Here is a 287,200-nt window from a genome sequence, read left to right as displayed (position 1 = left end):
TACATGAGATTTATTAATTATCGTCTATGTGGCGTCTAGCCAGTTTTTGTGTAGTATTTTGCATCACTGGTTGGGGTCCATGTGCTAAGTTTTCTTTGTTTTGCCTTTTTTATTTTGTCACAGCTCTGCAAGTCCACAGAATGGTGGTAACAGTAAAGATAGTGTTGGGCTATCAGGACGGAGCCAGGCTCTGGGGGCAGTACTTAGTCTGCTGCTGGTGGTGCTGACCGTCTGTCTGCTTATTCTACTGCTTCACAAACGCGAGAGAAGGTAAACAACCCATTGTGAAAACCACATATGATGGAGTAAATATTGTGCCAAATGTTTTAAATAAAATAATAAAACCTACAATCAAAATATTGAATGTAAAAATGTCTTAAGATTTGTTGCAAAAACAAGTACTTAGAAGGAAAAAAAGTACTCCTCATTTTTGCTCATTCAGGTATAAATTTATTACTAATTTTGTCTCTATTTCCTTTAATGTTTTTCTTTTTCTGTTGATATATTTTTTGCTTCTGACTTCGCACTTTTTAAAAAGTAGGCAGGTTCATCTGCCTTTTCTGTCAGCCAACTGATTTAGAGTAGAAATCTTTTTGAAAAGGTTAGTTTGATTTAACTCTCATTATTTGTATTTGCAACATATTTGAGACATTTTGATACTTAATATTTTGTGTGTGGGTTTTATTATTTTATTTTATACTTTTGGCTCTTTTTAAAATAGCATTAAATAGCTATGTACTTATCATAGATTTAGCTTCAACCCACAGCTTCACGTTCATCAGTGTCAACAGATATGAATACTCCACCTAAACTCAGGTGCACACGCAAATGAGCTGAGGACTGGCAAAAATTGGTCTTGGTTAATTTCCAAATAAACTGATTTAGTCTGTACCACCCAAGCGGTAGGGAATTTAGCTTCAAAGTATGTTTTTCTGCTTCTTCTAGCAGAACATCAGCACTGCCATATCTACATAATCTGCCTGTCATCTGATTCTTGAGAGACACTCAAATTATTCTTGCCATGATCTGATACTAATAACAGTAGATCAACAGTGAAAGAACTGCGAAGAAGTGCCTTAGATTTTGCTTTATGGTTTGAGGAACATTTTGCATCAGTCATCTGATTGGTTACATTCAAACTGACTAACTATTTATAGAGAAGCAGATGTCGAGTAAGGTTATTTTGTTGACCATGATACGCATATTTGTTTTTTTTTGTTTTTGTTGGCTGAAATGGTGGCAAACGCATTCAATTTACATGCATTCAATTTAGTTCTGGCATTTACACTTTGCATCAGCCTGAATTTCTGGTGACCAGGACACCTTCAGATTTCACTTGACCATTAGGTGTAAACAGGCCCTTTGAGAAACTGTGCATCCCTGAACTTTTGGGATGCCATGTATGTACAGTCCTATGGGGTAAATGAGGTTTATTGGTAAAAGTTCTGTCTTTGTCAGGTGAACACGGATGAGGATGGCTGTGAGGATGAGATGGAGTGGTTGATGGAGGAAGTGGAAACTCCAGCGCGGGGGCTGCAGGAGAATGGCCATGTTACCACGAAGCCAGTCAGTGCTGATGCCCTGCGCTCCTTCTCTCTGGATGAGCAGGACCGTGAGGACGAGGTGCTGACCGTGCCGGGTGTCAGAATCCACTCGGGATGAGCCCCTCTTCGTCCCTGCTCCAGGCCACCCGGCGGAGGGCTGAGAGTGATGAGGATCTGGTGGGGCTTCTGGAGGACACGGGAAGCAAGAGCACGTCCAAGTCGGGGGCCAAGCACAGCCGGACCCCGAGGACAGTGATGAGGATCTGCTCAGAATCTAAGGACAATCCTCTGCTCCCTGTGATGAACTTCAGAATGTCTCTCCAACCTTTCGCTCCTTCTGTTTGTTCTCTTTCTGGTTTTCTAAAGGGAAAAATCTATTTATCTGTCGTCTGTTTACTGTACAGTGTTTGAAAGCAGATTGGTTCATGCGTCCACTCTATATCAATGCCTTTGGGATGGAAATATTCTTTTTCATCATTTAATTATTTGTTTGTTTTTTCTTCTGTAGGTTAAACTAAATTAATTTCATATACAGATGTTATTCTGTGTGAAGTCTACATCTCCCTCAGAAATACAATGCTGTACAAAAGTCAGAGACCATCTTCACCTTCATTTATTTTACTTTCACTTGCAACACACCACTAAGAAACTTTATTTTGCAGCATTCAGAAAAAAAGCTGAGAACTTAAATGTACCAGACAACTACACAGGAGCTTCAACAGCTGAATATAAAATAATTTTTTCAGTACTTTTTTATGTGCACCCTTTCCTTCAGTTTTTCAAAGAAATCTGCAGGGATCTGAACTCTGAGGGGGTCAGTCTATTGTTCTGAGAGCACCAGCTTTTGATTTAAATTTGCAGCTTTTCTTTTTTGTCTATATCTTGAGTGGTTATCTCATAGTGGAAGAATTTTTAAATATCTGAATCAAGAGTGGAGTCGTAGAGCCATTGTCCATAATGGCCTGCAGCTTAGACAGCGTCCTCCTCTCCGACACGGCTGTCAGCGAGTCCAGCTCCACACCCACAACATCCCCGGCCTTGTGGATCAGAGTCTATTGGCGTCTGCCACCCTCAGCCTACTTCCGCAGCATGCTACAGCATAGAGGATAGCACTCACCACCACAGACTCATAGATGATCCTGAGCATAGTCTGGCAGATGTTGAAGGACCTAAGGCGCCTCAGAAAATAGAGACGACTTAGGCCCTTCCTGTAGAGGGTGTCAGTGTTCTTAGCCCAGTCCAGTTTATTGTCAATATACACACCCAGATATTTGTAATCCTCCACAGTGTCCACACTGACCCCCCTGATTGGCAAAGGGGTCACCGGTTTTTATAATTGTTAAATTATTTTTTTGCACAGACTTGGTAGCTGAATATCCACCTACTCACCTTGATTCAATTCAAGTTTATTTATATAGCACTTTTTACAACAATGTTGATGCATACAGATGAGTTTATGGCACAGTTGATGCACTGATCTTTTTAGTGTTAAATGGAGGTGACTCGGGTGTTTGTCACCTTGAATGTGTTTGGCCTCTGCTCTACTAGCTTTTTTCATAGACTCAAGACTGTGATGCATGTTTTTTTTCACGCTTAACCTGCTTTCCATTTTGGAGCAAGCCCGTCTTCCGTCTCCCTGTTCTAAAAATCTATTTAATATGTAGTCCTCATATAGAGGACGTGTTAGATATTAAACTGTTAAGAACAGATACTACACTGTTGATGACTGTTGGTGTCACTAACTCCTCTCTGTGCTTCTACGAAAACATCTGCCACTGCTGTATGTGTTTAAGTTCGGTACGATCTGTTTTTTAATCATGAGTGCATGTTCATAAGCCTCCTCCAGATGTAGTTTCTATTGTTTAATGACAGAGGCTCTGGCTAATCCAAGATTTTCGTTCTGAATTTTGTCAGATGCTTTACTGCTTTTTGTTTGTTTTTGTATTTAAAATGTTGATGCTGAGACATTATTGCATTATTTCAATAAAAGAGATCAGCTGTTGAAGCAAATGTTATTACCGCCAAGTAGTTTTAAAGTATTGCCATTGTCTTTATGGTGCATTTGGCTTATTTGGTGGAAACTTTTTCAAATGTTTCAGACTCCATTACCACCAATACTGTGAAATCTGGATTAGAGTGTTGATATTTTGATATGAGATGGCATAGAATAATGAAATTGATGGATAAATTATAGAAATTATATGCCCAAATATTTGTAGACACCCTCTCATCCAGATTTTTTTCTGAAATCAAGTTTCTGCTCTTCTGGAAAGTTTACATTCCAAATTGGAACACAGCTGTGAGGATTTGATGGCATTCAGCCACAAGAGCATTTAATGAGGTCAAGTACTGATGTTGAATTGTCAGTTCTGGATCATGACAACTCATCCCAAAGGTATTGGATGGAGCTCCATCACTCCAGCGAATACAATTCCTCTGCTCCACTCTTCAAAGCTTGGTGGGCTTTTTACCCCTCTAGCCAACGTTTGGCATTGAGCATGGTGGTCTTAAGCTCCTGTGCGGCTACTCCAGAGTGTCCCATTTCAATGATCAATGCTTTTCTATTACAGTTATACACGCTATGTATGTGTCAGTGAAACAATATGTGCACTCTAGCTGGACTGGAGTGTATTAAAAGTAGACTTCAAAAGCTTGCCTAAAATATCATTCCATTTTCCTCCCATACCGACATATTTCAGAGTGAAACATAGTACTGACCTCTATAGTGCGCCATTCTGTAGTTCGTCATGCCTATATTAGAAGAACTTGGTCCAAGCAGTTTCTTTTTATGAGGGAAAATGAATAGCGATCATTTTTGATACGTTTAATGTGTTCTGTCCTGTGTACATTTTTCCCCTGAGTGTCACAGGATCCCCTGACTAGCAAGCTTTGCCAGATGTGGTAGTTCAGTTGATCTACCAGTAGTAATCTTCAGTATAAGTTTTTGGTGTTGGTACGTAATAATATTGCAGTTTAATAATAGTAGAATTCAGTTTGCATGCATGTAGCATTATTCATATTTTGACTCCATACTGACCTCTGAATTCAAAGGATCCAGAGAAATCTGAGGGGGAGTCATCATCATCATCATCGTTGACCGCTAGTCCAGACAGGGTCGCGGTAGCAGTTGGGAGAGCAGAGAATCCCAGATGACCCTGTCCCCCGCAAATTCCTCCAGCTCATTCCCGGGGACCCCAAGCCGCTCCCAGGCCAACTTGGAGACATAATCCCTCCAGTGGGGTCCTAGAACGACCCCAGGGTCTTGTCTCGGTAGGCCGTGCCTGGAACACCCCCACCGGGAGGCGCTCTGTGGTCATTTCGGTAGAATGAGTCTTGCACTGAATGAGCTCCTGTGTCTCATCACTGTGTCGTAGAGTGGGTGGGAGCCATTGTCCATAATGGCCTGCAGCTTAGACAGCGTCCTCCTCTCTGTCACCGGGAGGCGTCCAGGGGGCATCCGGATCAGATGCCCAAACCACCTCAGCTGGCTCCTCTCAATGCGGAGGAGTAGCGGCTCTACTCTGAGCTCCTCCCAGATGACTGAGCTCCTCACTCTATCGCATAGCGTGTAGCCCGCCACCCGACGAAGAAAGCTCATTTCCGCCGCTTGTATTCGCGATCTATTCGCGATTCGCAATCAAGGTCCAGCGTGGGGGAGTGGTGCAGTGCCATATTGGCAGTGGGAGATTGCGGCGAGGCCCTAGGTGGCCTAGGCCCCTGCAGCAGAAACTGAGGGGGAGTACATAGGACAAAATATATCAACTTTATTCCTAATATGGGCATGAGTTCAGAGGTCTATCAAGGTGGGTCTCTGTGTTAGCTAAGTATGTTATCTTGATAAGTGGGGGTGGTGGAAAGGGGAGGTAAAACAATTATTAATGACGTCTCCCAACTGTAACACACCCCAACTGTGCACAATAGCACTCATTTTAGATGCAGGCAAAAGAAGTATATCTTTTAAATGATATATGATTAATCATGATAAATATAACCATGAACATGAAGTCACAAGGTAACAAGTTAAAATTTCTTTTCAAGTTGATGAAAGACTTATCTAACCCTAACGTCAATTGAAGTCTATTAAAGAATAACATGGTGCATTCTTCACTGTGTTCTCAACGCATCGTTGGTCAATCCCAGCATGACTAGTTCGAGGGTCAGCCTCTTCTCTGGACTCTGCACTTGCATGTGTGCAAATATCCTCAGCTGCTGAAATTCAAATTGAAATGGAAGCCGCTGAAATTCACACAGCCAGAGCAGGTGTCATCACAGTCGCACACAGAACATTTATCATGACCACTTTTGACGACATCTTGGAGGAGGCCGGTAAATTCGGCAGGTTTCAGAAGCGCATCTTTGCCCTGCTGTGTATGGCGTCCATGCCGTTTGCTGGTGTGTATGTGGGTGTTGTGTTCCAGGGCTTCACTCCAGACCACTGGTGCCATGACCCTGGGTTGGAGCAGCTCAGAGAAAACTGCGGCTTGCCTCTAGAGAAGGCCCGCAGGCTCATCCTGCCTTTAGTCAACAGCTCTGCTGGTGTGCTGCCCAGCCAGTGCCAGAGATATGATGTGGACTGGAACTTCACTGACCTGACCTGTGAAAACCTGGACAGGGATATTACGGAGGCCCAGCGTGCTGCTTGGCCCACAACTTCCTGCAAGAATGGCTGGGAGTATGACTATGAGGGCAGAGAGTCCTTTGTCACTGAGGTAAGGGCTGTTATGCACTCTTACGTGAGTCATATAAAAATCTTGAAAATCAAATTTTTTTTAAGCATTTGAAAAAGCCAGCTGCCTTTCACATGAACATTGTGAACATTTATTGATCCAGGACAGATAAAGTTAGTTTCAGAGATAGGAGGTTGTCTTTTCCAGTTCTGGTCCCGAGCCAACTCTGGTCAAAATTTTGAGATGTCCCTGCTCAAGAAGCCATAACTGTTAAAGAGAAGATTTTTAAAAAATCTTCTTCAGTCTTTAAGATGTCAACAGTCATTCAGAGTGGGTTGATGTTTAGTGGTGCATTGTAGCAAAGCACCAGCTCTTTTCTTCATGGTAGTGGTGATAGGAAGTTCTCAGTGTCTACAGTGCAAATATATTCATTTTTATTTGTTTTCTGAATTTTTTATATGTAGCATTGCTAATTGTAAAATAGTGTTAAAATAATTTTCCTTTGGGTACTATTTTTGTCTTTTTTTTAATTAATACAATATCTTATCATTCAACTTCAGACAACATTACTGTAATCATCAAGCATAATAATTATGTGAGGTAGCTTTTAGAAGCACTCATTAAATGCAGCTTAACTTTAGGTTGAATAAAGAATCTGTTAAATCCAACCGTTCATCTAAAACCTAACCTTAAACCAAAACCCAATTCTAATCCTAAACCTGACCCTAACCCTTACATTTTTGACATTCTACTGAGTTTCACCCGATAGTTGGTCAGCAATTTGTGAATCTCTACCTAATCTATACAGTGCTTGGTGTAACTAAGGTTTTCCTGGAACTGTATGTTCAAGCCAAGATTTAGTTGTGTTTATATTTGTGTATACTTTAAAGGATGAATCCTCTATGAAGCACCTCTAGTGACCGCAGAGGTGATTTCAGTGTCTGATGAGGAATGTTGTGTTTCAGTTTGATCTGGTCTGTACTGATGCCTGGTTGGTGGACGTCTTACAAGCAATACTTGGAGTGGGCTTCTTAGTGGGCAGCGTTTGCATCGGATTCTTAGCTGATAAGTATGACCTCTGCTGCGTTCTCTTTGTGTAAATTTTGTCTTGATTCAGTCTTTAAACTTAAACAATTGGTGAGTTTAACCTGAGATGAACCTGAGATGAACTTATCCAGAAAAACTATTAAACTACCCTGAAGCTATGGTTTAAACCATAAAACCACAGGCAGTAATAAAGAGATGAGTACTTGGGTCATTATCTCATGCCCTGCAATCTGCATAGCAAGGATTTTAAATCTTTATTGAGCTATTGCAACTAATAATAAAAGTATTCATGATTTCCACATAACAGACGTCCAATTTTGTACTAGAAGTGTAGAATTTGTAAAATTACTTTAATCAATGTGCTTCTGTAAATAAATTGTTATGCTTTTCTTCTGCTCTGTTCATCTAGATTTGGTAGAAAAGTGAGCTTCCTGGTGTCCAATGTCCTGAGTGCACTTACAGGGATTCTGGTGGCCATATCTCCAAACTACATTTCTCTGGTGGTGTTCCGAGCTCTTCATGGCTTTGGGGTTAAGGGAGGTTGGATGGTGGCCTATGTCCTGAGTAAGGATGGCTTTGTACTTTTTATACTTGTTCTGCCTGACAAACAACAGCTTACAGTGCCGTTTGAAAACCATATTAATTTGACTTAAGACTCTTGTACCAAATACACAATGTTCTCTAACATGATCAGCCCAAAATGTTTGCTTTTTGTGCCATACCTGTTTGTGCTGAGTTCCTAAAGGAAGCTTTGCAGAAAACATGGAATACCACATATACTCTATACTCCAGAATAAAAGAATTCTCCAATGATTTTTCAAAAATTCTATATGAATAGTTGAAATATAAACAGTCATTCAGATTGGTTTGATGTGAACTGCACCATTCTAGTCAGAGTTGATAGGAACCAGATGTCTGAAGAGTTTAATACTACTGAAATCCCCTTCACAGAAAGTTATTACAAAAAACGGATAGATATGTGCTGAAACAATGTTTTATGATAGTTTAGTGATAAAGTTTTGGCTAAAAAGGCATTTGAATCCATTTATTTTAATTCATTTATGACAGAAGTGTAGTATATCCATCATTATAAAAAGGATGGTTCCTGTCCTGAAAGCTGATTGGCTGAGCCGCGTTCGAAGCCATTGTAAAATCCACGATGTACCATGGCTATGACCGCTTCACAACAACTGAACTCTGTATTACTGCGCTACGGCTGTTAATCAATCGATCTTTGACTCTATCACTGATCGCACGGAGCACCAAGTGTGCTGATGAAGGAAGGAGTCGGTTTTGGATAGTATATAAAATGGCTATAATTGTATTGTACACACTGTGACTGGTTCCTATCACCACCACTGTAAAGAAATCAGAGTCTGTAAATTTCTCTGCATTGAACTATTTTAGATCAAACCACTCTGAATGACTGTTTACTTCTCAAGGACTCAATTAGTTTTGAAATTTAGTTAATTGTTTTGAAAGATTGGTGGAGTTGCCCTTTTAGATTAGAACGGTCATACACCCTTAAAAGTAAAGATGCCAAGAAGAGTTCTTCGTGTGATGCTTTAGGAGAACCACTTTTACCAACCTAAAACCTTTCTGTTGATGATTGTATGTTCTGTGGAGAACCCTTTCAAGTTCTAGGTTTAGAAAGAACTCTTGAAGGTTCTTTAAACCTTCAAATGTTATTCTTGCTCACAAATTATATTTCAAACATGGTTCTTTAAGGAAGCAAAAGTGGTTCTTCTATGGCTTCACTCAAAGAATCCCGTGGCACACTGTAGGATCTCATTATGGTTTCAGTACATTGTCCGAAATCCATGCTGCTTCACTCATATTTGTCTGTACTCTTAAAAAGAAAGATTTCTAAATGGTTCTATTATGGATATAGAAAAAAAAACATTTAGTTTCTTTAAACCTTAAGAAGATTCTTCACAAATGCACATCTCATGTAAAATAATGGTTCTTTAAATAACCATTAAAAGGTTCTTTAGGAAACCAAAATTGTTTTTCTACAGTGTTGCTCCAAACATTTTCCATTTTTAAGAGTGTGAGCTTTTTAAAGTCAGCTGCCTGTGTTTGAGCTCTGGCCTGTGGTTTCTTGACCCCTATTTGTCTGATCTCTCAGTCACAGAGCTGGTGGGAGTGGAGTACAGGAGGGTGGTGGGGGTGTTCTTTCAGATGGCCTTCAGCTGCGGCATCATTGTACTGCCCCTCGTCGCTTACCTCATCCCTAACTGGCGCTGGATCCAGGTGGCCTTCACACTACCCTACATTATCTTCATGTCTTACTACTGGTGAGGCTTAAAGGGTCTTCTGGGGCCTCATGATCCTGCTGTAGTGTTTTGAATGCATTCTCAGTCACTGATGGTCTCTGTTTGCTGGATCCTAGGTTTGTTCCTGAGTCACCAAGATGGCTTCTCTCTCAGAACAACTCCAGCAAAGCTGTAGAGATCACTGAGGCATTGGCCAAAGAGAATAAGAAGACACTCTCCAAGAACATTAAGGTGAATTCTTACTTCTAATAATTAATAACTCCAAAGATGTTTCAAGATTTTTGCTTAATACAGTGATTAAGATGTAAACAAAGTCATTCAGAGTAGCTTGATGTGAAATGGCACATTGCAGAGAAATGTAATTGGTAAGATGTCTTTGCAGTGGTGGTCACAGGAACCAGGGGTCGCTGTCCACAGTGCAAATGAAGCCATTTGAATTATAATCCAAATACCAGTGAACACATGTCTTTGATTTTTGATGTTGATGGTAAAATAGTAGTAAATATGTTTCCGTTGGGGACTAATATTTTTGTACAAGCAACCTACACATCTCTGCTACACATCTTCTGCCCGATGACCGCTGGGATAGGCTAAATATATGTATCATATAAATAAAATATATTTCATTTTTTATATCATCTCTCTCTCTCTCATATTTATATATATATATATATATATATATATATAAACACTAAATTATGGAGAGAATACATAATATAGGTCTGAATTCTGTGAAGCATAACTCAGTGCTTATGGGGAAACAAGTTATTTTATGGTATAGAAACACTCTTCGTAGTCAATCTTCATAAATATCTGTCTGTTTGCTGTCAAAACTCACAGATGACATCACTATGGAAATATAAGAAGATGACCAAAAGCACTGTGTATCTGTTTAACTGCATAAAAGTTCTATGATAGATTTTACCCACTGTTTATTTGTGCTTCACTCTCTCCTACTGGCCACCTTTAAAAATAAAAGTCAAAGTTACACTGCATAGGATTTGGGGATTTGGAGACCTCTCTAGTAGAAGGGTGTTCATAGAGTTTTTTGAAGAGAAATCAGTCAAAACTTGGTGAAAGACGTGTGTCTTTTGAGCGTGTCATTATATCTTCATCAGTATGACATTGATTTTACTCTTGAGGTGTAAAACATCAAGCCGGATCTACTTTTTGATCCTGTGCATAGACAAAGACGTATGACGTGATCCAAAAAACTTCCATTAAATCCGTCCCAAGACCTCTGACTTTTCAATGATTATCTCAGGCTTTACAGAGTGACTCGCAGCAGCTCACACACATTTTAGTGTGTTCTTATTTCTCCACACTCAGTAATGCTACTTCTTTTGCATTTTAACCAAAAAAAACAAACAAAATGCTTTTACTGACAGAACTGTCACTGTCCCACAGACACTGAAAGATGACGCACACTCCGCTTCTGGCTCTTTCATGGACTTAATCAGAACTCCCAACATAAGAAAGTACACCCTCATTCTGAGCTTCAACTGGTAAGTCTGTTAACTGAGAACAGGCCACTTTACTTTCACTGTACACTTTATTAGCTCCTCTTAGCCCAAATTATCCTCATTGGCTTCATACCCTGAAGGCCCACAGTTTACTTTAACAATGTACAGTTTATCAGCCACCCTCTACCTTATTCATCATTGGTCAGTTTCTGGGAATTTAAATGGTGGACCATTTTCAGCACAGCAACGACATTGACATGCTATCGTGTGTGAGTGGTTAGGTTTAAAATCATCCAACCACTAAAAACATCCAGCCCGCAGCAGCTCTGTGGTCAGAAACTGACCACTGATGATGTTCTTAAGGTTGGCTAACAAAAAAAAATGTCCTTTCCTCCAGGTTTACTAGTGCGGTGGTTTATCAGGGCCTGATCATGCGTCTAGGAATTCTGGGAGGAAATGTCTACATTGACTTCCTGATCTCAGGATTAGTGGAGTTCCCCGCAGCCTTCCTCATCCTCTTCACCATTGAACGCATTGGCCGACGCCTTCCATTTGCAACGGCCAACATTGTGTCTGGAGCCGCCTGCCTAATCACAGCTTTTATTCCAGAGAGTGAGTTAGTAACATAGTAAGAGTTCAGCAGGAGCAGAGTCAGGTCTAAACAGAAGGCTTTTTATTATTTAATTGTTAATTTTAGGACTAGTAACTACTATTCATTTTTGAGTAACTATTACCAGTCATTTATAATGATTATAAATGTTCAATAACTACCATTACTTATTTAGTCATTATTAAACTTTACAGTAACTATTATTAAATGTTCAGCAACTACAATTATTCGGCAACTGTTACTTATTATTCAGTTATTTGGTATTATAAATGTTTCAGTAACTACTATAAATTACTCAGTACTTACTGAGTTTTTATACTAATAATTTTTCAATAACTACTGTAAATTACTCAGTAACTACTGTGAATTATTCAGTAACTACAATGAAAATTACATATGTTATGTAGTAGAATGAGCAATTCAAATACAGGGTTCAAATACAGATTGTATAAAGGGCTATATGGTCCAAAGGTATAGGATTTGGACTAGTATGTACAATGAGATCTTCAAAAATGAATTAGATGCCAGAAAAATAGAACATTATAAAGAGATTTATGGAGTATTTGGAAACTTTTTCTCCTCTTTTTTGACTTCTAATGTCCACATTTTCTGTGCAGGTTTGTTATGGCTGAAAACAGTGATGGCTTGTGTTGGCAGACTGGGCATCTCTATGGCTTTTGAAATCGTTATGTTTGTGAACACTGAACTGTACCCAACCTTCATCAGGTACATCCCCTCATAAAATAAATAATATTGTGCAAAAGGAGCGAGTTCATGCTACACATTATATTGCACAAAGTAGTGTCAAACTGGTGGTTTAGTCCAGTTTTAAATGATAAGCAGTAATTGTATATGGCAGTGATTCTGACCGTAAAGATCCTGTTTTGCTGCAGGAATCTGGGTGTGTCTGTCTGCTGTACTCTGTGTGATATTGGAGGGATTGTAGTTCCCTTCCTGCTTTACAGACTGGCTGTCATCTGGCTGGAGCTGCCACTCATCATTTTTGGTGTGTATGGATGTTCCTGTACTTATATGAATTCTAAAGGTGTCTAGTTCTGGAGCTGGAGGGCCCAGCACAGTTCTGGTGGTTTTCCATCCAAAAACAGCTGATTCAACTCAGCAGTTAGTTGCCAAGGTATGTAGGTGTGTTTAAGCATGCAAATCCAGGACCAGAACTAGACAGCCGTGGTGTATTCCTACATAAATTACGTGTACAAACAGTAGACGTGACTTCAGTTTAAAGTAGGGAAGTGGGTTTCTTCCTGAGTGTGAGAAACAATGCAGGTAGTAAAGGAAAGGTTGACTCTTAACAGGTGTCCTGGCAGTCATTGCTGGTGGACTGGTACTGCTGCTGCCTGAGACCAAAGGAGTGCCTCTACCAGAGACCATTGATGACATTGAATTACCAAACAGGTAAGTAGCTTCTTTCTTTATGGCCCCTGTGCCAAGATAATAATAAATGTTGAAAGGAATTGTTGAAATGTTGATTGCTTGCTCAGTTATAAAGGCAAAAATCCAGTTTGCTTCCAGTTTGGAAATGATACACCTTTCCATCTAAATATATTCGATCAATGAATGTGTTTACATGCACTTAATCCGATCAGATTTTGTCAGGAATCTGATCATGTTTATATGCATTTGAGTGATCAAATAATGTGAAGACTCTGGGTCTACATGAGTCAGCCAGTAATCAGATTTGTGCTTTGACACAAATGTAATGCAAGTCACTTTACCAAAAATATGAACATGCATCATCTAGAAAATGAATATTTAAGTCCTGTATTTTGTCAAGCATGGAGTTTAGCATCGCTCCAAAAGTGTTTTGTTGCCATCTCACAGCACTTATTTCCAGTACCACAGTCTGTTTCACACATGAGCAGACTGAAAAATCCAAAAGAAATCAGTAACAGTTCATATGCACAGAGAAATCCAATTACTGGGGTAAAATCCAGCTCTCTCCGTCAGATTTCTTAATTGGATTGGTGTATGCTGTTTACATGACCATTTCAATAATCAGATAACTGAAGAAATCCAATTATGATGAGATTGTTGAGTGCATGTAAACAAACTCAGTGATACTGAGGTGTTAATGTGTAGCTCAACTTATTTTAAAGCATTTTGAGAGTTTTAACTGAAGTGCTATATAATTAATAATAATAATAATATGGTATGATATTTGCATGAGAAAAGTAATATGTTGCTGTCATATTTTCAGAAACAAAGAAGATACAAATACGAGTCACCAGCTGTAGAATCTGTTGCCCTCAGATGTGACAACTAACAAAGAGAAAGTGGTTGTCTGAGCTAATTTATTTTATTCTGGGGAATTTCAGCCACACCTACGTAGCTTAATGTGCTGTACACTGTCATCAAATCAGAGAAAAGGTTTTTGTAAAATGGACCCAGTGAGGAGTTGCTGCATAGGTAGGCTGCTCTTCAGTACTATGGGTTATCCATAGAGTGGCTGCAGTGCTGTACAATGCATATTTTCAAGTAAAATAAAATTTTATTCTGATATAGGCACAAAGACTGAGTGTTGCATAATAAACTGAAATGTACTTTTTTGGTAAGTGTAAAAATTCATTTTCAATGTAAGATAAGAAATAAGGAGAAATTTGTGTTGATTAATGTATGATAGCACACATCAATTCAATTGTATATTAAAGTGCCAAGTTATTAAAACACATTGTAACCCATGTTCATGGAATAATCTCTGATTGTTATGGTGCTTGCCAACCATTGCTATAATTTAAACTAACCGTTTAAAATAGTGATGATTATTAGTATTAATAATAAATGACTTATTGCGTATTGGTATATTTTATCAAATTGTATTTTGTTGCCATGCAATAAGTCACATGAGGCTGCATTACTGTGATGGTAATGCTTAAGAGGCTTCTTGTCATCTTTAAACTTTGCTACAATGACTAACCCACAGTGTTTTGAAGCTTAGTACTTCATTTGAACCTATTAGCAGATATTATAGATATTACTGTATTATTTGAGTCGTTTACTTGACAGCTGTCTGTTCCTCCCTCAATATTTCCTGCACACATCTCATGATCCTTCACCTGGTTGTTCAGGTATGCTGGACGGTTGCACACTTTGTTTTCAATCACTGGAAAACCGGTGTGACGATGGGGAGCGATGTTGAGGCGGACGCATGTGTGGAGACAAGCGAGATTTATTATGGGCAAATCCAAAATCAGGGTCAAGACAGTCCAGGTTCAAATGGTTCAGTACGGAGAGCAGGAGGGACAGACATGACAAAATGAACACAGAACTCCAAACAGACCAGAAATGAACAAAACTCTTCAAACAATACATACACTTTGAACAGTATATGCAACAAACCGCACAAACAAACAAAGACCAGCCAGCACAAAGGGCAAACACAGGGTTTAAATACAAACCAAGACAACGAGGGACAGGTGGGAAACAGGTGGAAACAATCAGGGGTGGAGCCATGGAACAAGAGGGCAGGACTGAAAACCAAAACAGAAGCACATGGACAGGACTAGGAAGTAAATAACATCCTTTATGCTCATGCACTAATGTATGTCAGTACACTAAAAAATTGGGGTTGTTTGACAAACTAAAACATGTTGACTACATAAATACCATAACCTAACAAATTCAAGCTCACTGTAGTCTTGACTGTAAACATGAGATGGAATGAAATGAGGCAATGTACTACAGGCTACCATGGTTCCAAAAATTTTAATCAGTACCATTAGAGATGAGTCAGAATTTCTGAATATTCAAATAGTCATGAAATTATAAAACAGTAAATTAGGATTTTCGATATGCAAATTGTTCTTATAAGAACCATGAGATGTCTTAACTATATGCTCCACCAGAGGGCAGTGTACAGTCTGAGACTTTTGTTTTGGTCAGAATTTCTTGTTTAGTCAAAAAGGGAAAGCATAAAAAGATACTTAAACGTTAATGTGTCCTGGACGAGAAGCACTGTGTGGCAGCACAGATTGTGTGGCAGCACAGATTCTCTGCCACAGGGTAGCAGAATATACAGAGCATGGCTATAGCACATAAGAACCACTGCAGAAAAGTGCTGATAAACATCAAGCTCATTGCACACTCTTTTAGATATAATCGCATTAAACCTTAAACATAATTTAGTGAACTGATGGGGTTTGGTACCAGCTCACTGTTCTCTAGCTAAAAGGTGTATATATGTATATGTAAGTATTTGGGTGTAAAAGCCAACATTTAAAAAACTTGCTTAGTAGCACTATATAAGAAGCAGTCAACTGAGATTCAACCTTATCATTTTCAGAGGTTTGATCTTATAGACGTTTAACGTTGCCGATTAATGGGCTGCTGTTGTTCAATTTTCAGCTCTTTACCTTCTTTTTTATGTTAAAGAAGGCTAAATATTGCATGTAAAAGGAACTTGTATCCATTATACAGCTTTGTTTAACTGAAATCATACATGGAGTTCTCTGCTTTTGCGAATAAACTGAATTTAAATAAAAAAAGCAAATCAATAATAAAGTTTCATTTTGTAAGTTAGTTGAATTTTCTTAAGTTTTTACCTAATCAAAACAACCACAGTGTGACTGATATTACTTGGCCTTCACAATAAAAAAACATGATTTATGAAAATGAATTAAAACTGAAATATCTGTTTTGGCAAATGAACAGCTTTGTCAAGTTTTATATTGACCTGCCCGATGACATTGGCCTCGCAGCAGTTGAAAAAGATGTCATGGCATCTCAAGAAAGCATATGCTAGCCTTCACCCTCCCAGGTTCATAGCATTTCTGAAAGATCTAACTAGCAGATGAAATTGACAATGAGACCAAAAAAAGATTCTCTAAACAGCATGGATTTAATATCTAGAATACAGTTTATTCGAGTGCTCATATGTGTGTATATTAAGTATTGCATTGGCTTCAACCCTGGCTCAGACTACCCGACAATCCTCTTATCATGCTGAGCATGAACACACCAAACCTTGTGGAAAGCCTTCCCAGAAGAGTTGAAACTGTTATAGCTGCAAAAGGTGGGTTGACATGATATGAAACCCTATGGATTAAGAATGGGATGTCACTCAAGTTCATATGCATGTGAAGGCAGACAAGTGAATACATTTGTACTTTTGGAAATATAGTGTGTATGTGTGTGTGTATATGTTTTATGAGAGAAAAAAACATTGTTTCTGCAACATTTTGATGTGGAAACAGGAAAAAACGGGAATTGTAGAATCAAATATAAAGATAATTTCATAAGCAGTGGTGGACAGTAACTGAGTAAATGTAATTCGTTACTGTACTTAAGTAGTTTTTTTGTGTATCTGTACTTAAGTATTTCCATTTTGGGTGACGTTTTACTTTCACTCCACTATGTTTCAAAGTCAAATATCTTATGTTTTACTCCAATACATTTAGAGAAATCTGTCGTTCCTTTTGGTTTCTGTGTGTATAAAAACAAACAAAACAACGAAAGAAGCACAGAGCAAGAACACCAATCAGGGCACAGCGGTCACTTTGTTCTGAGCTTGTTTTGACCTGTTGGTCATACCAACCCAGTGCAAGCACACGATTCACAAAGCAGCAAAGTTTCAACAGGACTGTAAGTATGTACAAAAACCCCCTGGTGGGCAAGCCAGGGGCAACAGTGGCAAGGAAAAACTCCCTCAGAACTGAGGAAGAAACCTTTGGAGGAACCAGGCTCACCAAGGGGGACCCATCCTCCTCTGGTCAAACTACCTACAAGTGATTATATTACTAATATTAGTAGCAGTAATATTCGTGTTAGGAATAACTAGGAGTCTATGAGAACATCAGCGTAGGGTGGGCAGCTCGTCCAAGGCAAGTGGTGGCAGTTGGTCTGAAGTGGGTAGCAGGAGGGCTCGACAGTCAGTCGTCCTTCAGTGTCCGGCCGGACATATGGGTGATTGTATACTCGGAAAGAAAGCAGGTAAATGGAATTAGTTTTGTTCTATCCGTTTGTACATAAACAGGGTGAAAGATGGCCTAGGCTATTAGAAGATTGCTAACACCCTAAAACTGAGCTACAGCACGGTGGCCAAGGTCATGCAGCGGTTTTCCAGGACAGGTTCACCTGTAAGCTTCATATCCAGAAGTTGGCTTTGAAAATAGATGCATGAGTGCTGCCAGCATTGCAGCAGAGGTTGAAGAAGTGGGAGGTCATGGTATGAGACCATACGCTGCAAAATGCATCAACTTGGTCTGCATGACCATTGTCCCAGAAGGAAGCCTCTTGTGAAGCTGAAGCACAAGAAATCCTGCAACCAGTTTGCTGAAGACAAGCAGTCCAAGAACATGGCTTACTAGAACCATGTCCTGTGGTCTGATGAGACCAAAATAAACTTCTTTGGCTCAGATGGTGTCCAGCATGTGTGGTGGCGCCCTGGTGAGGAGTACCAAGACTGTCTCCTGTGGTCCAGCATGGTGGTGGTTGCATCATGATCTGGAGTTGCATGAGTGCTGCTGGCACTGAGGAGCTGCGGTTCACTGAGGGAAACATGAATTCCAACATGTACTGTGACATTCTGAAGCAGAGCATGATCTCTTCCCTTCAGAAACTGTGCAGCATGGCAGCTTTCCAACACAATAACAACCCCAAACAAGATGAAAACTGCCTTCCAGAAGGTAAAAGTGATGGACTCGCCAAACCTAAACCCAATTGAGCACCTGTGGAGCATCCTCAAGCGGAAGGAGGAGGAGCACAAGGTGTCTGACATCCACGAGTTCTGTGTTGTCATCATGGAGGAGTGCAAGAGGACGCCAGTAACAACCTGTGTAGCTCTGGTGATTTCCATGCCCAAGAGGATTAAGGCAGTGCTAGATAATAATGGTGGTGACACAAAATATTGAAACTTTGAGCACAATTTGGACATGTTCACTGTAAGGCGTACTCACTTGTGTTGCCAGCTATTTAGACATTAATGGCTGTGTGTTGAGTTATTTTCAGAGGACAGAAAATCTGTACTGCTATACAAAAAGTAGTCAGTGTACAGCAAGTTATATCCAAGTTTCATTTCTGTAGCGTTGTCCCATAAAAAGATGTAACAAACTATTTGCAGAAATGTGAGGGGTGTACTCACTTTTGTGAGATATGCTCATTGATTCAGCTTTTTTCTTTAATTTGTTATCTGTTTGTAGTATAATTCATATGCAGCATATCAACAGGATGGTATGCTATCAAACCTGTGTGTGTCTGTTTAGGATTGTGGGGCTGTCCAAGCAGTGCTGCAGCATGTCTAAAGAATGGTGACAAGTATGTGAGTCTGGGAGAGGCGAAGGAGGGACCGCAGTGGGAGAGCGATGTCCTGGTGCTGAAATACACAGATGGGGCATCCTGTCCTGCCAGCGATCAGAAAAGAACTACCATCATCCGCTTCAAATGTGATCATGAGATCCGATCTGTTCCACATGCTCTACACAATCATACAGTACACACACTCATGTAAAGCTGAGGTGAGAGACAAATGGTGTGTGTTTTCAGTAACGTCTAGGGCTGAAACAAATACATCACATGAACAATAATGACAACAGTATAAAATTGTCTACAGGTATTTTCATTGTTAATTTTTGTCAGAGTGACATCCAACTGTGTCAATGACTGTGTAGCAGTGAACTGTGCTTCACAGTATGTTCCTGTGTTGATCAGTGTACCTCAGGGACATCCAAAGTCCAGCCAGGGTCCCAGTGCTGTTGTGCTTTATTGTGTCATTACTTACATGCCAGTCAGTGTGTTGTAGTTCTTCCTTTCACCTGATGGTGGCAGCAGTACTGTAAAATTGCAGTGTAATGCACTGTGCTGTGGTTACAAAATTAGCCGAAGTTTAAGAGCCTTTCTTTTCTGACTAGACTTGCAGCCATAAAGCACAAACAACATTTTGTTAAGTAAAAATCAAGTAAAAATGAAGCTTCATGCCACTGCTGTTATTAAACTTTGTGCCACTTTACTCGAAAATATGAACATACATCATCTAGAAGGTAAAGAATATTTAAATCCTCTATTTTGTGTTTGGGTTCAGAGCTCCCCCAGAAGTGTTTTGCTGTAGTTGGAAACAGAAATACGATTGCTGCCTGACTCGTCTATACCCGGAGTTTCCCCAATATCTGATTACTCAAGAGAATGTAAATGTGTTGATCAGATTACTGACAAAATCTAATTTTATGCAGATATAAGATTAAGTGCATGTAAACACATCCATTGATAACTGTCAGTTTTGGTGAGATGAAATTTTTTATTTGAGAGCCAAAGCAAAAGCATGTGCCTCATATGTAAAAATACTGTAATACATTTAATATGATACATATGAAACAAACCATGGACATTATACAGGAAAAATATACAGGAGAGGGCAAAAAAACTAAAGCAACTGCAAACTCCGCATTTGATAATGTAATTTCTGAATAATGCCACTGCATTTGTTCAGTATAGAACATTATCCAACAAAACAGAAGATTTACATAGTTTTGTTTCATTTGTCTCACAAATTATATTGTAGTGCTCACCGCTATCAAAGAAGAAACGCTTGTGTACAAGTTGTTGTGCTTTATTAACAGGCTGTAGTTGGCCAGATAGTTGAGATAGTAGTTGAGGTAGTTTAGATTAGAAACAAAGAAGAGGAAGAGAGTGAAGACAGAGCCAAAGATTAGATGATGGAAGCTGAAGGAGGAGGATGGTTGCAGGCAGTTCAGGGAAAAATTGCAACAGGCCCTTGGGGGCAGTGAGGAGCTACCTGAGGACTGGGAAACTACAGCTAAGGTGGTGAGAGAAACTGGCAAGAATGTGTTGGGTGTTTTGTCTGGTCAGAGGAAAGAAGACAAGGAAAGTTGTTGGTGGAATGAGGAAGTCCAGGAGAGTATTCAGAAGAAGAAGGCAGCTAAGAAAAAGTCGGATAACCAGAGGGATGAAGGAAGTAGGCAGGAGTACTGTGAGGCTAGTCACATAGCGAAAAGAATGGTGACAAAGGCAAAGGCTCAGGCCTATGATGAGCTGTATGAGAGGCTGGACAGTAACGAAGGAGTAAAGGACTTGTATCGTTTGGCTAAACAGAGAGATAGAGCTGGAAAGGATGTACAGCAGGTTAGGCTGATAAAGGACAGAGAGGGAAATGTACTAGTGAGTGAACAGAGAGTGATGAGTAGATGGATGGAGTGCTTTGAAGAACTAATGAATGAGGAAAACGAGAGAGAGAGGAGGACAACGGGGGAGAGATAGTGGATCAGGAAGTGCAGAGCATTAGTAAAGTGGAAGTGAGGGCAGCTTTAAAAAGGATGAAGAATGGAAAGGCACTTGGTCCAGATGACATACCTGTGAGATTTTCGTTTGGAGTGACAAGGATGGACAAGATTAGAAATGAGCAGATCAGAGGGACAGTGAAGGTGGAGCAGTTTGGAGATAAAGCCAGAGAGGCCAGGTTGAGATGGTTTGGACAAGTGTTGAGGAGGAATAGTGGATATATTGGGCAAAGAATGTTGGAGATGGAGCTGCCGGGTAGAAGGAGAAGAGGTTTATGGATGTAGTGAAGGTGGACATGGAGATGGTTGGTGTGAAAGTAGAGGAGGCAATGGATAGGGCAAGATGGCGGCAGATGATCTGCTGTGGCGACCCCTAGAGGGAGCAGCCGAAAGAAGAAGAAGAAGAGTTGGCCAGAGCCATCCATCCATCCTTAACCACTTATCCGGGTCCGGGTCGCGGGGGCAGCAACCTAAGCAAAGAGGCCCAGGCCTCCCTCTCCCCATCACCTCCTCCAGCTCTTCCTGAGGGATACCGAGGCGTTCCCAAGACAGTCGAGAGATATAATCCCTCCAACATGTCCTGGGTCTTCCCCAGGGTCTCCTCCCCATCTGACATGTCTGGAACCTCCCTAGGGAGGCATCCAGAGGCCATCCTTACCAGATTCCCAGACCACCTCAACTGGCTTCTCTCAACGTGGAGGACTCCGAGCATCTCCTGAATTGCCAATCTTTTCACCTTATCTCTAAGGGAGAGCCTGGTGACCCTGCGGAGAAAGCTCATTTCGGCCGCTTGTATCTGCGATCTCGTTCTTTCGGTGACTACCCAAAGCTCGTGACCATAGGTGTGAGTCAGAACGTAGATTGACCGGTAAATTGAGAGCTTCACCTACTGGCTCAGCTCTCTCATCACCATGATGGACCGGTATAGGGTCCGCATTAATGCAGACGCTGCACCAATCCACGTGTCAACTTCTCGCTCCATCCTTCCTTCACTTGTGAACAAAATCCCAAGATATTTAAACTCCTCCCCTTGGGGCAAGAATTCATTCCCAACCTGGACAGAGCATTCCACTTTTTTCCAGACGGAGGACCATGGTCTCAGATTTAGGGGTGCTGATTTTCATCCCAGCCGCTTCACACTTGGCTGCAAACTGGTCCAGAGAGATGGACATTTGTTGGAATGATGAGGGAAATAATTGAGAAGTCAGCTAATCAAAACTTCTTTCATACAGTTACTAGCCCACAACTGTGCTCAAGTGTTGTCAACACAAAGTTTGTTTAATTGGTAAACAGAGCAAAGACGTGCAGGTTACAGTAACTTACACATTACTGCATATAAAACTAATGTAACAGAAAAATGTCTTTGCTTCATAAACAAGAAGAGTGTCCGGTGTGGAATAGCAGGTATTATGGGCTTGAAATTAGCTTATGACAATTGAAGCTCCCTGATATTTTCTCTTTGATCCTGATCTGTTCAGTGAATCTGACTGAACAGATTCAACACAGCTAGTGTCTGCAAGTGCGTGAGATCAACTTGTATCCATTATGCATTGTGGACTTTGGTTAATGTGTAGTCTTATATTTCTTAGAACATGTTTTAAACAAATTATAGGTCATTCATTTGCTGACGTCTGTATTTTGTACTTGTGACCTAAATTAAATAAGTTGAGGTTGTACCCGTGTTTATAACAGTGGTTATGGATTATCTAAAGGTTATGAATCTGGCTTACTGTTCAACGTGTACTGTCTCCTTGACGGAAATGTTATCTGTCCTCATGTGAAGTGCTCAGTTTGGAATGGAACCAGCCTTTTGGACCTGAGCCCTCTGATTCACCTGAATTTACATTTAGGGCATTTTGCTGACGCTCTTATCCAGAGCAACTTACAATTTTATCATTTTTTTACACAGGTAGGCCAAGGTGGTGTTAGGAGTCTTGCCCTGGTTGGGGATTGAACCCCAGTCTACAGCGTAGAAGGCAAAGGTGTTAACCCCTACACTACACCAACCACTAATGGGTACTATGGGTACTACACTGCCAAAGATGAGGACTTGGACAAGGACAAGTCTCCTGACTTTTACATCAACATCTGCCAGCCTCTTAACCCCATTCCAGGGGTCACGTGTCCTCCTGGAGCAGCAGTGTGCATGGACCCTGCTGATGGAGACCCAGTAACTCCAAAAATATGGAGTTTTTTTTGTGTATGTGTGTATTTTGGAGTTCTGACACAAAACAAAATGTGTGTAGCTGTTCAGTTGGTGAGGTTCTGATGAAGAATTGCTTGTTTCTGAGGGTGCCTTGATGATATGTATCTGATTGCTCTGTGCAACTTGCTCTGTGATATAATTTGCTGTAGTAAATTTCATGTTGTGATTTGGTGACAGTTTTTGTTAAGGCCCTGTTTGGTTTGTTTGTTTTTTTGTTTTTGCCTTGCGCAGGACATTGGACGTGTCACCTCCGCCCCTATATACAATCCCGACACAGATGAGGTGAAGATCATTCTTTTGTTTTACATTCTAGAAATATTTTTATTTATTCACTCATTTATTTAATTATTTAAGGCCTATTTTGGTTGAAAATGTCCTGTTTGTTTTTCTATATATTCCTTGTGAACATGATTTCATTACACCTTTTCTAGGTGGAGATCTCTTTTAACAGTAATACACCTTGCGCCATTGATTCCTCCACCAATTACACATCCAAAATCATCTTCACCTGCCAGAAAAGCACAGAACTGGTGAGAGGTCATTACTCCTACATAGAGGCGAGCAATGTGGCAAAATGTATCATCATAATACTTTTTTCACAATACACATTACAGTATACATCACAATTTTTTTCTGTGGTTTGCAGTTTGAACAAACAACAAGGGCCAGTAGTTCCACAGTGAAATTAAAACAATGGTTACAATCATTTCCACAATATGCCCAGAAAAGTATGTTATATAATATGACATAATTTGTCATGTATATATGTTTATCAATATGGTAATGATGATGATGATGATGATGATGATGATGATGATGATGATGAATATAATACTGCTCAGCCTCAGTTTCAATATCCCTTCTGTTCTGGAACCACACAATTCCTCATTTCTCATCTGTGAGACTTTTCTTGTTAATTCAGGGTTCTCCAGTGATGATTCGTCAGCAGGATTGTATGTATGTGTTTGAATGGGCCACTCCTGTGGTGTGTTCAGAGACGGTCAGTGCACAGGGTTGCTCACTGAAGGTCTCCCAGCTGCAGTACACCTTCAATCTCTCAGCGCTGTCTGGAGTCGTTCAGGTATATTTCTGCTGGCACGAGAGTCATTTTATGAGCTGTTTATAGGACGCAGTCATATGTAAAATCCCTGGTACAGAAATCAAATTCTTAAATTTATTGCACAGTTTCTATGCATCTATGATTTTAACATATTGAGAAGAAAAAAAAAATCACAAACTATCAAATGTGCCAAAATCTTTACACAGTCCACATTTTTTGTTTTGCTTTTTCCTCAGTATGTTAAATTTAACAAATATACAGTAACTGTATTAAAACTAGAGCCTGTGTTAACTTATTTTCACTGCAGTGATTTTCAAACTAGGCAGCCTGTAAGGAGTGTTTTGATCCCTGTTTTATAAGATGAATTGTATTTCTTACAAAACAGCCGGAAGAGATGTGTGTTGCATAGTTTTCCATTAAAAAATTTGACTAATCATCAAGTGGCCTAATTCACTAAATAAAAAAAAAATTCTAAATTAAAAAAAATTATATTCTGTGATCATATGCTGTCCTAAAGCTTGAATAAAGATAACAGCAGACTGTGCAGTCATGTGTCATTTAAATCCTTAAGTTGTTAATAATTATTTTATATTTTGTAGGTTAGAGGTCCTTCCAGCTCCTATAAGATCAACGTGTGTGGGGCAGTGACCGATAAAGACTGTAAGAACAGTCCAGTGTGCCTGGTGTCCAGTGCTCCACCCTTCTCATTTGGCATCAGCAAGGCCATGAGTCTGAATTACAGTCTGGAGGAGCAGGTTGTCATTATGCAGTATGGAGGTAGAGACCCTTGCCCTTCAGGTCAGGATCAGTCATTCATGGTAGCCTGGCTTTGCCTATGCATCTGTTACAAGTTGACTAGAGATGTGGATTTGCAAAATTAGGCCATCCACCATGTATGAGGCTATTTTCCTATCTACTATACTTTCTGTTCACTGGCATTTATACCAACACTGTGAGCTACTCCTCCAGTACTTGGGGTATCTGGACCATCCAGAAGGACAAATATCTGCCTTCCTCTTTACAGTGACTGTCGGAGGAGATGTGTGTGTTTTCCCTTTCACGTATATGGGCAGGTTCCTATTCAGAGTGCACAGCAGATGGTTGAAAAGATAGGAAATGGGGTTACCACCAAACTTATGACCTGCGCACTCTGTCCTCCCTGACAGAGCCCTGGAAGTTCAGCAACAGTGACGAGAATGATATGTGAGTGAACACCTTTCTGTGCCGACAGATTAATTCTGCACTACTTTTTTTACATGTAAATAAAATAACCAATAGACTTGGAAGGCAGTTTACTGATATTCTTACCAGCAGTGTGTGCTTTTTTCCCCACATTTTGATATTGAAATATCCGCAAAATACTATATCAAATGTGAGAAGCAGGCCATATAGAAAATGCATCATTATACAAAACTGTCAGAGTAGCGTGACGGCGTGGCTGTGGAAAGTGAAGACTGACAGCTGCACTTTTCTCACCAACTGTTGGCCACTTTGCGTTAAAATAAAATCATGCGTCAATGTCCGTAGTAAAAGTACGTATTCATAGATGCTGTCCAGTTCTGTGCCGTGATGACAACTCGAACAGGCCAAATGTTGTTTCTAAAAATGCAGAGATCTCCTGCTGAATGTTATGTACACAGTTTGAATACATTATTTATATATTATTTGAACTGCAGTTATCTCCTTTGGACTGTGGAGTTCTAACACTGATTTCAGCAGGTGCTTTCACTATGGGTGTGAAACATGACAAAACACACTTATTTCATCACACTTGATTTCACTTGACCATTAGGTGTAAACAGGCCCTTTGAGAAACTGTGCGGCCCTGAACTTTTGGCATGCCATGTATGTACAGTCCTATGGGGTAAATGAGGTTTATAGGTAAAAGTTCTGTCTTTCTCAGGTGAACACGGATGAGGATGGTTGTGAGGACGAGATGGAGTGCTTGATGGAGGAAGTGGAAACTCCAGCGCGGGGGCTGCAGGAGAATGGCCATGTTACCACTAAGCCAGTCAGTGCTGATGCCCTGCGCTCCTTCTCTCTGGACGAGCAGAACAGCAAGGACGAGGTGCTGACCGTGCCGGGTGTCAGAATCCACTCGGGATGAGCCTCAGGCCCCTCTTCGTCCCTGCTCCAGGCCACCCGGCGGAGGGCCGAGAGTGATGAGGATCTGGTGGGGCTTCTGGAGGACACGGGGAGCAAGAGCACGTCCAAGTCGGGGGCCAAGCACCAGAGGAAAGCACAGCCGGACCCCGAGGACAGTGATGAGGATCTGCTCAGAGTCTAAGGACAATCCTCTGCTCCCTGTGATGAACTTCAGAATGTCTCTCCAACCTTTCGCTCCTTCTGTTTGTTCTCTTTCTGGTTTTCTAAAGGGAAAAATCTATTTATGTGTCGGCTGTTTACTGTACAGTGTTTGAAAGCAGATTGGTTCATGTATCCACTCTATATCAATGCCTTTGGGATGAAAATATTCTTTTTCATCATTTAATTATTTGTTTGTTTTTTCTTCTGTAGGTTAAACTGAATTAATTTCATATACAGATGTTATTCTGTGTAAAGTCTACATCTCCCTCAGAAATACAATGCTGTGCAAAAGTCAGAGACCATCTTCACCTTCATTTATTTTACTTTCATTTGCAACACACCACTAAGAAACTTTATTTTGCAGCATTCAGAAAAAAAGCTGAGAACTTAAATGTACCAGACAACTACACAGGAGCTTCAACAGCTGAATATAAAATCATTTTTTCAGTACTTTTTTATGTGCTCCCTTTCCAGTTTTTCAAAGAAATCTGCAGGGATCTGAACTCTGAGGGGGTCAGTCTATTGTTCTGAGAGCGCCAGCTTTTGATTTAAATTTGCAGGTTTTCTTTTGTGTCTATATCTTGAGTTGTTTTCTCATAGTGGAAGAATTTTTAAATATCTGAATCAAGAGTGGAGCTTGATTTTCTCCTCTTTGATGGGGACGGTTTTGATGCTCTGTCAGATCTTGCATGGCTGTTTGGGGCCTCAGTTTTTTAACCTTGTCACATTTTTCTTTCACTTTCCTTTTTCTTATGCAAGTGGATCATCTATCATGTAATCTCAGAAGTATCTCCTGAAAAATGAATAGCTTGTACATAGTGGTGATTTTGACTGGAGCTCTCTGACTATTGCACAGTATGCTGTACAAGATGGTTTGTGAATTTATGGTTTGGCTGCATTTTGTTATTTACCTGGTAGGAAAGTGTGACCAGTAATGAATATGAAAAGTCCTGCATAAGCAGCAGTATTTTACATGTCTTTGGTCACATAAGGCCATGAGGCAACTTCCCCAGATCAGTTTTAACTAGAAATGTAGGAATGTGCTTTGCAGTACTTTGCCTCATACACAAAGTTGGTTGAAATCCACGCTTCATATTTACAGTGGCCAAGGGCAATGTCTCTTTAAAGCATTACTATTTATTGAGTAAAGCGATGTTCCCTGCATTGCTTCAGCTTCCCTTTTGCCAAAAACAGCATGCTCTATGTATCCTTTACAGAGAATCAGAATCAGAATCCTTTATTGATCCCAGAGACTGCATGTGTTACAATTACAATTTTTGTAAAAAAATGAACACTTTAATCATTTAAAACAAAGAGAAATTTGCAATATGTACATGAGATTTAAGTTTTTATGAATACAGTAACGTGGTGTTGACTGTGATAATAAACATCTAGTATAAGGCAGTTCAAATTATTGTACCTCTGAGTTATTGCACATAATTATTATTATTACACATATTAACAGTTGGGTATTGAGTTTTACACAGATGAACCACACTTTGTGAATCACACACTGAGGGAGGAGTTATAGAGTTTGATGTCCACGGGTAAGAATCACTTCTTGTGGCGCTCTGTGGTCATTTCGGTAGAATGAGTCTTGCACTGAATGAGCTCCTGTGTCTCATCACTGTGTCGTAGTGTGGGTGGGAGCCATTGTCCATAATGGCCTGCAGCTTAGACAGCGTCCTCCTCTCTGTCACCGGGAGGCGTCCAGGGGGCATCCGGATCAGATGCCCGAACCACCTCAGCTGGCTCCTCTCAATGCGGAGGAGTAGCGGCTCTACTCTGAGCTCCTCCCGGATGACTGAGCTCCTCACTCTATCGCAGAGCGTGTAGCCCGCCACGCGACGAAGAAAGCTCATTTCCACCGCTTGTATTCGCGATCTCGTTATTTCGGTCATTACCCACAGCTCGTGACCATAGGTGAGGGTCGGGATGTAGAAAAGCTTCGCCTTTTGGCTCAACTCCCTCTACACCACTACACGTCTGTCCCAGCCTACGGCCGATCTCACGATCCCTCTTCCCATCACTCGTGAACAAGACCCCAAGATACTTAAACTCCTCCACCTGGGGCAAGTCCTTTCCCCTTACCTGGAGTGGGCATGCCATCCATGTGGGCCCACCACCCGCAAGGTCCAGCATGGGGGAGTGGTGCAGTGCCATATTGGCAGTGGGAGATTGCGGGGAGGCCCTAGGTGGCCTAGGCCCCTGCAGCAGAAACTGAGGGGGAGTACATAGGACAAAATATATCAACTTTATTCCTAATATGGGCATGAGTTCAGTGGGGGTGGTGGAAAGGGGAGGTAAAACAATTATTAATGACATCTCCCAACTGTAACACACCCCAACTGTGCACAATAGCACTCATTTTAGAGGCAGGCAAAAGAAAATGATATATGATTTTATATATCATATATGTCTTTTAAATGATATATGATTAATCATGATAAATATAACCATGAACATGAAGTCACAAGGTAACAAGTTAAAATTTCTTTTCAAGTTGATGAAAGACTTATCAAACCCTAACGTCAATTGAAGTCTATTAAAGAATAACATGGTGCATTCTTCACTGTGTTCTCAACGCATCGTTGGTCAATCCCAGCATGACTAGTTTGAGGGTCAGCCTCTTCTCTGGACTCTGCACTTGCATGTGTGCAAATATCCTCAGCTGCTGAAATTCAGACACAGCCAGAGCAGGTGTCATCACAGTCGCACACAGAAGAGTTATCATGACCAATTTTGACGACATCTTGGAGGAGGCCGGTAAATTCGGCAGGTTTCAGAAGCGCATCTTTGCCCTGCTATGTATGGCGTCCATGCCGTTTGCTGGTGTGTATGTGGGTGTTGTGTTCCAGGGCTTCACTCCAGACCACTGGTGCCGTGACCCTGGGTTGGAGCAGCTCAGAGAAAACTGCGGCTTGGCTCTAGAGAAGGCCCGCAGTCTCATCCTGCCTTTAGTCAACAGCTCTGCTGGTGTGCTGCCCAGCCAGTGCCAGAGATATGATGTGGACTGGAACTTCACCGACCTGACCTGTGAGAACCTGGACAGGGATATTACGGAGGCCCAGCATGCTGCCTGGCCCATAACTTCCTGCAATAATGGCTGGGATTATGACTATGAGGGCAGAGAGTCCTTTGTCACTGAGGTAAGGGCTCTTATGCACTCTTACGTGAGTCATATAAAAATCTTGAAAATCAAAATTTTTTTAAGCATTTGAAAAAGCCAGCTGCCTTTCACATGAACATTGTGAACATTTATTGATCCAGGACAGATAAAGTTAGTTTCAGAGATAGGAGGTTGTCTTTTCCAGTTCTGGTCCCGAGCCAACTCTGGTCAGGTTCAGCAAAATTTAGAGATGTCCCTGCTCAAGAAGCCATAACTGTTAAAGAGGATTTTTAAAAAATCTTCTTCAGTCTTTAAGATGTCAACAGTCATTCAGAGTGGGTTGATGTTTAGTGGTGCATTGTAGCAAAGCACCAGCTCTTTTCTTCATGGTAGTGGTGATAGGAAGTTCTCAGTGTCTACAGTGCAAATATATTCATTTTTATTTGTTTTCTGAATTTTTTATATGTAGCATTGCTAATTGTAAAATAGTGGTAAAATAATTTTCCTTTGGGTACTATTTTTGCCTTTTTTTTAATTAATACAATATCTTATCATTCAACTTCAGACAACATTACTGTAATCATCAAGCATAATAATTATGTGAGGTAGCTTTTAGAAGCACTCATTAAATGCAGCTTAACTTTAGGTTGAATAAAGAATCTGTTAAATCCAACCGTTCATCTAAAACCTAACCTTAAACCAAAACCCAATTCTAATCCTAAACCTGACCCTAACCCTTACATTTTTGACATTCTACTGAGTTTCACCCGATAGTTGGTCAACAATTTGGGAATCTCTACCTAATCTATACAGTGCTTGGTGTAACTAAGGTTTTCCTGGAACTGTATGTTCAAGCCAAGATTTAGTTGTGTTTATATTTGTGTATACTTTAAAGGATGAATCCTCTATGAAGCACCTCTAGTGACCGCAGAGGTGATCTCAGTGTCTTATGAGGAATGTTGTGTTTCAGTTTGATCTGGTCTGTACTGATTCCTGGTTGGTGGACGTCTTCCAAGCAATACTTGGAGTGGGCTTCTTAGTGGGCAGCGTTTCCATCGGATTCTTAGCTGATAAGTATGACCTCTGCTGCGTTCTCTTTGTGTGAATTTTGTCTTGATTCAGTCTTTAAACTTAAACATTTGGTGAGATGAACCTGAGATGAATTTATCCAGAAAAACTATTAAACTGCCCTAAAGCTATGGTTTAAACCATAAAACCACAGGCAGTAATAAAGAGATGAGTCCTTGGGTCATTATCTCATGCCCTGCAATCTGCATAGCAAGGATTTTAAATCTTTATTGAGCTATTGCAACTAATAATAAAAGTATTCATGATTTCCACATAACAGACGTCCAATTTTGTACTAGAAGTGTAGAATTTGTAAAATTACTTTAATCAATGTGCTTCTGTAAATAAATTGTTATGCTTTTCTTCTGCTCTGTTCATCTAGATTTGGTAGAAAAGTGAGCTTCCTGGTGTCCAATGTCCTGAATGCACTTACAGGGATTCTGGTGGCCATATCTCCAAACTACATTTCTCTGGTGGTGTTCCGAGCTCTTCAAGGCTTTGGGGTTAAGGGAGGTTGGATGGTGGCCTATGTGCTGAGTAAGGATGGCTTTGTACTTTTTATACTTGTTCTGCCTGACAAACAACAGCTTACAGTGCCGTTTGAAAACCATATTAATTTGACTTAAGACTCTTGTACCAAATACACAATGTTCTCTAACATGATCAGCCCAAAATGTTTGCTTTTTGTGCCATACCTGTTTGTGCTGAGTTCCTAAAGGAAGCTTTGCAGAAAACATGGAATACTCCATATACTCTATACTCCAGAATAAAGGAATACTCCAATGATTTTTCAAAAATTCTATATGAATAGTTGAGATGTAAACAAAGTCATTCAGATTGGTTTGATGTGAACTGCACTATTTTAGAGAAACTTACTGAATCAGAGTTGATAGGAACCAGATGTCTGAAGAGTTTAATACTACTGAAATCCCCTTCACAGCAAGTTATTACATGAAACAATGTTTTATGATAGTTTAGTGATAAAGTTTTGGCTAAAAAGGCACTTGAATCCATTTATTTTAATTTATTTATGACAGAGGTGTAGTATATCCATCATTATAAAAAGGATAGTTCCGGTCCTGAAAGCTGATTGGCTGAGGTGCGTTCAAAGCCGTTGTAAAATCCATGATATACCACAGCTATGACCGCCTCACAACAACTGAACTCTGTATTACTGCGCCACGGCTGTTAATCAATCGATCTTTGACTCTACCGCTGATCGCATGGAGCACCAAGTGTGCTGATGAAGGAAGGAGTCGGTTTTGTTTAAACGGAGGGTCTGAAAACTTATTTTCTTAACCAGAACTAGGCTGGTCAGGCAGCCAACAGGCTAAAAGAAACAAACTTTCTAAACAACTCCAACATTAATATCACAGGCTTGAATTAATTACGATATGATTAACTGAAAACAGCATAGAAAAGTCTAAAGAATGTCACCTACATTCTAGCTTCTGCTGTAAATAGTGCACTGCATGTGGATGAATCCCAAATGACCATTTTTGGCAGTCAGGATTTAAATTCCTACATACTGCAGGGAGGGAGCAGGGAGTCATTTGAGATTTACCCTTAGAGAAAAGTGGCGTCCTCAATCTGGCAGAGAAAAAAGTAGTTAAACTGAAAGTTTTTTAATGAAACCTCTTCGTGTGATGCTTTAGGAGAACCACTTGTATCAACCTAAAACCTTTCTGTTGATGGTTGTGTGTTCTGTGGAGAACCCTTTCAAGTTCTAGGTTTAGAAAGAACTCTTGAAGGTTCTTTGAACCTTCAAATGTTATGCTTGCTCACAAATTATATTTCAAACATGGTTCTTTAAGGAAGCAAAAGTGGTTCTTCTATGGCTTCACTCAAAGAATCCCGTGGCACACTGTAGGATCTCATTATGGTTTTAGAACATTGTCCGAAATCCATGCTGCTTCACTCATATTTGTCTGTACTCTTAAAAAGAAATATTTCTAAATGGTTCTATTATGGATATAGAAAAAAAAATTAGTTTCTTTAAACCTTAAGAAGATTCTTCACACATGCACATCTCATGTAAAATAATGGTTCTTTAAGTAACCATTAAAAGGTTCTTTAGGAAACCAAAATTGTTTTTCTACAGTGTTGCTCCAAATATTTTCCATTTTTAAGAGTGTGAGCTTTTTAAAGTCAGCTGCCTGTGTTTGAGCTCTGGGCTGTGGTTTCTTGACCCCTATTTGTCTGATCTCTCAGTCACAGAGCTGGTGGGAGTGGAGTACAGGAGGGTGGTGGGGGTGCTCTTTCAGATGGTCTTCAGCTGCGGCCTCATTGTACTGGCCCTCATCGCTTACCTCATCCCTAACTGGCGCTGGCTCCAGGTGGCCTTCACACTACCCTACATTATCTTCGTGTCTTACTACTGGTGAGGCTTAAAGGGTCTTCTGTGGCCTCATGATCCTGCTGTAGTGTTTTGAATGCATTCTCAGTCACTGATGGTCTCTGTTTGCTGGATCCTAGGTTTGTTCCTGAGTCACCAAGATGGCTTCTCTCTCAGAACAACTCCAGCAAAGCTGTAGAGATCACTGAGGCATTGGCCAAAGAGAATAAGAAGACACTCTCCAAGAACATTAAGGTGCATTCTTACTTCTAATAATTAATAACTCCAAAGATGTTTCAAGATTTTTGCTTAATGCAGTGATTAAGATGTAAACAAAGTCATTCAGAGTAGCTTGATGTGAAATGGCACATTGCAGAGAAATGTAATTGGTAAGATGTCTTTGCAGTGGTGGTCACAGGAACCAGGGGTCGCTGTCCACAGTGCAAAAGAAGCAGTTTGAATTATAATCCAAATACCAGTGAACACATGTCTTTGATTAGTTTTGATGTTGATGATGGTAAAATAGTAGTAAATCTGTTAAAAAATATGTTTCCGTTGGGGACTAATATTTTTGTACAAGCAACCTACACATCTCTGCTATAAATGAAAACATAAACTAGCACTACTGATTGAATTTAAACTTCATTTTAAGTATTGTTGTAGACTGAGGGGTTAGTAACATTATCTAAACAGTCTGGACAATCAATGCAAAATACAATACATTTCATGCATATATATATATATACACATTTACATTTACATTTACATTTATGGCATTTGGCTGACGCTCTTATCCAGAGCGACTTACAATTTGCAATTGCTTTACACAGGTAGGCGAAGGTGGTGTTAGGTTATTTTTGACTTCAAAAAGAAGTGCTGATATCATAAAAAGCTTTAATATAATTTATTAATTAATTATAAATTATTTATTTACATGATATAGTATTTTCTTGATGAAACTGTATAACACTAAATTATGGGGAGGATAAATTATTACTGGGAAAATATGTTGTCTGAGACTAGCTCTTGCTGTCAGTTGATTATATGCTTCAAAACTATGCTAAATTACACACACCAGAACGTCAAATAACATAATATAGGTCTGAATTCTGTGAAGCATAACTCGGTGCTTATGGGGAAACAAGCTATTTTATGGTATAGAAACACTCTTCGTAGTCAATCTTCATAATATAAGAAATATAAGAAGATGACCAAAAGCACTGTGTATCTGTTTAACTGCATAAAAGTTCTATGTTAGATTTTACTCACTGTTTATTTGTGCTTCACTCTCTCCTGCTGGCCACCTTTAAAAATAAAAGTCAAAGAGTCAAAGAGTTTTTTGAAGAGAAATCAGTCAAAACTTGGTGAAAGACGTGTGTCTTTTGAGCGTGTCATTATATCTTCATCAGTATGACATTTGATTTTTCTCTTGAGGTGTAAAACATCAAGCCGGATCTACTTTTTGATCCTGTGCATGGACAAAGACGTAGGATGTGATCCAAAAAACTTCCATTAAATCCGTCCCAACACCTCTGACTTTTCAATGATTATCTCAGGCTTTACAGAGTGACTCGCAGCAGCTCACACACATTTTAGTGTGTTCTTATTTCTCCACACTCAGTAATGCTACTTCTTTTGCATTTTAACAAAAAAACAAACAAAATGCTTTTACTGACAGAACTGTCACTGTCCCACAGACACTGAAGGATGATAACGCACACTCCGCTTCTGGCTCTTTCATGGACTTAATCAGAACTCCCAACATAAGAAAGTACACCCTCATTCTGAGCTTCAACTGGTAAGTCTGTTAACTGAGAACAACAGGCCACTTTACTTTCACTGTACACTTTATTAGCTCCTCTTAGCCCAAATTATCCTCATTGGCTTCATACCCTGAAGGCCCACAGTTTACTTTAACAATATACAGTTTATCAGCCACCCTCTACCTTATTCATCATTGGTCAGTTTCTGGGAATTTAAATGGTGGACCATTTTCAGCACAGCAATGACATTGACATGCTATCGTGTGTGAGTGGTTAGGTTTAAAATCATCCAACCACTAAAAACATCCAGCCCGCAGCAGCTCTGTGGTCAGAAACTGACCACTGATGATGTTCTTACGGTTGGCTAACAAAAAAAATGTCCTTTCCTCCAGGTTTACTAGTGCGGTGGTTTATCAGGGCCTGATCATGCGTCTAGGAATTCTGGGAGGAAATGTCTACATTGACTTCCTGATCTCAGGAATAGTGGAGTTCCCCGCAGCCTTCCTCATCCTCTTCACCATTGAACGCGTTGGCCGACGCCTTCCATTTGCAACGGCCAACATTGTGTCTGGAGCCGCCTGCCTAATCACAGCTTTTATTCCAGAGAGTGAGTTAGTAACATAGTAAGAGTTCAGCAGGAGCAGAGTCAGGTCTAAACAGAAGGCTTTTTATTTAATTGTTACTAATTGTAACTACTATTAATTATTGAATAACTGTAGTTGCAAGAAAAAGTATGTGAACCCTTTAGGATTACTTGGATTTCTGCATAAATTGGTCATTAAATGTGTTCTGATCTTCATCTAAGTCACAACAATAGACAAACACGGTCTGCTTAAACTAATACCACAAAAAATGATACGTTTTCATGTTTTTATTGAACACAATGTGAACATTCACAGTGCAGGGTGGAAAAAGTATGTGAACCTTTGGATTTAATAGCTGGTTTGGCAGGATTAACCTCCACCAAACGTTTCCTCTAGTTGCAGCTCAGACCTGCACAACGGTCAGGAGGAATTTTGGACCATTCCTCTTTACAACACTGTTTCAGTGCAGCAATATTCTTGGGATGTCTGGTGTGAATTGCTCTCGAGGTCGTGCCACAGCATCTTAATCAGGCTGAGGTCAGGACTCTGACTGGGCCGCTCCAGAAGGCGTATTTTCTTCTGTTGAAGTCATTCTGTTGTTGATTTACTTCTATGTTTTGGGTCGCTGTCCTGTTGCATCACCCATCCTCTGTTGAGCTTCAGTTGGCAGACAGATGGTCTTAAGTTTACCTGCAAAATGTCTTGATAAATTTGGGAATTAATGTTTCCGTTGATGACAGCAATCCGTCCAGGCCCTGAGGCAACAAAGCAGCCCCGAACCATGATGCCCGCTCCACCATATTTCACAGTTGGGATGAGGTTTTGATGTTGGTGTGCTTGCCTTTTTTTCTCCACACATAGTGTTGTGTGTTCCTTCTAAACAACTCAATTTTGGTTTCATCTGTCCACAGAATATTTTGCCAATAGCACTGTGGAACATCCAGGTGCTCTTTTGCAAACTTCAAACGTGCATCAATGTTTTTTTTGGACAGCAGTGGCTTCCTCCGTGGTGTCCTCCCGTGAACTCCATTCTTGTTAAATGTTTTACTTATTGTAGATTTGTCATCAAAAAATGTGCCATGTGCCAGAGATTTCTGTAAGTCTTTAGCTGACACTCTAGGATTCTTCTTCACCTCATTGAGCATTCTGCGCTGTGCTCCTGCAGTCATCTTTACAGGACGACCACACCGAGGGAGAGTAGCCACAGTGCTGAACTTTCTCCATTTGTAGACAATCTGTCTTACCATGGACACATGAACATCAAGGCTTTTAGAGATAATTTTGTAACCCTTTCCAGCTTCATGCAAGTCTTCAACAAATCTTGAACGTAGGTCTTCTGAGAGCTCTTTTGTGTGAGGTATGGTTCACATCAGGCAATGCTTCTTGAGAACAGCGAACTCAAAACTGGTGTGTGTTTTTATAGGGCAGGGCAGCTTTAACCAACACATCCAATCTCATCACATTGATTGGACTCCAAGTTGGCTGACTCCTGGCTCCAATTAGCTCTTGGAGAAGTCATTAGCCTAGGGGTTCACATACCTTTTCCACCCTGCAGTGTGAATGTTCACATTGTGTTCAATAAAAACATGAAAATATAATTTTTTTGTGGTATTAGTTTGAGCAGACTGTGTTCGTCTATTGTTGTGACTTAGATGAAGATCAGAACACACTTAATGACCAATTTATGCAGAAATCCAAGCAATCCCAAAGGGTTCACATACTTTTTCTTGCAACTGTATTACCAGTCATTTATAATGATTATAAATGTTCAATAACTACCATTACTTATTTAGTCATTATTAAACTTTACAGTAACTATTATTAAATGTTCAGCAACTACAATTAATTATTCGGCAACTGTTACTTATTATTCAGTTATTTGGTATTATAAATGTTTCAGTAACTACTATAAATTACTCAGTACTTACTATGAGTTTTTACACTATTAATAATTTTTCAATAACTACTGTAAATTACTCAGTAACTACTGTGAATTATTCAGTAACTACAATGAAAATTACATATGTTATGTAGTAGAATGAGCAATTCAAATACAGGGTTCAAATACAGATTGTATAAAGGGCTATATGGTCCAAAGGTATAGGATTTGGACTAGTATGTACAATGAGATCTTCAAAAATGAATTAGATGCCAGAAAAATAGAACATTATAAAGAGATTTATGGAGTATTTGGAAACTTTTTCTCCTCTTTTTTGACTTCTAATGTCCACATTTTCTGTGCAGGTTTGTTATGGCTGAAAACAGTGATGGCTTGTGTTGGCAGACTGGGCATCACTATGGCCTTTGAAATGGTTGTGTTTGTGAACACTGAACTGTACCCAACCTTCATCAGGTACATCCCCTCATAAAATAACTGAAAAATAACTGTAATATTGTGCAAAAGGAGCTCATGCTACACATTATATTGCACACAGTAGTGTCAAACTGGTGGTTTAGTCCAGTTTTAAATGATAAGCAGTAATTGTATATGGCAGTGATTCTGACCGTAAAGATCCTGTTTTGCTGCAGGAATCTGGGTGTGTCTGTCTGCTCCACTCTGTGTGATATTGGAGGGATTGTAGTTCCCTTCCTGCTTTACAGACTGGCTGTCATCTGGCTGGAACTGCCACTCATCATTTTTGGTATGTATGGATGTTCCTGTACTTATATGAATTCTAAAGGTGTCTAGTTCTGGAGCTGGAGGGCCCAGCACAGTTCTGGTGGTTTTCCATCCAAAAACGGCTGATTCAACTTAGCAGTTAGTTGCCAAGGTATGTAGGTGTGTTTAAGCATGCAAATCCAGGACCAGAACTAGACAGCCGTGGTGTATTCCTACATAAATTACGTGTACAAACAGTAGACATGACTTCAGTTTAAAGTAGGGAAGTGGGTTTCTTCCTGAGTGTGAGAAACAATGCAGGTAGTAAAGGAAAGATTGACTCTTAACAGGTGTCCTGGCAGTCATTGCTGGTGGACTGGTACTGCTGCTGCCTGAGACCAAAGGAGTGCCTCTACCAGAGACCATTGATGACATTGAATACCCAAACAGGTAAGTAGCTTCTTTCTTTATGGCCCCTGTGCCAAGATAATAATAAATGTTAAAAGGAATTGTTGAAATAAATGTTGATTGCTTGCTCACTTATAAAGGCAAAAATCCAGTTTGCTTCCAGTTTGGAAATGATACACCTTTCCATCTAAATATATTCGATCAATGAATGTGTTTACATGCACTTAATAATCCGATCAGATTCTGTCAGGAATCTGATCATGTTTATATGCATTTGAGTGATCAAATAATGTGAAGACTCTGGGTCTACATGAGTCAGCCAGTAATCAGATTTGTGCTTTGACACAAATGTAATGTAAAACTCACTTTACCAAAAATATGAACATGCATCATCTAGAAAATGAAGAATATTTAAGTCCTGTATTTTGTTAAGCATGTAGTTTAGCTTCGCTCCAAAAGTGTTTTGTTGCCATCTCACAGCACTTATTTCCAGTACCACAGTCTGTTTCACACATGAGCAGACTGAAAAATCCAAAAGAAATCAGTAACAGTTCATATGCACAGAGAAATCCAATTACTGGGGTAAAATCCAGCTCTCTTCATCAGATTTCTTAATTGGATATGTAGATTGGAGTATGCTGTTTTTTTTTTTAATTTGAATAATCAGATAACTGGAGAAATCCGATTATGATTATTTTGCATGAGAAAAGTAATATGTTGCTGTCATATTTTCAGAAACAAAGAAGATACAAAGACGAGTCACCAGCTGGAGAATCTATTGCCCTCAGATGTGACAACTAACAAAGAGAAAGTGGTTGTCTGAGCTAATTTATTTTATTCTGGGGAATTTCAGCCACACCTACGTAGCTTAATGTGCTGTGCACTCTCTTCAAATCAGAGAAAAGGTTTTTGTAAAATGGACCCAGTGAGGAGTTGCTGCATAGGTAGGCTGCTCTTCAGTACTATGGGTTATCCATAGAGTGGCTGCAGTGCTGTACCATGCATAATTTCAAGGCACAAAGACTGATGAGTGTTGCATAATAAACAGAAATGTACTTTTTTGGTAAGTGTAAAATTAATTTTCAATGTAACATAAGAAATAAGGAGAAATTTTGCTTGTGTAACCAATTCCCATGTCACTATAGGCTTTAGATGGAGACTGTAGCCTGTAATTTCTTTTTGATGGGACTGTCCTTCCAACAAGGTCCATTTAGATGTTCTGCATTCTCTGTTTTGTGTGTTACTTTGTTTTTTTGTTCTTTTAATTTATGTATTCTGTGTTCTCTGTGGTTTTTCTTTTGTAGGTCAAATAGCGTATTTTGTAATGAATGATTGGAATAAAACTTTGACCTATTTGTTGTGATTATTGTGATTAAATAAGCACTCCAGAGCCTAAATGTTTCATGTTTAATTGTTTCCTCTTGCGAGAAATTCATTAGAAATGCTGTCGATGTTAACCAAGAGGTAAAAGTTGGACAGTGTCTTCATATTTAGACAAAATAAAATAAGGAGGAAAAAAAAACAGTTCACAAATAGATCAACAACTTTTGGATCTCTGGATTTCCATGTACACTTCAAACTGATGGCATGGAGAATCTCGGTGATTGAATGTATGCACTCAAGGACTTGCTTTAATTTCTTTTTCAATCCAGTCGACGAACTTGGAGACGCGAGCGTATACGCCAGGCTTCATGGCATTGGCACAGCCAAGTCCCCATGAAGTCACGCCCTGAAGGACAAAGGTACTCTGGGAGAAGCATACAAGAGGACCTCCACTGTCACCCTGAGAGAAAGAGAAAACGAGTGTGCTAAAGATATAATTTAATTTCATTAAAATGACATCAAAGCCAAAATCATTAATTTAGCCCACACACATGTCGCCACCGTCACTTTACCTGAGCCCTACAACATAACAGTGACATTACCATGCCATAAATATGTCATGGCAGAAGGTGACAGGATGGATTTTGTTCAGCAATATAACAGCATCATGTCATTGATACAGGTTTGATGTTACGTTGACAGCTTACGTCACATGCTCATTTTCACTTTATGTAGTCTAGGTAGCAGTCACTAAAACAAACAGTAATCATGCCATTACACTGTTATATTACAGTCCTTGCTAACTCATAAGACCATCTGTCTTGACAGATTTAAGGAATGTTGTGTTTCCCAAAACCTTTTAGCCCTAAAATGATAAAATTACTAAATAAGGAAAAAAACATCTTTAATTTTCATGTTCACTTATGTTGAAAAGCTGTTATGCAAGGATATTTGTCATGAAATGTCACTGAGCAGCATTTTCGAATGACATAAAAATGAAGAGGTTGACTTGACTGCAACAATATAGTCATTATCATCAAATAGAGCATTAGTCCTGTTTCTTTGGATTCAGAGCTGTGCAGTGAAACTTTAAATAGAAATCAAGGTATTTATAGTTTTTTAACGTACTTTTAAATGTGGCACTACTTGTTCGTTTAATGTTTCTACTAGTTTGCGTTGTGAAAATGTCGTGATTATCATAACATTACATTTTTTGCCACATTGCCCACATCTATTAAGTCTTTTATCTTAGTTCAAGGACCTTCAGTCTTACATAACAAACCAACTTCAACTCATGAAGGCCTTTATAATTAGCAGATGTGTTGAAATTTAGGTGTGAACTGAGGTAGCATGCATCTGCAGTGCTCTGTGCAGGACTGACAGTCTGACTCCTTCATTTTATCAATCTAGACAGCAAGTAGTGTGTAGAAAACAGATATTTCTGATTCTGAACTACTTTTAAAATCACTGTAAATTCTTTATTAAAAAATGAATTGTTCTGGTCCTAAAATCTGATTGGCTGAGCAGTGTTGGAAGTCATTGTAAAATCCTTGATGTTCAGGGGTGTTGCTAGATCCATTTTAGCTAAAATGTTAAGCCCATCAAATACATTTACATTATCAGTTCAAATCATCAGTGTTTTTTCTTATTCATTCCTTGTTATTCGACCAAATGCACAATATACCATGATTGCAGGGTGCTATGAACTGGTGGAGGCCCCACCACCAAGGCTGAGTTACCCGACAAATTGATGCTTACAGTAAGTAAAGTTCACAGTGTTGACACATTTTTATATCACTCTTTTCCTGTGTTGATTAATGTATGATAGCACACATCAATTCAATTCTATATTAAAGTGGCAAGTTATTAAAACCCATTGTAACTAATATTCACAGAATAATCTCTGACTGTTATGTTGCTTGCCAACCATTGCCGTATTCTAAACTAACCATTTAAAATAGTGATGATTATTATTATTAATAATAAATTATATTACTCATTGCGTATTGGTATATTTTTTCAAATTGTATTTTGTTGCCGTGCAATAAGTCACATTAGGCTGCATTACTGTGATGGTAATGCTTAAGAGGCTTCCTATCATCTTTAAACTTTGCTTTAATGACTAACCCACAGTGTTTTCAAGCTTATTACTTTATTTTAACCCATTAGCAGATATTATAGATATTACTGTATTATTTGAGTTGTTTACCTGACAGCTGTCTGTTCCTCCCTCAATATTTCCTGCACACATCTCATGATCCTTCACCCGGTTGTTCAGGTATGCTGGACGGTTGCATACTTTGTTTTCAATCACTGGGAAACCGGTCTCCTTCAAAGTACCTTCTCCACCCGTTCCTAGAGAACAGATCAACAGTGAATAAAATATAGAGAGAATAAATAACGTCTCTGTTCTTAAGGGGAAAAGAAAACACAGTTCTTTGGAGCAGCGTCATAGAAGAAGCACTTTTGGCTTAAAGAACCTGTCCACAGATTTTAAAGGTTCTAACCCAATTACAGATTTTTTCTGTAGGTCCAGCCATCATAGGTTTTTCCATATAACCATACATCCAAGCCAACAACCATCTACTGTAAACAGGCCTGTCATCTTTTATTCATAATTACTTGATTACACAATTATTTGTGCTCATTACTGTTATTTTTCACAGTGGTTAGCTTGACAGATAGTATGTCATATGTTTATGTTGCAGCACATTGAAAGTAAACTACATCTGTTAGTCTGAGATAAATGCACGCAAATAAAAGAAAGCAGACCACATTTATTGAGGCTCACCATGAGTCTTAAAGAAATAACAAAATTTTAATTTCTGCCTGGTGATATAACCCCTATAGTGGGCAGCACTGAGTGGTGTTTGTTTATTTGATGTTTATTAATAGCAACTTCAGTGGTGAGTAATGTTGGCCACTTTAAACTTGTATTGAATAGTTGAATACAAGAAACAAAAAAGATGAATTAAAAGAACAATTAAACTGTTACTTGCAATTCATTATATGGGAATTAATGTTCAGCTAAAATGTGTTTGTGACAGGCCTAACTGTAAAACTGGTAGGTTTTCCATCCCAAACCTAGGGAACTGAACAATCTTTTGTGTTTTGAAGTGTTTTTGAGGAGAGACAAAAAAAGATATGGTCAGTTCAGAGGGTCTCAAACACTGACTACCACTGCAGCAGAGTGCAAAAGAGTAGGCCTAAGCAAAATGCATTACATGTGAATCAGAAAAACAAACACACAAAATAGACTATGCATATGTTACATGTTACATACCTTGTGTCTCCCCCCATCCAGTCACATAGCATTCAGTTCCACTTGGGACAATGTAATCTTTCTCAGGTAAGCATGCAGGCAGCACCTTATCATTTATAAGTGCAGGCCTAAAGTAAGAGAAGTCTTTATTTGTGGTTTGCAAAGTCATGTTTCAGATAGCAAACATATCATAAGGACATATTCTATATCTTCATAAAACTGGATGACTAATGGTTTGTAACTGTTGTTAACCCTATTACTGGTTACCATTTAAAGATACTGTCGATGGTCCACTATAACACATTAAAATCAGCCCCCAGAGTTGCTGGTGTGCATGCTAAGGCTGGCCTGAATTATTCAAATAGTATTATACAAAAGTATTTGTTATTTTGATATTTATTTTTCTGTTTTGTATTTGTTTGTACAATAAAAAACTATTCTTAATTAAATTAATTAAAGAATTATAGTTGGTTTAGTTGTGTCATTAATTAATGCCAGGCATCCATGTCATCTCACTACAGAGCGCAGCAAACAGCACTGCTTTTTTTCTCCTTTTCTTTTCTAATTGAACAGTTCTACAGCAGATGTAAAACTTCACAGCACCAACAGCGGATCTGTTTATTGTAATGGAAACACAGTCGCAAGTTTTTACCACTGTATCAGAACCTTCACTAAACACACTGTTGGTACAACGCAGGAGCTCCTCTACAACTACCCCAGCAACGCAATCATGCTTTAGTAAATTATCATTTAAAATACAGCTTAGAACACTTTAGCAAGTTGAATTTAGGAGTGTGATTTGACTGGATCTTATATGCATAACCTCTGCATACAACTAAGTAATATGTTAGTCGGCAGCCATGATGGGCTCAAACACTGATGAAAATGAAAGCGTTTCTGAAAAGGTAACTTATTCCTTAAGAATTTAGATTGGTAAATTTGGCCAGATTTGGTCTAAGTGGCTAGTATAGACCCCGGCGACCAGAACTTATGCAGGTTTTTAATTACCTATTTTTTTTGTTATTTCCTCTCTTCTTAATGAAAGACTATGCTTCCCATTTTGTAATGTAAATAGTTTTTTTTTTTGTTTTTTCAAGGAGCTTAACTGAAGGTAAAGTCAGAATTGTTTTTCTTTCCTTCTTTCCTTCTTTTACATATTCATTTATCTTATTTATTTATTTATTTTATTTCTTCTTCTTTTTTTATTATTACTATTAAGTTTTACCTCTTTTTTTAAAAGGAATATTGGTTTGGATGGTATTGTCAAAATATGCTTACCATAAGAGGAGCAAAGATTAGAAAAAGAGGCACCTCAACAGGCCCACAATGGAACTGTCCTTAGCCATAGTAGTAGTGCTAATTGATCATTTTATTTTGGTACTTTTTCCCCATGTTCTTTTCAAAAGACTTTCCCCAAAAAATAAAAAAATAAATAAAGCATTTCTGTCTGTCAGGCAAACAGCAAAACATTTTTCAGAAATGATTGTTTTTAAGGATTTCAAGAATGAGAGTTTAAGTACTACTTCAGAAATGTCAACAAATAACTAAAGGCTTTAAAATGCCATTAAGACTAGCCCTAGTGCATGCATGTCCAAGTTAGTCACAGTAAAATGGACCAGTATGAGGAAACAGAGTTATCTGTGTGGTACCATGTTTTCTATCACTATATAACAGAAGCTCAATGCTGCCTTTATTGTTGGATGCATATGGATCATATTTTCTGCCCTGTGCAAAATCAGAATAACAAAACTCAAATAAAATGTGAAGTACATTGCTTTTCATTTGTTTGCTTAAGAAATCACACTATTAAAGGTGGAGATTAAAAGGGAGAAATATCCCCTTTTGTATACACATTAAAGAGGTAATATCATTAATGGGATTCTACAGCTAAGATTATACTGTCTGCTAAAGATTCAACAGAAAATTCACCTGTCTAGCTTGAGAAGCGCAATGTCTGTTCCTCTTGGTCCCAACACAATCTTCTCCAAGTCTCGAACCTGTTTGGAAGGCTCAACTGCTGCTTCCGTGTGGATTCCCAAGAGCACTCTGTAGGCAGATGGTCTGGTAGAACTGGAGAAAGGTGGGTTCACCATTATCATAGATGGGAAGATGTCACCATCAAATTCATTGCATTATGAATAAGTTCTAACTACTGAATTCCAAATTTATAGATGTTTCATATAAGACACAAGCTGTCACTCACCGCTCAAGACAGTGGGCTGCAGTGAGGACCCACTGTGGATCGATTAAAGTTCCACCACAGAAATGAATGCCAGCGCTATGAAACAAAATTACAGCAAGGCACTGAAATGTAGACTGTAAAAAAATATTGCATTTTAACCTGAAAAGTAAGTTACCTGGCCACTTCAAAAGATTGAATTTATTGAAAAATAAGCAGAATGTGAGACTCAATAACTGACATTGAACTCAAAATTTTAATAAAAATGTGATAAAAAATGTCATACCTGGTTCTAAGACTGATTTGCCAAGGCCAAGAGTGAGGCTTAGAGACACATCCACCCACGATTCGGCCAAAGCAGCGCCTTGGTTTTACTGCTGGCTGTCCACACTTCTGACCATCTGTTTACAAAGGTGAACCCCCTTACATTTAAACCCAATGAACTCTACACTTTATGATTTGGCTATTAATCTTAAGACATCAGCTGGGGTGGAGAAAGTTCCACTTTAGTACTGTGTCAAAATCTTGATTAACAGTGGAAGTATGGAGCCACAAATATACCTTTAAAGTAAAAAGGTAGCAATGTTTGTATATAAAAGTAGAAAGGCAGTTATTTAACACATAAAATTAGTAAGGACATTTTTTACATGAAAAAATCCCAGGCTTATTACAGGGACTTTAAGGCAAATTGACTGAGCTTTTCTTAGGTTATTCTTAGGTGTGTAATAAAACGTTGGGTCCGCCAGTGGGCCCTGGCCACAAACTTTAGTGTTGATGATTAATTGGTCATGTTGTACATAACCCATACTGTCAAATCTGACTTCTCCTAACAAACTTTGTGCAGTCTGGTGCCTAATGGGTGGAATTAGCTATGTACAAAGTCATTTTAAAAGGATATTAACTTTGAAAAAAAAATGCAGAAATTTTACTCAAAAGCATTTGAAAAATTAGAAAAAAAAATCATGCCCTTTCAGAATTGTAACAGTTACTTTAAAGGTCTAAATAAAAATGTAAGAAATAAAAATGATGTTTCTCTCTTGAAAACTGTGTGAAAGTATGAATATTCCATTTCAACAATACTTAAGTACATATTGTCCAAAATAATACTTGAGTATAGTAACAAAGCCAAATAATTAAATTAATAATAATAATAATAATAATAATAAAATATAAAATATTTTCTACTCATCATTCAGAAACTACCATGTAAGTTAAGTAATTATTAGAAGGCACATTGCCAGAACCAAATCATGAGTGGGACATCTGGAAACCACTGTGGGGCAAGGAGGGGTAGCAGTGTATCCACTGGGCAGAAAAAAAGCTAAGAATTACATGTCAAGAACATCTACAGTAAAACCACACATTCATGAAAGAATCACCAGGAGATCCACAATTAATCACCAAATCTACATACAACATCCCACCAATCTAAAGTGATGCATGCAAATCCTATTATGTTAACTAATGAAGCCACTGAAACTCGGCACGCATGGCAAATTCTGCCACAATGCGCATGAAGCTTGATTCTCTTTAATGGTTTATGGGCATGATGATTTGGTGATGGGGCGTGGCCCAACTAAATGACTCCCTTTTACATACAATGTTTACTATGAAGCAGAATCAATCAGCGGTCATAAAAGGGAATTTATACCACAGTCTGGGATCTGACAGTAGTCCCACTTCTTGCTGGGATCCGTAGTATAACACCAAGGTCCATTGCCGTCATTATCAGGATTTCTGCATTTCTAGCCAATAAATGACATTATAAAAAATGGGCATTAATAAACTGCTTGATGGTCTTTCACCATACCACAGTCATGACACAAACTCTATCACCTACATTCAAATCCAAACCCTTGTCTGGGTGTGATGCAGGGGTAAAGGTAGGAGTATGGGGGGTTTTAGCAGACCAAGCTTGACAAGTCACTCCTGTGATGGTTGTTGATGTTGGGCCCCGATAGCTGGCACCATTGCCTTCTTTACAATCTTCAAATAAAATCACAAGCATTGTTAGACATTAAAGTCCTGCTTGGATGAGAGCACCCAATAGAACAAGAGTGAGGACTGCTTGATCTCACAAAGGCAGACCTTTGACTGGAGCATCTGTGGATATGGGTTGAGGAACAGCTGTTGGGGGAGTTATGGGTTTAAGAGCAGGTACTGAGATGACCCGGGTGGCACAGCGCTCTATTCTGCAGTATTCCCAGCGCACAGAGGGATCGGTGGTGTAGCACCATGGAGCTCGGTCACCATCAGGGTTCCTGCACAAGTTTCTTCTCAAGTCTCTGTGTGTTGGAAGAAAAATATAAAAAATGTGGAGTTAAACTTGGAGAGAATTCTTTAGTTCCCCTGAATATGGACCCTTCAGTCCAGACCACCTGGTTTATATATTGAGGAGAAGTTTAGACAACACTTTTTCAAACTATGTGAAGCACACTTATTTTTATCCTTGTCTATGGAGCAATGTGGAACATATATACACTAGGGATGGGAATCTTTAGGCACCTTATGATTCGATTTGATTACGATTCAGAGGGCTGCGATGCGATTATAAAATGATTAGCGATGCATCTTGATGCATCTTTTTTCTATAGAGGATTTCTATTTTAAGTAGTTTTTAATCAAAGTATTTGTAATGATCCATAATGCATTTACTTCCAATATCTTTTATTAATAAATCAAATGGAAGTGATCTAGAAAGCTCTCATTCACTGCTCTTGTTTGAGATGCTGCTGCCACTAATCTGCGATAAAATGCACTGTTAGGGTTACATAAGATCCAGTGGTAATGGATGTCCACACAGCATGTTATAGCCGTTCTACCCCTTTGATTCAGTGATTTTATAATTTTGGTTTTGGTCTCATATTTGAGATTCAAGGCTCACTGTGTTAGTAAAATATTTTTGAGATTGGATGCTGAATCTCAGCTCCAAAGTTTGCAGCATAGCGCGAAAGCCCTGGTTCTCAACAACTGAGAAGATTGCAGGTCACACAGCTACTATGTCTTGCCTCGCTAGTAGCTACGAAAAGGCAAAGAGATTAAGACGAACATTTGGAGATGAAAGGACTTATTCACATTAATGAGCAGATTAAGTAAGATGAAGTAATGAGTAAGATGAAGTCGCTTCTCTTTCAAATTTCCCCATTCCACCTTAAATAGTACAGCAGCTACATTTGATGCCTCAGTCAGAATTTAAGGTGGAATGGGAAAATTCAAACAAGAAACTGGAGGATGAGAAGCAACTTCAGCCTCATAAAACAGCCAAATGATGAGAAACATTTTATAATAAGCTACTCTACTTCTGAGGAAAAGTTTCCTGATGGAAAGGGGAAGAAAGCAGTTATGGCTGAGCTAAAGCTTAAAGCAGAGCAAAGTCTGTGTTTCTGTTTATATTTTCTACCCTATACGAAGACATCAGTACACACTAAGACATACTGGGCATTAAATATTGTGGCTCCCAAGGTGGTTTGATTTTTGTTGAACTGCCACGCGACACAGTTTCTGAAGGGAGGGCATCATGCTCTGTTTCAGAATGACACAGCACATGTTTTCATTTTCATTGAATTCATGTTTCCATTAATGAACCGCAGCTCCCCAGTGCTGGCAGCACTCATGCAGCTCCAGACCATGATGCTACCACCACCATGCTTGACCATAGGCAAGAGACAGTTGTTTTGGTACTCCTCACCAGAACGCCACCACACATGTCGGACACCATCTGAGCTAAACAAGTTTATCTTGGTCTCGTCAGACCACAGGACATGGTTCCAGTAATCCATGTTCTTAGACTGCTTGTCTTCAGCAAGCTGTTTGCGGGCTTTCTTGAGTGTCAGCTTCAGAAGAGGCTTCTTTCTAGGATGACGGCAATGCAGACTGAGTTGATGCAATGTGTGGTGTATGGTCTGAGCACTGACAGACTGACCTCCCACTTCTTCAACCTCTGCAGCAATGCTGGCAGCACTCATGCATCTATTTTTTGAAGCCGACCTCTGGATGTGACGCTGAACACATGGACTCAACTTCTTTGGTCGACCCTAGCGAGGCCTGTTCTGAGAGGAACCTGTCCTGGAAAACTGCTGTATGACCTTGGCCACCATGCTATAGCTCAGTTTCAGGGTGTTAGTAATCTTCTCATAACCTAGGCTATCTCTGTGGAGAGCAACAATTCTGTTTCTCACATCCTCAGAGATTTCTTTGCCATGAGGTGCCATGTTGAATATCCAGTGGAAAGTATGAGCAAATTGTACCCAAAACATCAAATTTAACAGCCCTGCTCCCCATTCACACCTGGAACCTTGTAACTCTAACGAGTCACATGACACCAGCGAAGGACAATGACACAATTGGGCACAATTTGGACATGTTCACTGTTAGGCATACTCACTTGTGTTGCCAGCTATTTAGACATTCATGGCTGTGTGTTGAGTTATTTTCAGAGGACAGTAAATCTATACTGCAATACAAGCTGTACACTGACTATTTTAAGTTATATCCAAGTATCTATAGTGTTGTCCCATGAAAAAATATAATACATTTTTTGCAGAAATATGAAGGGTGTACTCACTTTTGTCATATACTGTCCCTGTAAAGAGTGTGGACTTTGCCTTTTGAATTTTAGGTTAATATGCAAAGTGAGAGAAGTTACATTTATGTTACTTTACATACAACCTTGTTTCCAAAAAGTTGGGACACTGAATGTAAATAAAACTACAAAGCAATGAAAGGCAAATCATGTAAAACATATCTTTAAAGGAAAATACAACAAAGACAAAACATCAAATGTCTAAACTGCTAAATTTTTATTGTTTTTTGAAAAATATATGCCCGTTTTAAATTTGATGCCAACAACATGTTCCAAAAACGTTGGGACTGGGCATGTTTACCACTGTGTTTTTAACAACACTGTATGCATTTAGGAACTGAGGAGACCAACTGCTGTAATTTTTGAAAGTGAAATGTTTTCCCATTCTTGTTTGATATTGGATTTCAGCTACACAACAGTTCAGTGTCTTCGCCTTGTTGTGTTTCATAATGTGCATTTCATAATGTGCCAGACATTATCAGTGGGTAACAGGTCTGGACTGCAGGAAGCCAGTTTAGCACCCGGGCTCTTTTAATATGGAGCAATGCTGTTGTAATACCTGCAGAATGTGTTTTGGCATTGTTTTGCTGAAATAAGCAAAGTCTTCCCTGAAAAAGACGTCATCTAGATGGCAGCATATGTTGCCAAAACAGGTATATATCATTCAGCATTAATGGTGCCTTCGCAGATGTGCACGTCACCCATATGATGTGCACAAATGCACCCCATATACCATCATGAATACTGGCTTATGAACTGTGCACTGATAGCAAGCTGAAGGTTCTTTAGCCTGGAGAACACAGCATCCATGATTTCCAAAGAGAATTTCAAATGTTGATTCGTTGGACCAAAGGACACTTTTCCATTTTTTCCAGTCCATTTTAAATGAGCTCAGGACCAGAGAAGGTGGTAGCATTTCTGGATCCTGTTTATACACTGCTCAAAAAATAAAGGGAACACTTAAACAACACAATATAACTCCAAGTGTATCAAACTTCTGTGAAATCAAACTCTCCACTTAGGAAGCAACACTGATTGACAATCAATTTCACTGCTGTTGTGCAAATGGAATAGACAACAAGTGGAAATTATTGGCAATTAGCAAGACACACTCAATAAAGGAGTGGTTCTGCAGGTGGGGACCACAGACCACTTCTCAGTACCTTTCTGCTTTCTGGCTGATGTTTTGGTCACTTTTGAATGTTGGTGGTGCTTTAACACTCGTAGTAGCATGAGACGGACTCTACAACCCACACAAGTGGCTCAGGTAGTGCAGCTCATCCAGGATGGCACATCAATGTGAGCTGTGGCAAGAAGGTTTGCTGTGTCTGTCAGCGTAGTGTCCAGAGCCTGGAGGCGCTACCAGGAGACAGGCCGGTACACCAGGAGACGTGGAGGAGGCCATAGGAGGGCAACAACCCAGCAGGAGGACTGCTACCTCCGCCTTTGTGCAAGGAGGAACAGCAGGAGCACTGCCAGAGCCCTGCAAAATGACCTCCAGTAGGCCACAAATTTGCATGTGTCTGCATAAATGGTTAGAAACCAACTCCATGAGGATGGTATGGTGGCCCGACGTCCACAGATGGGGGTTGTGCTCACAGCCCAACACCGTGCAGGACGCTTGGCATTTGCCAGAGAACACCAGGATTGGCAAATTCGCCACTGGCGCCCTGTGCTCTTCACAGATGAAAGCAGGTTCACACTGAGCACATGTGACAGACGTGACAGAATCTGGAGATGCCGTGGAGAGCGATCTGCTGCCTGCAACATCCTTCAGCATGACCGGTTTGGCAGTGGGTCAGTAATGGTGTGGGGTGGCACTTCTTTGGAGGGCCGCACAGCCCTCCATGTGCTCGCCAGAGGTAGCCTGACTGCCTTTAGATGGATGATAAGATCCTCAGACCCCTTGTGAGACCATAAGCTGGTGCAGTTGGCCCTGGGTTCCTCCTAATGCAGGACAATGCTAGACGTCATGTGGCTGGAGTGTGTCAGCAGTTCCTGCAAGATGAAGGCATTGAAGCTATGGACTGGCCCGCCTGTTCCCCAGACCTGAATCCGATTGAGCACATCTGGGACATCATGTCTTGCTCCTTCTACCAACATCACGTTGCACCACAGACTGTCCAGGAGTTGGGGGATGCTTTAGTCCAGGTCTGGGAGGAGATCCCTCAGGAGACCATCCACCACCTCATCAGGAGCATGCCCAGGTGTTGTAGGGAGGTCTTACAGGCACGTGGAGGCCACACACAATACTGAGCCTCATTTTGACTTGTTTTAAGGACATTACATCAAAGTTGGATCAGCCTGTAGTGTGTTTTTGTGTTCTTTAATTTTGTGTGTGATTCCAAATCCAGGCCTGCACTGGTTAATAAATTTGATTTCCATTGATGATTTTTGTGTGATTTTGTTGTCAGCACATTCAACTTTGCACAGAACAAAGTATTCAATGAGAATATTTCATTCATTCAGATCTAGGATGTGTTATTTGAGTGTTCCCTTTATTTTTTTTGAGCAGTGTATAATGTTTCTTCTTTGCATTTTAGCGTTTTTACCTTGCATTTGTAAATGCAGTGATGAACTGTTTTCACAGAAAGTAGTTTTCAGAAGTGTTTCTGAGCTCATGCAATGATTTCCACAACAAAATGTCTGTTTTTAATGCAGTGCCCCCTGAGGGCCCAAAGATCAAGGCCAGCAAATACTGGTTTTTGGCCTTCTCCCTTGCATACAGAGATTCCTGCAGATTCTCTAAATCTTTATATGTTATTATGTACCATAGACGATGAAAAGCAAATGTTCCTTGGTATTTTATGTTGAGAAACATCATTCTTGAATTATTGCACCATCAACCACCACAATTTTTTAGCATTACAAAACTTCACAAGCCTTTTGTTGCCCCAATCCCAACTTTTTTGGAATGTGTTGTTGCCATCAAATTCAAAATGGGAAAATATTTTTTTAAAAAACTATGAAATTTCTCAGTTTCAACATTTGATATGTTGTCTTTGTACTATTTCATATATAGGGTTTAATTGATTTGCATATCATTGCATTTTGTTTTATTTATATTTTACACAGCAAAATGTATATTTTCCTACTAGTTTCTGTTAGTGTGTAGTAGATAAATATTCTCTCTTTTCGTCCTCCCAGAATTCCATTTCCCAGTGAAGCAAAAGTCAAGTTTTTAAGATGGGGAAGAATATCGTCAGCTTATGGCTGGGGTGTCCAATCTTATCTACAAAGGGTCGGTGTGGCTGCAGGATTTCATTGCAACAGAGCACAGCACACATGATCAGTTGTTTAATGATTGAGACTGACTGATTGAACAAATGGAATCAGATGTGCTCTTCTTGTTTGGAACAAATACCTGCACCCACACCGGCCCTTTGTGGACAAGACTGGACACCCATGGCTTATGGCACTGTCGTGGTGCTGTTATAAAGGGAGACTCTTGGTCCTTTCTCAGTTCTTTAAAGTGAGTTCTGGCGTTTTAGCAGTAACCACAAGCACAAGATCTCCTGACCACATTTCTCTTCCTTCCATACAGTCTCTCTTTACACTATTTGATGATTGGTCTGAACTTGAAAAATGACATTAAGCAACACTTTTTGACTTACGCATTAGGAAAATCCATAGGGGTCTTCCTATGTGAATGAGGTTGCATAGAGGTCCAGAACTGGCATTTCTTTCCACTGATGGTCTCTGACGTAACTCCACGATATGAGCTCCCATTACCTTCATAACAGTCCTCAATTGGAGCTATAACTGGATCATCTGAGAACACAGCATTTGATTTAGAAAAATAACACTTATTTGTTATTTTTCAGAAATACAACCATCGCACACACATTCCTGAGAGATGCTACTGCATGATGGCTAATGATGAAAGAAAACATTCATCCAGATTTCATGGAAAACTGACCAGGATGTGGCCCGTCACCACAGCTCGGTACAGTGCAGTACTCCCAGCGAGTCTGTGGGTCAGTTGTGTAACACCAGGGTCTTCTCTCATTATCAGGGTTCCTGCAGAAGTTCTCGTCAAGTCCTCTGGAACAGACACACATGAACTGTCAATGCAACCAGGCTCAATACACAAAAAATGCTATTATGTAAAATAAAATAAATGTAAAGCCTTTATTTTATTAAAACATCCTTTATGCTCATACACTAATGTATGACAATACCCCCAAAAAATTGGGGTTGTTTGACAAACTAAAAACATGTTGACTACATAAATACCATAACCTAACAAATTCAAGCTCATTGTAGTCTTGATTTGACATTGTAGTCAGCATTTCTGAAAGATCTAACTAGCAGATGAAATTGACAATGAGACCAAAAAAAGATTCTCTAAACAGCATGGCTTTAATATCTAGAATGCAGTTGATTTGAGTGCTCATATGTATGTATATTAAGTGTTGCATTGGCTTCAACCCTGACTCAGACTACCCGACAATCCTCTTAGCACACTGAGTCATTGCTACTCACTTGCATGGGTAATTATCTGGTGTCCTCGAGTGCTTTTGAGGAGACTGAGACGACCAGGTCTGGCAGGTTTTCCCTGATTCTGTCACAGCAACCGTGCCTCTATACAAGCTACCATCTCCAGTGAAACAATCCAGCTGAGGCACAACGGTTGGTGGTGGAGTTGCTGTGAGAAGAGTGTAGTCATATGTACAGCATACCATTCAATAAAACAGCGTGGTTGAACAAATGAAAGAGGAAAACGCTCACTGCAGCGAGGAATAGAGCAGAACTCCCAGCGTTTGGCTGGGCTCTCTGTGAAACACCATGGTTTAGGCTCTCCATCAGGGTTCCTGCAGTAGTTTTCCTCCAGGTACTTCTCGGGAAGCCTGCACATTGACATAAACACACAAAAAAACACACATTTGTCTCATGTAGGATAGGGCAGCACAAAATAAATTTGCAACATGAGAGTTTCTGTGGTCATCAGATTAATAAAGGTATTTATGCAATTCAAGAAAAGTCAATTATTTTGATCAAAATAATGCAGGCCAATCTTTAAATATGTCACATAGTACATATCAGCACTTTTCATGTATGGCAAGGCTAAATATGAACAACACTATGCAATTTAATTCTAACAATATTTGAATCAATGGACAAGTCAGATGCACAGTAATCAGTGCAGAGCTTTGAGTGCTTACACTGAAGGGATGTATCCATGATTATGGGGTTTCTGGGAATCCCAGCGTTGACAGGTAAGTCCACTCTCGGTGGTGGAGACCTTGCCTCTGTAGCTCTCTCCACTGCAGTACATGCATTCCACTATAGATGTATAAGACCATGTTTTAGGTCATCACATTCTAAAGGCAGAGTTGTGATGCACTGTGGTGAAATGGGGCAGTTCCTCTACCTGTGCAGTCTTGGACATCACAGTGTTCCCATCTCTTGCCTTCATCCATAGTGTAGCACCAGGGGCCTCCCTTGTCTCCATCAGGGTTTCGACAGTAGTTGGACTCGAGGTCGGCTTTTGGGTGCGTCTTTGGGGTGATGCTGCAAGATGATAAAGTACACCCTTAAAATGGTTATTCAAATGTTCTTTAGACAACTGAAAGAACAAATTCAAGGCGAAAATGTTTTTTTGCATAATAAATGGCTCTTCTTTATAAGGGAAAATCTGTTGGTTCTATGAGCTCTTTTTCTGGGCGTTGGTGGCTATTCTGTCATCAAAATGAAACAAAACAAAAGAAAATACATTTTAATTTATATGGCCAAATGAAATATTGTGACTGTGTTGAGCTACCAGTGAACAATGATGAGTTAAAAGGGAGAAACAATTCATTCCACAAAGACGGCCATGCTGAGATAAAAACGAACAGCTCAAATACAGCTTTCTTTATTTTAAAAAGTGTGTACAATTGCTCTGATAAGAAACAGCATTTAAACACAATAAAACATTTTTTTATAAATATGGCTTATCCACCTCCAATTTGTGCATACATTTTTATCTAAATACATTCCATCAACATTTATATTTACATTTACATTGTAGATATACAGTCTACTCTGGCCTTCATTTTACTCTTTCGTACCTTAACTAATATTCCTGCTGTTCTCTAAAACATTTTGTGGAGCATAGATATTGACAACTTATCATTTATACAACACAACACATACTTCGGCTTATGAGGGTATGTACCCTCCCAGCGCTGACAAAGGATCCCTGATTTCGTCTTGCTTTTTGTCCCTCTGTAGTCAGTGCCGATGCCAATGACACACTCTAGTAAATAATCTAGGGAAGAAAATCAATTTGAAAGAATACACACATCAAATCCTGGAACCTAGAAGTGCTTGTCTAAATGTACAATAGGGCTGCACATCAAATCACATTTTTATGATGATATGAGTTTCTGCAATAAACACATCGTTAACAATTATTCTGTGCACTGAACTTGAACCCTGCTCTCCTATAGGGAGAACAAGAAACTTTTACCATTCAGCGCTACAGCCAGCTACAAAAAACATACATGAACTACTAAAAATGCTTTGAACATCAGGAAGTCTCACTCCCAAAATTGTGTTTTAAATGTGCGAAACACTGATGGCTAATGTTACAACAAACGTGCATCACCACAAGGAGCTTTTTTAGGAAGAAAACACATATTCATTTGTTTTTCTGTTTCTATAAAAAAAATAACCTTTACACAGGTTAGCTGTTGAGGTAATGCAGACTGTTCATCAGTCTTTCAGAGGACAAAATGTCTTTGAAGTCATGATTGTAATAAATAATCTTTTTTATTTTGTAAGTTGTATTTTGCTTTTTGCCTATACGAGAGTTTAAGCTGCGCAATATGACAATACACATCATTATCATGATAAACTATGTCACAATATGCTTTTCTGAACATATTGTGGATATCATCAGCACTTGTACTTAAGCCAGTACTTGCACTTGCAACACAGTATGTCAATTACTGAAAACAAGTCATTGTCTTCACTGTTTTTTTAAAGTATTATTTTTAAACATAGCACAACTGGTTCTTTTTTCTCTGTTCCAACTTATTAGATGCCTGAAAAACTAAATTGTGATATATCGTATGTATTTTGCACAAAATGTTTGTGTACTTCTAAGATTTCTGTTTACAGCCAAACAAAAGTGAGTATCTTTGCCACTATTTTATTCATAATTTATTGCTTCTCGCATTTTAAATCCATATCATGCAGCCCTACTCTACATTATCATAAAGGCATATTCTTCGCACTGACAAATATCTTTTTCAAACAAAAAATTATTCTCCTTCGCATCACTCAATGAACCCTTCCTTTATTGTAAGAAAGCACTGACGATTAATAGATGCAGTCAACACATATGACCACAGCCTCTCACTGCTCAGCATTCCAGAACAATGAAATGAGTAAATTATCAGAAAAAAAGATTAAAAACAGAGATGGTGGTCTGAAGCAGAACTTTAAATTGTTGTTGACTACATAGAGCATGGAACACTTACGCAATGCTTTACTGGACGGGAACTGTTTAGATAATGTTCTTCACCTTTTGACTTTGTTTAGCGTCACAGATCAAACTATGTTCTGATTCTGGGGAGATTATATATTAACTGGTGTACCACAAGGGCATCGAGTTAGGTCTAAAGAATAAACTAAATAATGCAATTAGTGCTTTTTCCAAGTATTTCTATTGTAAGTGACTCAAAAGCAACATCTCTTTTCTTCTCAGGTAATTAATATATATTTCAATGATTATTATTTTTTCTTCAGAGTCTGTGAAGACCCACGAGGAAAGGTCATTGTCTTCTTGAAAGATCTAGAGATAGATCTAAAGATCTATGATTAATCAAAGACTTCATAAATAGTTGATTTAGTTGATTTGAGTTTAATCAGTTGAGCTTAATCAGTTGTGTTTCAGCTGGGAAACGACTAACCTTCCTAGTGAAAATGCAAGAACAGGTATGGAGAAGGTCTAATGATCTAATCAACCAGTCGTCAAAGCCTTACCTTTCCTCTCATACAGAGCTGTACTCATTCTCCGAAGCACTGGCTCTATCTTAGAGTTGGCTGCTACTGTTATGCAGTCTTGATCTTTTTCAATGTACATAAAGGACCTGCAAAAGATACACACATATTAAACCGGGGTAACAACTATAATGCAGCACTGCAGATGATGTTCAGCATGTACTTTCCAGTGCTTGCCTGCATGTGAATAATCTCTCTGTATTGCACTTCTCTGCACAGTCTTGCACAGATTTTACAGCGTACTGGCTTTTCAGAAGCGTGAGTATCCAAGCACCATCAGTTTTAGTGTACCCGTCCAGAACATCTGTGGGGAAAAACAGCGCGAGATATGGCGAAAGGGTGCAGTTAACACTACAATCCAACAAACGGCAAACAGAATAAACAGCATGTCTGGAAAACACATGAGAAGATGTAGAAGTTTCTTTAAAGCTTTAATCCAGTTTGAAGTCTGGGCCTAAACAAGAGTTTATGTAGCCTTAATAAAGGCATTGGCAGGATAATATACAGTATGTTATACCAAAACTCTTGAAATCTGATCAACTTGACCACTTTAACCACTTAAATGCTATAAGCTAACCCATTTTATCACAGGCTTGTTACATCCTAAAGCTGTATTATTCAGTAACTACCCTGACTGTAATGCAAACTCACTGACTCACTGTTAATTATTGCCAGGATTTCACAATATTTATTTATCACAAATTTTTCACAGTTAAATGTCAAATTTTATCGTGACATCAACCCATCTTAAACTGTTTTCTGTTATAACACAGCACATTATCACATTACAGGACGGATGTGCAACAGAGAATTAAAAGGCATTGTAATAAGCTTATGCTTTAGGTTTTGAGGTCATTTGGACAATTCTGGAACAGTGACATGTTCAACAATGTTGTGCAAGCATAAGTTAAGATGCCTATAAAAACAGTTTCAGGTACAATGTGCATATACAGTGCAAATAAATATTTATATTAATTTGTGTATTTTTATTAACATATTTTATAGATTTGGTAATATTAAAAGTTTTTTTTCTTGTGTAAATTTACAGTACATTACTGGGTACTGAGTTGCATTACTTTTACAGCTATGTAAATTACTGTATTTTAATTACAGCATATTACATACATTGTACAGCAGAATACAGCTACATCACAGCAGTCTTGTGGTCCAGGTCATAGCATGAAATTTGTCATTATATTGTTTTTATTGCTAACATGGTACATTGAATTACTGTGGGAGTCCTGCATGCAGTGGCCAGTAATTTACTATAATTGTACAGTGAATCTTTTTACAGTGGCTTACAGAAATGTGCCAGTGACTCTTGGCCTTTTAAGGTGTTAATTAGAAAATAGAGCATAAACCATGAGCACATGTATCAACACTGCATGCATATAAAATATTCAATAACAAAAAATGAAAACATTTTGCTTACCTTGGCTCACACTCTGCCCTATCAAGACACCTGTTAAAGGTATTGAAAAACATTATTAAAAAGTATGACAAAAAATGTTGCAAAAAGTATTAACATGTACTGTAATATGAAGCACACACTTCAAAATTAACACTTAATATTTATTTACATCAAACAGTTACTGACAGCTGTTCCAATCCTTTCTGTACACTGTAAAAGCTGTCCACAATTCCAACAATCACTTTTGCTTATGTTAATGTATTGTTTTGATCTGGCGGCTCACCTGCATAAAGGATAAGGCAGAGCAAGAGTGGAGCTTTGCATGCATCCATGTTGTAGCACTGATGAGCAGCGCAGGCAACAATTTTAGTGCAGGATTGGAGACTTTCAGGCCATGTCAATAAGACAAACAGTAATCTCACTTTTCAGTCAATCATTGTCCTAACAAGGACAGAGAGCAGAGGTCATGCTGTGTTTACCATTGGGTTCGAACATCAATTATCATCTGTGATCATGTGAATCTGACCTATTTTTATGTCATATGTGCAGTGTGGTTTGCTTTTGATTGTTTCTAATGGGTTTCTTGTATTCGGCATTGGGGAAAAGATCTCATCCTCACATCCACTATCACTGCTGATCATCTGAGAGAGATGAAGAGAGAATAAAAATCAGAAAAGTAAAATTCAGAAAACACAGGAAAAACTTTTTGTTTAACATAAAATGTTAGTTACTTATTAACCCCTTAAAATCCCAGACTTATCACATACATAAAATCCCAGACTTATTACATACTAAGGCTTATTATTAAGTGTCTACAGGGACTTCAACGCAAACTGATTCTTAGGTTATAGAATATATGTTAGTACCATTTGCTACCATACAAAAGTCACACTACAGATTTCAGTGTCTGAAATCAATAAGTTAATAATCAACCTTATCCAAACGGCATTTACAAAACGTCCATGTTTTGCATGTGTGGACATACTGCACCAACAGTGTGGAAGTAAGACGTTAGTAGTACTGCTGAGTATGTTGTAATAGTGTAAGAAAATAAAACAGACTGAGGAAAACAATGTTTAATAGAGTTTCAGCGTTTGTTAATATTAAAAGGCACTAAAGATTTTGAACTAGCATCAGCATCAAGAACTGTGAATCAGTTATGCAGCTTTTCCAGAAAATCTCTTTAAAATGACTGTCCTTATTGGATACACTGTAAAAAGGAAACAGTGCAGTCATCTATCACGGTCATGCTGCTTTACCAGCATCTAAACCCAACATATGGTAGTTTTGAAGTGACCAGGCATACTGGTGAAATGGTTCTCCATAATTACCTGAGAATGTGAATATAGAACCTTTTTGAAAAGTATTATATGCAGCACCAATAAGGGTTCTGCTATTGTTCAACTGTCAAACTTTAACAAAGGAAGAACCTGTTTTGGTTCTATACCAAACCCTTTTTCGAAAATGTTCTATGTAGAACAATCTACAACATATTCTCCATTAATCTGAAGAACCCTTTCCTGTGGCAAACAACCTTGTTATCAAGCAAAGAGTTCTTTGAGAGCTCATAATGCCATACAGAACCATTTTCATTTTTTTAAAGAACTGCGTGTGTATGCTGGCTTTTCTAGAGTAGTTACACTTTTAGATATTTAAGTAGACATTTGCCCATCCCCATTGCCAACTCCATGAGGGCCTTCCCAGATAGGACAGCTTGTAGTTTAACCCTCCTGTCCTCTTCACCTCCCGCCCCTTACTTTAGTGTTCCTGGTCAAAATTGACCGGTCTGTTTTAACTGCTCTTAAATTAGCATAAAAACCATTTTTCACCACCATATTTTTATTCAGCATTCTTTAGCTGTGAACAATGTCTCAAAGTAATGTTTAACCTGAATTTATAGAATTAGACATAAAATAACTGCAGTGCAAATACAAATAGAGTGAGTGAGTTGGGGGGGTGGGGGGTGGGGGGGGTTGTGGTGGGTGTATGAGGATGTTTCCTGTCTGATGGATGAATATAGTCTGGATACCCATTCATTTCCTATGGCGGTCACTTTTGGCCGGGAACACCACTGCTGTAACAATTTGATTGATTAAACCCTCAAAATTCAATGAAAGAGGTGATCATGACTTTTATATGTTCAAGTGCATAGTGTGGAGGATATCATGCGGCCTTGAGGCAATCAGATGTAAAACACAATATTTATGAGTGTTTTAAGTTGTAAATCGGTCAGATTTGACCCGAACACTACATTAATCGAAAAAAAGAATAAAACAGCTTGCTTTGTGTCCAGTAGCCTCTGTCGACATTCATAACTTAGCAAAGCTTAAGAGGTCAGTTGTCGTGGTAGTCCGTCTGCCTGCACTGTTTACAGTTACTATAACTACTAAGTTAGCAGCTAAGCTGAGAGAGGCTGAGGTGAAGGTTTGGAGCTTTATTCTTGGTCAGAGAAACACTAGAGGAGGACAGGTATGACTTATTGTACATTTGTTAAGGTTTAAGCGTCTATTAGGCCATAAAACTAGTCTTACTCTGTAGTATTTTTATTATTTATCTCGCCCTTCAGAAAGGTCTCCTCCTGTCTGCTCGTTTAACGTTATAGTATCAATAATACACGAAGCTGGAGTTGGCTTCTTATTCGAATTTACCGCTCCAACTGCTGCACCATTTAAGGTGGAACGGGAAATTCCAATACGCGGCCAACTTCAGCCTCGTCAAAAGTACATTTTCTGCCTTTGTATTTTTTACCTAAACACAGTTTTCTAACCTGTAGGTTCAATGTCAGCAAAAATACTCCACACTGGGGCTTCTGTTACACCAGCTGAACAGGACAGAGGTTCTGAGCAGAAGTCAGATGGAGCTCCTCTGTCCTCCTCTTTCACTGCCTCCGGTGAGGAGGCTGACAGGGAGAAACGTGAAGAAGCAGAAAATGCTCCTGTGGTGGGATCATGTCCAGTTTCTTCATCCGAAGCAGTCAATCACGGTGGTGTCCAGCAGGAGGCGCTGAATTCACGCCTCAACAAATGCAGCTGCCACAACCTAAAAACCCACAGATCACCTCAGGAGGTCAGTCTGAGCAGGTCTTGTCACGACTGGGTCTGTATCTACACTGGCGTTCAGAAGTTTGGGATTACTTGTCATTTTAAGAATTGCTGTTATTATATTCAATTTTAACTTCTACACCGTGGATTAGGATGCGATAAGCTAAACACCAGAGGGTGCTTCAAGATGATTTATTTATTTAGAACCATTTGTCACTGTGTTTTGCACACTGTGAAATTAGACCTCTGCATTTAACCCATCCATGCAGTGAAACACCCACATACATGCACACTAGTGAACACACACACTAGGTGGCACTGGGCACACTTGCCTTGAGCAGTGGGCAGCCCTATCCACGGCACCCGGGGAGCAATTGGAGGTTAGATGACTTACTCAAGGGCACTGAGGGGATCTATCCGGCAACCTTCCAGTAACAGGGCTGTTTCCCTAACCTCCAGCCCACGACTGAAATATACCTCAATACATAATTAAATAATCCACAATAATCTATCTATCTATCTATCTATCTATCTATCTATCTATCTATCTATCTATCTATCTATCTATCTATCTATCTAAGATTTGGGTTATGACACAGTATCAGAGTAATAGCAGCCCAATCTATAATCAATTCATATGCAAAAGTTTGAACCCCCCTGGGTCAAATAACATGTTTTGTTGATGTTCTAAGTGAACATAATTTAACATGTCCTCCACAGAGAACACACTGCTGAATTTAACATTTTGAGGAAAAACTAAACTTAAAATGTTGCTTTTCTGCGAATGTTATATTTTATTTAGTTTTATATCAGTGTTATATTTTATTGAAAACAGCGATCCTCAACTTCAGATTTTTGAACACTAGTGTATGAGATGTAAACGTAGTTGAACCACTTTCGCAGACTTAGATGAAGCCTAAACTGACATTAAATGGGATTCACCAACAGTGAATCACCATTTGTATGTCAGTTAACTAGGCTTAATCCACATCCAAGAATCGGGTGCTAAAACTCCTTCAGCACTGATGTATAGAGTCCCATAGAACCACAGTGGAACCTCTAAGTACATCCATTATCTGTCAGTATATGAACTTAAGTTTGTTGGGCTGAATTTTTCTCTTTGGTCTAAAATAATGTGATAAAGCAAAGCAGCAACACAGTGCAGCATCTGAGCCAACACAACAAAATTCAATTAAATCCAAATTTATTAGGAACCAATGAGCTAAATGCATCTGAGGAGGTTTACATAATATCCTTTACATAATTTGTATTGTCATTTGAAAAAGGTACACATATGAAACATTTACAAATGATTGTGACACATTTTATAATTCATATATAATTCAATAAACCTTACTACTTACTATAAGCCTGTAAGAATGGCCATTTTTTGATTAAATGTTTGATTAAATTTTGGTTAAATGTTAAACAAATTTCCTATTTTGTTTGGTCACTGTTTTTTGTCACTACCTATAGATGGCATTGTAGCAGCAAACTGGCACAAGTCTGAAAACTATAACATAAGTGCTGTTGGAACACCACATCCCAATGCTGATGGTCTTCATATCCCTCTAACTGTTGCCTGTCATTTGGTGTGGTGACCTTAGGCTCATGTACTGCTGCGTCAGAGTATCCCATTCATTTTGCAGTGCTTTTCTTTAAGGATTTCTCTGTGCTTCTCATATTTAACAGGCTTTAATGTTCCGTTCTGTTGTTTGAGCTGCTGTATTTTACATATTTTAATACTTCTCTTAAAGTACTGTCTCATACATATTATATATTCTTTCAGGAGCAGTAACAGGTATATCGATATTGCTCAGCCCTAACAGCCCCAAATCACATTATATTATATTAATATATTATATTGAAGCCTGACCCCCACCAAGCCAAAAACATTTTTGTACTATGATAATACTATGATGATTGAGTTATCAGTTATAACAGTAATATAATTAATAATGATAATTTTATATGCGATCTCTCATACATAAAAGTACTGCACAGTATATGTCGATTATATATTAAAATGGCATAAACAAAATAATGTATGACAAAAATCAAAACAACAGCATAGCAATAAATGTAAAGAAAATATAATAAAAATAACAGAATGAATAAAATATGGGATTACATATTTACATATAAAAATACAACAAAGACACAATGAAAACAATAAAAACATGAATAAAATTATAAGAAAAAAGTGATTTTAGGCTGCTTTAAGACTAGTAATGGTAGGTTCTTGGGAAATCTCACTGGTTAAAGAGTTCCCCTAAAGACGTCCTTGTGTCTAGTAGAGTGCTGCTTCACTGGTGTATCTCAACATGTTATGTGTCTTTTCTGTTCAGCAGGAGCAGCTTTTACAGCTTCAGCTACAGCAGATGCAGAAGGTTCTTCACGAGCAGAACACACTGCTGTCCTTCTTGGGTCCAGGTAGATCAATAAAACATGACATCAGTCAAGTAAATACACATTATGAGTAACTATGAGGTTGAGGATGAAACTCAGTGTTCATGATGCTTTTCTTATAAAGCTGCTCTGATTCATCCAAAATGCCAAGAAACACCCTGACACCATGTTAAAAAGGCAGCAGTATGACTACAACATGACAGTCTATTCCAAGGAAATGAAACAGAGACTCGGCTCAGAGCGTCCAGTCTGGGTAATAAAAGTCTAAAATAAAAAACAGACAAACACAGCCTGTATTTGCAGTACTTGGTATTTTCTCCCACAAAAGGTAAAATGTTCAGCATGTTGTCAAATCTTGAGCAACTGACTAGTCAAACTAAAGACGAACGACACATTACACCATCAAAGACCAGTGTGTCCTTCCCAAAGGCATTGCAACACATAGACCACTGAAGAGTATGAATCACTGTGGTAGAGCAGGGACTACATTGAAAATCTCTCCAATGCTTGGACCTATTACCTACATTTTCTTGTGTTTTATTTTTCTCCCTGATGTCCACCTCAAATCAAAATGAGTTCATGTTTATTGTCATATCACATTTACACAGGTGTGAATGTGATATTATATGTGTATATATATATATATATATATATATATATATATATATATATATATATATATACACACACACACACACACACACACACATATATACATGTATATCTTAATGCGGAATTACATCTTAGTGTGCAATTACTGTTTCAATATTACCTTTCACATATCGTACAAAATGTCTTTTGACAAGGTGTGCACAACAGACTGGATATATATTAGTCTATAGAAGGCTAACATTCTGGTGAAAAAATAGTATATAAATACACAGCCTAACAAAAAGCAAGCCAATGTTAATCTTATACTCTAGTTGTTAATGAATGATTGTGTACAATGAAGTGTACAATTTCACAAGTTTCTTCACCAAGCAGTAGTAGGTACATAGTTAAATGCAAAGTTAATGACCCGTTTGTAATATCATGAGACTGTGAATATTTTTTGATGTTTTATGAATATGACTGGTGCAAATCTGAAGATTGTGTTGTTACAGTGAAAGCTTTTGGATGATAGTTATTTGGAAACCTTAAAGGATTCATTTACATGTAAATGCTTGCGTGACTGAAATTAATTATAGTGAGCTTCGTGAAGAGACTTGTTATGGTAAATGACTCAATCCAGACCCAGTTATTGAACTTAGTTCCGGGAAGGAATAAGAGCTTGCTACAATTTTTACACAAAATTTTCAAAGCTTTCACAGCTTCAGTAGAACTGTGTCTTCTTTTCTTTCATAAAAATGCACAATACAGTTTAAAATACTAAACAGTGCACTTTACACATCCATTTTTTATATACAGTTTGCATTTTAAGCCCTGTAGTGCTCTAAAACATCACTTGTCTCCTCTTCCTTTCAGGACTGAAGTTATCCCCCGATTTCTTGACTCAGGACAATGGCTATTCACCTGCAAATGAGACTAATCTGGCCATTCAAACAGACAGTCTGCTAAATTCCAGGAAGGACTCCTCCAACACTGTGCTTAATAGAATTCGACTGGAGTCTGAAGAACCAGCCTGTGCTTCTCAGCCAACACCGCAATCTGGTAGGCTGTTCAATAAGGTTATTAATAATACATAAAAGCACATAAAAGCAGCTATTTATTCTTTTCCCCATTGTTTCTTTTGCCATTTTCTGCCAATCATTTATATAGACATATCATCAGCCGCCCCTCCACTGCATATCAGCACTTGTTCCGTCTTGTATAAGTTTGCCCTGGGGTCTTTTTGAGCCGCAGCAGTTTAGTGAGGTCTGAATAGACTGCTAAGCACTTAGCTGTGCTAAGCAAACACAAAACTGGCAGAGAACAGGGCTGCTCCACTAATTTCTGTGCACTGGGCAAATGAAGTTTCTGTGACTGCCCCTCTGTTCTAACCTAGTGACAATGCGGACGTCGCCATTGGACATGTGGACTCTGGTCCCTTTATTAGTGTCAATATTCCTTTAGTGTAGTTGGTGACACTAAGGCAAACATTTTAGTTCAAGCTGTCATGAGTGCTCAGTTAGTCCATCCATATTTTCCTACAAACATGTTTTTTCATAGCAACTATTTAATGACTGGACTGGCAAGGTCTGACAAAAAAATGCTGGCAAAAATTCCTTTCAACCCAATGAAAAACTGTAGTGCCTCAACTCAAGCTATATTTAGGGTGTGTTTCAAATTGAAATGACATTTGTATAAGTGTGACAGATCATGCTGTTAGAAAAGATCCACTGCAGTTTTTAATGCAGCCATGCTAATGTTAGTCTTTTGGTATATTCTATGTAGATATCTTTTCCAGGCTGCTTAGTTTTGATGAGCTAACAACAAAGTCCAGCTTTGTAACATAGCTTTTCAAAGTGTTCTGTGGACTGTAAATAAATATTGTAATGGTTTGATATAAATAATTAACATATTTTCACAAAAAGTCAGTTGCATGCTACATTTTTTCATTCGCCTAAATAGGATTTCTTAAATGTTTTGTAAAGTTTTTTGACAAAGCAACAGTGGCAGTTCCAGTGGCAGCAACACTATAGGTCAGTTCTACTATGTCCCCAGCTGTGGGGGACCTCCTTGTGGCATGAAGGACTGGCCCTGCTGTTCTTTAGTTCTAATGAGAATGTCAAATAGTAGTAGTGCTTTTACTGGGCACATCACTCAGTCAGACAGTATCGTGTTTAATCATATTAACAGTTTATAGACTGTATAAATAATACCAAACAACAAGCAAAAAAATCATAAAAATATAGTGTATGGTTGTTATGCAAGAATAAAAATGAACAAAAAATGCTAATGCAAAAGCCATAAGGCATAAGAAATTATGTACATCTCAGTGATCAACTATATTAAAATGTTCTGATAGGTAGATATAAAATTAAAACACTGCTTAAAAAAGAAACCACTGCTTAGCCAATAACAGAATACCACTTATAGTAACAATACAACACAGGCAGCTGACAACAAAGTGATTCACATATTGAGTCAGTGTTACAAATTTCAGTTTTTTATAGTATATATAGTAGCATAGAAAATGACAGTTCTAAATTATATCTGTAAGATTATTAAATTAAACAGAATTGTAATGAAGTCTATGTGTTTGAGGCCATTTTGTTCAAGTTTGATAATGTTTGATAATGTTTGATTTATATATACATCCATCCATTTTCCAAGCCGCTTCTCCGTCAGGGTCGCGGTTATATGTAAATATACACAGCAACAGTGGCAGTTCCAGTGGCAGCAACACTATAGGTCAGTTCCACTATGTCCCCAGCTGTGGGGGACCTCCTTGTGGCATGAAGGACTGACCCTGCTGTTCTTTAGTTCTAATGAGAATGTCAAATAGTAGTAGTGCTTTTACTGGGCATCATGTTTGATCATATTTACAATTTACAGACTGTATAAATAATACCAAACAATAAGCAAACAGCAGCGGTGTGTGTGTGTGTAAAAAAAAAAAAAAAAAAAAAAATATATATATATATATATATATATATATATATATATATGTAGTGTGTGTGTGCATACTTTTTTTTGTTACATTCACTCATTTTCTGGCTTCACTCTGTATCTCCTTCTTTCATCAGAAAGGGAAGATAGGTTGATAAATATACGTTCTTGAACTTTGTGCTGCTGAGACAGTATACAATTGGATCCAACAAACAGTCCAAGTAGGAAAGGCACATAAGGCCGTCATGAATCTGAATTGCGATATCCTCCGCTCTCTGTTCGCCCACTGTGAGGTCGTCCTTCGCTCTCATGAGCAACAGCACCATCCTCGATGTGGCAGAAGGCAAAAAACAGAGAGAAAAGACCACCATGACTGAGGTGACCAGAAACACGGCCCTCCGCAGTTTGGCCCTGTCGCCAACCGTCTTCATCTTCAACCGTTTGGTGATGCATACGGTGCAGTAGACAAGGACTGTGAAAGGGATCAGGACCTGGCTGAAAAACACAACCTCTCTGAGGACGTCGATGACAACATTTTCCTCCACAGTCTCATTATCAGTGCAGCACTCAAAAGTTTTCAGCATGGTTGGTATGGTCAAAGGGGGCAGCAAGATCCAGATAAGAGCGGAGATGATAAATGCGCGTTTCAAAATCTTGAGCGAGTTTTGGATCCCTGGGTGCACCACACTGAAGTAACGGTTAATGGAAATGATGGTCAGAAAGGCAATGCTGGCTCCACGGTTCAGGAACAGCAGGAAGAGGACAGCTCTACATGTTGTGTTATTTTCACTGCGCCTCTCTCCTTTCAGAAAGTTGGACGCCCTTACCGGAATACATATAAGCAGCAGGATGTCAGCCAGCACAAGATTAAACAAGTAGACGTTGTTACTCTTAGATTTCCAGAATTTGAGTTTAAAGATGAAGATGTACATCACCGAAATGTTCAGAGGAAGAGCCAGAAGAAACTCCCCTATCATCACGGAGAAGTAGAACTTGTACAAATCCGGATTTCCGACCGTACAGGTGTCATTCAGGTTTGCCATTGTCCTCTCTATAGGCTCAAAAATCCTGTGTTTTGTGTCCAGGAGCTTCAACAAAAATCAGCAATTATTTAAAACACAAAATACAAAAATACTCTCCTTGTATGCGTTTTAAGGCAGCATACATAATGGCTGATCTTTCCCGAGCTGCGTGAGGAGCTTGTTTGCTGCACAGTGCTTCAGAGTGGCTCTCTGTGCTGCTGTTTTAAGTTGTTCAGACTTGTTGCCAGAGCACTTCCCATGCCTGAGGAGGCACGTCACAACAGGCTCAGAAGATATGCCACTTTTCCCATGAGAGAATGACCCAAGCAAAAACGGTACGTAAAAAATGTCATCAGCCACTAGCAGCCGTGCCATATTTGTCATCTTTTTAGGTGACGTTTTTCTCCAAATCCTCCTTCAGCTGGTTCTTTGGGAGTTTCCTTTTCAGAGTAATGTGCGATGATGTGTTTATGGTTGTGCAATAGAGATCAAGTGGAGAGATAGAGCCATTTACACAGTGTAAATGCCTCATTTGTCAAGCATATGAAGCATCATAATTTGAGTTGACGGGAATGTGTTCAGGCTATTGATGATTAGCAGGAATGTTAAAAAAAGTCTCTACTGGGCAACTGGAGTAAGAAGATATCTAATGAATAAACTGGACATAAATGTATTTTTACCACATTCTCCATTCATCTATTTTAAAAAAACAGGACGTATTACATTCTACAAGGAGCTGTTTTATGATCTGTTACTATTTATGTCGGTGTTCTTTTATTGTTATCTTTTTTTGGATCCATAAAGCTAAGTACATCACTATCTAGTTCAGACAAGTCTAAGCTTGCTTGGAGTGTAAAAAGAATGATTCACATGGAGGCTCGAGGACGTGATCCCATCCAGATGCTTTATTACCCCTCTTAGATGTGTTTACTTAACAACTTGTAAATTTTGGAGTTGCAAAAATAGTTTAGACACACATATACAAAGATGTCTGTCTGGTTGTTTTGCAAAAGAGATCAAAACATTCATAATAAGTGTTAATGCAAACAGATTTGTAATGCTGTACACAATAAATGGCCAAACACTGTTTGAAGGGGTCATGGTTTTTGTGTTTTAGATTGCATTCCTCCAAAGCCTGTTGGCATAGAGCAGCGACGCTTATCTCCTGTTGAAGAGGAGAACCCAGAGTATGTGGAGGAAGAATGCTCTATCAGCCCCTTTGGAGTGAGGAGAAAGCTGCCAGCAGACCCAGAAGAAAGGTCACACTTAAACTCTCAATAAAATGAATTAATCAGAAAATGATTTATAGACTTTACTGCACATACTAGGGAAAAAAGTGTCTACAATCATATACAAAACAATCTAATTTAATATAATAAATAAGGGATCCCTGCAGAAGCATTATACTTTAATTATCTTAATTAATACTGTCATTTTTATTCAGGCCCATTCGTCCAGGACTGAAAGAGCAAGAGAAAACGTTTGAAGATCTTGTTGAAGAACAGCTCAAAGTGGATAAAGAGGTTCAAAGACCTGATAAGCAGGTATAATTTTGTGTAAAGAATATTCTGCACCTCCATCATAAACAGTTCCGATTAGGGCTGTGTGTAAAATTCTTGGGGCCCTAAGCAGCCTTCTGCTTGGAGGTCCTCCAACCACCCCTGTCCTGTTATTTTAAATTCAATAATAAAAAAAGTCATTTAAACTAAGTAAATTGCATTATTTTCAATCAGGAAAAAATATTTTAAAAAGTGTATGTAAAAACAAAAATAATGTTTTAGTGTAGATATTTATAATGTCTGATTTTTTAACTAAATTGTTTTTATGGATCATTCTGCCAAATTGGTTCAACGTCAGAGTTAAATAAACATCTTGGAATTTTAACTGACTTGGACTTCAGACTAAAATGATAAATGTTAAAGCTTAAATATGTTTATTTAATAAAAAAAATGTTTGAACATTCCATTCTCTCACTAACAAAACAGTCATAACACGTCATAACTTTACCAACTGTTTCAGTAGTGATTTTTTTTTGTGGTACAAATCATTTTAGCTAATTTTGAGCAGAACTCAAAAACACTGGCCCAGTACATGACTAGCAAGAACAGCTTTGAACAGTTGTACACACATTAAATCATAACTTTTATTAAAGCACAAATTAAATCTAACTGCTCACCGTGTAGCCATGAGGACAGGGATACAGTCTCACTTCCTGCTTCAAAATTCAGAAAATGCGAGAAAAAATCAGTTCTTAGCTGCATCGCGATGCGGACGTGATCGATTCTGAATCGATTCACAAATGTCAAAAATCATCCATCCATCCATCCATTTTCCAAGCCGCTTCTCCGTCAGGGTCGCGGGGGGGTGCTGGAGCCTATCCCAGCAGTCTTCGGGCAAAAGGCACGATACAGCCTGGACAGGTCGCCAGTCCATCACAGGGCAGACACACAGACACAGACAGTCACTCACACCTAGGGGCAATTTAGCATGTCCAATTGGCCTGACTGCATGTCTTTGGACTGTGGGAGGAAACCGGAGAACCCGGAGAAAACCCACGCAGACACGGGGAGAACATGCAAACTCCACACAGAGAGGACCCTGGTCACCCAGCCGGGGAATCGAACCCAGGCCCTCCTCGCTGTGAGGCGACAGCGCTACCCACCACGCCACCGTGCCGCCCATGTCAAAAATCAATTTTAAAACAAAATTTTAATTTAGAATGTAATGTTGACGGAGCACATAAGGTGGAACTTGGAAGTGCTGAAGTGCTGAAGTGCAGCGCCCGGACACTCTATGAGGTGCACATAACAACAACACAACTGGATGAGCGAGAAATCCGACCGGCTCTGCATTAAAAGCCAGGTTAGGTCAGGAGTCACAACCCAAATGTTAAGAAGAGCCAATTTGTCCTTTCAACACCAATCAGACCAGCTTGGCAGCCACAACATTTATGTCCACTCTGTCTCAGTTTGTGCTGATGGCCTAGTAGAAGTTAGGATAAAAATATAAAGAAAACGAGGACTTAAGCTACTTTGCTCTGCTTTAAGCTTTAGCTATAGCCGATTTGTATATATTTAGCTTATTTCAAGTAATGTTTGGGTTTAAATAAATAATAGCATAATCCTTGTTTTTTACTTTTGGACCACAGTTTGAACTAATTTGACAGAATTCTCCATGTAAATAAATTTTAAAAAATGTATTAGTGAGATGTACACCAATTATAAAGTTGGAGACCCTCACTAAGAGAATCTCTGGACTTGCTGCATGTTTTCTGCTACCTATACTGATCAATTCCTTATCATAGTAAGCATAAAATGTGTTTTGGTGTTTCTTCTGTTAAACTATGTGTCTTTACACCCAGTAACATTGTTGATGTATATTTTGATGGAACTGTGTCTGATTCACAACACTGAAAGAAAACTGGATTTTTATCTTTGTGGGTGAGCAAGCAAGTCAATATTAAATAAATTGGGTTTACTGTGTGTAAAAGTTGATTTTATCAAAGCAATTGCACACAATTGTTGTTGTCAAGAAAGCTGAAGTTGTTGTCTGTTTTGTCTTTTCATGACCATCTTTGTGGAGAGGTGAGAGTTATCTTGACAGAAAAGGGTTATCACCCCCCCCATTTTACCCCCATTGCTCGCTAGCAGCTCAACAAAGAATAACATTTCACACACAGCAGTATTAGTATTGGGTTTTTAGCATTAAGCACGTTTGTAGATTTTAATCATTCAATGGTGATTTTGCTGTGTACCTTCTGTAGATCACAACAGGGGTCACAGTGACTGAGAAAAGGAACTTCCTTCGTAAAGGGGATGGCACATCTAGAATCGGGAAGAGCAAGGACATCATACAGAAGATTCAGCCTGTATCCTGTAGCCAGCAGGCCAAGAACATGAACTCTGCCCAGCAGCAAAGACATTCGGCCTCCTTGCTGCAGCACAGTGACAAAGATATTTGGATGAGTTGCGGCCTTTACACTAAACACAGATGTCTAGCATCACAGGATTCACTGAGAAAGGCAAAAGATGAAGGCACATACTTCAGTGATCAGAGATCTTCAGTGGACAGGCCTTTGAATAGTGGTGTTCCTCCATGTGACATCCAGAAACAATGGCCTGGTAATTTCAATAGATCAAGTAATAGAAATCAGTCTCCATTTCTCTGTCATGCTTTGACTCAAGATGAGAGCAGCTCCTCACAAAAAAGTGAAGGACTTGCAAAAGAACCAAAGAGAAGTAGCGAGTTCCAAAATGAAAGGCTCAGACAAAGCTATGCTAAACATTCTGATAGTAAGGGAGACCTCAAAGCTAGGCCACACGAAGAAAGAGTTAGCTTTAAAAAGATAAATGACCACATTGTCAGAGTGGGTGAAAGAAGAGGTCTTTCACCCAACATTCTGGATGGTCACACTGTCAGTGCAGAACCAAGCCTAACTACTGAAGTAATGCAATTACTTGACAGCAATTCTGGTGGTAGCACTAGTTCTGAAGATGATTCTGAGTCACACAAACTTCCAGGGCCTCCTAATATATCAAGACTGAACTGCAACAATCAGAATCTGGATTTGTCTGATGAGGACTATGCCAGTGATGCTCCTAGTGAGACTGGGGACTGTCCAACGAACGGAATAAAAGCTCTTTGCTGCCTCTCTGCACAGTTTTCCAGCTCATCTGAGGAGGCCAGTGACTCTGAACTCCAGTGCTTACGCTGGTTCGAGACTGAGAAAGTCAAGGAAATTGCAAAAAGAAGTGTTCTGCCAGAATGTAAAAGGGAAACAGGGAGGAACAGTGACTCTAGAATACTCTGCAATTCAAACCTCCTCACTACGATCTTCCCTCAGATCAAGTCTCCCAGAAAAGACAATGCTGAAGACAGAGGGTTTAATACTCAACAATCTACAAATGGTAAGAAAAATTATTTTCAGGGAAGTTTAATTTCTGGCCACACTTTTTTGGTTTGACAGCTATAGATTATCTACAAATGCTCAAATTGTTAGCATAGGCCATTTCTCACTCTTTACTGCAGTATCAGCCTTTACTCTTCCTCTCAACACTAGATGTTGGGACATTGTTGTGAGGACTTGATTGCACTCAGCCACAAGAGTATTAGTGAGGTCTGGTTCAGATGTTGGATGATTAGATGAGGATCACAAATGCTACTCCCAGATGGAGCTCCATCACTCCAGGAAAGGCAGTTACACTACTCCACAGCACAATACTGGGGCTTTTTGCCCTTCTAGAAGATGCCTGGTAATGGGCATAGTGATTTTTTGCCCTATATTATTCAATTCAATTTATACAAACAATGTGTGCACAATCGATGGCTTGAGTCAGAAATGGGTGACATTAAAGTAGCTGAATTCACTAACTCGAAGGATGTCTACTAGTCTAATACTTTCAGACGTAAGGTATCTGTTAAAAATTAGTTCATTACCTATAGTGTTATATTGGAGTAGAATTATGACCAAGATTGTGGTTGAGGTTATGGTTAGATGTGAAGTCAAACCTAGAATTGTGTCTACAGTATCTACAAAGTATCTACAGTGGGCCATCAAGATAAAGCAATACCACCTTTGGATATTCATAAATAGGGGCACTAGTTTAGATTGAAGTGAACTGAAATGAGAATCTTTACCTTCTACAGGTAGAGAACCACCGAAGAAAGTTCAGGGAAACAGTGGTTTGGAAATCAGAGCTGCAGCAAGCAATTACTTCATGCTGGACAAGATGAAAACAGAGCAGGACAAAGCCCTGACTTTCATCAGGTATTGTTGAAGAATTAGTGTTAAAAGGAGTTTACCTGTGCTTAGTAAAAGACTCTGGAATATTCCTTTATGATGAATCAGACTTGAAGAGCTGGTTAAGGGATAGGCTTAAGACATTGCTTGGGCAAAAACTTTATCAGATTTTTGTTGCCAATATGGTCTTCACATTTTTCCTTCATCTCTACGTATTGGGTTATAGTAAAAATGTACACTGTCTTGGAGGTCTAGAGGGCCTGGTTGGGAACCACTGCAGATCATTGTCAATGATCATATATTTTATATGGCTTTGCGCTGACTCTGTGATCAGGAAATTAATCTGCTGTGAGCTAAAGATTTGTGTCAAGAAGCACAAAGCACAGGGTTTTTGGTGAATCTCTATGACCAACTCTTTTGCATGAAGCTGAGCCACGTGTTTTTGTTTCAGATGACTGTCCGACTACGGAAGCCCTAAAGGAACATTGATTTTCATGTTTTTTTTATTCTGTTTTTCAGTGATAGCAAGTTATTTTCTCAAGATCTTGGGGTATTAATGTCATTATGACAGCAAAATGAATGTTGTTTTCTCAAGATCTTGTGTTGTATTTGTATAATTACACATAAATCACAACATAACAGACATTGTTTTATCAAGATAAAATTCATTATGTCTTGATAATGGCATAAATATCTCAAGATCTAGAGAAAATGTTCATTCTATTGTGATATTTATATACATTTGCTATTTGAAAACACATGAAAATAACTTTATCATGAAAAAATTGAGTTTAAAAAACCCAAATCCATGGCCGTTTAGAGCTTCCGTACCTCAAATACAGAAGAGTATGAGAAGCATACATATTGAGATCATGAAATAAAATTATTTATCTTATTCATGAAATTAATATTTCAGACAAAATGTGAATATGAGGCTAAAGTGAAGATCGTCAGCTCTGTCATACAGGTTAAACCATGCTTTGTTAGAATCATTGTAGAGCATATAGACATTGCAAAATAAACAGTATGGAATATCCTGTAAAAAGGAAAGAAACTGCTAGGCAGATATGCAATTTGCAATGACCAGGTTCTAGGAAGACCACAGGAAGTTACAACAGAAAAATCCCAAAATAACAGCCAAAGTAACTACCAGAGCAATCACATACAGTGATTCACCATTAACAGGAGGCTGAAAGGAGAGAGGAGAAATAAAGAAACTGCACTGCAGAACGTAAACATTTTATCAGCACTGTACACTTAAATTTGACTGGAATTTGAACAAAGAAGTCCATCACAAGTTCTGCAGTATGGTTTTATAGACAGATGAAGCTTATATCGATGTGATGGAAACAGGAAAGAAAGAAGGCCTGCAGAGACCTGGGCCTGTATGGCTGCTTCTGCAACTTAGTCTTCATTCATAACATGTGTAAGTGATGGAGGTAGTAGCAGAACGAAGTGTACGTAAACATGACGGGACAGGACTTCATAATGTAGCAAGAACCCATAATGTACTGTACACAAAGGAGTTTGTCAGAAAGGGCAAAACGGAAAGGTTTAAAAGGTCAGTATCATGAAATTTTCAGTGTTTGACGTTTGACATAGCACGTGAACAAAATGTCCCTTTACCGCCAGGACCATATGGTCCATTTATAAAACTAAACTGCAAAAAACAAGCCGTTTTAAATTCATTATTATGATGTCCTGAAAAATAACAGCTAACCCTAACCCTACAGCACTTAAGCTCCACCCAATCATGCTGTAGTTATAAGGAGCATTTCAGACCAGACTGCTTTTTAAATGAGGCACAATACAGGGCATACAGAACATAAATGCCACAAAATGTTTTACATGTGCCTAAAATAAAATATGAGTAATGTATGATTATTATGCATATGATACTGTCACATCATTCTCCTGATATTGCACAATTAAGCATGCATTTCACTAAACAGAAAAAAATCACACTGACCCCTTGCTAACATGGTTTAACATATTTAACATGTATTAAAATATTACCCACAATGTAAGCTGATGTTCTGTACTTACTCACCTTTTGACCTAAAATACAAATTGTGTGTGCAACAAGCATGAGCTTCACTTACTTCGCTCTTGTAATGCTTTTGATTTTGTTTGTATTTATGTGCTCATAATGTTTTTATGCTCATTGGAAAGCCTTGAAAAATGTTAAATTACATATTATGTATACTTTGCTTTTTGACTAGAGCTAAAATGGATCAGTTTGCTAATAATTGCACCCCAAGATCCTTACCACGCCCACCTGATGAAGGCACTATGGACATTTACAAAGCTCAGGTAAAACTATACTAATAAAGAAGTTAAACAGCATTTTACACAAGCATTACACTCTTAAAAATGAGACAAAAAGGGGGTCTTTGGTGTGATGCTAAAGAACCTCTTTTCATTGGTGATTTTCAATGATTCTTAAAAGAACCAGTTTTGTGAATAAGATGTGTGAGTGTGAAAAACATTTTATGATTTTAACGTACCTCCACATAATGTAAGGTTCTTCAAATAAATTAAAGATTTTTCTTAGAACTTGTTCAAGCAGAGAACCATTTACTTTATTTGAACAGTGTAAGTGTTTCTTTCATAAATCCCATTTAAGTTCACAGCCTACATACCACTTCTCCTCCCCTCATTAAGAAGAAGTCCCGTTTTCACATGCTGCCTGTGCTTTCCTTGTTTGTATAAAGGACCTCAGACAGCAGATTCAGTCTATAAAAGCGCAGCTGAAAGAACGGGAATGCGAGTGGTGGCAGGTTCACAGCAAGCTGCAAAGTCGTGTGGATGCCCTCACCAGAGAAAACAAGCTGCTGCTGAGCCATATTAATCCATCTGAACATAAGAGACCAAACCACAGCCCTGGCAGGTCCACCCCTCACCCAGGAACCCCAAGCATGGTGAGCTTCACACATAAACTGTAGACACCTCGTTCCTCTAACAATGGTCCTGCAGATCTACTGCCCTGCTAGGTTCAGCTCCAACCCTAATCTAACACACCTGATCCTGGTAATGAAGGCCTTCGGGGCATCTGAAGAGAAAGGTTTGTTGGATCTAAACTCTCCAGGGTTTTAGATCTCCAGGACCAGTGTCGGGGCGCCCTGCTCCGGAACATTTTGTAATAAACGTTTCATATCATTACACTATAGACTGCTGTAGAAATGTACTGCTCTGTAATGTGTTTAGTGTTGTGTTATATGTCATCATATTCAGTATTGTGTGTGCCTGGACTGTGACATTAGAACATTCTTCTGTCTATTCTTGTTTATCCCTACATGGTCATGTCACACCTGTCACTTGTCATGTGCCTAATCTTGGCATCAGTCCATGCTATTAAACTGCATCAGCCCAGTGTTTTACAGGCTGGCTAGGTGTCTGGTACCTGCGAGCAGACAAATAAACTTCACTTCTCCAGACATACGACTAGTCCCCTGGTTAGGCTAGGGTTTGGATTCTTTACTGCTATGCCAAATACATTTTTACTAGTGTAATAATACATGATGTTCAAGCATCTACATACCTTTGGCCATATAGTACACCTGTTATTGACATGTGTGCATACAAATAGTAACAATAACATCGCCAGAATTATACTATCTTTAAAGGTTTCGGCTGTATGTAGGAGAAAGTGGGCTGGTATGAAATCAACATTTTCCAGCTAATGTGAATTAAGTTTTATCTTATCCACTATCCACTACACAACACAGACAACAACAAACACTAGCTGCTAGTAAGTAACATGTACCTGGGTAGATTTCATCTTTGGCAAGTTTTCACAGTGTCTTATCACATGGCCAGTTTCAAATTGAGCTCTAGAACTGTCGCTCAGTGTGCTGGTTTCTTGCAGATTGGCCTCAAATATCTAGATTTCAAATATAAGGCACCCTATGCTAATCAGAATGAACACGCCAAATAATAAACAGATGATTCTGAGATGTACATCACGGAAAAAGCTCAATAAAACTCAATCTATTCAACCCAACTGGTTTGAAGTTTACATTGGTAAATAGCAGTAAGTCTGCAGGATAAGAGGTTATTTCAGAAAGTATTTCTGTTACCATGTCGTAACTGATGTGTTGCATCATATTAAGTAGAAGTAAGTTAACCTGTTTTTATAAATAAATTGACTGGTTCTGAATCTAACGGTGACAAAAAATCCCTGCAGTTCCTTTTTTAATGCTCTTTTGTGTTTTTATATACATCCTGTGGTTAGAGATCAGCGTTCTAACCACTTGGCTGGGAAACATTACAGAACTGAAATGTTTCCAAAACACATTTCTTGCTAAACCCATTTTAAAAGTGGCAGTTAGTGATGACTAAGCTAACAGCAACAGACTGTGGTGAAGTAAAGTAAAAATTTCTATGTCTACATTCTGTACAAAGTGATGTCATCAGAGCTCTGAGAATTCAGCAGAGTAAAGCATTATTTTTACTGAAAAAATAGAAAAGTAATTGTACCCATGAATTCCGAGGGCAGTTTACTAGACCTAGGCCCTATTATTAACACTCATCAGTGTCAGTCACTCCATTACTTGACATGTCTTCATTAATAATTACTTATCTAGAACACCTTGTTGAAAATGAACCATCACTAGTGATACTGAAGAGAAGTAATTGAAAACGCAGGTGAAATGCTACCCTATTACATTCCTTGCCTTTGGAAAGTTAGCAGAGATGGATCTGCTTTTATTATGTTCCAAACCTTCAAACCAACCTTTTATAGTAGAAGCTCTGAGGTAGGTACACAATCATCTCATTCAATAAATTGGGGCTGTCATGATTACTCAATTAAAATCGATTACTCTAAAATTTAAATTAAAAGTTAAAACTTACATTCTCAATCAATCAGCTTAGTGAATACTTGTCATTTGACAAGTATTCACCAAGTCATTTGAATGTTAAACAGGGTATTCACAGGTTAATAGAATGCCATGTTCAACAGTTTCAGCATTCCCCACATAGGGGGACTAATTAGTGCTCAGATTGCTTTTAAGCGCTACTGAAATAGAAGAAACCCACACCAACAGGATCTTACAAATGACTGTATGTTTGTATTTATGCGTATGAAGTCATGTATATGCAGTAAAATGAAGTGTATTCTGTTCAAAATTGCGTGTGTATTATTTGTCATTAAAATAATAACTAGATTACTTGATTACTGATATAATCAATAGTCATTGCCCTAAAATAAATTAAGTGCAAATTTACTTTAAATGGTTATTGATGCAGCTACTATGTAAGGCTGATAAGCAGTGGCATGTAGACTTGTCTTTGGTGTTTTTGTGCACTCTAAAAATAGATGTTTTTAAAAATTACAAAATGTCCAGTTACAGACAACACAGTCTGTTTTACTTAACACATACAGTACTGCGCTTTTAACACATGGCAGACTGCCCTTCATTTATTTAAAACTCGGTCAGAAGTTATTTTTCAGGAGATATATTTGAGCAGATTAAATATAAGATAATCCAATTGCAAAAGAAAGGGGACAAAAAGTGATTAAAAGCTGCAGAGAAAATGGGACTCCTAATAATCGTGCAAGACCTGGTAGACCACCAAAACTGTCCCCAACAGATAAACAGCACTTAAAGCTTTCATCTTTGAGAGAGAGGAGAAAATCAAGCTCTTACTTCAGACCTGAAAAAGTCTACAGATGTTTCTGTCCATCCTTCTACTGTAAGAAGACAACTCAGCGAGTCTGAAAGGATGTGTAGCTGTCAAGGGACCTGTCTAAATATAAGGAAATGGGCAAATAGACAAAGCTTCTGGTCTTCTCAAACCAACGAACTGACCACTCCAGGATCCATACCTCAACATCACTGAATGTGGATTACTTGAATTGTGGGAAGCAGAAAATGCGACCAATTACTAAGACTGGACTTTGAAGGTGTAGAAAAATACTCCTGCAGATTTCTTTGAAAAACTGAAAGCGAGTCTCCTGAAAAGAATGGAAGTTGTAATAAATATTTAATGCAGAAAATATATTTGGTTGTTGAGGCTTCTGAATACATTTCTGTTAAAAACACATTTTCCGCCTGCATTTTTTCCTGATGCTGAAAAATGAATAACCTTTTTGACTGTGAATTAAATAATAAAGAGTGGTCTTTGACTTTTGTTAAATCTGTTGTTTAACACGTCTGTTTGTTAAAGAACTAGACTTTTTAGTGGCCAGAGATTTGCTCCTCCTTCTCTGTAAGACCTCGTACAATATGTGAAAACGTTGCCCATTCATCATGAATTTACCCTCTGTATTTTTCCCAATGTAGCCCACATTGGTAGGAGGGTTTGGCCTGATCTTGTGTTTGGACCACAGGAAGATTACAAGCAGCAAAAAGCAATGAAGAGAACACCCCACTAAGTCCAAATGGAATTTCTCTTTCACCTTAAATTTAAAAGGATTTCATCCACCGACTCATCTGTTGCTTAAGCTCATTCTGCTGTGGACCTACTGCTGCCAGCTCACACCTTTTGGTCTTAGAGCCAAAAACAATCTGCGCATCAAGCTCTCTTTTAAACAAGGTTTAGGATTCACTGCAGAGCACGTTCTTCAGGTTGATGCTCCTGAGTTTAATTGCACAGAATAGAAGTTTGGAATTGAGCATAATGTTCCTGGCGTGCCCAAACACCATGTGATCGAGTAGTGCAGGCTTTTCTGTTTTTGGAATGGAATTACTCAACACAGCATGATCTGTGCCAGTGTGATGCAAATGCATCAGTGACATGTGATCAGCATGTGATTTCCTTTTAGTATAGCTGAGAAAGAGCCTCAAGCATAAAGAATAGAGATACCATTTGTGTAATGATGGATATGGATTATGCCCCAGCAACAACTGAAGACCATAGTAACTACCTAGCAATAATAAATCAACTACCTGGAACAACCATGAACTGCTTAATTCCTAGCAACCACCCAAGATACCGCAGCAGCCACCAACCTGGGATAACATACCAATTACCTAAACCACTATGGCAACCACCTAGCAACACCCTAACAATCACCTTGAATACCTTAGAAACCACATAGCGACACCCTAGCAACAACCTAAAATATCATAGCAACCACCTAGTGACACCCTATCACCTTGAATACCTTAGAAACTACATAGCAACATCCTAGCAACAACCTAAAATATAGCAACCACCCAGTAACACCTTAACAACAACCTAGCAACCACTTGAGATTCCATAGCAGCAATTATCAAACCCAGCAACAATCTGCAATACCATAGCAACTACCTAGCAACAACTTACCAAATCTCAGGATGTTGATCATCTCACTTCATGGCTTTTGCATGTGCACCCTTATCTAGACAGTAAATCTTCTACACTATTTCAATATATTTAAGTATTATTTGACTGCTCATATGTAGATGACAGTAGTAAGCAAAGTAATATGTTATGTTACAGAGTGCAGAATGCAGGAAGGTTGCTGCTCATGCTGGATCAGTTCCCTACAGAAGGAGCTCCACGCCTGCTGTCAGCTCAAGGAAGGAGGCAACAGCAGAGAACATGGTCAGCGTGTTCTATTAAATACGAACAATATGCCAAATTGCCATTGCTGTAATAAATAAGGCACAACATTTATAACAGCATTTATAACAGCAGTTATAGTGATTCAACACCAGTAAAGGGATGATGTTAGGCATAATGCAAAATGGAACTTTTATAGTGTGGAAATAAAAATGTAGCAATATAGTAAGTAACGATAAGATTTCTATAGTTTCCTATAATAATCAGTGATATTTTCACTTCCATATAATATTCCTACAGCATTGGCCTTTAGTAATTTATAAAGGAGTGGTTGGTATAGTGTAGCAGGTAATGGCACTGTCATCCTCACCAACAGTACTTGTGAAGTATCGTGTAGAATACTTACTATAAGATTTCTAGGAATCCTATTGACATATTCATAAGGGATGAAATAACAGCTAAATGCTATAAAGACACAAATGTTCTTTATCTAACTGATAATAATAATCCATTCTGTCAACAATCTGTGTAATTTATTAACAGTGAGCTGTTGTTGCCAACTGACATATGAGTGTAAATTGTATACTTTACAGGCACTTTGAATGTGACTCAGCCTACAAGTTTAAGAACAGGAATTATCTGTTTTAAAACTCAAACTCTAAATGTCTAGTAGGCTACATTTATTTAACGTTTAAGCATTTGGTTTTCATTGCTTGAAAGAAAATATATTTTGCAGTTTCTGGTCAACTTGTTCAGCTAAATTTAATTTGTATTGACTCATTCAGGTGTATAATGTGATCTGAAGTGCTCGTTAAGCGCTCCAGTAATAATTTATGGCAGTTCACACGGCTAATCGACCCAGTGCTTCATGAATAATTTCTGCCTGTGTAATGAATATGCCTACTGCCGTCTCTCACAAAGCAAGAGTTAAAACCTGATTTTGAATTTCAATTGTTTGCTCTCTTAATAATTCATGAATCCAGTAGGCTGTTCAATAAAACAGGGAACAGGGTCAGTAATTATCATGTGCAGGTAAAGCAGCTTTGTTATATGTAGCTTAGTCTCAGCAACCAGTTTAAGTCAATTACATAACATAATAAAGATTTGGTGAGGAAAAGTGTTCTTCAGTTGGTGGAATGTATGAAATACTCAAATGCTTAAAAAAAGCTCAACTGTCCCAGTAATTGTTTTCAGTTTTAGCTGGAGAGCCACCTTTGACTTTTTGTTATTAACATGCGTAAATGATAGAGTGCAGTGCAAATGTCAGAGATGGTCAGAGAAATCTTTCATTTAATTTCCAGTCAAAGCAGCCATTAAATACAAGTTATTCAATGCTCAATATGAGGCTGCATGAAATCAAATGCCTCTTATTTGTCATTTTGTTATATATACAGACCTTCATTTAATTTCAAGCCAAAATAGCTATTAAATATATTATTGATTTTTCAGTGTAAGGAAAGCAGAAATATATACTTAACAAAAATTTACACAGAAGCCTCAACAAGAAACAATAAAATATTATATGCAATGCTTAGTATTTAGTTCAATAGTGCCCACTCTTTGCCTTTATTACAGCTTCCGTTCTTTTCAGTAAACTCACTTTCAGTTTCTCAAAGAAATCTGGAGGGATATTTTTCCACACCTCCAAAATTCAGTTTTAGAAGTTAAAAGTATTTTCTGCTTATCACCATCCCAATAATCCTAAACACATTCAGTGATGTTGAGTCTGGACTCTGGAGTGGTCAGTCCATTGTTCACAGTCCAGCAGCTTCTTTGTTTGATTTGCAAATGTTCTTCGTTTTGGTCTGTTTCCTTTTCTCAGTGAGGACTTAAAGACAGCTACACATCCTTTCAGACGCCTAGTATTGTCTATTTGATGGTGTAGCAGATCTTGCACATTTGTTATGAGTCTCATTTTCTCTGTAGCTTTTAATTCATTTTTGATCTTCAATTTCAGAAACCTCTCTATTTTTCTTTTGGCTTTGGATTATCTTATATCAGACCTCCTCTAAAACAGCTCCATAAAATTTTTTTAACTGGTGTCACAATTGGCCCCTCCCAGTCCTCCATGTGCTTTTGTTTTGTTTTGGTCTTGTCCATGAGCTTTCTTTGTTTTGATTCTTCCCTGTCCTGCCCCCTTGTTTCTTGACTCCGCCCTTGTTTGTTCTCATCTGTTTTATCCCTGTGTTTTTCCCTAGTTGTTGGCTGGTCTTTGTTTGATCTTTGTTTGATATTGTTTGGTGTTTGTTTATTCTGGCCTCCGTTGTGTTTTTTTCTGTTTTCCTTTTCGTTATGTCTGTTCCCCAATCTCTCTGTGTTGGCTGTCTTACCCTGGACCGTTTTGACCCTGATTATGGATTTTCCCTTTATGAATCTCACTCATCTCAGCGTATGCGTCCATTTCATCACTCCCCCACGTTACAACTGGAAAGTAAATAAATAAAGGGTGGTCTTTAACTTTTAATAAAGTAATGTATTACTTTTTATTCTCATAGACCAATGGAAACTCCATTATTAATGGTCAAGAGAAGAATGAGAGGAAAAATCGTTCTATAAGTAAGTGGTTTTTTTGTTTGTCCAAGCATTATAGTTTCACATTTAAATAGAAAATGTATCATATATACTATATAAAAGTATATCTCAATGCATGTAGTGTAGTAGTCTATACACTACGATTATTTGTTATAAAAGTCTTTAAGGAGTGGAGGCAGTGTGCTGTTGGACATGCATGATCAAATTTCAGTTGTTTAGGCTGATCTTATATGTCATCTATTTTTCAAAAGGAAGGGACTCCTCAAATTCAAGGGCGTCCACAGCCTCTCATAGCCCAGCTGAGAGTGATACAGTTCCATCCAGTAATTATGGAGGAAAGGTTTGCTCTACCACCTTTAACTGAACCTTTACATCTAACTCATTCTGGATCATGTCCTGAGAAATATCAGGTTTAACAAGTTTAAGATATAGTGAGTGTTATATTCAGCTCAGATGTTTTAGTGTTGAACTCTCTGTGCCTCTGTGCTCAGGGCTTGTGCCGGCCTGCAGAGAGACAGATTGGGGTCAAAGGTGACTGGAGTAAGAGTTCTATGCCCGAAAGTATACACAGTACTTCAACAGGAAAAACTACATCTTCTGAGTCAGAGCATGGATCTGCAGACATGATGGAGGTATTGTCCAGTGACTCACACCCAATACATAGGTGAATAGGACAAGAGGAGTTTCTTATGAGTAATACTGAAACTGTATAGGCCCAAATTTTTATATTACTGCACTGTTCGTGCTCACTGTAGTTCAGATAATAGGTTAACAGAACATAAAACACAGATTATTGTTTTGTAAACTTACTACTAGATGTTCAGTGAAATCAGACTTTTACAACAACCAGGTTACTAATTTTACATTAAAACATATTAGAACATGTTTTTACAGTGCACCTTAACTAAAACCTGCTTTCATTTTTCTGTTCTGTTTGCTTCTATTGTATTTACAGTAATGCTCCAGCAGTAACTGAGGACTAATATACAGGCGCAGACAAATATTTGAGCACCCTCTGTGAAATTTTTTATTGGATTTTGCAAGTGAAAATAATTGAATACATGCTCTACAGTGAACAATATGCCATTTTCTGTACAATTGACATGCATTTGTTGAGTTTAAAATATTGAAAAGAAATCAAACATGAAATCTAAAATGTGCTACATTTTATGCTTTTTCTGTATATGTTTTATTGCATTACAATAGTCGTGACAGTCGTGGCCAAAAGTTTTGAGAATGGCACAAATTTTGGTTTTCACAAAGTTTGCTGCTTTAGTTTTTTTAGAACTTTTTGTCAGATGTTTGTATGGTACAATGAATTACACCTATAAGCATTCCATATGTGTGTTAACTTTTTATTGACAAATACATCCAGTTTAAGCAAAGACGTAATATTTACAGTGTTGACCCTTCTTCTTTAAGACTTCTGCAATTCGCCTTGGCATGCTGGATATCAGCTTCTGGGCAAAATCTTGAATGATGGCAATCCATTCTTGCCTAGATATCCTCCAAGAGCAACTTCTCCCAACAATCCAGGAGCAATTTGGAGATGAACATTGCTTTTTCCAGCATGATAGAGCAGCATGTCACAAGGCAAAAGTGATAACGAAGTGGCTTGGCGAACAAAACATCAAAATTTTGGGTCCATGGCCAGGAAACTCCCCAGATCTCAGTCCCATTCAGAACCTGTGGTCAATCCTCAAAAAGAGGGTGGACAAACAAAAACCCAGAAACTGTGATCAACGCCAAGCACTGATCAGGCAAGAATGGGTTGCCATCATTCAAGATTATGCCCTTAAGCTGATATCCAGCATGCCGAGGTGACTTGCAGAATCCTTATAGAAGAGTCAATACTGTGAATATTAAGTCTTTGCTTAAAGTGGATGTATTTGTCAATAAGAAGTTAACTCACATATAGAATGCTTATAATTGGGCTTCAATATACAATATAAACATCTGACAAAAGGTTCTAAAAAAACTGAGGCAGCAAACTTTGTGAAAACCAAAATTTGTGCCATTCTCAAAACTTTTGACCACAACAGTAATTGTTATGTGTGATTTCAGGCAGGTTTATTAGATCCTGAGTCGAAGAGCTGTTACACCCGAGAAGCTGTCGAAAGCAGTAAAGCTGTGGTCAGAGAAGAGATACGATATCCAGATGGTAAGGTAAGTGGGGCTACTGATTTTTTTAGTTGGAAATATAACTATAATCAAATTCTGTCATAACTCTTTTTCCAAATGCTTTGGATCCTACAGATAGAACAGCTTCTCTCAGATGGTTCACGTGCCATTGTTTTCCGGAATGGAACTAAAAAGGAAATTGGAGTGGATCAGAGATCTGTCACAGTAACGTTCTTTAATGGAGATGTTAAGCGCACACTGCCTGATGGGACAGTGGTACGTACTGAAAGGTCAGAAGGGAGAGAGGAGGAAGCAGCATCTTTTTCCTAATATTAGTGAGGCCTTTTTTAAGTTCAGGCTGCATATTACAACTATTCATGTGATTATGTAGAGGTAGGTGATATGGCAAAAATATTACAATACATCATGAAGTTTTCAGGATACACACTGTCACAATGTTTATTTTTTCAGACATCTAATCGGAATAGAAAAAAAGATCCAATAATGTTATATAAACACAATGATTTTTGTTCAATATCTGGCTTACTGGATTGCACTAAATCCAGTTAAACAGGACTAATTTTGCTCTCCTTATAATGAAACATGCACTTAGTCAGTCTTCCATGAGTACTGACGATATGCACAATATGTTCAGAAACCTTTATCATTATGTAGGATGCAAGCAGCCTCTCAATTTACACCTTCTTCATTCCAGAAAAGAGTTTAAAAGACGTTAAAACATTAAATTTAGTTGTTATTTCATTTACCATTTACCTTTTGGAAATGCACAGCAAACTGTCAACTTCACCACATAAAATCAACATTTTTGTCTGTAATTTTACATGCTCTGAGTGTTACTTGTGAGAGAGGACAGTAACACTACTTATCAGCTTAATTTTAGCCACAGATAACAACGAGGCTCAAGTTGGTTTCCAGTCAAGAGACTTTTGTTTAGATTTTCTCATTCCACCTTAAATGATGCAGTAGTTACATTCTGGTGCTTCAGGCATTATAATAACTGCTGTACCATTAAAGGTGGAACAGGGAAATCTGGACAAGAAGCTGGGGAATAAGAAGCTTACTTCAGCTTCATCAAAGAACATGAGTAAATGTTTTTCTGAGTATCTCTGCACGTAAGAAACTTGTTCTACAGGATATGATAGTGTTTTACCAACATGTTGATTTACATGGGATTAATATAACCTGAGGTCATTTCTAAGACTTGGTTTATTAAAGGTAAAGGTGACTGAATCCGTAATGATTACATTACCCATGTAAAACTAATCCAACCCAAATAGGGCTTTACAGGGAGAAAAACATTTATAAAAATAGTGGGTTTCCAATCTGCTGGTGGAGAGGCTGCTTGGGGCCAGCAGAAGGAGGTTAAACGAAGGGAATCAAATTGTGCTCCTGCTTGTTTGGTATGAAAATCTTTGCAAAATATAAAGCATGAAATATTGGATTTACCAGCTTTTGGAAACATTCGTGTAAATTCTGTGTGAATTCTTGTGAAAACAATAAATATCTGCAATAAAACTGACCATTTTTTTTAACACCACTACTGACTACTCAGCTAGAATGGTCTTGCTTTGTAAACCAGAACCTGTTTAAAGTGATTTGGCTTGCACTGTTTCTCCAGACAACAAGTGGTGAAATACTATCAATATCCTTCAGAGCATGTCCAGAATTGAGAAATGCGCAATTAGTTTATGTGTTAATGTCATGACGCAGCAAATGTAGTTCCTCTTTAGTGCTTATTTTGCAGAGCCTGTTTTACTCTGACAGTTACTTTACTACGTAAGAGGAAGTGGTTGCGCTATAATAATTTTGTCAGTGCCACAGATTTACCTGGAACACAGAGGCGTAACTTGTAATGTTTTATTAAATGACTTAGGCAATGTAGATATAAACTAAGTAAACCACACAGTCTACAATTACAGCCTGTGGTCAGTCTGTTTCTCTGCATACTTTATCAGCCCCTATTAGCCTGTTCCTCAGTGGTCAGGACCCCCATAGAGCAAGTTTTATTTGGGTGGTGGATCATTCTCAGCACTACAGTGACACTGATGTGGTGGTGGTGTGTTAGTATGTGTTGCACTGGTCTGAGTGAATCAGACACAGCAGTGCAGTTTTTAAACACTGTGTCCACTCACTGTTCACTCTGTTTTTCATCAGTTGTCACAGGACGCTGTTGACTTGGTGGACTTTTTTCAGTCCAGCAGTGACTGTGAGGTGTTTAAAAACTTTAGCAGCACTGCTGTGTCTGATGCACTCAGACCAGCGCAACACACACTAACACACCACCACCACATCAGTGTTACTGCAGTGCTGAGAATGATCCACCACCCAACTAGTACCTGCTCTGTGGTGGTCTTGTGGGTGTAGACCATTGAAGAACAGGGTGAAAGGGGGCTAACAAAGTATGCAAAAAAACGGATGGACTATGTTAAATGAAATGTAAAAACAAACAGGTGTATTTAATGAAGTGGCCAGTCGGTTTATACTGTAATAAAATGTATTGTAAAAACAGTAATAATATTAAATTATCTGTTCATAGTTATTTCTTGTTGGCACTTGACAACTGTGTTGTATATGTGGGGCATTCTGAATATTGATTTTGTTACATTATTATGTTATGCAGCCTTCTCTGCTGTTTTATATAAAAAACTGTCAAACATTTTACTTACTACAAATAAGTTTAAGCATATGAAGCTGCACAGCACTAACATCAGATTGCAATCAATTCATGTATGTATTCCAACAAAAAGGTTACTGAAAACACTGACTCCAAATTAGTCTTGTGTTATTGTACATTAAGAGAGCCTGAATAAGCATTTCAGCATAAACTCCTCGTTTAGCCCTTGACTGTTTTAACAATTAATTAACCAACCGCAGCGCATGACAGCACTCCAGTGACATCTGGATCTTCAACTGCATGACTGTTTTCTCCTTATATAGAATGAGTGCTGATTCAGTTATTTTGTCCTTTTAGGTGTATTTTTACTCTGATGCTCAAACAACTCACTCCACTTACCCCTCTGGTTTGGAGATTTTGCAGTTTCCAAACAACCAGAAAGGTTAAACAACTCTATACAGCCTGCCGTGTTGATTTATTTTTATTAGTCTACATGTGTGAGGACGAAAGCATTTTGAAATGTCTTGTCTTTCCTTAGAGAAGCATTATCCTGATGGTAGGAGGGAGATATTTTTCCCCGATGGGACTGTAAAGAACCTGTACCCTGATGGCCGGCAGGAAAGCGTATTCCAAGATGGAACTGTTGTCAAGTTGTCGAAGTAATGCTTTTGAAGACAGATGCTGATTTTGTAGTGCTTATTTGATTTCTCTGTGGTGTAAAGTGAGACAAACTAATTTTGTGATGCATTATGTTGTTGTGCTGTCTGTACAGAAACGGGGAGAAAACAGTGGAGTTTCCCAATGGCCAACGAGAGATCCACACCCCCCAGTACAAGCAGAGGGTGTACCCTGATGGCACTGTTAAGACTGTTTTTCTAAATGGGAGGCAGGAGACAAAATACTCATCTGGACGAGTTTGTCTTAAGAACAATGAAAGAGTCATTATAACAGACAAAAAGTGAAGTACCAAAACTGGAAATACCGTTGAAATATGCAGGAACTGACCATTTTATTAAATGTGGTTTGCAGTGTGTGTTAAATCAGAATAAAAGAAGTGCTTACATTGTTTCATAGACACATGATTCCCCAACTCTGTTTTTTAAGACTGCTAAAAATATCTTTTGACATGGTGTGAACTTGAAATATAGCACCTTGTCCTCTGTTTGAACTCAAAGGATAAAGAAATTGTATCTGCCAGTATAAACTAAACCTATTTCACTTTACAGTTTACACTTTACAGGTATCAGTGAGAGTTTTATGTTGCCCCAAATAGCCTATTACTTTTCAAGCTGTCACATGACATGGAGTCTTCCTCTATGCACCAAAAAGACTGATACTGCATGTAGGCGAAGGCACTTTGTGCCATTACAATGTTCATATTTTAACAGACCAAAATGTTTCTGAAAAGTATATAAACATGGTTTCTTCTGAAATCAAGGAGATTACAGGAGAATTCCATAGATTTTTCACAATTTCTTTGTAATTCATTTGTTGAAGTTGATGATTGTAGAGAACCTAACCTCATCTGAGTTTGTTACAGTGGTGCTGAGAAGAGTCTCAATGTACACAACACAAATATACAATTTACTGTCCAAAATCAGAATCAGAATACTTTATTGATCCCAGAGGGAGATTGCAGTTATTACAGTTGCAACCATTTATGTAAAAGAATAAACACTCTAATAAATTAAAATAAAAAAGAGAAATTTGCAATATGCACACATGTAAATTCTTACGAATGCACTAAGTGGTAGTGGCTGTGATAATAAATATGAAACATACTGTATAAAGCAGTTCAAATTATTGCACTTCTGAGTTACTGTATATTGAGAGAGGAGTTATAGAGTTTATTGGCTACAGGTAAGAATGACTTACTGTGGTGCTCTGTGGTGCAATTCGGTAGAATGAGTCTTGCACTAAATGTGCTCCTATATCTCATCACTGTGTCATAGAGTGGGTGGGAGTCATTGTCCATAATGGCCTGCAGCTTAAATCGGCTTTGTGGATCAGTTTGTTGAGTCTGTTGGCGTCTGCCACCCTCAGCCTGCTTCCCCAGCATGCAACAGCATAGAGGATAGCACTTACCACTACAGACTCATAGAAGATCCTGAGCATAGTCGGACAGATGTTGAAGGACCTAAGGCACCTCAGAAAATAGACGATTTTGGCCCTTCTTGTAGAGGGCATCAGGCATCAGTGTTCTTAGCCCAATCCAGTTTATTGTCAATATACACTTATATATATATATATATATATAAGTGTATATTGACACTTTGCTTTTGTGTGCCTTTACTTCATAAAAGTGCATAAAAATACATTTTAGGCCAAAGCTTTGTCACAAAACTCTTATAAAACAAACTCTCAGACATCAGGCGGTGTATTCATAACCATTTCATGTAATAGCTTTTTGTAAGGAAGCTTTTAAAAGTGTTATACTCTTCAGGCATCTAGTTCCTATCCCCACCACTGTGAACAATTCTGAGTCAGGAAGATTCTCTAGACTGGAGCATTTCGCACCAAACCACTCTGAATTACTTTGTTTACATCTTAACAATTGAAGTATGCCAAAAATGTTTCAAATCATTTTTCCCCTTGCTGCAAGAACAGCCTCTACTCTTCAGCAATGGCTTGACACTAGTAATATTTGGCAAACAAATTTGTCATTGGCATGTTTGTTACGCATTGGGAGAACTGTTTGACTGAAACGGACTCCATTTCCCAGAACCCTCTGGGAGATCATATGACTATGCAACATCCCTCTGGCTGGGAATCCGAAACGAACTCCATTTCCTATGATACACTGGACAGTCACATGACTTCTGACAAATCTATCAGAGATCACAGTCTAACTGTTTTCACCTGTGTTTCATTATATTGTTTATGAGATCAGCTTAGTATATAAGCCCAGGCTTTAGTCAGCTTCAGTGCAAGGTATTGCTTCCTGGTGAACTTACTGAGTGTTTATTCTGATTGGATTACTCTGTTTATAGACCTGTGCTTTGTTCGTTTCACTCTGTATTTTGCTTGTCCCTTTTGTACCGTTGCCCTGGATTTTTGCTCTGTGTTTTTGGAATGTATTTGCCTGCCTTTCAACCACGTCTTCTGCTTAGCCCTATTGTTTTGTTTGACTGGTGTTATGAGCACCATTGTGATCTTTCTCTTGTTTAATAACGTTTTCGCCTTGTGATGATAAAACTAACTTTATCACTTTCATCTGCAAGCGTCTGAACTCTGCTGACTGGTTACAGTGTTGGCCTTAGGCTCATTTGCAGCTGTTTTAGAGTGTCCCATTCTACTGGCTGTGCTTTTCTGTAGAGATTATAAGCTATATGTAATGTTAGGAGTCTTTCCCAAGGGCTCTTATTGGTGTAGCATAGTGTGTTTGACCAGTCCTGGAATTGAACCTCAGTCTGCCATGTAGAAGCAGTACCATTACCCACTATGTTGCACCAACTGATTACATAACAGATTTTAACATCTGTGAAAAGTGAGTGTGCCATTATGTAGCTGTATTCACTAATGAGTAGGTATGAAAACTTTTTGACATGTAGGCCCAATCCCATTTCACCCCTTGCCCCTACCACTTAGCCCTTACCCCTCCATTTTGCGTGTTCACGCTTAGGGGTAGGGTATCCCAATTTTTGTTGAGATAGAGGGGTGAGGCGAAGTGTTGGGGCTACATGGCCCTCCAAATGGAGGTCATGTAGAGGCTCACTCCAAACAGTGTTATGAGGGAAAAAAAAGAAAAACCGACAAGATGACTGCACAATTATTATTCTTAGTTTAAAGTCGAATCAATGTATTATGGTCCTCTTCATAACAAGCATTAAATCACTAGGAGTATGCTAATGTCTTGGTAGCTAGCTAGCTAGTTTACCCATTCCCGTTCCACCTTAAATGTGTGCCAGAGTGTAACTGCTGCACCATTTAAGGTGGAACGGGAAAATTAAAACAGGAAGATGGCGAATACCTGCCTTCAGCTTCATATCTCTGAAGAATTAGGAGTGGGTGATAACAAAGAATCACCTACAGAGCACCACTAGTAGCTGTTAATGAAGTAAGCGCTCTTTTGTATTTGAGGTTTGTCCCATTTCGTAGGGGATGATTTCAACCATTAGCCCTTATAACTCATTTCCAAGGGGCATGATGACTCTCAAAACAAGTGGGAGGGGTAAAAACAAAAAATGGAACTTGGCCTTAATGTAGTCTGAAATGTATTTGGTCTTCTTATGTTATAAGCACGGGCGGAGTTGGCTTACTCAGTAAATGGAGGCAAGCTACAAAATTGGAAATAGCCCATAGTATCCATGTTTTTAATGTAAGCAAAGTGATATTACATAAAATATATTGTAATTACTGATTACAGCCATATTATTTGTTCCTACAGCCAAAGTCACCAGACATTTTTAAAAATAAAATATCTGCATGTGTCAATTTAAATGCTAGCGGTACTGTCATTATCAGGATATGACTGTGTCAGCTGAGTGAAAACAATCTGTATAATTCCATGGAAATGGACCAAACACAGATAGATTAAATGATCAAATGTCACTTTTTTGAAAAAGCAATAGAAAATCGATCCAAATTGTTAATAAGATGTTTATTACACATAAAAAGTCCTACTGTATTACAAATAATATTAATACATCCCCAAGGCTTGTCCTGCCAGAGACCCAGCTGGGAATATTTTCCTTCCACAAGCATTTTACATGAAATGCCAGGACTATTCAGCTTGAGGAGCAATATTCACTCAGAAGTGGGGGGTTTCTAGGACCCCAGAGTAGAGATGCAAATTTATTTTTTATGGCTGCACTGCTGTCATTGTTCTCCTTCCTTCTTTTCTCTTTGTGTACACAAGAGAAGGTAAGCTGACTCATGAGCTGATGTACTTCATGCAATACAGTCTTTACATCCAGTGTATCCTGTGAAGCTTTCCAAGTGGCCTCATTGAAAGGAAATGTCAGTATAAAATCTCCCACACGAAGGGACGGTGTGGTCATTTCATGAGTTCCTTGATCCCATGAGAACCTTGGGGGCTTGTACTTGGGGGCATGAATGGCAGGTAACCTACATGCATGTGATGAGCAGCGCCTAATTATATCCCTGTGGTCTTCAAATGACTCTTCAAGTTCAGACCAGCAGGTGGGGCCCTCCACTTGTAGAGGACTCTTTTTTTTGTTTCCACTAACAATGATGGTCTTTGAATTCTGACAGGCTGGATGAAGTGTAGAGCCTAGTGAATTTACGCTTCTCTCCACTGACGGGCACACAAGATTTTCTGCATGTAGAGAATTTAAGCTGGACTGCCTTTGCCTCTTCTTTCCAGACACAGACTTTGGTATCAGAAATGCTGCAAGGCTTTTTCTCTGTGAGGATGGGCTACCTAGACAGCAGGTTCGTTTGTGTCTTCGTCTAAGACATCCTCGCTGTCTTAGACCATCTACCTTCCTGTAATTCATCAAATCGATGAGATCATTTATAACTCCTTTTTTGACCACTATATCAGCAGGACAGTCCAGAGAAAGTGCAGGGCTGTAATTGACCTCCAACAGCCAAGGTTTCAAGTTGGAATCGATGAGGATATCAAAGCCAAACAGCTCCAGGCAGTTGGGGCTGGACGGAATGGAAGAAGCCATCGTGAGCAGGGTCAGCGTCACTATGTTGTTGATCTTTTGCCAGAGCAGAAGTTCGTTGATGCCTTGGCTGTGAAGGAAGCTGCGGAATTTGCTCAAGGTCCACTTACATCCCTGACCTACCCTCTCTTTATCTGTGGTGTAAAATGGACCGAATTTGTTGATGCTGGTGTTCGTCAGGTGAGAGAACAGGTTGTCAAGAGATGCTAGGTTGTATTTCTCTGTTGCGAAACGCACCAAGCCCTCCTGGTGCATGTAGATCGTGAGAGGACAGAAGCTTTTCACGCACACGTAGATCCTTAAGTCAAACTTGTAACCTGAGATTAGAAGAGGGTTGCTTATATATTTCTGTACAATTACATGAGAATTGTAAGCCAAGTGCTTGATGTCATCAAAGATAAAGATTCCTCTTCCTCGGGAGAGATCCACCGGTTTACAGATCCAATATCCCGGCTTTCCAGCGTTCTCCACACGAGTCTTGGTATACACTTCCAGGAACTTGATGTAGTCATTCGGGAGGATAAAGGCCGTGGGGCTGAAGCCATACAAAGCAGCACCATACGTGCCCCTCATTCTTCTCAGGTTGCGTGCCAGATAGTCCTTGCGTGCAATTCTTGTCATTTTAGGGTGATGGTTCAGCCTCTGCCAGGGTAAAATGTTCTCATACTCAAAGTTGCGGAAGGCTGAGGTGCGCCAGTAGAGGTTCCAGTCCCCTTCCACCTGCTCGTGTGGGTCATACTCTTCCCAGCCGCGCTCCAGCAGCACCTCCCGCACCACCTCCGGAGTGTTTTCATGGAGCCGAAACACCAGGGGCGCAGAACCATTGGTGGCCATTGAGGAATCGCCCCAGGCTTCGAATGGCAAAGCGACCAGGCAAGACGGAAAGAACATCCATCATTTTAAAAACTAGTTCAGCAAACCGCCATAATGAAAAGAAGAAAAACATGATTCAATAAATACTGCCTTCTACCTTACAAGGTTACGTTTATATGTAGCAATAAAGTGAATTGTTCTGAAGTTTCCAATTCACCCATTGACCAATGAGTTATGCCAAGATCTAAACCAACTTCGTTTCAGCAGTATCATATAAATGGTGTTCACAAGATATTGACTTACTGTGTCAAAATAATGTTTTAGCGTTCAGTAATAATAACTTATTATCCTAAAAAAATCTTAAAATTGAATAACTTTAATAAAATTGATTTAATACACAATTTTAACATAGTATCTCATGATTTTGAGAAAATATATATAATTCAATATTCAATATATTAGCTCAATATTTAGAAAAAATAATCACTGTGAGACATTAAGTCTATATTTGGACAAAATAAGTCATTGTTTAGAGACACTACGTCCATATTTTGACATATAAATCAACGACAAATAAGATTTTTTAACATTACAAATTTTTAAAAATCTTGTTAAAAGGATTTGTTGTGCATTTGCGTATCTGCATATGTATTTGCATGTATAATTATGTGTAAACTACGTATTAATGACAAATACAGGGGAAATGAATAATGTAAGCGATGGAAATCAAACATCGAAATGAGCCAAGATGTTTAATAATCGCACTCAAATACTTCAAATACAGTTATTTTACACACCTGTCAGAGGTAAGACATTCTGGAACGTTCACTGCAGGACTCGTTCACCTCCTGCAGCAGCGCTGCTAACGTCAAGCTCTTCACCTGAGCGGTTCAGGTCTGGCGGGTTTCTCCTCCTTCTCTCTGATCCTCTGTGGTCTTCCATCGTTGCCAGGATACCAATCACGCGCTAGTGCAGGTCGTTTTTTTCGTTGCTATGGTAACGGCATCACCTTTCAGTTTTAAAGCCAGGCGGCGTTTTATTGTTTTTCCTTTCCTTATTCTGAAAGCTCACATTCACAAATCCCCCGCCTGAGGCAGGACGCTGACAACCAATCCCAGCGCAGGAGCCGAGACTTCGCTAGCCAATCACGACCCAGGAGGTGCTGCTGGGGGCGGGACCTTGGCAGTTTGACGCCAAAAAGTGATGTACGTCATTGTTTTTTCTAACTGAAAACGTTTTAGCAGCTGCTAACAATGTGTTTTTGTTGTCACGACAAAAATGCGTCGTTATGTTGTTGATTTTTTCTGCTGTGTTTGTATTTTTTACTAGAATCACCTTTATTTGTTTTGAAGATTTAAAAGGAGTGTGTGTGTGTGTGTGTGTGTGTGTGTGTGTGTGTGTGTGTGTGTGTGTGTGTGTATATATATATACATATATGTATGTATATATAGCTTCCACGCTTCGCTTATCGGCGATCCACTTGAAAATTTGCATGTCATAAAGTTAAATGTAAGAGTGAAAATAAAGCCAGTCATGCAGAACATTTTATTCAATATTTTACACCTACTACATCACTAAAGTCAGTCGGTCTTGTAAAGTTTTTAGAAACCATGCCTCAGACACTGTAATATATATACACACCACTGTAAATGTTGCTTTATTTGAAACAAATCAACGATGCTAATTTTCAAGCCTAAACAACACAGTAAAAAATGCTAGAGAAATCTTTCTTTAAAGTTTTATGAATAATTAATATTAATATTGACACACAGGCTGATCCAAAAGCAAGTTTATCAAGCCCTGATGAAGGAGCTGTTACCACTGTTACTCATGCTTATACAGATCACTGCTGGTGACACACATCCGGTATAAAAAAAAAAAAAAAGACATGGCCATGACGTATTAACGCATAGATAATTAAGTTGTGGCTATGACTTAGTAAGGTGTGGGAGAAAGATCACTTTACTGTCACCATGCATTATTTTTATTTTTACATGATGTCACATCAGGGCTCTGTAGGTTTACATATTGAGCAGTACAGATCACACACCAGTGGCCTTATGAGACTGATAAAGTGAGCATTTTATTCATTTAGATCATTTTTTAATCAAAATACAAAAATGGTAATATATCATGTTTCACAAACAGCAATATTAACACTTCACGCTTTTCATTACACACACTATTCTTTACAAAATGAGGTAAAAGGAGGCCACAAGTAGAAAAATATCTAGAAAAAAATCGGTTTTGTTATAAAACAAGTTCCAAAGTGCTGTAAAAATGAAATCTAAGACTTCTGAACATTAAGTCATTCTTATGTTTCCAAAAACCCAGAGGCCAGTTTAAGCTTTATGGCCTACAGATTTGTCTGAGCAATAATGTTCACAGTCTCAGGCATGTCTTTATGGCTCTTCTTCTGTGGAATGTTGACAATGACATTCACTTGTGCTGTGGGATGCTTGTACTCATTGTACTCGACCCAGAAGTAAGTCACCATGCTCAGTACCAGAACTGCTATTAGAATGTAGAGTTTGGTCGACAGGCAGATGAATGTGCTGTATGCAAAAGCGATCACAAAGCCCAGAGACTCCCACATGCGATAGTTGGCGAATGCTGCCTCCTTGTGTTTAGTGAAGAGAGTGGCGTAGAGTGCTGCATGGGGAAATGCAAAAACAATGAGTTCATCACTGACTTCTCTGAAATGGATAACATTTGTTGGTGGTTCAGACACTTACCGTTGGTTTGTGTCTGCCATACAGCATCTGCCACACCCCAAAGTGCAGGGAATACAAAGAAGACAGGGAGCTGGTCTGGGTGAGGCCTCCAGAACAGCAAGGCAAGCACAGAGCTCAAGTTTATTACGGCAGCTGTGAGGAGGAGGAGAGGTGGTGAATTTTTTAAATGAACATCACTGTGACCACCACCCATGCTTCCTAAAGGTATGCTTGTCTGTGTAGTTCTGTCCCCACTGTGATCTGCAACGTGTGGGAATGGGTTGGAAAAACTCCAGTCCAGTAGTTGGGATTCACAGTCAGTCCACATTGTAATTCTGTGCCAGTTCAAAACACACCTTAGCCAGGTGTGTCAAGGAGCCCATGACCTACATTTTTCACTAATGACATTTGTGTGGTTCTAGAGTTGCCACTACAGCCCTATAAAATTCCTGGACACTTGGTCAGTAGCTTGCCTTTTACTAAAGTTAGTGGACAGATAGATGTCAGTTCAGCTATAGAACCTGATCTTCTCAGTTGATGGGCTGCTTAGTGCCTAAACATATCAGCAGTGCACGTTTACCAAAATAATGTCCCTACATTGAGGGTGATTTGACCCATTCTGGATCCCTGGAAATCATTTTTGCCTGAAAAGGAAACCAAAAATGTGAACATTTCAGGAAAATCCTGGACAGGTGGCAGCTCTAGTGGGTTACACAGGCTGTGCCTTTAAACTCATTAAGGCAGTTGTATGCAAAGGTTTTGACACCCTTGGTCAAACTATGTTGTTGATTTTCTAAGTGAAAATAAGTTAATGAATCCTCCACAGAGAAAAAACGTCTGTATGTTATAATGAACACACACACACACACACACACACACACACTCACACACACATCTTCTCCCTCAGGGTCCTGGGGGGTGCTGGAGCCTATCTCAGCGGTCATTATAATAAACAATTACTGTTCATTTGATGATTTTTTTGTTGTTGCTGAAAGCAACAAGGAAAAAGGAAAATAGGAAAAACAAAGTAAAAGCAAAATTGCAATAAAAAAGAAAATGTGTGATAAAATCTGCAGAAAATGCTATTTATAAGTTTGCCTTTAATGTTTGTTAAAATGTGTCAACTTTCTTTTACTTACGAAATTAACAAAACGTAATCAAACTTTTGCAGATGGCTGCACATGTAAAGCATCTCTCTTGTGATTGGCTACTCTCTATTGTGCCACATTTAAAAATAATCCAGGTTGAAATTCTCCTAATAGCAGTAACACTTAGGAAAAACATACTGGAGGCTGAATGGGCAGTTATATGTAAATGAGTTCAGTGAGTTCAAAACAGAATAATTCACAATTCAAATGGACTTCCATATGCATACTATATAAAGTTTAATTTGAAAAACAGGTAAACTGGGTGGTTTTTTTGTAGTTCAACAATTATAACAGCCATTTAAGAAAGAAGTGCAACACAACAAAATTGTGGCTTGGCGGATACTCCACATAACAGGTATTAGCCACTCATTTATAGCCACTATGCCCAATCAGATGGTCTTACCCAGACAAAAGAGGGCAGTTCTCCCAGTGTATTGAGCCAGCCTCCCGAAGATGTAGGAGCTCAAAGAGTTCACAGCACCAAAGCAGATCATCACAAAACCAACAAAATGGATTCCTAGAGCACAGGTCACATAGTTCTGCAGGGGAAGATGGAAAGACACACTTCAAGTTTTCTAAATTCTCCAGGTTTGTGAACACAGTCTGTTATTTAATGTTGCCAACAAAAGTGTTTTATTGCTTTTTGTATCAGCACTTGATTATGGCAGCTTTTGCTGTTGATTATGATAACTCATTCTTCTTCGTTTAGAACATCATTGTATTTCAGAGTAAACATACATCCACATAAGAACAAGATACCATGTCTTGATATGGTTAGGCCATAATGCCACACTGTGTCACCTCTCTTCTTTCAATGTTAATTAGAGGTGAATGTCATCTGGACTTAGTTCTTCATTTTCTTTATGGTTTTACTCATTTTTTGTGGGTTTCTACATTTGTATATTTTTCCTGTTTGTAGTCGTAGGTAGCTTGTAGGCTTTATCAACTCTAAAGCTGCCAGAGGTGGACAAAGTACACAAATCATGTACTTGAGTTAAAGTAAAGATACCCAAGGTAAAATATTAATCCAGTAAAAGTAGAAGTCCTTACTCTAGACCTCAACTTGAGTAAAAGTACAAAAGTATTTGCCTTCAAATGTACTTAAGTATCGAAAGTAAAAGTACTAAAAGAGTAATTATGGCTCTGATGTCCTGCTATCATTTTTATAACACGACTCGCTTCCTGAACTCATTTTAGGTGAAAATCCTACAGTGTCTCTCTTGGTAAACCAGTCTTTTAACAGAATGTCATTAATTAGTGACACTGAGGTCTATTAAAATGATCATAAGCACAAAACACTGAAGTTAAACAGTTTCCATCAGGGAGAACCGAGTGGCTCTGAAATCACTTTTACAAACAAGCAAAGTCTCAGTTTAAGATTACTTTGTAACTTAGTTACATAGTTGAATAAAAACTTGCTTTAAACTCAGGATCACAAATAAGTTTTCCTTCACTGTGTTGATCTGCAGGCCTCTGTTCATAAACATAAACTAACCGAAACTAATTTACTATAAAATGAAAGTTTTTGTATGAATTCAGAGAAAAAGAAATATGCCAGTCACGACTGCATATGTGGACATATTTCTATATTGTGGTCTATTTACACAAAGTTAGGTTAGTTCCATCATTTAGGTGACGATTGTGCTCCCAAATGTTTACGCTGCTGCACTGATGTTGAACCGTGTGCTTGCACTGGGTTGCTATGATGCTTTGAGGTTCTTTTATTTTGACATGTTATGTTTTTATACACAGAAAAACCAAAAGGAACGGCAGATTTCTCAAAATGTAGTGGAGTAAAAAGTAAGATATTTGACTTTGAAACGTAGTGGAGTGAAAATAAAAAGTCGCCCAAAATGGAAATACTTAAGTACAGATACACGAAAAAACTACTTAAGTACAGTAACAAATTACATTTACTCAGTTACTGTCCACCACTGAAAGCTGCTGTCATACTGCATTACTGTTTATCAATTTTTCCACCAGGGTGGGTGATTTATAGTTCAGTGAACAGCTAACATTAGCTAGATAGCTGGCTTTTTGAGCAATAAGCAACAATATGTTGAGTGAGGAGCAGTTCCTCCATTTCATTTTTTTTTTTTTCAGAAAGAAAAAACACATTAAACTGGCTCTGACCATGTCGCACCCTTTGGTTTTCTGTTGGCTTATGTTTCCAAACCTCACAAATTTGCAGGGTTAAATGTCACATAGGTAAACTCAGTGTAAAGCTAAATAGACCTCTGAGGTTGCGTGTTGTTTAATACTGGGCAGCTCCGGGTCTAAGCTTGTTTTCTTTATAGGAAAAACATGTATGTTGTTTTTGGAAAATTGTTTCATCACAAATAAACAAAAGTGTTTTGGTCCTGTGTAAATTTTCTCCCTGAATGTCACTGGATCAAAAAGCAGGGAACTGGTCATTGGGCTGGCTAAACGGTTAAAACCTCCAAAAAGTGTGAAGGTGCATGATAAAAAAACAGAAGGATACTTAATACACAGGGCTGAATTTAGCTCCCAATCCAGCCCTGATTCCAGCTATTGTTAAATAGACGAAATATGAATAATGCTACATACATGCCATAAGCTAATATTTATGTTTCATTGACAGTGCAGGAAAATAAGGCTGCTGATATACTGCAGCAGTGTCACATAATAATGCCAGTTATCAAATTGTACTGCTGACAAACCCACATAGCACTCAAAACTGGCTGGTTTGTGTGAGGTATTTTGGTGAGGCTGGCAAGCTTATGTCAAATCATTGTGCAGGAGTCTGCAGATGGCACGTAGGTAGCCCTATTCATATTTTATCTACTTATCTATATTTTAACTAGTTAATCCTATAATTCAGAGGACACAATGACATTCAAGGGAAAGATACACAAAGTTGTCATGCAAAAAATATTGTCTCATTCACATAGAAGCAAGGTTTAGTCATGTCCCAGTAAAAAGCCAGTTCAGATTAACCTCTGCTCATTTTTTTCAGTGCAGTAGGTTTGTCTCATATATATTTCATGAACACAACTCTACTTACCTTAGTATATTCACCAGAGAGAAAGCTTTGCTCAAACCCACTGTACATGGTCAAAGGAATGAGTATTAACTGCCTTTTATCTTTCAAAAGCCTAAAGGTGGCCAGAAAAGTGTTGCAGAAGGATTGACTTCCTTTGTTCTTCCGAAACTCCTTGGCTGCCTGTCCGTCAATGTTATCCAGGAAGATTGCGATAAGGGCCATGGCCAGAACGCCCACACCTGCAGAAGAATTGTTCAACTTAATTACTTTTACTTTAGACCAATACCTCCTTACCAAAGGCCTAGAGTGCCCCTGTCTGACATGTTTTTATGTTTTCGTGCCCTGAGAAAGCAAACTACTCAGCTCTTTAACAAATCTTTATGTGGTAGTGGATATACTTCAGGATCACGATTAGTCCCACAACAGGGAAATTTCACCTCTGCATTTTAACCCATCCGTGCAGCTAACATTATTGAACATACACATACTAGAGGGCAGTGAGCACACTTACCCAGAGCGGTGTCCACAGTGCCCAGGGAGCAGTTCAGGGTAAGGTGCCTTGCTCATGGGCACTTCACTCATGTACTGTCAGGTCAGGAGATGAAACCAGTGACTTTCCGGTCACAAGGCTGGTTCCCTAACTTTCAGCCCACGACTGCTCCCATAATTCTTCTTATTATAAACGAAACATAATTCCCAAACACATTCTTTCAGCTCAAGTATCCATCCATCCATCCATCCATTTTCTAAGCCGCTTCTCCATCAGGGTCACGGGGGGATGCTATCTGCTCTTTTATAAGAATAAGCAGAGAAGGCCTTTAACTACACAGGATAAACAGCAGGAAGCTCACCTCTAGAGATAAAACACCTGCTAACAGTGACCCTTGCAAACACACTCACCAACACCGCAGTAGATTACAATAAAACACACACAACACAACACATACAATGCAAACTAACAAACAACAACATTAACACAACTACAACAATCTATCCTATATTCTAACCTATAATCTTTTTAACGGAGGGGCCGGCATACACAGCTTTGCATACCACTCCCCTAAAGCCCTTAGTGGTAGGCGCCACTATGCTCTCACCATATGCTAGCCATATGGTTTTACACCAGATTTAAAACACCTATCAAACTTGCATTCCTAAACTTCTCTGGAATGCTACAGGAGCTACATGGGAAAATTAACTTCCCCTGTACATGACTCCAGGAATTTGCATAAGCCTGCCTCAGCTGAGCAAAGTGTTCTGGACAGGCTATTAAGCTTTATCAGATGGGTAAGACATGCTAGAGCTCAGCTACACATGTCATAAGCAAGACCTTGTTGTCAATGTGTGACCTAAAAGTGTCCAGTGTTCATTTTTCAGCTTTTGGTATGACTAACACGCGTCTTATTTTGAGCATATGTTTTAAAGCAAAAAATGCAGTCTTATAGGTGTTACTGATAAACTTGCATCCAGTGTTACAACAAGGACCATAACCCTCTAGGGGCCACAAACTCGCGTCAAATTCAATGCCTCTATACATGTTTTTCTATCTATGCAATAATACAGTGCAGAAACACGGTACAGATGTTTACTGAATCTGCGTCACCCTTTCGGTTCCATCTTATTATGAGATCATATGTGACTCACATCCAGTGTTAAGAGGCTGTGAACAGGGGCTGAGATACAAGTCACCTGCCTCTCACTGTGTGTAATTGGTTCATGTGTCCAACTACATTTTGTGCAAAACTGACCAGAGGACATTTAGAAAATCACTAAGGACTGACACATCATGTTGGAAACCCTTCATTCTTCATCTAGTCAACATCAGAGATGCATGCAAAATGGTGTGCAAAGAGTCTACAGCTGCTGAAATTGCTGCAGCCATTTTGCAGTGTAGCGTTGAAGGTAAAAGAGCATTTTGGTATGAAACATACAGGTATCATGTTAAGTGCCTTTAACAGCAAGTTAAGAAGATAGGCAAAAATCAAGAAAATGCCCTGAGACCCCAGAGGATTAACTCTATCATGTTAGACATTAATATCCCTGAGTATAGTATAATTGTGATTGGTAATGGCCATGGCTAAAGTGATGAGACTCACAACTACCTACCAATATAGCAGCCCATCAGTATGTTGACCAAGTTCTGCTCTGGCAGGGTGATGTTTCCTGTAGTTGTGAAGTTCTCGTCACAGAGGGCCGCACCGCAGTACTGCAGATTCTCCTCAGGGATTTCAGCTTAAGGCCAGAGAAAAACACACAGGACTTATAATGAATTGCCAGTTTAAGTACTTCTACCTTGTACATTCGCCATTTTATCAGAAACACCTGCGCACTTATATTCAATGCAGCCTCTCTGTTGTTGCACAGTTTTATCAGCCCCTCCTCTACTCTGTTTATCAGTGAAAAGGGACCACCAAAGGACCACCACTGACCTGATATGACACGGTAGAATACGTGGCACTGTATATCAGGCACAGCAGGGTTTTTGGCCAGGGTTTTTACACACAGTGTCACTTTATCAGTATCTATGAGGTTGGGGGGTAGGGTGCTGATAAATTGTGCAGTTGTATCTGATAAAATGACCACTTATATTGCATTTGGTAACTTGCAGCTAAGTAAATAATCACAACCAGGCAGAGAAACCAAGCACTGACTGTGTTGCATTTTGTTCTAACCTACCAACGTTAGAGTCTTGTCTAAATATGAGGGATGACATGAGGTTTCCCCACACGGCAGATGACTGAAAGATGAGGAAGAATATGCCAAAGTACTGGTTGATGACGTCCTGGCCTTTCTTGTTTTCTTTTTCTGCCTGGTCGTTTCCACTTATGGTGAGGTAGGTGCATTTCGCAGACCAAAGCGTAGAGCCTCCCAAACCCAGAATAGCAGAGGTGGTGATCAAGCTTGCCCTGCAGGTTTAACAGAACCCAGTAAGGTGTATTGTTTTTTTCATGACAGCACTGTACTGTAATACTTCCCACCAGTGAGCACAGCTTAACTGCAGGAGTTTGTACTTGTTCTTCACTCCTTATCATGCAAGTTTTACAGTAGTTACTGAATAATTTGTTGTAGTTACCAAAGAAGTTTTACTTTTAGTAGGAGAATAATGAGCCTGAAGTTGAAGTCTTAGACGTTAATGTAAGAATGTGGTCAAATAAATTCTTGATCTAACACACCTGATTCAACTCATCAACTAATTATTAAAGCCTGAGGGAGTGGGGTAAACTGGTACTGATAGCCAGGGCCGGCTCTTGCCTTAAGGGGCTCTAAGAAGGATTTTCTGGATTTCCCCCATCTTGTTAGCTGATGTATTATTGAATTAGCCACAAGCTGTCTAAATTATATATTTATAACTGGTTTATTGTGTATTGTTAATGATCAGATGCTCATTTGACTTACAACTTGGAAGTTATTTGAGGGGCCCCCTGGTGGACAAGGGGCCTTTAAAAGCTGTCACTTGCTAAGTAGAGCTGGTATTGCTGATAGCCATTAACTTATTTGAGTTATTATTTATTACAGTTATTATGTTTTACAGCGCACATATTAGTTATTACTTATGACACAACTCAAAAGTAACATCCCTGAAGTGTAAATGAGTCTCTGTCTGTAATGTGTTTGTCTAATTTAGATGATGTTATGCTTAGAAGTTTTCATGAGCATATCTGTCCACACTCACCAGCCAGGGAAGAGGTTGCCGAAAGAGTAGGATATGTAGCAGGCCATTGAGACAAAAATGGTCCATTTGCAGCCCAGATTTTTGATCATGATGGGAGGCAGAAACATGGAGGACAGAATAATGGTTCCATAGAGAACACTCAGTGATATAACACCCATACCATCTTCATAATTTAGACTGCTCTGTGACACAACAGACACAACAGGTTATTAATATCCATGCAAGTAGCATATCACTGATGGAACATCTCCATTTTTTGTTTTTTGTTTATACATAATTTGAAAACAGCTGCTGTTTACACTGTGTAGTTTTTTGCAAAAGTGGTCCAACAGAAATGGGCCTAAATGATATCGAATATATTATTCTTTTCATAGTAACTTACATAACCAGTAAAGAGTCATTTTTTCTTCTCCTTTAAAGTTACATTTGTGAAAATAAGGTTTCCTTAATACAGGAAAAACAAGTAATATCATAATTTTCTATAAATTCAAAGGTGATCTACAAATAAAGTTAGAATGAATGATCTATTCTTTGTTGATTACAAAGAATACAGAACTTTCCAAGAGAAGGAAAAATATTGTTAACTTTGAATGGAAGATTAAGATTTTGTCCATATAATTTTGGACCTTTTCTATTGTTCCGCTTTCATTAAATTGTAACACAATGTAAGTGTGATACACTACCCTTCAACAGTTTGGAGTCACTGATTTCAATAGAAAACTAATTTGTTGAAAATACAAGTGAAGTGGTTTTAATGATGCTCTTAATATAAACTCCAAATGATTTGGAGAAATCTGTGAAAAATGAGGGGATGTTAGAGGAGTTCAGAAAGATAAACTGAGCTGTAGATGATTCTACAATGACCTGAAAGAGCCATAGAACATTGACCATAAAGTACAATTACCATTCAGAGTCTATTATATTTGAAATGTGGTAATAAAATCTCAAAGCAGATAACTTATCTGGGAATTACTGTGACTAGATAATTGCAGTATATCGTTAATCTGATCATTTAGCAACTTCCTTGTTTTCCCAAAAAACATGAAATATCTTAACCCCTTTTTGTAGCAGTGGTAAAATGCAACTTCTTTTGAATGTTCCTTAGTTGAACTATACAGGAGTTCTCACCCCTATTCTTTCACCCCTTGCTGCTCGCAAGCAGATCAACAGAGTCACAACATTTCACACAAAGACTCAACATATCTAGTTACATGGAAAAACATTATTTAATCGTACTACCTAAACATTTCCAAGTTGTTGTCACTAGGGGGCCTGCAAAAACAAGTTAAAGTAGTTTCTGGTGCCTGGGTATCATTTCAATCTGCATAAGTTATTTTTGAATAAAATAAGTGATTCCAAACTTCTGAACAGTAGCTCGGCTGCATAATCAATGTGTTCTTCGGTTTTGTGTCTTTTTAAATAAACTGAAGAGGTTTATAAGTTTAGAGATTGGATGTTTATTACCTGTAGGCTCTGCAATCCTCCGTAGGCTGTGAACAAGAACAAAAATCCAAAAGACACCACGAGAATGTTTTTGGTATTTCGGTTTTTCATGTTGGCAGACTGAAAGTCCTGCAGCACAGAGAGAGTTAAGCCACAGCTGTGGTACGTTCAGCTGACGTGCATGTGAATTTACATTGCTGACAAACTTAATATATCTGTCTCACGCTGGAGGACAAAGTTCAAAGTGGAAGGCATAAAAGTGTCAATAGAAAAGTCAGTGGCTTATCAATTGATAGCAGGTAGCCTCAGTTAGAGAGCAAGCAGTGATAATGTGTTTTATACACTCTTGGTTCTTCAAGGGTTCTTCAATAAAGAAAATGGTTCTAAGTAGAACCGTAAACACTAGAAATTCAAACCCTTGGGATCCAGGGGACCAGCCTTATGTCTGTTTCAGTGAGGTTTATTGTTGCGTGTGCGGACACAGACACCCAGCTAGCCTGGGCTAACACTATTACATAGCTGGACTGATGCCAAGAATAGGCACAGCTCATACAGGACATGTAACAGGTGTGACAAACACGACCATATAGGGGGAACCACAAAAATAGGCAGCCTAAAATAGACATGCACACAGATACAGAATGTATATCACAGATATAGCATAATTCAAAACAATAAATTCCTTCAACACTCAAAGAACCCTTTGCATGATTAAAGGGTTTTTTGTATCATGAAAGGAAATCTTTTGTATATGGTTCTATATAGAATCTCTTTGAAATGGGTTCTATGTAGCACCAAAAAGGGCTCTTCTAATGCTATGATGTCAAGCTTGTACCTATAGCAAAACCCTTTTTGGTGCTATATGTATTCCTTTTCAAGAGGGTTTTATATAGATCCATCTACAGCACGTTCTCCGTTAATCCGAAGAACCTTTTCATAATGCAAAGAATCTTTTAATCACGCCGAGAGTTCTTTGAGCATTCATGGCTCTACATAAAACCATTTTCTTTACTGAAGAACCCTTGAAGAACCATCTTTTTAAGAGGTGTGATTAAACTTGATTCTATAATTATGAATGGTGCTGACATAACAGAAAGGACCTGAGGTCAATAAAAAGCAAAACAATTACTTTAGATTGTCATAGAAAGTGGCTGCTTTTTATAGTGTCATTACAGAGTTGTATCCTCCTGTCACATGTGGTGTAATGTGTGTGCAGTGTTGGATTAACTTTTATTCAGCTGGAGCGAAGTAACAAAGATGTTTGCTTAGCGCTGATTTCAGTGTCTGTATTGCCTGTTTGTTGTTCTGAATGTCTCATCAATGGCACACTGGCAGATTTAAGCAGCTGCTGACCGCGAGGCCTACATCGCACTTTAAATGCAAAGGTACAGAAGTCAACCTAGAGTGTTTTTTGAGAACTAGATGAAGAAAGTTGCTCTTTTCCATCCAAACACTCATTTGCTTTGCTTCATTTTAATTAAAGAGTTTATGCGTCTTATCCAAAGAATAATTAACCACTTGTTGCTGCATGAAATATCTTTTTTAGCAGCTCTCAAAGTTCAGTCAACATGCATTTTGAACAACACACATTCCAAAGTGCATTAACTGGAGATGTGTACCTCTGATTGTCTGTGTCAGCATTTTCTTTTTTTCTCTCAATAATCGTATTAATCTGTCTGGCTGTTTATTTACTTCATCTTTATGTACTTCTACACAGGTCTCTCTCTGCCTGATTTAGAGGTCCTTCAGTTGAACAATGAAAAACATAGGCAGTCGATGTAGGCAGAAAAACGCAATATGAGGTGTGGTCTGCACTCCCCAAAATTATAATTAAGCAACCTATTGCAGCGTTTTTATGTCATTTTTTTCTAATCATTGTTAATACTTACGCAGTGGTTTGTCTTCTTCAGTTTCTTGGCTCTGCTGCTTTCCTGCATTTGTTGAGTATCAGATGCAGTTTTGGATTCGTGGATGTTGGAAAGGTTGTCTTAAGAATTGCATGACAAACCTTAATTCCAAAAAAGGAAAAAAACTGTATTTGAAATGCTAATAAAAACAGAAAGTTGTGATTAGTAAATTCAGTTTGGCCTGAATTCAATTGTCAACGTTATGAAGACATGATATTTAATGTTTTACCTTATTTTACCTATTATCATTATTATTATTCTTTTGTGTAAATATAACTCTTTCCTGCAACATGTTCCAAAAACATGTTACACCATCTGTAATTGAAACAGTTTTGTAAGAGAGATTTCTGTTCTTCTTCTGTTATGCAAGTCTTCAGCAGTGCAACTGCATGCAGGCTTCATTGGCATATGATCCCCCTAACTGACCCCTCGGACCCCTTAAATGTCTCAAATTCAGAATTCTGAGGGTCGTTGAAAATTTTGAAGTTGTACTGTCAGTTTAGGGAAAGGTCATTGTTTAGCTGCTTCACCTACAGGGTGGCTTTAGCAAACTGGTTCACCCAATTGGTCCTTCATAGTCTAGCAACTGACACAATGCACTGTTAGTCTGATTGTTACCCATTACCCAAACCAAAAGTGGAGATGTGCATCTCTAAGCTTGCATCAGCACCAATTTGATGAGTGAGATAGCAGCCTGCTAATGCTGGAGTAGACTACAACATAGTATTTCACACACTCTGTTAAACTTCAGTTTTTCTTCTTTGATTGTCTTATTAAACTCAGTATAAAAGCAAAAATTAAAAGTTACATGTAATCAAAAATATTTAAATTTATACTGTTCTAAAAACTTCGTCCAGTTTATGACTACACGAAATTTGATGACCTTAATCATCAAAAGATCTGTGGCATTTTTATTACTATAGTAGTGTTGTTAAATATGAATGGGTTACTGTGACTGTTAGACAGTGTCTAGCCCACAGACTTATTAAAGCACACACACACACACACACACACACACACACACACACACACACACACACATATATATATATATATATATATATATATATATGGACAAAAGTATTGGGATACACTTAATATTTAATCACTGTCAAATATTTACAAACATTTGTGAAAGGAGAAGTCGTTCACTGAATTCGAAGGTGGTGCTGCAATAGGATGCAACAGGTCAGTTTGCTAAATTTCTTACCTCCTGGATATTCTACAATCAACTGTGAGTGGTATTATTGAAAAGTGGAAGCATTTCAGAACCACAGCCACTCTGCCATGAAGTTTCACCTATGACCCACTAACAAAGGAAAAAGTAGAGCATCTGATACCTGACCTTACACACAGCGCAGTTTTTATCAGTGTCTGATTAAATGTCTAAAATTGTGTCTAAATTATATTTCATCAGTCCTATATTGGTATGCAGTTTACACAATATAAATGAGTCTCACTAATGAAATTAAGATGTAGAAGATATCTTGAATATGGCATATAATAATTTATGACACGATACAGTTACATGGACCGAGGAAAGTAATAATTTCCATATTAATTGTAAACATGTTTTTGTCTCTCAGTCGATTTTTGTATTGATCAATTTCTTCTTCTTCTTCTCCTTCATGTTCTTTTTCTTCTTCTGATGTACTGCTTGAAATCAAGTAAATTCTTTGCATTAATTAAACCCAGTTTTTTCCCCCAGAGAAATTCAGTGGTTAGCCAGGTTTATTAGCCTGTAACTCACCAGGAAAATCACCAAACTGTGCTGGACTGTGACCCACCAGGAAAGACCAATATGTCTCTTCATGCAAACACAGGACTAACTAAAGTTAGAGACAACCCTTTACATTTCCATTCAAAAGACAGCACAATTATTAAATTTTCAAAGTCAGAAAAAAGAACACAGAAAATTATTATTATAGTTTCCATTCATTTCAGGAGACTCACTTTCAGTTTATTAAAAAAAATCTGCAAATATTTTTTTCAAAAGTTGGTTACATTTTCTGCTTCTCATGATCCAAATAATCCCAGATACATTGAGACATGTTGAGACCTGGACTCTGGGGTGGTCAGTCCATTATTCTGAGAACACCTGCAGCTTCTTGGTTTGGCAAGACAATCTCAAACCACATTCTGCACATATTACAGCAAGACTCCATAGTAAAAGAGTCTGTGTGCCAAACTGCCCCCCCCCCCCCCCCCCCCCGAAACCATATGGCACTTTATATAATTTAATTTTAATATAATATGGGCATATATTTTTGAAAATGCAATAAAATTTGGCTGAGTTTTACCTCTTCTGGTCATTCACAGTTAGGAATGATATGATGTGTACGCCCTCATTTTTATAATGCTTGTATGATCTGTACAGAGATAAACTGTAATTGCTGAAGAGAAGAGTCACATTTTATGTTATTTTAGTTTCTGGTATCTCTCATATCTTTCAGGATGCACCTCTTACTGTAAACCCATTCAGACAATTTCTTCAGTACATCATAGTAGCAAGGTCCAGTCATTTAAGACAGCATGATAAGATAACTGCTATATGGCTGTTGATTATGTAAGTGGTTTATTGCTTTTACATGTTCTTCTGCGATCGTCCACAGTGACCACAGAATGAACAACATCTCCACCCACCAATAAAGACCCTTTGAACATGACAGCATGTGTGTTTATCTGAGTACCACAGCATTGCCTGGAGATCATTTTAGTTCTATCACCAGAAAGAACTGATTATCTGCCTTACAATCAGGATGGTGTGTGTAATACACTGACTATCAGAAGCCATATTTTATGGTTATATATTTCAGTGATCAGAATTCATTATTGAGTTCATTTTATGTAGTTTTATGTAGTAAAGTGGTAAATTGGTGAGTTTCTATGTGTGTAATGTTATACTCCATGTCTAAAAGAGAGTCATGAAGTATTGGAAAAGAGCCGTCCACAAATGTTGACACCACTGGTAAACGTGAGCTAAAATTGCTATAAAAACATACTTTATTTCTTATCCTTGTGAGCTTTCATTCAAAATATCAACAAAAATCTTTCCTCTATTAACTTTTACCTGACCACTTAGAAGAAAATAGCTGAACAGTTGAAAATGTCCATTTCCACTATCATGACAATAATTAAGAAGCTTAAAGTAACAAACGAAGTTAAGAATCTGCAAGTATAGGGACAAATGTCAAAACTGACCCCACCCCATGCACAGTGAGGAGGATGGTTTGAATGGCCATAGAATTTCAGATGATCACAGATTTTGAATTGTCGACATTAGCTAGGTCTTGGGGTAAGAACTCCTCCTAAACCACAGTCAGAGGCCACCTTCATAACAGTGCTGGTCAGTGCTAGCAGCACAACAAGGAGATAAACTTTGTGGCCTTGGTTTTATCATCACGCTACCACTGTCATTAATACTGTGACAAATATTTCTGATATTGTTTTAAACTTGTTAAATTACATTAGATTAGTTTTTAATGTGTTACATTATTGTCATATTATCCTCCCAAAGGCTGACGGCACAGACATCACGGCCCCCTCTATCCCCTTTTCACACATTAACGCATCAGATCTGATCTGCAGCACCCCCACATCATCCCACAACCCACTCTTCGAGCCCACTCTTATCTGGACAAGGGCGGTTGTGCTGTAAGAGTCATTTTCTTTTATTTTTCCAACGCCTTTAACACCACTCAGCCCCTCCAACTGAGAGACAAGCTGGTTGACATGCAAGTGGATCCACACTTGGTCTCCTGGATTACTGACTATCTCACTGGCAGTATGTCAGGCTGAAGCACTGTACAGCAGAGACAGCACAGGAGCACCACAAGGGACTGTACTTTCTCCCTTTCTCTTCACATTGTACACCTCAGACTTTCAGTACAACTCTGAGATGTGCCACATGCAGACGTTTTCGGATGACACTGCCATTGTGGCTTGTGTAAGGGCGTGGGGGGCGAGCAGGAGGAGGAGTACAAGACCCTGGTGAAGGACTTTGTGGAGTGGTGCCGTGGGAACAACCTGCTTCTGAACACTGCCAAGACCAAGGAGATGGTGGTGGACTTTTGCAGGTTTAGGCCACCCACACAGCCAATCTCTATTGAAGGGGTTGAAGTGGAGAGGGTAATGACCTACAGGTATCTCGGTCTGCAACTGGATGATAGGTTGGACTGCCAACACATATATCCTGTACAGGAAGGGGCAAAGCCGGCTCTGCTTCCTGAGGAGGCTGCGGTCCTTTAACATCTGTAGAAAGCTCCTGCAGATGTTCTATCAGACCATGGTTGCCAGCTGTCTTTTTTATGCTGTGGTGTGCTGGAGAGGAAGCAAAAAAGGAGAGACGAGATGCAACTGGACAAGCTGGTCAGGCGAGCGGCGTCAGTGGTCGGTGTGGAACTGGACTCTGTGGTCAAGGTGGCTGATAGAAGGAAATTACACACATTGCTCTCCATTATGGAGGATGATGGCCACCCACTGCACACCATCATCATGGACAGGGGGAGCGTGTTTAGTGGCAGGTTGCTGTCACAGAGCTGCTCAATCGACAGATTCAGGAGATCCTTTGTCCTCAGAGCCATCAGGCTCTTCAACTCTTCCCAGGGTGGGCAGAAGAGAAGGGTGAAGAGACAGGAGGACTGAATCTGAATCTCATATTAAATCTCATGTTAAATCTCATGTTGAATCACAAATATTCATAGGTCTTACATCTCATCTTATGTTTCTTTATCCATCCGCACATATAGACAGCGTGTTGCACATATTGCACTTCCTGCATACCTCATTGTGCATCTTGCACATCTGGACACTAGACACTTTATTTGGTACCAATATCTGCACGTATTTATTCATTCAGTATGGTCATTATATATATATATATATATATATATATATATATATATATATATATATATATATATATGGTCATTATATGCCGTTACCTGTAACTTCTTGTGCAGTCATTATTGCACTGCATCTTTCTTTCTCAGGTTATAGATATTATTACAGATTGTTGTATTTTTTCTATTTGTATACACGCCTGTAGATAGGATCTGTTATATTTATTCTCCTTATTATATGCGTACACCCTTTTTACTATTACTGTACAGTGTTGTGCATCTGCTACTGGCTGCTAAATTTCTATCTATCTATCTATCTATCTATCTATCTATCTATCGCAAGCTGACAAATTCTCTTCTGTATTTAAAACATTTTGAAAATCCGTTCCTATAAATCTCAGACAGGCAGAGTAAACAAAACGCCTACGTATAAAGCATGATTCTCTGAAAGACATGAGTGGCACGGATCCACTCCGCAGAGACATTTATGGATTCATGATAATTCACGTTTACAAGATCTTTTACTGCTATAAACATCTAACTGATAGGACATAGCTGATAATGACTTGAGCTGCATAGCAACCACATTCCTCATTTAAAAACAGCCATAAAAAGCTTTCTTTTCATTACTCATTAAATAAATCTTACATTAATCTTCCTGGAGGAAATTCAGGTACTCTTCCCCCATATCTCTGAAACAATAAAACAGCAAACATGCTAGCATAATATTTATAAATGCCAAATATAATAAAACCATTTGTTAATATAATCAACTATCTTCATATCGCTGTTGTCGGGAAAACAACCTTTCTCCAAAAAATCTCCAAATCGACAATTTTACAGAAAAGGACTTTACTTTTAATGTAAGTCAATGGAACCAGACCACGCCACCCCATTAACTAATTTAAATGGTTGTTTTTGTGAAAACGTATTTACATTCTTTGTTCTGCAGCGGTTTAGTCCCGTCTATTTGCACTGAACCTATAAGGAGTGTGCAGCACGGCGTGTGCTACCCCGGGCTCAGTGAGGACGCTGGAGGCAGGATTCTGGCCCGCAGCTGCCATTACTTTTATTTCACACAAAAATAACCAACCAAGCAACGCGCAGCTGGCCACTTCTCAGTGGCCTCTCTGTCCCTCTCAGTCCCTCTCTGCTCTGTTCCCTCTCCGCTCGTTTTAAAGGCGCTCACGCTGCCAATCAGGTCAGAATCCGCTGGCTCTCATTAAGGGCAGCGTGAGCAGCGGAGCCGAGAGGGAACGAGAGCTGACCGCTCCGCCTCCTCGTTGTCGCCCCCCGCTGGCATCTCAATCGTCTGTGTCGAATGTAGTGGCCTCGATGCGTAACAGGGGGTGGGGCCCGGGCGGCGGAGCTCTGGACTCGCTCCTTCCTCTGGTGCCTCTAGTGGTCGGCACCAGCGTGACTCCCGTGACTCGCGTCTGTCGGGGGCTCTGCGCTCCGCCCCCTACGCACTGGCGGCTGTCTCCCCGGCGTACTCACCGAGGTGCTTCGCGGCTGCGTGCTCGGGCCCCCCTTTCTGCGGGCTCTCTCGGCCGTCTTCGGCGGGGCCCGGGGGGCGGGCGCATGCTACAGAGTGTTTTATCCTACACTGTTTTTTGAACAAGGCACAATGCAGAGCAGCCAATCAGAACAAAAGTCCTTGACATATATTAGTCTTAAAGGTACAGCAACAAAAACAGCCTGTTTAATATTAAAGGATAAAGAGATGTTGGAAAATGGTCATATAAAAGTGAACTATGGCCATTTTTGGTACATAAACCCACACTTACATCATCAGAGGAAAAACTTGAAAATACACGAAAAAAGTACGGTATGGGCTCTTTAATACGAAAACAAGCAGCATTATTTTCAGCATGTGACAGAGTAGGGCTGGTTTCGCATTTTGATCCAGCATTGTAGGTACATGCCCAATTCTAATACTGGGAATTGGGTCAGTTCTATCTATGCAAAATATGAAATTCTCAGCTGATCAATAACATAAGAATAAAAGAAGAAAATCCTGTAAATCAAAGCATTATTTTTACTCCCTTTTAAAACTGTTGAAGGCCACATTTGAGCTCCCACAAAGCTGTTCAGTGTGGCTGTTGGTAACTTAAGAAGTGAGCCGATTATCATAAGTCAGTGCAGAGAACGATGAAGCACATTTTGCTGTCTAATAGTGAGGTAGGTGTTAAATCCTGCGCTGGCTGAGAGAAAGAGAGAGAGAGTGTAAAGGGGATTTAGATAATGGAGCTCCCACTCGCTCTGTTCTGCGCTTCATTATTAAACAGCCTCAGCACTGCAAGGCCCTGCAGGTGTCTCTTGAGGCCCGCTGACAGCACTTTAAGGAAGAAACGAAAAGACTGAAGCTGTTTCTCCAACTCTGACACTAATGCAAGCACGTATATGCACTGTGTTGTTTACCAGGTGAAGGATTCGTGTGTGGAAGTCCTGAAGGGTAAATCTCTAACAATGTCTCCACAGAATAAATACGCTTCTGTGATATGACACAATGATGGAGTCTGACTTGTTTTCTATTTACCCTTAAATTCATGCCAGAGGGAAGAAAACAAGCCCAATGGAGCATCCAAAACATTCAACAAGGTCAAAAGACCCATTTAATGGAAAAACTAATTTTCCTCTTTTTTTGAAATAGAAAAAATTGATGTAAACATGGCTAAAGTTTCAAAATGTTCTATTTATTCTTCATTCCATACGGAAGCGAAGTGTTTGCAATGTCAGAAATCTACCTTTTCAGTCTACAGAGGTTCACCCATCCATGCTGAAGATATAAGCAGTGTTTCAGCCTGTTGGACTGCTTTTTCAATGAGGTGTAGTACAGGGCAGCCAATTAGAGTAGAGCTCATTTGCATAAATCAGTCGTAAAGGTGAAATAACAAAAGTGTGTGGAGTCAATACATCTTAGAAAATATCATTTCAATGGATTATGGTACAGTTATGTTCCCTGACTAAAGTTACTTAGACGTACCCTTAAGGGGACCACCCCAATGAAAAGAGGGGTACCGCCCCTGTGACAGATTCACGTTTATTTTCGATATTGTACTGTGACACATTTCTGAGCGAAACATTTCAGTGTATCAATTTGTCTTGATGATAGGTGGGAGTGGGAGATGTAACATGATATTTTTCCCTTCCCACTGGTGCACAGTAATGTAATCAGAAACAAGAAGATATCATCTCTGTCCAAAGAAAAACAAATATCTCTAAAATAGTAACTTTACAGGAGAAGGCAAAAACACTCTTAGCCTTTAATGTAAGTAAATGTATAGACATTTTATTCCACATGATTCTGAAATGAAAAACAACAAAAATGGAGATACATGGTTTTCTTTGGACAGCAACAATATTTTAGAGACATGTGTAAGTTGCTAAATATTGATAGAAGATTACAGGAAAGCAAGAATTTTGTCTTTTAAATAGCACTGAATCTTGCTTAAAGGAGTGTTCATCGAGGTGTAAACAGTTATCAAACAGTGGTTTGATGTGAAATGATTCTTTGTAGAAAAATATGCTGATTTTTACTGAAGTAGTGTCATATCTGGAAAAATATACTATACTTCAGACATCTGGTTCCTATTTTTGAAATTCTTACCAACAACATCAAAAAAGTTGGGACTGGGGCAAGAAAAGGCTGGTAAATTTATCTAATGCTAAAAAAAAACACCTGTTTTTTGGCAGAAGGTCAGTAACATAATTGGATACAAAAAAGCATCCAAGAGAGTCTTTCTGAAGTAAAGATGAGGAGGGGTTCACCACTCTGTGAAATACTGCATGATCAAATTGAATAAAGCTTCTCAATAGAAAATAGCAAAGAAATTTTGCTTTTTACTATCTGCAGTACATAATAACATTAAAAGATTTAGATAATCTGGAGAAATCTCTGTATGCAAGGGACAAGGCCAAAAACCGGTATTTGCTGACCTCGATCTTTGGGCCCTCAGGCAACATTGCTTTAAAAACAAACATGATTCTCTAGTGGAAATCACCCCATGGGCTCAGAAACACTTCTGAAAACCACTGTCTGTGAAAACGGTTCGTCTCTGCATCCTCAAATGCAAGTTAACATTCTAAAACACTAAGAGGAAACCAAATATAAACAGGATCCAGGAATGCTTCCACCTTCTCTGGGCCTGAGCTCATTTAAAATGGACCAAAGAGAAGTGGAGAAGTGCTCTGTGGTCCGACGACTCAAAATTCTTTTTGGAAATCAAGGACACAAATTATTTCAACAACAAAAGGCCAAACCACATTCTGCATGTATTACAACAGCATTGCTCTGGGTGCTAAACTGGCCTGCCTGCAGTCCAGACCTGCCACCCACTGATAACTTTTGGCACATTATTAAATGAAAAATACAACAAAGGAGACCCTGAACAGTTGAACAGCTGAAATCCTATATCAAACAAGAATGGGAAAACATTTCACTTTTAAAACTACAGCAGTCTCTCCTCAGTTCCCCAAATACAGGGTGCTGTGCAAAGAAGAGCTGATGAAACACAGTGGTAAATATGCCCCCTGTGCCAACTTTTTTTGGAATGTATTGCTGCCATCAAATTTAAAATGGGGATATATTTTTCAAAAAGCAACAAAATGTCTCAGTTTCAATATTTGATATGATGTCTTTGTAGTATTTTCCTTTAAAGACATGGTTTGTATATCATTGTATCCTATTTTTATTTACATTTTGCACACCATCCCAACTTTTTTGGAAATGGGGTTGACCAGTCAACAACGCATGAACCTTAAAACAGCTGAATTCCCTAATTAAAAGGGCTGTCTGAACACGTTTATAGTGATATAGTGTATGAGGCTTTTTCAATAATGTCAGAAGAGGCTATTGACACCCACTGACCCCGGTCTAATGTGGTCTGCTATTACTATTGCTCTCTAGATTATTGAGTCCCAAGCGTGCAGTGTCCAGCGCCTGTCTGGAGACTGAGTATGTCTTTCCACACAGTGCAACCTGCCAGGGAAAACATAGCGAGTCAGGCTGGGGTCATCATCCTCCAGCATCTTGCAGCGCTTCCTGTGGCTGTACAACCCCTCAGTGGCCTGTTTATGTAGGCTGTTTACTCAGCGGCCTAAAGCCTAGAGGTCCCTTAGGTCTGCCCCCGCTCAAGTAGAACCAGTCACAGAGACATCTCCATATGCTTACCCCACAAAGCTGAATGCATAGCCACCAGGGCAGAATGTATTGATGAAATAACTACCCTAAATATACCAATCAGTCAAACACTGTGTAAGGGTAAAATAGTGGGGGGAACAGTAACGTGCAAAAGTCAGAGACTACCTTTAATTTACTTTACTTTTATTCAGAATAGCCACTAAGTGCAAGACAATCATTTTTCAGTATCAGACAAATAAGCAGAAAACACAAAAGAAAATAACACAGAAACCTCAACAACTAAATACAATATAAATATTTCAATATTTTCTCCACCTTTGCCTTTATTACAGCTTCCATTTCATTAAAAGAAATCTGTGGGGATATTTTTTCTACACCTCCAAAGTTCAGTCTTAGAAGTTGGTTGCTTTTTTGTTTCTCACAATCCAAATAAGCCCAAACACATTCAGTGATATTAAGGTCTGGGCTCTGGGGTGGTCAGCCCACTGTTCTGAGAACACCAGCGGCTTCTTTGTTTGATTTACAAAGGTTTAAGTGCTGTTTTATGGGGACAGTTTTTGGGGTCTACCAGGTCTTGCATGGTTGTTAGGAGGCTCATTTTCTCTGTAGTTTTTAATCATTTTTTGAACTCTCAATACCTTCCTTATACAAGTGGATTAGGTACCATTATATTATTATATCTGATCTCCTCAGAAATATCTCCTGAAAAATGAACAACTTGCACTTAATTTCTATTTCGACTGGAAAATAAATAAACAAAGTACTGTATTCCTAAAGGATACTTCAAGCATGTATACAGGAGCTTTCAAATCACGCTTTAAACCTGTTTGTTAAAGAGCCCAGTTTTTGAGCATTCTTGCTTTGGCTCAACTCTGCCACTAGAGGTCGTTGTTGAATATAAGAACTGTTACTGTAAAGTGACAATACTGTGTGACAATTAGATTAGCTTTCTGTAGTTAGTATGTTAGATTAGGATTGAACCTTTGGACATTGGTCCTGTCCTCTGTGTTTGTGTGTGATGGGTGTGTATGTGTGTTTTGAGTTTTGACACACATTTAACACACATTTTACTCATATTACTTTGGGGAAGTTGAACTGTTTATGTAAGCACAAAACCGAGTCATAGAATAGAATAGAATAGAATAGAATAGAATAGAATAGAATTAACTTTATTGTTCAACCAAGCCTGGATACTTTCAAGACCCAATCTAAGATAAAATCATATAAACATCCAGAATTCATAAATACGCTTTTTTCCCTCTCTACATGCGGCTTGTAGATAGTGGTACAGTCTTTTGGCTTAATGTAATGAATGGAGGTCTATGCGAGCCCCTGACAGGCTTCTTGTAATGGTTAAGCAGTTCTGTACTTCTTGCGGTGTTGTCGAGTTACACGACCACATAAGTATTTGAAAAGGGATGCAAAGTGAGATAAGGTTCCATATGATTCAGAGACACCTTATACAGATGATATCATTTCAGATGACTCAAGTTAAATCTAGGTTTCAGTGAATGACATGCAGTGTTGGGTTGAAAATGTCAGAAAGTAATGTCAAAAGTAACTTCTAAACCATTTTTTTAAATAAGCAATGTTTAGAATTAGATTAATTTTATTATAAAGTGTTTATGTTAGATTAGGATTGAACCTTTGGACATTGGTCCTGTCCTCTGTGTTTGTGTGTGATGGGTGTGTATGTGTGTTTTGAGTTTTGACACACATTTAACACACATTTTACTCATATTACTTTGGGGAAGTTGAACTGTTTATGTAAGCTCAAAACCGAGTCATAGAATAGAATAGAATAGAATAGAATAGAATAGAATAGAATAGAATAGAATACAACAGAATTAACTTTATTGTTCAACCAAGCCCGGATACTTTCAAGACCCAATCTAAGATAAAATCATATAAACATCCAGAATTCACACACAGTCATTCATAAACTAATGAAATCCACATGAAAGCATCTAGTGTTTAGTCATAAACATGCAGTAAACATACAATCAATCATACGGGGACATACAGTACTGTGAAAAGCCAAGGAAATTGTAACTATTTATGTTCACAATAAATACATGTAAATGTAGTTGCCATATATATATATTAATACTTAGGAAATAATCTATTTATTTCTTTGTTTGTTTTTAGATTACTTTCTTTATACAACACACATAAATACCATTATAAGTCATTTTCTCAGTTGCCTTGGACCTTTGTACAGTACTGTATAGTCCACATCTGGTTTTGCACTCTTGTATTCACAAAAGCTGCTGTATTTTCCAGTCTGTTAGGATAAGCATGATAATGTGTGATCACTTAAGCAGATTGCAACATGTAATTAAGTTTATATTGCCACAAATGAGATATTTTTAATATACCCACCAAATTTGTGCAGCTGTCATGGGAACCAGTCTACCTCCCCCCTTTCTGAAAGCTCCTGCTCTTGTTCAAATCCTCTGTGGAATGCCAGGCACTCACGCACTGGAGCTGTGGTCTAATCCTCTGGGAAGCAGAAACACTTTCAGAACCAGGTGAGTGACTGAAAATTTCTAAAACATACCAAAATCAAGTCAACGTCTCACCAGATGACTACACCCATTAACTGACCTCAGTGGTGTCACTTTTAGTTTCTCTGCACTAATGCTAATGACTCACGGCCTGAGCGCGCAGTGAATGCTATTAAAAGCATTAATAGGGTGATTTCAGCATGTTGGCAACTGGTCATTAAACCCTTTTTCCACTTACAGCAAAACAGCTTAATTCATAAATACGCTTTTTTCCCTCTCTACATGCGGCTTGTAGATAGCGGTACAGTCTTTTGGCTTAGTGTAATGAATGGAGGTCTATGCGAGCCCCTGACAGGCTTATTGTAACGGTTAAGCAGTTCTGTACTTCTTGCGGTGTTGTCGAGTTACACAACCACATAAGTATTTGAAAAGGGATGCAAAGTGAGATAAGGTTCCATATGATTCAGAGACACCTTATACAGATGATATCATTTCAGATGACTCAAGTTAAATCTAGGTTTCAGTGAATGACATGCAGTGTTGGGTTGAAAATGTCAGAAAGTAATGTCAAAAGTAACTTCTAAACCATTTTTTTAAATAAGCAATGTTTAGAATTAGATTAATTTTATTATAAAGTGTTTGTGGGTTTAGTGTTTTAGTTTATACATTTCATTCAACCTGTGTAGTCATTTTCAATTGTCTCTTCAGAACCGAAATGGCAATGGAAGTCATCTTGAACTATGACACTATGAACAGACACTATGACACATTTTTCTTCTGTTCGATGATGTAGAAACGGTATCAGGGAGTGGCTGGAGGGGGAGATGAAACATGACATTACTGGTTAATATCATTTTTCACCCAGTGGTGCACGTTGACGTAATTACACACAGGGATGGATGATGGTCTTTCAAGGCCCCCGGACACAAGCATCTTTGGAGGCACCCCAAGCTCTAACAATAACACATAATAAATATATTAATAAATAAAGGGAACGAGACCTAAAAAGTTATCTTCAAGTATAGCACATGTCTGCCTTTATATGGTGAAACTTTAATACAACTTCAGTTGCTTGAAACTTACATGAAACTAAATTTTACTTGAGCTGGATAATGTAAAGTGTCCTGCAACTCACTTGAAACTCAGCCACAACAGTTGTAAACGTCTCAACATCATGAAACAAGGTTGATGAAACAGCCAATCAAAATGCCTATGACGCATCACATGCTCTTGTCTCACTACATTATTACAAACAATTGATTTTACCTGATTAATAGACCTGCGATGGACTGGCGACATGTCCAGGGTGTATCCTGCCTTCCGCCCGAAGACTGCTGGGATAGGCTCCGGCATCCCCCCGTGACCCTGATGGAGAAGCGGCTTAGAAAATGGATGGATGGATGATTAATAGACATGGAAATAAACTAAAAGATTGCTTATGGGTGGTTGAGGAGGAGATCATCCTGATCAACTTCATACATGATTAGTAATTTATATTTATTTATTGATTTCCTGAGTCAAGACAACAAATGTTTTCCTATGTTAATGGTTCTGTGAGCAACTGTGTTAACTGACTTATGTAATTAACCATAATAGCTGTTTAAACAGCTCCTTGTTACTATTTATTTTTCTAGACTGCTGTTATCGTGATTTACATAGTTAGATTATTCATTTTGTCCTCTTGTCTCAGTGGACATTCTTTTGAGAGAAAATTATTAGAGAAGAAGACGCTGAGAAGTGCTCCTCAGTGAACTTGCGGAGCTTCCAGAACAGGATGTACCAGTTTGCATGTTTAACCCATTAAAATCCCAGGCTTATTACATGTATTATGTATTATTATGGTTATTATTAACTAAATAACTTATTCTTAGGGTATAGACGTGTGTAATTAACTTTTGGGCAGCCAGAGGGCCCTGGCTGTTTGAAAGGGGTTAAAGCCACTCGCCCCACTGACCAGGTCAGTTAGCCCTGACCACAAATCAGATGTGGGTGGGGGGATGTCAAATTTATTTAACAGTGGGTGAAAAGAAAATGTGAGGTATACCTTTAAGTTTATTTTGAACTATTCCTTTACATTTCTTTCTCCCTCTCAGATTAACACACCCTCTACAGTAGAGGTCACTAATAGGCTGTGGTCCGAGGCCAGACCCAGACCCTGTCCTATACGGACCTGGACCTATAACTGACAAACTATGGAGAATTATTTAAATTTGACGGGGTGGTCCTGCATAACCTTTCTAGCCTTTATGGTACGGCTTTAGAGCCCTGGGAAACCCACAGACCAATAGCTTGCATTGTAAATATCACACATGACGCTACTCAGCCAATCAGATCTGAGCATTACGATGAGCACTGAGACTTAAGTGAGTGACATACACCAGGGAGGGATGAGGCGAGAAACAGCAGGGGGAGAAGAAAGTGAGTCAGAGTGAAGTTATTTCACATGGTGCGCTCTAAAAGAGCAAACTGACCAATTGAAATATTACAAAATTGTACTTCATTTGATTAGACATTCAGTTGTTGACTGTATATGATGTTGATATAACAACTAGGCTACTTCAGTAAACAGTATATGGTGCTGAATCATGATATAAATTAGACATGTTTCAGACCTTTGCTTGACGAACTGGACCTTTAAAGACCCCTGCTCTACTGAGAACACACTTAAATATGATCTCAGAAATCAGCTGGAAAATCTACAAAATGAGTCATTTGACCAGTGGTGGCAAAACTTTTGCATAAAACTGTGTATCCACGTTTTATTGTAAGTGGCGTATTTCCTTTCCGTGGGTAGTCCTGTCACAACACAAACAAAGAAATAAACCACTGCAGAACGGAAGACAGCTAAAAGATTACTGAGTCTTATTGGTGTTATGTCGGTTTCCATACTTGCTTTTGAGGGATATAGATTCTCGTAAATGTTGCATCAAGTATGGATGGAAAATTAGAGGCTGCCTGAGAGTGGACTCGGCTGATGTGAATTTTCTTTCCTTGTTTGTGTGTGTGGCTGTGTGTTTCTGTGTGTGTGTGAGTGGTGGAGCAGGCGAGACGGGTTTTTCCTGCCTGCTGATGGCTCTTACTGACAGGCATGAGTCACTCACTGCTACCCATTGTTAACTGTTTGCTGATGTGCAGGGGGATCTGCTGGGCATTTTCTGCTGCCGCTCTCCGGTACAATGCACAATGGCACAGAGATGCTGACACCCTACAAAAATGCCTTTATTTAGCAAAATCCAAACGGCACACACTGACACACTAGTAGTTGACAGCAGACCTCCCCACAGCTACCGGAAAAAGAGGGAGCAGTAGAGAGAATGCATGGACCCCCTCCTCTCCCTTTTTGGCATGTTACTGTTATGACTTCGGATTACTTCCTAACTCTTTTACTTTAGTCTGTTCGAACATGCTGCTTCAGCTATCTGTATGTAGTTCAGCTGGTAGGTCAGGTTTTGGATTCCAATAACAGGATTTTAATTAGCCAAGAGTCCAGATACATACAGTACTGCACAAAAGTCAGAGGCCACGCTTCATTTATTTAATTGCAGTAAAGCATTTAATACACGTTTTTCATTTTTCAGAAGATTAATCATCAGATAATCCTCTCACATAAGGAAGGAGAAATACATGAGTTTCCAAAACTGGAGTTCAAAACTGATTTAAAGCTACAGAAAAAAATATGGCTCCCAACAACCACCTGCGAGATCTAGTAGACTCCCAAAAATGCCCCCATCAAACAAATAGCACTTAAAGCTTTCATCTTTGAGAAAATCAAGCTCCACTTTTGCTTCAGATCTGAAAAAATCCACAGGCGTTTCTGTCCATCCTTCCACTGTGAGTCTGAAAGGAAGTGTGGCTGACAAGAACTTTGGGGGTGTGGAAAAATATCCCTTGTGGAAAAGGGTGGACACAATGAAAACTGAAAATAATGAATATTATATTTAATTGTTCTGAATAGTTTTCTGTAAATTTATGTTTCATGCTTTTTTCCCCTGAAAAATGAAAAGCTTGTACTGAATGGCTGTTTTGAACTGAAAGTAAATAAACTGTGACTTTTGCACGGCACTACATATACATGTAATTTTTCCAGCGCTCTTGCATCAAGAATGTGTTATGTGTGGTTCTATATGGAAATTTTTGGAAAAGAGTTCTATATAGCACCAAAAAGGGTTCTTCTATTGTTACAAGCTTTGGAATAGAACCGTTTATTTATTTAATTAATGTTGTGCTGTAACCCAAACTGGCTTTTTTTTTTAAATATGCAAAAATTTCAACAGTAAAAATATAGACACTTGTAGCAGACCTTGTAAACTGTTACACGGACACTGCCTATTTGCTTAAAATAGACACCTGCAAGTTCATTAAGACGCACACTCATTTTCTGAGCTGCTGAGCAGGTGCTAAGTTGTTCTGACTATGTTAAGTGGTGCTATGACTCGTGTGGAACTGTGTAGAACTGTGTAGAACTGAGGTGTAACCGCTGTACCATAGATTGTTGGTGGAGTTGGTGACTGTAGTGGAGTGCATTGTGAAATTAATAGAATTATTAGTAAAATTAACAGAAAATGAAAAGACTTTTACGAGCTGGATAGGACTGTGCTCAACACATGGACAACAGATGAACCGCATTTTGGTGCCATATAGAGCCTTTTCAAAAAGTTTTGATATAGAATCATACACAACATATTCTACATTGATCTGAAGAACCATTTCACCTTGTAAAGAACCATTTAAATATGCAACTGGTTCTTTGGGTGCTTGGTTCTATATAAAACCCTTGCCTTTACTAAAGAACACTTGAAGAACCATTTCAAGAATGTGGGCACAGGCAAATTACGAACAACTGCTTCAGTTTAAAACCCAACCTTCTTGTTACTGTATAAAAAAAACTAGTCTGCGAGTTGAGTAAGTTGCTGGCTCAGCCTTCAAGTGTGCCTTGTTTCTTCAGGAAGTATGTAGAATGTTTCCCAGCCCTATTCCTTTATTAGATCTACTTTTAGATTGCATATTTTGGTGGGGTTTTTTTTTGCTCTAACACACCCACTTTATCTCAAGAAAGGCTTTCAAATGACCTGATTAGATGAATCAGGTGGCTTAGGGCAGTGGTTCTGATTCTTTTGGGGGTTGAATTTCAGTCTGGTTTAACTCATGGACTGCATTGCTGCTGCTCCCACCTCTCACTTTTATTCACTTTAATTTCTATATGAGTTATAAGGCCATAGAAGAAGGTTTTACCTCTAACACCACAGTAGAGGCTGCACTAAAAGCTTTTCTTTGTTATATTAGGAGGAGTCCTTCACAGTGGGAGTGAAGGATGAAGGCAGTGGCGACCGTGTCTGGTGTGTTAACGACAGATCCTCCTGGTTGATGCGGGGCAGAATCAGAGATGTCAAGGTCAGTAAGAAGAAGAGGGAGGGTGTTTTCCTATGCAAAAACTAGCATGAATTATTCAGCTCCTCCTTTGTCTCCCTGTCCTCTTCACCGAGCAGTGGAAGCAGCTTCTCTGACAGGTTTATTCCAGTCCCGTCTGAGAAGGAAAGAGCGTCGCTCTCTTCTCCTTCATACTGCCTAAAATGGCCTTTTAATTAGGCTGGCAAATTGCAGGCAGTGTTCGCCGTTTCTGAGGAAGAGGCCGGTGGGAAACGTGTGTTCCCCGAGCGTTCTTTTGTCGTCTGACTGTAAGGAGAAGCAGCTGAGATGGGACCCTTTTATTCAGGAAACTATTTGAAACAACATATTAACATTTTTAAAGAGAGTTGCTTTTCTGCAACTTGAATATCTCAGCAGATGCAGGTTTGGTATCCACATCATGAGTGGGCAGAGTAGACTAAACCCAATCTCAAGTGATAGTATTGTTACTTTAAGGAAATAATGAAACAAGGAAAGTAAAAGTATCTTTTCAAAAACTTGAGCAGAAGTACAAAAGTTTCAGGTAAGAAATAGCCAAGCACTGAGTTATCTAAAGGACTACAGTGGACGTTCTGAGCTCATTCAACATCTATCAGCATAGATAGTGTAAAATATAACGAGGAAACCTAAAATTGAGAGGTGTGACCACAAAACAGTACAGATAGATAAATTAAACAAAGAACTAAATGTTAATGACCAAAAAGGAAAAAGTGCTTTCCTCACAGACATTGTTCTCTCTTTATCCTTTGGATTAAAGGCTTTGAAAAAAAGGTGACCGCCCAAAATGACTTGGAAATACCTCTGGTTCCATTGACTTACATTAAGAGTACAGTATGTTTTTTCCTTTTCCTGTAAAGGTATTATTTTGGAGAGGTTTTCTTTTGATAACAGTGATATGTAAATGAGCTCGGTTTTGATTGTCTACTCTATATTGTACATCATTCAAAAAGCTGAAAGAGTCCTTATAACTTCAGTGTGAATGGGCAAAGATAAACTGCTGTATTGGTGCTGAATAGGTGGATATATGTGAATGAGTTGATTCTCATGACAGAAGTGAATTCAGCAGGGCTGTTTTTGGAGCCCAGTTTCCATATATGGGCTGTATTGACCACTTGAGTGTCTGGTACATTTTAAAACTTTATCAAAGTTTACATATAACATCACCTATATTTATGTGAAGAAATTATATTTGTTTGGTTTAAAAAGAGATATGATACATATAAGAGTAAGTTTAACTACAATGGGCCAAGAGAAATGCAGAAACTTTATGTCCTGGAGTTTAGCTTCTGTAAAAATACCTCACAGCCCAACTTAACAAATAACCCCAACAGTGTCGCTGCTAATATGCTTGCATCAGCTCCATAAAACTTTGTGATTTACTCAGCTGAGCAGGACATTTCCTTATAATTTTGTATGTCTTCAAGCAGTAATGAAGGATGACAGAAGCTGGCATCTCAGGAGTGAAGTGAAGGCTGTAGCTACGCAACTGTGGCATATTAGAATGAAAAGCAGTGTTCAGCCGAGCACATCATCCACTCAGCCGTGGCGGTTGGAGGGTCCAATACAATAACTGAACGCCAAGGCCTCGTATTTGGGGCCACTGGACTGTGAGGCTGCAACCCTGGAACACATTCCAGGAACTAACAGTATCCACACAGGTCACTTTTCTCAAGCTATCCGCTTGATCCAGCAACTTCAAGCTCCAACTGGAAAGAGTAAAGCACAATATGTGATTCTATGTTCATTGCTGTAACTATGCAAATACTATTTCTCAATGATGGAGCCTTGTCTGCTACGGTATATAAGCTACACGTTTTGTAAACTCCTAGAATATATACATATGTAAAACTTTAGTCTCCCCAGTCAAATGAGATTTTGTTGGTCGAAGTGACATGAAAATAAGTTCATCCTCTACGGAGAACACACTTCTGTACATTGTTATGCACAATTCCAGTTTGTTTCTTAAATTTGACATGTTGGAAAAAAGTAAAACATAAAGTGTAGCCTGTGTTAAAGAAATAGCACATTTTACATTGTATGCTTTACTTTTTTTCAATATGTTAAACTCTATAATAGTTCTGTAAATATACAGAAGTCGTGCACTAAAGTTTGCAGAAAAATGCCATAAGTATGTTCTCTGTAGAGGATGTGGTGATTTATTTTCACTTAGAAAATCAACAAAACATAAGCTGACCAACGGTTTTGAAATTTTGCATAAGACTATACATACAGCACTATGGAAAAGTCCTAGGCGTCTGAGAAAATGGCTTAAAAACTAATAAACGGTATGTCATGATCTTACGTGTGTGAATGTAATGGATTAAGCAAGGTTTATTTCAGTGTTATATAGTGTTTTACACTCATCAGTTTGAAAGTTTCTTCACTACAATGGCCATCATGCATTACACTAATACGCCACAGAGGGAGATATAGAGTCCTATACGTACACTGATATTCGACTTCTTTACAGTAACCTTAGCTATCCTGTTTCCTTCTGCGTTTCCCAGCAAGTGGAAAAAAATCCAAAGAGCTTGTAGTTTTCTTAAGTTTCTCTCACCCTCAAGATAGATCATTTCTTAATCTATAAATCAGAAAATCTCCTCTTGTTGTGACACCACTGTAGGAAGTGAGCAGGCATGTCTACAACAGAGGAAGCAATGACAACATTTTTAATTTGCCATAGTGCCCCTTTAATGCATGTTAATGTAATGAGGTTTTATTAAGTTATTTTAAACCATTTCTATTGGTTGATTCATAAAAAGTTTAAACAGTGCAAAGCAAAGTTTTGATAGCTTTGACATTGATGATTCATTTGTTTATTATTTATATTTAGCATTGTCTGTTTACGTAAGTACTTCAAGTATTACTTAGTACTAGAAGTATATCAAGACAAATTACAGTAGTCTGCGTGCTGGAGTCCTCACAGCCCAGTGCACAGTACGCGTGGGTGGTAACTCTCCTTCAGCTCTGTCGCAGATACAGAAGTTGCACCGACTAGAGATGGTTGCCATGGCAAATGCAATTAACAGGTGCTTTCTTAAAGCCTCGCTGTTTCTATAAAGGAGCCTGCATCCTCCCTCTCCCTGCTTAGCCTGTTTTTAGGTAAATTCTTCAGACGCCTCTCTCACTTCTCAGCTCAATACAAGAAACAGATGCTTATCGTTCACCTCATATAACCTGAGTTATATTGGTGTGGGGCAGCTCCCCATAAAGAGCATAATAGAGGCCTTCTCTGTTTGTGTGGATGCCTAATGAGATGCAGATAGGGTGCGCTTGATAGGCTTTGAGGCTGAATGAAATGAAGCTTTGCCCCTCACCAAAGCCATTGCCACGGAAACCACATTCCTTGCCAGAGCACATCTTCAGCATCGCTTCGTGCGGAATTGGAGAGGAGCTGTGGACCGCACGCTCTTCTACTCCATCCACCACTTCAAGACTTCCTCCAGCGAGCAGTGAGGGGTGGATCTGCTGCCTCACTCTGCTATCAAACACAGCTGTGTTGGCACCTGGCAGAAGGCAGGCCACAGCCAAAAGCCAAACACAGGCACTCTGACAGTTTGGTGGCTATTTGTTGGCTTTCTGCTCACTCATGCAGCAACCTTGCATTAATCACAAACACTCTATTTTGAGACGAAGTGTTGTCAGTTAGTAAAACAGCGGAAAGGGAATGTCTTGCTCGCTGAATTTTATTTGCCCAATAAACTTTATTGCACTAGGCACCAGTTAAACCAACTCTCTGCCTTCTTTATGGGATGTTAACAGGAAACAAATAGGTAGTGCCTGTGGTGTCGAAGGTGAAAAGACCTCTCACAAACTAGGACCGTGTAAAGATGCAATGTGCCGATGCTGAAAAAAACAGAGACAAGCATAAATACCATGCTGGCCTAAGCCAGCGTAGTACTGGTTTAAGGGAGCAAAGGGGGCTGGAGAGCAGTCTCAAAAGTTGTATCACTACTTATTATGTTCTAACTTGCTCAGTTTATGAAATCTGCTCTCACCATATCTAAAAAAGTGGTACTTGTTTCAAAATGGTAGATATTAGAATGAATATGTGGCAATCACAGTTTGTGGAGATACCATGCCCACTTAGTTCTCTATAATGACGAGGAACAATGAGATATCTCTGTGTGCATGACAGGGATATTTGAGGGGCAAGCTAGCAAAATGGATGAGGAACAAAAAGCTCCTTGCTTGTTAAGTGAAGGTAATGACTGGGGACAGAGGTCTAAGGGGGCGCAGTGGCACTTGCAATCCAAAAAGGGACCTTAGGCTAAAAAGTTTAGAACTACTGTATTAAACGACCTGAGCAGGCCAATGCACAGACATTTTTACTAACATTGTTAAGCATTTTATTTTCTCCATTTTCCAGTAAGGGAGCATAATGAATCCCTGAATACTGGGCTTCATTCACCAGTATCTTTCAGATTTTTTAAAGATTTTAAGCTTTTTCTTACATTTGTTTTTAAGAAAGATCCTAAGAAAAAGTCTATGCCAGATTCATGACATGTTCTTAAACCACGTTTGCACCTTGGTGAATGTTAGAATCTTTATGAAAACTTTGAAGTGGGTTTTAAGAAGAAATTTCTGAATGAGGCCTAATGATTTCAGTATTTGAAAACTGACACTTCAAATATTTAACCATATGCAAGTTCCAGTGCACATTGTTGGAATCATATGCATTTCAGTTGATAATTATTTTTAAACATTTTATTGGTGTCAGACTGACAGATATTTTATAGCAGTATTTGATGTATTAACTGTAGTCTAAGAAGAGAATGTTTAGGTGATACTGGGCTGCATTGCTTACATGTCTACTTTGTAGTCATTTTACTGCATTTGTAACCCTCTACAAATACATTCCCACAGTAAACAAAAAGCTGTTTAAAAACATTTAAGCCCTCAGACCTTAAATATTTTTCAAAGATTATGTTATGATTTATTTAAAACTTTTTATTGGGAGTGTCTATCCTAAACACTAACCAGGACATTTCAACTTGAGAAATACTTTTCTTTTCTACGTTTTTTTGTATTTTTTTTTTTTTTTATCTATACTTGTTTATTTATTTTTTAACTTTATGGTCACTACCAAAACACAAAATAACATAAAATAACAGAAAATGTTTATATGAAAAGTGATTCTAAACTTTTGGTAGTGTATATCGGCATTGACATTCACAGATATGTACATATAAAATTTCGGGTGTCATCTTCAACCCATCCGCCCGAAGACTGCTGGGATAGGCTCCAGCACCCCCCCGCGACCCTGAGGGAGAAGCGGCTTAGAAAATGGATGGATGGATGGATGGATCTTCAACCCAGCCCAAGAACAATTATTGTGGTGCATCACAAATTTTAATGCAAATTTTAAAAATGTTTTATTTTTTTAATTGACAGAAATTTTAACTAAAATTAAAAGATGAGTCTGTTTTCTTCTGTGAGCTGTGACTGTGGGAAATTTCCACAGTGGAAATGCTCATCATCATTACAATATGTTTTTGCCAAAATTCATGGGGCAGCTGTACAAATTCATACAACTTTCCAGCAAACACAGCTGAGGACCACACCTACAGAGGACTGGATTGTGTTCATTTTTAAGCTGAGAGTGATGCATTTGTCAAGATTTTTCATATGCAGTCTGATTGAGCCATATGCTTTGATTCCAGCAGAATAAATATAGCATAATGTGAATGTCAGTATCTGTTCACTCTATTCAGTCTATGCTGAATGTGTGGAATGTATGGAGCATCTGAGTGTGGTCAGCTCACCCAACAGTGAACTGCAGTATGCACTCAGTACCAGCTGTGTCTGCACTTCCCTGCCAGTTACTCGGAAGGAAAGCTTTATTCCAGATGACGGTTCACCCCCGATGCCCCACATGGTGCTGGTCTTGGCGTACCATCTGTGAGATCCAGCTCATTTCCTTCAAAGAGAATGTGGAATGGGTAGGTTGAGGAGAACATGGCGAGGAAGCCTTGTAGCTAATTAGTCTCTCTGGGTTTGCATTCAATGGTTTACAGATGGCTGGGTGGTTTTGTATGACAAAACAGTGATGTTCCACTTTGCTTTTTTGTTCCGTTTTCCCATTTTGTGTCCGTGCTGTGAGAAAGTCGTTCACGACTCCAGAGTCTGAAGGAATGTACAATATGGCAGTCAAGCCCTTCACGCTGTGACCTGTTTTACTGATTTGCATGTCCCTGCATGCACTCATAACATCTGCTTCAACATTGCTTGTGACACATCAGTTCTCTGCTAAAGTCAGCACTTCCACTCTATGCCTCCCATGACTGACAGAGGCACTTTTTTTTTGGAAGATTTGTCCGCAGAGATGTCTGACACATTGAAAGAAAACCAACAGTGCCAGTTATGATTTCTGCTGAACTTCAGAAACGTTCAGCTTCAGAAAGTATGATGCAAGTCATTTACACTAAAAATAAGATCCATGGTGGTTACAGATAAGACTTACGCATTACTTGTAATGAGAGAAGGCATATCAATATGTATGGATAACGGTATTGGGTCAATATCAGCAGGAAATGCTGGATTGCATATCAAAGAGGGAAAATTATTGTGATCCAATTCTTTAACAAATCTATCCTGACCTATCACTCACTCACACTGTGTGGTATGATGTTAGCTCTGAATTTTTTTCTGTGCTGTAGTAGTGTGATTGAGTGGTTTCGTATGATGGATGACATTTAGATGCTTGTTTTAAGTTAAGCATGTCAATTAAAAATAGCTCATTTTAAAGTAATTTGAAAGAATATTGGAGTTATTCGTATTGGGCAATAACCAAATTTTCAATATTAATAACTGTATCATTATAGACCAATACACAAGGTCTCAATATTGGTATCCGAATAGGCAAATACTCAAGGTCTCAATATTAAAATCTGTACCAGTACAGGCCAATACGCAAGGTTTCAGCATTGGTATCTGTACCAGTACAGGCCAATACGCAAGGTTTCAGTATTGGTATCTGTATCAGTGTAGGCCAATAGTCAATGCATAATCAGAATGGGGCAGGGGGTTAATAGGCTCTTAGTTGACTGATAAAGACAAGCTTGGACCAATCTGCAAAGCCTCTACCAGGGTACTCTTAAAATAAAGTGTCACCAAATTTTCTGCCTATCTGCAAATATTCTTACATTTTCAAATGTACAAAACCCATACAATTCTTGATATATTCTTTCTGTTGCTCACTGCTCTCTCTCTCATTTATATATATATATATATATATATATATATATATATATATATATATACACATACACATACACACACACACACACACACACACATACATACATACTGCTCAAAAAAATAAAGGGAACACTCAAATAACATCCTAGATCTGAATGAATGAAATATTCTCATTGAATACTTTGTTCTGTACAAAGTTGAATGTGCTGACAACAAAATCACACAAAAATCATCAATGGAAATCAAATTTATTAACCAATGGAGGCCTGGATTTGGAGTCACACACAAAATTAAAGTGGAAAAACACACTATAGGCTGATCCAACTTGTTTGATGAAATGTCCTTAAAACAAGTCAAAATGAGGCTCAGTATTGTGTGTGGCCTCCACGTTCCTGTATGACCTCCTTACAACACCTGGGCATGCTCCTGATGAGGTGGCGGATGGTCTCCTGAGGGATCTCCTCCCTGACCTGGACTAAAGCATCCGCCAACTCCTGGACAGTCTGTTGTGCAACGTGGCGTTGGTGGATGGAGCGAGACATGATATCCCAGATGTGCTCAATCGGATTCAGGTCTGGGGAACGGGCGGGCCAGTCCATAACTTCAATGCCTTCATCTTGCAGGAACTGCTGACACACTCCAGCCACATGAGGTCTAGCATTGTCCTGCATTAGGAGGAACCCAGGGCCAACTGCACCAGCATACGGTCTCACATGGAGTCTGAGGATCTCATCTCGGTACCTAATGGCAGTCAGGCTACCTCTGGCGAGCATATGGAGGGCTGTGCGGCCCTCCAAAGAAATGCCATCGCACACCATTACTGACCCACTGCCAAACCGGTCATGCTGAAGGATGTTGCAGGCAGCAGATCGCTCTCCACAGCGTCTCCAGACTCTGTCACGTCTGTCACATGTGCTCAGTGTGAACCTGCTTTCATCTGTGAAGAGCACAGGGCGCCAGTGGCGAATTTGCCAATCCTGGTGTTCTGTGGCCAATGCCAAGCGTCCTGCACGGTGTTGGGCTGTAAACACAACCCCCATCTGTGGACGTCGGGCCCTCATACCATCCTCATGGAGTCAGTTTCTAACCGTTTGTGCAGACACATGCACATTTGTGGCTTGCTGGAGGTCATTTTGCAGGGCTCTGGCAGTGCTCCTCCTGTTCCTCCTTGCACAAAGGCGGAGGTAGCAGTCCAGCTGCTGGGTTGTTGCCCTCCTACGGCCTCCTCCAGGTCTCCTGGTAGTGCCTCCAGCCTCTGGACACTATGCTGACAGACACAGCAAACCTTCTTGCCACAGCTCACATTGATGTGCCATCCTGGATGCCAATAATTTCCACTTGTTGTCTATTCCATTTGCACAACAGCTGTGAAATTGATTGTCAATCAGTGTTGCTTCCTAAGTGGACAGTTTGATTTACTTGGAGTTATATTGTGTTGTTTAAGTGTTCCCTTTATTTTTTTGAGCAGTATATATATATATATATATCTATATATATATATATATATATCCAAAAGTATCTAGACATCCTTTGTAACACCCTTGGTTGAAGTGATGTTTGTGATCCAGAGCTAATCAGCACCTGAGCTCACTTATGCTCTTGTGGCTGAATGCAATTAAATCCTTGCAGCAATGTTCCATTATCTAGTACAGTATAAAGCTTTCTTAGAAGAGTAGTGGCTGGCACTGCAGCAAAGAAAGACAAACTCACTATTAAAACCCTTGATTTCAGAGTAAACATTGAATGAGCAGGTGTCCTCAAACTTATGCACAGTGTAGTAGTTCTTTCAGTCACCTTTGTGTATTTAGAACGTTTTTAAATAACTTGAACTAAATTGAACTAAAACAAGCAACTCAAACATTCAAATCAAGGTGAAATCTGAGATTTCATGATGCGTTATGTATCTTATAATCGAATCAAATTGTTGTCACCCCTGACGGCCAGGAATGCAATATAACTTGAAGTATAAATGGAAGTAGGTTGCAGCTTTTCATAATCTCTGTTTCAAATGTTTACGATTATGTCACTAGAAATAAATTTCCTTTCCGTTCAAGGCTCATGGTTAAGCCACAGCTTTAAAGTGAGTGTGAGTGCGGGAGAGAGATAACGCGAAAGTCCTTTCAAAGAGCAGAAGCTCAGACCACAGCAGGAAACCATATAACCCTCAGCACTCTGCCACTTCCTGTTTCACACTGCCGCAGATACGCCCAGCTGAGATGCTCTGATTGACTCGCTGTTTCGATTGAGCTCACCTCGTACTGTTCACCACACAACTACAATCAGAACCTGGAAACTGAGGTGCTGTCTTCAAAGCAAAACCAGCATTCTTTGTTCTTTCACTGTTGCAGCCTTTCACAGATTGATTGCATAAGAATGCAGTAAAGATTTGAACCTTTTTATGTTTTCTTTCTGAATCACACGCTTCCTCTGTCTTCAGAAAAAGTATATTATTTGTACATTGTGTCTTACAATTCCGTGCAGCACTTAGAGAGCGCCCTTCGTTTATTTTATTTCCAGTCAACACAGCCTTTGAGTGCAAGGAGATATTACTGAGATTGGACAATCAGTAATATATATATAATATATATGTAAGAAGAAAGTCAAAGAAGAACAGGGGTTTCCAAAAAGGAGTTAAAAAATGACTGAAATATACAGAAAAGGCAGGACTCCTAAAACTCTAATGTCTCATAAACCACCAAAACCATCATCAGATAAATGGCACTTAAAGCTTTTATCTTCGAGAGAGAGAGAGGAGAAAATCAAGCTCCACTCTTGTTTCACATCAGACAAAATCCACAGGAATTTCTGTCCCTCCTTCTACTGTTAGAAGACAACTCAACACTATGAGTCCTAAAGGATGAGAACTGACCACCCCAAAGTCCAGACCTCAGCATCACTGAATATGTTTGGGGTTATTTGAATTATGAGAAGCAGAAAATGCATCCAGCTTCTAAGACTAAATTTTGAAAAAAACGAAAGTGAGTCTGCTGAAAAGAACAGAAGCTGTAAACAAACTGAAGATTTTGAGATAATCTAGTTGTTGAGGTTTCTGTGTAATTGTAAATATTCGATTTGTGTTTTTTTAATTAAAAAAAGGAATAACTTGTACTTAATTAATGCTTTGACTGGAAATTGTCAAAAAAAAAAGAAAATAGTCTCTGACTTTTGCATAATACCTTACATTACAAAAATCAAAACTTTCAAAAATTCCGTTCAAATGCAGATCTTGGTCCTCATAGCAATTAAAAAAACATGTGTGCAGCATTTTGGACATGCAATACTGGTTTGACTGATTTTTAATTGTCTTTAAACTAAACCAGTCCTGCTAGAATATATTGAATGTGTGTCTAAAGGTTTCACATCCAGATAGATTTCAGGCCAGAGATCTTCAAATCCAGAGTGGATCCAGAATCCAGTTTCCAGTCCTGGATTTTGTCATTTCTGACAGTTCACAGAATTGCTGATGTAACTTATTGGCCACCTAGTGTCATACCTCCCAATTATTACAAAATCCAGGGCTGGAACCTGGATTCCAGTTCTACATTTGAGACTCATGCTCTAGTCAGTGTCTAGATTTAATACCACATGTTGGAGCTCAGACTTGAGCTGTGGGCTCATCATTTAGTCTGATGTTCGCTGTATATGGCCACTTCAGCTGGATCAGCCTCTTTTACGCTCCCGGAGCAGGTCAGTGCTTGGAGTGACCTGTAAAAGGACGGATGGCTTGTGGACAATGCTGACACCCAATACATATCATTAGATCACCACATTGATTAATGGATCACCCTTTGGCTCTAACCTGGAATGGATGACCAGGCTTTGCAGCTTTGTACCCTTCACTGCTTTACATAATCCTCTGAGTCTGCACGACTGTGGATAGACACAAATAGCAAAAACACCGGCACTGACAATGCTGGCTTCTAAGGCACTGACTTAACCGACAGCACAGGACGTGATAAAGCGGTCTTCACTCCCTACGGTTTGGTAGGGACGCTCATAACCGTTTTCTACCGTAGCCATATTGGTTGCTATGGTAATAGATTGGGCGTGGTCAAGCCGTCTAACAAAGCGTTTATCAGGGGGCGTGGCGGATGACGCGCCACGTGTGACGAAAAAGGTTTATAATCTAAAAATAAACGTCCACAAATGACATTAACAGTTCAAATGCTACGTGGCTTTTTAAATGAAAGGTGTAAACGAGAGTTGGACTGTAAGCGGACATCCTGCAGCCTTTCTGGGACTAAAGTTGCTATTTATCAATGTCTGTAATAATGTTTTGTATCTTTTCGTGATGCAAAGCTTTCGGTTAAGAAATTATATCCACTTAGTTGTGATTTTAGATCTTTCATTTAGCTAATGTACTTCACAAACACGCGCGCATGCCCGAGGAATAATCCTGCTCGCGCACCTCAGCCACAGCCAGCTACTACATAGGAGGTATGAATCACTTTACCGAACCGATTCTTTCGACCTGTCCGGTTTAATGAGTCAGAAGTGCGATTCAAAGATTCCGTTTCACTATCATTACTCTTACGATTCGTATTCCTTTCATATACGAAGCTTGTACACGACTGACGCTTTGGGCTCGAAATGCACGAAACACAAATACACAAAAAAGAAAGCCAGCTACAGTCTGCAGAGGGAAAAAAGTAGGTAAACTCAACGAGTTTGTTCTAATATGTTGATATCTCGTACTTAATATGGTTATAGTTTTATAAGGATAAATCGTGAACATTGTGCTCCTTTTTTATTAGCCTTATAACCAGGATGCACATTTTAAGTAGACGCCTCAGAAAAAAAAAGTTTGACTTGTGAATCGGTTCGACTGATTCGTTGAGACGAACCAGTTCTAAAGAGCCGATTCATTCACGAGTCGAGTCTCAGCGCTTCACTACCGGCGGAGCGAGAGAGGAGGAGGAGGTGGAAAGCTGCGTCAACCGAGACACACCGATCACTCAGCCCTCCAGCTAGGGTTTTAAAGTTGTGGGATAAGAAAGGCTCTTTTTTGTTCGACAGAGGACCAAAAAGGGATTTTTGTTTCTCTCTATCGAAGATGTCGGGGAGCCGAGAGGAGGAGCGGCGCAAACTGGCCGACATCATCAACCACTGGAACGCCAACCGGCTCGACCTGTTCGAGATCAGCCAGCCGACCGAGGTGAGCTCGCAGGCCGGGTTTAAAAACCGAGCTTTCCGGGAGAAAGAGAGGGGGAAATCAGTTACCGTTACTATGCAGCCGAGGAACATCATTTCAAACACAAAAAGAAACAAATAATGAGTACACCGACGAATACATAGTTAGTAGTAAATACGAGGCTGAAGCTCGCTTCTTATTCGAATTTCCCGTTCCACCTTAAATGGTTGACCAGTTAAGGTGGAACGGGAAATTAGAATAAGAAGCCAACTTCAGCCTCGTATGATTCGTATAATGACTGCAGCGTTAACATTAAAACGTACGTGAAAATTGGCGAGGTTTTCACTCGACAGATAACACAGTCCAGAATCATGAATTCAATAACGTTAACTTAAGGTTTTAATCATATCAATAAATCAACGATAGCTGTGGATTCCAACCGTTACCAAGCAGCTAACAGTTAATAAACACCATTCTAACGTCCGAGAAAGGCTTACAGAGGCGTATTTCTACATGCTGTTCATATTCTGACCAACATTTTACACACTCTTGGTTGAATCCGAGGCAGAGGAGTCATAAAATGAGGGTTTTTTAGTATATCAGTAATCAATGAAATGGTGTAGGGAGAAAAGACGGGCGCCGGTGATGTTAACGTTAGCGGGCAAAGCCCGTTGTTAGCATAGCAAATATCTGAACGAGCTATCGTTGGGTTATAGGTTACTTTTTATGATAGGAATTAAGAGAGGCTCATTTTGTAATGTTGTCTTTTTGTCAATTGCCTGCATGGGCTGGCGAGCTCAATGCAGTTCAGGGTGAAGTGCTAAGCAGCTAACTCGCAGTACAAATTTAATCTCAGTCACTGTGAATAAGCTGGGTGTGCAGAGCTCTTGATGAAAATGGTCGGCAGTGTTGTCGCAGGACTGCTCTGGAGAGTATTTTGTAACCGTAATGAGGTTCATGTTGTAGCCACGTCTGTAAGACGGTGTCCGTGTTTTCGGTAACCGGCTAATAACAGTAGCTTAACGTTAGCTGGCTAGCCCTCTTAGCCTTCATTCTGCCGTGGAAGAACCTCGTAGGAGCTTAGCCAGCTAAACGGTGATTAAAAACAACAATGCTCTCTGTCCGGACTTGATATTTCTTCATATTTTGGTTGAATGACGTAACATTTGTGTCTGGTCTTTACCCTGTAAAGTCTACCTCATTGAAACGGATCTGTTTAACGGCTAAAATAACGCAGTCAGTGCTACCCAGGATAGTCGGTGTTGTCGCTGCCTGACCGGCTAGAACACTTAGCTGAGTGAAAAATTCATAGAGCTGAGGGCAGAAATGTCTGCCTCAAGCGGATGTCACATTAGTTTGCTTGACCTTTCTCAAAAATGACGCCTTTTTCTGCTTGTAATGCAGGCCTGATGTGCATCCATTTCAGTGTTTCTGCTCTATGGCGCATGTTTCCATTGCCTGACACCTGCAGCTGCAGAGGAGGAGTGTTGACCCCATAGCAGACTAAGCTATTTTTCATGCACACTTTGAATGTAGGAGGGTGTAGGATGGAGACACCTGTAGCTTCCGTGCAAAACGCACCATATGTTCAAAAGTATCTACACCCTTCCTCAAATCAGTGCTGCTTTGAGGTGCACCCGCTGTTGACACAGCTTGTATAATCTCTAAAAAGCATTGCCAGTAGAACAGGATCCGCCAGAGCTTCTCCACATGAGCCTCACGTCACCGTGCCCGAGCCCAAATGTTGGTTAGAAGGGTATAAACCCCCCAGCTTGGGTCCGTGGAGCGGTGGATCTGCGTTCTTTGGAGTGATAGATCACCACCGGTACGTTTGGGATGTGATGAGGTTGCATTTGTGATGCAGAACTAATCATCCAGAATCAGTACCTGACCTCACTTATGCTCTTCAATCAAATCATTCACAGCAATAATTCAACATCTAGTGGAAAGCCTTCCCAGAAGAGTAGAGGCTGTTATTGCTGCAAAGGAGAGACAAACCTCTGATTAATGCTTATGATTGCAAAAGAAACATTAGATAATATTATGTATGATGACAAGTTTAGACCTCTGGTTGAAGAAAAGACATCCCTGTTCCCATTTTCATATCCAAAATTGATTTGGTTTGGAGCTGAACTCTTGTGCAGAGCGTAGAGATGGTGAGCAAGTGCCTGGCACGGCCTGAAACCTCAACAGCAGAGTTCGCTCTTCAATTCCATGAATTCCAGAGCTCAGCAGACGTTTTCCTCAAGTGGATGATGTCACAACCATGTTTTCACTCCACAGCTGCGACTGACATAATCATTAGCTTTGCCAGCATCGTACGGGAACAGTGCCCTTCACTTAGACTGAGCAAGGAAGTTTACTCTAAGACTTTCAAAACTGTCTTGATGGTATAAACTGTCTTTAAGGTGTTAAAAGGATTTTAAGCCAAAGTACTATCTGGCAATATATGCAGTAAAAAGCAGTTTTATTTGGAAAGTGTTGGTCCGTGGCTAGACCTCACAAATATCCTCATTCACTGTGCTTTTCCCATTTTTTTGTGGAAGCCAGAAAGCCCAACTCTGTTAAGGCATATATCATCCACACACATCTAACCATAGACTTGTTGTGCTGAGCAGCGTTTGTGTTTCAATTGCAATTTCTAGAATGTTGTTTGGGTAATTTACCATTTACCTATATATGTAGTGAAAGCAGCATATTTACCAGTGTTTAGCTTAATAGTGCTATTCTTTAAGTGAGAGTCATAAACCTGAGGTTTAGACACTGTAGACCCTTGGACTGAGCACTACCAAACTTTGGAAGAGACTGCGAGCACTCTGGGTATAGAAACATGACTATCATTTGCTCTTTTGAGGCAAGTAGTCTATGGAGACTCATTATTTTGTGGATTTAGCTGTAGGCTTGTTAAGATCTAAGAGTAATACAGACCAAACACTGCTTAAAGTTTCTGGTACAAGGAGTTGTAATAAAGATATATTCTATGGTTTATCAACAGCGCAAGTTGCTTCGGTGGTGTGATCGCACTGACTAATGCGCTGAACTGATCTACTGAGGCTACGTTTGTTGAATTGAGCTCGGTCTGAATGCACAGATGCAGTTGTACTGCCCTCTTTCTGTGCAGGGTTCTTTTAAATGGATATTACTAAAGCCCTTACATGTAATTACCATTCAGAGCACATATTGCTGTATGTTGCAAGGACAAGAGCTGTGAATGTCAGATGATTCAAGTTGCTGCTTTAACTGCTGCTTTCTCATAGTTTGAGCTGGTTTATCTGTCCCTTTTGCACATACACATCATTTGTTTCTTGAGTTTGATTAAGCTGCGATGTGCATTTTAGGATCAATGAATTTAGTTGGTGGTCAGCTTTGGATTTGAGTTGTGACAGTTGGTTCAAACTGCAGACTCGGGGTTTGTATCTTGGGAAAACCCCAGCCCGTGTGTGATTTAGAGGCCCACCGCAAGCACTTTACTCTCCACTTCTGCATTGATTGCCATTAACTAAACAGCAGTCTGGAGAGCAGTGCTTTTGAGAGCCAAGACATGAACATGTTTTCCATATTTTAAAATCCTGATTGTTAGAAGTTTTGTCTGAAAACAAACGTCAGCTGCAGGCCGTCCCCACCCAGTTTGGAGTGCAGCAGCCTGATTGTTCTGCACTCTGTGCTGGATCCTCGCTGAAGTTTAGCTACATCCGCTTTGGCTGCTGGTGTGTATCCATTCCATGGCTGAAGGAAATGAGATTGTGGAAATGGTCACCTGGGAAACACCAGATTGTGTGTTGTTTGGGAGAGGCTGTCTGTTTCAGAAGTGAGAGATTGGAAAGAAAATGCATTTTGCATGATAAGTCTGTAGCCTGTATGCTAATGAAGACAAGATGGTCAGTTTAATGTGGAAATTCATAATTCTGACAGGAGATCAACAGTAATATTGAAATCTCATCACTGGGAGATAATTGCTGGATTAAAATAACATCGGACAGATATTTGGATTTGAATGAGATTTCAAACTGATATTTGATGAGGTATTGAACTCTGGAAGAACAAAACGTTTAGCTGATGCGGGACTACTGTTCAAAAATGTCTGCATTTTATTTGTTATTACTGTACAGTAACTGTTCAGGAATAAATGCTATGTTTCTCTGCATGGCCGATCAAGCTGCATTTAATGCCAATTTCTACATGTTAGAAATGTTTACATATTATTATCTGCAGATATGTACATAAAAATGTAAGATATCTGCATCAGCCCAAAATTCCCCATCACTAGTAATGGCCACAGATATGGCCATAATACCACTTTTTCATCTCACTGATACAATATTTCTTTTCTTTAGAAATTACTAAGCTCCTTATCTAAAGCACACAGTTGTTATATTAACGAGTCCCACAGTTGTGCTTTGATGTGCTGTTTGTTGTTCTTATGTTTATGTTTAACCTGTATGTGACTGCTGTTATCACATAGTCTTATAATTGTTATACTTTATGTTGTGCTGCAGTGAATCCTGTAATAAAGCTAGATTTTCTGCCGGTATTGGCCCGATGATACTGGGCACCAGCTTGGTGCCATATCTAATTCCACCTAAACCTTTTATTCTGAATGTTTTAAGTGGTCTTCTATTCGTGCTTCTTAATGGAATTTAAATGGTTAGTACATTTGTATGTCTGTGCACTCTCCGCAAACACCCAATGAGGATAAGTGAATTGGGTGCTTTGATCAGTTGTGTTTGATCAACGGGTGATCTTATATTATTTTAAACCATATTATATTATTCGCATAGCTGCGAATAAGGTGGAGGCATGATTTAAATTTTTTTTTTACTGCGTATAGGGATTAGCATATGGGATACCCCTGGAAAAGAGTAAAGCAGCTGTTTGGTGAAATGATAATTAGCTCTTTTACAACAATAGTTTTCAGTTTCTCACATCTTTGAATGAGGAATTCCGTTTTAGTACATTGATTTTATAATACCTAGTACAGCTGCATTCATTGTTAATCCTTAAGCTTTAAGAACTCTTTCCAGTAGAGGGCTAATGGATTAAATTATACTTTGTCCTCTCTAATATGGAAATGCAGGTTATTTGCAAGCCTGTAGCAGTTCATCCCTTTACTTTAAGAAAGTTTATGTGCGCAGATGCTGCTACAATCACCTTATATGAACTGAGCTCTCCAGCGCCAAGGAACATCAGATGCTGCCTTGATGTCAGTAGGGAATATGAGACTGCACAACTTTTCTGAGATGAGTATGTTGCAGAACTTCCCAAAAGCTCAGGAAAGATTCATATCTTGATCAATAATGCACATTTTCAGGTTTGATGTCATCTAGATTTTTTTTTTATTTTGAGGTCAAAATTTGGTGAGCTATGTAATATTTGTGTTTGACACCCTTTTTAGCCAATACATGCTGCATCCACACTGAGAACAGCTTCAGAAGGTGGTGGCATGTACTTGAGCAGGTTTTTCTGCAGAAGTCTTTGTGAAGGCTAATATGAACTGTCACCAGCTTACCACTCCCAGGCAAACTCCATGGTGATGGTTTTCCTGCTTCTAAATGTGCCCTGCGTGCACGCACGCTTCCTCTATCCTGAAGCATTTCTTCGTGTTCTGCACTGTAATTGTATGTGACATAAAATAGATGAGGTTATCCACAGCACCAAATGGTAGTAAACTGAGAGCGTAATCCACAGTTCTAATCTGCAGGGAGCTGGGAATGTGCTGGGATTAGCCTTCTTTTACTGTGCTTTGTGCCACCATTTTAGTGCCACTGATCACTTCACAAGGCTCTAAGGAAGCAGGGCTGAAGCAGTACATTACGAAACAATACACAGCAGTGCAAAAATGTGACAACTGTGAATCAGCCTCAAAGGGCCCATATCCTCTGAAGTCATCTTATAAAGTTTATGTAATTTTGCACACTAAAACTGGTCACTTTTACATGGCCTCTCCTTACAGGCTGTTTTTGTTAATGTGTCTTTAAGACTCAAACAATTTTAAAAAATTTAAAAAATTGGGAAATCCTGTTTTCAATGAAATAGACCGTTTTAAATGCTCAGTAACCAACAGCCTCTTTAATTAGATGAATAAGAAGTTAAAAATGGTCACATATAAATATTAAAACAATAAAACAATAAAAAACAAAGTATTGAATCACAATGTGAGCTAAGTGGAAGGTTACAAGAGAGTCTTGTTGCAGATCGCTATTACCGTGGAGCTGCAGCCTTGGTGTTGAAGGATGACCTGCTGAAACAGTGTTACGGGTTGGGCTCTCCTCCCAGTCACATTCTTGATTCTGTTTTTCCCTGCACACCTGCATTCTGCTCGCTCTGCAGCACACATGTCTTGGTTTTGGGTGCAGTTTTTGTCTCAAAGTTACTGGCTTGAAATTCTCTCTGCTTTACAGAGCAACAGGCAAGTTCATAATGAGGTCGGTTTGTCACCGAGGCATGTGTGTTTCATAAGGAGAGTTTTAACATATATGTGATATGAAAGTTAGTAGTTTTGGCTGGCGTTCTGACTATGACTACCCTGTTTTTTTTGTTTTTTTTTACATGTTGCTTCATATGTCATTCAGCCTTGCAGGGTCAGACCTAAAGCACGGTATGAATCAGCTTCACAGTTGGATCCACGTCGAGTGCAGGATTTTATGACTGAATTTCATTGGACCGGTCAAGTGCAGCTGCCAGTGTTTCATTACTCTAAACCTTTCTGTTGATGTGACGTGGCAACATCAGTAAATGACATGAGAACTAGCTAATGGTAACTACCTGAGGGCAAGAGGACGGAAATGGCTTTGCTATAGGAGATGGTCATTGAGCTTGCCTGGCTATTTCTCAGATGAACGCGCCCATGTTGTCTGCTTCCTCCCAGTCAGCTTTGATTCTTTTATTTGTGTCCTGGAGCTACTACCTGGGCATACATGATGGAGAGTAGAACCTTAAAAGGGGTTCTTCAGTGGGTTCATCATAAAAGACAAGTCATTAAATATTATTACTGTCCAAATTTTTTTCTCTGGTACAGTGGCATAAACAGCCTGTTTAATTCTAAGGGATAAAAAAAGGTTAGAAACGGTCATGTTAAAATGAATTACAACTGTTTTGGGTGTATAAAGTCACAAATATTTAGGACATGGGCCATGTAAATGGTGAAAAAATAAAAAATGTTACAGTTCATTCTTCATTGAAACACATGTATACATTTCTTTCGGGCTGCATGCAGCCTTTTTAAAATGGTTCTGTAGAGCCCCAAGATGGTCCTTGTTCTTACAACCTCTTTATAGCAATATATAGAATCCCTTTTTTCAAGAGTTTAGAAGTTATGGGACTGGATGGATGCTGTGTTAAAGGGGAGCCCTGTGTCTGTTCCTGGCCTTGGCCTGTCAGCCTTCATTAATCTCCTGGGAGGCACTGATGGTCAGTCAGCCTGTGGGCCTCACAGAGCGCCAACCACCCCACCCGCACTGCTCAGTGCGCAAGTGCCAGGTGACCTCACGGGATCCGGCGGCTTTCAGAGCTGTTGATTCTGTGTGTACTCTACTTTTTTTTTCACCCCCAGCTCATGTTGTGGTTTCTACAAGTTGTGTATGGGGCACACTGGTCATATTGTACAGAAGAATGGTATTAAAGAACGTGACCCCTTCTCATCTAGGCCTTATGCTTCGGCTTCTGTGAAAGGCTTATTCCATATGTGTGAATGTCCTCGGTCTGCCAAGTGTTTGTGGTGTCTCATATTTTGGAATGCATCTTTTTGTTTTTTTGTTTTTATTTCGGGCCTCTTTCTATGACAAGCTGTGGCGTTCTTGTTCAGTAGGCGTGTGTGGAATGCCTCCTCAGCGTAAGTGCTCTGAAGTGCCCTGCTTGGTTAGGTCTTTGTTTATTGCTCAGTGTTGATTGCCATGTTAAAAGCCTCAGAAAAAACTTCAGAGCCAATACAATAAACAAGTGAAAGGCTTCATTCCAAAATGCTCTATATTCATTTGTAGCAGTTTTGGATATAGCAGGATTTTGAAAAGAATAACAGCTGATGTGTAATGATTTTTTTGTTATTATTTATTTAGTAAAGGTGGGATTAAACATAACATAACACTGATATTTCTCGATTGTGTCGCCCAATTATAAAGTGGCTTTTAATATGTTAATAAGTGAACGAAATCCTTCCATGTTCACTTGCTTTTGTGGCATTTACCAATGCTAATAACTGATTTAAGCTTATTTGTGCCTTAAAATATTCACATTTGAATATGTAAAGTGTATTGTGTGAATAAAAGGGTTAAAGATGGATAATTATTATATTATTATTTTTATTTGACTGACATGGCGATTATGCGTGATTTATTGCATGTAACATTGCATGCATGTAAATATTTCACATTATTTAAGGACACCTTTACAATTGTGGGACAATACTATATGTCTATAAATTATATCTAATGTCTACTGTTACTGATGTACTGGATAAGCAAATGTTACATTTTTTTGTAGATGGTTATTATGCAGTAAAAATAGATATTTTAGCACAGTAGCCCAGTGTCACCTAAATATTTTGCTCTTTCACTGTACAATAAATGTCATCAGCTTTTGTTTTGAAATATCAGCGAAAGCTCTACATCTGGTAAATGCTTATTCTTTTTTTCAAAGCAGTTATTTGCCAATACAGATATGTTTGTGATAGAACTTTGCATTCGTACCTGCAATGGTAGGTGAGTGTTAGGAGTCTAGCCTAAAGGCTGTGCACAAGCTAAAAATAGCATGGTAATTCATTGGTTCTAGTAATTCCAGTGTCTGGTCAACAACAACAGCTAAATTCATATGCAAATAATACATCCGCCGCCAGTATATCGCATGACCCTAAAACTTGCCAAACATATTGGCTTGAAGACTCCTTAAAGTTCTATCCCTCTTTTATGCAGGAAACCTTCTCTTGTGTGTCAGTCTGGGTTACTTCGTTTATCTCCACATAGTCCAGACCCCCAGTGTCAGATGGGCACCAACTCTTCACAGGTCCTTATTTAGCCCTGTACTCACAGGACTCAAATCTCAAAGCAGATGTTGCTAAATGTAGCAGCTAAGTAGGTGGAGAGGAGCAAAGTCAATGACTTTCTCACGATTAGGCAGACAAAGCAGGGTGGAAAGTCTGGGGGCTGGAAATCTGTGTGCAAGAGACACTCGCACAGTGTCCTCTTTTCATTGTTGGTAAATGCTCCCTCACGTCTTAACTCACCTAACAGTGTTGGAGAGTGTTTTATGTGCAGTGAGGTCCAGCTCATTAGGTTTCTGTGACCTCACTTGTACCTTTGCATACATTCACTGGCTTTGTGTTAGCTCAGTGTGTCTCTCTGTGTGAGCACTGATTTCATCCATCACTGTTCGCTGGCTTTGTGTTTGTCACCCCAGTGGAGATGGAGACACTTGTAATTCTTTATTATAAGGACTATTTGTTTTCCTGGGCTCAAGAAGGCTGCATATTAGTGACACTTCTATGTCAACAACTAGTGAATGCCTTATGGAACAGTGGAGTGACAACTCAAATGCTGATAGTGCTTTGGTTGTAGTATGTAATTGGTGAACTGTTCATGTGGTTCATTGGTCATTGTCTTTCCAGTTGTGAAATGCTTTGATTCTTTGTTTACAGTCAGGGATGACCTTTTTGTGCCATTCTGGGAGTTAGACCGTATGAATGTACAAAGACATTATTGATGCAAACCTGCTGTGTGTGTGTGTGTGTGTGTGTGTGTGTGTATATTATATAATATAATATATAATGTATATGTACTGTGGGGCCCTTAATCAGCATTAAATTCACACACGTCATAGCAACGCTTTCATATCTGAAGAGCATAGTCATTCCTTTGCCAACACGTACAATGGCTCAGGATGTCCATGCTGTAGTCTTTTGGCAGTGGATTGGGGGGAGGGGGAAAAGGGCACGATCTGCCCCACAGGGGAGTGGAGCGGAATGACCCGACCGACAACCCCCGTTTGTGCTGGACAGGGGAGATAAGCTTGTTCATTGTGAGTTTGCAGTGGGGGTGCAGGATGGTAGACAGAGAGCAGGCCTTAAAGATAACAGCAGAGTAAGTCTCTCGCCACACTGGAAAAGGCCCAGCTCTCTCAGAGGAAGAACCTATGCAGACAGAGAATAGACATCGTCTGCATGCCCTACTTAAAAAAAAAAAAAAAAAAAAAATCACAGCACCTGATGGAGATCTGATGATCTCAGATCTAAGGTCTTCCTAGGTTAGACTGTTACTATTACTACACGTGTGTGTGTGTGTGTGTGTGTGTGTGTGTGTGTGTATAATCTTAATATTTTGTTTATTCAAATATTAGCACTTTTTTCTCAGCAAATAAACGCATACTGCACAAATATATATGGTGTGAAAATGTGTATGAATGAATGACACAACAGTGACAAACATCTGAGTCATGTCACGTGTACAGAGTTTGTACAGGTGTTGGGGAAATCTACAGGTCTACAAATGTACAGGGAAAATCTTGTACTTAAATAGAAATAAATGAAATGGAAAAACTGGTTTGTTCATTTATGGAAAATATTGTAGGGATCATTCCACTTAGTATGGAGTATGGTTAATTAGCTTTTCTTTTTCTGATCTTCTGATCATGTTTTCAGAATGTCAGTAGTTTAAAAACACAAAAATATGTTTAATTTTAAATTTCATGTACGTTTGCTGAGGATATCTGGAAATGTTCAGTTGTGTTATTAATGACTGCTTTTCTTCTTGGATATTTTTGTGTGTCTGGGAAAAATCCTAAATTTTTAAAAATATTTATTTTCTCTTAGAATGTAGTTATAAAATCATAATCATGTCCACCAATATACTACCATAAAACTCTCACATGTTTATCTGCATTCTTGTGTAATTGTGGAATTCATTGCTTCCAACAAAGCTATACTGGGAGCCTCACCCAAATTCAGAACATGTGCTGTTTCTCATTTCACTCCCCTGCCCTTCCCTTCTACTGCTTTTTTTTCAATGCTTTCAATACTTTTTTCAAAACTGTATGTTCAGTGTTCAACCTTATTCCTCACCTGTTAAAGCAACTTTATGCAGGTAGCCAAAAGCAGAAAAGCTGTTTTTTATGGTGTACATTTGTGACAAATGTGATGTCTTACAAAACTTGCAGGCTCTACCTGGCAGTGCTGTGAGCTTTGTTCTGGTCTGCAGGCATTTGCAAGCTTTCCGTTTGTGACCTCCCTCTTTCACCATGGCTGGTGATGGGGGACATCACCAGCTGAGAACAATAATATTGTAAGAAGGAGAAAATGCATGTCTGAGAGATGACCTCTGCAGGGGAGAGCTTCCAAGTACAACACCGCCCCTCAGATGTTTGTTGAACTAAAGTGTGAATCCAGCCCCAGAGAATGTCTTTAGCATGAAAGCCTACTCCACCCTGCGCAGATGGTTTTCCTTTCCTTTCTGTTTCTTCCCTCCCAGACCTGCTCTGGCAGTGGTCAAAACTAGGGGTGGGCATTTAAAATCAAAGAGTTTTGCCTAAATCTGACAGCATTTCCCATGTGAGCACAAGACATTGTATGCCACTTTGTTTCCTGTGGGTCTGTTTTTGTTGTATCGATATTTGATGATAGGCAACACAATTTTAAGAAGTATTTTGCTAGTTGGCTGAAGGCTTATTTAATGAGTACTCAGTAGTTGACAACAGTAGTTAATGAGTACTCAGTAGTTGACTACTGTCCATTCCTTATATGCAACCATCAGCTCTTAAGCCCAACCTGTTGTCACAGAGCATAACGGCTGTCATTGATGTTAGGAGTCAGAGCTGATACACAGTTGGGAACAGGACTGTGGTTGGCCTAGTGGCTTTGTGTGTACAGACCGTGGTGGATGGGTATCGTAGGCGGTAGGATGTGGTCTGCTCTCAGTCTGTCTCAGCTGTGAGGGGCTCCTGCATGCTGTCTGGCTCTGGTGGGTGGCTTTGGGCTTGGCACAAGCCTGGGGGAAACCCTGCGCTAAACAACAAAAAAAAAAATAGCTTCCATATGTGACGAGCAGTCTGGCTCCTGTGTGCACAAGCAAGGCGTTGGACCGCTCCCTTTTGGCAGCGCTCACAAATTGTGCAGTGCTTTTACATTGTTGGGTGATCAAGCCAGAAATCTCACCATTCATTAAATCTGAAGGAGGCTTAAATTTATTGCCTGTGAAGTAAATGGAAATGGATTTATTTATTTGGGGTCCTAATCCTTCAGTCTTCAGTCTATTTTTGCCTCATTTGTTTTGTGGTTAAACGAACAAGTCAAAGTTGTACCATGAATGTGTAAGTTTATAGGCCAGTTGCAGTCACATAATTTTAGTTACTGATGAGTTATTATAGAAATAATTGTGATTAATAATTAACTGCCTTTTTTTTCTTGACTTGCTCTCTTTCTTTCTAGCTGTTGACACTTAAGCTGCTTTTGACTTGAAGCTTGTAACTCGCAGTTTCTCACTTCCAACTAGGAAAAATAAAAGAAAATTCCCACTCAGCAGTGAATTTCTACTTGGACAGTCAGGATGGTGTTCTCAAGTCTGAGCTCAATGTATGATGTCAAATAAACATAGCCGTGCACACAATCAAAAGAAATGAAGAGCCACTTCTACTTTTAAATGATATTAGCTTTAGATCATTCAAAATAGACATAATTATTGGTTAAATCTATAACAATGACCACAGACTTTGCTGTTTTGAGAATGTAATAAATCATGAATATTGGTTATCACTCTTCATTAAGCCAGGGAACATTAGGCAGTTCAGGCAGTTTCAGGCAGTTTAAGACCTTAATGTGTTGAGACTAATGTTGCATATAGGTCACATTTCAAATATATCACGAACAGCCTAACAAAAATAAATAAAAATAAATAAATAAGTAAAAGATTTGGTGAGGAAAATCAGATTTGGGCCACTCTTACCTGCTATGCAACTCTAGAGATGTTGAGGATGAGGCTGGAATTTTAGGCTTTGGCAGAGTTTCCTGGTTTAGCTCCCTGTCTGTTACCATGGCCACTATGGTGCGAAGGAGTAGACTAGGTCTGTGTGCTGTGAAATATTGCTGTGTCTCAGTGCTGTGAATTGGTCATCGATAATTGGATGACTTTAGTCAGCGCTTTTTTCCCCCTACACCAAAGTCACCCCATTGTGATGGAGGGGAGACTGTGTTGTGTTGCATAATTCAGCAGTGTGTTCATGTACATGTGTGGGTGTATGTCATCTACTGCACATTGAGTCAACTCAATTGCTTGTCCCTAGGCTCTTTAAAAAAGCTGCGTGTGGACAATTGCGTAGGCCTATGCCTATGTCTATGATTATTTTATTTTAGTGCCATAACAGTACCATAGATTTTGGAATTAAAAAAAGGCTATAATTTGGAAAATAATGTGATTTTTGCATATCTTTAAAAGTTGAGGAGTTGTTGTTCAGTTAACTTCAGGGTAGGAAAAACAAAAATAAATACTGTTGTCGAAGTGAGTAAAGTGGTGCATGCTTACCTGGGGTTGCACATACATGAAAACATTTGCAAACATTTTATTTTCAAAATAGACAAATGGAATTGGTAGGTTTTCATGTTGGATGAGTAATAGAAGCCGCCAGATGAGCTAATATGCTAAACTAGAGCTAACACTGGATGCTGATGAGGAGTCTACATAAGTTGGAGATGCGCCAACATGTTAGTTTATCAGAGAAATCCGCTTTCTATTAACATTAGCCAGAGTAGCCTGTTAAGCAATATAGCAATACCAGGGTGGGCCAAGCTCTCAGCCATGTCCTTAACAACATGACCTTGGAAACACATTTAGTGTTTCATCTTATTCTTGGACTGTATATTTTCTTAATTTTAACAGAAATCTAAATGATTTCAGTATTCGAATACTGGCACCTTGAATGGTTAATACGTTACTACGTACGTACCTGTACGCATCCCTAATGTGAAGAACAAAAAGGTCAAGTAAAATTGTAGGCCAGTGGAAGTAGTAAGTGTGCCATGTTTAGATCACATTTTAAAATCAAATAAGCAGATGCAACTTGTAATAAGTTGACAAATACGAGAAAAGTGCTGTAGAAAAAAAAAATTTAAATGCAAGAATTTGCAAAAAGTAGTTGTTTTATTATTAAGTCCAAAACCAAAAAGAAGTATGAACAGATTAACGAGTGCAGGTTTTATTTATTCGTTACAAAGTGCACGGAGTATGGCCTTTGGCTGGACACTGGTTATGCAATCTAACATCATGTTTTAGATACTGTCCAGTCTGACATTTTAATGATCTGAGATAATATATCATAAAATATATAAACATCCCAACAGCTTCTTGTTTGCAGATAGAAATGTTGTGCTCCATAAATTAACTTGCAGCAAAGGACGTTTTTCACTAACATGGAGTTAAGGTATGCTGGCTTGTTTTAGAAAGCTTCTTTTGTGTAGTAGGCCCAACTCATTTCTACAGTGTGCTCAAAAGCGCGTTTGTCTGAGCCCGCTGTCACTGTTCAGGCTATTAGAGCAGGCTGAATGATGTCCTATGAAGAACAATCAGGGGCCTGTGTTAGGCTCGCCTTTCTCGCTGTGCTCCATTGAGACAAACTGCAACTTTGCTTGGCAGAGAGTTCTCTGTAGTTATTTGGAAGGTGGGGGAGTCGGGCATTCAAAATGTGTGTTTTATTGTCTCCTGTACTATAATTGTTCATATGCTATCCTTAAGTGCAACCTTTAATGGTAAACCAGATAATTGTTTGTACACTTGTGCCTTGTGATACACATCTAGGCAGCCACCACCTACCATGCAACAAAAGCTCTCTATATTATGCTTCTATCAAGTAACCGTGAAGAGGAATATTTTGATACTTGATTATTCACATGAATTAATCAACTTATAACAAATGCTTAAATGTGGCCTGTAAATGTAAAAAGCTGAACAAATTTTGGCCGTGTTCTGATAAAAGACACAAAAAGCATGTGATGCTTTATATTTGCCCAGAATTGTAACAACAGTAAGTAATGAGCAGTAGCTAAATTAAGTGGTGAAAATAAATTTATAGGTGAACGTATTAAACATATAAATGTAGTGTGATATGATAGTCCAACTTAATGTTTCTGTGTGGCTGGAAAAGATGCTAAAGACTCCTTAACGCCAGCTCCTGTTTAACTGCTGGACCTTACCGTTCCTGCAATTTATTGATCCAGAGGGCCACTTGGATGTGTGTAAAGGTTTGAGGTCCAGAGTCAATTACTCTTCCTAAGGACACAGTGTAGCACCTCTGGAGGCCCTGGTTAAAATGCTTTCAGCATAACGGCATCACCTAACCTTGAACCTCCAGTTTACCAAGTCCCTCTGTGTCACCCTAGTTAAATGTTTGCTGTGGTTGACTTATTACTTTGGTGAGCATGAGGTGACAAATGATTTTACTTCCAGCTCTGGCTACCTGAGCTGTATGAATTAAGAAAGCTGTTCAGTCTATCAGTGCTAAATAAAGAATGGCAGTGTAGCTGCTGGGCAGGATTGAGTAGCAGGTTTTGGCATGTCACCCGTGTCTCTACCTGGTATCGATAAATGTGCAAGCAGTGAGTGAGAGTGCGGAGTAGTATCTTTAAAAATGTTTTGTTAATCATAACAGCACTGTGAGTAATGGTTTATTTATAGGTAAGTGGGGCGTGGTTGTGTTTTCTCTCTTGTCTAAAGTAGAAAAAGAAATGGTACTGTGCTTACTGGGGAATGCTTTGACATCATTTCCCCCTCTTTGCCTATGTAGTCACTCATAGATCACCCTTTGCAAATATTTACACAGAAAGAAGACCCTCTCCCTTCCCTGTGATACTCCCACTGTGCAGTCATGCCTTAAAAAGCCTTTAATAATACTCTGCGAATGAATGACACTAGTCTGTGGGAGATGACAACATGCATCTGGAATCCATTACCAGTTCTGATGCGGAACTGCATTTAATCAGATCGGCTGTCATCAAACACAAAGAACCTTCAAAAGAAAAATAACCCAAAAATTCTGCTCCAGTTCAGTAAATAATGAACCAGTGCTTTTCAGGCTAATCAGTCAATCTAATGGAGTGATAATAAGTCCTGTCTATACTGAGTTTTCCTTGTGAAAGCAGAATTTTGTTTGAAGATCTGCCCCAACAGTTGGTGGAAAACAGTTTAAATCCACCACTACACATTTATATTTGACATGCATTATTGTTAATCTGTTTTAACCTTTTAAGGCCAACACAAAGACATGGCTATTACTACAGTTTAATCTGCTCTTCTCTGTTAATAATGCTACTTCTCAGTGCAGTTGTTGCGTTTGTTTGATATGTAAAAAATGCAAACGTTAGTACATGTTTATAGTTTGTGACAAGAAATTATGTTTTGAACAAGAAAACGAATAAATAGATGGCAGAAGAATAAATATAGGAACTGTAAGCCAGTGCCGATATCCAGTATTTTCATGTACATATTTGACGCTGAAACATTTATAAAATCTTCCTGGCCCTGAGACACCATATTGTGCTGTTATGGAGTACAATAAATACATAATTAAATGTATTTTGAAATATTGGTCAAATCTAAACACCTGTCCGATGCCTATTGTCATTACTATTATCATCAGTCGTCATTATCAGCATTATTTATTTTTTAAAAAATAAATATCTGCCAATATGATGTCATTTTGCACAGAAGTCACTCATTAGTCACATTATTATTATGTCTACTTTAATTACAAGCAATACCCCCCCCCCCAATCTACTACAGTAGATTTTTAAATGAGTTAAAGAGGCCATGGCCAAATTCTTCACATGTATTGTCGGCAAAATGCTCTGTTTGATAGGGTTAAGTTGTTGCCTTTTACAGGTGGTCAGGATTTGGTAGTAATGAATGAATTCATTCAAGCTTTAAGAAATTTAAAAATGTAGTCTTTGTGTGATATACAGCGTGGAGATCAGCGTCCTCTTTGAGTGTTTGAAGTTTCAAGTTCAAAACTTCGAGACCAAAGGCAGCGATTCGGCTTTATTCGTTAGTGCTGTGACTGTGGAAGCTGACACTTGAGGACAGTAAATTATTGCCTTCATTCGTATCTGTTTGGGAGCTTGCAAATTCCTGATTTGCAGATTAGGCAGGTGTGTTTTGTCTCTGTAATATGCCGTGTATATTTTTTTCCTTTTTTTTTAATCTATTTTTTTTTTTACCCAAAGCAGGCAAAGATTTCACACTGTGTATCACACAGACAAAGACTCCTTGCTCTCTGTATAAGTACTTAGATTTTGGCTAGCTAATCTAGCAGTGTTTGGTTGAGGTTTGATACTGACGCTTTAGCTTTACGACTTCACCCTGTTCAGCCCCAGCTGAGTGTTCTGGCAGGTGGCTATTCCCTTTTGTGCTTTTAGCAAAACCTCGTTGGAAGTTCCAGCACAGCTGTGAATTATTTATTTATTCATTTAAAATAAACACAGAGCAGGTTGCCTCTTGTTTAACAGAACTGCGACCTAAACCATTTCAAGCCACTTTTTGGTAATGGGCTCTCTGCTAATGGGCTAACTGCCCTTTTTTGTGACAAGAGGTTGGAGGTTAAGGAGTGGTACTTTATCCTGAAACAAGACCGTGAGGAATCTCACAGCTTGACTTGCTTGCGTCAGTTGGGTCTTCTGAAAACTACCACTTTGGTTTTCCATGTGCAGACCACACCAGCTGCCGTGGGCTGAAATGGTTGTCATCTGCGTCTGTCCCCACACATAAAGCAACACTTGGTGGTGTGTGTTGTTTTTTTTTTTTTTTTTTTTTAAACTCAAAATAACGAAAAGCATGTGTGTTTGGCCTGGAGATCTGTATATCCAATCTTGTTGAAAAGCCTGCTTCAAAGGCCCTGCAGTGTGACTTTGATATGTACTCCATTAGGCCACAGAATTCATGTCACTTTTTTGTTCTTGCTGGCTAGGCTTAGAGGGAGTCTGGCTCTTGTATGTCACAGCTTGTCTCAATGCCTGATAGCAAGTTGTGATAGCAGACTACTCTGAGGAGTCATTGAATGTCATGCTAATCTCCCATAGATAAAAGTTCAACAAGGCTGTGACTGATGGAAGGGCTGTGATACTCTGAAAACTATGGTGGGAGTATAGTTATTAGCTTTTATGATACTTTCGTAGACTGAATAATTTATCTATGCAGTCCTAACTGCTGTATAGTTTTTTTTTCAGCATTTAGCAAGGCCACTTAAAATTCAGTCTACACTGATGTTTGGCTAGAGTGTCCAGTAAGACTGTATATGTGGACAAAAAAAAATTAGTTGTGGTTGTTGTCGTCGTCGTCGTCGTCGTCGTCGTCGTCGTCGTCGTCTCTTTTCTATATAGGCCAGCACAGTATGTCTAAGCTTCTTATTGTGATGCAGTGTTGTAACAGTAAGCAGTACTGCTTAATATTTTACACACAACACTTAAGTGACAGTAGGCATCATATTTAAAGGTCTTCAACAGGCTAGTAGAGAGATCTTGAATCCAGTTTCCGGTCCTGGATTTTGTAATGGCTGCTAATCATGACATCAGATATATCAAGAGTTAAATCTACTACCAGTGAATATAACATCCAGGAAGGTTCAGATTTTATTTAAAAGTTGAGTGTGTGCTATGCTATACAGGTGGGTGGTATGACAAAAATATTGTTCAAATCATGATACTTAAAGAACTTTTCACAATATGCATCGCAATGTTTAGTTTTTCTGAAATTTAGTAAGTTTGAACAGGCAAAATAGAACTTGTACTGCCACATTTAAAAAGTGCTGCAGGTTCGTACACTTGTGTGCTAATAGCGTTTCCTTCTGGGGAAGCTTCAGACTGCAAGTTTCCAAAAGCCATTTCCAAAGCCACAGACGAAGATCGGAGGAGCTTTCTCTTCAGGTTAGAGTTAACTTAGCTGCTCTATGCTATTCTTTGTCATTTAACCTTGTTTTTTCACTTTGAAGTTCCAAGGTACTGCGGCATTCCCTTTCAGTTTCATTCACATAAAAGTAAATTACTGTGTGTAGCAGAGAGAAATAAGTTTTTTTTAATGAACACCTCTAGACTAGAGTAGTCTCTAATTCCACCCACTAGTTAGTTCCCCCTAATCAAACGATACTACCCATGCTAGGAGAGTGAATGCTAGCATAAGCTTCCTCCAAGACTTGTAAAGCCAGCAACCGCATCTTTTCGAACAACATTGGACGACTGAACATGCTTGGAGGAAAGCATCAACCGCCAGATCTGTTATGTCAGCTGCCTGTGCTTGCTAGCATCGTGTTGGATGATGGGGGAGAAGGGGGGCCGTTCTACCAACCCAGAGAGAGGCCAGTTGTGCTCTCTTGGACTCACGGCCGTGGGTGGTTGTAGCATCACCAGCGACCGAACTCGCAGTCTCCTTATTATAGGGCCAACGCTTACAGTTATGCCCCACCTGCACACTTCTTAAATGTGAACCCCATTTTCCCAACATATTTTTCAAGATGTTTAGTGGCGAATTATATAAAAATAGCAAAATCTGCTATTTTACCAAAGCAGCGATTATCCCCCTTGACACATCACCATCGACTTACTTGTCCATTGACGATATCCTCTTACGTTGCCCTGTCACCCAGGCCTATACTGCTCTAAAATCCAGTTAAACAGGCCTAATTATGCTCACTCTATAATGAAAATGTGTAGTTAGTGTTCTTTAAATACTGATGATACACACTACTACTACTACTGCTGCTGCTGCTAATAATAATAATAGTAATAATAATAATACAATTACATGGCACCTTTCACGATCATTTTACATAACAAAGAATGCAAGAAAATCTAAGACTAGGTAGTAAAGGAGGCATAGAAATGAATGAATGAATACGCTCAGAAAAGCCTTCTATGACATAATTTATCATAATAATGAATAAGCATGGGCATATTGCTCATGCCTACTTTGTCATTGGTTTGGTATCAGAGTGGTTATGTCACTCGCTCTAAAGGTACATTCTGTATTCTTGTAGTGATCACTTGTAATGTAATTTAATCAGTTTTGGCATGGCAGCCCTTAAAGGTGTGCTCATTAAGAAAACTCAAAGTGACTCTCACAAATACGATTAATCTTGTGTCCGATAATGGTGGTATCTTGTGTCCAACCCTTGTGTCCAATAGTGGCGGTATCTCAGACTAATGTTAATACATGTTGCATGGTTCATCTACCTATGAGACTTGTCCTTGAGTTACCCCGCTGTCTCTACTGCTAGGCAATGTCTCATTCAGCAGAAGCCACGGTAAAGCGTGTGATGTCAGCCACAGAAATGCTGCGCCTCAGCAAAAGTACACTGAGAAAGCAATCCCTTCTAGACATGTCTCTCTGACAAGTATCTTTCCTTTCTCTCTCTCTCTTTGTCACTCTCTGTTTATTTTCTGCTGAGCTCTTGCTCATCTCCTGCAGGAAGTTTTGAGTGGGGTGAATGAGGACTGCTTTGTTTAGTGTGGTGAGTGATATGATGGGCACATTCCTTTGGTCCCCTGCTTCCACTGAGCAATCTATGTGATAACAAATCTGTGAGAGAGCTAAAGCTATGGGTACACCTGGTCCATAGTGGAACCAGGAAACAGTTTTATTAAGACGTTTATTAAAAGGGTGCTGTTGCAATACTTATGTGAAGCTGTTCATTTATCTTCTTTTTTGCTCCATTTCTATTTTTGAAGAATTAATTATTTCTTGGGAAGAAAGAGCATTCATTTAAGGCTTTGGGTAGTCTAACTGTGTGGACTTGGGTTTTTTTGGTTACTTTTGCATTGCATCACTCTTGGACATGATATTTTACCCCAGACTGTGATGAGAGCCCAACCAAAATCCCCTTATTCGTGGCTGAAAGCAGACGTGTAAAAGCAAAAGCTTGTCTTTTTGTCTCGGATGATTATTGCTCTAGAGAACACTAATTGATGCTCTTACATTGTGGTGACAAGCAGTGGGAGTTGCCAGATTTCTCTATTACAGGGTTTGATTTGTGTACTTGTCTCTCTGCCACTGTAATTCACATTAAGACAGTGTGGGGATACTGCTGTAATGACATTGTATTCTTTAAGCTCAGACGTTACAGAGGCTACTTCTGAAAGCAAATTGCAAAGGAGAAAGGTGAGTTCAGAGCAGAATCTTGTCTCCATACTATGCACTGTAGACAAGCATGAGAGAGCCTGGCGTAGTAGATGATGGACTGGTGAACTCAAGCTTACCCCCATCTTCATTAGTCATTCATTAGAGAAGAGATGCGTGCAGTGACTCACACTCCTCAACCTCCAGTCCTTTTAATCACAGGGAGTTTTTGTTGTCATTTATTAAAAAAAAAAAAAGAACCACCAACTAGTTTTCAGTTGTTCATTCATTGAGTTGTTCCGTGCAAACCACAGCAAGGCATTAGTGTTCCCACATTAAATATTAAATGTGGGTGAATTGAAATCCTACGTTAATACCATGTTTTTTTTTGTATCCAAGATAGATGAGATTGTACTAGAAATGTGGCTGTTGAGCTGCACTGGTTGAATTCATGATGGTACAGTATGGTATGCTATGTTTTGTATGGAGTAGTGGGTAACACATCTGCCTTCTACACTGTAGACTGGGGTTCAATCCCCCCACCTGGGCAAGCACCCTACGCCATACTGGTAAGAGTCCTAGGCAAGACTTCTAACACAACCTTCGCCTACCTGTGTAAAATAATCAAACTGTAAACGCTTTGGATAAAAGTGTCTACTTCCGTAAATGTATACATTGAAATGTATGGACAGTACAATATTAAAATTCATAGTAAACCACAACCACAAATTTAACGTACCTGCGCGCCCACATACAGTCCTACTGTGTTTGCTTCCACATCCAATTCGGTGTTGGGGTCCATCTCAAAATTACTGTTGTTGTTAGGAGTATTAGTACTGGTTGTAGTAGTTTCATTGTTTGTACATCTGCCAATGTTTTTAAACACAATTCACTTAGAAATAAAAATAATAATAATAATAATGTCACCACCTTTTGAAATGGCTTCTAACTCTGAAGTGGATGCTGGAGCAAAAAAAAAGTGCTGGTGTGGGTTGAAACTTAATATTTATCAAATATGTTGTGAAGCAGATGAAAAATAAGCTTAACTTAACTGTCCACTGCAGTTATTCCACATGGTTATCCAAAAGGGGATTCTTTTACAGGCATTGGCCTAACTAGTGGTAATCCAGATGTATTTTTTCCTTTGGTATGGTTCTGTTCATTGTGCTCTCTCACACACACACACACACACACACACACACACACACACACACACACACACACACACACACACAGCATTATCCTTGATATATGTGTATATATATATATCCTAGAGGCCTACTGTATGAGAACAGTGTTTATTAATATTTGCATTACACAGTATGCCTCTTTGCATGACTTCAAACCTCACCCTGCACAGAAGTGCACAAGTGCTCTGCACTACCTGTGCTCTCCCGGAATTCCAAGAACAGCAGTTGTGTTCGTAACAAATGTTTTTCACTCGCCAGGTTAAAGTTCAAATCCGGCCTGCTCTCCCAGGCCGTGGTGTAAACATGTTCCTCCCACAAGTTAATCTTCAAACAGTAACTTGTCTTGTTATTACTGTATCTAGGCTGAACTGACTGTTCATGCCATGCATTGCAAGTAAATGTGTAATGCCCTTGATGCTGCTTTGTGTGGAGTTGGCTTGGAGTCAATGGGTGCTGATTGCTTTCACACCCACTTTTAAGTTCAGAGGGTCTTTATCACGGCCCCGTTGATACAATCTGTGGATAAATGTTGACACTCAGCCTGTACCACTGTGTCCGTAGATACAGCAACACATTGCCATCCATAACTTGAAAATGAGTGTTGTTAGAGTTCAGCATGCAGGCGCTAATGGGCTGCTTTGGCGCTGGGCTTTTTTTGTAATGTTGTTAAGAGATGCACTGTCAACAGTGTTTTTACCTGAGGTGGTTTGAGGCAGCTTCATAGAAGTTTGGTATGATTTAAGTGCATGCCACTCATGGTTAATATTTTTTTGGTTGGCTGTTCAGCCAATAACATGATCTCCTATTATTGAACAGACAAAATAGAAGAACAAAGGGTTATGTACAGTATGTGTATTTGTCCTGAGCCAGTGCGTTATGGATATTACGGTTTAATGCAAGCAGTTGTACAGAGAATACACAGTAGCTTGTGTGCTAAGACTAAATTTCTTGTGAAACTAAATTTTACAAGAGCGAGTTCCACCTGGAAACCTTAAGCTATAAGCAGTTAGCAAGGTAGCCCCGTGCTGTGTCGCGTTGTACAGAGTCAGTCACGCTATGGCAAGTACAAATAGTACACAATAGCTTGAAAACCCGCCTGCTTCTTTGAAATCAGCTGTGTGGGAAAATTTTGGCTTCCCAGTTAACTGTGACAACTAAGGTTAGAATGCTACCTGGATCTACCTGCTGTCCCTCCTTAGCAAGGGTGTTTTCTGTCGTTTCTTTGAGAGGGTTGGGCTTAAGGTTCTATGAAGGTTCAAATATAGCCTACATGGAGCAAATTGAAGTTTTTAGTTTTGTAGCTGATTGTGACTGATTGCCTTGATTATTATTTTAAATTTCTTTTATTTTTTTTATTAACTTTTTTTAAAATCCACTTTATCTAATAAATATTACTTATGTTAGAGTCTATGTTCACTCTTCATATATATTATACTATATTTTACTGCTTGATACATTATAGGCAATACCAATTACCTCAGTGGGGGCTATACAATACTAGGTGAAACAAACTTAGCTTGCACCTCCATCTGTTCAAAATAGATGAAAAGAACCCCAGCCTTATGCATTCCTATTTGCTTCTAACTTGGGGGCTTGTTTGCTCTCATTGAACAGCACTGGTCAGAGTAATTATGTGTGAAAGCATAAACTGCTGTGAGCAGAATGGAAGCACAGTCAAATTCCTTTTAAATAATGAACGCAGTGTATTTTGTGCGGTTCCCGTTTGCCGAAAAGCAGTAAATTACTTTTCTAATAGTCATCCATGTATTGCACAAGGACCAGTCGTGTCTCTGGTTATCTACATTACAGTAATTTAGTTCCAGCCCTCACCTTACACGCTTGAGCCAATGAATTCAGGCCTTAAGAGCATCTGATTATTTAAACCATGTGTGCTGAATATAGACATGCCAGTACTCGATAATTCAATATTAGTATATATTAAATATACATGGTAACATTTATAGCATTGGAATATTTTTAACAGCATTTTAGCTTGGAGCTAACGATCATGGAAAATTGCATGCATGCTGGCAAGGTTCTGCGTTGTGTTCGCAATTTTTTGTGGGCAGTCATGGGCCGGAGCTTAGGGAACCAGCCTCGTGACCGGAAGGTCGCCGGTTCGATACCCAGAGCCAACAGCACATGACTGAGGTGTCCTTGAGCAAGACACCTAACCCCCAACTGTTCCCCGGGCGCTGCGGATTGGGCTGCCCACCACTCCAGGCAAGTGTGCTCACTGCCCCCTACTGTGTGTGTGTGTGTGTGTGTGTGTGTGTGTGTGTGTGTGTGTGTGTGTGTATGTGTGTGTGTGTGTTAATCTTTATTTTTATTTTTATTTTTGACGTATAAAGGCTACCAGTAAAGCTTTAAAGATTTCTAGGATTGTAGTTGTATTGTTTCCACTGTGTTTCACCCTGGAGACGCTGACATGGCTGAGCAATTTGGGTAGACAGACCCTCCAGTCTTCTATAAACAGTCTTCAACAGAAATGCTTCACCTGTCACCAGTGCTCCACCTCTTGCCTCCAGCCACCGGAATGCTAGATTGTTGAATTGTTACTGGTGGAGGGGACGGGCAGTCTTGCCAGTCTTGGCTCCCTCATCTCCGGAGGCTGTGGCTGTTGCTGCCACCACTCTAATTAAAGCCATTAAGGCTCAAAGGACATTCACACTGACAAGGAAAGTTACAATCACTGCGAAGTCCCAGATGCCCACACTGCAAGGAGGTATTAACGTCAAATTGTGAACATGACACTTGCAAGTAGGGGGAAGGATTATTTATATGTTTTTATTTATTTTCCCTGACATCAGAATATCATACAGACCTTTTACATCCTGAGGATGATGTGCCTGTACTTCTGTTATATCTTTGCTGTTGAATCTCCTAATTAAGACTCTCTAAAGTAACATGTTTTGTTTCTGGAATTCAAAAACTGTTTTCAACCTAACTAGCGTGTGGAATTGGAGATGAGAATTTTTTGGTTGCTGCAGGTAGAGGAGGAACGCACGATCATTTACTTAACCTACCTGAACTAAATTGAAACATGGGTATAGACCGTGTGTGTAATAAGTATCGAGGGAGTCCCATGCTGGCTACTCTAGACTTTACCTAACTGCTAGCTGACTTGCCTTAGTGGTGCTGGTGTTAGCCTCCGTGGCTTCAGTGTTTAGTTCAACAGTTCTTATAAAAACGCTCTTTTCTTGGTTTGTGATGTGGTCCTCCTCATGTTATTTGAGATCTTACAAATCTTCTCTAGTGCCTTTTGGTTTGAGAAATGAGTAACCGTTCACCTTTTCTTAAATCTGTTGTGAAATTGGGCAAGTTTTCAGATTTATCAATCTGCAGCGGCATACTGAAATTTTTTTTCCGGAAGTATCCAAAGCATAGTTATAGTTGATAGACAACAAAGGACTAAATGGATGAGCTAATTTGCTACAGTGACACTCTGAGGTAGACCAGGGCATAGACTCCCAGAATTTTGTTTTTTGAGACATTCAGGGGTCCAAGAGATTAATTACCGCAACTCCCGTAAGAGAGTGTCTACTGAGATTTTAAGTTTGCTTTATTGTTGGATTCATGGTTTTGCTTTCAATGACTTTTCCGCTTTGGTACCAACTTTGCTGTGCCTAAGGTCATCGGGAGTGTCCTGTTTTTCTCATTTAATGTATGTAGAGAAAAGATTCTGTCTGTCATTAATTATCCAAGTCTGGCACTTCTTTAGTCATGGGGATTGGTGGTTTGCCCTTATAAGTCCACCTCGGCCTGCGTGGCCTGACCCATCCTGTCATGAACAATAATTCTTCCTTGCTCAAAGGAATGTCCTTTTTACTTTTCCTTCATATTTTCTTCTTCCTCTAGTTAAGATCAGGGATCTTCTTCCTAAACCCCAAGGTTCCTATGTCTTTTTTTCAAAGCCTAGGAAATTTGATCCTTTTGCCATGGAAATGAAAGAATATCCTGTGAGGGAATATCAGCTGTTCATATTACAACCACATGCAGACTTTGAGAAGAGAAATTGCATCTGTAATGTGCTGCATAAGACCCCTCCACAAATCTGTAGATATGTTTTATTTTATGTGTTTCTTGTGCGTTTGAGCCCTCTGTTCGTGTGTTTTAGGTAATTGGAAACAGAAATTTTGGAAAATGCTCTCCAGTGGAGAGGGGATTACCATTTGGATGAGTGATGTGTCTTCTTGAAAACGCTAACACCGTAATGCTACGTTGCACATGGTCATTGACGTTTGAAGTTCTGTGCATGTCTGACATCCCCATAGACTGTTGTTTGTGTGTAGCCGGTTAATGTAGGGTTTGTTTTCATGTTTACTTAATGTCATGCAATGTTGTGTTTACACAACAGTCATGCTCTTTTACAAAATCATTCTCCTTTTTTTTTTTTTGTAATGCCAGGGTTCCCACATGTCCTGGAAAACTTGAAAATGTATAAACTAGTTTTCCAGTCATGGAGAACGCCTGGGAAATAAGAAAACTGACCCAATGTTCTATGAATATTAGTTTTGGAAAAGTGCGTGATTAAGCCACTAAGATGTCCAAGATAACTGCTAATGCCAAATTTGAGTGATTCGTCCATATCTATTGTTGTTTGTAGTTCTTGCCCATTCATGTGGACAGATAGATTGACCCTGCGTCGCCAGCTGTTTGCATTGTGTAACATTTTGCTGCTATTTAAATCAAATGAGTGGTTATGGAATGATTTGTGTGGGTTGAGTGTCTGTATATCACTAGGTAAAGGTTCATTAGGAGTTGTATTGCTGACTTTAGCTTTCAGGATAGTTGCAGTTGCGTGACTGTATGAAATGAGCGACAACCATTGCATTGTATGTATTAGTCATGGAAATTGTCCTGGATTTTGTCCTGGACAAATCCTGGAAAATAATATCCTGAAAGCAGTAGGAACCCAGAATGTGAATGTTTGTAATGTTTAATCAAGCTGTTTGACAACATATTTTAGATGCTTTATTGCCAATTCCTTGGCTAGCATGCTTATGTGATGGTTTAATATTACTCTTGCTTTTTTATGAAAATTTTCAAAGATGGAATTTAATTCATTTATTTATGTCTATGCGGGATGGAGAAGAGGAATGTGTTGCATCACTCTGAAGCCTTGCTATGTAGAGGCCTGGTTGTTTTGTGTAATCCCCCTCAGAGTGGTGTCGGATCTCAGAACACACTCACAATGCAGTGAAACCAGAGAGTTGCCGCCCACAACCGCACAGTCACACCCCAGCTCCACAGCAGAAAGGGCTGGGGAGAGTGAGTGAGCCGGGGAGAGAGACAAGGCGAGGTCACTTGTGGTAATTATTTCCACACTATCAAAACCTCAGCCATTGTAGACCCCCACACCCACTCTGAGATTCCACAGAGGTTGTTTTTTGGCAGTTCTTTGGGGTAATTTCTTCTGCTCCTTAGCTGTATGAAGATGTGCGTCTTGCTGTTCTCCCCCGCTCTCACTGCAGCGTCTCCCTGCCTCAGCATGTGGTCCTCTCTGGGAAAGCAATTACCCATTTGGGTTTTGTCAGGTCCAGCTAGCCACATTCCTCCGCCGTTCCCCTCTCCGCCTGGTACAAGGAGAGGATTATGCTGCCTCCCCTCCACCACACATACGCACTCTGACAAGATGCAGAGGTTACTCCTATGAAGAATTTTGGGGTGGTGAAGATCCCAGTCAGCTGAACAATATCTTTGAATCCCTGCGCCTGTTGTGTACACATTTGTCCCACATTTTGTCATTCGAACCAGTTCTGAGCACAGCTAAGAAGGGCTGATGGTCATTTAATCCCTGTATTTATCAAGGGACAAATTATGCACCCAGTAATCTCGGTACACATCAACAATGGCTAATCCTGCTAAGTGTTACTGCGAATGAAAATGATGGGTTGGTAGTTCTTGAAACTAGTTCTTGCCTGCATTCCACAGCCTGATGGCCTGAGGGTTTTTTTTTCCACTTAGCAAGGCAATGTCTTAATGTAGATGATTAGTTTAAATGTAATTTTGAGGTGTTTGCTGTCATGATGAGTTAAATTTTAGACTGATATTTGTGGGAGTGTACAAAGACACTGAAATCGCTGTTTATCCCTTAGAATTATAGGCTGTTTTTTTTTTCTTTCTTTTTTTTCTGTGTCTTGACACTGATTCAAAGTGGGTTGCCAATAAGTTTCCATATAGGGCGTTGTTTTGACTGAAGAGTGAACAGTACATTTTGAAACATCCAAAAGTATCTTTACGTACTTCTTCAAAGCCTTTTTACTACAGAAAGTTTAGATGAATTCATTTTTGCACAATGTGGACCCTTAATATATGAAAGCACCGTAGGCCCACAATTTCCATATTGGAGCATTCTGAAATTTTTTTCTTCTACCAAATGTTAAAAACTCCAGCTGTAACGTTGCATAGCTTTTTACCACCAGTTTTAGAACCATCATTTTGTCATATATCGTTTTGGAGACAAAGCTTTTCCTTCATCCTTAATTTCCTGCAGTTGCTGAGGCACTGTGATAGCTCCGTTATGATTTTCTCTTTGTAGCATTAACCGTCTGAGCGCAGCTGGTGTCGGCCCATGCTCCTCGCGTTTCTATCAAACGCCATCCCAGAGGGGGCTGAGTGTCAGCACAGCTGAGCCTGGCCACAGCTTTCTGTCCTCAAAGCCCTCTCAGATTAGCAGCCCTGCAGGCCCCTTGCCTCAGACTGTGCCCTCCGATTGATAATGCTACAGCTGGACCTGCTCTTCTTTCATTATGGGTGTCTTTCTTTCTTTCTTTCTTTCTTTCTTTCTTTCCTTCTTCCTTCCTTCCTTCCTTCCTTCCTTCCTTCCTTCCTTCCTTCCTCTTTTATTTCTGTCTGTCTGTCTTCTGTTTGTCCTTTGTTTCTCAGTCTTAATTGTGTCTTGTCTCTTTTTTCGTTTTCTGTCTTTGTTGCTGTCTTTCTCTCCTGTCTTTCTGTGTATTTTTCTTGTCTATTGCCTTTGTGTCTTTCTGTCTTTGCCATTTCTTGCTTTCTTTCTTGCTTTCTTGAATGTTTTCTTGCTTTCTTCCTTCCTTTCTTTCTTGCTTGCTTGCTTGCTTGCTTGCTTGCTTGCTTGCTTTCTTTCTTGAAAAGAATCCACGCAATGAAAATGAATCAGCGTATCAGGTGTTAAAGAGGCTGCCCAAGACTTGGAGCTCAACATGACGAGTAGATTTTTACTGACATGGCGAGTCATGAAGACTGTGTACACATTCACACATTGCTTTTAAAATCTGCCTGAAACAGCTAGTAAGCAAATGCCCCTTCCTGTTCCTCTGTTTTGCTCACATTGTAGTGCCCCTGTTCCGCATCTGCATGAGTGAATATGACCCAACCAGTTTTAATCACATCAGGCTGATTTATTTCCTGATTAATTATTTTCATTGAGGGGAACAAATGATTTGCTGCTGCAATTAGCGTTGAGCTGACATGAGTGGAGTCATGTGCTCACCTTCCCAGCAGCCTGAATGCAGCAGGAGGGCCGTCTCGCACCCTCTCGCACCGGAAGGAAAGCACAGGCCCGTTTCCTCCGCCATCTTAATCATGCAGCAAAGGATGGCTGCTAATTATGGGATTAATTAATAAAGGACTTTACCTCAAGGTTTGGAGAAGGGTCAGGTATTTCAGAAAAGGGCAAAAAAGAAAATTCCTTTTTACATGTGGCTTGAAATGAAGTGCTCCCAGGTGCTCTCAGTGCAAAAGCATAGCTAAGCTTCCATCCCATCTGAGCCTGCAGACAGCAATGAGGATGGATGTAATGTGTTTGGGGGGAAATGAGGTTCTGGACTATTGATTTGTCTGTTTCTGGTGTATGGGTTAGGCTGTCACTGAATGCTGAAAGCATTAACCTCCCTTAGTGTCATGACTGGATGTCTGCGATGCTCTGCCAAATGATAATCAGATTTGTGTGCAGGAAAGATAAGTGATGGCTCACTTTAGATGTTAACAAGCTGCTGAGAGCTAGAGACATTGCAGCCTGAGAAAATGAATGGTTTCACTCTTTCATCTTCTAGGCTGCACGGATTTTCTTTCTCCCTGTTTGTCAATAAAACATCAATGGCAGTGGAAGGCATTGGTGTTCTGCTGACTCACTTGGAAGCATCCCTTTCTTCACATGGCACAATGTGCATCACTCTGTCTCACAGCTGGCTGTCAGTTGAGCTAACTCGACAATCAGCAAAGTGATAGATGCGTTGACTTTAGAAAGCCATCTTTTTCAGTTTTTGAGTGAAAGTGAAGGTTTGCCTGAAAGTTTCCCGTAACATTAAAAAAAATCATCAGATTCAATGGTAAGATGCACATTAGAATGTAGAAATTGTCCATTTGAATGTTTAAGCTATCAAATGCACAGAATAACATGCCATTGGTGACTAAAGTAGGTATTTAAATGTATGACTATTTGTATCAGACAGCTCTCTCACAACTTGGACACAACAAAATACATTCTGTGCTACTTTCTGTGGTCTGCTTCAGAGGGCATCCTATTTCTGACAAGACAATGCTCCAAACATGGATGCCCAGTAGAATAGCAAGCTTATAATAATAGATGTTTATACACACATAAGGTAGTGAAATAAACTGCTAAATTAGCTGTTTAATTAAATAGTGCTGCACACTTCAGTCACTCATGCTAGTTAGTAGGGAAGTGCAGGGACTTGTCTTACAGTAGGGCTTCTCTCCTTAGTAGATGATCTACTAACATGTTAGTTGTCAGAAAATGTATTTCCACTGTTTCTGGATCTAGCTAACACCAGCTAGCCTAGTTATCGCATCCTCATGTTTAGACATGGCAAAATACATACTTGCTCACAAGGATGAGCAAAACTGTAACATTAACCACAATCCTGTTAAAACATGACCTGCTTTTCATTGAATTGCTGGTCTGCATAATGTCTTCTCCTCTCCCTGTGATGAGATGGAACAATGATACTGACCAAAACATTGGCGCCTTGGAGGTTAACCGAGCACTTGTGTATCCGTGCACATCCCTATTGGTTAGAGGCTGTCTATCATCGTTTCCCTGGCCTGGAACATAAGACCACTGGCTTGGAAAATTTTATGGAAATGTTGATATAACATTGTCTTACATTGTTTACTGTTGTCTGTGTTCTTTAAATACTTGACAAACAGGAACAAGAAAAATTCTGATTGAAATTCTGAGCCCAAGTGACAGCCCTTGTAGCAGTTAAAATGTTGATTTTGAAAAGAATTTATTGGCAAGTTTTAGAACCCTGTAGGTTGCTGAATTATTCAGTGGCTTGGCTGCTACTCTTATCAGGTAACAGACACCAGACCGACAGGTAATTGTATTATTTAAAAGAGGTTAAGACTGTGTTAGGATGTGATCAAGCAAATATTTTGGCACAGACTTGGTGAAATGGTACTTCAACTCATTCTAGAAGAAACTGTGGACCAGTGTCCTGGACTGCTAATGACTAGTATTAGGAAGTGAGTGTTAATATCACTCTTGTGTTGACAAATTGGCTTGGCTTGTGGGGTTGGTGCCCATAGGGCATGTGGCCAAGCTCCACGTTCCTACCCGTGCTGTTACATGACAGGCTCTGAGAGCATATCGATTTACTCGGTGATTCTTCTGCATTCTCCTGCGGAGTCCCGTCAGTGCATCACACTCCTCTTAGCTCTCATGTGTTCTACAGGACTGATTAGCTTTTGCTTACTCTATTGGTGATCTTCATTCCTTTTAGATGTAAGGCATATATAATACATGTACATACTCACGGTATGGTAACATAAACCACTGTAGCTTACCATGTTTGACCAGATATCGGGGGAGGTGGGGGACATTGACTCAGAATGGGCCATGTTCCGTTCCTCCATTGTTGAAGCGGCTGACTGTAGCTGTGGCTGTAAGGTAGTTGGTGCCTGTCGGGGCGGTAATCCTCGAACCCGGTGGTGGACACCAGAGGCAGCTTGCAGGTATCGACAGGCCAAGCGATCTGCGGCTTCAGTCGTTGCCAAGGCAAAAACCTGTGTATGGGAGGAGTTTGGTGAGGCCTTGGAAAGTGACTAAGTCGGCTCCGAAAAGATTCTGGTAAACCGTCAGGCGACTCAGAAGGGGAAAGCAGTGTGCCACTAGCACTGTATATAGTGGAGATGGTGTGCTGCTGACTTCGACTGAAGACGTCATTGGGCGGTGGAAGGAATACTTTGAGCACCTTCTCAATCCCACCGACACGTTCTCCAGTGAGGAGGCAGAGTCTGGGGACATGGGAATAGGCTTGTCCATTACTGAGGCCAAAGGTAGTTAAGAAGGGGTGGATGAGATCCGCCCCGAGTTCCTCAAGGCTTTGGATGTTGTGGGGCTCTCTCAGCTGACACGCCTTTTCAACATTGCGTGGACATCGGGGGCGGTGCCACTGGATTGGCAGACTGGGGTGGTGGTGCCTCTTTTTAAAAAAGGGGACCGGAGGTTGTGTTCCAACTACAGGGGAATCACACTCCTCAGCCTCCCTGGTATGGTCTATGCAGGGGTACTGGAGAAGAGAGTCCAGCTTATAGTCGAACCTCGAATCCAGGAGGAGCAGTGCGGGTTCTGCCCTGGTCGTGGAACACTGGACCAACTCCTCACCCTCTCCAGGATTCTGGAGGGTTCATGGGAGTTTGCCCAACCAGTCCACATGTGCTTTGTGGATCTGGAGAAGGCATTCGACTGTGTTCCCCGGGGTATTCTGTGGGAGGTGCTTCGGGAGTACGGGGTACATGGCTCTTTGCTAGGAGCCTTTCAGGCCCTGTACAAACAAAGCTGGAGTTTGGTTCGCATAGCCTGCAGTAAGTCAGACTCGTTCCCAGTGAGAGTTGGACTCCGTCAGGGCTGCCCTTTGTCACCGATTCTATTCATAATTTTTATGGATAGAATTTCTAGGTGCAGTCAGGGGATGGAAGGTGTCCGGTTTGGTGGCCTCAGGGTCACATCGCTGCTGTTTGCAGATGATGTGGTCCTATTGGGGACATCAGGCCGCGAACTTCAGCTTTCGCTGGATCGGTTTGCAGCGGAGTGTGAAGCGGCAGGGATGAGAATCAGTACCTCTAAATCCGAGACCATGGTTCTCAGGCGGAAAAGGGTGGAGAACCCTCTCTGGGCTGGGGATAGGCTCTTGCCTCAAGTGGAGGAGTTCAAGTATCTCAGGGTCTTGTTCACGAGTGATGGTACAAGGGAGCGGGAGATTGACAGGCGGATTGGTGCTGGGTCAGCAGTGATGCGGGCTCTTTACCGGTCTGTTGTGGTAAAGAAAGAGCTGAGCCATAAGGCAAGGCTCTCGATTTACCGGTCGATCTACGTTCCCACCCTCACCTATGGTCATGAGCTTTGGGTAATGACCGAAAGAACGAGATCGCGAATACAAGCGGCCGAAATGAGTTTCCTCCGCAGGGTGTCTGGACTCTCCCTTAGAGATAGGGTGAGAAGTTCAGTCATCCAGGAGGGACTTGGAGTAGAGCCGCTGCTTCTTCACGTTGAGAGGAGCCAGCTGAGGTGGTTCGGGCATTTGGTTAGGATGCCTCCTGGACGCCTCCCTCGGGAGGTGTCACAGGCAAGACCACCTGGGAGGAGACCCCGCGGAAGACCCAGGACACGCTGGCATGACTATATCGCCCAGCTGGCCTGGGAGCGCCTCGGAATCCCCCTTGGAGAGCTAGTGGAAGTGGCTGGGGAAACGGAGGTCTGGGCCGCATTGCTTAGGATGCTGCCCCCGCGACCCGAACCCCGGAGAAGCGGAAGATAATGGATGGATGGGCTTGCCATGTTCTCATGATGGCTCTAGCCCAACTGCATAGAGATAATCTCTCTGCCTGAGAAACAGCCAAATTAGAAGACTACCAGGAAACTTGCATGACCACACCTGATTCCAGCTACTTGTCCCTGGCCCCTGTTGGTGACCTCGAACAGGGAAACAAAGGCAGACAGCACGATCAGGCTAGGTGGGAATCCTGTGTCTGTCTGCCTTCCATTTGAGTCTTGCTTCTCTCTCAGTGATGACTTCAAACAAAGCCTGGCCTGGTTTCAGCAAACAAAGGCGCTGCCAGCATACAGCGAGACTCCACAGGTGTCTGGGCCTTGGGAGTACTGAAGGGTATGATGAGTGTGCAAAAATACAGAGCAGAATACAGTTAAAAGAAACTAGATATTTTATGTTGAACATTTCAGGTCCTTGTTAGGGTTCTAGTTTCAGCTCAGAATGTAGTTTACTCTCTGCTGCCAGGTGCTGCTGAATAGACTGAATACTTTGTGGTGCAGGAATGCTTTTCTGTGGTGAGGTAGTGTTGCACTGTAGGACTTTGATGCATGCATATGATGTTTTCTTTTTATTTGAGTGGCTATATTTTTCATCATAAGAGCAAGAATACAAAATGCACTGGCAACAGCTCAGGAAATAGTGACTGGCGCCTTGTCTGTTTACCGTCTATCATTGTCTTTTTTTTGTTTGTTTTTGGTAAGATAAAGATGCACTATAAGTTCTTCGTTATTTCACTTAAATTTGCTGCATTCTGTTGCATTTTGTTGCTACAGGCAGGCGAATGTCAACTGTCATAGAATGTCATCGGCAATGGCAGATTATCTATATTAAAAAAAAAAATTATTAAATGGTCATCGTCAGACAGATGTCTCAGATATGACCAATAATTCAAACCAGGGTTTGTCATATTTATTGTGCTTCAGAAGAGCAGAATGTTTAGGCAACACTGGGTTACTATGCTAAAATGTCTGGATTTTATTCATTTTTGTGCAGTTTTGACCAAATACAAATACATTTTACATGGTTCCATGTTGCCATTCCAGGTAGATTTCAGTCCCAGTTTGTACACTCAGCAAATTATTGTTGTATTGGCATCTGGGAGTTTTCAAACAGAATTTGAAAAAAACCTGCTATCCTTTACATTGTGGCAAAGTTTTGTGGTGAATAGACCAATAGAACTGGTCCAAAATTGCTTTTAACTTCCATTAAAAGTTAGGAAGAGTTTTCTTTCCTTTTGTTAAGTTACACTTTTGGGGAAATAAGGTTTATGTTGTAACATTGATGATATGGTTGTAAAATATGGGATATTAAAAAAAATGCTTACTCAGGCTTGATGATCTTGCAGTATGATCTAATATGAAGTCCTTCCCATACAGTGTTCACATACCTTTCTTTGAATGAAACCATGGCTTTATTAGTTAATTGCTGATGTTCTGGCTTGACTAATGCATTCTTGCTTTCTGCTTCCTCTTGAGTGAAAGTAGATTTTGCACTGAATTATGTAATTTACACAGCTTTCGTAAGCTTTTGGCCCACTTATACAGTCACGCATAGCTGTGTAGTGTTTATCTTTATTTGTTGATTCATGGGACGCACATAATTTGCTGTCGTTTATAATTATTGCCCTGCTGTATGCTGTCAGTGCGTCGCTAAATTAAGCTGTCGCATTCCTGTTGGTGAAGATGAGAACTGACATAAGTTAAGCGTGGATTTAACCATGCCTGGCCTGGAGATGGATAGAGGGGACTGATGGGAGCCTGCTGTGGAACGGCAGACCTTGGTGTGCCCTTGGATAGGAATACTTCTGGTTTGGCTCTGTAACAGCTGTGCACCACAGAGACACAACACACAGTGTTCTGCCCTGTTCATGCAGTAACCAGAAACAGCGTTCCCATCCTCCACCGCCCCAGGTACTGTTACACTGTTGTTTACGTGGTGCATATTTCAGCATGATGAACGACCTGATAAACCCATGTGCACATGCTCACACAGTTGCTCTCACACACGTTGCTATTGCTGGCCTGGTAAGGCGAAATATGATGAAGGCGTTCTTCACCAGGACGGTAGACTTAACATTGCAAAACACACATTTGTCTTGGAAATTAAATGTCTGAGCCTGTCCGTGCAACTCCTTTCAGATCTGGGCTTGTGGTCTGTTCCACATCTGGGCTGTGTGGATATTAACGCTGGGTTCATTAGACTCACAATGTCATGGCATTTGAGATGCAGTGCAGGATGTTGCCACATGCCCAGAGGCTGTTGGGGGGGATGCTGAGTCAGGTTTATGTTTGTACAGCCTGAGGAGAGCAGGTTCCAAGTGATGGATGAGGTAGGCCTCAGGCTAAGAGAGGTGAAAGCTCTGGTGCCCCCACCCCTCTTGTGGTCTTAATGAAGCACAGAGGAAATTGAGGTTTCCTTTCGGTGGTCAAAAGGTTAAGAACCGTTTCCTCTGTCTGTCCCCATAAAAACACCTGTACATTTTACTGCTTGCATTCCAGCACTCTGATCGAAGTTGAATGGAATTCTGCGGCTTCCTGTTCAGGCCCAACAGTATGCAGAACTGTATTTGGAATGGGTTTTGAAACCAAAACACAAAGTAATCCTTGACCTAAGAATATGAATCATTTATTGCCTTTTGAGATCAATGCTGGGTCTTATTAGTCTCTCAAACATCCTGATTAGATGGAAGAGTGTTGTGGTTATGCATAAGGCACAGCAGGTGTGCTCTCTCAGCGCACCAAGGACACGTGATTCTACTCTTATTGTAATTCCTTTTCAGCCTGAAAAGGCGTACCTTTGTTGGATAAACGTATGAAGCCAGGCCTAAGGGGATGAGTTAGATTCTCCACCCCTTAGCCCTGCCTAGGAATGGAAAAATGGAGAGAGAGACCTACTGTGCCCCGGTCAGCTTCGTCCTGATGCGTGTAGTCTGGAGAGAGATGTTATTTCTGACAGCCAGCCCAGCATCATGGCCTTCAAATGTGCGTCCTTGAAGCAGGCTTTAAGTATTGGCACTATCGTGGGGAGTCAGCTGAGTTCGTAATAGGGAATATCCTGTTACTGTCAGAGTTTGATGCTTACTCTGCAGTGCTGATTGGGAAACAGTTTGGCAGTAATAGCATTAGAGGTGCACGATATGGCAAAAATATAACATTGCAATACTAATATTTTCAGGATACACAATATGATTGTTGAAACGGGCAAAATGTGTCAACAAACAGTCATGCAACATTTTAAGAAGGATTTGAACAATTACGTTTGATTTTTCTAAATTCAACGCTTGTGAAAAATATAATAATTTGGTGAAAATAAGTTATAAAATAAGATGGCAAAGTGGGCGGTTATCTAATTAGCGACTTATGTAGTTATGTAGGTAAGAGTTCTAGAAAAGTGATTATACCCATAATTTACACACACTGTTATGGAATGTCATGATAAAAATAATATATTATAGCATATGTATAATTTGTCATGTAAGTGGCAAATCAATTAACTGTTAACAAGCAAATAAATATAGTTTTAAAAAAAAAGCACACTCAATCTTATTTCCTTGATTTACGTAACGGCAGGGCAGTGGGCCTCATTCACCAATAAGTAAGTTTTTCTTAAATTTGTTCTTGTGAAAGGAAAAGTCTGTGTCAGATTCATGATGTGTTTTTGAACCAGAGAACTGTTTGCACCTTTGTGTTCTTGAGTGTGTCTAGATTCTGATCCCAAAAATCCCAAATAAGAAAGCATTAGTGAATGTCACAATCCTTGTAAAAACTACGCAAGTGGATTTTAATAGACATTTCTTGTTAAGAATGGTTTGTGAATGTCAAAGCAGTGCTCAAGTGGTTAAACAACAAAAAGTTGAATGTTCTACAGTGGCTTTGTCTAATCCAATTGAGAATCTGTAGCTATATTTGGAAATTTTGCTCCACAAGCATCATCCAATCAACCTGTACAATCTGGAGAAAAATGTCAAGGAAGAACTAGGAGAAATCTTTCCCCGTAGAGTGTACAATGCTGGTAGAAACTTACCCCAACAGACTTGGAGCTGTTTTTGCTGCAAAAGTTCTGCAAAGTACTAGTGTGAAGGGGTTGAGTCAGATTTGTATAATCTGTCCATTGTATAATTGATGTTGCCATTTAATAAGTAACCACTAAATAATAACAGTTGGTTATTGCTCAAAATAATTTGCCAGTATTTGCATCTCTAATTGTTGTACTGCTCATAACCTGAGTCTGTCAGTGTGTTCATTGTGTTTGAGTTTATATAGGTATATAGGCTCAGTGGTAATGTTTGGCTTTACTGAATTTTCATGGTGAAGCCATAGCTGCTGCTCTGCTGTCTGGATTATATTGTCGTCTGGAAATTGATACTTTTCACCCCGTCTAAGAACAGTGCTTCTCTCTGTCTTCTGTCTTTCTCGCTCGCGCTCTGTCTCTCTCTCGCTCGCGCTCGCTCATTCGCTCGCTCGCTCAGTTGCTCTCTTTTTTTAAATCTTAGAAATTGTGCTTCTAATACCCTTGGCTTAAAGGGACATGCAGTGTTTTGGAGGCAGTTTATGACTGTAGCTTGCAGAAATCAGACATTCAAAATCTCACACTATACACAGCTCAGAGAACAGGAGATGAAGGGAGAGTGCGAAAAGGATGTGTATAAGGGACGGATGGAAACAAGGAGAAGAGGAAATGAGTACAAATGTGCACGAATGACTGGTTGTGTCCTCAGTGGCACTCACTCATCAGCGCTGTGGTGGATGGTGAGGGAGTGGGCAGCTCAGGATGTGGCCATTCTCTGAACTTTCCTCCCTGTTTCCTGAACTCACTGGGTAGAGATTTCCTCCCAACACCCCCCACACACATACTTTATACACAGGATATGGGGTCATACATGTGCCCCATGTATATGTGTATTTGTATATATCTAAATGTATTATAAACGTTTTTTCCTTCTCTTGTAAAGTAATTTTGGAGTTTCTTCCAACAGCAGCGATATGTATATATTTAAGTACTTGTATACAATATGCGTCATGTGTATTAAACATGTGTTAGCACCTATATGTAATATATATGTACATATACATACTTGTATGTAATAATGTTTCATATGTGTTATATAAATATAAGTAAATACCTACATGTAATAATACGCTCTACACGTCTTGTATATCGTTGCTGTCCAAAATGGTAACTTTACTGGAGAGAGCAAAAATGTTTTTTTTTTTTTTCTTTTTAATGCAAGTTAATGTAAAGGGATTTTATTGTAAGCAGTTTTTAAGCGTTTCTTTTGGTCCTTTAATCTTGAAGTTCTCACACAATATAATAGCCAGCTGCTGAGCTCAAATTATGCAGAAAGCCAAAAATTGCAAAAATGAAGATATGTAATAATATGCCACGTATGTATTATACATATGTGAAAAGAATTTAAGCCTAACCCTTAACTTAATCTTGATCTTAAAGTAATCAAAAATGTTATATTTTTATTGGTTTCAAAAATATAGTATACACCTTTATTAAAAAGCACTTTACCAATTCAGGATCAAGGAAAGGATAAGCTCACTGACAAAAAAAATGTCATGGTTATGTTTCCCCTTGCCTTGATGACAGCACCAATCCTATCCACTAAGGATTACAGTATTTCCTGTCCACTGTCTTTGTGCACATTTCACCTACTTTTTAAAATCGGAATTGGGATTGAGGTCTGGTGATTTTATTGGTAAGGCAAGCTGTCAAGGGGTCCACCGTGTTACTTGAACCCATCGCACACAGACACCCTACAGTTGTCATCCTGGAATGTGGGAGTGTCAGTGTTGTGTTGTGATTGGACATGAGACACAAAGTTAGTCTGAGTGGGCCCCAATGGATAAGAATAAGAGGCCCGCTCAAGAGACTGGTGTAATTCTTACCTGACAAGATTGGCACTATCATTAGGGCAACCGAATGCTTAACCAAGCTTTAGAGAAAAAAGATGCATGTAGCTATTTTTGTGAGGTTGATGATTTTTTATTGTCTTTAAAAATGTGTGTGTGTGTGTGTGTGTGTGTGTGTGTGTGTGTGTGTATATATATATATATATATATATATATATATATATATATATATATATATAAAAAACAACAACATACACATGGCTGGGTATTGGTCTTATGGCTGGTGCAGGGCCCCCCTCTTTCTCTCCTTCTCTGTGACCATGTGCTAACCCACACATAGCTGTGCCCAGTCTCCTAGGAGACGGAGTTGGTGTGGACGGATCTGTGGGACGGCTCTTTCTGACCCACTTTACTGCCGTAAATGACTCTCCCTGTGGTATCAAGTCAGTCTCTCTCTCTCTCTCTCTCTCTCTCTCTCTCTCTCTCTCTCTCTCTCTCTCTCATACTTTATACTCTGTCTCTCTCACTTTTTTCTTTCTTTTTCTCACAAACTTTTCTCTAGTGCTCTTCTCTCACTTTTCTCAGTCTCTCTCTCGCTCTCGCCCTCTTTCTCTTTTTCTCTTTCTCTTTCTCCCTGTCTCTCTTTGAGAAGGTTGTGTGGATTTAGAGAGGCACCTCCCTGCTGAGTTTGTATATGTGTACAAAAAAAAAACAGTGGTATCAGCATTTGAGTTTCTTTCTCTCTCTCTCTCTCTCTCTCTCTCTCTCTCTCTCTCTCTCTCTCTCTCTCTCTCTCTCTCTCTCTCTCTCTCTCTCTCTCTCTCTGAGACCGAAACCACTCCCTAGTTTGGTGAGCAAGTGCACGGTGGCATAGACAGGCAACAAGTGTTTGTATGAAAGGGCTGCATTGTTCCTGTCTGTGGAGCGACCGTCCCGAGGTCAGCAGCCGTCAGCACTCAGCTATCAAACAGGAAGAACTGTAAGCCTCACGCTGGCTCTGCATTAGCCGCTGAGACCAGCTGCTGAGCCGCAGGCTCTAAAGAGGGCCGGCCTGCGGAGGCGGACACATTCAGTGCAGCTCACACGCTGCTGTCTCTGTCACTGAGGTGTTTAATCAATGCTTCACACTGAGTGAGCACATTTTTGTAGTCCCGCTTGAGAGTGGTGTAGTTCACTGGATGTGTAGTGCATGTTCGCTTCTATAGGGAAAGGCTACTGAAAACCTGATTGTTTTCATTTATTTCATTCAAGTTGTTGTGGTTCGTCAACCTTGACCCTTGAAGATAGAATCCATTCTTGCTCCATTTGTGGAGCACTTTGAACAAAGTGTATTTATGAATGTATTCAAGTTGTTAATATTTAAATTTAAGGGATTTAGTAGGGCTGGCACTACTAATTATTTCTGTAATTGATGAACCTGTTGAAACGTTAATACCTTCAGCTTTTTTCTCTCGCTTTAACTGTCACAATGCAGCCACTGTTCAAAGTTCTGTCTGCACAGAAAAGTGTGTATGTATTTGCAAAAAGCAAAAAAAAAAAAAACACAACCTTTTTCATGCAGTTAGTTTTATCTAATCTAATCAGCTTTGTTAATGTATTGTTTCAGCTGTAGCATTTATATTGTGTGCAGGAAATGCTGTTCATCATGGGTTGTACAAATAATTCTTGCCCAAAAAAAGCGTCCCCACACGGATGTGACCCTCTGCGTGGAGAGAGGAAATCAGTCTTCCGCTCTAGTCTGTGCTTTTCCTGTTGGAGGAATACGGCTGCTTCTCTGTACACTGTTCTTTCATTCATATTCCTGAGTTATGTACATTTTTTTTTTTCTGCATTATGGTGTTTTGGTTTGTTGTTGCTTTTTTCAGTGTTCAGTGCACATGATTTTATTTTCTGGTTTTAGGCCATTGGCTTTGTTAGCACACACTCTCATGTACCATCTTTCTGAGCCATGGATTTCAGCGCAAACTGTGTATCGAGCTCAGCCTGGTGATATGGGAATCTTGGGAGTTGAAGCTTATGAGTTTTGTGGGGGGCACTATGAAGTAAGTGTAACCATGGAAATGGGTTTTGCCCAAATATCCATATATGTGTAGTGGAGCTCTAATTCAGATGGCAAAAGCACTTTCATGTTTTATTTATTTATTTATTTATTAATTACTGGGAATGTAACAGTAATGTAATAGGATGAGGTTAAATATGAACACAAAGTAAAATCCTGGTAAAGCTGACACTTTGATTTTCCTGCTCGAGACTACAATACCCGGAAAATTACTGGGACAGCTCATGTATGAACAGAAGCTGATATATATCACCTGGAAATACGTAGATGTCTAGATTACTGTTGGCAAAGCTAAGCATTTCTTTTTTTGCAGGGAAATTGTCTAGTTTAGCTTTGTGAATGCAAACATCAAATGACAGCTGTGTATTTTGTGAGTAATTCTAGAGGAGAGCAGCAGAAATCGACCCTGCACTATATACAAAGAAAGATTGAGTCTGATTACATTTAGCACAGGGACAGTTTGGGAAAAGTGCACTGCTCGTGACCTGTTTTAGGCCATAGGCAGCACTTCAGTGTTATAACTGAGAGGATTAGGTTCTGTAGCTGAGCTTACGTCTCTCTGCTGCATTTTGAGCTGAAGTGGTAACCCTAGATGCAGAATTTCTGTGCTACATGTTTGTGTTTTTATTGTACAGTACTCATTGTTTGAGAGGAAAAAGTCTCAGGAATGTAATTTCATACATGCTTAAGAAATTAAGGAATTGTTGGGTATTCATGCTGAGAACGTCACCTCCTGTTTACCTGTTCACCAGTATTTTCACAGCATTCTCGAGCGTGTGTAACTTAGTAAAATACTGTTTGTGTGAATGACACAAAGCCCAAACATTACCAGTGCAAGTATGCCGATAACATTCAGAGTTAAATGTGAAAGGGGCTAAAAACAGCCCCTCCTCAACACCCCCAAGTGGAAACAAGACAAGTGCTCTTGTATATAGTTCTGAGTCATAATATCATCTGTCTGACGTCTTATGTCCAGCCTAATGTGAGTAGTGCTTGCCTTCCAGCATCTCTGTTGGGTGTGTGTGTGCGCGTTAATGAGAGTTGGCTTTGGGGCCAGCGGCTGCTGCCGGACTGCCCATCCCATCCTGCAGTTAATGCTGAGCAAGCAGTGTGCTTCTATCAAACAAGAGGGCATGGGGCCTTTATTGCATTCCTGTCCTGGGGGGGGGGGGTTGTGAGAGGTGCCCCCTTTTCCAAAAATCAATTAATCAAAGCATGTGTTTCCCTAAAGCCGCTGATAGCCAAGCTTCACCTTTCAGTTGAGTCCTTATTGAAGCTGTTTTTACTCTATAAATCTCATGCATGAAGAAGAGCTATAAAATATGGAATACAGGCTTGATATGCAAATCTATGCTTAACAGTGATAAGTGTAACATGGTTAATATGAAGTAAAAGAAATGTGTATATTATACACATTTAATGTACTGTATACATGTAAGATCATCCCTCAAATCATCCCCATCAAATACAATACTCAAAGTTTTCAACTTTAAGAGAGGAAAGAACCAAGCTCTGCTTCAGCTCTGAAAAAAAATCCACAGGTGTGGAGAGTCCAACCATCAACATCACTTAAAGAAGCAGCGAATGCAACTGAACTTTGGAGATATGGAAAAAATATCCCTGCAGATTTCTTTGAAAACTGAAAGCAAGTCCGAAATGAATGGAAGCTGTATTGACCTTGCAGGGTGCAAACAATAAATACTGAAAAATATATGTAGTTGTTGAAGCTGCAGTGGTGCATGAGTTTGCACGAATGAGGTGTCCTGTGCCCCCTTTGTCTTACTCCAGCCCACACACACGCGCACTGGACTGACCTCTGGTAAAGACAGAGGTCTGGAGGGGGTTGGATGTGGTCAGCAGTGCATTAGTAATGTGGTTAACCCTTTATTTTCTGTGTATGTTTTTTTAGAGCATTGGCTGGCCCAGACTCTAGGAACTGGTAATCCGGGTACACAAACAGGCTGCTAATCAGATTTAGCTTGGGCTGTTCTTTGGGGGCGTGGCCATGGCCTGCGCTCACACAGGCCGGACCTCAGCAGAGGTGATGGCAGGACTTGGACTCGATTGGCCAGGAGAGCTTCAGCTGTCTGCAGTGTTTAGCCAGCTATGTTTGAACTTATTCCTGAAAGTAGAACAGCATGGAGAACATAGAGGGTGAAACTGTTAGAGCTTAATTAACTGCCCTGTGGTCTATGACGACAGTCCTTGCTCTCTGTTGGTAATATCTAGTTCACTTAATGCTTCTCCTCTGAGCTTCTAGCCACTGTATGTGTTTACAGTGATCCATCTTGAACGCTTTTAATTTAATGAAGCACTGATTAGCTGGACCAGGTTTTGGAAGACAACCACAAATAATACTGGGCTACCTTAAGGAGAGATTTGAAAGTGGTTACACAAACACATTAAGATACATAAAATCTATTTGTATTGTTTAATTATTTATGTTTGTCATAGTATTAGTGTTTTTCTGATTAAAGCACTTACTGTCCCATGAAATGGCTTTCTCTCTGTGTGTGTGTGTGTGTGTGTGTGTGTGTGTGTGTGTGTGTGTGTGTGTCCATACCCAAACCAATCCAGATGAATTTTTTTTTCATAACCCAGCGATCATAATTAAGTTTTTAATTTATAAATCACAAATTTGACAAATATGACAAAGATTAGCATAAAAGTGAGGTTCATCTATTAAGCGAATAATAAAGTATTATTTTGTTAATATAGTTATTTTGCTATAATTGTTAGTGGTATCCCTGCTGTGATCCTCACAGGAATAAGTGCATGTGTCTAAGCAAGGCTTGGAATGGTGCCAGTGTGGGACCCAGATGTGAAATTCTGACAGCTGACTGCATCTGCCCAGAGAGAACCTGGCGCGAGCCGCGCAAATGGAGGGTCAAGCTTAGTGAAATGAGGCCAAGTAGAGGAACAGGTGGTCTCTGGTGCAGGGTCAGGCCTGTGTTTGGTCTGAACAGGGGGAGGGCTGCCATTGAGATGGAGTGATTTAATAGATTAAGAGATTTGTTAGTTAATTAGTCAGCAAAGCGTTTTTATGCCCTGAAGGAAGAAAACTAATTACCTCAAAGAAAAAATTGTTGCGCAGATTGTTCCTTATAGCATACCATTAAGAATCTTAAACTGTTTGCAGCATTGTTTTCAGAAAAGATTTGTTAATAGAAACTGCTGAACTGTACTCATTGCCTCTGTTTATTTTCTTTGTGTGATGTGTGCAGAAAATGTTCTGTAGTCTATTCTGAATTTTTTTTAATGAGCCGTGATTTTGTCTTGTCAGAATATTAAAGGATTTAGAAAAGCCCACAAAGCTGGCCAGTGTATATGGGTGTGTGTTTTTGTATGAGGTGGCACATGCCCTCTTACACACTTCGGCTCAGACAGCGTTAGGATTAGCCATTGTGGAGAGTGGCCCAGCCTGTGTCCAGCACCATGACGCTGCTCCTGTGAGCTTGCCAGGCTGTAGTCAATTCAAATGACTGGTCTCTATGTGCACAGTGCAGATTGACCTTTTTTTTTTTTTTTTTTTTTTTTTTTTTGCTGTTTCAGTATCTGTATTTTTAATGAATAGTATTGAAATATGTTTTGTATATGTTATGTTCTGATGTAATGTCTGAGCCCTCTCACCCAGTCCAGTGCTGGTGTGGGTGGAGGTGTCTGAACACCAGCTCAGCAAGATGAGAATGTGGCATTAGCCCTGGGTGGCAGCACTGTCTTCCCAGCATGCTCCTGGATGGCTCTGACAGCTGTCAGCAGGGGCAGGGGTGCAGATGCTGGCTGGCTACGCTATTTTAAGCAATGGGCTGGGGAAGGCGTTTCAGAGCTGAGTTTGCGTCTGCTTCCATCAGCCATACGCAGCAAAGTCTGGCTGACACTAATTCACCCACACTGTCCTTATGGTCCAGATGTTGATTAGGATTTGGGCAGCTTGTGTTAATGAATTGCTCAGCAGATGCAGTGAAACTGTTGGTGTAAAACCTACATAGCACAAAATGATGACTTTGGTAATAAGCATTGATGGGTGGTTAGTACTTGTATGAAAGTGAACCCAAAATTAAACTTCAGCATTTTAACCATGCTAGTTCATGTCCCTGACCACATTAAACACAGTTCTTCGTATCTCATTTAAAAGACAAAACTGTTGTATTTCTCCATCAAAATTTCCACAAAATTTTATTTTTTGCTGGCCTCAAACATTTTCTGAGTTTTGGTTAGGTTGCTGTGCACGAGTGGATGAGGGAAAAATAATATAATAATTTAAATATAAAATAAAATAATAATTATACATTATAATTAATAATGATAATAATGGTTCAGGAATAACCCCAAAGGAAATTGCAGAGTTGCAGTAGCCACGGCAACGATATACAAACCGCATAGATTAAGACAAACTACAAAAGACTTAACAGTATGGATTTGTTATGTGAATGAATCTCAGTAAATGAAGCAACTGAAGTAGTCATTAATGAGATTAATGACTTTTACGTCAATAGGGCAAATAGTCAAACTTTTTTTGCAAAATGACTCCTCGGTTCCACTTTGCACGGAGCTCCACCAGCAGCAACCCCCTGCTTCCAAACAGGAACCTCCTGACTGATTTGAGGGGATGCTTCTGATCAGACCGTTAATCAGCATCACTTAATTGTCAGGTACAGGAACTTGTTTTGACATGTTGGAAACTGCACATTTCTTACAGCAACAATGGGTAAATAATAGACGAGACACTGGGGATGAACACAGCAGCATGAATCACAATGCGCACAAGTAGCACAGGAAATAAACCGACAAGGCACAGTGGTACAAACACATTTCACAATCTGGCTTTTGGTGGTGGTGTAAAACATTCCATTCATGGCTCTGTAATTAAATTCTTGGACGAGCTCTTACTCTACACACAGCTTTTCTCTGACATTGTAGCAACCCAAAAATAAAATATTCTATTATATTGCTTACTATGATTTCTGAATAATTTGCTGGTTGAGTCCAGAGGAGTTAATGAACAGATAGTTGTGAACTACAGGAAAGAACAAGGGGAAAAGGACTTTGACTGATGATGATACTGTATTGTAGTTCTTACTCCTAATGCACAAACTGGTGCACTGGTACTAGCAGGGTACAAAAACAGGTACCACAAAGGAATATTTTAGCAGCGAATAGAAGTGTACTTTTACTTATTATGCAAAATTATTACACTTTATTACACAAAAAATAGTGACAAAAATAGTTGCCTTTTTTAAAGATAAGATAATCCTTTATTAGTCCCACAGCGGGGAAATTCACAAGTTACTGCATAGTTATTGTGTCAGGTAAAACTTGTGTAGCAAAGACTGCCTCTTCAGATGAGCTAACCATTGCAGTACTTGAACGCAAAGCCTCATGGCTTTCTACATACGTTTTCTCTCTTTGGTGGATGATGTAACGTTAAGAACAAAAATATCTTAAGGTAACATTGAGAACAGAGAGAGATCTTTTTAATCTTTTTTAGTTCAGCCAATGCCAGCTAGACTACTTAGCAGTTACAGCCATATTTCCTCTGCTTTCTCTCATAATTGGAAATGTCCTATGCAACATGCTCACATTAAAGCAACAATGTTTTATAGTAGCAAAGATATAAAAACATATAAAAAATTATATATATATATATATATATATATATATATATATATATATATATATATATATATATATATATATATATATATATATATAATTACTTCACCATAAAAATGAGCAATAGTGTATAATTTCTTCACATTTTCCAGAAGGAATAACTTAATACTGGTTCTTGGAATGATTAATTGAGTGTTCGAGTACCTTGAGTTCAGTTTATGAGTAAGCAAAGAAGTTAGCTCTGTGTATTTGTATGGGAATAGAAAATCTTTCTGCAGGCTGCAGGACTATTGGGTGGGTGGGAGGACTGTTGACTGCATGCCATTCACTAAATTAACATGCAGAAATCCTATTAGCATCTCCTGTCCACTCTCACTCCCCCTCAGACCTGATTCTGTACTGTAGAGCTGCTGTGAATGCAGGACTCATCTAGCCATTCACTCGCAACATCACAAACCAGTGGGACTGTTAGCAGAGGTAGCTAGCAAGTGTTGTTTGTGGAGACTTGGGCTAGCTTTATACTGTGAATCTTTAATGCAACTAGTTGCATGTTGAGTTGCATGCAAAATAGTTTCTGTGTAACTTTCAAGCGATTCCAAAGCAGAGTTGCAGGCAACTCTTTGTTTTAGTTTTGTTCCACTAGTTGGCCAAATTAGCATTGATTTTTTTTATATATATATATATATATATATATATATATATATATATATATATATATATATATATATATATATATATACATTTTTTACAGACTGTATTGTTCTCCCCATAAAGTCATCTGCATGGTATTTACATATTTGCAGCATTCTTATCATCTTTTTATATATTTTTTTCAGCTGTCATTGCTGTTTAACTCGATCACGTTATGCTGCATCAGTGTTTTTGACTCGCTGCATCATGAAACTTTTGCAAATGTTGCTGCTGAGTTTCAATTGAAGAGTTGAAGAACTTTAACTCAAGTGCTATTTAGTTTCTACTAAAGTTGCATAAAAACGTTAACCTGCCTAAGAGCTTTAAAATGTACTTCTGTAATTCATATTTTCATCTGTAGTGACTAATTGTGTGTTCAGTCTTGATGGTAAAGTATTTTATCACAACATGAAAAAGCCTTTTGTTGTTAGAGTTCAAGTGCATTAGTAAATATACACAGTAGTAAATGACTGATATTGTGTGATATGGAGAAATGTATTTGAATGTATTGGCCATGTCTCTCAGCCCTATAATGTCCAGATATGAATAGAATAATCACTGCTGCCACACTGCTGGATCTTGTATTAGTCTTGTGGTGTCTTGCCTTACTATTTGCTTGTTCATTAACCTTTGGTTAGCTATTGTAGTCATCATACAGCTTAATGATTGTCCTCTTCATGCTACATGCTACAACATTTTTAATACACTGAACTCATGACACATTACTTAACAATGCGAGTCAGTATCATATGGATGTGTTGGTTGTATTTCCTTGCTACATGATGTCATGTGTTTTGCATGTCTCCTGCGTCTATCTCATTTGTGGTTTGCAGTTTTGTTTGGCAATTTTGTCTTGGTGCTATGAGTAAGCCCTCCCACAACCTGTTAGCACATCCGTCGCTGTAAATGAGGGCTGTGTGAAAGGCACAGAAATCCCAGCTATTTTAATGAGTTTCATTATCGATGAGCTGGTGAAGCGTATCAGGCGGGGACAGTGCAGTAGTGTATGGTCAGAGAATGAGGGCCTCTTTGAGTCAGCCTGTGATGATTGGCAGTATTAGAGAGGCAGTGTCCTAAGTGGGCCTGGTGGAGGCTGATGCAGTCAAGCTAAAGTAAAATGAGTAGAAGCTGAAGAGCTATGTGGTAGGTGTAGTGAGCGTTACAGGGTCAAGAACCCCCCGTTTGCCAGCATATTTTGCAAGCTGTTTTATAGTAAATAAGAGCTAATCAGATTGTCAGTTTCTTGTCTTGCAAGCTTCATCAGGTTACTTGTCAGTCATCAGTGGTGTCCTCTGTTACTCATCGCTAGGCACAGGCCTAGATCACACCAGTTCCTACTCTTTACCAAAGTTGAAATTCTGGCCAAATACAGATCCATTGCTTTCTGTTCTTTCTGTTTCTCTCCCTCCCTGCCTCCATTCCTCCCTCCCTCCCTCTATGCAGGCTGTGTTTATGTGGTTTAAGAGCGCTGTTTACAGAGGCCGTTTCATTGCTCCTCCGTTATGTAAACTCAACCGTAATTAGATTTTCAACTCTTCTCTTCTGCTCTGCACTCACATCTGATTAAGGACACCTCGGAAATGCCTAATCTGGTGAAGCTCCCAGGGGAGAGCGGAGAGATTCCTCTGACCAGTGACCGACAAGGCCCTCTTTTCCTATGCTCTTCTTTAATCACCCTTTCTTGTTCTGTTCCTTTTCTCTGTCTGTCTCTCTCTGTGTCTGTTTTTCTTTGTCTCTCCTGTCTCTCTCGCTCTCCCTGTTTTTCTTGCTTCCTCTGTAATCTCTCTTTGTGTGCGACTGTCTCTCTCTTTCTCTCAATCTCTCTTTCTAACCCTGTCTTTCTTTCTCACTCGCTCTTCCTTGCTCTCTCTCTCTCCCTCTCTCTTCTTTCTTTCTCTATCTGCTGGTCTTTTTTGCGCTCTTTACTCTCTCTCTGTCTCTTTTTCATCCTTTCTTGCTATGCCTTTCTATTTTCTCTTTCCTCTTTTCAGATCATTTTAAATTTGGTCCAGAATGTGAAACGTCTTCTGGCCAGATCATGATTGTACAGGTTTTGTCTTCTCGTTGCTGGTTGCTGTAGCTGTGTGTGGTGGCTGCTGATGGGATGATGTAATGCTTAGAATTGTGCTGTGTGTATGCATGTGATGTGATGTGATGGTGACACGTTCCTCAGCCAATCCCTGTTTTCTTCCAGACGCGCTGACACACACTCTACATCTCTGTAGAGACAGTGCTGTGTCACATTCACAGCTTTATTCAGAACTTGAGTACTGTAGCTTTGTGTACAGGCTTTCCTGCTTTCTACATTTGCCCATGTAGAAGACCTGAATGATGTGCTGTATGTTTGATTTCTACCGATACTTTATTATACTGCATTATTTTGACTAAATTTAACCATACCACATTACTAGTTCACCAGTGCTTTTTTAATGAAATAAATGTCACAGTTACATTGTGCCATTATAAAATAATAATTAAACTGTTTTTGTTCTTTTGACATTAAATAAATAGCTTTTGTAGAAAGCTGCTTACAGTGTCGTAGTTACGTTTTGTCTGGTTTTCTTACAGAGTCAGGATAATGTTATCCTGAAATTGTTCAAAAACACATGAATGCATGCACATACATGCTACTGTTCATGTTAATCCAGGTCAGACTCCTGTTAAAGGCGTTGATTTCTCCCATCATCACACTGTGATGGTGGTGAAAGGTGCTTCAGCAAGAATTTGCTTTCTTTGCAGCAGACAAATTAAACTTAAGGTGTCCCTTAAAAATACAAATCAAATTAATGCAGTTTCTTCCTACACAGTTGTAGTTAATCAGCCAAGACATATTTATTGTCTAAAGTTGACTTTTTTTGTTTTTGGAGTAGGCTTGCAGGGCCAGATGTGATCTCGTAATACAAATATGCACTTGGCAACAACGTTTTTGATTTGTGCTGCACACACCTTGTCTGACGCCCACTCCTACATATCCAAAGTACAATCACTAACTGAAATGAAATAAGCTAGCCAGTAAAATAAAATTACTGGACCTGTAATAATCAAACTATTATTCACAGAGCTGAGGAACGTTTGTTACTGCATGTAATGTGTTGGCTGAATATTTGACACATGCTTAATTGGAGTTTTTTGGGAGGACTTTGTCTTCATGAAGCGTTGGATTGGTTAAGAAATTTCAGTTTGTTCCCGTCATCATTTTGCCCAAAATTTCTCATGGTTGTCCTCACACGTTCTTATACCTTACCTACACTACTGCTGCTGTTAGAACAATACTGTTTACATCTATTACTGGCACAGAACAATATTTTTACTGTTTACATCTGTTACTTGATGCACTTTATGAACAGCTGCTCTACATATTTGCACATATGCACGTGTAACTTTAATTTTATTTCAACTTTGCTTTCTCTTAAGATTATATTTGGTGAGTGGAGGAACAGCGAAGTAAGAATTTCATTGTACAGTGCAACTGCCTGTTCTGCTGTGCACATGACAATAAAACTGTTGAATCTTGAATCTTATAGTGTGATTCATGCTTCCTGATGGCTGCTGTTAAGCTGTGATATACTTTTGTCATTCTTCACATTAATTAATGCTGCTTGTGTCTTGGCTCTGCCCTCATGCAAAGTCGGCCCAACAGACATTTAATTGGATTTGTCACCATGGCACCCCTCCTTGCCCAAGACTCAGGACCTGAGTGTCGGGGGTTGTCTTGGCCCTGTGCTTTTGTGGAGATTGATTGGCTAGTGGCTGTTTGCGCATCAGTCAGTGCTACTGCCAGGCCTTCAGATTGCAGCACTTGCCCTATTAGTATGCTAATTGTGGTCGAGGGGAGATGAGTGGTGACCCCACAGCGGGTTCTTTCTTGTCCTATATGATGTTCCGCCTGTCCTCCCCCCCATCCCTCCCTTTCTCCCCTCACACATAAAACACATGCTCACTCATATGCGTGCACACACACTGGTTGCTGCTTTCTTTTTTGTCCTCTAATTGTGAGTTATCAGTCTGGCTCACAGCAGTGTTTAATCATATATATATGTGTGTGTGTGTGTGTGTGTGTGTGTGTGTGTGTGTGTGGCGAGTAGATTAGCCTGTTTGTCTTTTTGCTCTCTGAGCTCTATACAGATTTTCTTTATGGCCTGTCACAGACAACAGCGTGTTTATTGTAAGCCCGAAAGCAACAAATTGCCTTCATCTTTTGAGTAACTGCTGCCCCAACGGACTGAAACCGCACACAACCATCACAGTCAACCAGTCACAATTGTTGCTGTTGCTCGGACTGAGAAGGATCCATTTTGAGCCACTTCACCTCTGGGTTGGTGTGAAATTCCCCTCATGCTTGTTAACTCTCTATAATAGCGTGAACTCACTCTTGGGCCACTACCACTGGCACACATTAGAGATTTTGATCAAATGACTGACATGCCATCGCCCCCTGCTGGTAGGCCACCATTACTGTCCTCTGTATTCTACCCACCTGATGGCATACGTTTACTGGCCACTTTATTAGACACGTACATCGTTATAGATTTCTCCCTTGCATAATTAATGCTAGCCATACTTTAGCTCTTCATCAATGGTCAATTTCTGACCACAGAGCTCTCCTGCCTGGTTATATTTGGGTGGTAGACCATTCACTGTCCCTGGCATGCATAAAAACCTCAACATCTCGTCTGATTCATACTAGTATTTCAGAGTGAGAATATTCCACCAGCTAAATAATTTTCTGGTCTGTCATGGGTTAATAGTGGCCTCTTTCCATGGCTGGACTGGTTACAGAGGACCTGATCTAATGTGCAGCATCAGAGCCACAGTCTATATTGTAAACCTACATAGTGCATCTCTATGGTGTGCATGGGTTAATAAACTTGCTGTGTGTTTAAGCCTTTTATGTAACTTTGAATGAATGAAACTATCATGTTACAGAAGTAACACTGACACTGGATCCTGTCTCAGCAGTGTAAGAATTATGTCTAAGCTGGGTCCAGTACACGTCCACTGAAGGCGGACTGGACCATATGTCAATTTGACAGATGAGTTTCAATTAAATGTGCAGGTAATGTCCTTGCAGTTAACGTATGACATTTTTATTTGCCTGTATGGGTGCGAAGGTGATACTGCAGACATTTGGGCCAACGGGTTTCCACTACAGTGTTTTGGAATGCTGGAAATGAAAATAAATAGGAGATGAAGGAATAGTGTTCCACCTGTTACTGATTTACACTCCCCAGAAAACATTGCTATGTAGTAAAACCAGAGAAAACATGGCTAATAACATGCAGATCTGCAGGGATATTTTTCCACACTTCAGTTCAGTTTTAGAAGTATGGATGTACTACCCATATTGGAATTTTGGGCCGATATCTGATATTTTATGTGAACTGTAGTCGCCCAGCGACACCTAAGCATTTTACTCTTCAGCAGTGCAATATATCGATTTGAAATATCGGTCAAACCTGAACATCTTTCTCATGTCTTGTTTTTTAAGCCAGTATCTGCTGGTACCAATATTGTGAGTTGTTACTTAGAAGTTGTTTGCATTTTGAGTTTCTTATTGTTCAAGATAATCCCAAATTTTAATATCTGTACACTGGGATACATTTTTTAACTCACTAATTTTTCATTGACTTTCCTCTTCCCTATGTGAGTGGGTTATTTTATGTCCTGAGAAATATTGAATAACTTGTACTTAATTTTTTTTTAAAACTTAATTTTATCTGGTAATTAAATGAAGGGTGGTCTTTGACTTTTTCACAGTTCTGTATGATCCTTTTGTCCTGACATTGTATGAAAACTAGTGTATGTGTGTAACGACTGCGCTGGGCTTGGTCTGAACAGTGTCTCTCTGGGAGGAGTCTTGGTCAAATGTAGGAGTGTATCTGAAGGAAAGCACTGACTCTGACCCTGACTCGCCCTGTTTCAGACTCATTTCTGTTTGTGTGTTTGTTAGTCTTTTACTGTGTAATGTTGCTGTGTGGGTGCATACCTGCAGCCGTTCAGCTTTAGGGAACGGGAGTGTGTGTGTAAGGTGTTATCCATCCATGTAGTACTAATGAACATGTACAAGCTAAAATGTCTTAAATAAAACTGCAGCTAATTTCAGGCATGTTCTTTGACGTTGAGACTAGCAGAGCTGGTGCTTTCAGTGTTTGAAAATGATGTCTCTGTTTTGTTCATGTAAATCCCACCACACACACACTGTACAATATAATCAGTGCAGACAGGAAACATCTCCATGTGCAGAGAGGAAGCAGAAATTGACCCTTCTGACCCCCATTGTTCTTGTTGCCATGGAGGCCTCATGGGAATCAAAGTGGAAATCCACCAAAATGTTTTTTTTTTTTTTTGTTTTTTTTTTTTTTTTGAAGTGATACCTGTCCTGTTACCCCAAATGCAGCTAAGACATGTTTGGTCTCTGATGTTTGCTTCTTTATATTTGCACTGGGGTTGTGAGACTAACAAAACATACAGTCTTTGGCAGTGAAATTAGATGTTGTTGATCCTCTCCAGGGAACAAGCTTCTTTTTACAAATTTTAGTGCACTGTTTGAGGAAATATTGGTTAAATCTGTCTTATTTAGGGATGTGAATGATTAACCAACAAATAGACAATTGTTCGATCAATTCTAGCAATTAAATAAAAAAAACTCATTTAATTTGCAATAAACAACTATTTCATTTTTGAATGGGCTACTTATGGCCTGCTGAAAAATTGAGTGCATCTAAAAGTAGTGATTTTCAGGGCCAGGAAGAGGACAAGATCGTAAACATATACTTGGTTATGTGATTTCTATATGACCTCCTGTTAGGGGTCTAGCAAGACAATGTAATACACTTACATTGTATTGTGTTGTGTTGTTGTATTATCAGTAGCATGTTTGCTTTTGGTAGATATGTTAGCTTGGGGCTAATAGTAGTTTGTGACTTGTGCATTAGATTGGGACACAATAAAGCCGGCTATTGTTTGAAATGTTATAATGTCGAAGCTTCACCCCTACTTACAATTATGTTTAAAATGGGGGGAAAAATATGTTACAAAATTTAGGCTTTAATATTCCTGCTTCTGCTGTTAGCTGTAAAATGCTCTTTGTACATGTTTTACAGCCTACGTCAAACCAATATGTGCTTTGTTTGATGCTCTGTTGGCTCTGACTAATCCAATTCTTTGGGAAACCCCCTGGTATCCACAAAGGGTGCACACTAATAACCAAAAATAAGCATGTACTGTAGCAAAGTCAAGAGTTTGTCAGGATGTACAGCTGTGGCCACTAGGCTGCTTGTTTGTGTACGACACATTCCTGCTTATGTATGTATGGTAGCATATTGTTGTCGGAACAAAACCTTGTACCTCCAAAATGGTAAGTTTATAGGAGAATGGGGAAAAAAAACTGTTTAATGTAAGTCGGTGGAACCAGAATGTGACCAGAAGTCATTTTGGGTCGTATATTTTGGGCCATTCATCATGAAAATTACACACACAAGAACAACAGGCATATTCAAATTATGATTAAAAACAGCAAAACGACAAAAATGGAGATACAAGCTTTTGTTCTGACAACAGCGATATATGAGCAGGAGTGTACTGAGGTGCAGGCAGAGGCCATTCTTTGTGGTGTGATTGCTCTATATGGTATGTTATTACAGCTCAAATGCATCCGGATGATCTTATATTGCTCAGATAATATCTGAAATTACTCGCCTGGGTTCAGAATGGAGAGACGCATGCTTGGCTATTGTATTAAGTCAAAAGGTGCTCTTAGTGTGCTGTAACTGCTGCGTGCAGAGACAAAAACGTATCTCCTCAGGCCGTTCTTGACTCGTCTCGTCCCAGAAAAAAAGCCTCCTGTCCGCTTTGCTCAAATATCAGCCCCCGCTCCAGGTTACCTGCCCGTGTTGGTGCGCTCTCAGATTTATCACATTGTGATATTTTCGTATGAATCTGCTCTCAGAGATGGTTAAACAAAAAGAAAAATAGCTTGACTGGTATGTTCTTTATTTGTCTTCCTCCAGGAATTGGAGTTCCATGGCGTGATGCGGTTCTACTTCCAGGATAGGGTGGCAGGGAACTTTGCCACTAAATGCATCCGTGTGTCCAGCACAGCCACCACACAGGATGTGATCGAGACGCTGGCTGAAAAATTTCGGCCTGACATGAGGATGCTCTCCTCACCCAAATACTCCCTGTATGAGGTCCATGTCAGCGGGGGTGAGTAGCCAGACAAAACTTCAGGTGTCAAAATGGCTGCTACCACTGTGTTAGCTTTGCAACATACTTCTGCCTTTTTTGTAAATAATATCTCACACAGTGTCAAAAGCAATGGTAACAATCCATTGAGATTGCTTTCAAACTTGTTAAGATTTTAAGTGTTTGTTAATTTAACCATGCAGTCTGCACATTGCTAATTGGTATTGTATAAAGTTTCAGTGCCTATATTAGCCTTGTAGTGCCACTGTGATGGATTGTTGATGTAGCGTTTGATTTAGTTGATAGAATAAGCAGGTTATGGAAAGCACATCGATATAATCAGACCTAATTTTAGTGATTATTAAACTCCTGAGGTCAGCTGTGTCTGATTTCTTCTGAGTGATAAGTGCTCATAGCTGTACTGGGGGTTGAAATCTGAAAGATGACCAGTGAACTCCCCCTCTCTGGCAGAAGAACGGAAGCTGGACCTGGACGAGAAGCCACTGGTGGTGCAGCTTAACTGGAACAAAGATGACCGAGAGGGACGCTTCGTCCTCAAGAACGAGAATGACATTGTTCCAAAGGTGAGAGACAGAGTGACATTCATCTATTGAATACTTTTATAATGTAAGTCAATGGAACCAGAATTTTGTCCAGGTAATTTTGGTCCATTCTTCATGAAATTTCACACAATGTAAAGGGCAACAAGTCTCTCTCTCACCCATGCTGTAGTGTTTTAGGTGTTGCCTACATCACATTACACTTAGGAGCCCAAATCATTGCCTCTGCATTTGTGACATGCTGGTCAGTCTCTCTCTCTCTCTCTCTCTCTCTCTCTCTCTCTCTCTCTCTCTTTCTCTTTCTCTTTCTCTTTCTCTTTCTCTTTCTCCCTCTTTCTCTTTCTTTCTTTCTTTCTTTCTTTCTCTCTTTCTTTCTTTCTCTCTCTCTCTCTCTCTCTCTCTCTTTCTCTCTCTCTCACTCTTTTTCTTCCTCTCCCCATCCTTCCATAAAAATGCAGCTTTTGCAGACATGTGCACGCTCTGCTTTTGAACCACTTACTGTGGTGTGTGGTAAAGTCAGTGAGGGAACACATTGAGACCTCAGGAGTGCGACTATGTGTTTATATACACTGAGGAGCACTGCCCTGAAGTTTCAGTCAATATTACCCAGTAAGATGGAAAGAAAAATATCATTCCTCTGCCACTTGATCAGACAGTTTGGAATAAAAGCTCTTTTGTCAAAACTTTTTTTTCATCCCACATTTTAACACGCTATGGTTAAACTTAGGGGAACTTTTTTAATCCACGGGGGCCTCATGCATAAAGTTCAGGAATCTTTTCTTTGGATCTGATTTGACTTTTACTGTGCAGTCATTACAATATTTTGAAATCCCTCTTTAAAGAATTCTTCAGTGCTTTTATGAGTCATTGTGAAATCTCTGCTGCGCTGTGGGATGGAGATAACTGCAGCTTAAGGCTCTGCATTCTCTCACCTTTCTTTCCATCCCCCCCCCCCCCCCCCTCTCTCTCTCTCTCTCTCTCTCTCTCTCTCTCTCTCGCTCTCGCTCGCTCTCTCTCTCTCTCTCTCGCTCTCTTTCTCTCTCTCTCCCTCTCCCTCTCGCTCTCTTTCTCTCTCTCTCCCTCTCGCTCTCCCGCTGTCTCTCACACTGGTATTTTGGCTCCTCGGCCTGAAGTCCAATCCAGAACATGTAAAGCCTGCCATCACCTCAGGCACCTGCCAGGGGAAACCCGTCTAACTCCCTCTCTTCTCCTTTTTCCTCCCCCCAGAAAACACAGAGCAATGGCCCTGAGAAGGAGAAGGAGGGAGTGATCCAGAACTTCAAAAGGACGCTGTCCAAAAAAGAGAAAAAGAAGGAAAAGAAGAGAGATAAAGAGGCTTTCGCACGAATTCCTGATGGAGATGAGCTTGCACTGAACAGAGAGGATGGGTGAGAACCTGCAGGCTTTTTGTCTCCATTCTGTCTTCCTGTGAGAGCTAAGACATACTCACTGCACCTTATGCATACATATGCGAAATAATCACTTTGGATGATTTTGGTTTGTAAGAATGTCAGTAGGCCACCAAAGCTGCAGAGATAGTTGCCTTCCATGGTTGCACTTGTAATAAATCTAAGAGACTGCTGTCTGTGGTGGCTGATGTAGAAAAAGGAACACTGACAGTTAATTTCAACTGAGAAAAAAAACTTGTTTGCTATACATTGCAGAGGTTTTAGATACCTGACAAAGTGAAAAAGCTGTTTTATCTGGGCAGTAAGCATTTGTTTGCTAAATTTGCTACCAGTAGTGTGTGCAAAACCTGGAAAAAGCATCCTACAGCCATTATTGTTCACATTCTGTCAGCATAATGTGAATGAGCTGTCAGTGCTGGTTACAGCTTCCGAATCAAAATATCAAGAAAAGGTCAGTTTGATCAGCAGTGTTAATCTGTGCCTAATCAAAGTTATCTTTGAGTCCCAATTATGCATTACTGCCTGCTGTAACACATCCAGATATCTGTAATTATGTATAAATATGTGAATACTGCATCAGCGTACACATCGTAGGAGTGTGGAGAATGTGCTGATTAAGGGATAGCAGAACTTTGTGTGTGTGAATGTGCTTGTTGGTGTTATAGAACTCAGTCCCAGCTTTACACCTTTTATTAAATCAAATAATGTCCTTTGTGTTTGTGTCATTCCTACACTATTGCTATAGGTTAGCTAAGTGCTAGCTAGCAAGCATTGTCTCATTTTGAAAGACTGTAGAGCATCATGTCAGGAAAAGCAAATTGATAGCAGAAAACATCTTAAACTTGATTGTGCTACTCATGATTAGACTGAGTGTGAATTTGTTGTCCTTTACAGTCCTGGTCAACTCAATCAGGCACGTAGTCGCTCACGCAGACGCCTCGCGGTTTTATATGGGTATTCAATAAATCACTCTCCTCAGAGATGGGTATACACCCTCACTGTTGTAGTCACATAAAGTAGTCCATAACAGATTACTAATTACTTGTCATTGGTTTGCTTTACTGATTACCTCTCAAAAACTTTATACCAACTGAAAGGTTGAGGCAAAAACCCCATAATCCTTTCAGTACTTTATGTAGAGAAATGCAGACAATCACAGTAATATTAATATTATGAACGATTGATGCTGTTAAGACAACTTAGAAACCAGTTAACATGGTAAAAACCAGTAAAAACAGTTCAAAAACAGCCTGCCTTAAAATAAAATATTTATGAATAACATGATTTGTTCTGGATATCCTGTTTATTTGAGGATTGCACTCTCTCTTCTTCAGCATCGGGATCTTTATCCGTCAGTTTCAAATTAACATGATTAGGTACTTTAAACAAATTGTTCATCAAGTTCAAATTGGTGGAAAGTTGTTTCACGCTCATGCTCCAGTGTTAATATTGACAGTAGGAGCTGGGCAGTCAGCTGACATGGGCAGCACGGTCATGCACAAATAATGTTCAAGAGCAGATAAGGGACAAAATTGTTTTAAATGTGTTTCATGATTAATATTGTTCTCTTCTGAATATGTGACACATGAGTACAGGTCACCCAAGCAGTATAGCTCATATTCCTCTTTTTTTTCTTAATGCTTAATTAAATTGAAAAGATGTAAACAAACGTTCCCTTCTTGAGAAAGTTGAGAATTATAGCTCCCTTTTAGAAAGTTATTATAGTTTTGAGTAGGTTTAATGGTTTTTAGTAGTATTATGTGCTTGATTTGGAGTTGGCCAGGAATGTAAATTACAACAAAATCATGTTTGTCTTATGTTTTTTATTTTTATATATATTTATATACACACACACACACACACACACACACACACACACACACACACACACACACACGTCAACTACTACATGCAGAGCATTATAGGGTAACATAGTACCCAAAGAATTTTTTTTTTTTAATATATACAATCATCAACATTGCACATAAAAACTCAGATGATGTGTTTGGTTTACTGTTGGCTTTGGAGGATCTGTGTGGCATTGTGCGGCGTTACCCCCAACATAGTCTGGTGTTTACCTGTTTAATACGCAGTACTGCATTAGCTCCCCGTGTCATTGTGTGTTTGTGTGCTGACAGAGAGAACTCAAGGCTGGCTGCAGAAGTGTATAAAGACATGCCAGAGACGAGCTTCACTCGCACCATTTCCAACCCTGAGGTGGTGATGAAGAGGAGGCGACAGCAGAAGCTGGAGAAGAGAATGCAAGAGTTCCGCAGTGGCGACGGCCGGCCTGACTCAGGTTAGACCACAGTGGCATTTCAGTGAAGCCGGGTCATTTATAGGTCACCCTGTCATTACAAATCCACTGCTTATTGATTTTAACTCCTTTTATTTAGCTCACATTTCTGCATGAGTAGTTCAGCAGACGTGTCCGCTTGCTCCCTCCCTGAGCTTTGGTTTGTTTGTTTGTTTGTTTGATGCAGACAGACTGAAAATGCGTAAATCAATCTGTGTCCCAGTTTATGCGACTATGTCTGCTCAGCGGGAGTAGTGTGTGCGCTGACCGCTGCAGTTTGATTTCATAATGAGGGGTTTGGTCTGAGGCTGCTGCTACACTTTGGCCACTGGCCTTCGCTCTAGCCAGAGACTGGCATCAGCTTGGCAGACATTTTGTTCTGTGTGGCTTCAGACCTGCTGCCAAAGACAGATGCTGGGGCACCAAAAATGAGCTTCCAGGAAATGATGTGGTCATACAGACTTTGATGTAAAAATTGCTTTTTAGCCCTATGTATGCAGGGGAATAGATCAATTTGATGAGTTTGTTCTTGTATTCAGGCTCAGCTTTTGATATCTTATGTAATCAGGTTGATGACCATGTGTGTGAAGGGTTTTATTCCAGAAGCAAATCTGGGTCTGGATCAGACACAGATGTGAACTAGTTCCACAGTTGTGTCCAGCACTGCTAGAGAGAAGAGCCATGTGAGGTATATAGATGTAAAAAAGCACTATGCATTTGTTGATATGAAATTGATAATTAAAGTGCATCAGTTTTGAAATTCTAGGATGTGTTGTAATTGAGAAAAAAGAAATTAAATGGACAATTTGTCAAATATACTTTTTCTTCTCTAGTTTAAAATATAAACAAAACCTGGTATTTTGTTTATCATTGTTCTAGCAGACCCTTAACAGATCAGTATAATGCTTTACTATAAATAAAAGAAACAATTAAACTTTTTAAAACACTATTAAAGGGTATAATTTCTAATAATGGTTATAGATTGGGGTAAAAAAAAGTCTTCAAGTATATGAATAGTTTTATTTATAATGTTAATTTTGTTTTTTTTTGCCCCCATGTGCACTTTTTTTAAATCATATGGGTAAGGATCAAGGAAACAATGTGAAAGAGTCCTTGTTTTTTCACTGTATGGTCAGTTCATGACAAACTTAATTAAAATGAATATTTTCATATTGAAATCACAATTTAACTAAGTGCACTTTTCAAATGGCAAGAGCTGCATTTTTTTATTTTTTATTATAGTCTACATTTATGAAAAACGCCTTTTAAGTGGGGAAATTCAACCTAATAACACAGAGCTTGTAAACTGCCTGTAGATAGTTTATAACCAGAGGCAACCAAACCTGAATGTGTTCTGACATCACAACCACAATCTACGGACTGTCTGGAACATATAGGCATTAAGTCTCAAGTCAGAAAATGATCGCAATTTAAATCTGTCAAAATATTAGACAAATCACAATTAGATATTTTCCCTATATTGTGCAGATCCACCTCTAGCTTCATCAGGCTTTTTGTTCAGTCATGGGGAGGCCGATATGGCAGAAAATGACATATTACAAAAGGATATTTTCACAATACACAATATGTGTCACAGTATTTTGACACGGACACACAATGTACTTATAGTGCTGCATTTTAAAACCGCCATAAAAACAGTGCAGTGATTTTGTATTTACTGTTTCACAGACTGTGCTGCACTAAACCCAATTAAGCGAGACTAATTATGCTCTCTTTGTAATGAAAAATACTGTTGGTCAGTGTTCTACAGGTACAGACGATACCACCTCTGATCAGTCGGCACTGTGGGTTTGTTATTGGGAGCGCTAAAGATCATTGCTCTTTAACAGTGCTCATATTGAAAGCTCTGTCCTTGCTTTTGAGTCTTTGTTATTCTAAATGAGTTACTCTCAGTAGCGAATGAGATTGTGTGTCTGCCTGTCATGCAAAATTCCATCATGCTCAACAGAACATCATATTCTTCTCAAAAATGTGCGTCAGCCACAGATACTTTCTTCCTCTCGATTTGTATGTTTTCATAATTATCATGGTTATCTGATTCTTTTTGGCAGCACTGGCAATAAAGCCATGTTTTAATAACCTTCATAGCACGAGACCAAGAAATGATCAGACTTGACAGACTCTGGCTGTCCAGTTAGTTGCAAAAGGAACATTAATGGCACAGTTTGCGAATTCCAGAAAAATCTGATGTGGTGCATTTAATTCTTTGTTCATCCACTCAAGGAGGATGAAAAGCAGATTGTTGTCTTATTAGTGGTGGAAGATGGTCTGGTGGTTTGTCAGTATGGAAATAAACAGTCATGGCCTAGAGGTTAAGGAACCAGCCCTGTGACCAGAAGGTCACTGATTCGATCCCCTTGGCTGACAGTCCATGACTGAAGTGCCCTTGAGCAAGGCACCTAACCCCTAATTGCCCCCCGGGCACCGTGGATAGGGCTCCCCACTGCTCCAGGCAAGTGTGCTTACTGCCCCCTAGTGTGTGCGTTCACTAGTGTGCATGTATGTGGGTGTTTCACTGCACGGATGGGTTAAATGCAGAGGTCTAATTTCATAGTGTGCAAACACAGTGACAAATGGTTGTAAACTCTATTCTATTCTTTCTAAACACAAATAAACAAACTCAAAGCAAGTTGCCACTCAGACTCTAAATATTTAGTGGCCAAATGTGAAATGCTGTGATTAGGGGCATCGGTCAATAGGCTGTGTCGACCCCTGGTGTTTGAATAAAAAACATTAGCACATGGTATATTTGAATTTATGTACATTGCTGTGCTTTGGAATTGGTAAGCCAAGGCAAGTTTGCTTATATAGCACATTTTTAGACAGAGGCAATTCAGTGTGCTTTATATGCATGCTATATTGTGCTATATATGTAAGTAAAAAGAACATCAAAAGGAAAAATAAAGACAAAGTAGAAAAAAAAGAAAAATGTAAAAAGATACAAAGTAATACAAGCAAATTAAAGACAAAAGGCATATGTGTCACTGAAATTACCTTATTAAAGTTGCAGTGCTTTGGTATGGCTCTGCCCAAAGCCATTAATGTGGCCAGTGGGAAAAAAACCCGGGGCATGTGTGTGTTATTTTTTCCAGTGTGTTAAATTGAGCAAAAAAAATATAATTATGATAATAATAACATTAACAAAAAATGGTGTAGTTAAATTCAACGTTGTTTACTGTAACTTTGTTTACTGAAAGAAATTGCTTTCACTGTTAAAATCACCAAAATGTCATGTGACCAAGGATGTTTCCTTTGTTGAGGTCTTAAAAAGGCATTAAAAGATTTGAATTTGATTTTAAAAATTGTTCAGCAGCTCTGTTTATTAATGTTGTTCTACCAGTGACATTTGTGTATGCAGTGTATATTTAAAAGTAATTCAAAATCTTACCTGAATAATCGCTTTGCTCTGAAGTAGCTGTCATATGATGGCTGATAGAAAAGATGCTGAGTGCCGGGAAATGTTAGCATAGTGCAGTCATTATTACATGCAGCAGATGTCGTTCCTTAGTTGAGCTGAGTGTATGGGTATGAGAAGTTGGGGGTGTTTGGCTTGTGATAATGAGTGTGTACAGTTAAGACAACAATCCACTATTCCAAATCTGTCTCTGTATCACACTAATGCTAGTTTGTGGTTTCTCTCAGGGGGGACACTGAGGATTTATGCAGACAGTTTGAAGCCTAACATCCCCTATAAGACCATCCTGCTCTCCACTACTGACACAGCTGACTTTGCAGTGGCCGAGGCTCTAGAGAAATATGGCCTGGAGAAGGAGAATCCCAGAGAATACTGCATCGCTCGGGTAAAAACCCAGCTCCTCATGCTACCCTCATCATTCATGCTGCACCAAAATGCCAAAATTTAAGGACACACTGGGATGAACACCAAAACTTGAGTGCAGGACTTCTGTCATTTTTGTAATATTGCATGATTTTGGTATGAGTTTATTGCATACATTTAATTTTGTAGCTGGATGCACTAGTTAAACACTTCAGCAACTATGCCTGTTAACAGATTGTATTGACAAGAAAAGCAGGAGGATGTTTTTCTGCCTATTAATTTTAAAACTAGGCATGCCACTTCATTCATAGTGATGGAGTTCAAAGAGAGCTGCAAATATTTGTGTGCACTTAAATGCCAAAATAATAATAATTATTTAAATAATAATTAAAGCCAAAATAGTTTTCTTGTATTTGTGGCCAGCACCGGCATGTTCATCTGTGATTGTGGTAACTATTGTGAGGTTAACTGGCCCAGAGTAGAAGAGTAAAAGAAACATCTACTTCCTATTTCTGATTCTCATTACTATTAAAATGATTTGTAAAGTATTAGATGTGACATGTGTAGGAAACATGACTGTATGTAGTTCATGCTCATCTTGGTGGGCTCCTGCTGATTGACTCTGTGTTGTTTGTTGCTCAGGTGGTGCACTTTGATGATAAGCCTGTGAAGGAGACCATACTGGATGATACAGAATGCCCACTGCAGATCTTCAGAGACTGGACCAGTGATAAAGGTCTGAGACACATTACTGATACTGATGCTGTGTGAAAATCTGTCACCCTTTTTAAGTCATTGTTTGAAAATGAAATTTTGTGGAAATTTTATTAAGAATGAATGAAGTAGAATGGTCCAACATTACTTGTAAAAAAAATTAAACTATGTTGAAAGTTAAGTATATTTTTCTTTCTTTTTTTTTTTTACTACTTCAGAGATGTCACTGTTTTATCAAAAGAGGTGGTATGGTATGACTTGGTATACAGTGCAGCTCAGCTCAGAAGAGTGCCCTCTGCTGGAAGAGTCACGCATAATACAATGTTTCTGGTTGTTGACATTACAGAAGCGTTAGTGTTCCAGCTGAAGAAGCGACCTCCAGATTATGTGCCTAAGAAGGGCCGCAAGGTGGACGACAGGATGGGGCCACTGCATGGAGCGCTGCCTCCAGAGAAACTGCCCTACCTGGTCGAGCTGAGCCCAGGTACAAGACAGACAAATTTCATACATGTTCTTTCATTACAGAGTCTTAGTTTAGGTAGAAATTGTTAACATTCAGACTTAAAGCCACAGATCTGCTAAAAACGTTACATCCTGTTAATAAAATGTTTGTCCAAGAAAAGGGATGAAAGCATAGAAAAAGTGAAGTTTCTTAGTTTACTGCTACTGCTAGATTTGACTTGCCATGTGCTGTTATCCAAAGAATTTATTTATAATGGTATATTTATAGTGTCAGAAACAATGTGAACAAGCTCTGAATCCTTGCAGTCTCAAAAGTTTTAGAATTTAGTTTAGTGGCGATTGCTCTGTTCTGCGAATAGACTTGACACTTCACAGATACAGAGAATGGTGGGAGGAAGAAAAGACAGGGGGCAAAGAAAGTTTCAGGAAACTCTCTTAAGGACAAAGAACAAAAGAATGTGCTAGTCATATAAATAAACATCTAGAACAGAACTTGAATGTTCTGGATATATAACAACACATGTAGAAAGGATAACATATAATAAAAAGAAATGAGAATACAATCTGCACAATTCCCTCTTATTTGATAATAACTGATGACTCTGAATGCTTCATGATTACTTTTCAAGGTCAAGCACAGGGGTGCCTGATCCTGGTCCTAGAGATCAAGCACACAGGGTTTTGCTCTAATCCTAATCACACATCTGATCCTGGTAATGAATGAACCTTCAGGACAGTGAGGTGTGTTAGATCTAAGCTCTTCAGTGTGGTAGATCTTCAGGACCAGGACTGGCCACTCAGTCCTAAAGCTTTTAAGACTTAGAACTTGAAAACTCCACTTCACCACAATTTGAGATCATTTAAAGGAAAATTTAATTTACATGATTTTACCTAACTACATAAACAGGTTTTTTATATATTTATGATGGCAGATGTATTATATCAGCTAGGCCATGATTGATATCCATATTTTGCTTATTTACTTTAGCACCAAAGCTACGAGGCTAGCTTTGCTGACAAACTGCAGGAATCAATAGTCACCAAATATGTTGCCCATAAATGCATCCCCAGGACTTCTCTGAGCCCATTTAAACCACATCTAGGTCTTCAGTAAGGCAAGAAGGCTTGTAAATGTGGTTTAGAGCAAAGTCTGACTAACTGTGAGCTGTTAAAATGAACAAAGCTTCACCATCTAGCTGAATGCTGTGGGCAGCCATTATAGACAAGAGGGATGTTGTTCAGTCAGTTTTACTGTCTTCTAAAACACATTGACAGGTCTTTGAGACCATATTGAAGACCTAGATGAGCAGGTTGATGGAGCTTTTAGAAATATATTTACAGAAAAGATTTGAGTGATTGACCTCTGATATTTGTTAGCAGGATTAACTTAAGTATATATACATTGTCTTGGCTGATCTGGGGTGGAGTGGGAAAAATTAGTGTAGCTCATGTACAGCTACTTGTGCTTTTACAGCTGATTGCTCACAGACGTTTCCAATCCCAGTAGAGCAGCTGAGTCTATAGTTAATAGAGGAAGCCAGAGGTGGTTCAGTCTAGGCTAGTTGTAGGTTTCTTTAGCCAGATGAGTAGTCCTATCTCTGACCCCTGCACTTCACAGCCCCCTTATTGCCAGTCTGTAGCCTAGTGCAGGCCCCACAGGATCTCATCATACATGCATTTTAACATACAGTTGAATTTTCCACACTTCAGCTTTAGTCACAGTAATTAAACTCTTAATGTCCATGGCTCTATAACTGCTGCTTCTAACCCTCTTTCTGCTGATTTGACTGATCCAAATGCTGCACTAACTCTGTCTCTCTGCAATTATATCTGTGTGTAACCAGTGCTAATTAATTAATTCTCATGCTTTTCAAGGAAACAAGTAAAGTAATTAATGAAGATTGTATATGTGGTTATTTATGGAGGTAGGGCCTGACCAATATAAATACTAAGATTACAGTTCTAGGGAATCATTCAATGAAGTGTTATTGTTCTAAAGCTGTGTGTTTTACATTAGAAATCAAACACACTTCATTAGGACGGCTAATTCATTTGATTCATTTTGGTGATTTCATATTCTTATTCCACTCTTCATACCATGTGTGTACCATTATTACAGTAATACAAAAAAATAAAAAAATTACATGCAGCCAAACATAACATTTAGCATTATGATAACCTGTGGAAAAGCGTCGCTGTTAGAGCTAGGCCTTTGATTCAGGCCACGAATCTCAAAACTCAGAAAACAAAAATTCTGCTAGTGGCCCTACGGCATTTCCCATATTATGAGAGTATTGTTTAAAAGACATTCATATTTTTATATATTTAAATATATATAAAATAGGAATAGAGCTGCCACTATTTTTCGTTTCTAACAGCTGACTGAAACCTGGTTAAACTATTTTATATTTAGTCAGTGGTGTGTCTAGGACATCACAAAGACCCAAAGTAACAATTTCTCTTAAAATTGTTCCCACTCACTCTTAATCAACATGTGATTGGTTGATTCTGCTGTCGCCTCATAAGTATGTTGGTAGTTAATCCAATGTGTAAGGCCAACAGTTCAGTTCAGCTCCTGAAGTCCTTACCATTGAAAAAACTCAGTTGGCTGTATCTACCTGCATAACTGGGTTCACAAATTTGTACAAAAATTTGTTTCAGTATTTAGCAGCAGTCTTCAGATCAGTCGGGCCCTTCTATCCTACTATGCAGGTGAATATGCAGAGGAACTAGATAAAGTGCCCTAGTTTGTGGGGTTAAGTGTGATTGTACTGGGAAAAGCTAAGAAACGTCTGATGGGGCAAATGGGGCAACTTGCTTATGGTACCTTTTCTTACTCCTGCTACCTCTCTCTCTCTCTCTCTCTCTCTCTCTCTCTCTCTCTCTCTCTCTCTCTCTCTCTCTCTCTCTCTCTCTCTCTCTCTCTCTCTCTCTCTCTCTCTCTCTCTCTCTCTCTCTCTCTCTCTCTCTCTCTCTCTCTCTCTCTCTCGCTACCGCTACCTCGGTGTGTCTCACTCTCTCTTTTCCCCCTTTCTTGGCTCTACCTCTCTTTGACCCCCCCCTTCTGTCTCTGTCTATCTCTCTCTATCTCGCTTTCTCTGCATGATGTGTCTGTTGCTCTGTATGCTCCTGGCTCCTCTGCATGTGTGCTCTCCTCTCCCAGGGCGGGGGAATCACTATGCCTACTACGGCTATCGGCAACATGAAGGTAACACACTTCTTCTCACCTTCTCACCTGCTGTTTGATCCCTGCATCTATGTTCCTCTCTTTCTCCATCTCATCTATTGCTCTTTGAATAAATTTGACCAAACTGCAGGGTCAAAGGACATAGAACTGTGGCATAAAAAGGCTAATGAGATGATGAAACACACAAATCTGCTAGTTAGCATTCATAGGCCTGAGGATCCAAGACCTTGAACATTGTTTATGTACAAAGAAGATTATTGAGTTATTTGTTTGTTTGCTTTGCCTTTGCTAGACATTGCTCATTACCAAATCTTCTCACTAATCAAACCTATTAAACCTAATTAAACCTGCCATTCCACCATAATTTATAACACATGTTGTAGCTGTTTGTCCATCATCTGTCCAGGACATGATTACACAGGCACATTTCAGAACCTTGTTCTTTGTTGTGGAAACGTGCTGTAGTCAGATTTGATAGACAGCTGTATTATATTTGAAAGGTTGTTATTATGTTTGCATGTTTGCAAAGAAATTATAATATGCCAGTTGTAGGATTTGAGTTCATAATGTCTCTCTGTGATGGGTGGCTTTGTGTAGATGGTTCAGACTCCAGGGATAAGCCCAAACTTTACCGGCTACAGCACAGCGTGACTGAGGTCGGCTCAGACCGGAGCGAGGACGGCAACATCCAGGTGAGCAGCAAACAAAGCATTTGTTCAAAATACAGTACTATATACAATACAGTTCAAATGTTAGAGATCATCCTGCATTTCTTCAAAATGGCAAGTTATTCCTTTTTCAGGAGATATTATTATATTAGATATAATAAAATGCACATGCGTCAGGAAGAGGGAAGTCAGAAGAAAATAAATGAGAAAAATTAAGTTCAAAGAAGTAGGGGGAAAAAATCATGCTTCACAAAGTCACATTACATACTGAACAACTTGATACCGCTGGTAATTTAGACTGGCCACCCCAGAGTCCAGACCTCATTATCATTGAATGTGTTTGTGATTATTTGGATTGTCAGAAGCAGAAAATAGAACTTCTAAGACTGAACTTTGGAGGTGTGGAAGGTGGTCTTTGCAGATTTATTTAAAAACTGATAGAAAGCCTCCTTAAAATTAGAGGGAGGTCTCTGACTTCTGAATTATGATTATAGAATTAACCAAAAATTTAATTAAGCGATGAATTACGTTCATTAACATAAATTTTATATTTTTGACGCATTCAGTGCTAGAAGTTATAAACAATACTCATAGCTGCAAAAAGGGTAATAACCTGTGTAGAGTATCACACACAGCCAGCTCATTTTCAAAGTTTATATTATATTTTCTCATTAAAATACTTGTATAGTTTGATTTTTAGTTGCAAAGAAGTTTCAGTGCTGATCTGCTTGTGTTTTATTGCGTTCTTTCTTTTATTAACTCCTCTCCTTCAGCTGTTTGGGCCAGGCATCCTGCCTCACCACTGTAACCTCATGCATGCGGATGGCCTGGTGACGGTCACTCCAGCTAGCCTGGATGCTGAAACCTTTGTGGATGGCCAGCGGATTTCAGATACCACAGTGCTGCGCAGCGGGATGACCCTGCAGTTCGGTGTGGCCCACGTCTTTAAGTTTGTGGATCCCAGCTACGACCATGTCATGGCCAAGAGAGACCCAGGACCCATGGTGAAGGGCAGACACAAGTCAGGGTGAGTAGATGCTGTCAGTGTGTGCTCTGTGAAGCATATAAATGTAAACTGTGAACCAGTCTCTCCATGGTGGCTTCATCCAGGCCCTGCATAAGAGAATAGAATAGCAGTCTGCAGGCATTAGTTGACTGTCCCCTCCTCTGTTTACTGACTTACAGTAGCTCATGTTACACTGTAACCTGTTCCAGTCTTCCAATGAGGACATGACCTGAGAAGTAGCTGAACAAAATGACTTTATTCACAGAGTTCTGTATAGTGATCCAGCACTGCATGCAAAAAATTGATCTTAGTGTCTCAATGTAACATGAATACAAAACAAATCCTCATTTGCATATGAAAACCCACACATCATATACATGTGTAAACATATCTAAGCATATGTAAGTGTATAGTGTAAACAAGGCACAATAGGGTGTAAAATAGAAGTTCTTCTGAGCAGTCAAGGATACGCAGTCATCACAACTGAACCCTACTGCAGAATGGAAGTCATAGGACATTAGCAAGCGATTTGTTCTCTTAACCGCTTGGCTGTTATTGAATTAATTGACCAGTTCATCTCATCTTACTCTTAAAGGGGAATTCTACTGGTTTATTTATTTGTATATTTGATTTTTTCTGCATAATTGAATGGTTAAGCTGTAAACACTCATTCAGAGTAGTTTGATGTAAAATGTTTCAAAGCAATTATTTCCTCTAAAAGCTCCCTCACAGAGCATTTTGATAACTCAAACATTATTTTACAACAGTAAAGGTAATGTTGAAGCCCCTCAGGGAAACTACATGCAGGATGTTATAGGGGAAAATGATCCCCAAAGAAGCCTTTTCCCTCCCCCAGGTGTATCACTATTTTATGATCATCAACATTACATATAAAAGCTCAGAAGACACATGTGGGTTCACTGGTCAGTTTGGATATTAAATAAATAACTATATTTGTGTTGTAGTCAGTAGGTTTCTCTATAATAAACCATTTATCATTAACCCACTCTGAGCAACTGTTTGTATCTCAACTATTAAATGATTCAGAAATTTGGAAAAATATCTGGAATTTTTTTTTTAAAAGCATACTTTGATTTCGGTTATGGTGCAATGAAACAAGAGCCAAAAAAGGCCATATTGCCCACAGTACTTTTAAAAGTAATGCTGTCAGAATGATCATGTATGTCATATAAAGATTATAAAGCATTATAGAGGTTCACTTTTTAAAGTAAATTATCTATTGACAGTAAAAGCCACATTGACCTTTAATTTTCAGTGTCAGTGAGGGTGAAAAAAAACTCCAGTGGCAAGAAGTCTTTGTAGCTCTTGGTCTGTTTTTCAGGGAGGCCAGTAATGAAAGTAATAATAGATTTTATTAGTGATGCACTGAAATCATTTTTTTGGCCAAAACAGAAACCAAAAATGTAGCACAGACTTGGCTGAAAAGCAACAAATGCTGAAAGTAAGTCTATGCATTATGTCCAGTGTCCTCGACAACAGAAAATGAATGGACATCCAAGCCAGTGAATTCTGTTATATTTAACAAAGTAAAACTAAACAAAGTAAACATATTGTTTGAATTTTCCATTCCATCTAAATGGTGTAGTAGTTATTTTCTGGCTCTTTAGGTTCCAGCACCATTTAAATTGGAACAGAAACTTAAAAAACTGGTGAATGGTAAGCCAACTTTAGCCTCTTTTTTCTTTTTTTAATTTCACAAACTGTGGATGTGGTGATCTTGTGGGGAGTTGCCTTTCTACAACCCTAATTCCAATGAAATTGGGACATTGTCTAAAACATAAATAAAAACAGAATACAATGATTTGCAAATCCTTTTCAACCTATATTCAATTGAATACACTACAAAGATGAGATATTTAATGTTTTTTGCAAATATTCACTCATTTTGAATTTGGCACCTGCAGCACGTTCCAAAGAAGTTGGTACAGGGGCAAGTTTACCACTGTGTTACATCACCTTTCCTTTTAACAACACTCAATAAGCGTTTGGGAACTGAGGACACTATTTGCTTTGTAGGTGGAATTCTTTTCCATTTTTGCTTGATGTACAACTTCAGTTGCTCAACAGTCCGGGGTCTCCTTTGTCGTATTTTGTGCTTCATAATGTGCTGCACGTTTTCAATGGGAGACAGGTCTGGACTGCAGGCAGGACAGTCTAGTACCCGCACTCTTTTGCTATAAAGCCACGCTGTTGTAACATGCAGAATGTGGCTTGGCATTGTCTTGCTGAAATAAGCAGGGACGTCCCTGAAAAAGACGTTGCTTGTATGGCAGCAGATGTTGCTCCAAAACCTGTATGTACCTTTCAGCATTAATGGTGCCTTCACAGATGTGCAAGTTACCCATGCCATGGGCACTAACACACCCCCACACCATCAGAGATGCTGGCTTTTGAACTTTACGCTGATTACAATCCGGACAGTCCTTTTCCTCTTTGGCCCGGAGGACACAACATCCATGATTTCCAAAAACAATTTGAAATGTGGACTCGTCAAACCACAGGACACTTTGCGTCAGTCCATCTCAGATGAGCTCGAGCCCAGAGAAGCCGGCACCGTTTCTGGGTGTTGTTGATATATGGCTTTCGCTTTGCATGGCAGAGTTTTAACTTGCACTTGTAGATGGAGTGACGAACTGTGTTCACTGACAGTGGTTTTCTGAAGTGTTCCTGAGCCCATGTGGTAATATCCATTACAGAATGATGTTGGTTTTTAATGGAGTGCCACCTGAGGGATCAGAGGTCACGGGCATTGAATGTTTGTTTTCACTTTGATAATGGCAGTCTAAAATTCAACCGGAAGAAGCTGTGGAAAATTGAACTTCAGTTGTCAGAGGAAATGCATTTGTTATTGGACTTTCTTTGCGTTGGATGCAGTTTTCCAATCCAGAAGTAGTAGTGCTCAAATTTTGGAACGATACAACTCTTTGACGCACAATTCATTGATCTCCAGAGGAAGCAGTGAGGGATGTCTCCTGACATCAAGAGTGTTGGAGTGTGCTTATATACAGTATTGATTTTTACCCTATAATGGAGTCAAGCTTCAAGCGTTTAACCTTCCTTTAATGAATAGACTCAAAAGCAAAGTAGTAAGCATTCGTTTTGAGCATCAGTGCCTGACAGTAGTGTATTTTCCGATGTGCCGATTGTATTTGCCTGTAAACGACAAGGGAATTAAGGTGCCACAGGGAATGCAAACCTGTGTTAACTGAATCATCTACAGACCTTTTAACTTTGTAAGGGAACTGCAAAGGATCCTGAAAATCTGCTGTAGTAGTTTTAAGGAGAAACAAAATGAGTCACTCAAAAGTTTTAGTAATAACAAAAGTGAGGTATGTAGGTCTGAAGTTGGTCAAACAGGAAGACTGCTGTGTCTTTGGCATAGGAGTTAAAGATGTGTTGGAACGGCAAAGGATGATGTGTGAATCTTGCAGCTGAAGGAAATTGTCTTTCTGAGGAGAATATAAACGTTCTGCACAATGTTTAAGTTTTACTGGAGACACCAGGTCAGGTCTTATAAAGAACTATTAACTTAATTGGTGATGTTTAATGTTTGAATTAATGCTTGTCTGCTGTTGTTGGGATTTATATCGCTAGATAACTCTCTAGATAGTCTCTTGACACCCCTCAGTTTTACAGAAAGCTCAGATTCCTTTGAGATCCAAGTGATAAAAAATGTACAGAAGGGGAGACAGATTCAGTCCTTGATGAACTCATTAGACGGGATAAGCGGGGCATTTAGGTTATCTGTAATGGCTACTTTAACATTCTTTTTTTCAAAAGCTTATATAGTAAAGAACCCTAGAGACTTTAAATACTTTTAAAATTATGGCATTGTGTAAATAAAACCATATGTATGACTTTATATAGTGTGATTAATACAGTGTAATTAAAAAAAAATGACCTGCTAGTTTGAATAACTGGTGGAGTAATCAAACGTGCTGCATGCAAGTTAGAATGTTTTTGAACTGATATTGAAATTAAGTTGCATTACCATGTAAAGCCAGGCATAGAAGCCCCAATTATTGCTTGATATAGCAAAAGCATGCTGTAAATGTGGATTATTTCTCTCACATAAAGGCAGAAGGTGACTTGATCCTGTGAATTGAGAATCTAAATAATCTAGTTCTTTACTTAACTCACTATGATTGAGTTTACATTTAAATTGTATCACAGAAGCTCAGTGACTGCATGGAGAAAATGGGAGTAATAACAGTTGTTTAGATTATTCAGTTATTTAGTGGGACATTTTACTAAATGTTTATCTGTCAAATTCCATTGTGACATTTGGATGATTAAAATGGACCAAGAAGATAACAGGAGAGTCAGAGCTAGCGGTCTGTAGTTGTTGAGCTTTACGGCCTGTTGCTTATGCTTGTCAAATATACACCTCTACAAGAATCAAAGGCAAACCCCTGATTAAAGGGTTTACAGTTAATGAAAATACTTTCCAAATTGCTTATGATACAGTCAAAACAACTGTGTCAGTTCATGTAATTTGTGCACAAGAGACATCTCTGCTTTGCTTGATGCATAATTAGTCTGAAGATGTATCATTTGCTCAGTGGCTGTAAGGCACATGCAGTGGAAGTATACTACACTGATGCACAATATAGAGCAGTTAGAAAAGCTTAAAGCACAAATCATGTAAACCTCAACTTCTGTCACTTTTTTTAAATAAAGCAAGTTTAAAATAATCTGTAAGACGTACTGAAACAGCAATGGTATCCATCCTGTGATGTTACGAAAACCAATTCATTTACAGGTACTTCCACCTATTCAGCCTACAGCAGTTTAGCCCGGCTCATTCACACTGATGATAAGGAGTATTTCATTTCTGGTTGCTGAGTGAGTCACACGGCAGTCAGAACAGAGCTCATTTATCTCACAGCAGTCTTAAAGACACAGAACCTAAAATAGCCTGTTTAATTTTAAGGGATAAAGAGAAGTTGGAAATGGTCATATATACATGAATTATGACCACTTTTGGTACATAAAACTACATCAGTGTTTAAAGTGTTGGGCCTGAAAGGAAAAAGTAAACTGCATGAAAAATGTAAGGTTTGGGCCCTTTAATAGACAGGTGGAGGAAGGGGTTGCTGTAGCAGGTGACTTTTGTTTATACACGTCACTCCGACTGCGCTGGCTGATCTGCCTCACTTTGGTTAAAACTCAACTTTAACCATTTTAACTTTAAAACCGTACACTTCAGTTCTCACTCTCATTTAATTTAGAAATGACTGAGTAGTTCATGTCAGTACATTGTGTAACTATGTTCGTGGGAAGCACTTTGAATTGGTGCTGTGAATGAAAGGTTCTATACACTAATTAACTTGCCTTGCATTGCCTTATTCATTTTAGACTGAAAAATAAATCTTGAAATGAATGAGTTTTTTTTGTACTGTGATGTATTTGTGATGTATAGTGAAACACTGTCAGGGAAGGTCTCTGAGATAGGTGAGATTGAGAAGGGGAGATGCGACGTATTAGTTAATACTATTTTAAGAAATAGTAAGCTGGGTATGTTTTTAGTAGTTTTGTTATTTAAATTATATGAAATGTAAGAAAGTAAATTTTGTATTCCAGGTTGACTATAAAATGAATTAATAAGTCTGCAGGTTAAGAAGTTAAAGTTATGTTGATCAAATTGAATCATATGGTTAGACTACGCTTGGAATATGAAAATGCTGTTTAAGCATTTCAACACTAATTATTAATTACTCTTAAAACATAAACTCAAGTCATTGTGTTTTACAGTACTGTTATGTTACATGTGATTGTATAAATTTACATACTGACAAATAGGCCCACTGTGAAAACATTGCTCAAAGTTATTTCCTGAGAACAATAAATGATCACAATTCTCTGGTGTGTTTGGAAGACACAAATTAAAGGTACAACAACTAAGCATCTTTGAAAAACATGGAAAACAGCATGTTTTGTAGCATCTTGATCAACTAGAAACGTATCAATTCCCAGAGCACTTGGGCTGTGGATTTAAAATGAGAAAGCAGAGTTTAGCTTCAGAAAGCTTCAGAAAACTCCTTATGCTAGTTGCCCATAAGAGGGTGTTGTGATGCTGCCAAGCGTAGCCTGTAATCACATTAGTCTACTGCACATTCACTTCTGAAGCATCATGGCTTAGTTCACAGAGCAGGTTATTTATGGTAGCTGTTTTGTTTGTTTTTTTGTTGTTTTTTTTTTTGTTTTTTTTTTTCTGAAAATTTGAATAGAGGAAAAAGTACTTGTAGAATGGATGCAGTGGAATTGTGAAGGTCTGAGATATAAGCTGGCAAAATACACAAGTGTGGTGTGTGTGTGTGTGTGTTCAGTATGTATTTGACGTGTTTGTTTGCGCCAGTGCTCATTGTTTGCTTTGCCAGCAGTGGTCGACCATTTTAAGTTGTTTGTTTATTTATTTATTTTTGGTCAGTCAGCCATGGCAAACAATAGTCTGTGTGTTTTGTCTATTTGTTTTCATACATTTTCATACAGGGCAAACTCCATGCCCATTTTCAGGACAAACTCTGTATCCTGGCTGTTTAGGAAAAAATCGATAAAATCAGGTCAAGTAAATTGATCCTGACTTTGTGAAATGGCTCTTTTTGTTGTTTTCTTTCCAGGTTTCATTTTAAAACCATTTCTTTTTCATTACCAAGGTTACGTTTGTGGTTAGGTTTAGAGGTGGCTTAGAAAATTCTTATTACATATAAAATTACTTGCATTACTGTACAAAAGCCTAAGCACAAAAAAGTAATTGATATCTTGTGAGCTTGTTAGAAGAACAAAATTTAGTTCCAGATTTCTCCTGAATGCCCCCCAGACATCACATGATACATACATACATACACGCATGTATGTGTGTTTTCAGCATAGTATAATATAGTTTGTTTGTGTGAGAGAGAGGTGGGACAGGACCTGCTAGCTGAAGAGTAGCTTTGCAGTGCCTGTTCAGGCTAAGACACACAGCCTGTATTTAGTGTATAGGCCACTGTACACTACAGCAGAGAGAGTATAGAGAGGGAAAGACACACAAGAGTTTGAGAATGTGAGAAATGGGAGAGAAGGAGAGAGAAAAGGAGGAGGGAAGGTGAGGTTATGGCAGGCTTCAGACACACAGGCTCTATAATCTGATCGGTGTGGGTTTGGCTGGAGGGCTGATGTGGAGTGGGGTGGGTGTGGCGCTTTATTACTGCAGAGGGACACAGTGTGTGACGAGCTGTGCTGGAGGCAGGGCTGTGACACACGGACACGCACTGTTCACTGTAGTTACGTATAATGTCCTGGTCTAACTGGTTGAAGTGCACATCAGCCTAAGGCTTGCAGGAATAGAGCACAGCGCTGACAGGTGAGTGTGGTATTTGTCTTAAGTTATGGTATGCAGTATAGGGTGTTTTTTTTTATATATATATATATATATATATATATATATATATAATGTGTGTGTGTGTGTATGTGTGTGTGTGTATGTGTGTATATATATATATATATATATATATATATATATATATATATATATAAAATGAAATATTTTGTGTAAGTTCACTTTTTCACTAACAGTTTCTGTAAGCTGAGCTTTTAACACAGGATTGTTTTGAATAGGTTGGAGTTGAATGCTGTAATATGGGTTCATGTATGTATGACAACAGGCTTTTGTAAGGAGCTGTGTTGGCATCTTGTCTCTTAAATGCAAATGTGAAGTTTTGTGCTGGTCTCTGCAATTTACTTCTCTCTGTGTGAGAACTTAAGTGGTTCCATATGTCCTGTCTGAAGGCACGTGGCAGTACTATAATAAGCTCTTCATTAATGCCCAATTTGTGGCAGATTTGGCCTAATGACCTGATCCTGCTGAAAAGACTGATTAGGTTCATTGTAGAGCACGTTGGTGTGATGGAAAACATCAAGCCGCTTGGTTAATTTCTTCATGGCTATAGAGTGGAAATCTCTAATCCGGTATAAATACCCCAGCCTGATGTTGCAGAGGATTACAGCTGTGGGCAGGACAGGGAAGGACTTAAAAGGGGACAGAATGATGATGACATTCTGTGAGAATCGTATTTTCCTCTAAATCTTAATAATAAACTTTATATACTACCTTTCATACGTTTCGGATGCACCTTAGTGCTTTACAAGGAGAAAGGCACATAAAAAACGGTATTGTTTTTTTAGTTCTCTGTTTTATGCTGCTTTCTAAAATTGTTAACTGAAGATTTTTGCCATTTGTCTTGTGGATGGGATTAATACAGCTTAGGAGCACATACGCTAAATGCAGCCTCCCTACTTCTTTTGTCTCGTGTTCTTGGAACACAAAGTGGGACATATTCTGTTAGACAATCTAAAGTAAAAGAAAAGGCTAATACATTAATGGCATTGAAAACAAATAAAAGAAATTTCAAATGGCCAACACAGTGATGTGTTCCCAGTACTAGCATGATATGTTTATTTGTATGTGTTTGAGTGCTGATGTGCAGTGTTCTGTGCAAGCTGTAATTTGTCTATACCCTTTTTGGATAAGCCTGAGTACAGTGCATTCCAGTAATTGTAAGGGGAGTCAAATAAGAAACAAATGAACAGTATGTTGAAGTAAGGCCTTGGATAATAGGGAAGTAAAGATACACAAGTCAAAGTTTGTTTCTATTTGATACGTTGGAGACTTAATATGATCGTTTTTGATCCAGCAAGGGGTGCTGAATCATGTGCCTCATGTTTGTGTTGATGTTAATGTATTGATAGGTTAGTTTGTTCTATGTGCACAGCTTACCTCCATAGGACTTAAGAACATGTTAAAAATATTGTAGATTTAATATATTTTTTGAAAATTCAATTCAGTTTTTGTTTTTTATGCTAAAAATGGTAAAATTATTGCATGGAGTTGTAATTATAAACTACATAGATTGGTTTGGCTCACATAGTAAGTTCTCAAATAGAACTTTTTCAGTGGTTGATGCGCTGCCCAACAATCATAATCCCTTGAGTTTGTAACTGATTAATAAAAAGCCCTGTGCTTTGAGCATGGCTACTTGCGTAACATAAGCCCCTCTCACTCTATGCACACTTGACTTTGATACTATGCACTCATGCTTTTTGACAATTTTCCACAAAAATAATTATATGTTTTGCATATAACTTATATAATTATAAATTACATGTCGTCGTCGTCGTCTTCATCTTCTTCTTTCGGCTGCTCCCTTTAGGGGTTGCACCAGCGGACCATCTGCCTCCATCTTGCCCTATCCATTGCCTCCTCTACTTTCACACCAACCATCTCCATGTCCACCTTCACTCCATCCATAAACCTTCCCTGAGGTCTACCTCTTCTCCTTCTACCCGGCAGCTCCATCTCCAACATTCTTTGCCCAATATATCCACTATTCCTCCTCAACACATGTCCAAACCATCTCAACCTGGCCTCTCTGGCTTTATCTCCAAACTGCTCCACCTTCACAATTATAAATTACATGTATATAACTTTTAAATTAGATTTTTGAGACATATTGAAATCACCTTTAGTGGATAATATTCTGTTACAGTTTTGTAACAAATGAGTTCAAACCATTTAAATATCAGGTGTATATCAGTCAAATCTGCCTTGCATTTAATATGGTCAGTATCACTGCCAGAACCTGTATCACATCAGTGCTTCACTGATTTAGTTACTCATTTATTGAACTATTATTTAAATTTTTCTTTCTTGATGCCTCTCTCAAATGCGATGATGCAGTTTAGGTAGAAGTCATACGCTAAAGATTTCAGTCTGAACCATTTTAGGTCTACATTTTGTCACTACTTTCTCTTTAAAGCGTAGATTGGAAACATCTCAGTAAGCGAATGCAAATGAGAACCTGCATACGTAGTCATCAGTTCAGGCAGTTTAGCAGCAGCTTGATGTTTAGAAGTGTGTTGAAGATTATGCATAAACTGTGAGACCAAATTGTCCGTGGGGTTTTCCTGTGGTGTGTCCTGTGAAGTGGTCTATGTGGAGTTGGAGCATGCTCAGCAGGGTTCTGCTGTGTGTCTGCTGGAGGCGGGCCTGGGTGGTGAGGAGGCAGTTGCTGTGTGTGGCATCTCCTCATGCAGAGCAGCTTTTAATCACTGCTGCTCCATGCAGCACGCTCCTGCTTTAGAACCTCTTATGTGGTTTGTGAAGTTGAATTCAAATGCTGTTTGGGTGTATATTTAGATGGCAAAATTCCCACTCATTCATTTAATCTGATAAGGTAATTGCCAAAGAATTTCCGCAGTGACACTGACTGAATGCAGGACTGTGTGTGTGTGTGTGTGTGTGTGTGTGTGTGCGTGTGTGTGTGTGCGTGTGTGAGAACACTCTTGATTCTGCATGTCCCTTTTAGGTCTGTGATCTGGGTATCAGCCAATATCCAGTACCGGTTCAGTTTATTTCATCTTCAAGTTAGAACTGATGTACTGATTTATATCCATAAACTATACTGCAGCTGTGGAACGGGATCCTTTTATTTTATAAGACCTGCTGTTTTGTGTGACTTTTATAATACCACTGACACTGTTTGTTTAAAGCAATGGGTTTGGTCTAAAATCAAATTTACATAATTTTTCACAATAAAAATGAACATGGTGTGCAGCTGAGTCATAAACTTGTTTTTTTTTTTTGTTGCTTCCCTAAACTTTTTAGACACTCTTTAGTTCTATTGGTGTTTGTCATTTTTCAGTAATGAATACTGTCCTCCTGCTCTTGCTGCTCTTCTTGTCACCTTTCCCATATGATATGTTCTTTTTCTCCTGTTGTTCTGTAGGAGTGTCCCAGAGACAACCTTTGACCTCCACGGGGACATTCACAGTGGCACTGCTCTGCCCACCAGCAAGGTTTGTGTGTTTCTACGAATGTGTGAATGTGCACTTGTTTGTGCATGTTTGAGAGAGATGCTGTATATCTTACTGCGTATGTGTGCGTGTGGCTGCAGAGCTCAGGGAAGCTGGACATGGATCGTTCCGGTAATGGCAGTGAGAGAGGCATGGTGAAGCCCATGGTCCGTGGAGAGCAACAAGACTTCAGCAAGCACGACGGAAGGTGAGCCTTTAAACAGCTCTCTGCTGACCTAAAACCGCTTCAGCTGTTTACACACAGTTATTTTTTTAAAGATAATCCTTGATTAGTCCCACAGCAGGGAAATTCTCAGTGTTACAGCAGCGAAAGGATAGCAAGGCGTTCAAGAAAACGAAAAGAAGCAACAAGAATAGAATTAACAAGCAAGTAATTAACTTTGTTAACTACTTAACAAGGTTTTTACAGTTTGTTACGTGTTGCTATATAGACAATATATTGTAACACTAAAAGTAAAAATAAGATAAAAATATAAACTCTATCCTTCACAAAAAAACTAAAGCTATTTACATTGTAAGGATGTTTTGTCCGAAATCCACATGGAGTATTGCACATGAAGTACTGGTTTATATTATAAATGGGAATGGTGAGGAGTTAACAATATAAACATTATAAATATAAAGCGAAAAATCTTTACACTAAAGAGAGATTTAAAAAAAAGTATTGCACATTGACTTATATTGCTGCCCTGCGATGGACTGGCGGCCTGTCCAGGGTGTATCCTGCCTTTCACCCGAAGACTACTGGGATAGGCTCCAGCACCCCACTGCGACCCTGACGGAGAAGCGGCTTAGAAAATGGATGGATGGATGGATGCACTTAATTTGCACACAGGAAATGGCAATGAATTCAGAATTTATATTCTGTAGGTGTGTGAGGTCTAATGGGGGGTGGAGGAGGGCTCTAGTGAAAGCAGTGCTAGTTGTACAGTCTAACAGCAGCAGGAAGGAAAGACCTGCGATAGCACTACTTCATACACTTGGGGTGAAGCAGCCTGTCACTGAAGGAGCTGCCCAGTGCTGCCAGATTGTCATGCATGGGGTGGGAACTTTTCTCCAGCATAGATGCTAGTCTGGCTGACATGCTCCTGTCTCCCACCGTCTGCACTGGGGGCTTCTCAGGACAGAGCTGGCCCTCTTAATGAGTCTGTCAGATCTTTTACTGTTGTCTCTTTGTTTGCAGTCAAGTGCTGACTTATCACAGAAGTGTAGAATGCAATTTCTGCTTACTCTGATGTCAGTATAGGTGCCAAGTGTGTTTAGACTCAGTGGTGTCAGTATAGGTGCCAAGTGTGTTTAGACTCAGTGATGTCAGTATAGGTGCCAAGTGTGTTTAGACTCAGTGGTGTCAGTATAGGTGCCAAGTGTGTTTAGACTCAGTGATGTCAGTATAGGTGACAAGTGTGTTTAGACTCAGTGATATCAGTATAGGTGCCATCTGTGTTTAGACTCAGTGATGTCAGTATAGGTGCGAAGTTTGCACTTACTTGACTTACTTTATTTAACATTCAAACAGAATGTTTACATATGTCAAACTACCTAAGGAAAAGGTTTAATTTGTTTTGACCAAGTAAGACAAGTTTGAAAACACCCTCATTGGACTGGAGCAGGAGTGTGTACACTTGGTGAAATGGTGTAAGTACATGTATATGAAACCTAACCTAAAGCCTCAGCATCTACACCTGGGTTACCTGAGCCCTTACATTCCTCCTGCACCCAGTCACTTCATCAATAATCCAGCAGTAGTGATGGGACACTCACTCGCACTGTGAGTGTAGTGTGGTCTGCTGAACAATGCTGTATGGTAGGAGTGGAGCAGGTGGACTGGAGCGGTGGGCGTCTGTGGACAGTGGTGTGAACGTGTCCTATCTCAGTTGGTTTAACGAACGCCTTCTCTCTCCCCACAGGCCTCATGATGGCCCTGAGCTCACGCTGCCGGCCAGCATCGAGTTCAGAGAGAACTGTAAGTATCCTCTGTCCATTCATTAATTCAGCCACCCACACGCTCCCTCTGCAATTTCCAATAGCTGGTTTAATGCGTGTTTGTCTTCCCTGGACATTTTATGATTCAGTGTGACCATTGTCTGGACCTAGAGATCATGCAGTGGGTGTTAGTCGTATGTTACCCTTTTTAATTAGGGAGTGCAAGTGAATGTGTTTGTAGAAATGTTTCCAGACTGGCCCTGCTGTTACACCAATTACTGACTGTAGAATAAAGAGCATTTCCATCTTACCCATCTCAGGGCCATTTGCAGGCAAGCTTTTAGAGGGTGTTGCTGTTAAAAGGCTATCTATTTTTAGAGAGCAGGGAGAACTGGTTGCCTCAGAAGTCAATGCATGGAAAACATTGATGACCTGTCTACCATAAAGGGTGGTCCTTTGGTCTGGGACATTTTGTCTGACCCAACAGTTTCACATTTGACTGTAAAAGCTCCGTAAGAGGTTCTGTTTACTAATAATAAACCTGACAACAGTGAGGAAAACACCTACACTACATCTGTAATAGCACTTATTTCAAATGAGAGGTAGAGGTCCTTTTGCTACTACCCAACAATTCTTGAATATCAGTTCCACAATTCAGTTTTTGTGAAACTGAAATTCTGCTGTTGGGGGCTTCACTTATTGGTCAGTCTAGACCTGACTAAAATATAGTGTCTCTGTGCTGCTGTGAGTCACCCTGTAGGATGGGAGTTTTTCAGACCATATGTTAATGTAAAATTTTTAAAACTTGAATAATGTTTACCTCATCTAACCATTCAAAAAAACCAAAAAGTCACTTGCACTATGTGGAAAATTCTGAAGTATATTAAACAATTGCACGTTTCATTGTAAGAAGAGCATAATTAGTCCTGTTTGATTGGATTTACCTGAAACATTAAATATCTGTCAAGCTTTTGATAGCTATTTTAAATGTGGCACTGGCAGTGCATTGTTTGTGTTTCAAAATATCGTTCATATCTATCAACACATCTTTAAATATTATGATATTTTTAGCATGTCACTCACCCCTAGTCTGCACAATTTTTAGGTCCACCCTTACCTTCTGCCTCAGCACGCTTGGTACCTAGCAAGAAGGGTAACCACGGTCAATACAGCTATAGCGCACCACACCACCTGGTGGAAAGATACCATGAGTTCAACTTCTGATGTTTTGCTGTGCTACATATTTTTGTATTTCCTTGTAAAAAGATATCAAGGAAATAGCCCAAGTTAGCTTCCGGTAGATAATGTAAATGTTTATTCAGTTTTGACATTTGCTAGCAGTGATCAAGAGATTTAATGCTGTTTAATGCCCAAAGTCAGTACCTATTAATGGCTGTGACAGCTGAATTTCCCACTCTCTCAGCACTCAGCAGTAGGTGGTGAGGAATCATATGAATCATATCACACCTTGTGATCATAGTGTATTTGCAATGATTGTGCAAGGTTGATTCTGTAGGCCAGTTTTCCCTTCTGTCACGAGATACAATGTAAGCTCACTCTACCACCTGTGTACTCTACCTGTGTATTTGTTCAATTGTTCTGAGTGGGGCAGCTCACTGGCTGCTTGTTCTTACAGTAATTGTATGATTGTGTGGTTTTTGAACTTAGTTTAGGACCTTTGATTCTAAGTGGTCTGTGGCCCCTGCTGAGACTCAAGAACAGTCTGTGAGGGACAGTGTTATCAGTGTCTGTGCAGTGTAGTCTCACTCAGTCTGTTGAATCCTGTGTTAAGCTGATTTTTGAAGTTGCTTGTATGTTTGTCTAAGAACAATAACCTCACATGCTGCCAAGGTACTTATATTTACAGCAGTTTTAAGTTTAAAGCAGTTATATTTACACTGTTTTATGATCATAGATTCTGTTTACATGTGGCCGTTTCATGTTTCCGTATTGTATCCGGATAGGGCTTATCCAGATAAAAATGTGGGTAAAAGGACACTCTGTCTGAAATATTTATGTCTGTTGTTACGTCTGACATCCTGCAGTGGTACCACAGTAGTCTGAATAAAGTGATGATGATGCACCTTGAAGGTGGGAGGAATATGTATTCACTCAAGATCAGTCAAGCAACAGAAATAATCATCAGATGAGGAGCGCATGTAGTATGTGTTTATCTAGATAACTGACCTCAGTTTGGCTCATTTTCTCTGGCTGAAAGGGTAAACCTTTTATCTTGTGTCCATTTTGTGCAAAAGAAGGGTAGTATTTTTCTTTGTATAGTATATTTTTCTTTGCAATTTAGTTTGATGACTGTGGTAAGAGTTAGTATGAATTCTGTTGTTTAGCCTAAGGAATATTATTCTGCGCTATAGAATGCTGCATAACATAACATATTAAACTTTAGTTTTAGGCCAGAATGCCTCTTTAAAACAATGGTGCATACCATAGAGAGGTCGGAGATGCATTTTAGCCAGAGCTTGTACAAGAAATACAAAAAAGGGCGTCTAAAATAGGCTATAAATTGCCATCTATTAGGATGATTTGTATATTGTGTGCAATATAGGACCCGAGACACAATTGACTACCAAATGTATAAGTACATGGTTATAATCTCATTAATATACTTTCCAAATACAAGGTATATGAAACGTCCATTTGTAAACAGGGTCATAATGGCTCATGTCTCTGATTTGGTTAATCTGGACTGAATCACTGTCATTGAACCTACAGCTGAAGATGCCTTCCTGTCAGCTATCATCAACTACACAAACAGCTCCACTGTACACTTCAAGCTGTCACCTACCTATGTGCTGTATATGACCTGCCGCTACGTCATGTCCAGCCACTACCGGCCAGACATCAGTCCGTCAGAGCGGACACATAAAGTCATCGCTATTGTAAACAAGATGGTGAGCATGATGGAAGGAGTGATTCAGGTGAGTGGCAGCCGTCTTTACAGGTACCTCTTCTCTACACATCAGTAAAATTCAGTAAAAGTGCAGGACAGTTTCCACATTCAGTAAGAGAACATCCAAGATAAAAATAGCAGGATAAAGCTCACATTGTTCTGGAAACTTGGTTGAGTTTATGACACTTTATTAAAGAGAGATGCCAGATGTTCTGCTGGCAAACTGTCCTCCAGATCTGTTTGCTACCGCCTATCCTTTTATATTGTTGCTAGCTGCGTTTACTGCCCTGCAGTGTGTAGTTTCAGCTCTAATCTAACACACCTAAACCAAAAGAAAATCTTCAGGAGCATATGAATATTAGAGGCAGGTGTGGTAGATTAGGGCTGCATTAGATCAACATGAGCTCGATGGGTACTGCTGCTTTCTCATAATCTTAGTGTGCTGTAATTGCGGTAGATGCTCTGTAGATGTAGTGCCAGAGGGTCCAGTCTTGTCTGGAAACAGCCAGTGGCTGCAATCTTTCTCTGCTACTAAGCAGATCGATTGATTATCCATTCTCTGTTTTCTTTCATAGTTACTGTTGTGAGGTTGGACAAGCTTTACAGAGCTTTGGCACACATGCAACCTAAAATGAAATAGTTGCACACAGCTATTTTGTCAAAATAACTGAATTTAGATTGTGTTAAGTGATCATCATGTATAAATGTCATGAAATTAATAATTAATGTTTTTATTTACGTATCCCCTTTTTGCGCTCTAATCTGTTATCCAGAACACAGGGGCAAAGCTATTAGAAGTAGTACCTTTCATGCTTAATCTTAGTTGTCATGAGGTCTTTTTCATACAAAGACGATTTTTATAGATTTAATGGCCTGAAACTCAATTGTTACGCATTTAACACCATGAATGCAGAAAGAACAGATTCATCAAGAAGTAACATTAATGAAGTTTAGTTCTCTTTTATCCAGTGCTGGGTAACAGCCCATTCTGCTAAAAGTCACAAAGTTCCAACAACTCACAGGGGACAGAGGTTTGCGGCATTGCATCAGCCTTGAGATCTGAGTATAAAAATGAATGGAGAAACCACAGGAACATTCTTGAGCTCTGTTATGGAAAATGCCATTAATGCTTTTTACCTTTCAAAACTTGCCATATTTTTAATGGAACGGTTTATAATAATAATTATAATTTATAATGGAGAGCTCATTGGAGCGGATTATAGCTGAGTGTGAAGCGGTTGGTATGCAGATCAGCACCTGGTCCTATGGTCCTAGCCTGGAAAAGGATGGCATGCCCACTCCAGGTAAGAGGAAAGGACTTGCCCCAGGTGGAGGAGTTTAAGTATCTCAGGGTCTTGTTCACGAGTGATGGGAATAGAGATCATGAGATCAGCCAGCGGGCTGGGACAGGCGGCAACAGTAATGCGGTCACCGTACCGGGCTGTAGTGGTGAAGAGGGTTTACCGGTCGGTCTACATCCCGACCCTCACCTATGGTCATTAGCTGTGGGTCATGACTGAAAGAACGAGATCGCGAATACAAGCGGCGGAAATGAGCTTTCTTCGCAGGATGGCGGGTTACACTCTACTTGATAGGGTGAGGAGCTCGGTCATCTGGGAGGAGCTCGGAGTAGAGCCGCTACTCCTCCGCATTGAGAGGAGCCAGCTGAGGTGGTTCGGGCATCTGATTCAGATGCCCGAGCCAGCTGAGGTGGTTCGGGCATCTGATTCAGATGCCCCCTGGACGCCTCCTGTTGGGGGTGTACTAGGCACGGCCTACTGGGACAAGACCCCAGGGTCGTCCTAGGACCCGCTGGAGAATATTTCCAAGTTGGCCTGAGAGCAGCTTGGGTTCCCTAGAATGAGCTGGAGGAAGTTGTGGGGGACAGGGACGTCTGGGATTCTCTGCTCTCCCAACTGCTACCGCGACCCTATCTGGACTATGCGGTTAACAATACTGATGATAATACCCATAGTTTTAATTCATGAACAAATGTATGGATTTTTCTGGAGTCTAGTTTCAATTAGCTACAGCAGCGTGGTCCAGCTCTATAGTGTAACATTTTAAATAGAAACCTCAACACTGCGTAGGTTAAATGGTAGAATTGTATTGCAACATGCCTTATTTTATTTTTAGCTTGTGGTTTGTGTGTTAGCTTGTGGCTAGTGCTTTAAATTAGGACACAGTAAAGCACAACTTTTTTGTTTCAAGCTTTGTGCTTCAATATATTGTATATTGAATGCTATAATGAAGAGAAAATGGAAACAATAGCATGTTAATGTAATTCACATATTAGCTTTGTCATAAACATGATGAAATTCTAATATATCGTAATGAACCAATTAATGTATGTTGTACATTTCACCAGTATTCTGTAAAGCTTGTCCATTCTCACTGTAGCAGCCACATTTGTGGTTAGATCAATAAAAAGAATGAGACCAACAGGTCCTCCTGCTTAGTTGGTGTCAAAGCTTGAAGCCACACAGACCCCAGATAAGATTAGACACCCATGCTGTAGTGTTTTAGGTGTTGCCTACATCACATTACACTTAGGAGCCCAAATCATTGCCTCTGCATTTGTGACATTGCTGGTCAGTCTCTCTCTCTCTCTCCTCTCTCTCTCCTCTCTCTCTCCTCTCTCTCTCCTCTCTCTCTCCTCTCTCTCTCCTCTCCCCCCCCCTCTCTCTCTCTCTCCACTCTCTCCACTCTCTCCTCTCTCTCTCCTCTCTCTCTCCTCTCTCTCTCCTCTCTCTCTCTCTCTCTCTCTCTCTCTCTCTCTCTCTCTCTCTCTCTCTCTCTCTCTCTCTCTCTCTCTCTCTCTCTCTCTCTGTATGCGTGCGTGTGTTCTTTTTGTCCATGTGTTTCCCCTACCCTCTGTTTTATCTAATTCCTGCACCAAGTTAGCGTCAAGTAGCCTGTGATCGTGTGCCAGATAAATGACACACATACTGTGGGTTTATTTGCTCCACTGGTTTGGCTGGCGCTCAGCTGCCTGTGCTCTGGGTGGCCCATCCAGCTGCCTGTGACCAAGAATAGTGTAACTGACGAGCTATCAAAAAGGATGAAACAAATACAGTGAGATTTAAGGAATCTCCTCTTCCTTCCTCCAGTGGATGGTGCCTCATCATCTCATGTGGGGTTTTTGCCCTGAGGCTGACCCCTCTAGCCCACAGACTCTTATTTTTACATATGGAGTTAATGCTAATAGCTCGTCATATATCTGATCTGGCTCTATACCAGTGCGTTTGATTAATGGCACATACTTGTGGCATCAGTGAAGTTCTGTATGTGCTACACTCACTATTCGTCTGTCTGGCCAAAATCAGGATTAAGGTCTTCCAATCCTTTTAAAAGTGGATTTTCATCTCCTATGATTTTTTTTTTTTTTTACATCCAAATCTTAAGCCCCGCATTGAAGCTTTAATCCGTGACCTCAAGCAGATGAAGTGTGGTCAGTGGCTCGGCAGAGAGACTGCTATAAACCTGTAGTCTTTTGACTCACTGTAATCAGAGGTGGACTGGATTGAATGAGAACACTGTGCTTTAGTCTGTCTACTTATATACTCCTTTTTCATGTCGATTAAAGGGAATTCTATTGATTTCAGAATTTATAAATGATTTTCAAAATAATTGAGTTTAAGTATTTTCCTAATTCAGTTTTTTTTATCTGGAGTGATGTGAAATGCTCCAATCTAAAGAAATCCTCTTAAGGCAACGTCATGGAGAGGTATTACATTATGTTGGTTACAAATACGCTGCCTGATGCTATTGTTTTATGGTAGTTATGCAACAATGTTTTGACCTAAAATGTATTTTTAAATACCTGCATGGCGAGCAAAAATAATACCTAAAAATGGTACACAATCAAAACTAGTAGCACAAAGAATCTTACAATGCATAGTGCTGTCCACTACCACTGTGAATTTTCTCACAGTGTTTGGCCCAGTCATCTACCATAGTGAGGAATCTTCCAGTTCATGGCCCAGTCCACTGTCATGGTAAAGAATCTCCCAGTTCACAGTCCACTTCACTGTCATGTTAAAGAATCTCCCAGTTCACAGTCCACTTCACTGTCATGGTGAAGAATCTCCCAGTTCACGGCCCAGTCCACTGTCATGGTGAAGAATCTCCCAGTTCACAGCTCAGTCCGCTACTGCGATGAAGAATCTTACAGGTCATGGCTCAGTCAACTACCACGGTTAAAAATCTCTCAGCTCACAGCCCAGTCCACTACCACAAGATTGTCCTAGCTTGCAGCTTGCAATGCTACTGCAGTGAAGAATCTCCCGGCCGAGCCAAACTCTGCCTCCATGAAATGCCCCGACTTGCCGCTCAGTCAAGCTGTAATACCACTTTCACATCAAGACCAATGCCCAATTAATTATTCTAGATGTCTACATTTGATTAGTCACTAGTCAGGTGTTTATGTTGCATTACACAAAATCTGGGAGAAAATAGGGCATTGAAAATAAGTTATTTGGCTGTATTTCTAAAGCAGCTTATTCAGTTATGAATTTCCTGTATGTTCCCCATTTTATTATTTTAATTAATTATTTGTGTGTGTAACTTTTGTTAAACACATGCACCACCAAGTGGAGGAAAGTTTGAATGCAGCAATGATCGATCGCTGTTGTCGGAAGAAAACCTTCTATCTTCATTTTTGACGTTTTTCCCTCAATTCCCTCAACAAATATTCAAAATCTCTTTTGAATATCAACTTAAATAACAAGTTGTTCAACATGCTACAGAGTCATTTTCTAATAACAGCGTACAACAACTTAATCTTGTTCCCCTTTCCGTGATGAGGTTCAGCCCAGGCCAAGAGAAGAGAACTGGCCACTGACCACCCCTCTGTGGCCACATTTTTGAAGTAACAATAGAAACAGAGTCAACATGTGCTTGTTTTTTGTGTGTGTGTGCGTGTGCGTGTGCGTGTGTGTGTGTGTGTGTGTGTGTGTGTGTGTGTGTGTGTGTGTGTACATCAAGACAGCTGAAATGCAAGTATGTGTGTGTTTACATGCTTGTGAAATCTCTGTCCATGCCATGGCTGTTGTTGACAGTCTCTCTCTCTGTCCTGTCGGATGTCTGTTCCCCCTCTTCCCACTCCTCCTATCTCTACAGGAGATTGCTGAAGGTGACCAGGTAGGAGATTGTACTGCCAGGGAGAGCTCTCTCTTTCTCTTCATCTGTCTCTCTCTGTCTCTCTCTGTCTCCCTCTCCCTCTTCAGTCAGCTTGGCTCAGTCTTCCATGCCTTTTTTTCTTCCCCATAACAGAAACCAAACAACCCAACCAAACCCGCCAAATAATCCCTCCTCCAGCAGCTGGACTCTCTAAAAACGAAACATAACCCTCATTCAGCTCCAACCTGGACCATGTGATACTAAAACTACAATAAAGATCTCTGACTCTGGCAACATTTTAATTCTGGCATCTCCATGTTACCTCTGCTTCCTGCACTTCAGTATGGATGAGAGACAACCCTGCGTTCTTTTGCTTATTTTTGTTTGTTTGTTTAATTTCTTTTGATTAATTATTTTATTTGTTGTTTTTGTCTGTGGTTAACGTCATTGTTCTTCTGGATGCGTTCTATGGCCGAAACACAAGGTGTGGGTGGGTGGGGATGCCGTCGTCGTCAAGGGGGGATAGACGCGTGCGGTATACACACAGTTCCAGTTCAGAAAGTGTGTGTCTGAGCTGTGTGTATCCCTCTCTGTGTACCGGGGACATTTTTTAACTCCACAGCAACCAGACACTGCTTTACATTGCTGCCTTCAGCACCTAATCAGCCTGTGCTCTCAGTTTACATCTGTAGCCTGAAATGTCCAGGGTTGTTAAGTTGTTTGGTCAAACTAACTGAAGATTGCTGCTCTTTATTCATGACTGATGAAGCACAATAGGCTGTACTCACTGCAGCTGCAGATGTTGTCGATCAGCCAAGACATGTTTGGTATCTTAAGTTTATTTCTTTAGTTTTGTGCTGGAATGTCAGGAGTAATGTTGCTAATAAGCAAGGAAGGCTTATGCCAACAGTTAGCATTGTGCAAACTACATGCCTAAATCATGTCTCAAGCTATTAAAGGGGCATTTTTGCCTAGAACTATCATTTATCATGGTATTTTTAATGATACATAGTATTCAGTGGTGTACCTTTTTTTTTTTTTTTTTTAAACTTCATTACATTTTTGTATTCTGTAAAGAGACATCCTTGCTGCTGGTATAGCCACTGATGTAGAAGCTAACCAACATCCCTGAAAAATACAGCATCTTAAAGCTGTGTTGCTCTAAATGTGTACATATCTTGCAGTGTTAATGGTGCCTCACATGGGTACTAATACCCACATACCATGCCAGACCCTGGTTTTTGAACTTTACACTGCTAACAGCCTGGATGGTCTTTTTCTTCTTTAGCCCAGAGAACACAGTGTTTGTTTTTGCGTAAATACATTGAAAGGTCAGACCACAGTACACATTTTTAATGTGTCAGTCAATTTCATAATAAATATTTAGCCTCCTAGAAGAAACACTACCTATCTGGCTTTATGCATTAGGCAACTTGCAAAAAAAAAAAAAATCAAAAGCCCACCCTGAAATCTTCTTCAAAGCCACTATAATTTTTTAAAAGATCCCCCCACCTTCAAGCTTCATCATCAAAAGGGGGATTTCCTAGTCTTTAAACAGAGAAATTCACTGTTGAGACTAATGCAACAGTTCTGTATATGGTGAGATGTAGTAATAGTTAATTTTTTTATTTTGGCCCTAGTGAAATAATTTCAAATAGATTTGCATATGGGATTTCTGAAATTATGACAGCTAGTACTGTTTTTAGCTGTGTCCATTTTATAGATAACATTATACCATGCAGTGACAGAAACCACATAAGCAAATCTGTTTGATTACTTAATATCTCAGCACAGCTTGCGGCAAGACAGTGATGAATTAGGAATGCAGTTAGCACAATGCTAACATGATGGTTGTATGTTCCCTTACCTGTTAGCTACATTCATTTTTTTTGTTTGGTCTATTGTTTTAGGACAGCAGGTGAAAATATTGTAGTTCACCTCTCTCTAGGCAGTGTGTTTCGCAAAGAGCTGTGCTTCTTCTGTTCGGTTTGAGAGCAGCAACCTCCTGGCCTGTGGGGCCTCGGTGTCTGGTTGTGGGGGGAGTGGGGTGGGTTGGACAGGGGCACGAGTCTATCCTGGGACTGCTGCTGCTGCTTCTTTGTGGCTGTAAGAAATCCTTCTCCTCCATCATGCTCTCCACAGCCTTCTCTAACTCTGTGCTCTCTTACAGAAGCAGAAGAACATTGCCGGGGCTCTGGCCTTCTGGATGGCCAACGCTTCTGAGCTGCTTAACTTCATCAAGCAAGACAAAGACCTGAGCCGCATCACGCTGGATGCGCAGGATGTCCTCGCACATCTCGTCCAGATGGCCTTCAAGTGAGTGTTGAGTCATGAGATACACACGTCTGCACATACAGTAGATCCACAGTCCATACTCATACGTGGACACTAACTTATAAATCAGTGCTCAGTACAAACCTCAGTTTCATAAAAGCAAGGACAGTATATGAAGTGCTGATAGAAAGAGAAAGCACTGATTAGCAAAGTGGCCGGTTTGGCCTGTATTATACTACATGAGAACACAGTATTTGATGTCATATTTTATTATGACATTAGATGTAACTTCCTTGTCGTGTTTTGTAATGCATAATGTGTTAGTTTTTTTTCTGAGGTCTGCACTGCCATTGCACCTCCACTCACTAATTAAACTGCAATGCTGTTGAAATACAAGCACAGTGTGGCTTGATGTCATGTCGAAATAAGCATTGAAATCCCTGAAAAAGACAACATGTGGTGTTCTAGATGTGTATATCATGCAGCGTTAATTGTACCCTCACATGAATACCCACATACCTTACCAGACCCTGGTTTTTGAACTTTACACTGGTAAGAGCTTGGATGGTCCTTTTCTTCTATAGCCCAGAGATTACAACGTCTGATATTTCCATGAGCAAATTGAGAGGTTGACTCGTCAAACCTCAGTACACATTTCCACTGTGTATTAGTCCATTTCAGCCTATATCAGATTTTCTCGACAGAATGTAATGTCGTCTGAGAGATTGAAGATCACGGGCATTCATTTGTTGATTTCGGCCTTGCCCTTTAAAAACCTTTATGCACAGGTTTCTCTAATTCCCTGGATATTTCGTTGATACTGTGCACCGTAGAGACTGAAATACCTACATTCCTTTCAGTCGCTCATTGAGGAATGGTGTTCTTAAACATTTGCATTATTCGCTGATACAGGGGCGAACCATGACCCATCCTTGCTAGGCCTTTCCTGCATGCTCATTTTCTACTGAAATATTGTGGTGAATATTTCCTAATGTCCCAACATTTTTCAAAATATGTTCCAGCTATCCAATGAGAGCATTTTTGCATGAAACAAAAATTAAATTGATATAGTAAAAACTTGAAATATATTTTCTTTGTATTATTATTGTTTACATACAGTTCAAATCACTGCTTTCTGTTTTAATTTGCATTTCACATACTGTCCCAACTTTATTGTAATTGAATTTTGTATAATAAGCTTGGTTTGGTTTAAGACACATGCAGACACATAGACACAGGCCTTGTCAGAACAAAGCTAGTCACTCTTTCAGTCTCCGCTGCCTTGAGTGAGTGTGAAGAAATTGTACTTCAGATAATGCAAACCATATGTGTATTAAGCATTCTGACAGCATCAATGGATGTCGGATAATTAGAAAATGATTTGTAAAATTGCGTGTGAAATTTGAGCTCAGCTTGCCTGCCTCTGCATAAACAAGAGCAGACACTCACTCAGTACTAAATAAAGCTTAGACTGCCTCTGTTAAGGCTTTGTGTTCAGCAATACCAGCCCTTTCCCAAATGTACCAAAATGAGACGTCAGGAGCGTAGGAGTCATTTAAGGAATGTTGCATAACTTAATTGCTTTGTTTGTATTCTTTATGGTCATACAACACTACTTTTAAACTCCCTTCATCCTTCACCAGCATATAAGTGTGGAAGCTATGAGTGAGCAATGTTCTAGATCTAGATTATATTGGCTGGGTTTTAGGCTGATGAGAGCCTGTCTGCTCTATTTAATACCTCGGAGATGTCCAGCTGAAATAACTGGCTCTTTTTGCCTTTATGTGGTTTGGGAGATTGCTGGGATCAGTGATCGTAAAGGAAGTCTTCCTGTGTTTTGCTTTTTTCTCATTCGTTTGTGTGCTCTCACATCACCTGCATGTGTTATTTATTTTCAGGTACTTGGTTCACTGTTTGCAGTCAGATTTGAATAACTACATGCCAGCATTCCTGGATGACCCTGAGGAACAGAACCCACAGAGGCCTAAGATAGGTGAGCAGAAAGTTGAATAATGAGTTAACATTATTTTCTTTCCGTTGATTTCCTGCTTTGTGAGAACAGAGCAGTTTGAATCTTTCTTGAAAAGTCGTACATATTGTTGTTTTATTCAAAGTAAACACTGATGCTGCACCAGCAAGAGCCCTCTTGTGGAGGTTTGGAGTCACAGCAGCAACTTTCGCAATGGAAGTTCTTTTTGTTTTTGTTTTGTTGTTGTTGTTGTTGTTTTTTTGTTTGTTTTGTTGTTTTTTTGGGGGGGTATACTCTTATCAGGAGTCAGGAGCAAAGAATGACTTTGTCATTCCATCCACATCAGCACTGGAAACTTTAGAATCAGTATCTTCAACAACGTATAACCAAATTTGGTTGCAAAATAAATTAATGTTATTCTAAAATTCTAAAAAGTCCTGAACAGCTTCAGCTTCATGGCTTTCAAATAGTTATTAGATCATTCAAAATCTGTAAATAAAATAAATAAATTTTTTAAAAAGGAATTTTAGATGGAGTTGTAGAAGATTCTAAAATGCATGCCAAAGCTCTAAAACACTGAGAAATTAATCACAGGCTGATAACTAGGCAAAAAAATGAATGTAAATGCCGTTTTAGTATCATTTTTATTCACTTCATGTTTATCATGTTCTTGAAATATCGAAAAATTGTATTACTTATCTGTCAAATCAATATGCACACATATACAGCATACATTATTATTTTATACAAAATGACAAAACCTATTTATATGGCAAGTGCTTCCAAACTTTTAAATGTTGGCATAAAAGAGTACAGTGGAATGAAATTGTTATTCCAGGGCAACATCTAAATGATCAGTGTTTACTGGACAATACAGTAAAAGTGTCCAAAAAACAGACTATACGAAACAGCATAGCACAGTGTAATAGACTGCCATAATGACAATAAGTACACAACAATGCAAACTATCAGACCTCAGCCCTACAATGTCTCAAGACAGAGACCTGAGCGAATTCAACAAGCATTTTAATTGGGGAAAAGCTAATGTTGCCTGCCTTCCACCCGATGACCACTGGGATAGGCTCCAGCACCCCCCCGCGACCCTGAGGGAGAAGCGGCTTAGAAAATGGATAATGTTGCTAGCAATAAGTAATGATGAACAGTCATTAATTACCATTATGCTTGTTGACTTGGTTCCTGTCACTGTTATGTTAGCATGTTTGGTCAAAATGTTCTTTTTCCTGTGCAAATTCTATGTAAAACATATACAAATAATGTTATGCTTGTTCCCTCCCCACAGAGGATGTGCTGCACACATTGACTGGTGCTATGTCGTTGTTGCGGCGTTGCCGTGTCAACGCAGCCCTCACTATCCAGTTGTTCTCTCAGCTCTTCCACTTCATCAACATGTGGCTCTTCAACAAGCTGGTGACTGAATCCGACTCAGGCCTGTGCTCACACTACTGGGGTGCTATTTTGCGCCAGCAGCTCAGCCACATAGAGGCCTGGGCTGAAAAACAAGGACTAGAGCTGGCTGCAGACTGCCACCTCAGCCGCATAGTGCAGGTACATGCGCTACATTCACCTGAATAGTGCATGCACTACTGCAGTCACTTTTTTAAAGACCATCAAGCCAGTTCACATAATGTTCTGTTCTGACATGGATGTTAATCTGTTGTTCTTGTGCATTATCTTGTTATCTTGCCTTCTAGGCAACGACACTTCTCACCATGGACAAGTACTCCATGCAAGATGTACAGAACATCAACAACACATGCTTCAAGCTGAACTCTCTGCAGCTCAATGCCCTCATGAGCAACTACCACTGCGCTCCAGATGAGCCCTACATCCCTCCTGTGAGTGATTCCCCTCTTTCCTTTCTCATGAGCTGGTTAAAAATTAGTCCTAGCAAGCCCCGTTCCCATGGACCTAAACTAACTTTAAACTAAGATTTTTATGCAATTATATGATTTTAAAACCTGACCTCCTGACATCAGTAATTCCCACAGGATGTTTACAGTCACAGCAGCTAGTTTGTGCAGATGTTTCTTCCTTTTCATGTCAGGAACACAACTGATCCATGCATTTCCAGAAAACATAATTCTAAACATAGAAACTTTTTTTTTTAACTTTTGTCTTAACAATTTTTTAACAGTGGTCTAAAAATTGAATCTTGAAAGTGCACCTTAAATGCAGTGACTACTGTAAAATGTCAAAAATAGCTCAACATGGCAAAAGTACGCACAATGACTAGCACACCAGAACAAAAGGCCAAACAGGTCACAAAATAAGAAATCTCAAAGCAAAGATTTATTAGCCAGTCATAGTACTCAAGAGCACAGTGCAGGTAGTATAGTAAAAACAGGGCAGCAGAGGCTTCAGGTGACAAATGTTTATCAGTGCTAAACAAAGACATGATCAAGAGCAGACAGATACAGAAACTATAGTCATGGTCACACTTGCAAAGGTATGCCCTATCCTACCAACCAATAACTGATTAGAAACAAAGCAAGAGGTAAATTGGGTGATACCTCGCAGTTTCCCCATTAATTGTTTAAATGGTTAATCAGCGTATGAATCACATGCTTACTTTTGCAATGTTTTTGTACTTCCCTGAGAATTTTAGTCCTGAGCAAATAGAATAAGATCAGTAGGAGAGTCTGTATAGGTGTTGGGGAAGATAGGGAGTTTTGATTGACCTGGTAGAATCCTCCTCTACTCTTTCAATCTGTACTTACACTGACCAAACAATGTCAGTTAGCCAAGGTGTGTCTGTTGTCCTGAGGTTCGCTTCTTTAGTTCCTCAGAGGCTTCTACTGGAATACTGCATATCTAAGTCGCACACTAGCCTCATCTTGCCTCAGTGTTTTTGTGGTGTCTGACACTGTGTTTATGTGTAATCTATTGAAATGGACAGGACATTACAGCTTAAAACATTAGTAGCATTTGAAGCCAAAATTATGTCTGTACATTTGTTTATAGTTATAGAACACAGTTATAGAACACAGTTATAGAACAGTTTGTCAATTTTTTTTCCACTGTCTTAATGATTCAAGTTTGGGAGCAAAAAGTTTTTCCGTTTTGTTCAACGTAAGTCTAGTTGGCTTTATTGTGGCAAAAGAATGCTGGCAGCATTGTGACTATTGTGGTTGTCTGCAGGATCTGATTGACCATGTGGTGGCCGTGGCGGAGAACACAGCAGACGAACTGGCACGGAGTGACGGACGGGAGGTCCAGTTGGAGGAGGATCCTGACCTACAGCTACCCTTCCTGCTGCCTGAGGATGGCTACTCCTGCGACGTCGTCCGCAACATTCCCAACGGCTTCCAGGAGTTTCTGGAGCCACTCTGTCAGAGAGGTAGCGTTGGAGAGGATATGCAATGTTCAGATGTTTTGTGTGTTCTTACTGCGTTTTGGTAAAAAGCCAGCTGTGGTTTGGTACATTAGAAGAGAGAATCAGGTTGATCTTGTTTATTTAGCGCTGATGTGTAGCCAGTGGAATGTGGTTAGGTAAAGTCTCACAGAAAGAACAGTTCTGTTTGCATGCCTCTTATCTGTGTTTGTTTTTCATCCAAGAGAGACAGTGAGCGTGTGAGAGTATCCACAAGTGCGGAAAAGAGAGAAGGGTGTGTGTACTTGTCTTTAAAGGTATAGACATGTGCTAACCTGCTTCTTTCCTCCAGGCTTCTGTCGCCTGATCCCTCACCCTCGCTCTCCTGGCACCTGGACCGTCTACTTTGAAGGAGCTGACTGTGACAGCCACTTCTCTGCCGACAACTCAGAACTGGTAGGTTGCATCGAGGTCAAAGACGGCAACGGAGCAAACACTCAGATAGCAAACAAGAACTTACTCATGCTGGTTAGCTTACTGCATGTTATGTGTTCTGTGAAACAGTAAACAGAATACACGGTGTAGAATACTGTTTCTCTGAGCACAGTGCACTTTCTGCCTTACCTACTCTTAATCATCACAGCATGTTTGTGATTATCATTGCTGTTATATCAAAACTTTTTAATTCCATTTCCATTTCTTTTTTTTTTTAAATGCTTGCTGCCCCTGACATTTTGTGAACAAACAGACCAATTGAAGTGACTTACAGAGTCTGCATAGTTTTTTCGAAGATAGCAGATTTTGTTGACAGAGATGTTAAGCCCAACGGAAATGCGACTGCACATGTAGCACAACTTTGTCGTTATTGCAGAATGATACAGGAAAATGTCTGAAGCCGGTGTTGTTGAAGACCTACCTCAGTGTTAGATTTCAGTCAACACCGGTTCCACCGCAGGGGCTAATTAGTGACCAAGAGTGCTTTGGGGACTGGCTGTAAATGATAGCCTTCACCTCACCCTAATCACACAAAGCCCCCAAATTGTACTGCTTTCCCTGTAATTGCCCTGTTTTTCCTGAATTGGTTTTCATGCGTCGTGCCCAAACGGCCCCAGACTGAGTCGGAGAGGGAGCCAGCGCTGAGTGTTGGAACGCCATGCAGCCTTTGATTAATGCAGTCTGGTCGCATGCCAAGCAGGCCCACCCCCGCACCTCCGGCTCTCCTCCCTCATCTTCTCCATCATCTCAGCCGTGCTGTGGCAGGGCTCACTGCTCTCTGGCTTATCAAAGGGCTGAAATACTGTTGTACAAACTGCAGCAACTCCCCGCTTCCCAGAGGTTACATGTGGCTTCCCTTGAAACCACATACTCACTGAGGAGCTGTCTGACAATAGATTAACATGTGGAGAGGTACACAAAAGTGCTGGTTATTGAAAGACTTTTTTCCCCATAACTGAGCATCTCAAACCTGTCAGAGCCACCTCTCTCTGGTTTGAAAAATGCACAAAATATGCATGTTATTGAAAATATGTTTTACATGTAATTCTTCTTTCCCTTAACTGAGCAGTTCACACCTGCCAGTACAAGAAAAGTGCCAACAAAAACTATGAAAAGTGCATGATATGTTCACAATGTTGAAAGACTGTTTTGCATGTTGTCTTATTTAGCCGCCATAACTTGAGTATCAGTAACAGTCCTAAAGGTTTCGACAAGTGGCTGCTCCACTTGCCACTCCTTTTGTGCATTATAAGCATCACATATCACAAAACCAGTGAGGCCAGGAAGCATAGCAGTGGCTCTGGAGGCATGGCTATTGCTGTTTGTGTGAGTGCAGTGCTGAATGCGTTTGCTAAAAATACCTTTCTGAAATTGGCGGTGCTGAGGGCAGTAAATGCATTGTTGAATGCACTTGTGCTGAATGCAGTGCTTTACTGAATGCGGCAGTGCTGTGTGCAGCGTGTGCTACAGTGTTGGGTTTCTAACCTTGGTTCTGAAATACACAATGTAGTCAGGCCACATAGTAGTAGTTTAGGAGGCAGGATTGCGGCAGTGCTGAGTGTTGCAGTGCTGAACATGACACTTTGTAGAAAGCAGTGTTTCATGCTTAGCTGCCCTGAATGTGACAATGCAAAATGCATTGCTGAATTTTGTGCTTTTCTAAATGCAGCAGCACAGTATGCAGTGCTGAATGCTGTTCTGAATGGAATAGTGAGTGCAGGGTGTGCTCCAGTGTAGTATCTAACTGTGGTCCTGGAGTACACAAAATGGCAAGGCTGTGCAGCAGTAGCTCAGGGCAAGGTCACTGCGGTGCTCAATTTGCCAGTGCTCAATTTGCCAGTGCTCAATTTGCCAGTGCTGAATGTAGATGTGCTGAATCCAGTGCTGTTCTGAATGTGGTGCTGAATGCAGCATGTGCTCCAGTCCAGTTTTCCTGGATTTCACCTCATCCAACTAATCGAAATATTAGACGAGGGAAAACACTAATATCTCCAGGAGCAGCGTTTGGAAGCACTTCTCCAGTGCATCGGGACTGTGGGAGGGAGCGGCCGTGGCACGTTGCCTCTCTGTGGGAAGCTGGCCTCTTTCTCGCTCTCTCCCTCTCAGGCCGTCCCGTATGGAAAGGAGCCTCCCGAGGCCTCGGCGCGCTCTCTGGAGCCGGCGCATGTGGCTTTCATTCTTGACTCGTCTCCAGCGCCCGCTGTTTCTCCCTGTGGTTGGCCCTGCTCTGAGAAGCAGCGAAAACCACTGCTCTACGTCTTCCCCTGCTCCCTCCTCCACTCAGCCAGTCTGCTGCAGCTACACACACCATACACAGCTCAGAGACCAGCACTAGAACAGAAACCCCTCGCATTCTGCTCCTGTCCCAACATCTTTTCCACCTGCTCTAACTCACCTGTTTGTTCTCTCTGTAGCCAATGAGGAAGGAACCAGAAGTTGTCACTGTGACATTGAAGAAGCACAATGGCATGGGCCTCAGCATTGTGGCAGCCAAGGTAAGAGCACGTCCTTATTTAGCAATGGATAAGAGAAGTTCTGTACAAAATCTGTATACTCCCTATTGGAATCTCAAAGATTTCACAGAAGAAAACATGTTGCGCAAACTCTGCTTTGGTGGTCAGTCTGGTACTAGTAAAAGGATTCTGGAATAGAGACCGTGTTGATTTAAAGTGACTTAGAATTGTCTGCCAACTTGTTTTCCTCCTGTTTTCCTAAACACAGAGTTGGTATATTTGAGAGAGTTAGCACTAGTGTGTGATGTGTGGTAGGTGCGATATTTGACAGCTATGATCTGTGCTTGTGTGGACAGGCATGTTGCATGTTCCCTTGCAGTATGTTTGGAGCTGGACATGCTTTGTTTATGTTTGTCACTAGCACCTCTGTCTAGATGGCAAACGTTCAAATTGGAATTCAAAACCGAGCTGTAAACAAATCACCCTTCCTTGTTATGTTTCCTCATCAGTGGGTATTAAGGGGTTGAGGGACAGTTCTCTTGTACAGTTGAGGATAAAACTTAATGTGTGTAGTTATGCACCAAAATAAATATTCTTGACCGAAAACTGGAAAGAAAAAAAAAAAGCTGATGATAAAAAAGCAGTTTACATAAAACTTGAAATCTAAATTAAATAAGTAAAAAAAAAGAGTAAATGAATCACTGGGTTTTGTTTTTAGTTGTACTTTACACTTTAGCTCTATTTGTTGGTTGAACTTTTTTCTGCTTGTTTTGCTATGTTCTGCATAGCTAATGGAATGTTGCTTTTTCAAGTGATAAGTTGAGAAGTTCTTAGTCATCATATCCCCTCTTGATACTTGATTTAAGATTATAATATTGTCCAACATTGCCTGTAGACACTTTTAAAACACTGAAAATTATTTTACTACTGTCCATGCTGACCAGCGCATGAGAGCGAAGGAAGCAATTTGCTGTATTGATCACATTTCTCATATTCATTACAATCAAAATTATTTGGAAAGTGCTGTTTTTAACCAGTCCTGGTTCTCTTGTGACAGCAACATGTAATAATTTGAATCTTGGTGTGAAAAAAGAAACCTATTAAAGCATTATTGACTAATTTTGAGTCCTAGATTACCTCCACTGCTTTGGTGATGAGTACACGCACATGTTCTTCCTCATCCACAGCTATTGTTTATAGCAGGCTGGGCTCCGCTGGGACTGTTTTTTTTTTGTAGCATTTAAGCTGCGAATGAGTAAGAGCGCCTTTTCTTCCCCAGATGGAATAGGCTGCCTGAGGGAGAGCAGCAAGACTTCTGCTCATTGTCTAAGAACTCTTGATTTTCAAAAATGAGGGAGCCTTTGTCTTTGTAATTTCTGTTTGCAAAGTGTGTGTATGGGTGTACTCAAAAAAGAAGGTGGCAGAGAGAGGTAGAGGGGTGGAGGGAGGAAAGAAGAGGGGAGAGAGGGGGCGGCAGAGGCAACGGGAGGGAGTGGAGAGGAGGATCTGGAGAGGAGGATCCAGAGAGGTGGAGAGGAGAGCAATGATAGGTTTTTGCCCCGGTGTGTGTGGCACACGCAGCTGGGAGAAGCTCTAAAAGTTCACTCAAACTGTGGCCGAGCCACAAGGGCTTCTTTCGTCCAGAGCCGTTACGCAACAGTCTGGATATGGCATTTCCTACGCAGGGTGCTGCTGTCTGTGCTCTCTACCAAATGGTGATTTAGCATGTAGCGCCCTCACTGTACTTTTCCCACCTTTATTTGTCTACACCTGGGAACTTATCTACAGCTTTGGACTAACTTGTCCAGCGCCAAGGTCCTTTTAACTTCTCCAGTTCTTCCAGGAAAGCAGTACCATGTGGTTCTCTGTGGTCGGGAGGAAAGACCAGTCGGTGAGGCACTGCTTGGTTTGGCGCGTGGGTGTATATGTGTGTGTATGTTTTGAGTGTGAATGTATAAGGAAACTCTGGCAGATGTTTGGGCGCTGGTGGACTGAGGGGAAACTGCGAGCACAGACGCCTGTTCATTCCATGTGTCTGGCATGAGTTTACCTCACAATTAGAATAGTTGGCGACTTTTCCTCTCCAGGTGGTTGGTGCATTGTTGCTCACGGTGTGGCTCTTTTGTTTTAACGCTGTTGGCTGACTTTGAGGGAGAGTTTTTGTGTGAGTTCTTGGTCAGACTAAGCATGCATTTGCTATCTTATAGTCAGGGACGCAGGATTAATGATTAAGTGAGTGTGTTTCGTGGCACGGTGCATGCATGCTTTTCCACCTCGAGTGTTCACGTTACTATAGAGCAGTAATCTACAATTTCCTGCTCAACTTATAGGTTGTCTGTCTATACTCTTAAAGATAAAGGGTTCTCTGGAGTGATGCCATAGATAAAACCTTTTGGTTCCCTAAAAAAAAATTTAAATTAATAATTCTTTTAAAAACTCATTTGGAACCACTTAAATGAATGGTTCCTCAAGCATCCAATGTGACATTACCCCAGAAATGCTTTTTGACATCTGTCTTTTTAAAAGGATTACTGTCTACAGTACTGTGCAAAAGTCAGAGACCACACTTAATTTAAGCTCCATTAAATAACAGCTCTTCAACACAAGTTTCTAATTTATTGTGTTAGATTTAAGATTATCCATTTAATGAGGAAGGGGAAACCCACAGGTAAATGCCTGGGGGACAAAAACAGAAGCTTTCAAAGCAAGTGTTAAAAAATATTAAATGGTATTAAAACCTAGCAGATCAACTGAAACTGTTCCAGTCAGATAAACAGCACTTAAAGCTTTTATCATTGAGAGAGAGGAGAAAATCAAGCTCTACTCTTGTTTCTGAAAACATCCACAGGTGTTTCTGTCCATCCTTCTGCTGTGAGAAGACAACCCTGAGTCTTAAAGAATGTGTAGCTGTCAAGAAGCCCTTACTGAGAAAAGAAAATAGACAAAACAGAAGAAAATGTACAAAACAAAGAAGCTGCTGGTGTTCAGAGAACGCCGCACTGCCACACTCAAGAGTCCAGAGCTCAGCAACATTGAATGTGTTTGAGATTACTTGGACAATAGGAAGCAGTAAATGCTACCAACATCCAAGACTGAATTTTGTAGGTGTGATAAAAATAACTCTGCAGATAAAAAAATACCTCTGCGGATTTCTTAGGAAAACTCGAATCAAGTCTCACGAAAAGTATAGAAACTGCTAACATGCTAACCACAAACTAACATGCTAGACATGATACAATGCTACATTGCAATGTATTGTATTGTTATTTCACTACTATCTTTTCATTCATCTGTATGCCTGTCTAGTGATCTATCTAGCTGTGTAGCTATCTAAATAATACATATTAGCAGGAACAGCACATGTCCTCAGGGGCTCAGGCTGTTGAGCTGCAGGTGTGTCTGCATCTGCAGGAGTGAGATAACAGCTCCAGTGGGACTGTGTTGAGCAGGCACAAAAGAAGAGGGAAATCCTGAGACCTCACACTTCTCTCAGAAGCCTGGAGAAGTGTGTGTGGTCTTGTCCCACGTTTCAGCCAATCTGCCAGAACTCCTACTCGGAGATCTGAGATTTTTTTTTTTTCTTTTTTTTTTCTTCCCTTCACGTTATCACTTTGTCCATCCAGCTGCCTGTCCCCAGCCAGTGCAACTTTTGGTTTTGCTTGTTTGTTTGTCCAGCGTGGAGCACAATAGTGCCTTGACTTCCCTCTCTGTAGGCTTCTCGATCTCCTGTCCTCTCTTGTGTAATGGACTAACAATGGGAGGATATGGCTTCATAGCAAATGACTGGACTTCCTGAACACTGTGAGAAGGAGGAGAGTCCAGAGAAGGGCCTTAACTGACTTTATTTATGTCTGCTGGCTTTGAGTTTGTTGACTGAAGGAGCATTACTGGATTGTAATTATCAACCTCCACATGCTTGGTGAACATAGCTTCATGATGCACTAAAGTCAAAGTTTATTTTAGTTGTGCTTTGCCAAAGAAACGCAACCAAATATGTGGGATTAGCCACACATCATTCATCTTATTAAAGTAATGTACTTGTTTGATGTATGAGGTTTGTCCTTAGTTAGCATTAAAGCTTTTAGGCTTTTGTTGCTAGAAGTAGTGTAATTAGGTTCAAATTAGCTGCAAGAAGTCTTCTATAATATTAGCCTTGTAGCTGTAGTGTAAAACCAAACAATCAAATTCTGAACTTCAGACACATCTTGACTGAATGGCTCTGTTTGGGGTAAGAGGAACATGAGGTAAATTTAATTTTTTCTTTAAAGTTTTTCATCAACAATCTAATTATTACTAGGTGGCATCTGCCATTATGGGACTGCAGGGTTCACACTTGTTTCTGTATTCCAATTTGGAGGCTGGTCTCTTTTTCTGTTGTGTTTTTTCCCCTATTTTGTACTTTTTGCTGTTGGCTGAAGATGGAATCTTTTGACAGCTGTGAGTGCAGCACCTCAGAAAAGCCAGTTCACTTCGGTCCTAAAGCAAAATCAGACCTGACAGCCCTTTCAGTTGTCCAAATAGAGTAGTTTCAAAATGTCAGCCTGCATTTGTCAAGACTGTCACATGTCTGATATTGTGTTTGTTCCATATTTGACTCTGCATGCCAAAAAGGGCCGCAAGGAATTGTAATAGGAGTTGTAGTTCATGACTGAGTTAAAAGTTGCACTGTACTAAAATCACACAGTGCTTTGTTCTTTCACTGGTTGTTGTACGTCTCGTACTGTCTTAAGTTATGTAGTCTCAAATAGATTCTCAGCAAAGTGATTTCATGCTGTTATGTCTCAGGTGTACAAACTCAGACTTCATTATTGTTGCTGCTGCTGTTTTTAGCTAAGCAATGTATTTTTGTCCATTTTTATAGATCTATTTGAAAATCAGATGTCAGTAAGTGCCTAATTGATCTAGAGGAGAACTAAAGAAGCATTTTTGCTAAACTACACTCTTTAGACATTTTGAAAGCGAGTTAAGCATGGTCATTCTTTCCCCCACACTTCTGTGGTTGGAGTTAACCTCATCTCTATATGGATACAGAGGGGAGAGAATAGCAGACTTGGTGTAAAGGAAAGTCACATGCTCAGCTGTCCCCACCCCACAGTCAGTGGAGTATGAAGTCAAGCAGACACTGTTTGGTCTCTGTTAACTCAAGCCAGCAGTCAGCAGCCTTTGGGTCGTTAAAGCCTCTTAGATGTGATGAGTGCCTCTGGCTGCAAGCAGCTCATTACTGAAAGCCTCTTCTTCTGGCGATGACATTTTGCACCCGGCTTCAGTAGGACAAAGAAACAGCTCCAGCAGTCTGTCTGTCCTCACTTCATGATCTAGCTGGAACTGAAGCATTCATTCAACAGATAGTGAGATGGGCTTCCATTAGACTTACTGGCTCCCGGTCAGAGAACTGTATCAAAGAGCATTCTTCTTTTTGCTATGTGAGTATTACACTGAAGTATATTTGGCCATTAGCCTGCAAAATTAATTTATTCAGTGATGATGCTGGGCTCAGCCAGTTACCTCACGATATCATTCTTGTCCCCATGTGAGACATCACAATACATCGTAATAGTGTGGTTGGGTGTAGATACTATAGAATTCTTTTGAGATTTATTGATCTTTTGCAGCTGCTGCCATCTATCGCCTTATATAGGTACTTCATCCACAATGATTGAACTACTGCAGTGGCGTATGTAGAAAATATGAATAAATATTGATGCAAGGGTGCAATGTATCAATGCAAAACTGTGAAAAATAGAATAAGCCAGTCCAATAGCATCAGAAGCAGCCCTGCAGAGTTGATAATTACACATGGTGGGAAAGAAAACTCAGTGGTCTATATAGGCCTGACTTAATTTTAATCAGCTTGCCCTAAGCAGATGGGTGATTATTAGTGCTGCAAATTGAATCATACTTTTCTCATTGTGGAATGAGTTTCCATAATGGCATATCAAATTACATTTATCTACAGTGGTGTAATTTGAGTGGGGGTGCGTAGAGTTAGGAGTGGTGCCTAACACTAAAGCAGTGGTGTGCTCCCATGAGTCAGATAGAACCACGGTCAAGTTGTGACCAACCTACATCACTTTAAAGATCTTTTTAAGGGCCCTCTCTTAAATTTCCTGCTGCATACCGTCCCTTGTTCATACATGTGCATATGTTATGATGTGACGAGAACAACACCACACACACACACACACACACACACACACACACCTCAGACTATCTGCACATACGGAATGTGTACAGGAGCACATTTCATAGTTTTATATCATAACTTATTACTGTACAACGGTACATTGGAATAGTGCAGTACTAGTGTATATTGTGTATATGTGTATATTCAGAGTCTGTATGTGCGTGTATGTATGTGTGTATGTATATATATGTGTATATATATATGTGTGTGTATACATTTTTATTTATATATATATATATATATATATACATTTTATATATATATATATATATATATACATTATATATATATGTATTTAAATTCTATAAGGGGCCTACGCACCTAAGATTTTCACTCACTTTCCACCTGTGTAAATGTGTTGTGACAAACGTGATTTGTTTTAATTTGATCTGAGATGTACACTCTCAGAATAAGGGTGCTAAACTTTCAGTGGGGTTGTACTCTCAAGGGCACATCTTCAGGACCTTTAGTTAGGAAATATAATTGAGCCTTAAGACCATTACTGTATATTTAGAGGGTATATTTATATTCTATTTGGTGAACAAAATAAAGAAAATGAGACCCGTCACTGGTTAAAAGATGAATGGGAATGCTCAGAAGCCTTAGTGATGATGTAATTGATTATCAAAAGTTCTTGCTACAAAATCAGGATAATTATTTTTAGTTATTACCTAGCTGTAGAATAGGAAAAGCTGTCCTCAGTAAGTGCTCACTTGGGCATCTTGGACCAGGGGTCATAAAAACTGTTTCAGCTTACACTCCTGGCAGGCGCAGCAGATTTAACCATCTTGGCTGAATGGTATAAGTCCCTAAGGAGCCAGGCGTAATTCATAGTTCTCCACAGCACTATGAATCCCTAACAGGAAGTCAGAAGCATGTGGCACGAGGGGCTGTATCTATACAGAGGGCGAATAGGGCCTCAATGAGGATGTAGCTGCAAAGTTGTACACTGGTTGAGCAGGAGCCAACTTCAGCTTCCAATTCCAGCTTCCTGTATTTGCTGAGGCAGGTTGCAGAGCTCTTCCGCAGGCAGGAAGTGTTAGGGTGGGGTCTTGATGGCTCTGGATTTTGTTTGGTTGCTGGAGGTAATGTTAAGACTGGCCTGTTTGTTGTACATGTTTGAAAGCCTGAGGTATTTTTTCCAGGCATCTAGACTTCCCTGCATGGTGATCTGGCTGGCTGTATGGCAGTGTCAGACCACAGCAGGTAGGTGTGATATGTGCTCTGGCCATGAGATGTTTGTGTTGCTGATGACTAATGAGCAGACTTCACTGAGCCCTGTGGATGTGTCCGGCTCCAGCAACTGAGGACTAGACTCAACCATATGGTTATGTAGCCAGTCTTTAATTAAAACACAGACTCTGGCTCCCCATACACTCTGTTTGCTGACTAGCAGTGCTGACCCTCTGAAACATTTGTGTACTTGCTTAAGGAACAAAAAGCTTAAATTAGCCCCCAAGGGCTGTGACGGATGCTAATAAATTGTCTTATAAATCTTGAATTTTGAAAGCTCACTTTAGTGTGCTATTTGGACAGCACTTCCCATTTTGCTGGTTAAAGACTGTATTTATAGGTGTTTAAGTGCATCCGCACACGCACATACACAGACAGACTTGCCACAGCGTGCATTAGCTTTGTGCACTCTGTAATTGTCTCCTTTGTGCTGCACATTTGCAGCTCCTGGCAGTCTGTCAGTAATCATAGGTGGTAAATTTTGCACATGCACAAAAATCTGTGGACTAGGTGCAGTTTTCCTTCATCTCCTGCAATCCCTGCTGTTCAGGTGGTGAGTTGATATTCAGGGAACTTGTTCAGAGCATCTGCTCATTGTACCACAGTCTTTTTCCTAACTACTCAATACACTTGCTGTGTATGCTGTAGCTGAAGAGTAGAAGTAGAAGACCAAAATCCTGATGCATGTACATAGTAGCATGACATTTGGGATAAAAAAAAATTGTTTCAGGACACAGAGGCATAAGTGGAAGTAGAAGTCGTCATAGTAGGAAAAGCTTTACAGCAACGGCAGTGTTTGCGAATGAGAATGGAGCGTGCTCTAGAGCTTTACTTCCTCATTAAGGTATTTTCCCCCACATAAGACACTGTTTGTTTATTTGATGGAGCACTTTTCATGTTTAGAGAGGAGCAATCTTAGCAAACCTCAGCTTCAGCAATTAGTGTTAGACTACCTTTGTTTGGCCAAGGAACTTCAAGGAACATCCTCATTTCATGAGCTTCTACTAAAGCTAAAGTTTGCAGTGCTCTTCTTTGTATCTCACTGATCTGTAACACCTAGCTCTGAATACAGCTTGGCCTTTTACAACATTAGACACTATACATAACATGGTCACAGTAGACAGTTCAAAATTAGAGAGGTGAGCCAGCATTCAGGAGGTTGCAGGTTCAAATCCCAAGACTGACTGGCTATTCCTTGTAAGCCCTTTATCAAGACACTTAACCCACCCACTGCCCCAGGTAACTTTGCTCTTGCTGCCAACACTGTGTTGCTCCCAGACTTGAGTATAGTCAGGCAAAGCAATGAATTTACCTTGTAGAATCAGTCAAGTATACATAATACACAGTTAACATTAACTGACTTCATTGGGTAACTTGTCATTAGGTCCTGACCTTTGTAGTCGTGCAGGTAATTCTCAAAGAACAGCTTGGAGCTCTTGTCAAGCTTGCTCATCTATGAAAATGAAAACCGCTCCACTATTTGAACTATATATTTCATGGAAAAACTAGAGATGTATCTTAATAAGGAGGTAAAATGTGTCCTCTACATTTGCTTTGTAAGTGCCGGATTCGCTGCAATGTTTCCCTACTGTAACCATCTGTAAGGCTCCATCCTACTGTAGCTGAAGTATCATAGGCTCCATCGTGACTATAGAAAGAAGTAGACAGGACTCAGCCCAGCATGAGTTGGTTTCTGTAAGCTGAGAAAAAAAGGTGTATTAGCAGCTTCACAGGAAACTGATTTGAAGATTTCATGAATTTTCATGAGGCGCTGACTTCAATAAGTGTTTCTCCTTGTGTGGTGGTCCCTTGTTGAGATTTGTAGTTGATATAGAAAGGTATTTGCCAAAGAGTAGGTGGGGCTGGTTCTAAATCAAGATGTTTGTACTTGGCCAATAGCAGTGAACATCCTGTTCAATCCTGTTCAGTCTGACCCTCAGCTTATGCTCCACTGAAAAACAGAAGCACTTTTCTTGTTAACGTGCACCTGACTTTCATTAACGACTTTAATAGTCTTTCCTCCTGTTTTGTGGGTTCTGTGTAAAAGAGGGAGGTTTTACTGTGTTTCTCAGTGTAGATGTTTTGGGGGCTTGCTTGGAGGAGGCAGCAGCAGAGGAGATGCGTTCTGGGCCTTTGTATCCTACATGCCAAAGTGCCTCGAGCTGAGAGCTACTCCGTTCTCACGCTGTGGCTTTTCTCTTTAATGTGAAGCAATAGGTTTTTGTGGTGAACCTGCTATCATGTGTTTTTATAAGCTGGAGAGCAGGTGTCTATCTGCCAGTAAGAAAATCTAATTTATACAATTTTTATTCCTTTACCCAAATAACATGTTTAGTGTCTATTTGCTCCATTCTTTTTCTTCATATGTGTTAAATTTGTTTATTTTGAAGGATAAGCAAGATGATCTTAGGCAGTGTAAACAAGTAAGGAATGTGAAATCAAACAGTTATTCAGAATCATATTTGGGGTGGGGTGGGGGGCAATGCAGTCAGAGGGGCATCAAACAGCTTAAGCCTCTTTATCCAGCAAGTATAGTCATTTTTCTCATTGAGTCTGCTTCATTTTGTTAGCAGTCTTTTTCGCTGCAGGAGAGCTAAAGAAACTGATTCAGCTTCCACAATTAAAACAAGTACAGAAATTCCTTATTTGGTTAATTCATCAGTTGGATTTGTCTGGTGGATGAGTGTGGTCTTTTTTGTTTGTTTGTTTGTTTGTTTGTTTGTTTTTTTTTTTCATTTTTATGCATGCCAGATCAATGCTGGAGTGTGATCTGTTCAGATGACCAGATTAAAAAAAAATAAAAAATTTTGACCACTTTTACCTGCATCCTAAACATAGCCATAGACTTGTTTATGTATAAACTGTTATCTATAAAAAATGACCAAATATACATTGCATGCTGAAAAGGGCATAGATCATTGTAATTACCATGATACCATGGTATTGCATTTTCATGGGCCAGTCAGATCTAAGAATCTCGTCGAAATATGAGTCACATTTCAAGAGCATCAAGTTTGCATTTTCACTTATTCGGTTTTCTTTTGTTAGTAGCTTTTGAACAGCAACCAAGTTAGCAACCAATACTATGAGCTTTCATAGTTTGATATAGACAGGGGTGCACATAACTTTTTTAGTGAGTTACTCATGTGAGTACCAGCAAATAGTGTTTGGTACTCACCTCATCCGTGATAAGTCTTAAAAGTCCTCCTCACTATCCACCGCACTGTCGCCCCCATTGTCCTCCTCAGATGATGCTGCTGCTATAGATGTACTTCCTTGCCCTTGGTTGAGCCTCCGGTTGGCTGTCTCCATCCACAGGTCAACAGCTGGCTTTGGGTTAAATGTCTCTGTGGTCTCCTTTGACAGGTGGATGTGCATATGGGCTGAGAGACGAGCATGTGACAGGCGGGATCTGTATTTGTTTTTGATTATGTTAAGATGTGAAAAACCTCTCTCACAAGCTGCACTGCTCAAAGGCAGTGCAAGAGACAGCTTAACCAGCTCTTTGATGTTGGAGTAAGCATCCGGGTTACTTGGATTATTTACTATTTGGACTAGGTCATACACAGAAGATGCTCCCAGCCGTTTTGCTGCCTGCTTTAAGCGCATCCATTCTGTCAGAGTGATGTCTTTATTGAGCTGCAAGATGGCCTCGTATTTTTGGAGAATGTTGCAAATTGTTGTGTTTCCAAAACTGTGGAGGCCTTGCATTTCCTGAGGCCAGGTTGAAGGGTCAAATACTAAGAAGTGATCACATGACTTAAGGGAGTCATATCTAGTTTCAAACTCTTCAACTAACGCACTGAGTAAGTCTGTCTTGTCTATGTCAGCCTCAGCATTAGAAACAGTCTGTGCACTATGGTCTCCAGCATCAAGCATAAGTTTGAATTGCCCAATGGCCACCATGAGTTCGTCCTTACATTCCCCTATGGTCAGCTTTTCTTTCTGAAATCTGATTGATGTGGTCTTCAAAATGTTGCCAATGTCAACCATGTGTGTTAGAAAGCATTGAAAACGCTCTGTGCAGATATGCTGCAAGTCAGGGTTATCACTTGTAGCCAATTGCATTTTAATGGCTGGCAATAGTCTTGATATTTTTAACAGTACTTCGTGCCGCCATGCAGACCACCTAATATTATGAAACTTTCCCAATTTCACAAAGGAGATCCCATTTTCCTCACATAGCTTCTGCAATGCAGCCGTTTTTTTCGCACCACCTTTCTGTAAATAAAACTGCAGCAGCCTGACCACAGACTGATTGAAGGTGTTGCAGTACGGAACCTTGCGGTCAGCTGATTTTGCGCAATTCTCCAGCGTGTGTGCAGTGCACAGAATGTGCACAAGATTGTCTCCAATCGCAACTAGTCCCTTTAGTTTTGGCACAACGCCGTTGTACACCCCGACGTTAACAGCTGCGCCGTCTGTGCACACAGCGACCAACTTTGTTCTCCAGTCGTCCAAGCATGCGTCCTGAAAAAGTTTTACAAGCCCGTGTTATTGCCTGTGCGGTGCGGTCGGCACCCAATTCGACCAATCCGAGAAAGTCTGACGAAAACTCTCCATTGGTGGATACTGACACAATGTACACGATTTCCTGCTCATTTTTTGTGATGTCTTCGGACCCGTCAAAAAGCAGTCCCCAAAACTGAGCAGCCTGCAACTTTGCTCGTAGCTCCCTGCTGATGGTATGCGCTATGCTCTGCATAATCCTTGTGCCCCCTTCACGTGAATGATAAGCAGTCCCAACATTAACTCCTAGCCGCTTCAGCAACGGAATATCCTCCGCAAATGACGACATGGGACGGGTGTGTTTCGCTTTATGGAAAGCAAGGAGAAAAACGTTAAAAAGGGCTTGCCTTTGTTGATCAGTAAGCTTGTCTCGCCATCTGCTAAGTGGACGACTTGCTATGTCTTCTCGGCTAGCTTATTAGCAATGGCTTGCGCCACAGTGGCATGTTCCTTGCTCTTTTCGTGTTTGTTAAATAACGGATGATTGAAATTCTTCGACCCTTTATAAAATGCACCTGTTTTGTCTGCTAGCTGTGGATGGGCACGGCAAATCTTGCACCACATTTCTGTTCGCTCATCATTAGCCTCAAGCCACGGCACTTCTTGCAGCCACTTCTCCGAAAAAAGTCTTTTCTTCGGCTCTGGCTCCAGTTGCTGTTTCTTAGTTGGGGGCGAAACTCCAAAGAAGCTGCTTACTGTTGTCTGTTTCTTCTTAGACATGTTTGACTATAATTACCAACATTTACCGATGTACACTGGCGACTTGAGCAGTCATGTGAAATATTTCAGGAGGGATCGTCAGTACGCAAGAGCGCCGTAGTGACCCAAGTGGCAGTACGCGTTGCTAATTTTTGTCGCGCATGCGTACCTGCGTACCAGTTATGTGCATCCCTGGATATAGAACATGTTGATTTCTTTGGCCTGTCGTAACTGCTGTGGAAGCTTAGGGATCGTCTGCAACCAAGGCTTTTTTGCATTGCTAAGGAGCCAGTAGAGTAAAACTGATGGGCAGACTTTTAAAATGGTCTCATTAGATAAAAGATGTGGGGTCTCAAAAGATGATGTCTGTTAAATTTTGTACACATTGAACTTTTGACATCAGTATAGTGAACAACTTTTTAACCAAAAAAAATGCAATTTTTGCACATTACTTATGGCGGTGGTTTCTGACCTTTTTCCCCACTGCTCATGAGTTGTCATATCTGTCATCTTTAAGCCTGAATTCTTAGTTCTTTTACCATGAAGTCTCAGTGTTGGGGCTAGGCTTATTTCTGTCCTCTGGTTTTATTTTGAACTAAGGCTCAGATTCCTGCCTGTTGTTTTGCTGTAGACCTTACTGTGTTCAGAGTAACAGGATGCAGGGGAATTTTGGCTCTCCTGGACATGTTAGTGTCTTTGTGTCCAGGCTCCTTGGAGGGTTCTGGCCATTCCATTGGGACTTCAGGAATCCCCCCGCACCCACCCCTCAACCTCCCCCTTGTCTCATAAATGCTGCCTTCTTAGGTGGAGCCAGTAATGACCCAAGCGTAGTTGCATCACAGCCTTTGATTACCTGTGTTTCTGGCTGTTGAGCCTCTATTTGATTCTGTGTCAAGACAGAGAACAGTGTAGTGGTAGGTTCTGTTACTTTACTAACTTCTATCACATGCTGCTTCCTTTCTTGGTATAATTGTTTGGTTTCGTTTCATGCATGCAGTTGTTTTGCATGTTAGAGATTCATTGTAAAGCAGTCATTGTATTTCCACCGATAGATATTGTGGGTCTTAAATATTGCAGACCAACAGGGATTCAAATTATTGTGTTCAGTTCTGTTTATGCATGTGGCTGTTCCATTCTTTAACGGAATTTAATTCTAGACCAGTGTGGTGCACTGAAGCTTTTTAGGCTGTTAAATGGATTGTAGTAAATTTTCTGCGGCCTCACTTACCCAGATGCCCGACCACGAAGCTACCATAGGCATCTAACTTCTGTGCGTGTGTTCAATTGTGGTGCGAGTTCCAGGCTTGGACGTTGACCCTACACCATATATTTGTGAATAGCTTTTATATTTGTGGTTAAGTGATGGGTGTTTAGACCTGTGGTGACCATGTGAAGTCTGTAAGTGAAGTGTGTTGTGGTGTGTATGTATTTCAGTAATAGTGAGTGCTGTGGGTGGGCAGTGCTGTAGTCATTATTATTTAGACAGTGCATGCATTTCCCAGGCAGATTTTGTTACGCCCAGTGTGCCGCTCTTAACCAACAGTGCTACTTTGCACTCAGCCTGTTTAAGTCATTGATAGACAAGTGTCCTCTCAGCTATATCAAAGCATTTTCCTGTGCAGTAACTTGTTTTTATGGGAATTCCGGTGCCAATTTTTCTTATACACATCTGCATGTGCGTAAACCTTTATAAAATGTAAATATTGTATTAGCTTTGCAACATACATTAACATTTAACTCTGTAAGGTTACAAAAACAGCAAAATGAACTAATAATGCACAGTTATTACTGTGGCCAAATGTTGCCTGAATGTTCTGCTCTTTCAGAGTACAGAGTATAGATAGATCATCAAATATTGGTTTGAACAGTTTCTACTACAGTTTCGCTAAAAGCAGCTCTGGCACGGAGCCTCCAGGCAGCGATTTGTTGACTAACTAGTCAGACTGAACTCAGAGTTCCGCAAGCGCTTTTGGAGCATCTCCAGATGGAAACTATGTCCTGAATTTACCTCATTTGTTTTGTAAGAAAAAAAGTTCAGGGTGCATCTCCACCTCCATTGTCTGAATTGTCTTGGAGCAGCTGCTGGTGCTGGCAGGCCCTGTGTGTGTCGAACTGGAGCTGGAGCTGGTGTTGGTGTTCGGTGTAGGAAATTGATTTTTGAGACAGCAGCTATATTTTAGGCAGTGCTCAGTGCTGCTGACACTGGGTAACAACCCATTTTACTAAAAGGTTCATCACTGATTCTCAGAGTAGCTCTGCTTCAGCTTGTGGCTATGAGCATTAAATGGGGCAAGCAAACAACAGGAATAACCATAAGCTTTGGTGTGAAAGACACCATTAGTGTTAATGTATGTATTTTCAAAACCTGTTTTCTTTTTTTTGGTGAAACTCTGGGGTGATAACTGGGGGTTTTGGGGTGGTAGGCAGATCACTTTTACAGACAAAGGAGCCACAGATATAGACTGTAGACAGCTGATACACTAAGGTTCCTCTTAATCAATATCTGCAGCACCTTTCTCCACTAACACGTTTTAGCACAACAGGTTACGTAGTAACGCCATATCTGCCCTATCTCTTAAACTGGAGAAAATAAAGATGCCTCCTGCTGAAACTGGTCACCTAGTCAGAGATGCTTTCAAATTTTATTAGAAACTAACTTTGCTCTCTGTATGGTTCGGTAGTTCTTGCTATATTGTGTGTTTACAGGCTCTAAATCACTTTTTAAAAAAAGTTTACATCATTCAACTTGATTGTCAGCCGTGATAAATGGAAACTATCAGCAATTTACACAGGTCAGGCCTAATCCCAGCCCTACACTTACGCTCAATCTATCTGTTTAGGTTCACATCAACACCTAATGTACTGCTTAAAATTTGTCTTTGCTTGTTGTTGCCAGGAATAGGATTGCATAATACTTTAAACAAAAACACCTCAAATGTTTGATTGATATTAGAAAATTACGTGATTTTCGATCTGTAGATAATATGATTACAGTTTTATTGCTCAGGCATGTGCCAAGAGGCAAGACCTTCACAAACAGCTGCAGTCTGACTATTTACTGTCTGTTGTACTACGGGATATGGTAAAGAAGGGTCTGACTGAATGCACATTCTGTTCTGGAACACATTAGCAGGTTGTTCTGGGTGACAGGTGTGTACTGTAGATTACTCACTCAGACTGCTGCTCTAATGTTTCTGATTGTTTGGTGTTTTTTAGTCCTTCTGTGACCACAGACCTCCAACCAGGCAAACTCCCTGAAGACCTAGTGAGATCACTCTGTCTGTGGTGAAGTAATGAAGCATTCGGTGTACAGCGAACCGGGTGGGGAGAGGTTGATGTGTTGCTTTGACACTGCTGGACAATGTAATTCAAGCATTATCTAGACTGTGATGATCTTGTGAACTGCAGAGCTCACTGCCCTTGAAGTTGAAACCGAACACCAAACTAAATATTTCATTCCTTTATTAGGAATGAAAAGGACATGCAGGTAGAAAAAGAAATCTCCCATGAAGCTGTGCATAGTCTGCAGTCTCTGTTGTTCTGGTGCTATGTTTGTTCAGGTGTGAACATTCTGTTGTTTGGCCTGCTGTTATTCAGCCATTCTTGGTGGGTGAGGGTCTGTGGTCTGAGGTTCACTCGTATGAAAATGATAGTTTGAGACACAAGCTGCTCACTGTGTTAAACGACTGACTCATAGTATGACTCTCCTGGGCTAGGTGGGTATAAAGTAAAAGTTTCTGCGACATTCCAAGTTTCCAAAGCTGGGGTTTAAAAAAAGATGATTAAAAGCTACAGAGAAAATGGGGCTCCTACTCTACCACCTAGTAGAGTCAGCCAAGGGTCACCAACCCTGGTCTTGGAGATCTATTTGCACAGTCGAATTTCATCCATGATCTGCACCAGCTCTTTTTCTGTATCAGAAGTATTACTGTTGGTTAAAGAGAGGCAGCAAGTTAGATGCAGGTTGAAACTAAACTCTTCAGGAAAGTAAATCGCCCAAGTAGAGGGTTGGAGAGCACTGAGATAAATGGTATCTAAAGCTTCCGTCCTCCCACTGTGAGAAGACAACTCCCTCAACACTATGAGTCTGAAAGGATGTGTAGCTGCTAAGAAGCTCTTACTCAGAAAAGAAAGCACAAAAAATCTGCAAATCACATAAAAATGTTGCTTGTGTTCTCAGAACATCATTTTTCCAGACCTCATCATCACTGAATGTTTTTAAGGCTGGACAGAACAAATAGTACGAATTTTGATATTATATTTAGTTGTTGTGGCTTCTGTGTAGCGTTTCTATTAAAATATATATTTAACTATATTTTTTGATGCTGTTGGCTATTTGATTTCTCTTTTAAATTAAACTTAAATGCATGGCGTGGAAATGGTCATGATAAAAATGCAAGTTCGTATCACCCACACCCCAGGATTCTCCTCAAGTAGAATCTCTGGCAGCAGGCAGGGAAATTCAAGTGCCCTCTCACTGCCTGTCGAAATCCAGCTTTGTGGAAAAACACATTGAACAAAAGAGTTGAAAGCACACTCATAAAAAGCAAACCCCTCTAGAGCTTAGCTCTCTGGGAAAAGATGTTACTGGCATTTGGACAAGACAAAGCTCAGAACAATGTATTTGATTTAGTAAGTCGTACCATCTCTTCTTTTGGGCATGTGGTGGAGTTGAGCTTTGGATGGCTTCATCAGTTTTGACCAACTGTGGAAATCTTTCTCACTGGGATAACAAGACCACAGCAGGATGTGTGCTAATCTGAGCACATGAAACTTCTCAAAGAGAACTTTGTTATTAATATGGATGTGAATTGATGTGAGGATGGAAAAATCCCTTGTGGAATGAGGAGGGAACCTTTCGTCATGCTTTATAATGCCACAGTGTCTGAATGAGTGACCATTACAGCAGTAGATTAACCATGGCTCGTCAGTGATCTCTGAACTGAGCTGTAGGTTGAATAATTGTGGTCTTCATGGCTCATTTTGGGTTGGTGGTTAATCTTTGCACAAAGCTTGGATTCATCACAGATGATATCACCACCACACTTTATGAATTGTTCCCTTTGCTATGGACTGTTTCTACAAGGCCAAAGTCAGGGTCTGTCCCTTCTCCTGAAAATACCAACCCCCCCCCCAATGTCTCATGCATGATTTTGCATATCCAAAAACTTTAGTTTGAATTTACAGATAACATATCAGTACTAATGAGTATCTGTATACGATTAATATCAGCATAAAATCCTAGATCAGATACTGGAAAATCTGATCCAGTCCTGTAACAAATCTCTCCTGCAGTAGCTGTGTAGTTTTTGAGATGCTCTTCTTTAGTAAATTAAAAGTAAATTGTTTCAAAGCTGTGAAGTGCCATATTCTGTATTATACTTATTTTATTTTTCTTTCCAAAAATGTAATATATATTCAATTGTTTGTGTGCTTTTATGTACCAAAAACCATTGTAAATAATTTTCACACCTTTTTTTTTCTAACATGTCTTTATTATTTAGAAACAAATATTGAATTAAGCAGGCCTTTTTTGTTACTGTAGCTTTTAAGGCTGATGTAAATGACCACTGTTATATTTGGCTACTTGTGCCTCATTCAAAAAGCATTCTGGGCTGAAATGCACTTTATAACTTAAGTGTGAATGGGTGGAGCTCATAAAATAGTGAATGTTTACATACTACATCAAACTCTTTTTGTTTAAAAAAAGGTCATGATTTTTTTTCCTGTGATACAGGCCCTTTTAACAAAAATATTGGTTTGGTATCAGATTGGGTGATACTCAAAATTAAAATTTCTGTATCAGAATTTGTGCAATCTCTATTTGAATACGACTGTGGGGAAATAATGTTTTCTTCTCCTCTTAATCTTCATTTTTCTCTCTGTGTTTCATTAGGGTGCTGGCCAGGAAAAGCTTGGGATTTACATCAAGTCTGTTGTGAAGGGCGGAGCTGCAGACATGGTGAGTGTTGTTTGGGTAAAAGTGTGTTTTTAGGACATGAATACAAGGCATGACCTCATCTGCCATAAGCTGGATAGTTCACTGGTGAGATAAAAGTGGGTTTATGTCATGCTAAAGAAAAATACTAGTTTGTCTGAGTTGTTTTGTTGGTTTCTGTGCATGTCTGTTCTTCAGGATGGACGTCTAGCTGCTGGGGACCAATTGCTCAGTGTGGATGGCAGAAGTCTTGTTGGACTTTCTCAGGAAAGGTAACCATGAGAAGATCTCTAAAAGGCTCTTTGGAGTGGAATTTCTGATGTATTTTTAAGTGGATTCAAAGCATAAGCATGTAATATCCTGCTGCTCCGAGGGAGAACAAAAATATAACAAACAGTGAAGGATTTCATGCAAAGAACCTTTCCATTCTGAAATATTGACATGATCAGAGAGTCTAGACAAGAACAAAGGGATAATACAGTACAACTGAAATACAGTCACTTGTTGTGACCCCTCTGCGGTTTGTCATAACCATCAGCAAATCTCTTTCCTGGATTAAACCTTTCGTTGCCTTTGCAGAAAATGCGTGTAACCCTTGGGCTAAAGTACTGTAATGTTTTTTGTACAAAGACATGTTTTTTTTGTTTTTTTTTTAAAGTCAAAACAGTTGCTTGTTTTCTTGTCAGTAAAATCTAGTTTGATCCCAACACAGGCAGGTGTAATTAGAGGAAGTGAACAAGCTGATAAATTTTAAAATTGAGGACTCTTATTGGATTAAAAGCATTTGGGCTTCTATTACGGTTTGCACTGAAAATGTGCAGGATTTGACATTTAGAGTTTTTCCAAACATGGGTTTGTTGGTTGCTTTGAGACCGTTGTTAGATATGGCCAATTGTAAACCACCCATTCATCATTGCCAAACATACATTGCTGCTATTGTGTGGTGAGGTTTTTTAAATAATTCTCTCTTGGGATTGCAACAGCAAGCTCAAAAGCTGTTTTCTTTTTTTTTTTATTATTATTATTTATTTATTTATTTATTTTTTTTAACTTTTGTTGTTATGCTGTTTCCTTTTGCGCTGCAGGGCAGCAGAGTTGATGACTCGGACAGGCTCGGTGGTGACGCTCGAGGTGGCCAAACAGGGGGCTATTTACCATGGCCTGGCCACACTGCTCAACCAGCCCTCACCCATGATGCCTCGCGGTAAGAGTGCCCCACAGGAGGTTGATGTTGATTCCTTGATAAAGCACCTCTGCTGAATCATAAGACATATAGCTGGAATCGTTTAAGTGACAAAGAAATCATGCATTTCATCCAGTATGAATCTGCAGTGCAAGCCTTTTTTTACTGTGTGCTGTCTGTTGTAAATTAAAGGGAATTACACAACGTATTGATCAGCCAGCCAGATCCCTTACAAATTAGTTTTACCTCCTCTGGTGAAACTAATCCAGCTTGAAAGCATCCAATGAGAACGAATTAGGATGCATTTAGAATTCCCAATACAGAAGACAGTTGTGCAGTTTTCTTCATGCATGTCTTTCTCTGTTTCAATCAGCATCAGACCGGGGTCGTGGGGACAAGGGTAAGGCCAGACCGAAAAGTGAGGGCTTTGAGCTCTACAACAACTCCGTTCAGAATGGCTCTCCAGAGAGTCCCCAGGGAACCTGGGACCCTTACCCCGAACAAAAGAGGGAGGAGAGGCTGCTGAAGAACCGAGCAGATCACCGTTCCAGCCCCAATGTGGCCAGTGAGTGTTTCTGCTGCATTGGGAAATTTGGGGTTGGTGGCTAGGAGCAACATGACCGTATTCATTTTTTTAAATAACATCAGTACTGAGATGTCCCCAAGTATCATGATTTGCATAAATTTGCCAGTGTTCTCACCCCTGGGGTAGAATTGTACTGATACAAATGTTTTGTGTTCTTTTCACAAAGATCAAGCCCAGAGTCCGGGAGGGAAGCCTGTGTATCCTGGAGCACCAGGCAAAATCACCTCTGTCTCCACCGGCAACCTGTGCCCTGATGTAAGTAAATTACTTAAACACCTTAGAGAGGACATCACACCAAACTATGTGAGCTCACCCTTTCCACACTTTTATTATACTGTGATTTGTGTACAGTATATAGGCACTTCTAGCAAAAGAAACAAATATCAGAACAGTGTTTTTACAGATGTTTTCAAATCTTGTTCTTGTATCATCTACTGTTTTTAATCAAGGCCTCAGAGGGTTGAAAATCCGTAACATTTATACATGTTTCTCTCTCTGAAGGCAGATTATTTTTGGTCGAAAGCAGAGTAATTGAAACCCATGTTATCTGCTTACTGTTTTAACTCTGCAATTCATTCTAATCATGTTGCTAACCACTGTCTCTGTTTAGCTAATCAGCTCCAGCTCTGTGTTCCTCCACATGCACACACCCTGTCAACTAAAACACTGTTTTCTGTGACTACAGAGGCAGCCTGACTGATGCAGCCATTAATAACTCATTATGGGAAGCCCATCGGAGCGTTTTGTTTTCATTTTATTAGGTTTTGTCAGTTGCTTGCAAATGGGAGTTCTTAAGTTTGGAAATGCATCATCAAAGCACAGCTTGTCATCAGCTGTTAATCTCCTGCTTTGCCTAACAGGAGGAGCCATCTCCACCCCGTCCAGAGGCATACCCAATCCCCACCCAGACATATCCTAGGGAATACTTCACCTTCCCTGCATCTAAATCTCAGGACAGAATGGGCCCTGGACCCGGCCAGCCTTGGCAGAGCAACGAGCCGGAGCCACTTACTCCTATGGATGACCATCAACACAACAGTATGACTATGCAGGTTAGTGTCTCTGCATATTCATACACTTGTATGACCTCTTGACCAGTAGGTATAGCAATCTAGATAAATAGTTGCCTAGTTTAGTGGACCTGTATTTTTATTCTGTTCCTCAGAGAGGAAGTCATAGGCTGTGTAATGCTGATTTCTTGACTCACTTGAGTTAGGAAATAGATTTGTTCGGAGTCATTTAGGGAGTGAGTGCATGAATCGGCATGCAGTCTAAACCGTTGATCCTTTGCAGGCAGTTGTTGCCTGTATTGCAAATGAGACCTTAAATGATGATTTTTCAATTAATTCAAATAATTAAATAATTGAGATGTAAATAAAGTCATAACTCATTTAAGTCAGAGTGATTTGATGTGAAATGGTTAATTGTAAAATAACGTACCAACCTGGATTTCTTTTTGGTTTTCCTAAGAGGAACCAGGGGTCACAAGAGGGCAAAAATAGCTGTTTTATTTGCTATGTAAAATGGCCAGTAAATCTTCATATGTATTCTGAGTTCCTATATATAATGTTGATAATGGTAAAATAGTGGCAAATCTGAGGGGGAAATTTACTAATTTCTAATTACTAATACTAATTTGCCTTACCACACTCTGCATAAGCCTTTTCGCTATTGTGTAAAAAAAGTTTTATATATATATATATATATATATATATATATATATATATATATATATATATATGTGTATGTGTGTGTGTGTGTGTGTGTGTGTGTGTGTGTGTGTGTGTGTTTATTTATTTAAAAAATATGTTATGCCAAAACATATTAAAACTACCATAAAATAAAGTCTATGGTATCAGGCACTGTATTGATAACCCTCTCATCTTATAGTGTAAACTGGCTTTTAGAGGCATTTAATGGACGCCTGGTTCCTATTCTGTTGTGAGCAACTCTCTCCTCTTTAAATTATTTAGTATCAGCTGGCTTGTATGTTTTTGTTCCTTTGTGGTAAACTTCCATTCTTCTCTATTTAGGGTTTCTTAGATTGCAGTATGCTTAGGATTTTACATGGGTGGTGATGTAAATGTTTATTTTTTATTTTTATTTTATTTTTTTTTAACTAGAATCATTTTTTCAGACATTTATCAAGATTTGTATTATTTTTCACAGATATTTATGATTGTATTTTAATGTGTGTGTAATGTCTGTGTATTTAATGCCAGCGCGGGACACGCTCTCAGGAGGAGTTGTGTGACACTCCAGTTGGTTACCCAGCTGACCGTCTTCCTGAACGTCTGCGGCAAGAAGACTTGCGGCTCCTACAGCAACAGCGTGAGGCTGAGTATCAGCGGGATCGGGTGGCTGGAGACCACTGGAATCACCAGGTGTCTTCTTCAGTGGAGTCCAGCACGTCCAGCCAGGAGCACCTCAACTTCTCCTCATCCTCCTCTGCTGCTAAGCTCCAGAGCAACCACAAGAGTGGTGCTGGCCGCTGGAAGACTCCCTTAGGGCCTCACTCCGGGCCTGTGGGGGTGTCTCAGCCATCCCGCACTGACCTGCCCCCTCCCCCTCCACCACCACCCCCAGCACACTACGACTACGAGCCTCAGGCTGACCTGCCCCTGCCACCCCCACCTTCCATGTCACAGCAGTCCATGGCTGACCGCAAGAAGCGTGAGGAGCAGCAGCGCTGGTATGAGAAGGAGAAGGCACGGCTGGACGAAGAGAGAGAAAGGAAGAGGAGGGAACAGGAGAGGAAGCTGGGACAAATCCGTAACCCCATGGTCCCGCCCCCTGCGCTCCATAACAACCAGCATGGCCCCACTCTACCTGCAGCACCCCAGCACCAGCAGATGCCCCCTCCTCAACCACCAGTGACCATGCAGCTCCCACAGCCCTACATGCCACAGCCCCAGCAGCCACCCCAAACCCAGCCGCCTAGGCCAGAGAAGCTGTCCACTCTGCCCCGTGCCCCTCCTCCCCCTCCACAGCCCCAGGATACAGTGATCCGGGACCTACAGCCCCAACAACAGCCACGTACCATTGAGCGGCGCGACCTGCAGTACATTACCATCAGCAAGGAGGAGCTGTCGGCTAGCGATAGCCTCTCACCTGACCCCTGGAAGAGGGATGCCCGTGAGAAGTTGGAGAAACAACAACAGATGCACATCGTGGACCTGTTGGACAAGGAGATCCAGGAGCTGCAGGCCAAGACGGAGCGCACAGCTGAGGAGAGTGACCGCCTGCGCAAGCTCATGCTGGAATGGCAGTTCCAGAAGAGGCTGCAGGAGTCTAAGCAGAGCGAGGAAGACGAGGAGGAGGAAGATGACGAGGATGTGGACACCATGCTGATAATGCAGAGGCTGGAGGCAGAGAAGAGAGCACGGGTGAGCAACAGTAAAGTAGACATGCATCAGTTAGAGACAAACCTAGAATTCGTTTAGACACAACTCTGAAGTTTGCCTTTTTTTTTTCATTTTGCATTAGAGCTGTAATGTAACTAACAAGTAGTGGAAGCTTTTACCCACGACTAGCACTGTACAAATGTCATATCTAAATCCTAAATCTCAAAACAATGTACAGTTGTTAAATAATCTCACATAGCCTTGCAAAAAAATAACTGACTGATTTTGTCCATTATCCCTTTTTATAGAGCAGTATGTTGAGTTTGCAGGTTTTTCTCCTTACATGAATTTCTCCTTTTATGTCTGTGTAACATAGCACCTAATTCAGTCCAGGCGAGTGAAAGCCAGGTCACCACCATCTCAGCTAGGAAACGGGCCCCAGAATTCTTTTAGTGGAGCTTTGCATTCAACTGATGGAATGAATGTTTTGCAATGTGCACCTGCAACATGCTTATGTCATTGCTTTGCCATGCTGAGCTGCTGATACCTGCTGCACTAGTTATGGGGGAGGGGCAGGGTTTCAGGATGCCAAGCACCGACCACAACGCCAGTGCTTGATCCATCTCAGCCCAACAAGTCTGCACATTTCATGACATTTTGGGTCTGATGTTATCATTGACTCCTCTGGGATCATTTAGACCTAAAGCACAAATGTCCAATTACTGGAACCATACACAATCTAACCTGTTGTAGGTTGTTCCCTACAACTTAAATTGTTTTGTCAGTGCACTATGACTCATGGCTACTAACCAAGCATATAATTTACCCTTAATCTGTCGAATCATTTTTTAGGCTTGACCAATGAGGAAAAAATGTCACCAGTGCTTATTTTAAAGAGAAGTTCAATATTTTGAAATATTGGTTGATACAATTGGTCAAAAAATGTACACACACAGCACTTCAGTTAAGCAGTACTTTACTGATATGATTCAGTTGTCAGCTGTGGACTGTCAAATATCAGCATTTTGTAGCCAAATGTCTTCATTTAAAATAGTGTTTTTTTTTTTTATAAATAGTGTAAAAAGTAGTTAATGTAGAATCAACATTGGAAAACTAGGAATACTATTGATTGTTATTAAATTTTGCTTAATTAAATGTTTAAAATGTTTGATGTGAAATGCTCTGTTGTAGAGAAACTTAATGAGTCAGAGTTATTCACAGTGGTGGTGATGGGAAGCTCCCTCACAGAAAATTAGTAAATGAAATGTCTGAATATGGTGCCTGAGACATTGTTTTACAGTAATTTGAGAAAGGTTTCTGGCCTAAAATGTTATACAAAATATATACAGACACCAAAGATGCATGTAAGTAATTTTGAGTAGTAAATAAAATGACTATTTGTGTTGTAAATGCCACAACCCCTGGTTCCAGTCACCACCACTATAAATAATTCAGAGTTGTGCCCTACTTATCGTACTAATTAGCAAAATTAGTGTGAAAAATAAATTTAGTGTTCTACTCTTTCAGACAGATAAACACTCTCAGGGTTCCTGATTTCTTGAAAGCTGGTTTACATGTCTTCTGGAATGCTTTCCAGTGAGCCTACAGAGTTTACTGACTGCATAAATTAGTTCAGTGCAGTTATCAAAACACTCTCTCAACCCTCTATAGCATACCCTTAGTGTAGCTGCCGACATGCAAGAAAGCACTCTGCAGAGTAGCAGCATGTCTCCTACCGACAGGCTACTGTAGCCAACAGCAGGAACTTACCTTTTACCTTTTATAGTGTTTAAAAGCTGGCAGGCCACTCGCTGGGAGTGGAGGGTCAGCTCCCATGCTTGTTTAAAGGGAAAATATTGCCTGAGCTGAGCGGGGGGTGGTGGAATTATGGGGAAATTCCTCGCCGGCTCTCCTGTGAGCCAGCCTTTCTCCAGTTCCATGCATGTGTTTGCGGAGGGGAAGTGGGCCGCTGGTGCTAATGAGTCCCATACTGCCCAGGAATGCTGCTGGCAGCACAACGCTGTGTCCCAGCCCACTGCGCCAGTGTTTTCACTTTTATCTTCTCTTCCCCAACTCTTTTCTGTTAATTTCTTATTTCTCTCTCTCTCCTCCCTCTACTTCTCTTCCTCCGCTGTTCTTGATGGTTTCTTTTTTCCCCTTGCAGCAGACTGCTGTCCCAGCAATCTCTGTTCTAGACTTGGTACGTTCTTAATGCTGTTTATGCTCTCTTCCTGTTTTTTCAATTCCACCTGTGTCTACTCTTGCTCATTCTTTCCCCCCATCTGGTCGTGGGGAATCCATCCTGGGATGTTCACTGTTGTCGTTCCCTTCTTCACTCGAAAAGTGCTGCTTTGGAACAATGGCTAAGAATAAACTGATGATGCAGTTAACAGGGGCCAAGACGTGGTCCAAAATGTAAGGGGCGTATATTTAACTTAACCCTACAGACATGAATATGCCTGTTTATACCAACATTCGTTGGCCATTTTGCCAGAAACACCTACCATATAGGTGCACTTTGTCGGTTTACAGTTACAGAGTGTAGCCCATTTATTGCTGCATTTATCTCTAGCCCATTAATGGAAAGACACTACCATAGGACCACTGCTGACTAAATATTGCTTAGATGGTTGCCCATCCTCAGCAAAGACATGACACTAGCCTGAAGTGCTGGATTGAGAATAGTTTGAAAAACTAAAAATATCCAGCCACCAGTGGTCTTGTGGTCAGAAGCTGACCACTGATGGAAGGCTGCATATAAAAAGATTAGCTATATTCTCTAACTGCACACTAGGTGAACTAATAAGGTAGGTATATCTCAAAGTGTGTAATCTTATTGTTAAAATGCTACATTAGTCATCGTCTTAAATCTGGACCTTAAATTTAGTTCCTGGTCCTTAGTATTCACTGGTACTTAACTGTGGATGTAACTGGCCACCTAGTGTCATATCTGTCAGAAACTAGATTCAGTGTCTGGATTTGAAGACCTGTGCCTTAAATTAAGGGCTAGGAACAAAATTGGAGATAGGCTCCTGGACCTGCAGAAAGCTCTGTCAATTTCTGAAGCTGTCGTTTCATTGTGGGGAAAGTGAGAAGGGACGGCTGGTTTTGTGCATGTTCTTCTGGCCTCCTCTCTCTTGCTGCAAGGCCCTGGCCGCATGCTCAGGCCACAGGGGTCAGCTGCTCTATCCCACACCGCTCATCATCATCAGACTGTGTCCATGCTGCTGTGCTCCATTGCCTTTCATCCTCTGTGCTGTGCTCTCTTCCCTTCAGTTTCCTTGATATTGGTATGCAGCTTTATTGCATTATGTCCATGTCTGTTATAACTATGGGAAAAAGTTGTGTGTGGTTTCTCTTTATTTTGTTGTTGTTTGGACGCAGTGTTATTTTTGGGTCATATGTTTGCACTGTTATGAAAATCTCATGGCTCATTTTTTTAGGTTTGGTCACATGCCAGTGTCCATCTGCATGAGTGGCTGTTGCCTGTGTGCCTGGATGCAATGGAGAATGCTGTGCCACAGGGTCCTAGTAGTGGCTAAGACCACCCTAAAATGCTCAAGAATCCTTTTTCACAATACAGATGGTGTATAGAGTCATCATATCATATTAAGCTAGTCAGTTGAAGCCAAGCATTGTGTAGACAGGGGGTTTGGCATGGGTCTCAGACTGCAGTGGGCTTTTCCCATCCACACCAAACAGTGTGCATATGCATGCCAATCAGGTTTTTCATCTTGTAGACAGGAACATAGGCATGTAGTTAATTCTTAACTAAGGCAAAAAAACAACAGTTTCAGACCAAGGGGATGGCGATATGGCAAAAATGTGAAATCATAATATTTGAAGCTATTTTCACAATACACAATACGCATTACACTACTTAGTCTAAGGTAATAACTTTGAACAGACATAATGAACCACCAAAATAAAATTAGGGATTGTTTACAAACTTTCAGTAAGTGGTCTAAATCAGTGATGCTAGCGGTTCAGTGTTATAGATGTACAGATACCCTATTGTTGCAATGTGTCAAAGTTGTGATATGCAAAGTGTATTGTCAAAATGTCTGTCGTGATATTTTTGCCATATCTATAGTCAGAAAAAAACATTGTCATACAGTGTATCACAGTTGCATTAGCCCTATTCAGATTGGTTTATCTGGGAGGTGTCTGCAAAACCCAGGTGGTCATATCCACTAGTAGTCGAAAACTACTAAACCCCCCCCCCAATGCAAGACGACCTCTGCCTGGACAGTTACAGAAATTAATATCCAGTCAGGACTAAAATTATTCAATCGTGAAGAAGGAGAAAAACACAGACGTTGCTGATCCGGACAAAAATAAAATCAGAGCAGCACCTCTTTAAAAAGAAAGAAGATATAACCTCAGGAACCTGTGTAAATCCAATTCCATCTAAATAGGGCTATTGTCATATTACCCACCCCAATTCAGATCCTCAAATTTTCCCTCTGTTGCTAGAAATAACAATCACCCTATTAATATCATCTATGCTGCCTCTGATGGGGTAATCTTAATTTCTTGATTCAATAAAAGTACCAGACAGCAGGTTTAAGAGTGTCGAATCTAGCCCTGCTACCAACATATAGCTGGAGGCTGAGGCCGCAGCACTTGACTTCTTACTGTGTTTCTCATGCTTCTGTTGTATGTACACCACCTCAGCTGCAGGATGAGGAGCGGCGGCGGAAACAGCAGCTAGAGGAGATCCGTAAGCGTGAGGCAGAGGAACGGGCCAAGCAGGAGGAGGAGAGACGCTGGAGAGAAGAGGAGCGGGCCAGGCGAGAGGCCGAGGAGAAGGTACACCAGACTGACCGGCACAGGAGCGGTCAGCACTGGCTGGCTACAACCTATATCTATGTCAAACACTTGCGCTCTTCAACATAATGCTAGATTATGTTGGTAATAAACAGTATATTTCACTTGGAGACATTTCAGAGTGAATGAAAGACATTTTTCATAATGACAAAGTTACAGAGGTACTAAGACAGCAGATCTTTTTGTAGTGGGAAGCTACATACTTTCACTGTAGGAATAGATGATAGCTATTGGACTTTAAAATATCACTTGGTTCTGCTCTGTATGGGAGAGAGACTTTTTCTTCCTTTTTAATTGTGCTACTTATATCCTGTGCAGACCATTGAAAGGGTAAACGTTCAAGTCATAATATTTGCACTTGTTAATATCTCTGGCCTGTAATTGATGTTGATCTGCCAAACTAATTGCAGTTTGCACAAGGGACCCCTACGCACTAGTGACTTTTATGTGGACAGACCCTCAGATAATTCCAGCCCCAGAGGGATCCGTTACATTTCATATTTTCCTCAGACCAGAAGTGGTCGACTGTGCTTGTATTAACATTGACCTCTTTCAAGGATTCAGCCAAGTTCCATATGGATGATTCTGTCAGAAGCTGTAAGTGGTTGTGACAGGAAACTCCTACAAATACACATTACCCTGGGCTGTGGAAAGCTGACCATGTGCTGTTTGAGTAGAAATAGGTTTTCTTTAGTGAGCCAATTAAAGCAGGCTTTGGTAGTTCAGCCAGGATACAGAATCCTGCTCTTAATGTTGCTAGTTCCGTCAGAGGTTAATTTTAATCTGTGTAGCACCTGCGTGTTACATGTCCACAGTCTCAGTCTCAGCTTTATGAAATGTTTCACCTGGCCATTGAATTACCAGTGGTCTGACTTTACATCATTCATCTTAAGTGCTCAGTCAGAACATTGTCCTAGTGTGTGGCCATTTGGTTGTGTTTATTTTGTCTGTGCATCATCTTCAGACCACTGGAAATTCAGAGCCTAGTTATGAAGTGCAATTGCATGTCTTCACAGTGCTCCCTCTCCTGTGTTTGTGATGTATTCCCACACCCCCAAAAAGCATGTGAATCACTTGTCAGGTTTTATACAGAGCCCAACATTTTATGAGAAGCCATTGTCATTCCACCCAACATTTTGCTTGGGACCGCAGTTGGAAATGTCCAACCAATGGTTTGTGGAGGCCATCCCAGCCCCCTCCCCTCCTCATTCTTTCATCAGTGACATCCCCACCACTCACTAACCCAGGGGATCCATGTACAGAGACCAGAGCAGCCTTTCCACTGCAAAACCACCAAATGCCAGCCAAACCCAGATGACTGACTTAAACGTCATTACTCAAGTCCTCCCACACCACTTAGAACCAGCCTTATTTGTTTGTGCTCTTAGCAGTCTTTCCCACCTCTCTTGCGACTCCTAGTGGACCCAAAAGGAAATGGAGACTGGAGTCCTGAAGACAATCCAGTATTTACGTAGTGTACTTAAATCACCTTTAGAAGTAGTGATAAATTCCCTCTGTAAATCTAAATAATCAAGTAAAATTTGTTAAATGTTGTCTGGTAGATCTGCTTTGTAGTAAATGATAAAACTAATAATATCTAGGTGGTTAGCTGTTAGTATAAGACTACAGTGTCACTATATTGGTACATCAAGGTCGAGGTAGCTTTAACATTGACATTTTCCAATAAAAGAAGTAAGTTCTACAGTAAGCAATGTTTAACAATCTCGAAAGAGTTTCAACACTACTTTATATCTGTACATTTTAAGTCAATCACAGTAACAGCTGTAACGATTCAGGTGTTAGAACCTCAATAACATTCAGTAGGAAGACAGAGCTGTAACTGTTTAAGTAAGTACAAATCAAGGATGTTTTCCCAGTAAGAGCTCAGTCTATAAACTGCTGACTAGAGTATCACTGTACCGTCCCAGAAATAGCAGCTCTAGGACTTCAGCAGGTATTAGGACCTCACCAGCAACATGGTGGGAAGGTAGCGGACCACACAAAAGCTTGTCTAAAGCAGCTCTAACTGGCTCTCCCTCTATTCCCCCCCTTAGAGGAGACAGGAAGAGGAATACTACACCCGCCTGGAGGCGGAGCGGCGTCGGCAGCACGAGGAGGCAGAGCGTAAGCTGCTGACGCCCGACGAGCCTGGTCTGTACAGACCTCCTCTGCCTCGGGACTACCAACCCCCCCCTCCCGCACCCACCCCTGCCACTAACAACAACAGCAGCAGCAGCAGCAACAACCCTCCTCCGACCCCGCCTCAGAGAAACACCTCCTACCTCAAAACCCAGGTCGTCTCCCCCGACACCTTGTACACTGCCAAGTTTGTCTCATACAATGACGAGGAGGAGGAGGACGCAGGCTTAGCAGGTCAGGTTAAGCTCTCGGCCACCCGGAAGTCATATGGCGACCTCCTGGCCGCCCCAAAGCCCCAGCCGCCTCCTCCAACCGCGCGCAAGCCCCGCCCGCTCTCAGACGGCATCTTTCTGTCCGGCTCATTCCAGCTGCCCCCGGCGGCCAATGCCAACAGTACCGCACCTAAGGCAGGGCAAGCCCCTCCCCCTCCCGCCAAACCCAGCTTCATTCCATCAGCCACCCCGAAAGGTAGAGATGCCGAGGAGAGAGAGGAGGCCCCACATCCGCCCCACTCCTCCTCCGATTTTATTGGTTCATTTCCCGTTTGTTTTGGGTTTTTTTTTTTTTTTGTTGTTGTTGTTCTTTTTTAGTGTTTTTTTTTTGTCCGTTTTCCTGTTTCCATTTTCCAGCAATGGAGACTATTCTCTCCATTTTTTTCCTCCTCTCTCTGTATAAATTCCATAGAGCTTTTAGCTAAGTCACCTGCGTGATTCGTCCTTTCTAGTTTCCCATCACTTTGTCGTCTTCCCTCCTTTTTTCAGTAGTTAATCAGATTTGTTTTGTTTTTTCGATCACCTGTCCAAATTTCTTGTCTTCCCTGTTCCACTCCCACAATTCCTCTTCCACCAATCATCCTGACGGTGTTAAAGCAATCAATTAGAGCCCGTGATTCGCTGTGCGCTCTAAATTCAGCCCGAGTACTGTTGGTTTCGCCAGCCGTTCCATGTGTGTGTGGTTTGCTTTGGGGTAGGCTCAGGCCTCCGCAGACGCTCGCTCGTCCAGTATCAGCTCAGGGAACGAGACACTGGCTTCTTGTCACTGGCAAAGGGGAAAAGATCTGTCACATGAGGCATGCACTTTTTATGCATGGCTGTTTAAAGTCGCAGTAGTTTACTTTAACTCTCATTTGGTTGTGACCCCAGTGCAGAGCTGTCATGTTTTTCTTGGGCCTCTGGCGCCTCTTAGTGGAATGTTTATGTCAGTAGTAAAAAGTCATAAATATTCATAAAATTGATTTTTAATTATCTTGAGCATATTAAATAATATGATAATTTGTCTTAGCTTAATTTCTCAATAAACTTGAATTAATCTGATTTTTGCATACATGTTTTCCTAGTCCATTATGCGTAAATAGATGTTTTAAACTAGGCCAGATATTTTAAATGCCATGCACAAAAAAAGCCTGTAATGCAACCTGATCTAACAGAAGTTGCCCAGTGTATCTGACCTTGCATGTAACCACACAGCTAATCTAATCTTCAGTGGGGCCTGCTATGATCTGAGCTGCATTTGTTCTAATTGAGGGACAAATCACTAACCTTGCTTTCCCACCTCAGTAAATGAAACAAATCCTGCTGGCAGCATCCCTCCCTGCTCAGACCTTTCTTGAGTTTAATCTGGCTGTGTATCCATTGCTGTTTTATTGGCTGTGCTTTGCTTTCCATCTCCCAAAACAGTCTATCCATTCTTCTTTGTCTGCAACACTGCTGAAGCCTGATATGAACAAACAGAAAAAATTATTAAGTGTTAAAAGAATACTCCAGTGTTTTTAAATATCTGTAGCATAGAATCATTACCATAGACAGTAATTTCAGTGCAATATTTACTGAAATGACTCTTGACACATTTGATAAAAGACAGTGGGCAGAACTTAAATGACCTGTCATTTGACTTACACTATGATATTTTAAGTATGTTTTCTGTCATTAAGTACAAGGAAATTTCTGAATGTGGTTATCATTGCTACGGATACAGGAGCTATATTAGGAAAAGGAAAATTCTGGAGTATACCTTTTTAATATCAAGGGTTACAAAAAAAATCGCTAGTGTTTAAATATTAAAATATAAACTCTCATGATATACACTGATTATACATTGTTACATTTCACATAGCTGCAGATGTGCTGCAGTACTCACTGGCCTGCTGTCCCTGCTCTTTTCTGAACTGTCTGGCTGTCCTGTTTTGTGTTTGTGTATATATCGCATCATCATTGGCTTCTGCACTCCCCTCCCTCCTTCATAGACCCCACCCACCCAGCCTCCAAACCTTCAGGTGACTTCTAGCACTTGAGGCTTCTCATCACCTCCACTGCATGGAGGTCCATCTCTCTCTGCTGGTTGATCAAAGACCACTGAGCTAAATGGCTTTTTGGGCTAGAGAAAGCTTTCATATGATTTTGATGGTAAATCACGAGGAAAACCATTATCCATAGGTTTCTCAATTTGTGCTTTTAACTTAAGCAAGGGCTTACTGAGAAGACCCAGCCCATTTGTAGCTGAGCTAGCAGATAGCCATTTTCGCTCTGGAGGACTTTGTCCTCTGCCAGCAGAGTGGCTTTTCGGTTCACACACGTCAATGTGTTTGTGTCTGCACTCCCCACCTCCCAGTTCATTTCATTATTCAAGAAATTCCAAAAAACATGCATTTGAATTGAGGTTGCCAAAACCACAACTGCAGAATGGGATAAGGTTGAGTTCACAGGTTCTATGAGGACCACACAGTTGCTTGCCCTGACAGACAGACACACGGACACGTGAGCCTGCTAGGCGATTCCTTCGGTAGGTCATAGGTGGAGGTCACTGCAAAGGCCAGCGGTGTTGAGTCTCATTTGGTGCTGCACTTCAGAGGCACTAGAGCAGCAGAATGGAGCTCAGAGAAGCACTAGCCATGCCTAAATAAAGCCTCAGTTTTACGCCTAATTTTAGGCCGAATAGCATGGTCAACTTAAACTTTTTAGTTAACTTTTAGATCAGTGTGTCCAGAAACCAACCCCATGCAATGAAAATGAGGATCACACTGGTTGCTTGACCTCCACCTTAGCCTGCTGATCCACAGACTCTGCTTCAGGTGTGCTTTGGAATGCTTCAGGACTAACCCAACAAGCTTTTTCTAACTGTTACGCTTTTGGTCTGTGGTAAATGCAGCTTATTGTTAAAATGTTACCAAAAGTTGCTGGGTTTAATGTTAATATTGTCTGGGAGGTTTTTATTGTAATCTTTACAATATTTTATGTGTATGTAATCATGTAATCATTTGTGTTTTGTTATTGAATTTTTATGGTGTCTACAGTAGGGATGTACATATATTTTAGCTGTGGTTTAAAAGTGCAGTACATAATATTTATTGGCACTTAGCAGTGAGGTTGCAAATTCTACAGTGGCAGTCAGGTTTTCTGCCATCACCTCTTCCAATTTTGCTTTTTCATATTTCTACTTTGATGATTTAGCCTCCTTTGCTCTTTCTTGAGTTAAACAATAAGTATAATCCTCCATTTGTCAAAATTTACATTCTCAAACTTCTCAACACACAAAATGTTTTAGCCAGCACCTGGCAGCTGCTTTACCATAATGTGAAAAGCACTCTCTAGAGCCAGTGTTTGGTTTGTGCACTCTGGGCTACTGTAGAAACTTGATGAGGCATCATATTGGAAGAGGACCCACTCCCAGTGTAGATATGAAGGGTTCATTTTAAGCTAATAAAAATACGGCGATTTATAGTTACAGGTTTTCTATACTATAGTCCATTTCTGCTAATGGATCTCCAAAAATCTTACACACTTTTCCGCATCTGCCGATGATGCCAATAAGTAAATATTTATATATGTATAAATTGGGACTACATTTACCTCAATTATCATTACAGAGAAGTGAAACTTGTATTTAAAAAAAAAAAGATATCTACAATGGTAGCCCAGTATCACTTAATGTTCTGCTGCACTCGACTAAAATAAATCAAATATCAGTTTGATATATTAGTCAAATCTAAACATCTGTCCATTGCTGATACTTTGTTGTTTTTTTTTTAATACTTATCTGCTGATACCGACATGATTTCAGTATAATTGTGCATTCCTACAGTAAGATACAGTAGCAGAAATGTCCTTTGCCCAGACAAACAACATACAAATTTGAACCCAGCAGCTTTGTAACGCCTTAAAGGGTTGGAATTGCCATTCGCTCGAAATAAGACATCAGATATTCGCTGTGAAATTCACTGTCTTCTATTTCTCACCATCTGCCAAAACCAAAACAGGATTTAATTCATACACTGGAAACACAACAGGAGGAGTTGTAGGATCAGGAGAAGTTTACAAGGACCCACGAGAGAAATGGACCAAAGGGTGAGTGGCTTTCACAATTTGATTGGCACCGCAGTGGTTTGGAATATTTTCAGCTGAAGCACCTCATATCTGGAGGGTAGCCTTAAACACAGTCCCTTAGCTTCATTATCAAGGATGTGCTAAAACGTCTGATTCTGGAAGCTTCTGAACCTTTAGATGTGTTAAATTGTTGAAAAGATTTGTCTTGTTTCAGTGGGCAAGAGCAGGAGAATTCCACTGGCGGAGCCCCTGAGAACCTCACATTCAAGGAGCGCCAGAGACTGTTCTCACAGGGAAAGGAAGTTTCAAACAAAGTGAAGGCCTCTCGGAAGCTGATGGAGCTGGAAAACGAACTGAATACAAAATAGTAGCCAGCAGCCTTAGCCGGACTGAACACCAATCCTTGACCCAGCACTGGAGATTTAAAACAAAAAAAAAAAAAAAGAAAAAGAAAAAAATGAAATCCAGCCGGAGCTTCCCACTGATTTCCAAAATTCCTTTTGATTTGTAATGAATAACTGGACCAGTAAGTATAATTTAGAAGCATCGTTGCAATAAGACCAACTCCCTCTAAAGTATCAAAGATATATTATAATAAAGCACTGTAAAATGTTTTAATTATATTAATGATAAATTTGAAGTGACATTTTTCGTTTTGAAACGTTGTTCAGACAAAATTTCATTCATTCTCTTCACATTTTATTATTTTTTTTAAATATCACTCAGCAACGTGGGACATTTTATGGTGGTGTTTTATGCTCTATCTGCATATTTCCACATTCATTTTCCTTCTGACTACAAGTGCTGATTTAGAACAGACCAATATTCTACGTCCACGTCTCCCAGTAGTCAAATCTATGGGATGAAGCTGGTTACAATAGACTTGATTTGTAGCTCTCAAGTAATGTGCATATCCACACTAATGGATTCCAAACATAGAGCTGCTGGTTCACTTATACGTTGACATACACTTTTGGACTTTGTCACCCCTGTTGTGTCTACGTGAACACAGTTGTATTCATTGGACAGAGTTCACGAAACCTTGTCAGCATGATTTGCAAATGTCAGTCTTCCTCTGGCTTCTGAATCTTTATTTTGACTGTTGGTGAACATGTCATTCCAGAGGGAGTTTGAGTTTTCTAAAATTCAGAGTTTTCTATTTTCCCACTTTTAAGTTTTGTACTATTACTGAATGGACTTGATTGAACTGAATGGACATTTGCATAGTTGAGTGACACTGACCAGCTGATGTAGTTATGACCAGTCTGATGGTAGCATACGTTAAAGATGTGATTTGAGAAAAAGAGTTAAAAAAGAAATGAGATACGGACGCCTTGCTTTTGCTTAGCAGGTATTTATTTGAACCTTTCAACACATTATTTTCTATTTATGAAAGTCTGGACCGTCTCTGTTGGAAATTGATCCGTGAAAAGCATTTACATCAGAGAATTATTTGTGTATCCCTTTTTTGTATTTTTGTTTTGACAGAACAGCCTTGATTGTTATAAAAATTCATTCTGAATTTAGTTAGATTTCCCTTCACTACAGTATTGGAGATTATATTTGCATTGAAGATGTGGTTGTATATCTCCATTGACAGTCTAGATTTGCTGGTGTATGTGTAAATAATTTTTCAGACTACACAACCTTTGTAAATTTAAAACGATGCATACGGCTATAGTGTCAATATCCTCTTTTTTCTGCTTCAAAAATGTAAACTGACATGTATACACAGTCATGTTTTCCATTTTAGGTTAAAGAAGAATTTATTTGATTCATTTTAATGGTTGTTACATGTTAGGCTTTTGTAAATCATAAATAAATGCAGATTTTACAAAAAAAAATTCTGCTTTGGTAAGGATGCATTTTTTCATATTGCATATTTTTCATATAGCACTTCATATAAGGTTGAGTTTACAGATACTGTCATTCATTTGACAATGCCTTTGTTTGAGCTTAAATATGGAAGTCTACAGAATTCAATTGTCAATTCAGGTTTTCTTTACAGTGATGCTGATAGAAACCAGAGGTCACAATGTCTACAATACAAATCACTACTGATGCGTAAAACCTCCAGCTACCCTTTGCATTGAAAGAAATGGTCTAAAATGACCTCTTGGTCCATTCACTTCCTTTACAAGTTAAGAATGTTTTTTCCTTCTCCTGTAATGTTACTTTTTGGAGTTTTTTTGTTTGTTTTTTTTTCTGACCCTGGCAAAATATTTAGTTTACCTTTCAGATTATCTGTGAACCTACATGTCCTTTCAGGTTTATATAAAGATTATGGGAAAGGATGTACAGCAGGTTAGGTTGATAAAGGATAGAGAGGGAAATGTACTAGTGAGTGAACAGAGAGTTGAGTAGATGGAAGGAGTACTTTGAAGAACTAATGAATGAGGAAAACAAGAGAGAGAGGAGGACACCGGGGGGAGAGATAGTGGATCAGGAAGTGCAGAGCATTATTAAAGTGGAAATGAGGGCATCTTTAAAAAGGATGAAGAATGCAAAGGCAGTTGGTCCAGATGACATACCTATGGAGGTATGGAGATGTTTAGGAGAGAAGGCAGTGGACTTTTTAACCAGGTTGTTTAACAAAATCCTGGAGAGTGAGAGGATGCCTGATGAGTGGAGAAGCAGTGTACTGGTCCCCATTTTTAAGAACAAGGGTGATGTGCAGAGCTGCAGTAACTACAGAGGTATAAAGTTGATGAGCCACACCATGAAGGTATGGGAAAGAGTTGTTGAAGCAAGGCTAAGGGGAGAGGTTCAGATCAGTGAGCAGCAGTTTGGTTTCATGCCCAGAAAGAGTACCACAGATGCAATTTGTGCGTTGAGAGTGTTGGTAGAGAAGTACAGAGAAGGTCAGAAGGAGCTACATTGTGTCTTTGTGGATCTAGAGAAGGCATATGATAGGGTGCCAAGAGAGGAACTGTGGTACTGTATGAGGAAGTCAGGTGTAGCTGAAAAGTATGTTAGGGTGGTGCAGGACATGTATGAGGATAGTGAGACAGTGGTGAGATGTGCAGTTGGAGTGACAAATGGTTTCAAGGTGAAGGTAGGGTTACATCAGGGATCAGCTTTGAGCCCCTTCTTGTTTGCAATGGTGATGGACAGGTTGACAGATGAGGTCAGGCAGGAGGCTCCATGAACCATGATGTTTGCAGATGACATTGTAATCTGTGGTGAGAGTAGAGAGCAGGTGGAAGAGAATCTGGAGAGGTGGAGGTTTGCACTGGAGAGGAGAGGAATGAAGGTCAGTAGAGACAAGACGGAATACATGTGTGTGAATGAGAGGGAGGCAGGTAGAAAGGTGAAGATGCAAGGAGTAGAGGTCGTAAAGGTGGATGACTTCAAATAACTTGGGTCAACCATCCAGAGCAATGGACATTGCAAAAAAGAGGAAGAGGGTGCAGGCAGGATGGAGTGGGTGGAGACGGGTGTCAGGGCTAATGTGTGACAGAAGGATAGCAGCAAGAGTGAAAGGGAAGGTTTACAAGACAGTAGTGCGTCCTGCTATGATGTATGGTTTGGAGACTGTGGCTCTGTCTAAAAGACAGGAGGCTGAGCTGGAGGTGGCGGAGATGAAGATGCTGAGACTTTCATTGGCAGTGACAAGGCTGGACAAGATTAGAAATGAGCAGATCAGAGGGACAGTGAAGGTGGAGCAGTTTGGAGATAAAGCCAGAGAGGCCAGGTTGAGATGGTTTGGACATGTGTTGAGGAGGAATAGTGGATATATTGGGCAAAGAATGTTGGAGATGGAGCTGCCGGGTAGAAGGAGAAGAGGTAGACCTCAGAGAAGGTTTATGGATGTAGTGAAGGTGGACATGGAGATGGTTGGTGTGAAAGTAGAGGAGGCAATGGATAGGGCAAGATGGAGGCAGATGATCTGCTGTGGTGACCCCTAAAGGGAGCAGCCGAAAGAAGAAGGTAAATCTGAAAGAAAAAGTTTATTTTGCAGACTATTTTGCTTTAGAACTCCTTGCATGTACCTCACTACCATGAATGGATTTTAGAAAGTACATTTTAGGCTAAAACCTTCTCAAAACTATGAAACAATGTCTCAGACATCATAACCATTTCCTGTAAAAACTTTGTGAGGGAGCTTTTAGGGGCATTAAATGATTCAGACGTCTGGTTCCTATCACCAACACTGAACAATTCTGGCTTAGGATTCTCCAGAACCATGTTCACATCGGACCACTTGTTGACATTTAATAATTTCCATTAATCAGAAATGTATTTAAATGCTGAAAATTACCCTTTAATCTGCAGCTGGAGAAAAGATTTTGTCAGATGTGGTGTCTGATGAAAGCTCAGCCTTAATACAGAATATTGCACCCAAATGAATTGCTAATCATGATATTTTCAGAGAAAAAACAGAAACAAGAAAACATTTCACTGATGTAAATGAAATAATGTATTAATGTATGTACCTACATAAAAGATGGCATGACCTGAATAGACGGAATGCAAAAACACACAGCACAAAGAGAAACCACACCTACATGGTGCTTCAAAGAAATATGTACATAAAGCTTGTAGTGACTTGTGTCCAGTGCCCGTTTGAACAGGAATAATAGGATGTTTGGACAGAGCCACAGCTTCCCTCGTTTACAGGTGTGGACCAAACATTACATGGGTGTGTGCCTCTGAAAACCTGTGTTGCAGAATTGTTTGTTTAGTATCAGCATGCATTAAAACAGTGTTTCCCAACTTCAGCTCTGCACAGTTTTCAGGTCTTCCTGTAACACACCCATGATGGCCTTACGCCCAGGACAGAGGGGCCATCAGTACTGGGGTTAGAAAATACTATTCTAGCTAAATATGATGGCTTTGTTACTGCATTACACTGTAAATCTTACCAAAGAAATTGTCTACAGCTTGTCACTTGTATCCTAACCTTTAGTGACCTTATCACAGAGGTAGTGTTGGAATTTTATCACTGCTTGCTCTTGGTCCTTTGTCTCTATGGACCCTGGGCGAATTTTCCGGATCTCTTTTATTGCCTCCACTCCTGAGATGTTCTTCACCTTGACCAGGTAACAGGCCAGCATGGTCCCTGTCCTACCATGTCCATGCATACAGTGCACTGCGACACCCTAAAAGGTTAAAAAAAAAAAAACCTGTGATGTCAATCACTTCAGAATGGTAAGATTGCTGTAGAATTAGCACCCTTACAATTACTGAATTACACAAAATAAAATCATCATGATAAGTTGTCAATATACATGAAAAGTCATATTTTAAATTCTTTTTACTGACCTCTTGTTGGACGAAACCCTGAGGGGAAAAACTATTTGCATGGCTTTTGTTTTGTTTTGATATTTATATTGTTCATACTTTGTCTGGGCTTTCAAAAGAATTTTTATCTTCTTGTGTGAAGCATTTTGAGATTTCGTAATTAAAATTTAGTGTTGTATCATCTTTAAAATGAATAATCGGTTAAATCGATCGATAGATTACTCGATTATGTTGCTGTACGTATCTGCTTATTCTTACCTCTCCTTTGGAATTGGCGTTTTCAACGATGGACAGAAATAACTGGATCTGTGCCAAACTAGGAGGCGTGAAGTCCACTACGGCGATGTGATGCAGGGTCAGTCCTGGACAGGAGTCGTAATGCGGGGGTTTAGACTCGCACAAACACACTAGATGCTGGACGCCGTGACGCAGCAGAGACCGGTAGTGCTCCGGACTCGAGGGTAAAGCCAGTCCAGCTACTTTCTGAGGGTCTACCCAGGAGAAGTTCGGCGGAGGCGCAGGGCTGAGAGCCATGTTTCCTTTGGAGCTGATAAGTTCTTTTGAGTCTCGCCAACAGAAAGGCTGACATGGCAGACTCCGGTGCACCATTTCCGGGACTGAAGGTGCGCCGAAGTGCGCAAGTGTGAGTTTTAGAGCCGCAGGCGGCGTCCCAGCTCTCCCCCTGCTCACTGTGTTGATTTTGAGGGTTTTAGAGCCGCAGCCTGCGTCCCAGCTCTCCCCCAGTTCACTGTGTTGTGAGTTTGAGGGTTTTAGAGCCACAGGCTGCGTCCCAGCTCTCCCCCTGTTCACTGTGTTGAGTTTGAGGGTTTTAGAGCCACAGGCGGCGTCCCAGCTCTCCCCCTGCTCACTGTGTTGAGTTTGAGGGTTTTAGAGCCACAGGCGGCGTCCCAGCTCTCCCCCTGCTCACTGTGTTGAGTTTGAGGGTTTTAGAGCCACAGGCTGCGTCCCAGCTCTCCCCCTGTTCACTGTGCTGTGAGTTTGAGGGTTTTAGAGCCACAGGCTGCGTCCCAGCTCTCCCCCTGTTCACTGTGTTGAGTTTGAGGGTTTTAGAGCCGCAGGCGGCGTCCCAGCTCTCCCCCTGCTCACTGTGTTGAGTTTGAGGGTTTTAGAGCCACAGGCGGCGTCCCAGCTCTCCCCCTGCTCACTGTGTTGAGTTTGAGGGTTTTAGAGCCACAGGCTGCGTCCCAGCTCTCCCCCTGTTCACTGTGCTGTGAGTTTGAGGGTTTTAGAGCCGCAGGCTGCGTCCCAGCTCTCCCCCTGTTCACTGTGTTGAGTTTGAGGGTTTTAGAGCCACAGGCTGCGTCCCAGCTCTCCCCCTGTTCACTGTGCTGTGAGTTTGAGGGTTTTAGAGCCGCAGGCGGCGTCCCAGCTCTCCCCCTGTTCACTGTGTTGAGTTTGAGGGTTTTAGAGCCACAGGCTGCGTCCCAGCTCTCCCCCTGTTCACTGTGCTGTGAGTTTGAGGGTTTTAGAGCCGCAGGCTGCGTCCCAGCTCTCCCCCTGTTCACTGTGCTGTGAGTTTGAGGGTTTTAGAGCCACAGGCTGCGTCCCAGCTCTCCCCCTGTTCACTGTGCTGTGAGTTTGAGGGTTTTAGAGCCGCAGGCTGCGTCCCAGCTCTCCCCCTATTCACTGTGTTGCGGATCGATTTAGGCCACTAAAATTGAACTCTCTAGTGTATTTACAGCTTAGAGCCCCAATAAAGCTTGAATCATTTTTTTCTCATTTTAAATTCTGTTGATCAACCCTGAGGGGCTTATATGCAAGAGTGTCAGCTTGTCTGAGACCCAACAATATGGAGAATTAGATGCTTTTATTTTTATTTATTTATGGGGTCCATAAGATCCTCGTTATGCTACTGCTTCTTTCTTTCTTTTTCTTTCTCTCGAGAACACCAAACGTTGCAGTGTTTGCCTTTGTTGATAGCTTACATTTAGCCAAAAATATTCAAATCCAAATAAACAGCTCCGGTCCGTCCTGCGACAGAGCCGGTAAAAACCGTTCTGCTAACAGCAGGGGGCGCCCGCGAGCGAGTCCTCAATGAATGGGAGTGAATGGAGCTCAACGGCCAAAACCCGGAAAGTTAAAACAGTTTCTAATCACTCGCCCAGAACTTCGCTTTAATTTTGTAAAGTAGAAGGAAAGAAAAAAGAAATCTTACCTGCATGTTTCCTTTTTCTACAGCAAACTGGTTTTGGGCATCAGAACGCTGACGTTACCGCTACTGAGTTCTGATTGGCTCATTCGCTGTTGACGCTCACTGACGTCATGGACATACATGAGGCCCCGTTTAAACTCCTATAACTCGAGATTAAAAGCTCTCAAAATATAACGGCGGTGTTAAAATGGTTTATGCTGTTCTGTGTTCATGTAATAAATGTATTATTTTATATATTTATATATTTAAGCATTAATAAACTATGGTTTTGCTTTCAGTACTCCATTCAAACCCATTCATTTTAGGCTAAGGAGCTATCTCACACTAACAAACATGTAAACCTATTAAAGTCTCTTTTTAGGAGGGCACACGTCTGCTTGGTTGTTATTGTTTGCCAGTAGCAGGCGCTTCAATCTGAATTACAAATCATATGTTCGCATTAACATTGACAGATTTGATGTTTTTCTTATCGGCACAGGACTTTATAGCTTTTATATATTCTTCCATTTCACTAAAGGAAGTTCAACAGAGACATGTTTCTAGTCAGTGACCCAGTTTTCTAATTTTTCTATGTTCCAAACTAATGAAAAAAATTCTGGAAAAAAAAACCCCAGTGTATCATAACAAGGAATTTACTGAAACTTCATTAATGTATACAGTATCTGTATTTCAGCTTCATTGCAGTGATCAGATTTCCTTTTGCCGCTGTTCTCAGTAAAACCAGTTCAGAGCTTTGCAGTGTTTTAAATATAGACACAGGAAACGCAGAACTGCGAAATCAGGGTGGAGCAGAAGTGCTGACCTGTTTTTCCACCACAAACCATATTTTTCCACATTTCCTCATTTCCTCAAATCACACCTCCATGAGGAAGAGAAAAAAATAAAGGGCTCCATTTCTTGCACTTTTTGTGCTTTTCAAGCTGAAATATGCAAAACAAAGACCAGAAAAAACAAACATAAACATGTTGCAAATGTATTTAGTCTTATAACTGACTTTACATGATTAAATATGTTTAAATTAAAACAAGTTATTAAATGGTTGGTAGTGTGTAAAGAGAGTTCTTCAAAGTGTGGGAGATTTCTAAAAGTATTTAACGTACTACCCCATTTCCAAAAAAGGTGGAATGCCGTGCAGAATGTAACTAAAAATAGAATGTAATGATATACAAATCATGGAAACCATATTTTTAAAGGAATGCAATAAAAGTGCTACTATAAAAAAAAAATACTACAAAGACAACGTATCAGATGTTAAAATGTTGTTGTTTGAAAAATATATGCCTATTTTGAAATTCCAAAAAAAGTTGAAACAGGGGCCATGTTTACTGCTGTGTTTCATCACCTCTTCTGTGAGCATTTGGGAACTGAGGAGACAGACTGCTGTAGTTTTGAAAGTAAACTGTTTCCCTGTTCATGTTGGATATAGGATTTCAGCTGCTCATCAGTTCGGGGTTTCCTTTGTCGTATTTTTCATTTCATAATGTGCCTAATGTTTTTAGTGGTGACAGGTCTGGACTGCAGGCAAGTCAGTTTAGCACATGGGCTCTTTTACTACAGAGATGTGCTGCTGTAATACATGTAGAATGTGGTTTGACATTGTCTTGTTGAAATAATCAAGGTCTTCTCTGAAAAAGACGTTGTCTGGATGGCAGCATTTGTTGCCAAAACCTGTATATATCATTCAGCATTAATGTTGCTTTCACAGATGTGCACATCACCCATATGTGCACTAAGGCACCCCTATACCATCATGAATATTGGCTTTTGAACTGTGCACTGACAACAAGCTGGGTGGTCTTTAGCCGGCAGGACGCAGTGTCCATGATTTCCACTAAAATTTTCAAATGCTGATTCATTGGACCATAGGACACTTTTCCACTTCCCATCAGTCCATTTTAAATGACCTAGGGCCCAGAGAATGTGGCAGCATTTCTGGGTCCTGTTTATATACGGTTTCTTCTTTGTGTTTTAGAGTTAATTAGCATTTGTGGATGCAGCACCAGACAGTTTTCACAGACAGTGTTTTTCAGAAGTGTTTCTGAGTGATTTCCACTACAGAATCATGTCTGTTTTTAAGTGCAGTGCCCCCTGAGGGCCTGAAGATCATGGCCAGCAAATACTGTTTTTTGGCCTTGTCCCCTGCATACAGAGATTTCTCCAGATTCTCTAAATCTTTTAATTTTATTATGATGAAAATCAAAAGTTCTTTGCTATTTCATGTTGAGAAATGTTATTCTTGAATTGTTGCACTATTTATATATCTTTCAGAGTGGTGAACCCCTCATCATCTTTACTTCTGAAAGACTAATCCTCTCTGGGATGTAATCAACCACCAGGTGTGTTTTTTTAGCATTACACTTTACCAGCCTTTTGTTGCCCCCGTCCCAAGTTTTTGGTGTTAAATTGGTGTTGGAACATGTTGTTGGTGTTAATTTCAAAATCAGCATATATTTTTCAAAAAACAATAAAAATTTCTCAGTTTCAACATTTGATATATTGTCTCTGTACTATTTCCATTTATATATGGGGTTTAAAGGATTTGCATATCATTGCACTTTGTTTTTATTTACATTTTGCACTGCATCCCAACTTTTAGGAAATGGGTTTGTATTTAATTTCCTATGATTTATGAATATGTTTGGTAAAATAGTAATTTCACTATTTATGGTTGATTTGATTTCAGAATTTATCACACTATGCTGTGTGGTCTCTCGCGCGCTCTCGCTCGCGCTCTCGCTCGCGCTCTCTCGCTCTCGCTCTCTCAAGGTCTCTCTCAAGATCTCTCTGAAGCTCTATCCCAGAGTGCTACAAAAC

General features: G+C 39.9%; 9 protein-coding genes and 1 pseudogene across 25 annotated transcripts; 4 read left to right on the top strand and 6 right to left on the bottom strand.

Annotated features, from left to right (window-relative positions):
• Nucleotides 1-3,098: 3,098 nt before the first annotated feature.
• LOC119263330 lies at nt 3,099-3,313 on the bottom strand (annotated as a pseudogene).
• Nucleotides 3,314-5,814: 2,501 nt separating this feature from the next.
• LOC108441937 (solute carrier family 22 member 2-like) lies at nt 5,815-14,133 on the top strand. Its single transcript, XM_017721712.1, has 11 exons — nt 5,815-6,253; nt 7,177-7,280; nt 7,668-7,822; nt 9,387-9,555; nt 9,651-9,765; nt 10,942-11,039; nt 11,395-11,609; nt 12,225-12,333; nt 12,501-12,613; nt 12,921-13,020; nt 13,823-14,133. Exons 1-11 carry the CDS (start codon nt 5,837-5,839, stop codon nt 13,857-13,859), a joined length of 1,632 nt encoding a protein of 543 aa, XP_017577201.1. The 5' UTR covers nt 5,815-5,836; the 3' UTR covers nt 13,860-14,133.
• A 14,903-nt stretch (nt 14,134-29,036) lies between these two features.
• On the top strand, nt 29,037-39,685 carry LOC108441939 (solute carrier family 22 member 2-like). The gene is made up of 11 exons (XM_017721714.1): nt 29,037-29,571; nt 30,502-30,605; nt 30,982-31,136; nt 32,811-32,979; nt 33,075-33,189; nt 34,632-34,732; nt 35,090-35,304; nt 37,526-37,634; nt 37,811-37,923; nt 38,231-38,330; nt 39,024-39,685. Exons 1-11 carry the CDS (start codon nt 29,155-29,157, stop codon nt 39,109-39,111), a joined length of 1,686 nt encoding a protein of 561 aa, XP_017577203.1. The 5' UTR covers nt 29,037-29,154; the 3' UTR covers nt 39,112-39,685.
• Nucleotides 39,682-59,446, bottom strand: plg (plasminogen). Its single transcript, XM_017721713.2, has 20 exons — nt 59,321-59,446; nt 59,059-59,088; nt 57,804-57,930; nt 57,609-57,715; nt 55,773-55,887; nt 55,009-55,148; nt 54,800-54,920; nt 54,366-54,484; nt 54,120-54,282; nt 53,554-53,678; nt 53,249-53,405; nt 47,141-47,337; nt 46,893-47,038; nt 46,704-46,797; nt 45,339-45,453; nt 45,077-45,151; nt 44,803-44,943; nt 42,895-43,001; nt 41,821-41,966; nt 39,682-40,071 (listed from the first exon to the last, which is right to left on the bottom strand). Exons 1-20 carry the CDS (start codon nt 59,367-59,369, stop codon nt 39,907-39,909), a joined length of 2,439 nt encoding a protein of 812 aa, XP_017577202.1. The 5' UTR covers nt 59,370-59,446; the 3' UTR covers nt 39,682-39,906.
• Nucleotides 59,447-61,410: 1,964 nt separating this feature from the next.
• On the top strand, nt 61,411-90,643 carry si:ch211-140l13.3 (centromere protein J). Its single transcript, XM_017721716.1, has 19 exons — nt 61,411-61,506; nt 61,811-62,103; nt 64,427-64,511; nt 65,952-66,137; nt 70,158-70,299; nt 70,485-70,584; nt 72,804-73,947; nt 74,687-74,807; nt 77,003-77,093; nt 77,495-77,701; nt 82,209-82,313; nt 84,767-84,827; nt 85,055-85,143; nt 85,295-85,435; nt 86,868-86,969; nt 87,060-87,200; nt 89,917-90,001; nt 90,098-90,218; nt 90,332-90,643. Exons 2-19 carry the CDS (start codon nt 61,816-61,818, stop codon nt 90,519-90,521), a joined length of 3,399 nt encoding a protein of 1,132 aa, XP_017577205.1. The 5' UTR covers nt 61,411-61,506; nt 61,811-61,815; the 3' UTR covers nt 90,522-90,643.
• On the bottom strand, nt 68,086-69,438 carry gpr31 (G protein-coupled receptor 31). The gene has a single exon (XM_017721717.2). The coding sequence runs from the start codon at nt 69,059-69,061 to the stop codon at nt 68,129-68,131; it is 933 nt and encodes a 310-aa protein (XP_017577206.1). The 5' UTR covers nt 69,062-69,438; the 3' UTR covers nt 68,086-68,128.
• Nucleotides 90,644-94,144: 3,501 nt separating the features above from the next.
• ttll2 (tubulin tyrosine ligase-like family, member 2) lies at nt 94,145-97,017 on the bottom strand. The gene is made up of 2 exons (XM_017721746.2): nt 96,803-97,017; nt 94,145-96,043 (listed from the first exon to the last, which is right to left on the bottom strand). The coding sequence occupies exon 2, from the start codon at nt 96,024-96,026 to the stop codon at nt 94,287-94,289; it is 1,740 nt and encodes a 579-aa protein (XP_017577235.1). The 5' UTR covers nt 96,027-96,043; nt 96,803-97,017; the 3' UTR covers nt 94,145-94,286.
• Nucleotides 97,018-98,066: 1,049 nt separating this feature from the next.
• On the bottom strand, nt 98,067-108,181 carry unc93a (unc-93 homolog A). The gene is made up of 8 exons (XM_017721718.2): nt 108,009-108,181; nt 106,545-106,726; nt 105,548-105,777; nt 104,978-105,103; nt 102,893-103,110; nt 100,271-100,406; nt 98,741-98,872; nt 98,067-98,657 (listed from the first exon to the last, which is right to left on the bottom strand). The coding sequence occupies exons 1-8, from the start codon at nt 108,096-108,098 to the stop codon at nt 98,362-98,364; spliced, it is 1,410 nt and encodes a 469-aa protein (XP_017577207.2). The 5' UTR covers nt 108,099-108,181; the 3' UTR covers nt 98,067-98,361.
• A 31,712-nt stretch (nt 108,182-139,893) lies between these two features.
• Nucleotides 139,894-277,487, top strand: afdna (afadin, adherens junction formation factor a). Of its 17 annotated transcripts, none has more exons than XM_037537950.1 (35): nt 139,894-140,146; nt 196,381-196,576; nt 197,030-197,139; nt 198,343-198,503; nt 200,663-200,823; nt 204,484-204,641; nt 205,262-205,355; nt 205,680-205,817; nt 208,959-209,003; nt 209,580-209,674; nt 210,424-210,677; nt 221,444-221,513; nt 221,612-221,718; nt 223,439-223,494; nt 226,185-226,390; nt 231,484-231,504; nt 233,654-233,799; nt 235,656-235,750; nt 237,027-237,292; nt 237,439-237,582; nt 238,886-239,084; nt 239,410-239,513; nt 241,967-242,047; nt 260,527-260,592; nt 260,767-260,840; nt 261,654-261,772; nt 262,125-262,316; nt 262,504-262,592; nt 263,198-263,389; nt 264,560-265,723; nt 267,846-267,881; nt 270,359-270,493; nt 272,566-273,118; nt 276,903-276,990; nt 277,184-277,487. In XM_037537950.1, exons 1-35 carry the CDS (start codon nt 140,045-140,047, stop codon nt 277,335-277,337), a joined length of 5,871 nt encoding a protein of 1,956 aa, XP_037393847.1. In that variant the 5' UTR covers nt 139,894-140,044; the 3' UTR covers nt 277,338-277,487. The 17 variants fall into 17 exon arrangements, with proteins under 17 accessions (XP_037393847.1, XP_017577208.1, XP_037393849.1 ...); XM_017721719.2 differs by having other exon boundaries at nt 197,027-197,139; XM_037537952.1 differs by having other exon boundaries at nt 139,895-140,146; nt 197,027-197,139; nt 267,849-267,881; nt 272,566-272,884.
• A 3,419-nt stretch (nt 277,488-280,906) lies between these two features.
• Nucleotides 280,907-282,967, bottom strand: dusp23a (dual specificity phosphatase 23a). Its single transcript, XM_017692471.2, has 2 exons — nt 282,472-282,967; nt 280,907-282,071 (listed from the first exon to the last, which is right to left on the bottom strand). Exons 1-2 carry the CDS (start codon nt 282,820-282,822, stop codon nt 281,868-281,870), a joined length of 555 nt encoding a protein of 184 aa, XP_017547960.1. The 5' UTR covers nt 282,823-282,967; the 3' UTR covers nt 280,907-281,867.
• Nucleotides 282,968-287,200: the final 4,233 nt, after the last annotated feature.

This window comes from Pygocentrus nattereri, chromosome 4 (assembly GCF_015220715.1).
Source record: "Pygocentrus nattereri isolate fPygNat1 chromosome 4, fPygNat1.pri, whole genome shotgun sequence".
Lineage (NCBI taxonomy): Eukaryota > Metazoa > Chordata > Actinopteri > Characiformes > Serrasalmidae > Pygocentrus > Pygocentrus nattereri.
This window is presented reverse-complemented; position numbering and strand designations above follow the sequence as displayed.

Excerpts from the sequence above, each read along its gene's own strand:
- ttll2 (XM_017721746.2), bottom strand. The coding sequence starts at position 96,026 with ATGGCCACCAATGGTTCTGCGCCCCTGGTGTTTCGGCTCCATGAAAAC.
- LOC108441937 (XM_017721712.1), top strand. The coding sequence starts at position 5,837 with ATGACCACTTTTGACGACATCTTGGAGGAGGCCGGTAAATTCGGCAGG. Across the intron at positions 7,281-7,667 it reads ATCGGATTCTTAGCTGATAA|ATTTGGTAGAAAAGTGAGCT; the intron begins GTATGACCTCTG and ends CTGTTCATCTAG. Across the intron at positions 12,614-12,920 it reads GCTGCCACTCATCATTTTTG|GTGTCCTGGCAGTCATTGCT; the intron begins GTGTGTATGGAT and ends GACTCTTAACAG.
- dusp23a (XM_017692471.2), bottom strand. The coding sequence starts at position 282,822 with ATGGTGCACCGGAGTCTGCCATGTCAGCCTTTCTGTTGGCGAGACTCA. Across the intron at positions 282,072-282,471 it reads ACGCCAATTCCAAAGGAGAG|GGTGTCGCAGTGCACTGTAT; the intron begins GTAAGAATAAGC and ends TTAACCTTTTAG.
- gpr31 (XM_017721717.2), bottom strand. The coding sequence starts at position 69,061 with ATGGCAAACCTGAATGACACCTGTACGGTCGGAAATCCGGATTTGTAC.
- unc93a (XM_017721718.2), bottom strand. The coding sequence starts at position 108,098 with ATGAAAAACCGAAATACCAAAAACATTCTCGTGGTGTCTTTTGGATTT. Across the intron at positions 105,104-105,547 it reads TAGACAAGACTCTAACGTTG|CTGAAATCCCTGAGGAGAAT; the intron begins GTAGGTTAGAAC and ends TCTGGCCTTAAG. Across the intron at positions 98,873-100,270 it reads AACTGCCCTCTTTTGTCTGG|CTGCCGTAATAAACTTGAGC; the intron begins GTAAGACCATCT and ends TCCTCCTCACAG.
- afdna (XM_017721719.2), top strand. The coding sequence starts at position 140,045 with ATGTCGGGGAGCCGAGAGGAGGAGCGGCGCAAACTGGCCGACATCATC. Across the intron at positions 198,504-200,662 it reads GCACTGAACAGAGAGGATGG|AGAGAACTCAAGGCTGGCTG; the intron begins GTGAGAACCTGC and ends GTGTGCTGACAG. Across the intron at positions 223,495-226,184 it reads CATCGAGTTCAGAGAGAACT|CTGAAGATGCCTTCCTGTCA; the intron begins GTAAGTATCCTC and ends TTGAACCTACAG.
- LOC108441939 (XM_017721714.1), top strand. The coding sequence starts at position 29,155 with ATGACCAATTTTGACGACATCTTGGAGGAGGCCGGTAAATTCGGCAGG. Across the intron at positions 30,606-30,981 it reads ATCGGATTCTTAGCTGATAA|ATTTGGTAGAAAAGTGAGCT; the intron begins GTATGACCTCTG and ends CTGTTCATCTAG. Across the intron at positions 33,190-34,631 it reads CACTCTCCAAGAACATTAAG|ACACTGAAGGATGATAACGC; the intron begins GTGCATTCTTAC and ends ACTGTCCCACAG.
- si:ch211-140l13.3 (XM_017721716.1), top strand. The coding sequence starts at position 61,816 with ATGTCAGCAAAAATACTCCACACTGGGGCTTCTGTTACACCAGCTGAA. Across the intron at positions 66,138-70,157 it reads TCAGCCAACACCGCAATCTG|ATTGCATTCCTCCAAAGCCT; the intron begins GTAGGCTGTTCA and ends TTTGTGTTTTAG. Across the intron at positions 84,828-85,054 it reads GAGGAAAAATCGTTCTATAA|GAAGGGACTCCTCAAATTCA; the intron begins GTAAGTGGTTTT and ends ATTTTTCAAAAG.
- plg (XM_017721713.2), bottom strand. The coding sequence starts at position 59,369 with ATGGATGCATGCAAAGCTCCACTCTTGCTCTGCCTTATCCTTTATGCA. Across the intron at positions 57,716-57,803 it reads GAGAGATTATTCACATGCAG|GTCCTTTATGTACATTGAAA; the intron begins GCAAGCACTGGA and ends TATCTTTTGCAG. Across the intron at positions 43,002-44,802 it reads GCGCTTCTCAAGCTAGACAG|GCCTGCACTTATAAATGATA; the intron begins GTGAATTTTCTG and ends CTCTTACTTTAG.